Source organism: Pelecanus crispus, chromosome 1, assembly GCF_030463565.1.
Source record: "Pelecanus crispus isolate bPelCri1 chromosome 1, bPelCri1.pri, whole genome shotgun sequence".
NCBI lineage: Eukaryota > Metazoa > Chordata > Aves > Pelecaniformes > Pelecanidae > Pelecanus > Pelecanus crispus.
Genome location: NC_134643.1, coordinates 7,309,883 through 7,585,580, shown reverse-complemented (window position 1 = coordinate 7,585,580; position 275,698 = coordinate 7,309,883). Strand labels below are relative to the sequence as shown.

Sequence of the window (275,698 nt, the reverse complement as noted above, 5' to 3'; positions counted from 1 at the left end):
TCATCACAGGGAATTCAGCTGCACAGCGAAGGAGCTGCCCATAAGGGTGTCCTTCCTATTCCTGCTGCCCCATGTAGGACACTCAGGCTGGATTTGCACTGGGAGACAGGAACAAGTCAATGGGAGTTGTGCTTCGGGCACACAAAGTGCAGTGAAATGCCAAGTGCTCTGGAAGATCAGATCCCCTGTGTTGCAAATTGAGCACCCAAAATTAGCAAGCACGTTTGATCATTTTGGCCTTAATCTCTCTGTGCCTCGGTTCACCAGCTGGTGATATCGCAGGAGCTCTGTGAAGATAAACGCATTAATATTGATCAGATGCTGAAGCATTACAGAGGCGCTTGCAAGGAAATTAATGTTGAATTCAGTGTGTGGTTTGAACAGCGTGTGTTAATGTGGCCTAGAGCAATTCACTGGATTAAAATAACCCCAAATGATAGGTGATCAGATAATTAAAGGATGCATCACATTCGATGTGCACAAAGGCCCAAATTGTGGCTATGTAGACTGTTTAATTCTGGAGTTTCTTAGCTCCTGAGAGTTTGACTTTACAATCTTACTGTCTTCTGCATGTCGTGTTTATAGCCCATGCCCTGAGGAAGGGAGGTTTATCTGATCACACCCTCTCTCTGCACCACCTCTATGCATGTGCCTCTTGGTCTCCTCTACCCCCAATAACTTTTGACTCTCATACCCAATTCCAACTACATATAACATCACTGTAGGGAAGCCCAGAAAGAGAAGTTTTCTGCAAATGAGGAGGCAGAGTAGAGAGAAAAGATCCAGTTTTCCCTCCCCAGAGAGACACGTTGCTTTGCTGGACATCAGGGAGCCCACAGAAGATGCAAGTGCAGCTGGAGACACAAGTCTGTAGGACGTGGGGCTCCACTCATTTAGCTGCCCACCACACTGCTCTTTCATCCCATGGATATATCCATCAGGGAACTGGGCTTGTGAACCTCAAAATAACACGCAGAGGCCAGATCCGACTGTGAGGCAGGCAGTGGTCACAGCTACGCTGATTGACACCGTGGAAGAGCCTCTCCTCCCTCTCCAGTCTGGCCCATGCTTGCACTAGTCCATCATCACCCTGAGGATGGATCGTGACTCCTTAGTTCGTGCAATATTACTGTTAAGGCTGTATATCTGCCATGAGTTTTCACCTTCCTGAGCTTGACGTGCTCATCTGAGACATGTGAATGTTGCATCAACACAACTCACTTCCAGGGGTGATGGGCCAGAGTTGTCCCCTCCAACGGAGGTGACTTATTCTGGAGGCCTCCTCTGCTTGCACCCAGGAGAAACATTGACAGCCTCCAACACCATCTCACTACACCAATGGAGTCAAATAGTAAGTGAAAAGTGGAGGAAAAAGAAATTAAATGACACAGGCAGGGGAAGAAGATATGGAAAGCCTTTCACTTGCCTGTGAAGTAATCACTTTTTTCATTTAAGCAGAACACTCAGCTATCTTTTATACTGTTATTGGTAAAGTCCTCTTAGAAGCTGGAAATTATTTTTTTTTTTTAATCTCCTCATTTTCTCTCTTTCCCGTTTGGTGAACATTGCTGTTTTCCTGTGTTTCTCACAGAACTGAAATGAACTTGGCTCATTTTGTTCTGTCCTTCCACAGACATTAATGTTGCTGAATAGCAAAGAGAGAAGGAGCTTTGCTAATTAACCGCAGCCACTGCATTAAGTCCAGGCTGACGTTACACTCGCATGCAAGAAGAGGCACAGTGCCATTGGCAGGCGATGAGCACGTGAGACAGCAGCCAGAGCTGAGTCTTGTTGCCCAAACTGACCCAGAAGACAGATGAGGTGTTTTAGTCCTTATCAATGGGCAGATTCCCCATCCCAGTAGGTTATTTAGGCCTGTGTTCAGTGGTTTCCCACTACTTATTTTTAAGCATCAGAGGATTCCAGGTTAAAATTATTATATTTATTTTCAATCATGGTATGACACAGAAATACACATTTGGAGCAGTCTCTCCATTCTGGTTTTGTACACAAACTTGCTGCCTTTATGAAATGAAGGCTGAGATTGTCCCCTTGGACTTTCACTCCAGGTGTTGTCTACCAGAAAAAAAGTGAATGCATTGGAGCAGGCAATGGAAAAATCAAGTTGGCAGCACTTTCATCTCCCACAAAGAGATCTCCATGTGTAGAAGGAAGCCTGACTGCCAATAGGGAGATCTGCTGGGAAATATATTCCTCCCCTTCCCCCTGCAAAAGCCCCAGGTGAGGACCAGTATCCCTGGTTAACTGGACAGCAAGCTGGGAAGCAGCTGACACATCCTGATCTCACATTTATTCACCCCATTTCCCTCTCCATCATGTCATTCATGCCCTGAGGGCCTGCATAAGGCAAGCTTGGGCCATTAGCACCAGCTCCTTGGCAACAGAGTTGTATTTCAGGGACAGTGGTGGGAAAGAGGAAGAAATGTTGCTGGCATATCTCTGCCTCTTCCAGCCCTGCAATAGCTGCATGGATCTTAGCAGCCCATGGGAAGGTGGAGACCCCCAAATCCAGTGTGGGACCCATTAAAAGCTTGGGATTCCATGGGTTGGGAAAAAAGCTAATGGGTGAAGAGGACCTACAGGAGAAATGGACCCCACCTGCTTGGATGGGAAACATGGAATTCCACATAAGCATGAGCTTGCTCAAATCTAAACTTTTGTTTACATAGAATCATAGAATTGTTTAGGTTGGACAAGACCTTTAAGATCAAGTCCAACCATTAGCCTAACACTACCAAGTCCACCACTAAACCAAATGAGGGTAGAGTAATAATTAATTTCATGTTTCCTGGCTTGGTAGCTGGATTATTTTTTAATGAAAGGAAAACTAAAATAGAATCATTAAGGTTGGAAAGGACCTCTAAGATCATCAGTCCAACCGTCAACCCAATAGCACTGTGCCCCCTAAACCATGTCCCAAAGTGTCACATCTACACATTTTTTTAACACGTCCAGGGATGGGGACTCCAGCACCTCTCTGGGCAGCCTGTTCCAATGCTTGACCACTCTTTCAGTAAAGATACTTTTCCTGATAACCAATCTAAACCTCCCCTGACACAGCTTGAGGTCATTTCCTCTCATCCTATCACTTGTTACTTGGGAGAGGAGACCAACACCCACCTCGCTACAACATCCTTTCAGGTAGTTGTAGAGACCAATAAGGTCTCTCCTCAGCCGCCTCTTCTCCAGGCTAAACAACCCCAGTTCCGTCAGTCACTTCTCATAAGACTTGTTCTAAATAAAACATATAAATAAGACTTGTTCACATAAAACATGCTTTTGCAATGGATTCAGGTCATGCCCTAGAGCTCCCTGGCAGGCAAATGCCCAACTCAGTGGGTGCTTTAGAAAAATCACAAGAGCTTCATTCCTCCAGAACAGGGACATCAAGAGTGCCCGGAGCTGTGCCCCAAGCTCAGCTCTTCCTGCATAGTGGGTAAGTATCTGAACTTGAAGCTACCCGTCAGGTTGATAGAGGGCAACTAATGCAGATGATAATCCTGTTCACAAGAACAGGCACTATTCATGGAGTAGCCGTAAACCTGGCATGGTGCACTGGGATGATCTTTTGGATCTAGGCTTAAATACTATCTCATTCTGCATAGTCCCCATCAGCAAACAAGTGATGGAGTTATGCTGAAGTTGCCCAAGGGCTAAATCAGTGCCCTCTACTCTTTGCAAGCCATGCTCCATTTACACCACAAAATTACCAGATGAGTTGCCAAGCAGAGAAAGGGTCCAATTTTGCAGTTTTAGCCAAAAGTAGCATTCACTGCCAGAGCTGAAAACAGAAGTTGCCAGTGTTTAGCAAAAGCAGACCTTTATTGGAAAGTTTTACTGGAATTCCCAACTTTCAGGCCAGTGTCAGCTGGTATAATTCTTCCAGCTGTAAAAATTCATGTCTGCTGGAATGTGAGAAGACTGTGAAAAGATCTCCAGAAGGTACGTTATGCAGAGTTTGGTGGAGTGGGGAAGGATTTTAGTAGAAGGCTGAATCTCATTTTTCAGAGCTCTATAACTCAGCTGGAACAATGTGCATTGATCTAATTGATATGAAAGCTACAGTCCCACAAAGGTTGTTACACGGGGGTTAATCAAACGGGTGTTTCTAAGCCTTGTGCCACAATTCAGGTGGCTTTCCTTGATGGAACTGAAGTTCTCTTTGTGCTCTTTGAAAAGTGCTTAGTTGAATGGCGTATTTTAGGCACTCTTCCTTAATTAATTTGCATAGGCATAGAAAGGGAGGAAAGCTAGGGTGCTTTATTGAACTCTGCTCTTTTCATTTAGCAATACCCATTTTCCCCTCCACCACTGAGCTGCCAAACCATCTCTCAGGCCAGCTGTGGGCTGAATCATGCCTTCACAGGCTCTCGCTGGCTTGCCTTCCCTTGCCTCCCACACATGCATGGGGCTATGAGCAGTGACTGCTGTGGACAGTCTGCTCTACAGCCACATCAGACCCCAGCAGCTGTCAAAAAGAGGCTCCTCACCTTGACTTTGCAGTTATTCCTCCTGGAATATGATGATCTCTGTCCTATTGGCCATCAAGGCTCTTGTCTTGATTTATCCTCACTGCACTTTTGCTGTTTGATAAGCAGCATCAACATCCTCATTGTAGAGGGGGAAACGGAGGCACAGAGAAGCCATTGGCCTGATCAGCTATGTCACTGGCATGTTTTAATTGGGTTGAGTCTCACTGACACTCTTGCATCTTAACACAACCCTTCACGGACACCCGAACTTCAGCCCCCAAATGTAGGTCTGTGTCTCCAACTAAAACAAAAGCCTGGTGTGAGAAGCAGCTCAGGAGCTTGACAGCATCTCTCACCAGCTGCTCCTCCAGCCTCACTCAGCTTTGGCTAATTGCTCGGACCAAAGAGACTAATTACATAGTGGTGCCCCACATCTCTCCATGGTTTCTGTGACATGCCTGCAGGGCTCCATGGTTGGGCTGGGACCTGGCTCTGCGCAGGAGAGGTGAGCCAGAGCTCATGGAAAATGAGCACAAAAGCAACTATTTGGAAAGAGCCAGGTATGATCAGGCAGCAGCAACCTCCTGCCAGCTCCCCACAACCCCTGGGCTGCTGTTGCCCCAGAAGTGTCTACCAGATGAAGCATTCAACCCGTGTTCCCACCACCTTGCTACACCCATGAGTGACACCTTCTAGCTGCACCCTCTTTCCTTCCTCTCCCAAACAAAGCCATGGCTTTTGGCTTTTCACTGCACATGGCATCTACCAGCACAGCCGCTGATCACCCTCCCACCGGAGAGGAACTCGGCCACTCTTTTCCCATGGGTCACTTTTTGAGTGGGACTGCACTGTGTTTTCCCATGTCTGTGTGTTTCCAGTACCTGCTGACTGTGCCAGCTGTGGGCAGATTAAGATCTAATCAGGGCTCTGCAGGCAGGAAAACACCAGCTAGTGTGAGGTTTTACATTGTGCACCGCCATCTTCCTCACTGAGCATTTCCACATAAAGTCAATACCCTAACGAAGATGTTTTCTGCTCTCTGTGGCCTTTGCTATATCCCTGTTTAACCACGCTTTAGAGTTTGGCTGCTGCAGAGCAAGTTCTATCCTGGTCCCATCTCCATGGTAAGACTTCAAGTACCTGTGCGATAGTGTCCCTTCTGAAACGGACCTTGGTTGAATATTCTCTAGGAAAACTGAAGCACAAACCTCACCTGTCCAACTTCCTAAAGTATCAGAGCTCATAAGCTTCAGTTTCACGTGCAGTGATGGTTTGATTTGATTCATTCCCATGCTCTGAAGCCAACAAGCAGGTTGAGTCTTGGATTCTAACAATCTGGTTGTCAGCTATAGCTATTAGGGCAAAACTGCCAGGGTTACCTGTGCAAATCCAATGCCATTGCATTGGTTTGTATGTTTAAAAACAAATTAGAGAAAAGTGACAGTGTCCACCAGTGTAACTCCATGTAAGCTGCCGTGTTCAGATCCTTTTTATTTCAAGACTAACGATGCACCAGACTGCTGTGTGCAGACCCTTGGAAACTTTATGCCTCCTTATCTAGCTGGATTGTGTGCACCACAGACATGTTATACATCTGGTTTTTACAGTCTTAATTAGCCTTAACTAAGAATCCTGGGCCAGGTCAAATGGTAAGGAGGTAACAGAAGGGTTTATTTATCTGGCAGAGGTACCTTAACACAGATAGTCACAAGTCTATGGCCAGATGAGTTCAGTGGTGTGAGCAAAGCCTTGCAATTACGGTGAGCTCATCCTGCCCTTGTACAGCTGCTTCCACCCTTCTGTTAACTTGAGAAAACAAACTTCACCAAGCATTGCAGGGACTGTCCAGAAAGGTTCAGACTTCTTGGACATTGTGCATACACCATTCACATTGTTCCTTAGGCTTTGGGTGCATCCACTGTGCAGACAAGGCCATTGCTCTCCGCCATGGCAGTTCAACTGGGGAATCGCACTGTGGATGAAGGCCTGGAAAAAACACAACACACCTGCAATTCTCCCTAGAAGTCCATGACAAAGACCTGGACTCATGTCACCTACCTTCAGCCTTGAGCACACACCACATCTGAGCTTGCTGTCCTGCTTAGGTCCATGCAGTCCACCTCAGACACCTACCAAGGGGATGGAGGTGCCCACTGCTCAGCACTCTCTGCAAACCAAAGCGGGGCTGCCAGCTCGGCACCTCACTTCATTGGACATGACCTGTCCAAAAACCTCCCTTGGTTTCCATCTCAGTGCACATCTAAAAAGCAGAGTGGATTCTTGTCCTCTTGCCCACCGTCATCAGGGCAGGTTAGATTGGGTGGCTGGTTTCCAGCAGTGCCACTGCTCAGGCAGTTTCAGACTGTTAAAGCAAAGCAGATCTACCGAAGGCAATGAACTGAAAATCACATCACAAATGAGAACAGATCTAAACCAGACCCTGTGCTAATACCTGAACAGTACTGCCTTTTCCTTAAAGCCTTGGTTATTTGCACCAGCAGGTGGATGGGAAAAGTCTGTTTCACCCAGCCTATCTAATTCTTAACTTAAGCACCAAATGGGAAAATTAAGGTTTCAGCAGGTTTTTTTTTTCAACAAGAGCTTCTTTAGTTAGTGAAAAGGGCTGTTCCAGAAATGCCTGCCATTCTCCTGGAAGGGGTAATACTGTTCTCGATGCCACTTGTCTTATTACAGCACTGTGACATGGGTCTTCTTGTACCCTAGGTTACTCTGTGTTTGTCACAGGCTAGAGAGCGCGGGATGGCTGTTCAGACAAACAGTTCTCTTCCAGGAACCCACCGCACCAGCAAGCCTGTAATAGCCATGTCTGTGATGTTTTCAACCCAGCACAGGCTCATTTATTTTTCCCGTTACCTCCCAGCACAACCCCATCCACCCCGCTGCCGCTTCCCATCCCCCAGCTCCATGCCACTTCTTCCTTCAAGAGGAGCCTCTGCACTAACACACGATGCCTTGCTCTCCTTAAAAATCACCTCCCAGCCAGAAGAAAAGCTCCTGTTTGCCTGAGAATGGCTGTCTTCAGAGTATATCCTATGGGGGGGGAAATGGGCCGTTTCCTCTTCTTTCCTCTCTTTTCCTTACTGCTTTTATTATTCCTCCCCCACCTGCCACCATGCTGCCATAAGAAAAACAGCAACAACATCTCCTCGCCTTCTCCCTTAAGGGGAGTCTGGATTCATTTGGAAAAGCCAGGCTGATAGCTGGCTGGGCATGCAGGTGTATGAACAGTGGGAATATTTTCCTTTTAGGAAGCAATCTTTATTAAAAAAACCCATAGGGTGGCTGTAGTTGGGGAGGAGTGGGTACATGAGCTGCTGATATAGGGGTATCAGTTTGGGACTGCTTGTCCTGTCCTGGTTTCGGCTGGGATAGAGTTAATTTTCTTCCTAGCAGCAGGCATAGTGCTGTGTTTTGGATTTAGTAGGAGAAGAATGTTGATAACATGCTGATGTTTTTAGTTGTTGCTGAGTACTGCTTATGCTAGTCAAGGACTTTTTCAGCTTCCCATGCTCTGCCAGGCGCACAAGAAACTGGGAGGGGGCACAGCCAGAATAGTTGATCCAAACTGCCCAAAGGGCTATTCCATACCATATGACGTCATGCTCAGTATATAAACTGGGGGGGGTTGGCCGGGGAGCAGCGATCGCTGCTTGGGAACTGTCTGGGTATCGGTCGGCGGGTGGTGAGCAATTGCATTGTGCATCACTTGCTTCGTGTATCATTATTATTATTACCATTATTATACTGTTACTATTAGCATTACTATTTTACTTTATTTCAATTATTAAACTGTTCTTATCTCAACCCAGGAGTGTTTCTCACTCTTACTCCTCCGATTCTCTCCCCCATCCCATCGGGGTAGGGGGAGTGAGCGAGCGGCTGCGTGGTACTGAGTTGCTGGCTGGGGCTAAACCACGACAGTCCTTATAGTATATATTATGTATATAATATAGAAATTTTAACAGATATTGGGTTGTTAGGTAGGAAAATAGGCTGTGAATGAAAAATATATGAAGATGCATTTGCTCCTGATGGATTTTTTTTACTGCTAGACTGCCAACTTCTCTTTAAGTGTTTCCACAAGGTTTATTCACAGCAAGCCCAGGACGTTTGCTTTCCCAAAGCCATGGCAGGAACCAGAGCAGATAGGCTGGTGGCCAAGGCAGTTTTCATGCCAGTTTAATATCAGGCAACTTCAAATCAAAAATTCCTGATTTCATCCAGCTGTGTGCAATGGTTCCCGACTTCGGCATTCAAAGTGCCAAGCCGTGACGAACAAGTCTGAAGGTGGCACGTCACCATCATCATCCCTTCTCCAACGCCAGTTTGAAGCCAATGCGGGGTGATCCTGCTAAAACTCCAGTGGAGAATCCAGCAGTCAGTGGAAGTACAGCTATTCCCAGTTTGGCATGGGGGAATTTGTAGAAGTGCAAGGACCTAAAGAAAGGGAAATTACAGAGATGCTCAGAATTGGCACTACTTTTTACCTACTGGCATTGCACAGGAACAAGGGACATTTTGTGAAAGTTAATTAAAATTTAGTAAGAAAATACTGTTCTGAGGACAGAATCCCGCATTTCTTCCACCACTGGCCTCTCAGCCCCAGTGGAGCGTGGCTGTGCGGACACCCAAACGGCTTTCACCTTCGCAGTCCTGCTGTTTGGCACTTCAGGAGCAGGAGTGACAGTGCAGCAAGGGGCTTTAACAGAAAGACTTTTCTACCCATTTTACCCCTTCTCTAGCAATGCACTTTTTCACCATTATGAGTTTCTTTGGTCGGGCTGTTTCCAACCGTGGCAAAACAAATCTGGAGCCAAGGAAGCATCTTTGCTACTTAATGGCTTGGCAGTGTGGCCTTGCTGGGGATGCTCTCCCACCCTGCTACTTGCTGATGCTAACTAAATCAATATTAACCACGGGAGCTCACAGAAAAGGGTTCTCACACAGCCTGTTTGTGCATCTGATGTGCCCCGCGCTGAACTGAGAAACCAAGCACTTGCTTTCCTTCACCCTGCCCTTCCTGCGGGAGAGGTGCTCCCAAAAACCATTCCCTGTTCAGCAGCCACCTCTAAATCCTGCCTCCAGGCCTCCTTTGCTGCAAAAGCTAAAAGAAACATCATCCTAATTTTGCAGCTGAGATGAAGCAGGCCTCTTCCACCAGGATTGCTTCATACATCGTTTGCTGAACCGACTGCGCACTCCCGCTGTCCTCTGTCTCAGCCTGGAAACACCTTGGGGGAAAAACATCACCTTTTTGATCAGCACATAAAAGGAGGAAAGTCAGGGACAAGAGCTTTTTCTACAAGGCAGGTGGCATTGCACATAAATAATAAAAGGGGATTTTTTTTTTTCAACTTTACATAGATAAATTGGAAGCCTGAGCAAACAGCTATGGTCTCAGCATCACCCTGACCATGCCTTGGCACCAAAACACAAGCTGCCAGGCACCAGCACCGGTGGAGGGAATGCCAGGGCCAGCCAGGCACTCGGGGCAGAGCTCCATCACAGGAGTGGGGAAGGATGGACCCTAAGCAGGTTGTTTGAATGCAGCACAGTGTTTGCTTCGCATTGCTTCAGATTGTTTCGTAGATTGGTAGGAGGGCCTAAGGTACATCCTTTTATGCAAAATCCCTGGTTTGCATGGAGAGCTGCCCCAGGCGGCACAGAGACAAACACTTCCCAAAACCATTGCTCCCTGCACCTTCTCCACTCCACACCCACCTCCAGCTAATGTTAAAAGAGCCGCAGTGCTACTCTTCAAATCAGTTCTGCCTGTAAAGCTGTGGTCAGCATCTCAGGTGGTATAAATTTGGAGCTGTGCTGAGTTCTATCAGCAGAGAAGGTGGTCCTTTGGGTTTGGGTTGGTTTTTTTTTTTTCAATGAGAGGTATGTGCGAAGCAGATTTGTTTCCACTTTTGTATCCGAAATGAAAGGGCAACTGTTCTTGTTTGGGGAGAAAGTCTAAAGGCCTGCTGGCAACTCTCTCCCCGTGCATAAAATAACAATTTATTCTTCTAACCTTAAGAAAACATCGGTTTTTCCTCTTTCTCGGCACAACTGAAAATGTGAATTAATGACTCATTTCCTATATTCCTGACTGTGAAGTCAAACAGCTGTTTTTTTCCCTCTATCCTGAGTGCCCAGCTCTCACAGTAGGGTCAATAAAATGATAAAACCCCACAACCTGCTCCTTAATGGCTGCAGGGTTGCCAGCATTGCCCATGCACTCATCAAGACATGCTGCAGGAAAAAAGTCTTGCTGCTGCTGCTGTGTACTCAGAGTTCTGGAATTAATGTGCCTACAGCCCCAGGAAAGTGTGGTAGGTTTTTGTCCAACAGGGAACAATATTTCTTTCTAGCGCCCATCAAGTTTTCCAGATGGTTTAGAACATATCTAAGGAATGATGATGCTTTAGTAGCTCAAGGACTGTAACTGAGGCAGACTCCAGCAAGGCTGATGCAGGAATAGCTGTTATATTAGAAACTACATAACCAAGAGCCTCTACTTAAAAAGTTATTGGATTCTGAGTATTTGAAACCTGTGACTGCTTTAGTGATTTACTCCTTATTCAGAGAGAAAAGCAGTATGACTGGTGCAATAGTACAACTTCATTATATTAATTTATATCACAAAGATGGAAAAAACACACCCATCTGAAAACTTTCATACTGCTATAAAAGCTGAGAGCTGTTTGTGAACTAAAACTGAAATCTCCATTTTCACAGCCTGCTGATGAGACCTGTGGTGGGTTCACCCTGGCTGGATGCCAAGTGCCCACCAAAGCCACTCTATCACTCCCCTTCTCAACGGGACAGGGGAGAGAAAATAGAATGAAAGGCTCATGGGTCGAGATAAGGACGGGGAGAGATCACTCACCAATTACCATCACAGCCAAAACAGACTCGACTTGGGGAAAATCAGTTTAATTTATTGCCAATCAAAACTGAGTAGGGTAATGAGAAATAAAACCAAATCTTAAAACACCTTCCCCCCACCCCTCCCTTCTTCCCAGGCTCAACTTCACTCCCAACTTTTCTCTACCTCCTCCCCCCGGGCAGCACAGGGGGATGGGGAATGTGGGTTGCAGTCAGTTCATCACACATCATCTCTGCTGCTCCTTCCTCCTCAGGGGAGGACTCCTCACACTCTTCCCCTGCTCCAGCGCGGGGTCCCTCCCACGGGAGACAGTCCTCCATGATCTTCTCCAACGTGGGTCCTTCCCATGGGCTACAGTTCTTCATGAACTGCTGCAGCTGCAGCGTGGGTCCCTTCCACGGGGTGCAGTCCTTCAGGAGCAGACTGCTCCAGCGTGGGTCCCCCACGGGGTCACAAGTCCTGCCAGCAAACCTGCTCCAGCCTGGGCTCTTCTCTCCATGGGGCCACAGGTCCAGCCAGGAGCCTGCTCCAGCACGGGCTTCCCACGGGGTCACAGCCTCCTTTGGGCACACCCCCCTGCTCCGGTGTGGGGCACTCCCTGGGCTGCAGGTGGATCTCTGCTCCACCATGGACCTCCATGGGTGCAGGGGCACAGCTGCCTCACTGTGGGCTGCACCAGGGGCTGCAGGAGAATCTCTGTTCCAGTGCCTGGAGCACCTCCTGCCCTCCTTCTGCACTGATCTTGGTGTCTGCAGAGTCGCTCCTCTCACATATTCTCACTCCTCGCTCCAGCTGCAGTTTGTGTCCTCTTGGGTTTTTTTCTTCCCCTTCTTAAATATGTTATCACAAAGGTGCTACCACTGTCGCTGACTGCCTCAGCCTTGGCCAGCAGTGGGTCCGTCTTGGAGCCAGCTGGCAATGGCTCTGTTGGACATTGGGGAAGCTTCTAGCAGCCTCTCACGGAAGCCACCCCTGTAGCCGCCCCGCTACCAAAACCTTGCCATGCCAACCCAGTACAGACCTTTCTGCCACAAGTGCTGTGCTGGGCTTTCTCCCCACAGTGAGCATGCACTGCCAGAGCAGGGGTGCGTAAACTGAGTCCCCCCGATCCTGCACCATCTTGCATGGAACTGTAAGCCCTGGACACAACAGAAAACCACAGTATAGGTTGTCCCCATGCAATGTCCAAGCTGAAGACCCTAGACTAAAGGGGTCATGGAGGGGGGGAAGAGGGAGTCGGAGGCAGAATTGCCCTAGCGGGGTGTCTGGGGCTGCTGCTTGCTTGCAGGGCACTGGTAGGAGTGGGTGGAGACTGGGGGGAGCTATTCCCTGGCAGCCTCTGCATCAAGACACTGTCTGGGCAGTGCAAACTCATCTTTTGATACCAAGTTTTAAGTTGGTGGGAAAAACTCATTAAGACCCCATAAGCCATTGCATCCCAAGCTGAGCCCTTGGTCTAGGTCCTGGGTACCTTGTGCTGCCCCAAACCTGGTTTTCTACCAAGACACTCCATTGTCATCCCCCTTGGTGTCTTGGACTGGTAGATCCCTTAAAGGAAGCAAAAGATGTGGCTTTGTAAAGGTGTTTCAAGGAGTTCTGCACACAAGTGGCACTCAGGACACATCTGGATCCAGCCCTACATATTCAGCATAGCTTGCTGGTGCAAAGCTTTATTAAATGAAGGAGTCTTTCAGGTTCAGGTGTTGCAGCCCATCACAAAGCCTGTGAGCAGGCCTGTGGGTACCTTTCTTCTTCAGCATTCCGGCTTTAATGGCTTTTCACAAGGAATATTGGCTTTTGTGTTCCCTTAGATGAACTGGAAGGCCTTAATGAGCTATGAATGCAATTTAATAAAGCTCACATTTGGAGGACGGAAATGGTTCTGTGGAAGGAAATGAATGAAGGCGGGAAGGGGGGAAGAAGGGCAGAGACATGCATGGCCTTGGAGTGTGAAAAAGCCAAAGACGAAATTGTAAGGATTTGCAGAGTCTTCAGACAAACCTTAGAAACAGCAAGAAGGGAATATCTGCTTCCCCTGGTTTGTTTTTGGGAATCACTTGTATCTATGATAAGTTACTGGTTCCAAAACGTGCTCCAGGAGCTAGGACAGGAATGCTAGAGGTGAAAAGCTGGTCTGATACACATGAGACCTTCACAAACAGGCTTGATGCTGAAAAGGAAGCCATGGAGAAGTAGACTGTGCCAAGAGTGTGGCTTTACTCCAGAATGATGTGGTTTGCCTTGCTCAGATGTGAGCAGCCACGCTGCAACGCCCCAGATTGAGGGGCTCAGCCCACACCTGACTCTGTAGGAACAACGAACCTATGTGAGATGTCCAAATGCTGGAGTCATCCCACTGTGGAGCAAGCTTGGACCCAGACTCTGATGTTCTCCCAAAAAACCTCCCTGCAGGCAGGTCCTGGGCCAGTCCAAGCCAGGAGCTGACACCTACTGTTGAAAGCTGCAGAAAGAGGTCCAAAACACATCCCCTTAATATATTTCCTTTGGCAGCCTCTTCCAGCACAGGACAGGCTGATGGGATGTAGCTAATTGCTTAGCTGGCCTTCATTACTGTAACCTGAGCATTGGGTTTTCTGGCTCCTTCTGTTTCCTCTCTCATCACTGTCCAGAGCAGAAGTTGGCTCTGCACACACCTAATTTGCCTGATTAAGCACAGATGATGTTCTGAGAGCCAAATCGATCCCTTGGTTTCACTCTGTCAATTTAGACTGAAAATATACTTTGCTTGCTCACTTTTCTTGCTTTTTTGGGGTTTGGGGGCTTTTTTTGGCATATATATACAATCAAATAACCTACACTCTTAAAAACAAGTTTCAAGGACCTGTCTGTTGGGTAGGTCCATCATGCTAGGTTTTGCTTTGACTGCTGCGCCAGGAACCACCTTTGTAGCATATCTTCCCTCAACCTCAAGGACAGGTCAGTTCCCAGAGTCTTTAGACTAGATGATGCCATCTTGCGGACAGCCCCTCCAGCTCTTGGAAATAAATCGGATGTATTGGGTTTGCGTGGCAAAGTTTTGGTAGCGGGGTGGCTACAGGGGTGGCTTCCGTGAGAGGCTGCTAGAAGCTTCCCCAATGTCCAACAGAGCCATTGCCAGCTGGCTCCAAGACAGACCCATTGCTGGCCAAGGCTGAGCCAGTCAGCGACAGTGGTAGCACCTTTGTGATAACATATTTAAGAAGGGGAAGAAAAAAACCCAAGAGGACACAAACTGCAGCTGGAGCGAGGAGTGAGAATATGTGAGAGGAGCGACTCTGCAGACACCAAGATCAGTGCAGAAGGAGGGCAGGAGGTGCTCCAGGCACTGGAGCAGAGATTCTCCTGCAGCCCCTGGTGCAGCCCACAGTGAGGCAGCTGTGCCCCTGCACCCATGGAGGTCCATGGTGGAGCAGAGATCCACCTGCAGTCCAGGGAGTGCCCCACGCCAGAGCAGGGGGGTGTGCCCAAAGGAAGCTGTGACCCCATGGGAAGCCCGTGCTGGAACAGGCTCCTGGCTGGACCTGTGGCCCCATGGAGAGAAGAGCCCAGGCTGGAGCAGGTTTGCTGGCAGGACTTGTGACCCCGTGGGGGACCCACGCTGGAGCAGTCTGCTCCTGAAGGACTGCACCCCGTGGAAGGGACCCACACTGCAGCTGCAGCAGTTCATGAAGAACTGCAGCCCATGGGAAGGACCCACGTTGGAGAAGTTCATGGAGGATTGTCTCCCGTGGGAGGGACCCCACGCTGGAGCAGCGGAAGAGTGTGAGGAGTCCTCCCCTGAGGAGGAAGGAGCAGCAGAGACGATGTGTGATGAACTGACCCCAACCCCCATTCCCAGTCCCCCTGCACTGCTTGGGGGGAGGAGGTAGAGAAAAGTTGGGAGTGAAGTTGAGCCTGGGAAGAAGGGAGGGGTGGGGGGAAGGTGTTTTAAGATTTGGTTTTATTTCTCATTACCCTACTCAGTTTTGATTGGCAATAAATTAAACTGATTTTCCCCAAGTCGAGTCTGTTTTGGCCGTGACGGTAATTGCTGAGTGATCTCCCTGTCCTTATCTCGACCCATGAGCTTTTTCATTCTATTTTCTCTCCCCTGTCCCGTTGAGAAGGGGAGTGATAGAGCGGCTGTGGTGGGCACTTGGTATCCAGCCAGGGTCAACCCACCACATTGGATTATTGCAATTTTCATTACCACCACAGAGCATTGTACCATGTAAATTTGCTCCCTTCTCCTTGTTCTCCCTCTGGGATGAATCTTGGAGAAGGTATGAGGCTTTCTGCAGAGGTTTTGGGTGCCCCAGAAGGGGGGGGTGGGGGGGTAGGGTCTGCAAAGTCTCTGTGTTTCCCGGGATTCCTCTATTTAAGAAACATGCTCTTGCATAACTGTGCACGAAGCTAAACACACATTCATAAAGCACCTCCACCCACATACCCAAAGCACAGCTAAAACACTCAAGCTGGAACAAAGAGTCACCTTACACTACCCTAGAAATACATAGTTACAAGTATGTTGTCAATAAGGCATATTTTATCCTTCCTTTTTAATTTTTTTATGTCAAAGTACCAGACCTGGAATACTTAAGTTTGTGTTCGACTTGCAAGGAGTCTCGATGTTGGAAAGGCTCAGCTCAAAATCTACAAATTCATCACTGCAAAGGGCATGGTGTCATTGTCTACAACAGGATCCAGTTCAGTGGTGTCGTGGTTTAGCCCCAGCCAGCAACTAAGCACCACGCAGCCGCTCACTCACTCCCCCTGCCCCGATGGGATGGGGGAGAGAATTGGAGGAGTAAGAGTGAGAAACACTCCTGGGTTGAGATAAGAACAGTTTAATAATTGATACAAAGTAAAATAGTAATGATAATAATAACAATATAATAATGATAATAATAATAATGATATACAAAGCAAGTGATGCACAATGCAATTGCTCACCACCCGCCGACCGATACCCAGACAGTTCCCGAGCAGCGATCACTGCTCCCCGGCCAACCCCCTCCAGTTTCTATACTGAGCATGATGTCATATGGTATGGAATAGCCCTTTGGTCAGTTTGGATCAACTGTTCTGGCTGTGCCCCCTCCCAGTTTCTTGTGCACCTGGCAGAGCATAGGAAGCTGAAAAGTCCTTGACTGGCATAAGCAGTACTCAGCAACAACTAAAAACATCAGTGTGTTATCAGCATTCTTCTCCTACTAAATCCAAAACACAGCACTGTGCCTGCTACTAGGAAGAAAATTAACTCTATCCCAGCCGAAACCAGGACAAGTGGACATCCTGACCAAGGTTAACCTATGTGCAAATATTGGTTGGATCAAGGCAACCGTCTCTCTCCTGTCTTGTTTTCCATTTTTACCCCTACATTCCATGCTAGTAATTTTCTGCCCCTTATTTTTTATTTCTCCCATATAGTCCCTCCCAAACCTAATAAACATCATCTGAATTTCAAACTAATAGAATTTACTGAAATCTGACGTTAGACAAAATTCAGTGTTAAGTCACTGGGAATCCTAAGTAATTTTCTTAATTTTCCCCCAAATCATTATATTTACTTTTGACATAAGGGGCTTTTAGGTAACTATTTACCAAAAATGTTGGGTTTTTTTTTTTAACAGACCTGAATGATATGGTAAGAAAAATCATAGAATCATAGAATCGTTTAGGTTGGAAAAGACCTTTAAGATCATCCAGTCCAACCATTAACCTACACTACCAAATCCACACTAAACCAAGCAAGGGTAGACTAGACTAAACCATGTCCCAAAGCGCCACGTCTATCCGTTTTTTGAACACTTCCAGGGATGGTGACTCCAACACCTCTCTGGGCAGCCTGTTCCAATGCTTGACCAACCTTTCCGTAAAGAAATTTTTCCTAATTTCCAACCTAAACCTCCCCTGGCACAGCTTGAGCCCATTTCCTCTCGTCCTATCGCTAACTACATGGGAGAAGAGACCAACACCCACCTCACTACAACCTCCTTTCAGGTAGTTGTAGAGAGCGATAAGGTCTCCCCTCAGCCTCCTCTTCTCCAGGCTAAACAACCCCAGTTCCCTCAGCCACTCCTCAGAAGGCCTGTGCTCCAGACCCTTCACCAGCCTTGTTGCCCTTCTCTGGACATGCTCCAGCACCTCAATGTCTTTCTTGTAGTGAGGGGCCCAAAACTGGACACAGTATTCCAGGTGCGGCCTCACCAGCGCCGAGTACAGGGGAACAATCACCTCCCTGCTCCTGCTGGCCACACAATTCCTGATACAAGCCAGGATGCTGTTGGCGGCCTTGGCCACCTGGGCACACTGCTGGCTAATATTCAGCCAGCTGTTGACCAGCACCCCCAGGTCCTTTTCGGCCAGGCAGCTTTCCAGCCACTCTTCCCCAAGCCTGTAGCGCTGCATGGGGTTGTTGTGACCGAAGTGCAGGACCCGGCACTTGGCCTTGTTGAACCTCATACAGTTGGCCTTGGCCCATCGATCCAGCCCGTCCAGGTCCCTCTGCAGGGCCATCCTACCCTCCAGCAGATCGACACTCCCACCCAACTTGGTGTCGTCTGCAAACTTACTGAGGGTGCACTCAATCCCCTCAAAAAAAAAAAATCATCAAGAAAACCCATCATCAAACATGAAGGAAAAAAGTATAGGCTAGGAGCTAAATTTTAGAATTCGTACTTTAATTAGAGTGGGAAAACAACTTCCTAAAGTTATCAGGTGGGTTATTATCTCATGTTAATAGTCTTTTGTGTTTCTTATTAATTAGTTTAATTTAAAGATGCCTTTCACTTTACTGATGACAAAACATACCCAAACTGGGAATGTTGCCTTAATTAGGAGAAGCAAGTGCTGGATCTATGAATGGAAACATTTGTAGGAATTATGCAGCCAGGATTATCTTGTTTAACAAGCTGTTGGAGGCTCATGGAAAATATTGTGAAATATTACGGGCTGAGCGCAGCCTCTGTGCACGCAGGACTGCGGGCAGCATGATGGATGAGACTCCAGCAGGAGCCACGGATGGAAGAAAGATGTGTACAGATGTTGAGACGCAAAACACATCCCATGTTTTAGTCTGGTTTCATTAGGGTGCAGGGCTTTTGCGATTGCTCTGTCTCTCCACCTATCCACAAGTCATCCAGTGGCCAATTTCTATCAACTTTGACAGCTAAAAAATCAAATATCTGAAATAGCTGCATGGTTTTTGAAAAATAACGATTGGGTAGAAGAAAAAAAGCCTGATATTAGTGCCTTCCTTAACAAGCTGCAGTGTGAGGGCAACATTCATCTGTTCTGTTTGTCCTTCTGGCTGACCAGATAGCCTGTGAGCTGTGAGCCCAGGCACCACTCAAAATTAGTCCTGGGAGGTTGTGTCTTGCCTTGCTCATGGCTGAGGAACACAAGAGAGAAGTTTGAGGGCAAACAGGGCACGTGGGAGGGACACGAGTGTAATGCAAGGGAGCCTGTGTAGACACAGGGGATGTGAAGCCTTTGGAAACCAGACTTAGCTCTACTGTTTGCAGAACAATGTATTGCATTTATTTGCTTTAGCCTCTGCTTTGGCCCACAGCTTGGGGTGCTGTGGGTACCAGGTGTGTGCTGGAAGTCCTAACTCCCATAACAGGTTATCGCAGGAGAGAAGAGTGAGCTATGAAGGAACATGGCTCTAGGGGACCTCCTCGTCCTTGCCTGTAGTTGTGGTTTTCAGCCCATCACCAAGGAGACCCTGGAGGTCACAGATGCATACTGAGGTGCCTGTAAGAGGCGATGAAGGCAAACAGCACAGATTTCCCATCCAAGCTTCTGCACTTCTACTGGAGAAGCTTCTGCAAACTCAGAAAAGCTGAAAGCTGCTGTTTTCTCTTGCTTTACAGCAGTCTCTTTAGGCCTGAAGACTTGAATCTCAGCATAACACGCTCATCCTGCCAACATGTCTCCTTCCCTTCCCTGCTCTCCTTCCAGCCTTGAGATGGATGGGAGAAGACCACTTGGGGAGGCTCCTGTTGCTGAAGGACATCCTTACGATGGGCACAGAGCACAAGGGAGAAAGTCCTGCCCAGGGAGGACCTTTTGCAATCAGAAGTCCTTGTTGAAGAAACCTCAGAAGAAAATGCATCACCAGCAGCAGCACACACCACTGTTCTCAGGCTTCAGCATTTCCCAGTAGCTGGTTAACGCCATTCCAAACAGAAACCTGTTTCTCTAGTTATAAATGTCAGCCACAAGACTGATGGTTACACGTGGCAGTTGCAGGTGTCTGGAATAACTCCAGTTAATTTATTTCAGGGTTGGGTCCTATTTTTTCCCTATGTTAATTTTAAGAGGGCTTTGCAACCATGAAGTCACTACAGCCCTTATCTCCTGACACACAAAAGCTGTAGGCTGAATAACTTATTAGCACCCTCGATAATGAAAAACCCTCCAATATTTAGGACTAATGCAGATTTCCTGCTGAAAAAAAAAAAAATGTAAACAGCATCTGCAGCCATGTGCTCAAGGTAATAATTAAGGAGAATTATCTTTGCTATATGTATTAAAACAACATAATTGAAGTTAAGAAATTATATGTCCATATTAAAGAGAAGCAGATAATTTTTTGCTTAGGAAATTAACATCAAGTGGAGTAACTATTTCCATACCTACAATAATCTCAGGCTGAATGAGAAAAATGAGAACCGGATGCCCAAATATTACATACCAGTTTCTGCGCTCCACCCTAAGAGCCCAGCATGGAGCAGCCACCACCCTTGGGCAGTGCTCTGCTTTCTCCCGCGAATGCACAGGGTGGAGGCTGCGTGCAGTGGGAGTCTCAGGTGTTCATAGGTTTATGGAAAAGGTCCTTCTCCCTAAAGCACAGGGAAACATGGTGAGCATGATCTGGGGAGCAAGAAGTAAAAGGTGGTTCTTTTATTGATTGCCAAAGTATTTAAGATGTCGGGTATTTAATTGAGAAATCCATGCCACCTCCCTAATGGCTAATCCAGTAAATAAATCTCACGTGCTCTAAGATGGAAGGAGTCATCATCAATTGCTGCTTAGAGCCATGCAGGCCTGACTGGTGAAAAAGCAGCAATTAGCACTCATTAGCACTTATTTTCAAGTCTTCCTTATGGAAAAGGATCATCAAAAGCAAGTCAAAAGTGTCCAGATTAACCAAAGTTCTTCAATAGTCTAATATTTCTGACTCAAACTCATTTGAAGTTTATCTGCTAGGTAGCAGATCATAGGCAAGGCTTGCGCAGACTTAGGTTTTGGGGTTTGTTTCTACAGTGACTGATAAAAGAAACTTGCGCTGAAGGTTTTTCTTCCCCTAGGGTGTTCACAACAGATTTTTTTCATGGATTAATTACTGTTAGAGAAACCCCTACTGCAGTGTTTCCTTCAGGAGGGGGCTTTCAGAGCATCTCACTCTTGCCCATCTCTCCATCTAGCTGCATATTTTCATATTTAATATTTGTAAGAAAGCTCCCAATCAAATTAGGTTAAAAATTGAGAGGAGCTAAGCAATGATTCCATCACACATGATTTTCTAGTATTAAAAATTACCAGCAAATAATATTGGTGCCTTTTTTTGTTGTTCCTTACTGAGGGTATTCACATTCCAAAGAACACCAAATCCCGCCAGGTAAACCCTTTGAGACAGAAGACTTCCAACATGACATTTCCTTCCCTTTTACGTGCCTGATCCCATTTTGCAATTGCTTTTCAAAAGATGTGCTATCCCTTTCCCAGATGTATGCAAGTACAAAAGATACCAGATGAGTTTTCTTCCTGTTTGTCATGGGTTTAACCCCAGTCGGCAACCAAGCACCACACAGCTGCTCACTCACCCTGCCCCCATGGGATGGGGGAGAGAATCGGAAGTGAAAAAGTAAGAAAACTCATGGGTTGAGATAAGAACAGTATAATAACTGAAATAAAATTTAAAAAAAAAATTCTTGAAAGGGAAAACAACAAAAAGAGGAACAAAACCCAGGAAGAACAAGTGATGCAACTTGGGCAACAAGGGCAACAAGGCTGGTGAACAAGAAGGCAACAAGAACGGCAACAAGGCTGGTGAAGGGTCTGGAGCACAAGTCTTATGAGGAGCAGCTGAGGGAACTGGGGTTGTTTAGCTTGGAGAAGAGGAGGCTGAGGGGAGACTTTATCGCTCTCTACAACTACCTGAAAGGAGGTTGTGGCGAGGTAGGTGTTGGTCTCTTCTCCCAAGTAGTTAGCGATAGGACAAGAGGAAATGGGCTCAAGCTGCACCAGGGGATGTTTAGGTTGGATATTAGGAAAAATTTCTTTACGGAAAGGGTAGTCAAGCATTGGAACAGGCTGCCCAGAGAGGTGATGGAGTCCCCATCCCTGGAAGCGTTCAAAAAATGGGTAGATGTGGCACTTTGGGACATGGTTTAGTCTAGTCTACCCTTGCTTGGTTTAGTGTGGACTTGGTAGTGTAGGTTAATGGTTGGACTGGATGATCTTAAAGGTCTTTTCCAACCTAAACAATTCTATGATTCTAACTGCTCACCACCCACCGACCAATGCCCAGCCCGTCCCCAAGCAGCGATCGCTGCCCCCCAGCCAACTGCCCCCAGTTATATCCTGAGCATGACGCCATATGGTATGGAATAGCCCTGTGGCCAGGTTGGGTCAGCTGTCCTGGCTGTGCCCCCTCCCAGCTTCTTGTGCACCTGGCAGAGCATGGGAAGCTGGAAAGTCCTTGACTGGTGTAAGCACTGCTTAGCAACAACTAAACCATCAGTGTGTTATCAGCATTATTCTCATACTAAATCCAAACCACAGCACTGTGCCAGCTACTAGGAAGAAAATTAACTCTATCCAGACAAAACCAGGACACCCTTGCTGCGAGACTAGAGAGAAAAACCCGTCTCCAGGCAATCAAAATCTATCATCAAGCCCACCACGTCTTTTTGCAGCTCAGTGATGCCAATCAAATGGTTTCTGTGAGAGACTAACTGCTATTCCCAGACTCTGGCTCACTTCACTACTTAGTATGGACTGTCACCTCCTGGGAAAGGGAGAAAACCCAAATCCAAACCCAGTGCTGGGGCTGAATTCCACCTCCTCTTCATCCCTGTGCACTGAGAAGGGCTGAACCACCATGTCCCCAGAAGAGATGGTGGCAGCCACATGCACATAAGAAAACACCGAGGGCTTCCACCTGAAATCAGTAAAATCGAACATGGATACAACCTTGAAAGGGCATGTGGCACCCACAAGTGAGATTTGAAGTTTGAGGGGGGGTTGTCTCACTGGATAAGGCAGAAATTTTCACTGCATCTTGAAGAAGTAGGGTGAGGGTCTTAAGTAAGACTGAGCATAAGCAATATTATTCCTGCAGGTTCCCCAGACTCGCCCTGTGGCTTGCCTTAGGGCTGGGATTAGAATGGTTTTTCCTCTGAGGTCACTCCCTGCTCGTCTTTGCTATGCATTATCTTTTAGAAACAACAGGGATCTCAGCACCTATTCCCATACTGAAGGATTTCAGCTTTTCGAATGAATCACGTTTTCTTGTGACAACAATGAACTGTTCCATAAACTGTTCATTTAAAGGCAGCTCTTAGTGCATCCCTGAGGCTGAACTTGAGTGGCCAGGCGGCAGCGGCTGAACATGCCTTGCATTCCAGCTGCTGAGATGCTTCCACCCAGGCTAGGCTTGGGCAACCAACCAACCCTCCTGGCTCTGCCAGGGCACTACCAGGCCCATGGCGTGAGCGTGCGTGCCATTGCTGCCAGCACAGCTGCAGGACAAGGCTCCCGGGCTGAGACCAGCACACATGACACGAACAGAGATCAAGGAGAAAATTCCACTTTTACTGAATGCAAGGGCAGCTGAAAAGTGGCAGCTGCAGGGGACCCAGGGCACCCACGGTGTCTTCGTGCTGCAAGAAGAGCAGGCAGGCACTTTGCCAAAACGTCCCAGAGAAGCCTTGACAAGGAGCTGTGCTAAATGTGGCCAAGGAAGTCAAAAAACCCACAGGGAAAAAAAGTCCTTCCTGACCCCAGACCCAGGGCACAGGTGGCATCTTCGTGCTGCAAGAGCAGCAGGCAGTTAATACGCCAAAATGGCCTAGCAAGGGGCTGTGCTCAGTGTGGCTAAGTAAGGCAAAAAAACCTCCCTGGGGACCAATGCTAGTCTGCCCCAGTGGAAAAAATTCCTTCCTGACCCCAGCCCAGGGCACCCGTGGCATCTTTGTGCTGAAAAAGAAGCATCTAATTGCTGCAAGAGCAGCAGGTGGGAACTTCTCCAAAATGGCCCAGAGGAGCCCTGGCAAGGGGCTCTGCTCAGTGCTGCAGAGGAAGGCAAAAAACCCCCGGAGACCAGTGCCAATCTGCCCCGGGGGAAAAAAATTCCTTACTGACTGCAGACCCAGGGCTCCAGTGGTGTCTTGGTGCTGCAAGGGCAGCAGGCGGGAACTTATCCAAAATGGCCCACAGGAGCCCTGCAAGGGGCTGTGCTCAGTGCTGCAGAGGAAGGCAAAAAACCCCCGGAGACCAGTGCCAATCTGCCCCGGGGGAAAAAAATTCCTTCCTGACCCAGAGCTGGCGATCGGCTGTTCCCTGAGCATGTGAGCACGACCTGCCCCCGGCCCCGCGGGGTGGCCATACCTGCCAGGGATGCCGCCGCTGCCCGATGCCTGCCCTCCCACAACCCGTGAGCCATCGCAGGGGCTCCCGAGAGCGGCAAGAAGTCCCCGGCCTGATCGACCTTGGGGGCGAGAATCCTGGCCGTGCCTGGCAGGACACCAGTGGGTGCTCCAGAGCACTGGGGGAAGGCGTGGACACGGATCCCCCTTGCAGCACCTTTGCAGCCCGTTCCTTAGGGGCTCCGGCTCCGCAGGGGACGAGGGCGGCGAGCTCCGCAGTGCTCCTCAAGCACCGAGTGCCGATTCCCAGGGTCTTGGCAAGCCACCAAGCCGACCTCTGCCACCGTTATCCAGCTGAAAAGACCTGACAGCCTCGGACATCTCCAGGTATTTGTGGCACTTCTCAACTCCCCGGGAGCTTGCCTCCATTCCCCCAAGGAAGGATGAAGCAGGATTTCCATCCAGCAGATATAACTTTGAACGTAGTCCTGCCGGGAGCTGGGATTGCAGCAGAGAACCTCCAGCAGCCTCGACCAGCCTCGAGTCCTCCCCCCTCAGCCCCTCCAATTGCTCCCACAGGCCCCTCAGAGATGTCCTCCCCCCTCAGCCCCTCCAATTGCTCCCACAGGCCCCTCAGAGATGTCCTCCCCCCTCAGCCCCTCCAATTGCTCCCACAGGCCCCTCAGAGATGTCCTCCCCCACGCCGTGCTCTGTCCCGAAGGCGCAGCCGGGCAGGCTGGCGGTGGGGCACGGGAGGGCGCCCATTTCACCCTGCCCGGCCACGGTGACACTGCAGGGTGGTGGCACTGTGACATGGGGGTGGCGGGGCCCCTCGTGTCACAGTGGAGGGCCACACAGGAGGAAGGCCTTTGGGGGGCTGGCCCCGGGGCGGTCCCTGTACCCAGGGTCAGGGACTGACCCTGCCCTCGGCGGCCATGGCCTGGGCACGGCTGGGACAGCCTGCTGGCCTCCCTCCCCGCGACCCTGCACAGCAGGCTCCCGGCTCCCCCACGGCAGGGCCGAGAGTCAGGTCACAGCCAGGGCCAGGGGCTTCTCCTGCGGCACCACAGGCAGCTCGTTAGCTGGGGGCGGCGCCGCCTGCGCGCTCAGCCCGGAGTCCTGCGGAGCCCCTTCCCCCAGCACCTCGGGAGACCCCTTCAGCGCAGGCCTTGGGCACTCCTGCGAGCCACGCTCCCTCCCCAGGGCTCCTGTGGGCAGCGGGTGTCATCCATCTCGCTGTGACAACAAGTCCTTGCAGTTATCTCCTGCTCATCCTGTTGATAAAGTGCAGTGGCTGGACCAGGGAGGGGAAACACCCTGTCCCGCCTCACACCTCTGCAGAGCCAGCTTCCCGAGCTTCCCGAGCCACGGCCATGGCCTAGGCTTCTGCAGGAGAGGGCAGCCAGTGCCTCTGGCACGAGGAGGGCTGCCACGCTTCAGTGCAACACTTCAAGCGACAGATCGCAGCACGTGCTGCTGCATTGAAGCTTCATGCGTTGCCCAGCTGAGACCTTGGTCCTTGGGAAGAAAAGCCAGCCTGAGAAGGCAGGCCAGCCCCTTTGCCGACTGCCACCTTGCACCGAGCCGCAAAGATGGCGTCAGGCTTGTTTTCACGGGGGCTCCCTGTTGTCCCCATTGCATAAACACCATCTGGAGTTCTCCGGGACAGAGAAGTTGTGGGGATGTCTCCTTGTTTCCCTCTCTACTCCCCCACAAGCTGCCAGTGGCACAGGAGGGGAGCATCTCAGGGCAGAGCTGGGAGCATGGAGGAGAAAGGGGGGCGAGTATGTGATGTGCAGCAGGGCTTTGCCCACCCCCCGGTGCACCTCAGCAGACCTGGATGGAAGAAATGAGGGCGTGTGGGGCACCAGGTGCTGGAGGCAGCTCTTGGTGCATTCCCAAACCCAGGACACAAGCGGTAGCTTGCTGCCGCAACAGCAGCAGGCAGTAACTTGGAAAAGGCAGCCTGAGAAGGCGGGCCAGCCCCTTTGCCGACTGTGCTGGTTTTGGCTGGGATAGAGTTAATTTTCTTCACAGTAGCTAGTATGGGGCTATGGTTTGGATTTGTGCTGAAAGCAGCGTTGATAACGCAGGGATGTTTCAGTCACTGCTGAGCAGTGCTTGCACAGAGCCGAGGCCTTTTCTGCCTCTCACCCCACCCCAGCAGCGAGCAGGCTGGGGGCACAAGGAGCTGGGAGGGGACACAGCTGGGACAGCTGACCCCAACTGACCCAAGGGGTATCCCACACCATATGATGTCATGCTCAGCATATAAAGCTGGGGGAAGAAGAAGGAAGGGGGGGATGTTTGGAATGATGGCGTTTGTCTTCCCAAGTCACCGTTACGCATGATGGAGCCCTGCTTTCCTGGAGATGGCTGAACACCTGCCTGCCAGTGGGAAGTAGTGAATGAATTCCTTGTTTTGCTTTGCTTGTGTGTGCAGCTTTTGCTTTACCTATTAAACTGTCTTTATCTCAGCCCATGAGTTTTCTCACTTTTCTGATTCTCTCCCCCATCCCACCAGGGGGGAGCGAGCGAGCAGCTGTGTGGTGCTTAGTTGCTGGCTGGGGTTAAACCATGACACTGACTTCTACCTTGCACTGGACTTCAAAGGTGGTACGATAGCCAAGTTGTTCCTTCTGGGATTGGAGCCTATCATCCACTGAAGTTAGAAAAACATGTTTCATGACTGCAGTAGTTTTCTCTAAGCTTTTTGAGTTCACAGCTGTCCTCCATCTCTGGGGTGCCCCTTGGAAAAGTCCGTCTGGGATTGCACCATCTCTCCTGTGAGAAAAGGCAAAGAGAGCTGGGACTGTTTCACCTAGAGAAGACAAGGTTCATGGGGGATCTCATCAATGTATATAACTATGGCAAGTTGAGTATTAGTCAACAGCGTGCACTGGCAGCCAAAAGGGCCAACTGTGTCTTGGGGTGCGTCAAGTACAGCATAGCTAGCTGATTGAGGGGGTGATTGTCCCACTCTACACTGTTTTGGGTGCCTCAATACAAGAAGGACATCAAACTATTAGAGTGTGTCCAGAGGAGGTGAATGGACCAAGATGGAGAAAGGTCTCAAGGGCAAGACGTACAAGGAGCAGCTGAGGTCAGTTGGTTTTTCAGCTTGTAGAAGGCTGAGGGGTGACCTCATCGCAGTCTACAACTTCCTCAAGGGGGGCAGCGGAGGGGGAGATGCTGATCTCCTCTCTCTGGTGACCAGCGACAGGACACGAGGAAATGCAATGAAGCTGCGTTAGGGGAAGTTCAGGTTGGACATTAGGAAAAGGTTCTTCACTGAGGGGGTGGTCAGTCACTGGAACAGGCTCCCCAGGGAAGTGGTCACGGCGCCAAGCCTGTCAGAGCTCAAGGAGTGTCTGGACGATGCTTGTGGTCATATGGTTTACTGTTAGTCCTGTGAGGAGCAGGGAGTTGGACTCAACGATCCTTATGGGTCCCTTCCAACTTCAGATACTCATAGAATCATTTACATTGGAAAAGAACCTTAAGATCATCAAGTCCAAGTATTAACCTAACACTGCCAAGCCCACCACTAAACCATGTCCCTAAGCACCACATCTACACATCTTTTAAATACCTGCAGGGATGGTGACTCAGCCGCTTCCCTGGGCAGCCTCTTCCAGTGCTTGACAACTCTTTCGGTAAGAAATCTTTATCCTAATGTCCAATCTAAACCTCCCCTGGCACAACTTGAGGCCGTTTCCTCTTGTCCTGTTTCTTGTTACTTGGGAGAAGAGATTGACACCCACCTCACTACAACCTCCTTTCAGGGAGTTGTAGAGAGCGATAAGGTCTCCCCTCAGCCTCCTCTTCTCCAGGCTAAACAACCCCAGTTCCCTCAGCCGCTCCTCATAAGGCCTGTGCTCCAGACCCTTCACCAGCTTCATTGCCCTTCTCTGGACACACTCCAGCACCTCAATGTCTTTCTTGCAGTGAGGGGCCCAAAACTGGACACAGTATTCCAGGTGCGGCCTCACCAGTGCCAAGTACAGGGGAACAATCACCTCCCTGCTCCTGCTGGCCACACAATTCCTGATACAAGCCAGGATGCTGTTGGCCTTCTTGGCCACCTGGGCACACTGCTGGCTCATGTTCAGCCAGCTGTCAACCAGCACCCCCAGGTCCTTTTCGGCCAGGCAGCTTTCCAGCCACTCTTCCCCAAGCCTGTAGCGCTGCATGGGGTTGTTGTGACCCAAGTGCAGGACCCGGCACTTGGCCTTGTTGAACCTCATACAGTTGGCCTTGGCCCATCGATCTGGCCTGTCCAGATCCCTCTTCAGAGCCTCTCTACCCTCAATCATATTCTACAATCCCACGATTCAATCTTTGGCTGCTCTCCAATGACCGACGTATTTCTTGCAATACTGTGCCTAAAGTGACACATCACAGTACACCATCCCCACTCAAACAAAATAATCTCTCTCCTTTCTTCCATCCCTCTCTCCTGCTAGCCCAGAATGACACCTGCTTTCTTCCTCCCCCAACAGCTTATTATCACCTTGCATTTAATGGTCTCTACTGTAACTTATCCACTCCCACTGTACTGCTGCTCTGCCAGCTCTTTCCCCATTTTGTACTTGAATGTCTGATTTCTTCTTCTAACTACAGCACTTTGCACTCGCCTTTATCAAATTTCTTCTTGATATTTCAGACCATTTTTCCTGCATATTATGGCCATTTCAAATTCTGATAAAGCCCTGGAAAGTGCCTGCGTGTATTCTCAAGTCAGTGACAACCAACCGCAGATTTTTATACAGGCTATTTATTTCACCGCTCCAGCCATTAATGAAGTTATGGAAAAATACAGGCCCTACAATAAAATGTATAACGGTCTCACTCAAAATACCCTCGCTGGCTACATACTAATAGGTATTCCAAGTGCAATTTTTCTGCTACGTTGTGATAATTTAGCTCGTTTCCTTCTTTGCTTGTAAAAAGGATAGAGTGAGGCAAAGAAAACATTAAATGCATCAGTTTTCTCTGAATCATCCATCATTTTTTCTCCATCCCCTCATCTTTTCACACTTAATCATGTGCCTTGCCTTCCAATTTCTGCAGTTTCATTTTGATTGATCCTTACAAGTCCTTGCTATGCCATTTTTCCTTTCATTAGGAGATTGCTTCTGGGCCATCAAAAAAGCACCTCTCTTCACTTATCCCACCCATCATTTCCCAAACGGACCCAGGCATCAATACCCACACTTACCAAAACTGCCTTTTGGAGTCCTTATTCTGCTTCTCTCATCTCCCTGCTTTCTCAAGAGCACCAAATGCCAACTCCACAGCTACCTTCACCTGAGTTACCTCTGACTTTAAAATTTTTAAGCACTTCTAATAAGCCTGTCTGTAATCCAGAACAGCCAACTCTAGAGTAACACCCTGTAACTTCTGAAATACAAACTGTCCTCTGGAAAAAGAAAATCCACTCTTTGTCTTTTCAAGTCTTCCCATGTTACTTTCCCAACAGATACCCAAGTAGCAAATACCTCCCATTTCCACGAGACTTCATAATTTAGGGCTATGGGTGGATGAAAAGCTGAACATGAGCTGACAATGTGCATTTGCAGCCCAGAAAGCCAACCGTACCCTGGGCTGCACCACAAGAAGCATGGCTAGCAGGTCGAGGGAGGGGATTCTGCCCCTCTACTCTGCTCTGGTGAGACCTCACCTGCAGCACTGTGTCCAGCTCTGGAGCTCTCAGCACAGGAGAGACATGGACCTGTTGGAGCAGGTCCAGAGGAGGGCCGTGGAACAGATCTGAGGGCTGGAGCACCTCTCCTATGAGGAAAGGCTGAGAGAATTGCGATTGTTCAGCCTGGAGAAGAGAAGGCTGCAGGGAGACCTTATTACGACCTTTCAATAAAGGAGGCTTATAGGAAAGATGGAGAGAGACTTTTTACCAAGGCCTGTAGTGACAGGAGAAGAGGCAACATTTTTAATCTGAAAGAGGGTCAGTTACATTGACATTAAAGAAGAAATTTTTCATTATGAAGTTGGTGACACAGAGGAACAGGTTGCCTAGAGAAATTGTGTATGCCCCATCATTGGAAGTGTTCAAGGTCAGGTTGGACAGTGCTCTGATCAACCTGATCTAGTTGAAGATGTCCTTGCCCATGGCAGGGGAGTTGGACTAGATGGTCTTTAAAGGTTCCTTCCATCCCAAACCATTCTACAATTCCCAAGCTTTGGAAATATGGACACTGTTGATGTTCAGCATCATGCCTCCGGCCCTTCCTGAACCACAGGTGTGTCTGTTCCAGTGCTGCAGTTTATCTCCCAAAGTCTCTGCAATGCCCATCAATCATTTGTGACATATAGTGACATTGAGTTCATCGTGTGTATTCCTCATACTGGTGTACAGATGTTTTAGCCTAACATGTTGCTTCGTTCTCTCTCTTGCCTCTTACAGTCCCAGCTCCAGTGAATGCATTTACATCAATGAAGTGCAACAGTCTGTCAGGACATAGAGTTTCATAGGAGAAGCTCAGACAGAACCCAAAATTTCAAGCCCATCCACCATCTGGATTTGAGCCCTAAAGACTAGAAATAACAAGTATTGATTGTTTTCTTTCTCTTGGCTAGAAATGCTGTTTAGGAGTCACAAATCTCTCCTGCAAGTTTCTTTGTAACTAGCATGCTTCCATGGAGAAACATTCTGAGAAGTCAACATTTTTGACCGACCAGCCAACCAACCTTTCCCTACAGCCTGCCAAAACACATCATTGGAAGAAGCGTGGTCAGCTATTAAGAGGCCTTTACAGCAGTCAAAACACTCTCAGTACCCAGGGACTACATTGCTATAATCGCTTGCACACAGAAATATAGCAGGTCTCGCACCCCCCAAAAAACGCCACTCTTACTGTAATGCCGATACCTATATTACTATAAAACTCTGTAATCAGACGTTATTGCTTAAGGGCTCCGTACCTCTGAGAAAGCTTCAGGTCTGCACAACATACCCCAGTTAGGGTAACAAGTGTTATTTTAATTCGATATAATTTCAGGATGACCACAAGTTGGAGACTTTCTCTTTATCGAGGTCATCAAATTAAAACAGAAATAAAGACACTGTTAATTCAACATCCAGGCAAACTTTTGTTAGGGCAGATTTATTAAGCCTCTAAATACCAGCATTACCAAGTATCCATCATGAATCAAAAGCACTATGGTCTGTTTCTGTATTACACTTTAAGGCCCATCTTCTCTCTTAGCCAAAGATACATATTTTAGTTCAATATTATTTCTTGAAGTGATACACTTGCTATCCAAACACAACCTGAATTGTATACTCTTGGCCTCTAAGGTTGAAATTATTTACCACTCTGATTTGCCTATATAAACTCACTGACAGATACCCCACAGTCTTCTCCAGCTATTCGACACTTCAGATTTGGGACAGTTTGTGAAACCTAAACTAACTCGGTCATGCGCAAAGGTACCAGGAGTATTTTTACACAGGTTTGTGCCACACTATTACCCATCTCCACACTACCACTGATCTATTTTGGAATCCTTTCATCTGGCAATACTCTCTTGAAAGCTTGAAACCATGACAGTTAGTCTAAGGGTCTATATTGCTTAAATGGGCATCTGAACTGCATCTCACCGAGGACCTTTTGTCCAGCCAGCACTGCACCCTGGACATCAGCAACAGGGGAGTGCGTAAGAATGAGATACATGAAATTTCTATTCAGTTGAGATTTTTACAAGCCATACGCTGTGACCAGAATCCAAGAAGTGGTATTCATTTTACTGAGACTCAGAGCTGGCTATTATTCCCATAATTTTAGGGTTTTTTTTTTTTTCAGATACTATAGAGCACCACTCAAAAACATCTAAGGAGGGAAAAGTGGACAGAGAAAGGTTTTAAAATTCGGATCAGTATTATCCATGCTGCTACGTACTGTAATCTTAACATTCACTCAAATATTAGATTAGTGGGTTAGGAAAGATGTGGACAACACTGGAAAAAGAAGAGTCAAAGGAGTACAAACCGAATGGACAGTCTGCAGCCTAGTACAGGAGCATTATTCCAAATCCTGAACTAAGATGGTACATGTTAGTAACTACTACTTACAGGGTTACTGGAATCCTGATCCCCACTATTCATCTGGGAGATTAAATACCACAAGCATTGGCTGTGAAACAATGAACACTTTTCTTTGGCGCTCCTGGCAGAGCTCAATCCAAGAACTGAGCCTCACTACCCTTGAGCCATTAGACATAGCCAGACTTCTTAAGAGTTTGGCAAGCATATGATCTGTATTAAACGACTGCATGCTACCTCCCTCTAGAACTTCTCATGTTTGTCATCTAGGTGACATTACAAGTATCTTTATATAACATTTTAAGCATATAACTAAGAATATACAGTATATAGTTAGCCCTTACTCAGAAAATGGCGATCATATCATTGAATCACATGAATAAGGACCTGGACAATTGGAATTTTGTATTTTAAAACTTCTGTATGATGGCTAGAGGCAGAAACTGATTTTATGATGACCTGAAATAGAAGTGTCATATACTGTTCAGTTTAAAACTGATCTGAAGCATTTTTAAAGTATCAACATTAGCTTCCTCACCTCCCCAAGAGAAGTATGTTTCTTAATTATCCTCGCAGATCAAAAGGTCACATGGGATGAAAATTCTTTTAGAAGAGGAATCTTTAATCTAGCAGACAAAAAAAAAATCAACACCTGGTTACCTGGAGTTGGAGAAAGAAGCAAAGTAAATATAAAGTATGTATTTAAATTGTAAGGGTATGATATTTTGGGGAATCTGATTATGTAGGACAGATTTTTATAGTGGGGACTCTTTCTGCATCAGGACCTGAACATGGGACTAGTATTTTTTGCTCTGCTACCTTTTATGGTTCTTCATTAAGGCTAAGCCCAGAGGAAGTGGTATCAGTTCCTGCAACTCTGAAATGAAGTTAGTTATCAGTGTTTGATAGCTTGGCTGAGCAGCCCATTAATTCAGATTGGTCATCTGTTAGCAAATCATAGGGGAGAAAAAAGAACTTTGAATTCACTTGTCACTAGCATACAACTATAAAGAGAAGTCTTCGAGTATGTTGAACAGCTGTTGAAACTGATAAGGGACGGAGGGGTAAGCTGTGCCAGAGGGCACTGGGTAGGAGACAGGAGCGGTGCAGCATGTTGTTATGGTGGTCCTTCAACTAGAGGACCAGCACAGGCTAGCAACAAGCAAAGCCATTTAGGGAGCCACGTGCTGGGCCGGTGTCCAATTCCACTGCGATTTGTCCTAGAAGAGCTCAATTATAAATGCAGAGCACCCACAGAAGACTGCAGCTCTTGCAAACATATAAAAGCTGCCAGAAGTCTAAGAGTTCTGCACCCATTATGGTCAGTTCATTTGGGCACTTGGGGATGCCATTTTCAGGATAAATAATGAAGTCAAGAAGCAAAGGACTGTTAAAAGGCTACTGCTCCAGCCTACTCACCTAAAGGGACACTTGAGGGTGCATAGGGTGCCATCAAACTGGTCCCAACACTGTGTATGTTCTGGTGAATATCCAGCACAGAAAGCTGTGATAAGGGTAAATTAATTAATGGAGCCCACAAAAAAGATGCAGGAAACTATCTTACAGCTTTAAACCAAGAATCGGTATTTTTTAAAGACAATACTCTGTAGTTCAGAAATGTTTATGAATCTGCTGGGAATTCCAGGCTGTTATGTGCAAAGGAAGTGTGGTTAGATCATCACAATAATTTAAGTTATGGCTAGAAACTTTAAAAGGAAAGCTTTGTTGATTTTTTACATTTTGAAGTTCCTACCTGATTCAGAGACATTTATATTCAAATAATCCTTCCAATAAGAGTGAGGAAAAACTCATCGAAAGTCCTGCAGTATGGCAGGATCAGGTATAGCCCAGCCCTGAGTCAACAATCACCTAATTTGTGTACAAAGAGCTATTGAGAAGGAGATTGCATCGCTTCAAGTGTAGGGCAGATCCTGTACTCTCAGACTCCAGGAGCTTTAATCGGTGATGTTTCATCACTGTATTTGGTAGAACTGGATTTTTAATCTGCATAATCTTTAACTACAGCAAGTATTCATTCAAAACTGAAGCTAAATAAAGACAGTTAAGTAATAATTTAACATCTAAGCTCAGAGTTAACACCTAAGAATAGATTGTAACCAAGCACCGTATCAATTTGACAGCAAAAGCAAGACAAAGAAATATGAACAGCTTTATATACATACACAAAGTGTCACATCACTGGTTTGAAAGAGGAATCAATTTCCAGGGGCTATGAGCACCTCCAAATGTCCTTTCATTTCAACAGGAATTGTGCACACTGTTCACGAATTACTGATGCCATGCAAACAGCTATATCCAAGTGAGTCTGAAATTGTCCCCTCCCCCACCCAACAGACAATAACAAGAGCTTCTGTTTCCCCAAATTTAGCCAAGCTTCCTTTTACACAAAGAACATGAAGAAGTACCAAATTAATACAGAATTTTAAGAGCTGAAAGAGTAATCATTTTCTTAAGAAACTGAGAGATGTGATACAAAAGAAACAAGACTGAATCCACATATAACATTACAGGTTGATGTTATGTTTAACTATTTATATTAAAGCCACAGCTGACGTCTGGTATGTAACGATGTAAAAAAATAAGTTTCAAGAAAGCATCACTACGAAAATGAAATGAAACTTGGCAAAGTTTAACAAATTTCATAGCTTTAGCTGCTGTGAAAATATTATTTTACTTGACATGCATTCAGAATTTGAAATTCCTGAAATGCAAAATTTTCAAACCTTAAGTAGTCTCCTATAGCTACAGCTGGTCTCCGAAATGAAGTATTAGCCCTCATAACAAAGAAAAATAAAATCCCTTCTCCACTTTCTTTGTCTTTTCTTTTTTTACATAAAGGATGAGAAGTGCTCCCAAAACAAAGTCAATTTACAATTTTAAAAGGTTCCTACAGAAAAAAACATACATTCCTTTCTTTCCTTGTGCCTATATTTTAAGCAAGACTGTGCCTAAATTCAGAGAATGCTTGATGTTTTAACTGCACAAGGATTAAATGTTGTCATATTTATCACTGAAGAGTCCAATGGCATACTTCAATGGCATCAATCTTCACATTATGAGATGGGAAAGCAGTTGTTCAGTTGCACTCGGATTGTTGCTTGCTTGCACCATGATATAATTGCATTTAACCTGGAATCCAGTGAGAACTCACCCTGACCGTTCATGTTTCCCTGAAAAGCTTTTCTACACTTTCATATAAACCAACAGACACACAGGTGAACAGCTCTTCGGTTCTTTCATTGACTATAAAAAGCAGGCTTTCTTTAAATCGATAGCTTAATAGTTATGATAAATATAGCTTTTGCCACATTTCTTGCTTGTAATTCAATGTAATGCTTCTTGATGCCTCAGTCATCATCTTGCTGATTTCTTTTCTGTCAACGGAACAGGAGAGTTCATAACGTTAGGACACAATTATCTGAAGTAAGAGCACTAATAAATCATGACAAGTGTTTCCAGGTACAATGGGTATTAGACAACAATTGCAGTTCTAAGCCATTTTTTGAATGGTAAGAGATAATGTTTCTAAGCAAATGGAACAGAGCAATATCAACCCTCTCCCCCACCCCAAACTATAGGATTTTATTTCCAGGAAAGAACAAGATTTGCCCTGTACATTAACCAAAAGAATATACAAGAACCAGAAAACATGATGACGGTGGCAGAAGTCAGTGGTCAAGATGAAGGCAACCTGCCCTCCCTTCCCTAGCTTACAAAGATGTCATGTTTTCATGTCACTATTCATCAAAGGAACAAAGAAATTGTATTGAAAAAGGAACAAGTGTTTAAGGTTTTTTCCTAATATACTTATCTTCTAATTTTTAAAGAAGTTCTTAAAAGCATTAGCTTCAGCCATTCAATAAATAGATTTCCATTTATATTACATTTGTATTTACATTTACATAAGAAAGAAAACAGCTAGGTCTTTCAGTAAGATTTATCAAACTACATTTATTGCTTCCTGTAAAGATAAAATTAATTAACTGAAGTGAGATCAGTATGAAAGCTTGCTCTTCATCACTTTGAAAAAAAAAAAAAAAGAAAATCAACCCAACAATACATTGTATGATGGCTTCACACATTACTTTTTCTGTAATTATGTAACCCATGTTAATTAGAAAAGCACAATTCCAGGCACTTTGATGTTGCTATTTCAAAGACGGAAGGTCAGATTTTTTTTTTTCATTACTTCTTACCAGTTTAAGAAAGTCAATTAGTTTGTGAACATCCTCTCCTGTAGAAAGGTCCACAAAATCTTTTGGCAGTCGGTAACTCAGGTATGGACTAGGCTGGACAGTAACTTTACTGTTCGTACAACGGAAAACTGGATAGTCCTTTGGAAAAGAATGGATAAGACAAGAACAGGGTACGTGAATAAAGCTAGCAATGTTTCTTGAACTCCTCGATGAAATTGTCTGAGTCACTTTCGCAATGAGTTTATTTGGCATACATTCAACTAAACCTGCGCTTTCTGAAAATTGTAGTTTTCTTATGAAAAACTTTGCCCACTTAAGAACAAAAGTTAAAATGTTCATAACAGTCAAATAAAGGCATTAATTCCCTCACTTTAAAGTTTCTACAATGTATCAATTACTAATGCATTTAATATACATATGCTTATAACAGTGCTGTAATAATGGAGCTATAAGGAACTTCGGTCAGCAGTAGCTACACAAATATGTGGATAAAGAAAATCTTTATGATAGAATCCCTGAACTTGCCTTCACTAGTTCCTTGTTTAAACTCATGTTTGCAAATATAACCTTACTGAAATTATGATCTAAGCTTTCCAACCAATTTACTTACTGAAGGGAAAAAAAACCCTCTACAAAATACCCCAAAATACCTCTAAATGCTCAACTGTAGTAACAGGTTTTGGGTAACGATGTAATTTTCAGTTCAACACACTGACATACAACATAATTGCCCACTGTATAAGTGGGCAATAAGCAGCTTCATTTTAAAGACAGAAGTTCAGTAACTTCACACCAGATTCTGTGATCGGATGTAAGCTGAAGCATGAAGACAAGTCATTCTGCTTTTCATCCAGGCTTACACTAGAGAAAACAGTGTAAAGCATCTGGCACTGAGAAAAAGAAATCCTCAAAACAAAATTCAGGTGTCCCATGGAATTGGGAGTGTGTTTTAACAAAGGAGACAAAGCTTTAGCAGGAAGATTCATTGAATGGGTTGTCATACAGCAATAGCCACACGGTGAGACTAAGAGAAAATGACATGAATGATAGCCTGCAGAGTGGTGTATTTCCCTTTCAATGTGTTATGAAAATGGCAACAGAACTAAAGCAAAGCTCAAATGTTAAAATCAGCTCAATAAAGCATGTCATTTCAGTTACCTCTAATGCAGTTTAACAGCTAGAAAATAAAGAAAAGCCCACACTATCTGACTAGCCGCCTCTCCTCAGACAACTACCAAGTGTTTCCCAAGATCAAGTAACATGCTACTTTATATCTTCTATCCAGCTGTCCAAGGACTCGTTAAGATGTGAGGACTCAGTCTCAAGCATGCAGTGAGAAAAAAGCTGGAGTACAAATAAATGAAGACTATTCCTCCCTCTCTGTATTAACGGGAAGTTATTTGTTTTTTTATGGAGGCAATACAGCTTGGAAGAGGAATAGAAAAGCCCTCCTCTGCAAGTCAAGGGAGTTCAACCAGGGGACAAGGCTTCCCTGAGGGTATTCGATATGAGCAAAAGACAGAAGTCAAGCTTCTTTTTGCCTCCCCCCAAACATAAATCTGGAGCTCTGGGAAACTGTATAACATATATCAGGAACAAAGGAGAACTTAAAGTGATTAAACAGAAAAGTAACAGATTTTAAGAGAAAATGAAAAAAGCGCATCAAAACTGCATAAAAGCAAGTTTCAAGGCATCTTCTTCACAACGTGGTCAAAGCTGCAATATGGGCTTGTACTGTTTGAATTAAAAATTCCCTTGCAGGCATCTAAAACTAGCACGTGATGCTTGTTGAGATTAACTACAGTCTAATAAAGTAGATTCTACTTACAAAGAGTTTACGTTTCATAAGCTAAGGACATCCATTTACTTCAATGGGATTTGCATCACAATTTGATAAGAAAAGGGGGGAAAGAGGGGGAAAGAGGGGGAAAGAGGGGGAAAGAGGGGGAAAGAGGGGGAAAGAGGGGGAAAGAGGGGGAAAGAGGGGGAAAGAGGGGGAAAGAGGGGGAAAGAGGGGGAAAGAGGGGGAAAGAGGGGGAAAGAGGGGGAAAGAGGGGGAAAGAGGGGGAAAGAGGGGGAAAGAGGGGGAAAGAGGGGGAAAGAGGGGGAAAGAGGGGGAAAGAGGGGGAAAGAGGGGGAAAGAGGGGGAAAGAGGGGGAAAGAGGGGGAAAGAGAGGCCATAATGCCTATTGGATTTGTTAGCCAGCCTCCCTCACCACAGGGCTGTACCTGTTCTGTTGCTTCCCCTTCACCCTGGTCTTCTTTCAAGTTTTTCCCAGAGGTCAACTCTTCCCACGTAAACAGCAGGGAGTCTGTTACTTCACCAAACGGGTTAAAATCTATTAACCAAATCTTACCCTGCAATGGAATAATAGAAGAATTAAAACAAGCCACAGAATTGAAACAAAAAAAGGGAAAAAAAAAATCAGAATACACATATACTTTTATTACTGTAGTATGCTTGGTCTTTAGATAAAAAGATGTCAGAATTAAAATCACCTGGTTTTAAGCACTTAAAATATCCTAACATCCTTTACATTAGACACAGTTTTAAAACACAGTAAGCTATGACTTACTGATTTAATTTATTTTTTTTAAACAAGGTCAGACAGAGCTCAAATAAACTGAATTCAGTTCTATGCAAGGTGCTTCCAGATGAGACCACAGAAGTTGTGTCTAATCGCGATGGTCCTCCAAGATGCCCAGACAGCATGAACATGGAATGGGGTGGGGGGTGGTGGTGGGGAACAACCCCCAGAAAACCCAAAAATCCACAAAAAACCCCACCCAAACAGGGATTTTGCTTTCTATATAAGTTTGCTTTCTATATAAGCTTTCTTATAAGTCTATAAGAATTGCTTTTTTGGTCTCAGAAGGGACTCCGAAAATACAGAGCAGGGTCTGCAAAATGCTAGTGAAGATCGTGAAAGCTGAAAGGTGCTGCACAGATATAGATAAATAAAGAATAACTTAAAGGCATTTTTAATATAGCCATTACTAGCAGTCTGGGCTAGTTTCTCCTGCCTCATCTTTAATGTATTTGTATTCCAAGCAGTTCTGGTACTATGTACTACACCATGCCTGTTTTACAAGTGAAAAAATTAAAGCAGAGAGACTAACATGACTTATTAAAGGTAACAGAGACGTCTGCAGAGGAGCAAGAAGCAGTTTGCGTTCCTTGAGCCATCTCAAGATACAACCCCCAGCACAGGGCCATCTTTTCTTACCCAAGAAAGTGTCATCTATTCTAATAAAGCAAAGCATTATAATAAATTATAATGAAATATGAATACTAGTAGTAAGAATTTGCAAAACAAGTATTACATCTGGAAGAAGTCAGATCTATCAAGTATGGAAAGAAAAAGGGGGTTTATTGTGTTTATTAAAGATCAACTGGAATTGGAAACCAAACCTGAAGACTGCACAGCTACTAAAAACTTATTTTGCTTTCCCTTTCTTTCCCTCATTCCTGAAGGATCTTTTTTTCTTTAAAAGATCCTTCCTATCTTGATACAAACAGCAAGTATCTTCAATGATTTACACTACAGCCATCTGGTTTCTAACTTACAAAGACGCTTTTGAAGCCTTCAGTCATAGAGTAACATGGAGACTTACTCTCCCACCCACACTACCTAAGCCACCCCCCACAGGCACTAACGCACTTTAGAATAGGAAACGCGTGGAAACTCGTGCAACAGAGAACAGAAATGCTCTGGCTGGTCTGTTATCATCCACAGCGAGTTACTCATGCAGGTGTGGGGGGAGTCCCAGCACAGATGAAACCAGTGATATTACTTGTAAACTGGAACTGAGCCAGCACCCCGGCCAGCGAGTGTGTGGTTGCACACTGGCCTTCACAGGTCTCTTTCTCAGGGCAGATCCATGGGGTACAGATCTCTCAGAGCAAATTTTAAGAAGCCGATGCACCACAACAGCAGTACTGAAACCAGATGGCTACAAAAGAAACTGTGAATTGTGGGGATACGGACCCGAGTCGTTTCTTACTTGTTTCAGAAAGGTGAAGAAGCACAAACCTGCGTGGCTAAGTTGCAACCTCTGCACTAATATGGACACCATCGGTGCAGAGCGAACAGGGGCAAGCTGTGCTATCATTTTCTATCTCTGTTCTTCAAAAGGCAGTCACAAATTCTCACTGTAAGTGATGTTTTACTTTTGCTAATGGGGACATCTTGTTAGCTCCAAGGCAGCAGGAGGAGGAATCTGTAATTTTAGATTCCTTCTATCACACTAGAAAAACAAGCTAATGAACCAATTTAATCAGACAGAAGCAATGGCTGGCGAAGTTCATTCAGCATCTCAGAGAATCTTTCCTTGCATCAGAAATGTTTATACTTAATAAAGGACTTGCTGTGAAAGGCTTTCACAGTGACTGCTCCTCACCCCAAACACACAAAACTCCGCTTTTTCATAGGAACTCAAGATCATTTCTCTAGAAAAGAGGTGTACCTTGGAAAAAACTGAAAATTGGTTTTGAAACTACTGAAAGTGACACCTGGTTTTTGTGAGCACCCAGCAGTATTTCTCCCTCCCTGCAGACAGCAGAACACCATCTACAACACTAACCATTTCCTTGAGATGGTCTTAAATCTGCGCTGAATTTTGATAGCTGCAAGTTGATGAGAAGTGGCAAAACAAACTATAATGAGCCCTGAAAAGGGATATTAAGGGAGTGTATATAACTCTGGGTGAGTAACCAAACTGTCTTAAGATTAAATGCTCTTTCAAGTCTTACACGCAATGTTGTGATTTAAATGTAGTTTCAGATGACTTGCACTGTGCTACTAAAGAGCAGTAGTAAAGCTATTTATCTGCCATCTTCTGGTATTAGTAAACTTTGTCATATGAGAGCAGAGAAATGCACAAGCGAGGAAAGGAAAGTTGCGCACATCTAGAGGGGAAAAAACCGCCAACCTGTATTACATAAGATTTTTTTTCTCATCCTAAAACAGGAACCAATAGATTTACCATATCATGTCAGCTTCATGCTTTGTTTTACTAAAGCATTAAGCAACATGCTGCTGAAAGGAAGTGCCTATGACAAAGACTGTTTAAAGGAAGTTAAAAGATAGATAAAATGCAAACTGAACTGTTACATCTCCCTAACTCCAGCTGCACCTTCGTGCACAGTGACAATGCTCACAAGGCAGAGACACGAGCACTAGTTCGCACGTTAACAAGAGCAGCTGTGAGCCAGCAATGGTCTGGAGCCACTCACTGCATTTCTTTGTCTTACCACTGTGACTTGTGCTGAACATGGTTACAAGTTGTTAACACCTGGGAGATGCAAAGAGCAACAGCAGAGCTGATTCTCAGGCTTGTCAGCTGTCACACAATGATTGTGAACTGCTAACAGCAAAAAAAAAAAAAAAAAAAAAAAAAGTGGATCCAAATGAAAACAGACTACCAGTCCTGCAACACAACCTCTTCAGGACTAGGTCTCCAGATCATCCAGCTTGGAAGACTGTATGGCAGCGTTTCTTCCATAAACGATGACTTGTCTGCACAGTCAGGCACTAGCTCAGATGAGCTCGGTGAAGAGAGTGTAACAGGAAAGGCAGACACATAAAGCTTGCTCTCAGCCACGCCACCACTGCTTCTATGCCACCCTCCAACTCAAGGAGCAGGACCTGTGGCAGCCTACTCTGTACAGTCTCTCAAGTAACTAAAGCAAGCATGGGCAGGGGGTTGCTCTCATTCACAACCCTATCAAAGAAAAAGCTTCTCCAAGCTGAATATTTCAAGTTGAAAGAATTTAAAATAAGCAGACGCTGGACATTTCTCTCATTCTGTAGGTGAGGTTGCTGTGCAACCAGCCTGATGAGGAGCACGGGCTCTGGAAATTAATCACACTCAGCAACACTCAATATTCTTTTGCTGCCTATAACTCACATACAAAGGGAGTGATGAATAATACAGTTGCAAACCACAAAAGCATGTGTGAAAGGAGGAGGATCTGACACACAAAGGGCTATCTGGCAGTCTACAAGACCTGAGGGTAGAAGGCACCAAAAGATATCTACAAACAGATATATTTTATCTTGACAGATGAACACTGCTCATTTGAGATCACACAGGCTGAAACCTTGTACTTAAATAATCTGTCTTCATGCCTCAGCTGTGAGGCAGAGTAGCCAATAGCAGAACCTGGTTCAATACCGAAGCGTTGCTCCTCATTTTGCCTGACAGCATCCTCAAGTCTGACAATCTGAGCCTGGGCAGGTAATTTTCACTACCATTCAGCATGGCTGTTTTTAGCCCACAGCCTGATTTTAGGTACCTATGTTAAAAGTTGTGCTGCGTAACAGTACAATAGCTGTTTTCCACGACACACATTCCTGTTTAGTTTTTGTTTTGCAAACTACAGCATGATTTACTATTACACAATTACAAAATACTTTAGCAACATTCAAAGGCAGAATTGGGCCTTACTACAAATAATCCCAACTCAACTCAAATAAAGACCTTCGCCAATCCCATAACTGTAAACAAGTCAAACAGTGAGACTCATAAATGTATATAGCAAAAGTATATAGCTTTTTGTTTTTTTGCATTTCTGATTTAGGGTTTGGAAAAAATGTAAGCTAAAACAAAGACTTACTTCTCATGCACTAATGTGATTCCCCAAATCAGGTTTTGAGATTTAAGGCTACATAATGCATTTTTGGTTGTGGTTGCTTTTAAAACTGTACACGTGTGCCTTTCAAGCACAATTCATCTGACCTAGTTCTCTCCATTGACACTAGGAGAGGTCAAGGTGACTAACTCCGATATTGGCACCTGAAGTTCAGATGGGACATTTCTCCCCAGTCCGACAGTATCTGGATGTTCAGGGTTCTGATCTGCCGAGCACTCAGAACCACAGCTGGAGCAGTTTGAAAAGAAAAAATTAGCTTCCATCTGTCACAAACTGGGCACACCACACTCATATACTCTTTTGACAACAATCCCTTCGTATCCTAGACTTTCATATATGAAATACAAGTTATTACTTTCCAACCTCACATGGATAATCTGAAGAAATATTAATCATTAGTTTTGATGAGCTCAGATGCTATTAGGGAAAAACATCGGGGGGAGGAGCAGCCCAAGGAATGATTTTATGTAAGAATCCCCCAAGTTTTTTTTAGTGAGCAAAATATCACCCCCACCTTATTTTTTGAAATATCACAGCCATTCTGGCTGAATGTTCAGATACATTTCCGTCAAAAGCACCCAGAGTAAGCACTATGCGGAGGGAACCTTGGCAACAGGTAGTGCTTCGCTAAAACTATTTAGTAATGTTGCATGATATTGATGAAGTACCCATCTTAAAAGAAAACTAAATTGCCTTCAGTAGACTCATAGAACTGTCAGAATTGCAGCCGAAGCCACAGTTACGTGCTTTAAGACAGTAAATACCTTCTCTGGAAGGTATTTACTAAATAATTACATCAGTGGCACAACATATTTACACCCCTAATCCTATTATTCTCCTACTGTGGACAGTGTCTAACATAGGAAAAAGACCTGGGGAACAGAATGAGAACATCAAGTAGGGTTTTGTTGTTTTGGTTCCCCCCCACCCACCCCCCCCAGGACCACTTTTAGGAAGATGAAGCTATTATTTGCTTCATCTCTGTAGCATTTCAGGAAGAGTTTCCACAGAATAAACAATTATATACAACCTATTGTTCACTTACCCTGCTGTCTCTGTACACATCAAAAACAACTGAAAAGGAGAAAAAAAAAAGGTTAATCTTAAAAGATATACAATTTCACAGAAGATGTCTAAATCTGAATAGATACTTGTGTACACAGCACAATCTGCAAAGTCAGTATGTCTAAAGAACTGCAAGCCAGAATTAGGTTCATTTCCAAGAGGGAGCTGAAACATTTCAAGAACTATTAATGCACTGAGAGATCAGCTGCTGGGTTTTTCCATTTAATGCTGGTTTCTTCTGTTAATTTTTCCCCCCCAAAGAAGAACATTTGATAAACTCTTAGCACAGAGAGAAGCTCGTCTTTGACATTACTGCTGTTCCGTTTACAGCCGAACGGAGAAATTTCAAGGAAGGATCAAGACTCCACTGTGCTAGACATTGCACAAACATTTAATATGAGAAGCTTCCTGCTTGAAGGAGATTAGGACTTCAGCAGATAACAAGACTAACAGGTTGTAGGAACAAAGGGGTCAGTGGGCGTGCAGAGGAGGAGGTGGCAGTGAAATGGCTATGTTTAATGTAACCCAGAGCAGAGACAGCACACCTACTGGTTATCAACAACTCTTTCAAACAGACCCTTTGCTACTCAGTGACTGACGCAAAGCTGCCTTGCGTAGCTCTGTTGTTGTCCCTCCCCTTGACTTAATTAAGCATGAATCCTTGCACATGCATCTTTCTATTAGCTTCTGTTCTGTATGGTTAAACAAATCTTTGTCTTTCTACTCAGCTAGGGAAATCGACAGATAAACATTCAGGCATGACTACATGCAGAAGTTGTACCAGTTTAGCAGAAAAAAAGAAAAGCCAGATTTCAAAAAACCTCAGACAAACGCTGTATTGTCACTTCCTGCACTAATAAGGAAGGGAATATTTCAGCTAAGAGATTTCCCAATACATGTGGGATAAACTAAACTCAGGATATGACTGAAGAATACTTGAGCCTCAGCGACTACTCAAGAAGCTGCCTGTCGGTAACAGGGATGTTGATTGATCACATTCACGCATGTAAAGCTACTCAGCAGCTTAATCTAACATTTCATGCAAAGTTGGCTGGGCTAAGGGCAAACCACAACTCAAAAGCACCAAAGCCAGTCACGCAACTGGTTTTGACCATATAGGTTAAAAATCCACGCAGCTTTTTGCACAAGCTCGGTTGCGTCAATTTAAAATGTCACTCCAGAATTAAGTGCTATGATTTTCTTGAGAAGACAAAACCTCAGTGGCTAAGTCATCAATGTGAAGAGGAGGACAGCAACCCTAAATTTCTTCTCCAGCTGTTCAACTGAACTTGTTGCCTGTACTATGTGGTCTCATTAGTCATATTTCATTAATGGAAAACTCGCATCTGAGCTTTATTATAAAATGATGCCTGTCAGCTTAAGGCAAGCCTATGGCAATCATTTAGACTAATGGCATTTAGTGGAATTTACATCCCCATTAAAGCTGATTGCGCATTGGTGACTAGTTTGGGACACTCACAAACACTGAACAGAGAAGAAAACCTGAACTGTTCCCTCTTCTTAGGGACCACCTCAGAGCAGGAGTGTTGTGTGCCAGCGAGACTGTAGTAAAACTTTACCAGCAATTGCTCAAAATGGAGGGTGAGCCAAGGCTTGGCTCTACAGTATCGATACCTCCAGAACACTGTTCGTAGTGGGCTCTTATAAAAGGTATTTAGAAGGTTCTAACACCATTTAGAAGTATTTATAAAGCATTCACCCATCTGTTATCTTACTGCTCTGACTGCAATGCTTCAGCTGCTCTGACTCAACTCTTCCATCTGGAGATGCTACCAGACCAACTGGAAAAAGCAGAGCAAACAGCATCAAAATCCCTAACGAAACAAGAAGTCAGGAAAAAAAGCTATAATACCTTTCCTTTTAAAAGCAAACAAACAAGCAAACCCAGATTTTTATTGTTAACAACACATATGCTACCAGACAGTGAATCAAGGGATATGATGGGGGATGAATGAAAGGTGGTAAAAAAACCAAACAGAAAACATTTTCTGCATGGCACTCCCCTGCAGATGGATAAGTCACCAGTATTTAGTGCCTAAGAACAAAAGGTTAACAAACCTTCATCCCAGAAGGTCACCCTGAAACCTCCTTGTCCCAGATGGTAACTCAGATGGCATAGTTTTACGTCCTTTACATAAGATGACACTTCAGACCTTTCAGTTCACTAGACAGCAGTTTCAGAGCCTAAATCTAGCCATCAATTTCCAAAAATAGTGCCCTGAATTCTTATCTATCAGTTGATCACATACCAGCTAAAATTATGCTGGAACACAGAGGAAAATTAAAAGATCAGAATGTCAGATCTATATGACTGATCTTATTTTAAAACATTAGGTCTATGGACCTATTAAATTAGTATATGGATTTCCAGACTACTAGTCTTCTCCAAGCAGTGGTCCTTGAGAACTTCTCTGGACTGAAATAAAGGAACCCTGCAGAGTCAAATTATTAAGAATTTTAATATAACAGAGACTGGCATTAGAAGGTATCTTTTTCAGAAAGTCAGACAGGACAGATCTATTTGATTGCTTTGGTGGCTCAGCAAAATAATTAACCATATTCAAAACTTACCTAAAGGTTGAGTTTTCAAAGCTTTACAGAAGACAATACAACTGCCAGATAATTCTTATGTTTATGTATTTTACTAAACTGAGGTTTGGTCCACGCCAGACCCAATTTCAATTTCTTCATTGTATTTTTCACCACTACTGATCACCCATCACAACGGAACACTATTCAATTCTCACTAAACCATGTCAGGAAACTATTTCCAATAAAATTTGCAAAGGACTTCACATTTAAAGAACAAGACAATTTACTTGGGCTGCTTAGGTCTATCAAATACCATGGCCTTTATTCAAAAGTCTCAGCAGCTGAACTGCTGTGCATGAATTTTCCAGGAGAAACTATTACAACTTCTTTAAAAGAAATTTACAAATCCTTTTTTTGAGGAATACATCAATAATTTAGCAGCAAACATCTGACAACATCTTTATAAACAACTATCCTTCTTACTACTGAATGCCTTTGTTAAGCATTTCCTACCTCACTTTTCAGGTTTAGAATTTTTCTTAATTAAAAACAAGTATAAAGGGAAACAGCCTTCCAAAAAAAAAAAAAAAAAAGAAAGAGCCATTATGCCTTCTGAAGGGATCTCATTTGTTGCGTTCTCCTGAAAAGCTCCAGCTTATTCCTTCAGGGCTTTTTGGTTGCCAATTTTATAGTCATTCAAAGACTACATTGCTCTGCACGTTCTAGCCACAAGAGCTATAGGTGTCTCCCAAGTTAAAAAGAACCAAGCCCTGTGAAACCAATAGATATGAAGAGAGAGATGCATCTCCACAGACTTAAAATATTGGGGATGCCATCATTTCTTGAGAAGTACCCGTTTTAACATTGATCTCCAGCAGTAAATTGGAATTTAGCACATTGCAACTCAGTGTGCTGTGGAGGAAATAAGCTCGGCTCAGCAACAGCAAGGGGGCAGGAGGACAGGTCTCGTTTCTGTGGAGTTTGCCCTGCAAGCCCTTTCAATTTCAAGCCTCCCAGTACCCTGCAAAAGAACTTCAAAGAGTTCATTTCTGATTTTAAGTCTTTGTAATTATGTGTGCAATAAGTATTTAAAAACCTTCATAAACATCCTCTTTCCCTCCCCCATGCTCCCCTTGCTAACAGAAGCCTTATGATACTTACAGTCTTCATCCAAGAATTTATACTGTATGTGTTTCTTGAAAAATTCCTGTATTGATCTACAGATCTCCTCATGTTGCTTAGAGATATGATCGTAGTATTGAGTGTAGTCCCTCTGTGATACACCTGTCAATAATTTAGTTGATTAGAAAGAGCTTTAGGCACGCAAAAAACCCAACCAGAAAAAATGCAGTTATCAGAGGCATGCATGTTATCTGTATTTCAGAAGATTGGGTTCTCCCAAGTTTCAACCATTAAGAATTACTTACTGTTTGGCTTTATTCTCCAACACCTAGAGCACTTCCATTAGGAATTTTTTCCTTGAAAAGTTCTACCCTACATTTTCTGAACCTCATTTTATATGTACACTCTTTGACTATTTTAAAGTGAATTTCAGGAGGAACCTTTGCATGCACTTAAGTTTCCAGTTCCTGTCTTTTCCTTTCAGTTTTCTTCCCCTTGGTTACTCTGGTCAAAAACCTTTTCTGTTCTGCACATCAGATGTAGGGAGCAGAATTTGGAACCATGAAATGAAAGGGGTAGAGGCCAGGCCTGCACATTAGCAAAGATGATAGAACCTAGTGTACCATAAAGATTCTCATTTAACCCATTTTTTAAGCATGGAATAAAGCATACCTGATTGATAAGGCACTACAGGTGAAACCTTAAATCCTAAAATCAACAAGATGGCATGCAGTCTAGTACCTGATTTCTTCCATTTGCCCCCCCTCGAGGGTTGTCTTTCATATCTGACATAGATAAACTATTCCAGCTACATCACAAGCTCTTAATTTCAGACATTTGTTTGTCTACAATACAATAGTTTAAGTTGACATCAACAGGATTATACACTTGCATGCATCTTAAGTGACAGAAATTCTCATACAGGATGTGTCAACATAAGTCACTGCAATACCCTGCTGGACAAATGTCAAATTAAGACTTGTCCCATCACTACAGAATGAGTAACTCATGCTATTTAGGGAAAGAAAAAGCCAGAATCCCCCAGAAAGATGTATCAATGATGGCAGTTTTCTATTTAACCATATACGAAACACAGAGATTAAGCTTTACTTGAAGACAATGCTGATGACCTCCAAAGATGTGCTCTTTAAAAAAGTTCATATAAAGTTTATGATGTCAGTGGAACTTTGAATTACTACCACTGCAAAGCTTATCTCAGGTCTAAAAACAAAAACCAAGAGATGGTGGCATCTCAGGAGATGCAGATGTGTAACTGGAAAATCATTCACTACACTGTGCAAGCATCTACTCCTCAGTTTGACTGACAGGCTTATTAATTTTAAGAGCATGGGAACATGTTGTGAAAAACTTGGAACTGTCTTCAGGAATGCAGCTGGAGTGCTAGCTAAAAAAACCCTATACTGGTAGATCTACTAGGTTTCAAAACCTAGTAATGAAACGTACAGAGTATTTAATTAGCCCGCGTACAAATGCTTTGAGGTATTTGAAAGTATATATCACTATACATCTATTCTATAATAAATCTACGTTCAAATATTTTAGAGGTTATTACAGTGATGCATATCTCTGGCAGTTGTGGTGTTCCAGCAGCACATAGCAGGACAGGATTCAGCTCTTCCCCCTGCAAAAAGCTATGCGAGTAGCCATTAAGCAATACCAGCTTAATAGAGTATCTCTGCTATTAGCAAGATAAACTCTGTTACAGAGAGCTGTAATAAACCCTGCAATTGGCATGAATGGAGAGAATGGGAAGATGAGCGTAGAAGCACGGGAAGGAACAGCTAAATAAAAGGGCTATGAGAATGGTATGTGTTGACAGCACCTAGATTAGCACATCCCAAAACATCTATCTGCAGCTCCATAGGACACCCAGATCAGGAAACAAAGAACAGGGAGTATGTTCCTAATGATTCACAGAACCAGGACAGGATGGAGTGACAAACTGCTGACAGCTCCTAACAGGTACCAAAAGGCACATCCAAAACAAGCACATAGTCACCATGCTGAGAAGCCGCCAGGAGAAACAATGAGGACTAGATAGCTAATATCCCTTCCCTTCCATATCATCACAAGGAATCCTGGACAGGCCACTTGTATATATGCATCCTGGTGCTTGTGAATATGGATGTGTAAGACAGACAAAATGAGCAAACTTGGTTTTCTTTTAAAGCAAAAAAAAAAAAAAAATCACCTTCCTTCCTATAAAGTCTGGATTAGAGCTCTGCTACATCACTGCTATAACATTTCCCTGTTAGAAAAGTTTAGGCAGAAAGATTCAATCTTGTTAAGGACAAATGTGCACCAGTCCTGTGCTATTTGCATTTCTGTTCATCTTTAAAGATTCCATGGCAGACCATACCAAAAACTAGTTCAAACTCCAGAATAGTATTTAGCCTGAAATTAAACCCCTCATTTCAAGCACCTGTGTGTGCACTAGATGTCTAAGCACCTGTTACAGTCATCAGAGAATAGTAAACACATCCAGAGGAGTGTAATTCAGCTAAATTTTCCCTAGAGCTACCTAAAATACATGCTCTAGCACAATCTGCCTGTCCTCCAGCTGTCACAGGTCACCCGATGCACCCACCAGCTCTCTGCACGCTGTGGACACCCTGGCTGTTCAGTGCCACTTGAAACGTTATACATTCAGGATTTTGAACCAGAGTAACAGATCAACAGGTTTTCTGACTAAGCTACGCCGAATATAATATGAACTCGTACACCTGTGGACATGTTCTGACCTCACAACTTTCTGCATATAATATCCACACGTGGTCACGTTTTATCAGCAGAATACCCAACTGCCTCTGTATTCATTCTGCAAGTTGGAGATGATGCAATTCGCTCCTGAATATAAAAGAATCACTTACAAAACAGCCTTTGGGTGAAGTTTCTGAATTAGCAATTAGAATTAAGAATATTCCCACTGTAATATGGAGCGTGCTATGTCATCAGGCTTTCAAATACAGTGGAAAGAAATGTGGCATGCCACATTTTAAATTACTGAAAGAAGAAACCATTAATTCCAGAAACAAGGTGTGTTAGAAAGACCTGTCTTCATATTTAGTGCCGATTGAAGGAATCAGAGAAACTCCTCAGAACTTCACCTAATAATTTTATCTTTACAAAAATCCTTACCTATAAGCTTGTTTTCCTTGACAAAGCATCTGAATTCTGCACCAGGGATTAGTTCACACCATTTGCGAAGAACAAGCTATAGAGGAAAAACAAATGATAAAGTATTGTTTCAGAAAGGTAACAGGTAACTTTTTGTCAATGGGTATACCTTCTAGATCTACAGTCTTGCTGTAATGATAAGATGACCTCTGAAGTTATTCCTGATACAAGAAAACAAAACAATCTTAACCTGCAGTTCACATAATTATCTTAGCAAATACTTCAAAGCAATTAGACTTAATATTAATTTCATAGAATCACAGAATGCTTTTGGTTGGAAGACACCTTTAAAGGCCATCTAGTCCGAAGTAATTTAAAGTAGAAAGGTTCAGACCAGACATAAGAAGAAACTTTTCCACCATGAGGACTGGTCAAGCATCGGAACAGCTCCCGCATAGAGGTTGTCCGGCCTCCATCCACTGAGATTTTCAGACCAGATTTGATAAAATGCCAAGCAACCCAATTTGATCTCACTGCTTACCTGGCTTTGAGCATGAGAATGGACTAGAAATGCCCCGAGGTCCCTTCCCACCTTAATTATGTTATGTTCTTCCACTTTGTATGGCACTTATAACTGTGAAATTATTTATGAAACAACTTCAAAGTTACATTAATGATAAAGCATGGAAAACAAAAAACCCCTGCTATACAACACAACAAATCTGTCATGGAATTGGCAGAAAGTTGCTCCCTAGTCAAAAGAGCTGATGAGCAGAATTAAATTTACCCAAATCAACCTCTATTCTGGTATACACCCAAGCAGAATTCTGTGATGCCTTTGAAGGCACAAACCAATTAAAATAAGGACATGGGATAGAAATAGTAACCAAACTATTATAGTCAATAGTACAGACTGCTGGTAATTAAAGCATATCTCTGGCACTTTCTCAAGCTTCTGCATTTCCTAAGCTGAAGTATTCAGATTGATCCATTATTGTGAGGGCCTCAATTACTGCTCATGGGTACTGGAAACTCCCAACACCTATCAACCGCAGTAGAAAAACCTCAGTAATTGATGGGGACACTCCTAACTACGGTGTAAACATTAAACTCTTTGTTCCAACTTTCAGATGTGCTGTATTTTTAAAGCACATTAAGAGAGTGCTTTAAAAAAAACAGGGTTCATTCACTTATCTAAAGCCCTTTAAGCCCACAGGATGACGACATATGCTATAGTTACATAAAAATTATTATTCGAGACATGACTAGATGCTATCATAAAAGTGATAGCACCACATGAACAGTTTAAAGCATTGTTAATATCTACGTTGCTAACTTAACATTTTAATCTGGTAACGAGCATACGAAACAAGATATGATAGACTGCTTCAGTTCAGGATGTCCCTAGCCACTACAGCTAGCTTCTCTCTTCGTAACTTCAGTTGTGATATTCACAAGCAGCATACTATCAAGAATATATGACTTTCAGCTACTGAACTTGGCCTTCCTGGCAAAACCTGACAGACATGAGAGAAAGCTGCAAGGAACCTTCAAAAGTCTGAACTTTCATTCATCTCTGATCTGTAATTAAATGAACTCCTTATGACCTGCAGCACTTAACCAGGCTTCCCCACACTGCCCAAGCAACACAATTAAAACAAACAAAAAAAAATTTACCAGCACATACCCAAGCACAAATGGCAACCTGCCTGCGAGCAAATTAATTTAAATTATCTAGAAATCATGCAAAGAGTTCTTACCTCGTAGTCCAAGGAAGGATCAGGGGAATCATCAGTACAGTGAATAAATCTGGAAAAGTAAGGCATAGGCATCAAAATCTGCTTTTACATATAAGATTTTAGCCATAGTGACAAAAATAACCCCAGACTGTGAATCACAAAAGCTACTGTTAAATTATCTCCAAGTCGTACAAACCAAGTAAATTCAATATATCAGTAACAAGCCTGCTTTCGACAATTATTGGGGGGGAAAAAAAGGAAAAAAAATTCTCCTCTTTTCATCTAGTGTAATTTGGAAGCACTTAAATTTGGACAGGGACATGGCTAAAATGTGAGTGTTTATTCATTGTTGAGGTTTTTTGTTTGAATCAACAGTGCTGCTCCTTTCCTCTTTATTGCTATGTTGGCATAACTGGATTCTCAAAGAAACAGATAAAGTTGAGCAATCCAATCTAGTTTCATTGCAGCATGTTTTCCCTAGTACTTTTAATGTTTAGCTTTCTAAACCACACAACAGAGACACATTGTCATGCCTTACAGCAGTTCATTTCCGTGAGTAAGGGATGCAAACCAGCACCAGTCGGCACTTCTGATTCCACAGCGTGGTATCTTTCTAAATTAAGAGCCTTAAGAAATACTCTTACGAATTTCTTGAGAGTGGGAATAAACATAACTATTTCCATAACTGCAAGCAGATGTCAAGGTTTTGTCCCTTGTGAGTAACTGATTCTCTGTGCCACCTTTCAGGAACTATCAAAAAAGGAAGCAGTTATACGCAAGCCAACTTCTATGTATGCTTTTGTCATTTTACAGCAAACCTAGCAGTAAATCCTGTAACTTTCACAGGGAATTAGCAAAAGAACATGCGTTTTCCTTCCAAGTGTACTCCCTGACCTTACTGGCAACAAACTACTTTGATGCACAGAAGAACTGTGTGAAGAGTCACTGCTGAGCAATAGTCTTAAATGGCAACGTTTATACTATCTCCCTTTGGCACTCAACTTGGTTAAGCAATCCAAAAGTCTAACATCTCTAATATAAGCATTGTGTTTGTAAGTCATGGCTGCCCAGCCTTTGGTTTGAAGCAAAGGGCTATCCTAAGAGTTCATTAAGTATGCTGCCAGCAGAAATAAATTTCGCACATTTTAGTTTAGACTTTAATATCCCACTACACACAGAAAAGAAGGGAGATAGCAGGCATGCTTTCCAGAAATACTGTAATCAAACAGATCATATATATTTGTAAGCCTATGTAAACAGATAACATCCTTCAACTACAGTTTATATTCACCACAATTTAAGATCTGTCAAGGCAATACAAAACAAAAATCGTGACAGCCTGCAGTTTTTCTAGACGAAAAATTCCTCCCTTACTAGCATAGATGCCTACTATACTCAAGAAGATATCACATACACACACACACACACAAAACCTATGGGTAACAAAATTCTATGATTCTATCCTGCTAAGAGAGCCATGAACTCATTTGCAAATCACTGAGATTATTCTGTGGATAATAAACTGTTATGAATATAATGAGAATTGTAAAAGTTATTCTGTACCTGACAGTTCTCCTGCTATCATCTCATAGTTTATTTTAAAACCTTAATTAAAAAAAAAAAAAAAAAAATCAAGGATAAGCTTCTAACAGCCTTTGAACTGCATCTTTGTTTTTGTAATATTGAACCTTGCTGGAACTTTAAGGACTAAAAGAAATAGGAAATTCATGCACCATTCAAAAGAGGATCTTGTACTACACTGTAAATTGCTAGGAAAAAAGGGATGCGAGTAAAACCTCAAGGGGAAAAAAAAAAAACCCAAACCCCAATAAAGGCCTCATTTTCCATATCCTCTCATGTGGAACTGTCTACCTCAAAATAGGTTATAATAAAGTCTAAACCAACAGCTACGGTTCTTGCAAAAAGGTCTCCCAAGTCCCAAGTCACGTCTTTATGAGCCAACACTGCCTCCTACGTTCTGTTAGGAGAACACAGGCTGTTATTCCTCCAAATCTCAGAAAACCTTCATAATTTCTTTATAATTTGTAATTCAATATTTAGAAGCATTAAGTGTGGTATCAAAAATGTAGTCCGAATGCTAGCTTAAAAACAAAAAGGATTGAAACATCTGCTAGGTTTTAAAGTCAAACAATGTGCTTAGGAGCCTGGTGAGCTAAGAGCAAGTCTGCAAGAGCAGACTTTCACAACTGTTCTCAGAAACAGGCACTTAAAATGTAACCAAGCCTTCTTATAAACACCTAAATAATAAAAAAAAAAAATCCCCTCATGTTCCTTTGTATCTTGCACATTAATATATTTGGAAACTTCTCCTTGGCCCAGTGGGAGTTGTTTCACGTGCTCCATTAACCTAGGAGATATTTCTTCCCTACTAAATGTGGCATAGATGGTCCCTTCACTCTGTTTCCTGGGCTTAGGGAGGGTTGAGTGGCTACCTTTAGGTTCCTTACTTCACCTGTCTAACCAGCTTCTCGAAAAGTTTCCAGGAATGAACTTCTGGAAGTAACAGGTCCATAGCACCAGCTGATCCAATAAAATACTGAGAGTCAATTTACAACACTTAAGTGCACATCAGAACTTGCAGATGACTCATGCTGCCCCTCTATAATAATTCAAAGGATAGTCCCTGCAAAAGATGTTCTCTGCATTAGGTTGCTTTTCAACAAGGTTGCACTTACAGGCCTTCTTATTTTACCTGTACAGTTGTGATTATTAAACAGCAGGAAAAAAAAAAAAAAACCAAAGCCACTTCAGCATTCAAAATCCAAAGAGTAGCATCTGCAGGTTTAAAACATCCAGTATTGCCCTGTAGAACAGGAATGATCTCCCAAGTTTGACAAAATTTCCAAGGTTTATTAATGAGCATGATATAACAACAAGCTGGTCTTATAATTTAAAGGGCATTTAGAACTACTGTTAATATTTATACTGGTCTCAAGGTGGGCAATCATGTCTTAACTAAATGTAGTCCACACATTCTAATGATAAGGAAGAAAACTGTGTTCTGAACCAATACACTCAACAGGGCTTTAAAAGCATTTTTGTTCAAAAGAGGAGTTTTCATCACTTAACAGAAATCCCAGTTAGAAAGGGCTTTTTTTTTTAATCACATATCCACAACCCTAAGTTTTTGAAAGCCTGCGTTAAAACCTGAAAAGTTAAGGATCACACCACCCACAAGTTTTTTTTGTGAACTCAGCTAAGTAAAATGCAATGCTTACCAAAGTAAGCAGAAACAACATCAACTACATTAATGAGTACATCACTCTGAAGTCTTTGTTAATTTATACAAAATTATCAAGGAGGAAAGTTAATTCATTATTCTGAACTTTTCAACCAAAGTGTCAACACCATGAGAGAATCCAAACATTTAAAATAGTCAAAGCTTATCTAGTCATGCTCAGTATATTTGCATTAAGGCCATATTTTTTAATGGTTTGTGTTGAAGTACTGCATAGCTGAAGTTTTCTCGGAACTTGAGGCAGTTGAGAATTACAGCAAGGGCAGTTCCCTGACCTGAACCATGTATAGATCGATACCAGATAAGCAGATAGGAAATGGGGGAGGAAGGACGAGGCAAAGGAAGTGGTTTGCCTGAAGTCCCACATCCCTGGCAAAGCTGGATTAAGAAACAGATCTTCAAATTGCCATTGCAAAGTCTTTTCCATATTATGACCCATGAAGTGGATTTTTAACTTAATAGAATTGAATAGAAAACAAAACAAACAAAAAAAGGGTATACAACATTTCAGCTGTTACTCATGCAGGGCAAGAAACTTTTAGACCATACAGAGTGTTAATGAAAGAAGTAGAAATATAGTACATTTACCCTCCCTCTGAGCAGCCCTTCCAAGGGATTTGGATATATTATGTATCCAATTTTCATTTGTTCAGCACTTCAGGTTCCTATGCCAGCTACATTTTTAATTTCTGCTTGCTAAGGACTAGGGAACTGGCAGCTGATCAATAATATAATTGTTCTGATTCAGCAATAATCGTTTCACTGTTTGGGTGGGGACATTTTGTACAAATAACTTAGTAAGTTAGAAATACTGTGCACAGACTGGACAATAATGTGCTTTAATCAAGTACAACATATGCATGAAATAAAAGATACATAGAACCACAGTGATTTTACACACTACACATGTCCCCCCAGTCCTAAGTACAACTTCCATTCAAATTCACGGAAACCACAAGGCTGCACTGCCCATATTAACTCTACCTTACCAAAACAACAAAGCCTGTTCTGACAAAAAAAAAAAAACCAAACCAAACCAAAACAACCCATAACCCAAATTTATACCAACATTAGATTACACTTGATAGGAAGGAAAATAAATACAACACTTCTCACATGAAACTTAACCTTTAGATTAGGTGATGATCCCACAATCACGTCACAAGGTTTGCTTATTTACCACCCACTAGCTGAGCTGTGCTATCTGGCGGTGCGTGTGGTCTTATCACACTGGAAAAGGAGTCTAAATGGATTGGACTAATGCACTTTGAGGTGTTGTCTTTCTGCTAGAGTTTATTCTCCCACAGCGGGATCAGTAGAAGAGAGCGTGCCTCCTACAGGCTGCTCAGCCACTACTGTTCTTAGTCTGCTGTGAACTTAAGCTGAAATTACTGATGGTTCAAGTTAACACCCGTGTTGTGAAATCTCACAACACAGGAGCTAGAATGCATTCATTGCCTCCACCACTAACTCAGCGCCGCCTGCAGAGGGCAAGGTGAATAGCTGAGGCACTAACTTTACCTGATATAAAACCTGACAGAAAATACACTGCTTTCGGTCTCAGTGAAGGTGGTCAAACCAACTCACTCTACCGTACAAATGGCGTAAGCTAAGAGCACAAATGCACGCACAGAGTTGCCACATCTTTTAAATCAAGTGGTGCTTGCTAAACACTTGATTGTGTCCCAAACTCATTACTAAGTAGTTAAGCAAACAGGAATTCTCCAAGGAGCTCAGGGTACTTTTTACTGAACCTCTTTATACATGAGGATAGTAGAATACAAAAACTGTATTATTTAATATTCACAAAGGGATGATACAAAGTGTACAGTTCTTTTCAGACCCACAAGACTCAGTCCTGAAAGCAGTTACAAAGAACACATTAAATTTTAGTGCTCAACCCTCTGAACAAACCATCCTCAAGACATCTGGCTAAGTCACTTAGCCTCCCATTAGGGGAAACCATGAAAAAAATTTCCTTGGTAAGGCACCAAAGTCTTTTGAGAATCACTATTCACTCACTCTGAAATGTAGACTATAGATTTCTCATCTCCCTGATCCCTTTCATTCTCTATGATCCGAGATCATGAATTCTCAATGCTTACAATTGTTTCCCTAGTCCAACATACTTTTCAAACTGCCTTCTCACTCCAACATCTTCTTCCCTCCTTCTCAGTCTCTTCCTCTGCACCTCATAATGTTGTAGGTTAGACATAATGTAAAACCTAACATCAGAATTGGACTGACAGCGTTGCCAGCACTCCATAAATGCAGAGGTAAGGACAAGGCTGTTGCTACCTGTCATTTTTTTAATGTACCAACAAGTTCAGGGAAAAGACTGTTATTACAGTTGCAGGAATAAAAAAGAAGGCAGCTGCACAGTATTAATGCAACTGGTTTCACATTTTAGACAAGACAATTCTTATCAGGTCATAACACAGGACTATTATGCTTGGTAGCCCTCTATAAAGCACCTTGAACAAGTGCCCTGCATTTGACTGAGTCTCCTGAATATTGCAGTAATATAAATAAGCATTGAATAATTACTGGAGAGCAATCTCTCAGATTCCAAGCCATGGATTGTCCTTTTTCTTTGAAATTCTGCTTTTCTGAAAAAAAATATTATTAATAATAGTAACAAGAACATTAAATTCCAGTAATTTTATTTTCTTTCAGAAAAAGGCTGTATTTTAGAAATGAGTGACATGAATTAGATGCAGGTACTACAGGAGAAAACTGTTCCCATATAATTAAGTACTCTCTTCATGTGAGCAGACAAAATAAACCCCAAGCACATGGTATTGTAATTTTATCTGAAACTATTATGCCTAGCCACAGTTCCTGGAGTACATTTGTTCAAGAGCTACAAGAACTTAGGTTCAGAAGGAGCTCTAGGAATACATAAGCAGAAGTCTCAGGCATCTTCCAGGCAGCCACACAAACTTCAACAGCTTTAAAATTTGTAAGGGACATGGTAAAGTCATGCTGTATTACCATGAGAAGTGGCAACAATAAGGTAGGTAAGCAACAGGTAAATGCCAACAGGGGTGGGAAGGCAAAAAAACCCCAAGATTAAAACATCACTTGCTGTGGAAGGCAACTCAACAAAACCAGTCTTAGTCCATAGTGTCATTTCACATGTACTACTTTAATATAATGTCTTCCTGTTTTGCTTTTCACTCATTTGCATATTAAAATCAAGAGAATTAATATAAGAATAAAATGGAGACTGCTCCTCTCTTGTTAACCAAAATGAGGTAAACAATTCTGGTTTACTAGGAAAGACTCACTCACAATTAGTAACAATGAAGATAATCTGCCTCGCAATTCTCTGCACTAAATTGGACCTGGCATTTACTTTTGCACAGTGTAGGGAGACGAAGAAGAAGGAGGGCAGGAGTCAGGGGAGCTTCAAAGAACTTATTACTGTACCTGAAGCTTATATCCCTGTACCTGAACAACTTTTAAACATGAATATGTATTTTCATATCAGATATTTATCATTACTATAATACAGTAAAGAGTGAGATCTTTCAACAGAACTGAAAAGTTACCCTCAGAGGGCTGAGGGTTTTTTTGACTCAATATAAATAAGATTGTCTGCTAGAAATCCACTTACGGTTGAGTGAGGTCACGGGTAATGAAGTCTGAACTCTTGAAGAGGAGGAAGATGTCACTGAGAGCTTTACATTTTAGAGAGCTGTTCATTGCTATCCAGTAGGCGTCCTAAAAAAAGAAAAAAAAGATTATCCAAAAATGCACTTTTACTAGCAAGAGGGAATGCAAGCTGCAGATCTAGTAGCACTAAATATTATGCAACATTTGAAATACATGCAGAAATCTATTTTTTTATTTTCAGGAAAGCTTAATTAGCTGTTAAAAGAGACACAATTGTTACTGCTTTTCTTATGAATACTCTGTTGAAAGCAGAGCAAATCCATTTTTCAAAATACTAAGTTTTTGCCTTACTGCTTCCAGGCACTTTCTTAGAAGGCTTGATTGAACACAAGTTTCCCTTGAGAATATGATGCAAAAACATTGGGGTGCACCATCTTTAAGGTATAGTTAGAGTACCTAAAAATAGCTAGAGGGAAGCTTATTGCTTTTTTAAAAACTGTGGGGTTTTTAATCTTTATCTGAGGCAAAGTTTTCAACTAGTACCCTAACTGAGAAGAGTCTGACCATCCTGTGACAAGGGTACAGAGTTTTACATAAGACCAACCTGTGACAAGGGTACAGAGTTTTACATAAGACAGTGCTGTCTTGCATCAGCCTCACCAAATACTGCACCATCTAGCTCTAACCCACCAGAACAATTCACTGATATCTTGACTATCACTCCTTCCTTTATCAGAACCACTAGCCTCTTCTACTTTCCAATGCATTAATATAAACCAACCAAACAAAATCCTTATGTTAACACCTGTTACAAGTTTTGGGAGTCAGCATTCTTACCCTTGGCGCACTCCAGTTAAGTTTAGGAAAAACACTACCACCCAAGGAACTTATTGCTTCTTGAACTTTAGCTGTAAACTCGGGAAATTCTGGTGCCTAAACAAAGAACAACAACAAAAATATCAACTTCAATACATTTAATAGTGAAGTGTAGCCATTTTCTAAAAACCATTAGAAATACATATTGTAGAAGGAATAAATGTGTCCAAAATCAGGAACCAAGAACCCCACAAAAATAATTTATTTATAGAAATAAATCACTAAAGAATCAACTCCGACATTCTTTCAGTCAGAGAAAATTGAAAATATGTTTCCAGTTCTCACTCTTATTACTAGCAAGATCCTATGAACTTCAGGGGAAAACCCGGAACTTCATAACATTCATCATGAAAGCTGCAACAGCTGGCAAACGTGCAAGTCAAATAAACAGACCTTAAATACATACCTATTGTTTTATACCTGATAGTAGATTACTGCATACAAATAAGATCCAAGAAGATTTAAAAACAAACAAACCAACTCACTTTCAAAAATAGTTTGCTTAGAATTAAGCATCTCTCTACAAAAATCTAAAATAGAAATATCGTAGCATTCTGTCAAAGTATTAAAAGGCAGAAAGAAATCAGTTCCGTTTTGTAATAGTTCTCTAGTTGCATTTAGAAACACAGTAAGAGAGCAAAAGTAAATAAATCAGTTTATAGGCAATTTGAGTGACAGCTCCTCATTTAAGCTTTAGTTTTATAAAATGTTGTTAGTAATACTTTAACTAATCAGCTCTTAAATTAGGTCTTAAAGTAGCTCCTTAACAACATATTGCATCAAAATAGAGGACACACTGCAAAGGTATGGGTTGGACTAGAAAACCTTGTCTTGTAAAGAACATTGTCAATATTGTAAACGTAAGATAGGGGAATGCTATAAACTCCACTCTGAATGTGGTACAACAATAAAAAAAACAGATTGCTGACCTTTAAAATAATATGAAAGGATTTCAGGCATATGTCAAAGATTTTTCATGTAATAGGATTTATAGCAAAAAGCATATAAGAACACTATTTCTGCCTGAGTATTTTTAAACTCAACTCAAAGATAACTCCTAGGCTAAGGCTAACTGATTTCTCTAAAACAACAAAGCCTTCACAGCCACACAAATGACCAAAAAAAGTTCATACGTTTTGGCATCTCCTGTCTGCAGCCCCCCCTCAAATGCAAACGCTACAAAAAAACCTCTCACATTTTAGCGCAGTGACCTAGGCGGAACTTCAAATATTCTGAATCTTTCCTTAGTACATTACCTAGTCTCCGTGGGAAACTACAGTTGAAAAACTGAAAAAGCACTTCTCCTATTTTACTTTATTTTTAGAGCTTCAGTCAATTCTAGAAATGGTTCCTGCAAGAAGTAAAACTCTGCATCCACTGCGTTCTGATCCAATCTCTTGTTTTGACAGAAGTCAGGAGTCATGCTATATATGTAATACCAGCACATACTAAGCCTCCCTGGATTAATGTTACCAGCATGTCATTAGATTAATCCAAGTGAAGAAATACACACAAGAGGATAGCTCTAAGGCTGCATAAACAAGCTAGATTGTAACATTTCCTAAATTCTGAATGCCTGATTTTGCAACCATCAATATTAATGCGTGTTTTTTTAAACACAGAATTTTCTGTAATCCTGTACTCCAATTCTTCTTCAGAATATAGAAGGGGCAAAGGAAACAAGTTCTACCTGATGACTCAGGTGAGTCATCAAATCAGAATGATCACAACCACAGCCCACCTTACTGCTCCCTGAGCTAAGAAACCAATAGAGAATTATAACCTGGGATTTATCATTAGCAAGATACAAATGCCCTAGGCTGACAGCAAATGCAGAAGACCAGTCTCCAGCTTGTCCCACTATTCTTTACACATTACGTTCCCTAGTGTCTCCCTGTTCAGCTTCCACATCACTATTTGATCCATTTTCATCTCTTGCAGTAACTCCAGATGCAGCTCCCCACCCTTCTGTGTTCTACACAGACTGTTTCTTCACTCTCTTCATCGCTGTCAAAGTGGTAACAGGCAACACTTAAAAGCACAGAAAACTATTTCCATTCACTCACTGGCCTCGGAGCAGTCCCTAGTTTTCAGGTAGAGAAAGCGTATTTGCCATGGACGGAGTCTTCAGAGCAATCATCTACCAAATGAATGAGTTGGTAAAGAGTACATTGTGAAATTCTACTTTTAGAGTCTCTTTCTTTGACCAAATGTAGGTGTATTTTTGTAGGAACTAGCCATGGGCACAGACCATGTTCATTATTAACCATTTTCAAAGTTCCAGGTTTGGCAAAAGACAAAGCCCTGCCAGTCTCCGAACAAGAGCCACCTTGGAGCACAAAACACCTCTCTTCTTCCTCTACCCCTGCTCTTATTGCTGAGCATGATGTTATATGGTATAGAATATCTCTTAAGACAATTTGGGTCAGCTGTCCTGGCTCTGTCCTCTCTCGTTCTCTTGCCTACCCCTAGCCTAGTCGCTGGGGAAGGGTATGGGACAGATTGGGAAAAGAGAAAACCTTGATGCTATGCAAGCACTGTTCAGCAATAGAATCACAGAATCATAGAATTGTTTAGGTTGGAAAAGACCTTTAAGATCATCAAGTCCAACTGTCAACCTAACACTGCCAAGTCCATCACTAAACCATATCCCTGTGCCACATCTACACATCTTTTAAATATCTCCAGGGATGGTGACTCAACCACTTCCCCGGGAAGCCTGTTCCTGTGCTTGACAATAGCTGAAAGTTAACTCCATCCCAGCCAGCCCCAGTAAAACATTAGCTGTAAAGCTGCAATCCATACAGAGAACACAGTGCTTACCTAGCTACACTGAAATCACTTGGCCTATACCCTTCTGATGGGTATCATACCTCTTGATTATGTATTTCCTTACTGGGTTGTACACTATAATGAAACCTGATTCAAAAGTCTGATATTATTTCTTTAGCAACATTAACATGAGCCTTGCAAAAGATAAGATGGATACCAAAATCGGCGTTCTGAATAATTTACAATCTAAGGCATCTACTTTATCAAAGATTAGATAATTGAACTGAAGCTATCAGTGTGTGCAAATTTGGCACGTATTAGTTTTAAAATCTAGGCTATAAATTTTGTGCTAGCATACGCACAACCCAAACCAGGGCTGTGTTTATATTGCACCTAATCCAATGTGAGCAATTCAACACTATGTTGAACATTAGGGAGCTAACAGGACTGAAGTAACAGTATCAATGGCAGACAAGCAACGCAAGTGTATTAACTCCGACAATGATAGGGCAACAGCAAGTTTCAAAAAAGATGTAAAAATGATTAAGGAAGCCTGGTTCCTATCTATCATGATCCTGATTCTAAGCCAGGCACAGTGCAAGGAGAGCATAAAGACAGGAAAAGGAGAAGAAAAAAAAAAAGATGATAGAAAGAAATGTACTTAGGAGGAAGTAATGGCACAGGTGTAAGAGAAGAACTGCGAAAATTGAGCTGCAGGGACTTCATTTCTTCTGCATCTAGTCTGATTAAGTAATTGGGAGATATTCAAAGTGGTGAAAATGAAAGACAGCTATATTTAGATCCATATTTCAGTTCATTTCCTATAGTCTAACAAGTGTGTGATTGTTGGGGATGAAGAAAAGCATTTCATTTTTAGTCAAATAAAATTAAGGCAGCAAAACTTTTTAAAGTTACAGACATCTACACTGCCATCCGTCTAGAATGGTCTGAAAAATGTTAAATAAAGCAACAGATATCTCTAACTGCCAACAAGTTTGTATCACAAGGTTGCAGAAAGGATACTGCTGACACACGTTAGGCTTCTACAGGACCTTACCTTAAGTGTTGTAGTATTCTCATCATCTGACCACTGTTAAAAATAAGAACAAATCAAAGGTTACTGGTTTCCTGAGACATCCTTTATAATTTATGAGAACATCAGAATTCATATGGCTTCCTACAACACATAGAAATCAATCATTGCCCTGGAGCTCCTGTAGCATAACATCACCATCCTCCAATTATTATGGTTGTAAATGAAGACAGGACAAATATTGTATATTCAGCAGAAGTACTATTCTAAAGCATGGATAAAAGAAGACATCTATATATTTGAATTGTAATTTATATCACAAACTTGGACATTTCAGAACTTGACAGAGCCTTCCCTGGCTAAAGCTTGTCTCCAGCTCCAGCACTTCCATCTTTAGAGACACGATCCATTAGTTTCACTTATATTTCTTTTTCATCTCCTTTTGGTACCTTCTATCACCTTGTGCTTACAACATTTTTCAGCGTTTTTCTTCTAGAACACCCTCTGAGCTATTATGGCCTCAGAAACTTTCACTGTTTCTTGAAATAACTCCTCTAAATGTACTCCTCCTTCTAATTTTTCAGGGCATGAAACAGCATTAAGTTCAATTCCAACATCCTTCAATATTCCCTATTCATTATTACAAATGCAATTATCAAAAAATAAAAAAATAAAAAAGTCTTCTGTGAAAGAGCATAGAAACATTTGAAACCTTCCCTGATGTCACAGTATAAATAATGATATTTTAAAGTTTTTCAGGGGAACTACCACATGATTATTATTTTTGTGAAGTATTCTCCTCACATATAAATTATGCAGGAAAGGTTACACATTCATATTTTTCTCAAGAGACTTGACATTAAGTTGCATTTTATACTGACCTGTATTTCCTCTGCATCATCACTCCCCTCCTGAGCATGACTTGGCGGATCTTCTCTAAAACAAAAAAATTAGCAGGAAAAAAAATTAAGCCCCGGAGTCTGACTTCACCATATACATTACATTTCCACAGCATCTACCAGCCGTTGATCTCAAAATGTTTCATAAGAAGATTAAGCCTCAAAACCCCTGGCAAAGAAAAATCAGAGCAAGCCAGTACAGAAAACTGAAGACCAAACACCCTGGCATTAGATTTGGGCACTACCCAAAACACGTTGCTTCTTTCAAATTAGCAGATCACTTTCTGCTCTGAAAACGCCATCACTGAAGCTTTTCAACACCCTATTAATCATTCTTTTCCAACTTTACTGTACTCCCACAGAAGCACAAATTAAACAAACTTCTTTTTTTAAAACAAGTTCAATTTAAATTATGCTTTGCCTCCATACTCCTTTTCCAAGTAAAAGTTTTAAAAACTTGAGTTTCAGATGTTGACCCATGAATTTCCGGTTCTGAAAAGAAAATGTCCTTATACTTGGCACACAGAAGACCTTACGGAAAGTGGATATGCAGTCATTAGCTGCTTCCTCCTGAACAGTTCCTTTTTCTACATAGGTGAGATCTGCTGTTGTAAACATTAGCATATCTGGGAGAATGCACTTGATTGCAAATATTCCTTTGAAGTTTTAGGTGACTTTTTAAGTTCTTTAGCCAATGTAACTAAGTGTGAAGATATTAAAGGAGAAGACCAAGCTCTTGAAGACGACTTATTCACAGCAAGTCAGTGTAGCAAGCACGGTAAGTTCAAATGTACGTCCCTGCCAAAAGCCAACTCTTCAACAAGCTAAGTCTCTGCAGTCCCTTCATGCACTTCCATGGGGTTAAACTATCAATTCAGTTTTTGAGATCTAGAGGTCAGATACCAGTTCACTGAAGACTAAAAGCAATCTTGGCCTTGACTGCAAGAAGGTAACATTCACTTCTAGCCAAGAAAGTTCAACTCGGAGAAAACATGGTTTCTAAGAGGGATTTTAAATGGGAAACATCTTAAAAAATGTAATTTAAGTCATTTATACAGCTGTCCACTATTCCATCGAAGACAGCAGAAATTGTTTGTATAACGTAGCTGTAAAGTCAAACCCTCAGTTTCAGCTTTTCTGAAGGCTTATTAAAAAATAAATGGCTGCTGCTAAACAAGTTGCACAATTCTGTAGAAGCAGGTGACAATATTACTTTCTATCCAAAATGGTTTTAAAAAGAATTCTAATTTTCTGGATACCTTTTATTTAAAAAAAAAAAAAAAAAAAAAAAAATTAGAAAAGATCTTTCACCTTTACAAGGTGTTTTAAACAGCTTCAATTTTATATACATTGACTCCTGAGAATTTAGACATAGCTCCCTTACACTCACAGCCTAATTGGGTGCTCTGTGAGAGGCAAACTACCAGGTAGGAAATGCTGGAGTCTGGGCTGGTTTCTGGGTCTGATCACTAACAAGATGTACGCATGCAATAATCATTTTACAAGGAAGCCATACAGTGAGATTCTAAGCAGAAAACAAAGAACAAGGCCTGGGTTCTTACCAACTGTTTCTCATACCTATCCACCTCATTCTTCTCCATCTGAAATCTTGACATAGGTATACACACAGGACATTCAGCCTTGTCATATGCATGGATTATATGCATGCAAATGATTATACAAACTCAATAATTACTAAGATTTTATATATAGCTTATCTTATTGAGAATTAAACTCGCGTAATGTCACTTCACCCCTGGATAAGGCAGCAGGCACGTGAATGGTGTGGGACAGGTCAAGCCTCTGAGCTGGAGCTAACCGCATCAAAGCAACCAAGCACAAACCAGCAGCCTGTGCACCCGAGAGACTGGTAAGCTCCACACGGAAAGGCGGAGAAAAAACAATGAAAGAACTGTCTCCACTTGGTCTGGAATGAAGTCTTATTACATGGATTTGGTGGTGAGGCACTGGAACAGGTTGCCCAGAGAGGTTGCGGATGCCCAGTCCCTGGAAGTGTTCAAGGCCAGGTTGGACGGGGCTCTGAGCAACCTGGTCTGGTGGAAGGTGTCCCTGCCCATGGCAGGGGGGTTGGAACAGATGAGCTTTCAGGTCCCTTCCAACCCAAACCATTCCGCAATTCTATGATTTTAGGCTCTGCATCAGGCACCAGCAAGTCAAGTTTTACTAACAGCAACTATCAGCCCAGTCACATGCCTATACAGTACGAGGTTTACTGCAGCCAGACTGGTCAAACTTAAAAAACTCATTATGCAAAATATAGTATGTGTATACAAAATAGCGCTGTGCATATAAAATAGTATTAATACTTGGAGGGTGGGGGGAAAACACTCTTTACCTTCCAGAAACCACAAGCGTTCCATCATCCAGCAAATATTCTTTCACATTCTCTGGTAGGGGAAGTATAACACTGGAAGAAACATGAGAATTTCTTTAATAATTTATTATTAATATTACTTGTTAAAATAATAACAAGAGTTGAAAAAAAAAAGAATTTGTTTTTTAATAGAACATACCTCAATAACAGTACGTTTTATTCTCTAACACTATGAAAAAACCCATTTCTCTTTCTCCCATCTCATCCCTTCCCAAAAAGCAATGGTCATTTTCCCTCCAGGGAAGGAGAGGAGAAAGAGGCAAAAATTTTAGACAAAATGCACAAAAATACCCTACTCCTTCAAAGCTCTGAGAAATTCAAAGAAAGAGTGTGTGTGGCCAAGTGAGAAGGAGAAGACAGGTTGCTCAAACTAAAGGTTTCCCTTCTGAGATCCAAACCAAAATTTGCCTATACCACCCAAATGGTCCAAAAATGCAGGACTATCACTAAACTTACCGAAACTGTGCATGTGCTAAACACTAAAAAACACACAGGATTAAATGCTTTGATTACTAAAAGCCTGATGTCAGCGCTTTTTGATCCACCAGGGCAACTACCTTGAGCTTGACTTTCCTGAGTTACTGGTAGTTCTCGCAAGCATCTCACGACCTGCAGCAGCACCTTAGAAACTGCGGAATTTGCCACAGCTTCCAGAAATGCAGAGAAACACGGAGTCACCCACTTGGTTTGGGTATGTTCAGCCTCGGTTTCTTTGAGCAACCGAGCAGGAACAGCAGCGATGCGAGCATCAGCCGGTGCTCAGCGCAGAGTCCCAGCAGGAGAGCAGGGAGCCCGGGGGTGCTGGGCCCACCCCCGGGGCTGCCCAAAACTCCCCCTCAGGGTGTAGGGACGAGACGCCGGCTCCTGGGGCTGCAGCTGACGGCTGCATCAAGCCTTCCCCACCCCCATCCCAGCTCTGCCCCACACAGGCTCCCTGTATCCCGCCCAACACGAGCCCATTTCCGACCCGACCCCGCGCAGCCCCACACGCCTCCCCACCTTCACCTCACCCCACGCAGCTCCCCTCCGCCCCACAGCCGCCCCGGCCTGCACCCGGCCCAGCCCCACGGCGCCAGGGCCCAGCCGCCGCCAGCCCCGCAGCGCGCCCCTCGCTCCCCTCACCTGCGGATGGTGACGGCCCGGAAGAGCGGGTACCACACGGAGAACTGGCAGTGCGCTACCTGCTCCTTCTTCATCCTCCCCTCAACCCGGCCCAGCTGCGCCCCGCTGCTCCCGGAAGCTCCCGCTCCTCCCGGAACCTCCCCGCAGCTCTCGGCGCTACCCGGCCCGCCATCGGCGGCGCACACGACGCGGGGCCACCCGGCCCCACCTCGGCGGCGCACACGGCTCGCGCCTCCTCGCCTCGCCTCGCCTCGCCGTGTCTCAGCCGCCGCCGCCTCACCGCTGCCCGGCCCCGGCCCCGGCCCCGGTCCCGCCCGGCCACCCCGAGCTCCCCGCCCCCGCGGTAGCGGCTCCCCTCTCCCGCCGGGCCGCTCTCCCGGCCCCGTACGTGTGCGTGGCTTTGAGGCGGTTACGTTGGAAGCACGGGTGGCCTCAGGGACGCTGCGCGTGCTTTCCCCGCCTGGCAGGCTTGGCTTTCTTGCTTTGCGGGTGCTCGCGTAAGGTCTCATCTCTCCAGCCTTGTAACGGAGCTCTACCGCGACGGGGCCGCATTTCACTGTGTTTTGGGGAGCGCCAAGTAGTAACTGAATAGTATGTTCCTCTTAAGCGCCGTGGTTCTGCCGTCATCCTGTCCCCTGCGTGCGGGGCCGAGTCGTTCCCGTCCGACGCTTTCCTCAGGTGCTCTCGCATCTGCTTTTCGAGGCTGCCCCACGCCCTCTCACACATCAGCTGTCTGGGAGGATGATAACAACATGGGGGTGCCGCTAACCCTCTTCAGCTTATGCAGGATCGTCTTTGTTGTCTGTTCTGCAGGGCGAGAACCAGTTATTTTTCCGTATTTTATTTGGTGCTGAGTAGGTCATCCCCGCTGCTAAATACCATGACAAAAATGAAACATTTTCCCCGCTTTTTCCTTCTCTCTCTCTCCCGTCAACTTCTGCTAATTAATTGATTTTGTTGCTAGAATCATATTGCTGAAATGCAAGTGCACTGACTGATGGTAACAAGCTTAAAGTGACTTTTAGTGATGTTCATCTGCCGCGCATGTATCTCGGCATACTGTTGGTTAAATCTGCCGGTGTCCCTTTTGCACATTCTTTGTAAGAAACCCTGTATTTTGTTTTACCTTGAGCTTGCCTTAGGACACCATTGCTGAGCTTCCATTCTGTCTGGTTGCTGTCAGCTGGGATGTGTAATTTGGATCAGAGATTATCTTCTGAAAAGTGATTTAGAAAAGCTGATCCATCTGTCGTGACTTGGATAGGTTAATGTAAAGCCCCAATAGCTTGGCTGCTCTCTAAGCTGATTCACAGGCCTCAGTTGGCTTAAGATTTTAACTCCTGGGAAGGATAATTTGGAAGCTGTAGAATGGTTGGTCATTGCCTTGAAAGGAAGCCGCTTAATGAGGGAATAAGCAATGGGAATAAAGTTTTATAAATGGTACACCTGTTTCAGGTCGTAGTTTGACCCCCACATGAAAGAAATGCAACAAGTAGCGTTGTTTGCCGGCAGTAGCCTGTAACGCTAGCCACAGAAATCATCAGAGAAGGTAGAAGTGGGCCAAACATTTTTTTTTCCAATAATTTACAGTTCAAGTGCTGTTGATTTGTGCTAAGAAGACTGATAAATGTGGACACTTGGACATATTCTTAAAATTGCACTGATAACTGTTAAAAATTTGTATTCATAGAGTTCATGTAATCGTACGTCAGGTTCCCGGGCTGCTGTGTGAGCTATGTTGCATTTTTAATTCAAATGATGTAGTGGTAATTTTATGAGATAGAGTAACCTTCCTGTCTGACAGGACAAGACCTATTCTGAAACCTAATATAGGGCTTTAGAAACGTAACATTGTAGCATTAATTTTCATTTTCAGCTGCAGGTAATTTTGTTTATGAACAAAAGGTGTAGCTGTCCTTAACAGTATAACTAATGCGAGGTACCAGAATTGCAGCCTTCATTTAACTAAATGGTATTTCAGCTTTCTAACAGCAGAAATTCTCACTTTTAGACAGTCAGCTGAATTTGGAAAAAATTACTTTTTTGGTGGAACTTTTTAAAATGTCACTCATATGTAGAGTCATTGCACCCACTTGTGGAGGAGATCAAAACTACAGAAGCTGAGATGAGTCTTCCTCTCATTTTCACCTATTTTAGATTTTAGTGATAATTCAAACCACTGAAGCTGTATACTTTTTTATTTTAAGTCGCAAGCCACCCTTGAATCTCTCTGCTGCAGAAGAGAGCAAGCAGTGTTGAAAAGGTTCTGTCATGAGATGAGGTTCTAATACGTATTTGTAACTGATATAGGTAAGTATTAATACTGTTGTACAAACCATTACTATAGGTGCTTGTGGGATTTAGGGTACTATTGTGGTAATCTGCATTTGAGAAAGATACATTGATAATTGCAAGCTTATGTGAAGGATTAGTGTGATCAACAGAACAGGATTTCCTGTGAGAGGGACTAAAAGAGGAAGACTTACTCAGCCCAATCAAAAAAAAGTTTAACAAGGATATGGTTCACTGTCTGCTCTCTTGATATGTTTATATTGTCAGTTAAAAAGGCTACAATTCATTCCAAACATAGGAGGCGAGTTTGTGGTAGCTAGGTGTGTGAGGTTTTTATATTTTTAAAACTTTAAAGCTGTACGCTTCAGGCATCACACAGAGCCTCCTTTGACTGTTTCCTCTGGATGACCAGGAACCTCTTGGAACTGCTGTCTGACAGCACTTCTTTTGCATAAGTTTGGTGGAAAGCTTGATCTTGTATTTTAGAGTCACAGCAAGAGACCATGGCCATTGTCCAGCTACAGCTCTTAAATCCTAAGTGAAGAGAGTTTGAAACATTGCTGGCTCAAGAACAAATGGGTGATGGCTAACTGAGCTAACATGGGATAGAAACTGGAAGATAAGCAAGTGAGGTTCTAGAACAGTTTTGCATACAAATAGTGGCAAGGTAGATAGTAAACCTACATAGTTCTAAGACGGAGCTTCATTGCTTTAAGAAAGGATTACAGAACATATTTTTGAAAGAACAGAATTGGGTTTAATAAGTCAGGGTTCCTTTTCAGGATTTATGTTACATAAAAACAATCTGAACGTTTGACCACTATGACCTGCTTCATCCAACAAGACTGTCTTAAGGAAGAGCCTGCCCTGTGTACATACCAAGGAAATGGATTTATGTACGTTAGTTTTAACCCTGCTGATAGCCAGAAATATTTTGTACTACCTATTCCTTTTAGCTACTTTGTGGAGTTAAATGCAGATCTAATATGTAAGAAAGCTGATTGTTGCTCCATGCTCTTAAATGTTTCACAGATGTGCTGTAGATGTTATCATAAAAGGATAAAGATGAAGTAAAAAATAAAAGTGCTAAAATTGGGTATGACAGAGAAGGTCATCACTCACTTCTGGTACTGTTCATTGCTAGAAACCCCACAGAGCCTTGTTGAACCCTAGCTGAAGTCAAGGGAAATATTCCTGTTGACTTTATGGAAAGTTTATGACAATCAACGCTAAGAACGATAGAGATCTTTAAGATTCTCTCGTCTCTCCTGGTGTTTAAACTGGTTTGTTTCTTTGCTTTGTCTTTTTGCTTATAATTCATGCTGATTTTCAGTATTACAACTTAATATCAGAGATGAGCTTCCTTGGAATAATAGTTTCTGTGCTGAAAGTGCCCTGTAGCTCTGCAGCAAGACAGGGGACTAATGGTGAATCTCTAATGCATCGTATTTTTCTGCTGCTTTGTGTGCCTTTCAGCTAGAACTGGACTGAGAGTGAGTGGACAATCTTACCTTGCTAGGGAGCGTTAGGACGCAGGCTGAGGCATTGAGCTGCAGGTGCAGAGCCTTGCTTTGGGCAATACTCAACTGCCTTTTGCACGGTGTTAGCCACGTGATTCCCAGCACGAGAGACTGATGTGCTTTGGTCACGCTAGCTCCACGTGCCACCTAGACTTGCAACATGTGGGTGACTTTTTGACCTTGTTTTTGGGGGGAAGAATTGAGTCATTTATCTGTTTATTTGTGATGTGTGTAAGGTGGAGGTAGGTGCTAGTTCTGATTCTTTCTCAATAGCAGACAATTTTTACTACTGAAGTCCTCTTGGTATAAGGTTTTTTTCCACTTTCACAGTGGAGTGCATAGTCCTGTTGTGGTAATGCTGTGTTGACAGAGCATTTCACCCAGATGAGAATGAAACAGTTTGACTGAAACGGATCAGTTTTGTCTGTGTGTGTGTCTGACCTTTGAATGGTTAAGGAGGGTATCCTCAGCCAGCATAGTTACTTGGCAGCTGATAGGACTGTTACAACTACGTAAGTCGGGGAGTTGACCCAAACTTCCGCTTCTCCTTTGAATTGTTTGTCTGAAACCATCAGGCGGAGCTGAAAATGTGAATTGCACTTGCCATCACATGTCCCTAACTTTCTCCAGCAAGTCTTATTTGTTAATTTAGAGTGCAGAAATGAACCTTTTAACTTTACTCTGAAAGCAAATATTGACTTTGTTTCGTAGTAATCTGGACTTTGCACAGGAGGGGAAAAGCCTGACATTCCTGAAAATGGCAGCTGAGACATCCACAGACGTTCCAAAACCTGCTAGACAGTTCGTCCTTAAAGAAGAGGTATAACATGCTTGGGTTTGACACATGTTTTGTTGTTAAATAACAATTATTTGAGACTGACCAAAATGTTTGTGAGTGCAGAGTAAGAAATGCTATAGACCCTCTATGTTTGCAAAATCTGTTCAATAGACAAAATGCTTCTTCCTGATGGTCAGAGAGTTTAAAACAGGTGGTGTTTCTCTTTGTTGAAATAATCATACAAATGATCAATGGGGAGAGAGAAATCTACAGTGTTGCATTATTTTAAGCTTCCTTTTTTTTGATTTTGCAGCTGTTTCTTGTATTGTCTGTTCAGGCCGTTTCCAATGTTCAGAAGTAATGCTGATACCTCTGAGACACTATACAAATCGGTTGATCATGAAACTCAGCCTTGTTTCTGTTCCTTTAAGATGATGAACCACTAAGAGTTGCCTTAACATTTAGGACTGTACCTTCTTTGATGCTTTCTGAAAGGGTTTGAATTTAGATAATTGCTGTTCTAAAGACATTAGTAAGGAGGTAGTAAGATTTTTTTTTAAAAAATATTGTGCTCGCATCTTCACAGGATCAGAAAATATCACGTACTGAGGAAGGAATTTGAAGATACTTCTGGGTGCTTATTAGGATTATTTTCACCCTAATTTAAACTGCCTATATTTGTTTCTGTTCTCTTTTAAGTGAATTCTTAAAAGTTAATCTTTGGTGTTAAAGGCAGGTTTAACACAAATGTAGTTTCTTTTATCCCGCGTTCCTTCCTTGGACTGAAAACAGTCTTGTAATTTCTTTAGGTTTCAAGGTACGAAACTTTTTCAGGAAAGAAGAGACTCACATTGTTGGGATATATTTATGGCTTTTCCCCTTGGGAGGTTTTTAATATGACTATTTCTCCAGCATAAAGGGTTTAATTTTTGAGCTTTTTGGGTTGTCTGCTAAGACCTGTGTTTTTGCAGGTAACGTTTTCATTTTATCCTCCCCCTTACCCCCAATGCCTCTTAGTTCTTGTCCTTTGGAATATTGTACTCTTCAGTGTCATTGGAAGTTTGTAATTAGATCTTACATATTTTAAGCTATTTAGTTTTTTCAGTCATTTCGTGGGATTAATATGGGAGAGTAGTTACTGTGCCTTTGCCACTGGCCCATATATTAAAAGTGGCTCTGTAACACTTTAGTAACTATGTGGTCTGATGCTGGAATATTTTCTTCCATGAAAGTAGCAGCTGAGCTTATTTCCTTCTTCCTGTTTCTGGGAACCCACAGTCAGGCTGTTGTAAGCAAAAGCAGATGTTATTAGCCCATCAAAGTAATAGATAATAAAGCAATAAAAATAACTCATTCTAAAACTGACTATGGTAAGTGCAACACATCCTCAAAGTGTCATTAGGCCCTAAATAGGGGATTTAGCAAACCAGAAGTTATGCTTCTGGGCCAGCTTCCGCAGGTTTTAATTGTGCACCCGACGAGGCAGGTGACAAAATTCTCTTTTTCTTCTAGGGAAACCTGGCAACTTCCAGTTTCCTCACCCTGTAGGCTGTTAGCATAAAGAGTTTCACCAAACTTTAGAGGATGGTGGAACACTTCCATTGTAAATATTTATGCTACATGTCCTATAGTACTTTTTAATTATTGCTCCATGACAGTAGAGGCCAAAGCTGTACTTAAGGATATCTGATTAAAAACAAGACACTTTGTTTGATGTTTGTTTTGTACACAGAAAACCTAAGTTTTTCTTTCTTTTTTTTTTTTTTTTTCCCCCCTTCTTTTTGGAGCTTGGATAGGTCTAATTTCTTACAGACTGGGGATATCTTTTTCCTCTAAGATTCCTGGGGACAGTGATGTGGTTCTGATTTCAGCCATTTCCCCCCTTCTGCTTAGCAAACGATAACTTGGTGACAAGGGGTAATGATCTGCCAGTTCTGTTGAATGCTGCAGCAATATGGGACCATGATCAATAATCTAGTCCTTTGTGTTCTCTGCAGTGTTTAAAAAAATTCATTAACACAAAACATTTAGCTGTGTTTACTGAGCTGAGGTATATATATTCTTCTCCTTGGACAACCAATGGAACTTGATTTTTTTTCTGTTTCTCTCTTGGATCTTCCTGTACTTTAGTTCTGCAGTGATTTAGGAGTGAATGCAAAGCTATTTAAAATATACCCTGAATGCTTTCAAATCGAATTACTTCTTGTACCTGTAATGAACATAATATACCTCATCTCCTTTCCTGCTGTTTTTGTGACCACAAAGCCATTTGAAGGCCCTTTTGAGAACATGTAGCTCTCCTTTTCCAGTTCCTGTTACGTGGGAATATTATACTTTCCAAAATCAATACCAGAATTCCTACATGTAAAATACTTGTAGCCACGTTTACAACCGTAGGAGTGCTATTGTTATTTCAATTGCCTATCAAAATAATTCTTCTGAAGAACATGTTGTAAGAATTACATGAGTTCCTCCAGCTCAGTTATAATTTACTGGACACCTGAATCACTTCTGATTTGCCTTCTGCCTCCAGCTGATGCTGTACTGTGCTTCTGTACTCTAGTTATAGCTGCATCATATACTACATTTCATTTCTCTATATTCTTTTTTTAGTTGGTGAATCTCTCAGTTTTAAGTTCAAGATCTGCACGGCCACAAGGGCCCTATTTGCTCCTTGTCCTGCACTAGAGGACTGCAGTGTGCCAGCCACATGAATGGCCTCTCGGACTTCATCCTTTGCTACAATTTGATGTTGTGGGTTTTTTCCCAGATCCTCTTTTCCCTTTGCTTATGCTTCCTCCCTTGCTGTCAGCAGTGTGTCTCATTAGACAATAGGAACTGATTTGTTCATCTTACTGATTACTTGTGATTTCTGGGGTCAGACCTATGGCCAACTTGATAGAAAATTCTGGAGACAAGCTTCTTGTCTGCCTATACCTTTAGCAAAGCTTAAAATACAAGTTGCATTAAAAGTAGTAAACTGCTGGGCTCATACCTAGGGATTTTTCCCTGTGGAAGGAATTACATAAAAGATGAGGAAACATCACAGGGCAAATAAACTCATTTAGCTCAGAAAATACATTTTGTAATAATGCCAAGCACTCAATCAACGGCTCTCAGAAATCCTAAAAGGGCAGGCATGTATCACTGCTCACAGTTACAGAAAACAGTGGTTACACAAGGCCACAGTCTGAGATCGTGGCAAGAAAAGTTTCAAAATAGTTCGGAATTCAGTCTTGCATGCTTGGTGATTAGGCCGTGCTCTCTGATAAGTGGACACGTACAATTGCCAGCACAGCTAAAGTCTGTGCAGACCAGTGACCCTTTTTCTTTTTCAGCTGAAACATGAGCTTTGCAAAATCCTTCTAAAAAGATGAGGACTTTCTGGTACATAAAATCCAACTGAATTCATTGAAACATGGTTATAAAAGTCACGTTAAGAAAAGTGACTGGGCTTATTTTCTATTCCGGTTCAAGAACTTGGAGTAAATGTTTGGGTTGTTTTTTTTTTTTTCCTGTAATAGCTACAGGAGTGTTTTTGCATGTTCCTGCATGTATTCTGATGCTGAGATTTTGTCTTCAAAAGACTCCAAAAATAGTTGTGTTGTTTCTCCCCTTAGCCCCCAAATATCTTTGGGATTAATCTTATAATGTATTTAACAAAGAATTCTTTATTTTAGGTAATTGTAGAAAGAAAATGGTTGAAGCTTGAAGAAACAACTTACACTGATCCCTTTGGTAAAACCAGGTAATTGCCTTTCTGGCATTTCAGATTCCTGTGATGTTCCCAGTTGCACGGACTAGCCCCACGCGAAAGAATATGAGCATTACAAACCTATTACTCAACACAAGATGAAGTCTATTCATTGTGCAATTCCTTTATAGTTTGTACTGTTCAGAGAAAAAAAATCTTACTCTTGCAGATGCGCTAGCATGTGGGATCAAATTTGGCTCCTAAATTCTTTTAGGCGCATTGGAGCCCGGTTTACCTTGCATTTTCTGTTCCTTGTAAAGACGCTGTGCAGAAGCAAGTTCTAGCTATGCAAATAGACTGTGATGTTCAGAGAGTCCATCCCGTGGCTTTTCTGCTTCTTCATTAAGGGTTTCTTTTTCCCTGCTGATGGTGCTGGATCTTGCATACTACTGACAAGTTACTGTCCTGTTGTATATTATCACACCTGTCCAGTTCTTTTCTGTGCTTTCGTTTTGCTGTATTTACCTAGATGTGACAACACGGCTTTACTTCCCTCCTCTCAATGTATTGGATTCTGTACTGATTGCTTTCTCTAGTGCCTCCCAGCTCATCAGCAAAGTAGCCTTTTAAAAAATAGCAAAGATTGGAGCTTTTGTGAAAGGATTTTTATTGCTGGTGGGTTTTTGGTTTTTACTCATCCCGTTGCTTATTTTGAGAGAGAAGCTTTGGTCTTCCTTGCCTCTGTGCTCCTCCTGTGCTCAAGTAACTGAGCTGAGGGTTCACAATAACTTACACTGTAAACCTTATGCAAAAGCAAGATGGAAGACAGAATGCATGTGGTCATTTTACAAAACTGTCTTTCAAAATCTGACATGTTTAGTATGTAAATTGCTTTATTTTGCACTTTTCCAGGATCACTTTTATAAGACTTGCCTGGTTTTTGACAATCATTTATGTCTTTGTCTATCCCTCCTTTAAGTAGGCAAACCAAAATTGTACTACAGACATTTTATAGTGCCAGTACATGACAGGGCTTGCCTAAGGCCAGCTGTTTTCTTATGGGGCCTCACTGTGTGATGGTATATTTTGCTTTTAAATGACAGTAGCAAGGGTAGAAGACGACTTACAAATAAAATGGATATTGTTTATTTTCATGTATTCATTTGTTCTTTTCTCTGTGTTAAACAGAACTTGGGAAACGGTAAAGCGTACTGGCAACAAAAAGGGTGTTTCAGCTGATGGTAAGACATTGGTGACTTTTGTTGTTTGCATTTCTTCCTGTGAAAGTTCTTCAGATAAACTCACGGTGCAGAGTGGGAGCCAGTATATTTCTGAATGAATGAGGATACGGAACAAATAGCTCAGTAGAGCTTGCTATACCCCTGAGCTATGAAATGCTAACTTAAGTGCTGAAGAATCAGAACTTCACTGGTAGGAGAGTTTTCCCAAGATCATTGTATTCACTTTAGAGCAATGGAGCGATTTCAAAGACACGATGGATGCCCTGATACAGAGTAGCTCACAGACTGGTGAAGAGGGTCTGCTGTTAGGGGCTAGGGATACAGCTCTCTTTGGGCAAAAGAGGGAGGTGATTTAGCCGTGGAAGGAGTGTAGGAGGGGGCTCCATACAGCGGCTTCCCAACAGTCTCTGCAGGCAAGAGAACCCTTCCCTAGATATTGGTGGGCTAAGATTCAGTCTTGCTTGCTATGTGTGCCTCTCATTTCCTGGGGTACTCTGAAGATCCCATTTGGGTTTTTTTTTCTCTCACCACGCGTGATATAAGGAGCTTAAATCCATAGTTCAGGATTCTGGAGCCAGCATCTAAACGTTTAATGCTCAGAGTAATAGCGCTTGGGTTCCTTTCCAGATCTAGCACTAAATACTCACTTTCTGCTATGCTCAAACACTATGTACTTGTGTCTTCCGTCACTATTTGTAGGTGTAGCCGTGATAGCTGTACTACAGAGAACTCTCCACTACGACTGCGTTGTCCTAGTGAAACAGTTCAGGCCCCCAATTAACGGCTATTGCTTGGAATTTCCTGCAGGTAAGTGACTGAAACATTGAGTCACGTAAAGCTGACAGTTAAGCATGTTTAGCTGTACTTGGAGCATCAATCTTAATGAAGTAGCTCTAACCAGAAGATTGTGGTGAGCTCTGTAGCTCAGTGTGCTATTCAAAAATGGGAATATTTGATAATGAAGAATACAAAATAAACATAGTTCATTTTAGCAGATTGGAGGCATTTTGCACAGTAGTCTGCTAGTAAAATATTGCATTCCCCTCCACTCCTCCTTTCTGTAAGAGCCGAAGCATTTCGCTTCTTTCCCTCATGAGAACGTTAATGCCACTTCCTGGGAAGGTAGCATGCTCCTGTCGGTAATCAGCTGAAGACATGGGCAGCAGCACGATGAATCCTGGAACTGGAATCCTTCCTAATGCCTCAGTTTATCCCTCTGTAAACATAGGGTAGTGACAGTGTTTCACCCCATTTGTAAAGCTGGATTAGATCTCGGGATGGGTATTGCGGTTAAGTGCTAACTTTTAATTGTTCTTGTGTATTATTTATCTCACAGGACTCATTGAGGAAAATGAGACTGCAGAAAGTGCAGCATTGCGAGAGTTGGAGGAAGAAACTGGGTACAAGGGGGAAGTCGTTGAATGTACTCCAGGTCTTTGCTTTTTTTTTTTTTTTCTGTTTCCAAAGCTAATTCTGTCTGCGATGGGTACTCTCTAGAGTCTATGTCTAAAATGCTCTAAACCAAAGGAAAAATCTATGCAGAAAAGTGCGCAGATTAGCGGAGAGTAGTATCCCATGGCTGTACCAATAAGACTTTGGTCCTCTATGAGTCGGTTGCTGAACTCCTGCTAAACATACAGGACTAAAGTCACAGTTGGATGTCTATAGGGGAAAACTTTGCTATTAAGATCCTTTACACAAACCCCAATTATCCAAGCTGTGATTTGGCGTATTAGTATAAAGGTCGAAATTGCTGTACTTAATGTGAACAACAACCATGAACTTAGGCAGAAAAAACAGCTGCACGATGCAGTCTGAGTGGAGGTCACCCTCGTGTCAGCTGCAGGGAGGTGGCAGTACTCAGGTTCTCCAACCGGAAAGAAGAAAGGAGAGAATAACTGGAGTAAATCCAGAGATCCTGTGGAAATTGATTGTTGCCAATCCAGTGCTTCCTGCATAAAACAAAATTAAGGCAAAACAAGGATCATAAATAAAACTTGAGAAGGTAGGTAGAAAGGTGAGTGTCATGGTTTGACCCCAGCCAGCCACTAAGCACCACACAGCCGCTTGCTCACCCTCTCCCTGCCCCTGGTGGGATGGGGGAGAGAATCGGGGAAAAAGTAAAACCCATGGGCTGGGATAAAGGCAGTTTAATATAACAGCAGAGGAAGAAAAAGTAATAATAATAATGATGATAAAAGAATATACAAAACAAGTGACGCACAATGCAATTACTCACCACCTGCTGACCGATGCCCAGCCAGTCCCCGAGCAGCGATCACTGCCCCCTGACCACCCCCACCCCCCCCAGTTATATCCTGAGCATGACGCCATATGGTATGGAATAGCCCTGTGGCCAGGTTGGGTCAGCTGTCCTGGCTGTGCCCCCTCCCAGCTTCTTGTGCACCTGGCAGAGCATGGGAAGCTGAAAAGTCCTTGACTGGTGTAAGCACTGCTTAGCAACACCTAAAACATCAGTGTTATCAGCATTATTCTCATGCTAAATCCAACCCACAGCACTATGCCAGCTACTAGGAAGAAAATTAACTCTATCCCAGCCAAAACCAGGACAGTGAGGCAAGTTGCATATGATTTCAAGTAAATGTCATTCATTACAGTTGAGACTTGGCTCTTGATTATCCAGTACAACTCCATGCTGGGGACCGAGAGAGATGGAGACAGGTGATGGCAAAATTAGGCTCTAATAGGCTGAGGAAGTGTATAAGGGAACTATAGTTTACAGTTTAATCCTCAGTCTATGGAGTGGAAGGTAAACCTGGGTGCTGAAAACAAGTCTTGCAAGGAATCTGTAGAAGAGCTGAGAGTTACAGAAACATTTCTTTTAAGAACACGTGAAAACAAACTTTTCACAACTCTTCCAGCATGAACTTTTGCCAAATATATGTTCTCCTGTTGTATCAGATACGTTTTTGTGAAAGTTTTTGTTAAAATATGAACGTCCCTGACTTCTGCTTTTGAAAAATTAACCTTTACCTGTGCTTCTTGGCAGCTCTCTGCTTGGACCCAGGTTTGTCAAACAGCACGACACACATTGTGAGCGTTACCATTAATGGAGATGAGGCTGAGAACACAAGACCTAAGCAAAAACTTGGTGAGTTTTGTACCATTTATTTGAAAATTCTGAGAAGACAACAAAACAGTGGGTTTAAAAGAACTACCCCTACCACTGCATCTCTTCTGTCCTAGCTGATTTAGATGCTGCATGTCCTTCAAATCATACCCTGCAGTCTAGATAAGCACAGCCACGTTTCTTTGCTAAATTCACTGGGGAGGCTTAGATGTAATGTGCCAGGCATTGGCACACCCAGAATGAGAAATCCAGGTGCCAAAGTTCAGTAAGGGCCGTAAGCACTTGTGAACCTAGATATTCCTTAGCTGTGGCTTGACCCTGGAAGTAACTACAGCGTCACTCAAGATTGGTCAGCTATCAAAATGCTTTTAAGTTGTAAACTCAAGTGGATTTCAAAATCTGTAACTTACTACTTTTTTTTTTTTAATTGCAGATGATGGAGGTACGTTACGTAGCTGTGCTCACAGGGACAGTGTGATCTTTGTATGGCAAGTTTTACTTAGAAAAATGTCAGTTAAAACTGTTTTTTATTTGGGATTGGCTAATCTCCTGACCCTAATCAAACATGCCCGAGATTAGCTTTGGCCTAGACATGAAAGTTCCCATGGGGCATTATCGTGTCAAGTATCACACCTATAGTGCCAGTATCTCAGGAAATACAAATTACTGAATCCACAACAGTTGTACATCAAGCCCCAAAGAAACAAATTCAGATAGGCAGGGCGGGTGTGAGTCAACACAAATTCATCAAGAACAAACCCTTTGTCTTTGTGTTGTTTCGGTCTTCAAACGCCTCTACTGGTATAAGCCAAACCAAAGTCCACTTCAAGGGTGCATTCTTCATTCTCGGGAGGGAGGAGGTCTCCTTTTAGAAGGATTCTTATCCTCTGTCGCTGTCAGCTGCACTGGTTTTCCCAGCTCTTTCCCAGTTTCTTTCTGCCAAACGTGTTTTTTAATGACCCCAGTCGCTGCCTTCCCCCATTTAATTGGCCTTTTTGTGATATGCGAAGGCTCACAGCTTTGGGTGGTGATGGGCATTAAGCCAGTTTGTTTCCCCTTCCAAGTAGTAAGAAACAAGACACTGAAGTAGACTTCCTCTACTGTCACTAAATTAAAGGTGCATACAATTTTTTTCTTCTCTCCTAGAATTTGTGGAAGTTATTTCACTTCCAAAGAACGACCTACTGCAAAGAATTGATGGTAAGAGCTTTCTGATGCATCCAGTGCACTAATGTGAGCTTCCGGAAACCCTTAGCTTCTCCTCTCACAGCTCCTGCTGGCATTTCCACCCTAGAATACTGTGTCTTAAACAAAAAGCTGTGAGAGACTTGGCCAGGTAGCAGAACTAGTGATAGCATCAGCATTAAGAATTCATGTCTGGAATGCTATACATCTTCATTTTAGTGAAGGGCTTAAATTTCTGGAGAGGAAAAGTTTTTAACAGCATCTCATACTTTTTCCCCCCTCCCCAGAACTCATAGCAGAAGAACGTATTGCAGTGGATGCCAGGGTTTATACTTACGCATTGGCCCTGAAGCGTGCAGCAGAAAAACCGCTCCAAGTTCCTTTTATGAAGTTCTAAAACTAGACGATGAGAAATGTAGTTGAAAACTGCCTGGTTCAGATGGCTTACAAGTAGAACTCTTCTTGTAATAAGTATTTGTAGGAATGATTCTGTTATTTTTATCTAGAATTATGTAACTGACAAAAAGCATTTCTTCTAACTGCCCAATTTATCAAGCCTTGACAGAATAATTGTAATAAAAATCCTGTTTAATTTTCAGAATGGCTCATTTCTTGCTATATTCGTCATTGCACTTATGTTCCAGTGTAAGGGAGGCGCGTAAATAACTGTAGTTGGCGTTGTAGCACTGCCTGTTCAGACCGAGGAGGATGGGAGAAGAGCGCGCTTCTCCCTCGTCCACAAGCAGCATCATTTAAACAACTGCAGGTGATTTTCTGCACCAGGAGCAGCAACAGCTGCGCAGGGACACACGTGCTGCTCTGGTTGCAGTGTCTGAAACTGCAGCTTCAGGAACTTCCTTTTACAATTTACACCTGAAGATGCTGCTTCCTTCTCCCAGCCTTAATTAAACCATCCAGAAAGAGCAAATTGGTTGGTTTGATCTAAGAAATGACAGGCTCTGACCACAACGATGACAGTAACAACCAACCAGCTGGTGGTGCGAACCGGAACAGCACAGGACCCAGCTGGGGGTTTAGTTTGAGGCATGTGCCCCGAGGCAGCACAGCCTTGCTGCTCCCCCTCTCCCTAGGGGACATCGTGTACCCAGGCAGCACCTCTGTCCGGTCTAATTGCTCCGAGGTGAACCTTTGCCAAAGCGACCTTCGGTGTATCCGTGCACAGTCGACTGCTGCTCATTGTGTAAACCACCACCTTAAAGGCCAGGATCTAGGAGTTGTAATAAACATATGCTAATATCGAAGTCTTGCCTCTGAAATAAATTTAGATGAGCATGCATAATAAGTAAAACTTCATTATTAGAAATGAAGCAGAAAACTTGCTTAGAATTTTCATACCTTCACAACACAAAGTCACTTCCAAGTAAAGCATGAGAGAAGACACAACATCAAAATGTGAAATCAAAAGGGAAAAGTTGTCAATTACAGGTGAGCAGAAAAGCTCGATGACTTTAAGGGGAGGAATCGTGAGATTTGTTTTTTAATTAAGGCTGCTAAAAACTGATCAGAACTATATTCTAGAAAGAGAAAGGATAAAGATCAAAAAAGGACCTTCCAGACCTACCTCACTAACAAAGCACGTTAGAAATGATCAAAAACTGCATACAAATCACATCTTGCACAGGTAAGACACTGGAGAGAGCTTAATTAAATAAGTTTATTGTCTAACATTTACAGTTGTTACATTGCCACTGTAAAGTGCGACAACATAAATAAATTTTTCGCAGGAACTCCTCGTTCCCCCTCCTTCCCTTCTATGAACACGGCTTTAGGAACCAGGCCTCGTTCCTTAGACTCACAAAAGCGAAGTGGACGTGAAGCTTTGGTGGCACAGTTTTCACAAGTACGTGTTTAAACACAACTACTGGGCTGAGCTGCTCGTGTGACAGCAGCTGCCGTGCTGTCTCGCCGCAGGCCCAGGGCAAGAAACTGAAGTGCCCGAGGCGCGGCGGCACAGCAAATCCACCACAGAACCAGTTCACGGGTGAGATGAATATCAGCCTCTGGTAAAATGTTTGCTTGTCCACCCTTAGAGCTAAGAGAAGGGTGCCTGGGTGGAGACACCACAAAGGAATAAGGAGTGCCAAGCTCAATGATGGGGAAATGCAAGTTAAAAAAGTATAAAAAAAATTAATGTAAAATACAGGCTACAAATCAATTTTGTCAGGAATACTGGTACGTGGCAATCTGAACTCAGATTTTTTTTTTTCTCCTATTAAGGACAGGGAAATAAATTTAACATTTTAATGCTGTGTGCAAAAATGTTTACCGATATCAAACTGATGCATTTTACCATCTCACTGTAGTGTTTGAACAGCAAGGTAGATGAATTGGTTTCCAGCATTACAGGCAACACTAGATAATACTTAAACAAGATAATGTAAACTTTATTCTTAAGGCAGCCGGTACTAATGCTGCACGCAGGCATTGCTCGATGCCCATTACAGTAATGGGACACGTAGCACTTTAAAACAAGTAAAAAGAAAATCGCGTTATTGGACTAAAGGACGCATGTTGTCAAAATACTTTCCCTTTCACACAAACCATGAAATATTTGGACATCTAGAAAAATAATGCACCTACTCCTCCAACTTCAGCCTGTTCTTTTACAAATATTTCAAAATACTGATAAATAATAGTGACTGCAAGCAGAATGCCAGTGCCAGACCCAATGGCTCCTAGAAAGTCAGCCAATACTGAAAGGGCACCAATGCACAAACCACCAAATGCAGCTGCCGTGGGGATATACCTGTACCAACAGACAAAAAAAAGTATTCATAATCATGGATTTTCACCCAAGGATTCAAACAATACATCTACTACTAAAACAACCAACTAGAATACTGAGCAACAAAGGTAGCGCTGCAAATGCAGCTCTGCCATTAGCTCTTACTATCTTCCATATTTTTACAAAGTAGAAACTAAAATATTCACTGATAGGAAAGCTGTGTGAATGACTGAACACTGGCAAAGCTTTTCAATGAAGAGCGTAATAATTTTATATATATGCATGCTACATAACCTCCATGGGACCAAGAATAACTGCTTTGCCTTAAATATGTACGGCTAAATCCACCTTTCAACATAGATCTGCAGGCTTTGCAATACGGCATAAAACACCACTTTTGTAGTGTCATCTTAGTTCAGTACTGGTAAATTAAACACCTGCAAACGTCAAGGTATCTTCCTTTTACAAACATGGAAGAGATTCAACCCAAATTCCCTCATTATGCCACTTAAACAGAAGACCCTACAGGTTAATCTCTTACCTACTGCTAGAAGCAACTTCTGCATTACTAGGAAAGGCAACAGCTGAATGGGAAGAATCTAGACATTTGCAGTGGAAACGGGTCTCAGATTTTTCCGAGAACACCTGCTCTAGCTGCCACCTCCCCAGCACCCTCAACCACCCAGTACGGCAGCACCGCCGCGACTCCGCCTGTCCTCACCTGTTCAGCTCGTGAACCATTGAAGTATCCCTGTGGCCTCTCATCACCATTTGCTGTTCTTTGAGTTGCTTGGCAACCTGCAAAAAACATTTTATGAAACCGCTGCGGTGTTCATAGTCACCTGGTATTTAGTCAGAGTAATAACTGATAAGTTAGTAGCTAGTCAGTTCTAAATTAGAGGCAACGTTTGAAAACATTTAGGCACGTTTGTCAGAACACCTACATCTTTTGCTGATGACCCGGACACCTCAATCCAAGTCTTTGAGAAGAACGCACAGGATCCCAACATAAATATGATATAAACTATTACATGGACAGGATCCTCAAATATTGCACCCATGGATTCTGGAGGGGACAAGTAGTAGCACAGGCCACCAACAGGGTAAGAGCGAGCAGGGCCACCGCCACTGACATCCTATGAGAAGGGAAGGAAAAGGCAATTAGTTATTTCTCACAGCTCTCTCACATTCCTATCCTGCATTTACAGAGGAATTCCTCTTCATGTTTAAAACAGCTTTTATGTACAAACATTAAAAAGTAAGTCTTCCAGTTTTCTGCTGGTTAAATACCAAAGTTTCACAAAGAAGTAATGTATACATACAATTTTATGCAGTTAAAAAAGTGGTAAGATACTTACTGCCCACTGTCCTAGTAAGTTCACCAAGAAGTTGCCACTAAAACGAACAGACAACATCTGGGAAATAACATAGAGGTTCGAAACTAAGGCAGACTGCAGAATGATGGGAATGTTGGAGGTATAAAAGAGCTTGATTGGGTAGCTGCTGTACTGTCCACGGTATCGTGCCGACTTGATAGGTAAATCAACACGAAATCCCTATGGGAAAGAACACAAATGCACCAAGTTTATTTCCAAGACAGATGGTATTCCCAGTGCGCCTAAAAGCTATTCCTGACCATAGAGTTCTTGCTAGGTAAACAAGGAGAGCAAGGTCTGAGACTGTAAACTCCAAAGGCTGTCTGCTACAGTCTGGATTACAAATGTTAAGGATTTATAAAGTGTCGCTGCTTGGTTGTATCCCATTCTTTTCACACAAACATTCTCCCTCATCTGCTAAATGACATTCCTCTAAAATACGCTTTAGAGAACAGGGTTTGATAAAAGCCTTTAATGGCTTCTAGCTTAACTAGCCAGTTAACAGCAGGCTTTTGTGTAGTAAGTCCAACCTTCTGTTTTCTGCAACAGGCTCCTATCTGAGTAGACCCAAGAAAAGCCACATGGATTTGAAAACCAGGTAATTCTTTTTTTTTGCCAGCACTCTGACTTAACAGCTAAAAAAAATTAAATTAAAAAAAAAAAAAATCACATTTTAGACACACACACACACAAAAAAAGAAAAAAATCACCATATGGATCTCCATTAGTGTCAATTTTAGTACATACTTAAATTTAAAACAAAATATTAGCTATTTCAAGAAAATTAGGGAAAAAACAATAAGCTATGCATTAATTACATCGTTGTTTTCTATAACAAATCTGTATCATGCACACCCCAAAGAAGCAAGGTTCTTTATCTCTGTCCAAAGGTATTCTTTTAAGTCAACTACAAATATCAAGTATATTATTCGACTGACACAACCACTGTGGTTCCAGAATCCATTTTTAGTAAAAATACTCTCATAGTGTGTATGGCATTTAATGGAATGTGGGATTACATCACTGTCTGAGTACAAGTATGTCTGGCTATAAAATTTAACAGCTGTACTGTCACAGAGGTATGTTACTGAAATAAGAATAGTGAAATAGAGTTCCTTACTCAAAGCTAAGATACTTCAGTTACCCTAGTTTAACTTTTGCATTTTTTCTCAATGCCTGCAGTGTCTAGGGCCCATGCACTTCTACCTATGCAGTTGCAGAGCTATTACGAGGAACTTCTCATTTTACCTGAAAATATATAACTACAGCAAATACAAATACTGTAGCAATCAGATTCATGAGATTGGGCAAATTCTGTCGGTAAAAAGCCTCCCGCAAAGCCCGGACTTTGTCGGTTCGTGTGGCCAGAAGATGAAATAATGCGATCACAGCACCCTCAAACTCTGTTCCTGCACAAAGCAAAAAAGTAAAAGAGGTTTTAATCCGTAAATTAAAAACATTAAAAAAAATAGTATCTTTCTTTTGGAAATTTTAAGAATGACACATATAAAATCAAATACAATACGACATATATCCTGTTACAACAAACAGATCACAATATAGGATTCTGCTTTAATTTATAGAATGTAGAATAATCTACCAAAACTTCGTTCCTGGTTAAAAAACAAAAGACAAAAAACAACAAAACAAGTCACACACAATGAAATAATACTCTTTTTCTTTCTTTTCTGGGGGCAGGAGGATCATTGGAAGGAAGAAATAATAAGCGAGGAGAAAAATAGTTTTAGAAAAGCAGTAATAAAATGCAATAGACAGAACTACTAAAAATCAGGTGAAAATGAAAGCAAACTAAAAGCATGGCTCAGGATTTCAAATGTATGCATTACACCAGTTAACTTCTTGATGCAAACAGGCTGTATCTTAACTTGGTATTTCTAGGGTCTCAGGACAACCAGATGTCAAAGACTGGCTGAGGAGTGAAGAGATGGTAGTCTCTGCAGAACCAAACCAGCTTAAAGTTAACTTGGAGGCACTGACTATAAAATATCCTATAGCCACCAACAACAGTTGGATCATAAACAAGCCTCTGAACATACAGGATTTCCTATCTTTTCTATTTCTATTGACTAAATGATACTAAAACAAGACTATTTTGGTTTGGAAATCCAAAAATCTTCAGTCAAGGGGCTTCAAGTCCCATTTTAACTACTGCAATTCAAATCAGCAATGGCAAACTTGTAGGTTATTAATCTTAAACGTAAGTCAGATAACATTTTCATCTTCAGTGTTAGAAAACTGACTTTATTAGTTAATCATGGCACATTAAAACATTTAATATCCATCCGATAACCACCTGATAGATTACGTATACTATACACCCACTGAAACATATTGTAACTAGTAATTGCACACGTACCTCTGCCAGTGTTGATGGTGGTGGGACTAAAAGCCTTCCAGACAATGGTTTCACAGATATTGGTAGCAATGAACAGGGAAATACCAGACCCCAAGCCATAACCTTTCTGTAGCAACTCATCTAGCAGCAACACAATCAAACCAGCAACAAACAGCTGCGGGAAAAGAAACAAAACTGAGTAGAAACAAGAATAAATCAAGTCAAGAATTATGTATTAATTGCCTGCTTCAGTATTTTTGTCATGTTGGAGAGTGATCATTAAGTTTTTCATCTAAATATCATTCATGCAGCATTTTTGCCCTCTCACGTACAAATGCCTGCGCATCTCACCTGGCAACGATCTCTGTAACCTTTCAACACTGACGCTAGCAAAGAGATTATTCAGTAAGCACTTTTTTCACAAGAAATGTTTAATTTTGTCCATTTACTGCTTCGCTCTACAGGGTAATGTCTCAAAGCTGCATCTGTGCCGTTCATTGAGAAGTCCTCCATGGTACTGAACAGCAGCTACTGCTTTGAAAGTCTACTAATTCCTGTATTTCGAATCAAACAGCCACTCCTATCTGGAACACTTTTGATATCACCTAACCCAACTTTCTGCTCCTTTATGGAATATTTAGAATTTCTCATATATAGACAGATACAAAGGATGCTGCTTTACAGCATTACAAATAAATAAATAAATAAATGGCAACCAGACACAGAAAGGTTTTTCCTTCCAGCTACACTGTATCTCACCAGTCTCAGTTACACACAAAATAGCTCATTACAAACCTGAATTATAATAAGAAGACAAATTCCAGCACCCATTTCAGCAGGATCTCCATACATTCCAGTCATAACATACACAATGGCTTGCCCAATGGTAATAATCATCCCAAATACTAAAACAAGAGAGAAAGCAAATCCTTTAAAAAAAATCTGCTGAAATCACCTACCAAAGAAATCTCACATCTAATGTCAGTTAGGTAGGCTGCCTTCCCAAGAATAAAAATATGTTTATTAATTTTAATTGGAACAGCGCTTACATTTCTGAGCTCCATTGAACAAGGCTCTGTCTTTTGGAGTATCACCAACTTCAATGATCTTCGCTCCAGCTAGCAGCTGCATGATCAAACCAGATGTCACAATGGGTGAGATACCTAATTCCATCAAAGTACCTAAAGAGGAAGAAATATTAATACAATTGCCATTCAATCATCTACTCTGAGGATATTAGGTCTGTTGAAAGGTTTCTGACCTATAAGGAACATTTTTCATAATGCTTCAAACATGTATATTCCAGTACAGATATGATCAAGACAAAGACTGTTACCTCCTCACAAAAGAAGGCTGCTGTGTTGAAGTCTGTAATTTTGAAGGCAGCATAAGAAACCTACGTAGCTTTTCACTTGAAATATTTTTGTGAAACCATGCTAACACTAAAGGTCAATGCACACCAAAGTTGAGCTTTTTGGCATATCGTGTCATGGAACCTTTCACTGGGAAGCATCTTGTCCCTGGTTGTTTACTTTGTCAGTGCTTCAGCTGTCAGAGTTTCCAAAAGTTGAATTCTGAAGACCACAAGAAAGATGCTGCAGATCCACAGCAGCTGATAATGCCACTCTTGGAATCCCTGACTCTAGTTAAGAGCACAGAAGTTTAGTATTAAACTAGTTCTTAGCAAAACAAACACATCTCATTAAGATGCTCTTCTCTAGCAATTCACCTACTGGTGCAATGTCACCAAGGTATCAACTTCCAACTGTATACAACTCGAACGGGGCGATGTGACTTCATAAAACACTACTGCTGCAGCATATAGGTGCATATTCCGGAAAACCTGCCTGGTCTTCCCTCCCAACCACTTCATCTGGTGTAATAAAGACTGGGCATCACTCTGCTTGCATCCTCAGACAGATGCACCTGCAACACCAGAACTACCACCTGATACTCCGATTCAGAAACATTCTCAGCAAGGTCTTGTTCAAGTACTGATACCTGCTCGAGTTATATTATAATGCGGTACGGAAGCAGAACTGAATGTACACAGAGCAATCAAACTCAGGAAAATAACCCGCCTCTTGCCTGTACAATACACTCTCCCGCCTCAATACAGAAATATTCTTCCACAACATCTTTCTGGAGCAACACCATTATAAGGAGAGAACTTTTTGAAATTTAATTTGTCCTTCAGCTAATACCAGAAAATTTTCTCCTATCTGAAGATGTTGAAAGCTTAAAAAAACAACACACTGAAAATCTGGATGAAAATTAAGAAACTAGAACTACCAAGTCATAAAACTTTCCACATTTCCCAAGCTGGAACCTTAAAAAGTTTGGGTAAGGACACATTCTACGAGTTTAATATGCAGTTAAGCCAGATGAAATTAATTCTTCACCATCTTTTACATGGTCACTCAAGGGACATGAATAATACTCATTTTTTCTGATGTTAAGTCACAATATCCACCAGGGAGATTCAAAAGAGAATCAGCTTACAATTCTTTTCAATTCTGTACATTTAAGTGGAACTCTGTTCTCACGTGTAGTACAGTGGTGTTCCATCACAAAATTACCAAGAAAATTATTAATGAAAAACCATTTAGCCACTGCAGACTTGTAAAGTCTCAACAAGAACCAGTGACAGCGGAAGCATGGTCTGTAAGGTCATACGGAAGATGAAAAGAAGTGGAAACAGTATATCCTTTGCTGACCAGCCTAGAAGCTTATCTATCCTCACAGCCCATCTCTGAAAGGCGCCCCTTCTTTGGGGAAAGTATCATTCTGTACTTCCCTTTTCCCAGATATCAGTGATTTATTCAGAAACTGCTTTGGCAACTTCTGCCAGTAATTTATTCAGAAACTTGGAGTTACAGGTGCTGCTTAGTAATACTATTGGCTGCCATTTCCCTCTTACAGTATAAGGAAAAAATGACTATCCATTCCCTATCCACTTTTTTCCAGCGATGAAGACTTAAAAGACATTTGGGATATGTGCATTTCATGGCAAAAATCCTTTTTTAGGATCTCTTTCTACAGATTAATATCTACCTTAGATTATATCCCTGGTGCCTTTTCCTGATTGTTTTTTTAGTTCCACTATATCCTTTGTGGCATGGTAGATTAGAACTGCATGCAATATTCAATCTGTGGCACCTTACAGATTTGTACAGACATTTCTTCTGATCTTTTCAACCAGCCATTAGGTCTTCCCTTTTATCCCGCAATAACTTAATTTCCTGAAGAGCTTTTAATAAGCAATCTAAATTCAACAGAGGGTTTTAGAGCACTTCCCCTGTTGTCTGGAGTCTTCTTTTCATTTCTGCCTAACTACCAGAGTCCTCGTTTCAGTGCTAATTTTTAAAAATTTTAAGCATTATTGCACAATTATTTTTTTCGGGTTTTGGTTTTTTTTTTTTAGTGTGTTTGCTGCTACCAAAATGTAAAATGTGAAAGCATTAAAGTCATTATTATAACGCGGTTCTTTCACATTTATATCCTACAGTCTACACACTGTTCAGTAAGTACCATGTTAAACATCATGTCACCTCTCAGGGAAATCTCTACTTCTCCAACAGCAAGAAAATTAGGACATCAAAAACTTTAGTCTTTACCTCACGTCCTCCAATGACATCTAGTCAGTTGACTTAGGTGTAAATTAACTTTCCCACTCGGGCTTTTTGTTGCCTTTACAGTCTCTCTAGTCTTTTCTTGGCCACTGTCACCATTCTGTCTGGGCAGTGGATAGCATATTTAGCATATTGTCACACGCTGCTAGCGAGACACAGAATCTTTACAATCACATTCTGCAGTAGAGCTTGAAACAGCTAACTTATTTATCCTTAATTTATTATGTTCGCTGGTGTGACAAAATTTGCCATCCCTAAGTAATTTGTACCTTCACATTAGAGGTGACTTTCTTACTTCCAGCCAATTTTCCATGACACAGATGAGGTCAGTGTCCTCATTTAGAGACATGCATGCCAGGGCACCCGTCTTAAGTTTTAGACTTCTAGCATTAGTTTAAGTCATCTTATACATTTGGTTGGGATCCACTTCTCTATTCTAAAATAAGTTAGTTTGGCTTTGCTAAACTATAAGCCTAACCATCTCTGCCCTGAGCTTTCCCACCTATAAAATTACTCACCCATAAGGTTGCCAAAATGTTATGAGGTGTAACTGACGACTAGAAAATAGTCAACAATAGTCAACACTCTCATACCACACAACAGTGCTGTTCATAAGTGGTGGGGCAGATTCCCTGTCCCATATATTAATCAGAAAGAGACTGCTCTACAATTCAAAACAGAATCATCCCAAAACTTGAGAATCAAGATTAATCTCATGTGTACATCAAAGGAAACCCCATTCCTAAGACAAACTGCTCCTCAAGTATCAGTGAATTTTAATTACATCTGTGTTAAGAACTTTACGAAGTGTTTCAACATGACATCCGGGTGGTATCAAGTTCAACAGCAAACTGTTTTTCTCCTGGTCTGTTTATACCGCTACAAAACAGAGAAAGGAATAATCTGCTAACCTCTGTTTGACGCAAGAATGACTCGCATCCAGTAGAACGGATCTGCAGAATCTGATGACATGATTCCAAACAAAGGTATCTGTCAAAGTGCACAGTGGTATTAAGCAGATATACAAAAAAAGCTTACATTAATCCAAAAATCTTAACGTGTAATGAGTCAACTGTTTAATAATTTATTCCAACTTTTTTTAAAATTAAACCAGAGCATACAATAACAGACATACTGACACCATCTATTTTAATCCTCCAACTGGGGTATGACTCAGAGGACTAAACTATGAACACTAAGACCCTTCTACAGGAAAAAGCAGAAACCCCTAGAAAGAAGAGTCAGCGCACATAAACCAGCCTACTGAAGTTGAAGATGTAAATGCCTGACACATGCGGTTCTGGAGTACTACAGACCCCCAAAAGAACAGAAAAAGCATAAAATAAATAGGTTAGCCACCACAAATCATTAACAGAACGGAGAAAAATATTAGATGATATTCAATTACTTATTTCACCAAAATTTTTGCAGCCATTTTGAGTTAAAAAAAAAAAAAAACAAAAACACAGAACTGCAGCAAAACGTCTTTGAGAAGACAGAAGAAAGCAGTTGTTTTCTTTCTTTTAAACAGTCCTAAACAGAATTCCTTTTCAGTACAAATTAAAGATACAGCATAAACTACAACGTAAGTGTCTTCCTCCAGCAAGTTTAAATATTCAAATTCTACAGCTGGGAATACGTTCCACATACGGAACTGTCAGAGTTAGCAAAGTTATACAAAACCTTCAATGTTCTGTATGTCAGTACTGAGGGATTTTGAGCTCTTTAGAACTCTTCTTAAGCACAAAAACAGCAGACGAGGAACCCAGGCAATCTTACAGATTAATTCCTGAAAACTCTAGTCTGCACCATCTGATTTCCTATTCAACAACTATAATCTTTTGTATAGATTCAAAATCTTAATTATGCATATATCCAGCAGCTAGGAAACACAGATAAAACTACATGTTCTTCCAGCTCTAGTATCATTCCTGCCTCCTCCTCCCCAAAAAACAAGGTGCAAGAGCTGGGTTTTAGCCTTTCAACAGTCCTTTGGAGTTGTAAACAAAAATTATTAAACCACTGCTTCAGAGTCTGGAATGGGTAAGTTAATAAATGCAACCTAAAAAGCCTGATCCTGAAGACATACAGTTCATTGCAAATGTTCTAAGAGGTCTAAAAATTCTAAAAAAAAAAAAAATGTATCAAGTAATCATGGATTCTCACTTTCTGCAATATCTAAATAGTCTTCTTTTAAAAAAAAAAACCAAACAAAAAACACAACACTATCCATTTACAACCCATGTACAGGTTCTAGGAACTCCTGCAACTGTGAATAATAAAGATCACGTAAATGCTTACAAAGACCTGTGTTTTGGAGGGTTTTTAGCTAACATCTTTGCTGGCATATTCACAAAAAAACAAGTTCTAAATGTCAACTTAAACACCTCAGAAAAACGTTTTTCTGCAATTTTTACAACCCATCAGCTTGTTCAAGAGAAATCGGGTAAAACCAGTCACTTTATTTCACTTTCAAACTTGTTACTGCTAAAATTTAAATTCATCTGTGAACAGAGAGTAAAGAATGCATAATATCGCTCAGTTTGTTTAGACTACTCAATGAATACTTAGCTTGGCTGTTTACCCTGCAGCCAGTATCATCATTTGACAGGACCTTTCATCTAACAAGAGAAAACATTATGTATTTTAGACTAAATAGAAATTATTAGTTTCTGAAAACATACACCATCAATAACAAAGCTTATTTCAGAGAATGAGGTTTCTTTAACTGAACTTTAAATACTTAACCATAAAAATACATAACAAACTGGTAGCTCAACATGGAACAAGTTAGCATTCTATTTTAGATGTACAGAGTGCACATTTTCTGATACACAGAAAACATCGATACCTACCTGGCAGCATACTAAGAAAATGAAGAGCGTGATAGCCGTCCATAGTACCTTCTCTCTGAACTGGATCTACAGAACAGATCACAGAGATTAATGTGTTCATTGTATGTAGAATTTTCACTGTACTCTCACGTTACTAGTAAATGCTGTATCATTCAGAATTAAATGTGAGGATATTGAACTAGAAGGCATCACTTCTCATTAGAACTTATTTTTCATATGATTTCAGATTTTATAGAGACAGACAGTCATGGGCTTCTGTGTAGTCGAAGAAAACTTATATGGGAACTGTCAGACAGCATAACTTACATTCAGTCAGTAGAATATATTTTATATGTAGTATTCTAGTATAGTGGATATTTACAGAAAAGCAACAGTATGGCTAAAAAACACGGACATACCAGAACAAACGTGAAAGATTAATGCAAAAAACTTATCTTCGGTGATTAGTGCTCTAGGCTTGAACAGAAGGGAGGCACTGTTTTGTAAAGCTGGAAGTTATTAAACTAAAGCACTATAAAGTTTTTAAAGAGATTTCACTGCTGTGAAGACAAGTCATAAAAACCAGAAGAACCATGAATTTTGGACAGCAATTCAATATATTTAGAATTAAGTTCTTCAAAGGGTGTAAGAAGAAGCTTAAATCCACCATTATGTTCATGGGCACATACCACAAAATAATTTTTAAAGACTCTTTTTTTCCCTCCAAAATATTTTTATCAATGTAGATTATATATTACTTTAAAAAGAATGTCAGATCAACAATCATTAGTCACTAATACATTGAAGTAAATCTGAGGGTCACAACATTTGAGGCAACGGTAACTAGTGCCAGGTGCAAGAAGAGAAGAATCACAAGATTTAGGTTTGAACCAGCAGATTACTCAAAGCATGAGATAAAGAAATGCACTTGAAGAGACCAGAGAGCGCCAAGATGCAGTGTTATGTTCAAGTTCCCACCTCTCCTCCATGGACCGTAAACTTTAGGATAAGTGTGTTCACTGTAGGCAAGAGCACAGCAGCTACTAAAACGTGACACGAACTAACATGTAAGAGAGATACAGCAGAAATACTAGCTTTCTGCCTCCAACCACTGAATCTGCCTGTAGAGAAGTAACAAGAAAAAGGATTAGTGCCTGGGTTTATAGGTACTGAACACCCACAAATGAGAAACTACAAACCGACACAGCAGCACAGCTTCTCAAGCAAAAGACAACCCAGAAGTAGTCTGTAAGTGAAATCATGCACTTACTTAGAAGCTAAATAATCCCGGCAATTTAATTTATTTACCAATACTGCCTCACTCCTTTAAAAGAGACCAGGTGCTAAAAATACTTGCAGTACAAAGTTTAAAAAAAGAAAAATAGTGACAGCAGCAAATAAATACAAACAGTATCCAAAAAGCGTTAGACTTTATGCAGTGCTGACCCACTTTATTAAGTGCTGTTTGAAATCTACAATTAAGATTTTAAATACAGACTTCTAAAAAGAAAAATGCTTAACCAAATTATCTCTGCAGCCCAATAGTTAACCTTAGCTTCTGAGGTATCAGTCAAGCTCTACAACTGCTCTGGCTCTCTCTGTAACTGTGGTGAATGTGAGTATTAGAGAAATTCTGCATCACCCAAATCACAGTCACTCAGAAGGAACACTGTCTCTATGATTCAAAAAGACAAAAAAGAAAAAGGAGGCATCTGAATCCATATGCTAGGAACAGCAAAATATAGACTGGTACCAAAATACTCCAGCCACAAATGATAACAAGCACAGGGACAGTACATTTCATCATCTGATCAGATTCAACTGGACATTTTTCTTAAAACTTGTGAAAATGAAGGGACTTAAGCATCATCTTCTTGCTTTCTGAACAGTGTGTTTTACTTAGAAATAGCTGTGCATATGAGAGAAATATGAGCCAATACTACTAACTACAAAAAGCAGCAATTGCTTCTGTTAATCAAAACACAGAAGCAACACTCCCTAGTGACAGAAAAAGCCCACTTCCCTCATCAACAATAATGGCAAAACGATTCAATGAGTGCCCAACTGAATCAAAACTTCACGTTCACTTAACAATCAATACAAGTTTAGAGAAAACAGATTTCTTTTTCTATTTTGTTATCTTCATTTCTTGTCCTGGCCTTAATCAATCCACTAAAACCATTACTAATGATGTCTGCCAGTGACATCTGGCAAGAAAACAACAAATAACAAAGAATTACAGTTTTATAGAATGACCTAGGTCACTTGATAGACTAAACACAAGCAAGGAACATAACTTAAAGTGGTCAAAGGGCTCTTCAGTCTAGGAAAGATGTTCCCAATTATATTTTCACTTCAAATGTGTACAAAGCTGGCAACTGGCAGTCATTGCCTAGACAGTGACCTAGATAGTAATAAAGACAAAGTGACCCAAATAGCAAGGACAGGAATCTCGGCACCCCTCTGGGCATCCTTCATCTGCTGATGGAGGACATGGGCAGATCGAGCCCCCGTTCCTCTCTGGCAAACAGACAGGGAGGAGGGAAAAAAACAAGGGAAAAATCACAACTGTCAGTGAGCTTTACAGATACATCAATATCTGTAGATGTGTCTTAACTTCCCTCTTCCCATCCACTTCACTTGACAAAAATGGGATGGACGTAACCAACTGATCACAGATATGCCCTAAGTCAGCAGCGGAAGACTGCACTAAGGTTCATCACTGCAGAAACAAAGACAGGTACCTTCCACCCAGATCTGCTGCATCCAAATCTTAGCACAGGGTCTGCCTCTGGAAATTCCTGCTCTGAAGATGCCTTTGTCTGACCTAAATAATTTGTTTGGAAACTTGTCCCAAGAGGGAAAGATACTGGAAAGCAACAAGGAATGACAGATGGAGCAAAGAGCCAGGGGACAAATCCCAGTCTTTTTAAAAATCAGTTCCAGAGGGGAATAATCAGCAGTTTTTATTGTATCTTCTCCATTCAATCCAGCAGGTTCAGCCATGGTTACTGGCACAAACATCTCTGCATCCAGTCCTAACCTTCAGGAAGCTCTCATGAACAAAAGAGAATCTCTCAGATGGTGTCATGTTCCCAGCTATGCATTTTCTTTTAAGAATATAAAAATCCACATTTAGCTCTTAAGGAATTTTCATGCCAGTCATGACAATGAATATTAGGTAAATTTGTTATTCTAATTAGAACCTTTGTCACCTAGGTGACTCACCTTGCTTGAGTTTTGGAAGTAAAAAATGGGCTTGTGGTTTGGTTTTGTTTTTTTTTTTTTTTTTGACAAGACAGTTCTCTTTCCGATCTGTAGGAATTAACTAATTTTAATCTAGAAATTGTGCCAAGAAATGGGAGGAGTTTCTAGGGCAAGGGGAATAGAGAGATCAGTTGTAAATGAACTCAGTTCACTGATTTCAGAACAAAGAAAAGCGTCATATCCAGTAGGTGACCAGGGAGCAATTACCTGAACTGTATCACAGATCACTTTCCCACTTCATCAAGGTGAATCACAGCTATGGGAGTAGAAAATATTTTGTGGGAAAGGAAGAACTGAATTTGTGGCTCCTGAATTACAGCGCAAGCCTTTTTGAAGTAATACATAAGCCAGCTCAAAGCCCAGAGTTGTAACCAGCACTCAGTGCCAACAGTGGTATCCACAAAGACAACAATGATATCCACACAAAAAAAAGCTTGAAAACGCTGTTCTAGTATATTAAAATAGACCCAATCATATGGAGCTGAAACTAAATAAACTTAGCTAGAGATGAAACTTCTTTAAAAACAATTAGTTAGCATAATTACCAAGGGGAACAACTTATCAGAAGGCTGTAAAAACTCATTCATCATCATGGTAATCTTTTACCTTAACATGGATTCCCCCTCCTCCAAAGAATGCATCCTACTTTAGGGCCCACTGTCTGTATTTACATTGGAGTGTGGAACTGAATATCACAGTGTTCTCTTATCTTTAAACTAAGAGAAGTAAGAACATAATGTGGCACTCACTTTTCTTTCCGGTTTCTGGATTTCAGGTAACACTGCACAGAACGGCTTAATAACTTCTAAAAATTTTACTGTTCCAGAAAAGCAAACACACACAAAAGAAGAGAGAAAAATGTATTAATGAACCTTTATGAATTTATAAAACTTCATACAACTTTATTTAACTTCTAGAAGATAAGAATAAATTGCAAGTAACACTTTATAAATGAATTATTTAATCAACGCACACTCTAATTCAATGTCTGAAAACTAACGCCCTCTTCTTAAAAGAGTTGAGAACAGGGCAAAAACGTGAACAATAATTCTTGTTCTGATCAGATTTGGCCCATCCTTTTTTCCACAGCTGGAATCATTTTAGATGAGAAGCGGCACTGTATCGATCACCAGAAGTGAACTAAGTTGTATTCCACCTAAAAATAAATGACCTAGTATCAGTCTGTGCTAGTTAAACACAGAAGCAAAGGATACTGACATCAAAAAGTATCCATGCACATATTAGCGTCTTATGCTTTACAGAAATATTTAGCTGAGCAAATAATTCAATCACTAAAATATGTTTAGAAATCGTAATTTAAATCACTGCGACGCCTATTCTGATCAGAACTTTGGGGATTTTAACTTTTGATACATCTCTCTTCACAGTTTCTCCTTTAAAAACACAGAAAAGCTCAACAGTTTGCGCTCTTTTTCTGGGAGAAAAAGTATTTTAAAAAAATCAAAGCACATGCGCTTGGTGGGCAATCTGTCTTCCAACTTGTCCATTATTCCCAGCCCCAACACACCGGAGAAGCACAGAAAACAGTCACCTCTTCAAAGAAAACGCGTTTATTACACCGCGAGCCAAGCAACGTTTTGGCGGCAGCGCCACGTTCACCGTTGCGCTCTGCCGTGACACGTTTCTCCTGTATTTATCCCGAGCCCTGGGAGCCCATCGCGAGACGCTCGCCCTACGGCAGCGGCACGGCTCCCGCAGCGGAACACGGAGGCCAGAGGGGCAACCCCCACCCCACCGCAGCAGCAGGCGGTGCCCAGCGCCGGCCCGGCTCAGCCCCTGCCCGGCAGCGGGCAAACCCGCTCGGGAGGCGCCTGGCCCGCCGCCGCCGCCTCCCCGGCCCGCTGGGGCGGCACCTCAGCTCGCCGCCCCCTCAGCGCCGGGCCGGCCGCCTCCGCCCCTCACCCAGGCCGACGACGCGGCCCCCCAGGGCCCGCTGCCCCCCGGCCCGGGCCCGCTCCCCGCAGCCGCCCGCACTCACTGCCCATGGCGGCGGCGGGGCCGACCGCCTGCCGCAGCCGCCCTCAGCGCCGCTCGGCTCCGCTCCGCTCCGCCGCCGGCCGGCGCCCGCACGTCACGCCGGCCGCAGGGCCCCACCCCCCGGCGCGCAGGCAGCGCTCCGGCCGCCTGTCCCCGCCCGGGGGGGGGCGGCGCTGCCGGCGCGGCGGGGGAAGGAGCCCCCGCCCCCGCCCGGCCGCCCGCTCCGCGCCGCGCCGCCGCCTGCCCCGGGGCGAGGGGAGGGGGAACCTGCGGCGGGGCGGGGGCGCGGCCGCCGCGGCGGGGCGGATCAGGCTGGCGGCGGGCAGCCCCGGCCGCGAAGGACCCGCCGGCCGCCGCGCTCCCAGCATGCCCCGCGCGGCGGGCCGCGGCTCTTCCCGCCCACGGGCAGGCGGGGCTCGGCCGGTGCCGGCCGTCTGCCTCGGAACCGCGGAACGCTCCGGGTTGGAGGGGACCCTTGGAGCTCACCCAGCCCAGGCCCTGCAGCGAGCAGGGACAGCTTTAACCAGATCAGGGTGCGCAGAGCCCCGTCCTTGCGCGGGAGGAGGAGGAGGAGGAGGATGAAGAGGATGAGGATGAGGATGTGCAGGCCTCCAACTCGCTCTGAACGGCAGCCCTGCTCGTACCTTCCTCGTCCTCAGGGGTTTCGAGTCGGTCTCCCTGCTGTTGATACAGCGGTCTCGATCGGAGCAGCACAGCTGTAGTGGTTTGGTACCGGTGGGTTTGACGAGTACCCCAGCCCACCCATAGCGATGTGATAATTTCACGGGTAATTTGATAAAGCCACCAGGTCTGTGGGTGAAGCGAACCTGACAACAGAGGCTGCCTGGGAGCGGGTATCCCATCCCATCCCATCCCGGGGGCGGGTTATCCCACCTTCGTCAGCGCTCTCAGTTACAATAGGCAATGGTCTGTAAAATGCGGGTTATCAGAATTTACTGCAGAATTTACATATGATAATTTAAAATAGTATTTGTTCTTTCTGAGTAACTCTGCCTGTGCGCAGGCTTGTATTCTTCCTGGTTTAGGCTAAGCTGCCAAGAAAGAATGAGACGTGTGAAGGGTTAGGGCTCCTCCCCAACCTTGAATCTACAGACTGGATTTTATTCTGCCTTCCCTGAGAAGAAATCCTCTTAACCAAGACCTTGATACAGTCTCTTTAAAGAATTTTGTTGGGTAGCCTCCCTCATCTGAAATTGCTGAAAAAGGGTTTTTCTTCCCGTTTATATAGTCATAATTTTACAAACACTAACGAGTTACCCTGTGGCAGTTACTTTCACCTATGGTTTCCCGAATAGTCTGACAAATGTTCATAATTAATTGGCCAAGCATCTTGTTGATTATAATCTACAGATTAATAGGTGGGTTAATAGCTAAACTTCAGGAAGTTTCTTGTAATTACCCTTTGTTCAGATTTTTAGCCATATTTATCTTAAAAGTTCCTTAAATTACAGGTCTTGTTAGGCAGGTTTGCTGGGAGCAGACGAGCTATCTGTAAGTCGCTGGCCTGTGTTTTGGTGGTTGATAAAAGGTCCAGGTTTCTTCAATCCGTACTAACATAGATGCACCACTCCAGGTGTGCTCAAGAAATGTTACTGTGTCACCTATGAAGGGGTTCCCAGTGGCAGAAGTAAAAAAAAAAAAAAAATCAAAATGCAGTATTGTTTTCTTTGCTCATTCCGAATGAATACTACCGTGTTCAGAACATTGCGCCTTCAAAATTCAGGCTAGATTTTTTTTTTAATTTAAAACAACATCACTGTTGCTAAAATCCTTGTTTTAAAATACTTGTTTTCCTGATGTGTTTTCTTCCTGTCACCGAGAGCTACTGCTGTCTTTAATGAACTGCTCAACCTCTCATTCCTTCAGTGTCTACTTTTTTTCTTCCAGTCTTGCACTTCTCCCTGAAAATCCTGAACACCCATCCGTAACTTCTGTCATTACCTCTGCATCTCGGCCCATGCACCACAATGCGTAACTGCTGTTAACTCTTCCTCTTTCTAGTTAGCTTTTTTGCTATCTAACGGCACATAAAGTTTCCCTTGTTGTTTTAATGACCCACAAAGTTCTCCTGTCCAGGGACCGGGACCTGCTTGGTTATCCACTCACCCAACTTGCGTACCATTTCATCTGACTTCAGTTTCCTGCACGCACAGGAAACTCGCTCCCGTTGTCAAGCAGCACTCTCATCTGGGGTTTTTGCAATTTCTGCTCCTTTTTTCCAAAATGCTTTTGTGCAAAAGGAATCCAGCACTCATGCAGGGAGAGCAGAGTCTACATGCAGAGCAGAGCATGGCACGCAAACTGAAAACAGCCTTGTATGCATCCAAAATTGGTGGGAGAAGCGGCATTAACCCCTAACTCAGCAAGTGCTTTATCTTGCTCCTGTTAGCTGACATGGAACAGCAGTGTGTGTTCTGCAGGCAATCTGCATCAGCAACACCAAGGAGCGCCGTGTTGAAGCTCTCCCTTCATCACCCCAGCATCCCTGGGGGGCTCCGTGGCACAGGAACACTAGGCCAGGGGCATTCAGCCGAGCAGCACTACACAAACAGCTGGGTCTCCCAGCGGGAGGATAAAACAGGCTCTGAACACTCAAGCGTCCTTTACTCGGTTAGATAACCAAACCTGCACAGCCTGTGCAAGTGCTGCGTAGCACGGTCAGGCGCAGGCCACGTGAAACTCAACATACTGGGTCTGTTATTCCCTTGTGCGTATTGTCATAGTGAAAAAAATGTGGGTTTACATAATTTTATGCAGCTTCGAGTCAAGGCTGATGATTGTGCTCTGCAACTTTCTTAGCTACAGCTGCAGCCAAAGCAATATTACTCTTCTGCTTCCTTTTTCACCAATGCAGAGGTTCTTTGTGAGCACAGCATCAGGAGATAAATTGTACAGAAAGTACCCAGCACAACACAAGTGCCTGTTTGGGCAAAGCGTCTAACAAACTGAGGTATACACCCCAACTATTACATCCAAACAAAACATACCCCTATCCCTGTGAAAGAACAGCTGCTGTTACTAGATAATATTCATGGCTGAAACCAGCAAGAGGTACAGGACAGGCAGAGCTCCAGCTGTTTTCAGGAAAGGCGATGTCAACCTGGAAGACTCTGCTGCCCAGAGGCCACAGCAAGAGATCCTTGGAAATCTCAGAGCAGAAATGTAAACTGGAGTACATCTTGACTAGATAAAGCTGTTCAGAATGCCTAAGCAGCTGTGAAGTTTGCTAGAGCAAACATGATTTCATGTCACTGTGATCGATGTACTAAAGAAGTCATGTGAAACAGACTACAGAACCAAGATTACAGAGGTTGTTTCTGGGTCATATAGAGTTAATGAATGAATGTGTGAAATAATTAGGGTAAAATACCAAAGCATGCTTCAGAGGCGCTTTTGGGAGCTGCTTCCCCAGGTCAATGTGCACCCTTTCTCACCTAGCAGGACTTCCTGTCTGGAAGTGCTGGATTTGGTTAAACCCCACTTGTTTCTTTTCAAAAAGGTCTTTGGTTCATGCTGCATTTGGTTTATTCAAGCATGCTCCCCCAGATAACTTCGAGAGGAGTAGGGAAGTGCCAACTTCACACTGACAACTAGACAAGAAAAAAAAAAAGCTGGGAAAAATCCTGTGGTGATGGGTGCTGCCGTGGGGTAGCAGGAGGGCAGTCAGCACTGGGGTCTACCAGGGCAGCTTTTACCTCCCTCCGCAATCTGGCTTCATTATTCTCCTGCTTAACCTCAACAACCAAAAGGTCATTTATCCTTTGCTTCCCAATTAAGACTGGTTTCTTCCCTGTCCCCAGATGACAGCTGTGCTGAAACCTTCCCTCAGGGAGTTGCGGGGCCAGGAGCCAGATGCTGACTGCTGGGGTAGAGAGCATTTGGCTCCAGAAATGTCTCTGCAGCTGGGAGCGGAGGGCAGTTTGGGAGCAAACTGGGACTGGAAAAGAGTGGTTTCTTAAATGCACTTCCCTTTCGCTTTACTAGTGGTACGTTACATGTTCCTTGTCAACACGGAAGACTAAACCAATGGACCAATTTAACAGTACAATCTTGGGGTTAAAAAAACCCAAACAAATAACAAACCAGAAGGAGGACACTGGCAAGAATTTCCCAGGTAGGAGGTAGCATTGCCCTTCAGGCTAGCCTCTAGAAACTGATTTGGCCCCTCCACAATACGGTTCTAAAATACGGCATGATCCCTGCAGCATGCCTTCCACCCTACAAGCTTGATGTGAAAGCACTGCTTCTCCAGGCGAGAGAAACAGTGATACCCAAAGTCTTCAGGAGCCATCCTGCAAGGTCCCCCTCAGGAATACTGCTTTAACAACTCATGCATTGAGAAGAGCACCGAGAGCTGCAACAGATTTCATTCCTGGGCCACAGGAAAAGAAACGAGGAAATCCACAACACACTGCTATAGAAATGGCTCATTCCCAGGCACGGGGAAGCGTTTATTCGACCAAAGGGCACTAACACTTCTATGGAAACAGAAACTGTTTCCACACATGCACCATCCCAGGGAACTGCCAACTGCAGATAAGCAATGTGATACAAGGTATTTTATAACCACCTCACTGACCTGCCCCCTGGACTGGATTTTTAACTTTAAAAAGATGTTTTGTAGAAAATACTACAAGACAACAAGAAGTACCTAGAGTAACAGGCATCACCTCTCATCTTTAGATATTCCCCTACATGAAAAAATTGCTTCATCATTACAGAACTTGTTCCATTCTTTTTTTCCCATTTTGGAGAACTGGGTCTTAAGGGTCTGGCTTTTGTTGTTCTTCATAGGAGGAGGCACCAAACATGACTGACAGGAGGAGTAGTCCATCCGTTGAAAACTTAGATAAATGTGTTGGTAAGAATGTCTTCCTGCTGCTGCTGGTGTAGGGTTCCAATGCCAACTGCTGGGGCTGGTAAAGGAGGTCTGCTCACAAGACGGAGCTGAAATTTGTGTCAGGAGGAAACGATTAATGAAGCACAAGCGATCCTATGATCGCATCCTGAGGTCCTCTGATGCCATGGCGATATCTACTGTCAGATACTGGGCAGTCCCAGCCAGAATTAATGCAGGAACTTATCCTCCATCTCCCAAAGACCATGGCTCCAAGAACATTATAGTGCACGATCTGCCAGAGCAAACGGCAGCTTTGGGTTCTCCTCCTACTCACTTCAAGCATGTCGTTTCCTACCTGTGATCTTTCATCGTCCTGTCTACTTAGACTACCCACCTCGTAAAAGAAAACTCCAGTCCTGCCCATCACCACTAAATGGTGCTATAAAGAGCATAAAGTAGCTTAAATTAGAACACACACTGGGTTTAGGCATCAGGATTTGTTTTTTGTGTAAGCACCACAGAATTTTGCATTCAAGGAGAACTTCAAGCTTCATTTTAAAGACTAAAACACCATAGGGACATCTTACCTTAAGCCCCAGCTGCTTTTCAAACCGTGGTGACACAAAGGACCATGGACCCATGTTCTGTGGTTCTTCCTGACTCCAGATGAAGACTAAAGGAAGGATAAGGGTACATTACAAATGCACGTATTTACCTTTTCAGCAGGTCAAGAAAAATGGGTTTTTCTTTCATAGCACCTCTGCCTTTTCTGTCTTGGCACTACCTTTGAAATGAAGGCTTGCAAGATTGAATTCCCTTGCAGGTCACAGCTTGCTGAAGTCAAACCAAAAGCGTGTCCACCATCAGGGTATACTGTGGGAATATTCTGCTTTTCTAGTGCCATTTTCAAAAGCTACGTACAGGACTGGACAGCAAAGACCAATGCAAAAAATGCCCCAAATGGTTCACTCCGATTTTTAGTAGTGCTTTATGGAAGCTAACAATAGCAGGGAGACAAGTTCTTTTAGCACAAGTGGTAAACATTTGTATTATCCCACTCCAGAAACACTGGATGTATGCAGGGGAGAGCAAAGAGGAAAAAAGCCACTACAACTCTTCATCCTAAAAGACAGGCAACAGACTTAGTTCAGTACTTCAAAGAGCCTAGAAACACAAAGGCACAAATCTGGCTGACCTTTCGCACGGCTGTATTTGCTCAACTCTTGCTGTAGAGCTTCCAGGGGGAAAGGACACAGTTCTTCAAGTCTCAGAATAGCTGTGCTGTGCTGCTTCTCTCCCAGTGTCTCTCTTTGTTTCACCAAAGCATAGTAATGCTTACCGGAACAGAGCACCACTTGGGTGACACTAAAGAAAAATAGGAATGTTTCCAAGTTTAGTGTTTTACAGAAACTCTGTGCAGAGCCATTTCACACTTTCAACAAAAAACAACCAGCCAAACTTTAAAGATGACTTTAGGAAGCTAAACTGCTACCCTAGACCATCTTTTCTCTTCTTTGCCTTCCCTTCCCTACCACTCCTCTCCAACAGCTGGCAAACTAACCTTTGGGCACAGTATGCCAGAGCCCAGAGGTCCTGTTTCTTCAGTAATCCTGGAAAAGTTAGCTTACAATAGGATCCATCTCTCTTAGCTTTAACTATCTAAAAATTAAACACCTAGTCAAAGCTAGTCATCTATGCGCTCTCCGCAGAGAATACACCAGAGAGCGAGAGAAGTACCTCCAGAGGACAATTCTCTCCCAGCCCAAAGAGGAACTGCCTGCTGGGGATACGCAATACTCCCCAGCAATCAGAGAGGTCTTGGCTGCCTAACCGTACTGGACAAAAGCAAGGAGATAAACCTCACCCTTTGTGCCTCACCATCCCACTTCAAAAAACCAAGATGCTAAGATGCTTCCAGCCTTTTGATTGTGGGTGAGGATGCATCAGGGATGCTGTCAGACTCGGGTACTACTGGGACAAGGACCAGATAAGAACCTTAGGAGGGGAAAAAATGAAGGCCAGAACTGCCCATTGTGAACAGGATCCTCTATAATACCTGGAGGGAGGGAGATATAGACACACAATTTATTATTGCCCTAACTTCACTTCATCAGCTCAGGCGTTCCAACACCAGAGCACAAATTCTGCATCTCTTCACATAATGGCTGCTCCCACTGACTGTTAGCTAATGGGCACGGCACAGAATAACATCCATCAGACCAGTAACTATGGTCACAGCCTCCCCGTGGGGGCAAGGGCTGAAATCCTGACCACTTTACAATTGTGCAGACAGATATAACTACCAACAAGTGAGCAGAAGAAAAGGAGAGAACAAGTGAAACTAAGTCACCCACCATAAAACATTTTCCTCCCAAAGTCACCTCTTTCATATCATCTCAAACTCAAGCTGTTAGGTAGGAGAAAGGGACAGGACATCCTTTCTGAGCTTTTCCCCTAAGAAAGTAGAGCTACCTTTTAGGATCTACTGAGGAGTCACCAATGACAGGCTTGAATGTTGTCCTTGGGGCCATTTCTTCAAAACTTGATACAGCAGCCTACATGGGGGAGAGTCGGAAGTTACCAAATCTTGCTGCTTTTTCCCCTCAGGCCAGACTTAGGGAGAGGATACCGAGACAGGGTTTTGGTAAGTACAAAAGATAGTCTTCCCTCTCCCTCCTATTCCCATTCCCACTCCCACTGAGGAAAGGTAGGATGGTAAGATTCCCAAGAACACCACCACACCTAGAATCAACCCTAGTTCTAGCTCACCTCCACCCAGCTTTAATCCTCAACCTATCAAGCCCCGAACAAGCAAAACCCCATCAATTTGACCCCAAAACAAAGATCAGAGAACACAGAGAAAAAACAAAGAGAAAGGGGAAGAAAACACAGAGGAAGAGGAAGAAAAGGAGGCGGGGGGGGGGGGGGGAGAAAAAGAAAGTTTTCAGCTTACAGGGAGCCTGAGTAACACTTTGGGAGAGGCAACAATGAGAGGTTTTCTGAAGTTTCGGACCATTTGCCGCCGGAGTAAATGGAAATACTGTGCTGGAGTGGTGGGATGCACAACTGACATGTTGACCTGGTCCCCATCAACTCCCTCTTCTGAGCTGTCACACATCTGTAGAAGGGGAACACAGGCAATACCTTGTCAAGAAGCAAGCAGTGAGCCAAATATGCAAGAGAGAATCCAGGCACGTGAGGCACGCTGACTAGTATAAGAATAGAAGAGCAAATATCCCAATTCAGACATTGATTGCAAGGGAAGAACAACTTCAGAGAAGAAATGGCTTTAGCATTTAACTGGCAGGATTATAACTGAACTGCCTCCTTCTAGCACATCGTAACCAGGGCATGCAGGTTTTCCAACAGTGGAGAGGTCATCACCTCTTCATCAGAGTGGCAGCATCCCTCCAAACATGCTGCAAACCCCTCCGTAAGCCGTTACTCGGATGAAAAGGCTTTCATTTACTTGCTGCAGTCACAAGGGCACAACAGTGATTTTTTCTTTTTCCCCCCAAAAAATGTGCCACAGATTTACTAACTGATACTTTAATAGTGCCCAGCATTCTGTTTGTAAGCTCCATGCATAGTGGATAGATCTGTGAGTGGTTTGCACAAGAGGGTGGCGCTCTGTTTCTGATGCCAACTCCCAAAATGTTTTCTATAAGAAGTGCTCATTAGAGGTCTGCTATTTGCAATTCAGCAATTCTGTCTTGCTACTGGACTCACTCTGTGGGACAGTGACGTTGCTGAGGAGCAGCAGTCAAAAAAAGACAGCAGGCAGTACTGAAGCATGTCCCACTAGGGCTGGCTGCCTCTGCAAACACTATGCAAATCTCACATTGAAAAGTTTCATGTTACCACACACCCGCTTGGGCAGGTGACAGAGATGCAACAAGAGCAAGCATTTACTGCAAGGTTCAAAGTCTTGGAACCAGAGCTGTTGTGGTAGCATTTAAACTCAAACTGCTTCCTCACCACTTCCAGACCTGCACCTTCTCATCACAGTCCCCCTTCTACCTCCACTTTCAGCCCAGCCTGTTCCTATCTCATCATGATGGTACGATCCTGGTAAGTCTCCAGCTTCTGATGTCACTAGCAGGTACAGCAGGAATGGGGCGTTTTGTGACAAGACTCCCAAAGCATTGATTGCCAGCGCTATGATAGGGGATACGTGAATCTGAGAGATGTGGCGGGGTACCTGTAAGAACCGTTCCATCCGGCACGATGAGTGCTCAGGGCCTGCACCATCATAGCCATGGGGAAGAAGAATTACTATCCCACTCTGCAGAAGCCATTTGGCCTCACCTAGAAACACACAATGAGGAGGAAGGAAAGATGATTCCCACAGAACATAAAGCTGCAAAACACGTATTACTTTGCACAAACTACTTGGGAAAAAAGAATAGCTAGTTTCCACATCATTAAATACAAGTCTGAAACATGCTGCTGGCATTTTGGCGAGAGGTTCACAACAGTGAAACAGCACACATAAGATGATCTGAAGTTTCTGAAATTAGCCTGTAACTTTGGCCTTCCAGAAGACTTAAGCCTCCGTGTGGAGCACATGACACGGTGAAGATTTTAAAACTTAAGTCTAAAACATCACCACAGTATGCAAGAATCCTCTTAATGGAGTTGTCCTTCTGGCTAACAGGGGACCTCAAAGGTAACTCTCCAGTAAGCAAACCCCTAACCATAACTCCCTGCTATTTTCTGCATACCTGGCCATTCGATCCTCTGCAGGTGTGACCCAGGCAGCATCCTGTGAGCCAGTCCTAGCTAACGCAGCAGTGCTAGCCACAGGCTAGTTCCCCTGGGCTCCATCAAACCTCCTGCGCTATTTCAGGGATTACAGTCAAATCTAGAAGGTAGTTCATCCCAGCCTCAAATACCCATCGAGGATGGGTGGGATAAGAGGGCCTCTGAATTTCCATCTATGATTACAGAGGGAGTGCAGAGGCCTATGTGAGGCTAGATGCCGAAACTCTGGATGCTTACATACAAGGAATCCCACTCTAGAAATCTATCTTAGCATTTTCTCAGCATCTTCCAGCTCAAAGAGGTCTTTTTGCGATGTCTGAGCACTCTGAAAACATGGCAGTTAAACTTTGAGGTTGGTTGTAAGGCATTGTTGGGGGGGGGGGGGGGGGCTGGTTTGTTTGTTTGTTTTAAATAATCACTATTTTCCTCCTGTATTGCTTCAGGAATTTTTCAGATGCCTCATGAAGGAAAGGTACAGCCTAAAAAGCTATCAACTGTACACACACAGTGAAGTAAATAGCAGGAGGAAAGAAAGGCCATTAATATAATCAAGTGTCCTTTCAGAATGACTGTCTTCTGCCAAGGGTGGGGTGTCTTTTGTTTTACATGGATTGTCTTCAGAGAAGAGCTGCATAGAAGTCAGGACCACACAGGCAAGCTCACAAGACTTCTTGAGAAAACAGAATTCTTTTCTCAACATGTTGCCCTTTTACTTTAAAGCTGAAAGATTTTCTAAAAATGATTAATTTTTACATATATTAGCTCCTTGTACACTCACCTCCAGAGATGAAAGTGTCAAATATTATCTGGGCTCCATTAAAGAAGTCTCCAAATTGAGCTTCCCAAATTGGCAGTAACTTAGGGCTCTCAATACTCATTCCATATTCAAAACCAAGCACAGCTTCTTCAGACAAGGGACTGTTACTCACCTACCAAAAGGAAATTGTTGGGAGGGGTGGGTGAGGGAGAAGACAACCCAAGGTTAAGAACCTTTGGAACCAGGCACAGCAGTGCTAGGCACACTGCAGACGTGCACTCCTACAGGCAACTGACGGTCACCTCTTTTTTTGCTTTTGAATGAAGACACTGAGGGGAAAAGAATAATAGCTGATCTCTCAAGGAAAAGCAAAACACCTTGTTAAATTCGTAAAGAGGGTAACTACAAAGAATGGGGGTGCTCTGACAGTTTTTATGTATCTGTATCTGTGGTTTGCCAGAATATACAGGCTACCTACATATGTCTCAGCAGCTTTAAAATATGCATTTTGTTTCAGCACAACTTGAAGTTTGTCTTGTGGACCACAGAACCTACCTCTAGGAAACCCTTCTGGTCTGGTGACATATGATTCAGAGGAATGTAGGTATCATCTGTCTCTTGGCAAACCAGCATCGCGTGTCGTTGGCTAAAGGTTCCTCTGCCAACATCTTGTCCACTTAGTCTGATATTAAACCCTTGCCAAGCAATAAACAAAACACTAGATTAGCAAGTCATTTAAAAAGAAAACATGCAGGACAACAGCTCCCCGCTCCTAAAAATATTACTTCTCTTGTTATGTCTCTGCTGATTTCTCATCAGCAACATCAAATCTGGGATGGAATTCTTAACCAGCAGCAGCTCCAACTCATAAGCAGAGAGACACTCAGATTTTTCTCTTTTCTCCTCTCTGCAGCCAAGAATTATTTTGTGGTAAATGGTTCAATTTACTGAAGCAAGCTGCAAAATATGTGCATTCTGTATCATATGTAAATGGAGATATGAATTCAGGCTGGAGAGGAGGGAAAAGAAATTGTAGCATGAAACACTCGAAAAGGTAAGTGTATGGGAGGCCCCACTGATGTCAGCTGCATTGCTCATGTGCTTACTGCTAAGCACCAGCTTTTTTGGGGGGTAGGAGGAAGCAACGATTCTTTGAAGACATTTAGTACCCAGTCTACAAATATTAGTGACATACAGGACTCATTTACCTTCTCTTAGTACCATGCAAATGCAAATTGTCAAATTAATATATCATATCAATCTTTGGACTTAAAAACACCTAAGAAGTCTAATGTTACACTTTATTGTCATCAAAGCAAAAATATCTTATTGTCTGCTGTCTAGTTGCCTCTTACCTTGACACAGGAGGGAACCAAACGCTAAAGTTTCAGCTGTTGCCCAGTCCAGCTTTTTTCCTTCCTCCATTTTTTGAACTCTTGACTAAACAAACAAACAAGGAAAAGTTACTGTTTTGCCTTTTTCCATCCGTAGCTCTTTTGGTGCCACAGATCAATATTAGAAGCTAGTTAAAAAATAAAACACTACAGAGAGAAATGCTGTATTCCTGCAGCCAGCTTAGGTTGGTTTGGAACACACACGGTCTTATTTCAGCACATCCTGAAGAAGGTTGCCCTGCAGACCACAGAATGATGGATGACCCACGTGTTCGCTTACCAGTCAACAAACTGTAGATTGACAAATTAGATCTTAGTCTGAAAATACTAAAACCCTTAGCACAGGTCAGAGCGTGCTCTTGACAGACTTTTGATTTGTCTGGTTAGCAGTGATGAAAGACACCAGGTGTAAGTATTTCAGTCTCCAGAATTCCCGCTGTTCTGGCCTGCAGAATTGCAGACAAACGATCGTACACAGCTGTGGCGTTCTTGCCTTGGGCTGGGAAGTCAAGAACATCGGTCTTCTGAAATATTCAACTCATGGCCTCTCTATGGCTGCCAACTAGACACCTGCGCATGGTCGTCATTCATCAAAGGGAAACGTTCACAAACCCAAACCAATCCAATTATTGCACACAAACATATGAGCTATCAAAAACTGACTGTCAAACTTGGCCACATGTCTATGCTTATGTTTATATATTTATAAAAAACAAACACTCAGTACTGGCTTTTGAAACTCCGTACACTATTACCAAATTCTTGATTCATTCTCTCACAAAGTACTCGTTATAATCATAAAGTACATAAATTATAGCAATTTATCATAATAGTTTCTATTATTTGTAAGAATAACAGAATGTATTTTCTATAAGCTTTTTTCTTCACTGCCACAAAATATTGTTGAAATAACAGAATTATACAGTCAGATTTGGGGGAGAGGACATGTCTGTCTTCAACACTGGAAGAAAAATGGCATAATCCCAGCCTCGAAAAATAGAGCAGAACTGCTTTTCCTAGAGAATACTATGCTATTCTCCAAATGGCAGCCTTGCTGTGTTTAGATTTTTTCCTATAAGAGGTCACATCTCTGAGCAACGGGACTAGAAGCATCATTATGCTCTACTGACCTGTGCATAGGTCTTCAGAAGATGGTGGTGCATCTGGAGTTCTTCAGGTACCTCTACAGACTTGACTCCAATAAACTGCAGAAGTGGCACAGGCATACCTGTGTCCCAAGTGGTGATTTTAGCAGAAGGCTCAACGAAGCCTTTCCAGTGAGCCTGCAGGTTGGTAGGAGGTGGACTATACAAAGTCATGTTGGCAAGATGATCATTCAGTTTAGAATAGTATGTCGTCTTTATTTCAGATACTTCAACCTCAGTCATGAGCCCAGCAGCTATTAGGTGCTCTGCGTATGTGTCTGGGATACTCTTACGGGATCTGTCAGGGAAGGAATCAAACCCCATTGACGTTAAGCCTGAAAACAGTGTTGCCGCAGAACAAAGAAATACCACCTTACTACTGTCAGGTACCATGGAAAACTAAAATAAATCATGTCCTGGTGCATTATACTCATTTGCATCAAGTTTGCTTTTCTGGCATTTCCAGAAAGATAACAATTCTCTTGGATATGTGCTTTATAGTCTTTTATTTAAAAAAAAAAAAAAAAAGAAGTGCCTATAGTTGGCAGTTACAGGTAAAAAAAAGCAAGCCAAAAAACCTCCCAGTTAGACTGACTCTGTGCTATCATGCATATTTTCTTCAAACTGACAGCAGGATTTCAGTATTAGCTGAGAATCAAGCCATCCATTCCATAAATGCTTCACCTAAAATACCAGAATTCATTGGCCAGTAAATTTTTATGTGTATTTTTCTTTGGGGATAAGGATGGAATCGGAATACATTTAAATGCTCACAAAGATGAGTCCCCATTGGAACCAGCAGGACCAGGCAAAGATGAGACAAACATCATACTGGCTTCCTGCCCATTCTCCCCCATCATCTATGCTTCCCTCTGGCACAGGGGAGACAACTTTGCCTTCTGATTACTAGCCACCATGAATTTGAAATCCAAGGGCTCAGTGCAAGATTGTTCTCCAAGAGGCATCAAGCCACATATTCAAGAACCAACACTAGTGGTTACCTTCATTAACACATCATTATCAGACTCAAACCTTAGTCAAGGACTGCTGACAGTGTAGCTACACATACATAAAGACCTGTTGGTATGGCAAAGGATCTTCATTATACAGAGACTTCTACTACAGTAGCAGGCAGTACTGAGTTGCTGTAGACACAAGTACATTCTGGGTTCCCCCATCAGGTGTGTTACCCTTACCTGATGATTTTGTACATGCTGGGGTTGGTGAAGAACGGCTCATCAAGTTCATTGTGCCCCCACTGCCTGTAGCACAGCAAGTCTACTATTACATCCCTGCGGAACTGGCGTTGGTACTCAACAGCCAGTCGTGTGGCACGGACAACTTCTTCAGGATCATCCCCATTCACATGGATAACCGCACATCCAACAATTTTACCTGCCCAGAGATTCAAAATATAACAACAGTAATCACGCTCAACCCCCTCCAAAGAAAGCAGACGCACATCTGCTCTGCTGAAAACTACAGACAACTCATGTGAAGTGTATTTCACAAAAGTAAATCTACAAAGGATGCTCTTTGTGATAAGAGCTGGGGTAAGGAGTAGGAGTCTTCCCCAGGATAAGTGCAACTAGCCCAACCTGTTGTATTTGTCACAGTTTGAGCACAACTTCTTTACCAGCACTAAATTCCCAGGGGACTTTCTAGACACAGTTCCTACATCTTTATCTGGATGGAAGTCTCTGGGGAATGGGAGAAAACTATTTGATTGCTTCTCTTTCAAACAAAAACTGAGTTTTGTTTCCTTCTTATCCTAAGCTATCACTACTATGAATTCATACAGGCCAGAAACAATCTTCTCCCTTGTTAGTAGTCATTCACAACACAAAACCAGCCCAGAGAAAAAGTAATAACAACACATAATATCTACCTTATCAGATTTAATGCATCTATCTGTTCAGTTTGATGAAACCATAAGACAAACACAAACACTTGATGTTAAGTCTTAAAAACATACATTAATGTATTTTTAATTCTAAGAGACATACACAACGGAACTAACTACTATGTCTCCGATCTTGCTGATTATAATACATCTGTTTATCACTAAGGAAGACCAGTCCAAAACAAAAGACTTCTAGTTTAAGCTTAGAAATAGCATGAGACTCATCTTTCAATTAAAAGCTCAACAAGTTCACCTGACAGTGAAAGAGTATCTGACTTATAAATCTTGCTCAGAAAACATACTGGAATGATTTTTACTAAATTTAACAAGATATATTTAAAATACATCTATTATACACCCCATCACAATACATTTTTAAAAGCTGTCAAAGACATGGCAGAAATTAAATGAGTTATAGACTTCACAGTAATCTTGCAAATATTTTATAACATCCTGTACAAATATGACAAGATTTTCCCTCGATATTTAGTCTTTGCCATAAAGCAGATGGGAGAGGCCATATTTTTAGCATCTGAATTTTTGCTAGTAGGAGGTAATAATAATAATTTTAATTTTTACTCTATCACGAGAATGGAGATATATTAAGAGTTGACAGGCACTTGCTATAAGAAGCCCATAGCATAGCATATATTCACACTGGAGTTAAAAATCCTTTCTGACACAACAGGCAATCTTCCTTCTGATTCAGCTATACATACCAATATCACTACAGTACAGAGATGATCTTCCTCGCTCTGGAGGAGTGGTATAGCCCAGCTGGTTATTAACAATCAAATGGATGCTCCCACCAACTCTGAAATGTGGTAGATTAGAGAGGGTCAAAGTTTCAGGAACAATCCCTTGCCCAGAGAAAGCAGCATCGCCGTGAACCTACATTAGGGAAGAAGATGGGAAAGTCTCATTAGAAAACATTGGAGGAACAGCAAGAACAAAACCGTAACTCATCAAGCAAGACCTTTTAAATTGAGTACGTAGAACAGATACAATTTCAGCCAGATCCACTTCTTAACCCCTTTCAGACTACTTTCCTCATGATTTAACAGTTTATATAGTCTTATCACTAACACAAGGTCACAGCAGCCAACATCTGTACATGACTGCCTGATGTAATCCCTACCTGGAACAGACCTATAATCTCTTAAAATTGACCCACCAGTGTCTAGGTAACTACAAGTATCCTGGCTATAGCAAACCATATGACAGTTCTACTTTCTAGTTATGGGACAATAGTTTCAAGCCGTAAGAGACTTTTGGAGGTGCAAGTACACCTGGAAGAGAGTAGAGGTGTAATCAACCAGCGAAATGGCAGCACTGGGTTTTACACAGTGCTGGTACAGAGACTTTTTTAAAAGGCATCACAGAAAACCAAAGTTAACTACTGCAGGAGAGAGCCAATAGAGCATCCCCACTCTACCCCTTACCATGCTTGTTCCTGAAGTGTTGGGTTTTCCCGTTTCAATTCTGGTTTCTTCCGCTGCCTAAGAAGCCTATGTATCTCAGTGATACCATTTGAGTGAAGACTCTGGAACATCTGAAAGAACTTTATGCCCTTCAGTATTAATGCCCAAAGCATTAAAGCCTAGTGACTGTGACTATCCAACTACACAAGACTCTTCATATGCATCTCAACCCCAGAGGATTCAACTCCTGTGGGGCAGGTAGGATTTTACTCATTCTAGCAGAAAGCTGGAAACAGTTTTTGCTAGCGCGTGGGTTTTTTCCTGGGTGGCATTAGCAAAGAACATAAAAGGAAGGTCACCACCGAGTTTAATTCATCAAACAGTGACCCTGACAGTGGAATGTCAAATTTGAAATTTATTTCAGGGAGACCTTATTCTCAGATTTCAGTTCAGATCATAAACACCAGTAGTTGCTTGATGTCCAGGAAGTGGAGTTGAGATATATGAAACTGTGAAAAATAAGCCACTCTTCAGCAGAGATGGACAATTAAACATTGCAGAAGTGTCCATGGTAGTTATCCAAGGAAGAGTTCTATAGTCTTCATACATTCTGAGCACAATGAAGTTCAGAAAAGATCTTGAGACCTTGGACAACTAGGCTCACCACTGACACTGGCACCTCAGCTGATCTTTACTCTTTTTGCCCTCAAGCTCTGGCACTCACGCTAGTGGAAGAATAGGACAAATGCCACAGTAAACCTCAATTCAGAGTTTCTACACATACATTTCTGAAGAGAAAGCACTATGAAAACAGAAAGCCCAAAGAGAAAGCCCAAAAGAAACTTCCAAACCAAGATTCCAAAAGAGGAAGTGTCTGCTTTCATCTCTGTCTTCTTGACTGAGTGAGAGTAGTTAACAGTCACAACTGTACTAATTCCCTTTTTTTTTTTTTTTTTTATTTTTTAAATCCAATGCTTGGACCTTGTCCTGGTTTCGGCTGGGATCGAGTTAATTTTCTTCCTAGTAGCAGAAATAGTGCTGTGTTTTGGATTTAGTAGGAGAAGAATGCTGATAACACACTGATGTTTTTAGTTGTTGCTGAGTACTGCTTATGCTAGTCAAGGACTTTTCAGCTTCCCATGCTCTGCCAGGTGCACAAGAAACTGGGAGGGGGCACAGCCAGAACAGTTGATCCCAACTGACCAAAGGGCTATTCCATACCATATGGCGTCATGCTCAGCATAGAAACTGGAGGGGGTTGGCCGGGGAGCAGTGATCGCTGCTCGGGAACTGTCTGGGTATCGGTCGGCGGGTGGTGAGCAATTGCATTGTGCATCACTTGCTTTGTATATCATTATTATCATTATTATCATTATTATATTGTTATTATTATCATTACTATTTTACTTTGTATCAATTATTAAACTGTTCTTATCTCAACCCAGGAGTGTTTCTCACTCTTACTCCTCCAACTCTCTCCCCCATCCCATCGGGGTAGGGGGAGTGAGCGAGCAGCTGCATGATGCTTAGTTGCTGGCTGGGGCTAAACCACGACAGACCTCTTAAAGACACAACCATGAGTACTGATGTTCACATTGCATAAAACATTTTCTTTTTTGGGAATACTTTGAGTCAGTTTACTGACATGGAGGTGGCTAGCTTGGAGTTAAATGTTGTTCTTCTCTACTATATAACAGTATATATATACAGTTTTCTCAGTATTTCTGTTTTTTCTCAGTATCCACATCCTTCCCGAAGGAAGCAAAGCATTTATTTAACTAAAATACATCATCACTTCTACCTGTAACTTCCTCCATGTTTATTACACGTCACAGGAGAAGAGTTCTGCACCAACTCATGTTTACTCCCAGCTTTACAAACCTTTAAGAGATTGACTCACCTGTATTTCCAAGTTGAATACAATGCAAGAAAAGAAAATTTATCAAGGAACTATTTAGGACTGCCTCCACAGCTATAAAAGACAGTTCAAGGAGTAAAAACAATTCCAGCAGACTTCCTTCAACAGTACCATGATAAAATGACAAAATTCTAAATCCTCCTGTATAATTTGCAACCTTGTTGACAGCTCTTCTCGAAACTCATTTAATTTAAAAGAAGGCTAACAGTGGTAATTTAAATGCAAAAGTGGTCTGTGAGGAAAGGAACACGTGGTTCTCAATGCAGAGTACTATTAAACTAAAGGAAGGTATCAGAATCAGTTCTTCAAAAATCTTGGAAGTGGAATTGTTTACATGCCAGTATCATCACATATGTCACCTGGAAATCTTCTTTTCCCTCCTTTTCCTCCATAAAGAGGATCCCAGTTCTTGATATTCTACATTAATTCAGTTTTGTTTGATATTTTTGTATACACCACTTCTGTTCACATGCTAGTCCAGGAAGCCTTACACAGATCAGTTACAAACTGTGCGTAAAATACCTGCAGGCAAATAACTTTGTCTCCGGGCTGTGCAGAACTCTCTGGGGAGTAATCTCCATCAAGCAGAGTCTGTTGCCTTCCTCGTGTCTTGCCCACGGCCACTGGATTGATTGCTTCTAAGTGTGAGGGGTTAGGTAGCAAGGTGACATGCACGGGCCTGTGTGAACCGAAGTCGAGATCTACAGAAGATGTCAGGTGGGAGAGAACATCCCCAATGGCTGCTGAATTCTCTGGAAACTCACTCAAACCATGCATCTTACGGAACATGAGCTGCATGGAAACAAATTTGGTTAAATCCCCTTTACGATTCGTTAACACATTGAAAGAAAAACATTTACAGAACTGCACGCTCTCCTACTCCCGAAATTGCAAGGATGCTTCAGATAACAGCACATAAACCCCTTCATTAGAGTTCTCTATAACAGTCTCCTGCGAAGATCTGGCTGAGGTGCTGACAGAAGGGGAATACACTCTCACACAGGTAACTTTTTTATTGCTTCAGCATTTGCAACACAACAAACTTCTAGGTTTTTATTTCATTGCAAATAAATTAGGCACAGAGCAACTGTCAATGGGATTGTAAGTCTCTTACCTCAGGTGGAAGCTGAAGTAAACCCGTGAGAAGATTAAGTCTTCCGCGATGAGGCATTCCAAGAATGATATCCGTCACACCGCTGTACGCACACATCTTGAACAACTCATGGAAGAAACCCATCATGCTCTCTGCTCCTTCACCGCCATACCGCTTCACTGTGGCAAACTTTGTGGCTAAGAAGTGATCAAACTCCTATTAAAAAACAAGAGAACTTCAGTATTAGGCTATTTTAAGCAGCAGTCTTCTGTTTATAAAATCAAAATATAATTTGTTTGCACCTTTAAGGCATACAGACCGAAGCATACCCTTGAAAGTCTCAGCTCATTCTCCACCCACACAGTCTGAGACCAGAAGCTATGATGACTACAAGAAATCAGCTCTTATGTCCTCTTAAGCAGAAAAAACGTTTGATTGAGGAACAACTGCCTCTATCTAACATGGAAGGAGATGCATGAAGAAATACACCACCAGAGCAATTTACAAATTCCTTGACAGTTTACCTATTTGAGGTGGAAATCAGGGAATGGTGTTCTTTTACAGTATAAACCTTCACTATCCTCAGATGCAAAGTGCTAGAGAAGCGCAGAGCATTTTCATTACTATTAGACCCAGTCCTTAGTACATAGGTAGAAGAATGCTTGAGAGAAGGAAAATAAATTAATCTATATTTACTTCCTTTTCCTCTCACTCGTCCCACTTCACTCCATTCATCTACTCCTAGACACCTCTCACAAGTGACAAAGTTTTGGAAGCACTGGAAGTGTCTGTAGTGTTTTGCAGCTGAAGACTGAAAATAAATGAAGTCTGTAACTGAGAAGGGAAGACTGAGCCACAGCCAAAGATCCAAGCCAACTGCTGAACACCTTCTAGTTAAGCAACACTGAGTTCCAAGGAATAATGTATACAAAACTAAACACACATAGAAGCATTTTTTTCCCCATCAAATTCTACACTCTAAGAACAGTTCTGGTCATACTGAAGTCAACAGAGGATTTATCAGGGTCCTGACTTCACCCTCCTGTGTCACTGTCAAATTCCTTTAACTGCCAAAGAGGCAAGAAAAATATGAAATGTGCCATATACTTCTGTTTAGTCTTTGGTAAATATTACATTCAACACTCCTTCCACTTGGAAAACAGGGAAACAGGGACAACTTCACAGATCCTGCTCTTCTACCTTTTCATCCTTCTGGATAACACAGGGAGAAAAAGGGAAAAAAAAGAGAATTTTTCACAGTACAGAAGTATTGGAATAAATTTTCTTTATACATTTTGCAAGTACTTAAACCTTTCACTTCCTTACAGAACGTATTGAACAAAGGTTCCTTTGCTGAAAAGCAGCAAATTTACCAGTGCTATACAGCTAACACCTCAGTCCCACTGTTTTATTCTCCCAAAACCTTGAGACACATCATACTTTAAAGCGAGTAAAACCAACCAGCGTGAAAGGAAAACACAGAACAGCTACACCAAAGCATAAGATTTCACAGAGCTCTGCCCAACCTTGCACTCCCATCAGTAACATTTAATATAAGCTGTCAGATCATTAGCCTGAGAGAATCTCACTTCTGAAGACTGATTACTTATGGATTTGTAGGGTCATTATTTGTGTCTCCAGATGTTAAAGAATATATGTTACAAGAACATATGTTACACTCAATATATGTTGTAATTAATTCTAACAGCCTTTTGAGTTTGGAACTGACTGGAAATATTTTCCTAGAAATAATTTCCAAAGTAATCCATGCAAACGAAAAGGTATTGCTATTTGTTTCAATAATGGCTGCTAAGTAAATTCAGCAACAACCTCCAGTGACATTCCTGCATTTGTGTGTTGCACTTTTTCAGGCAAAACCTTCTACTTCTTCCTCTTGCACACTGTCAAAGCCTTTCAGGATAGCGGTTGTTCTTTTCCTGCATGAATAATGTCTGGAGCAGTGAAGGGTTTGGGACAGACTCCACAACTCTATTACAATCCAATAGTAGTGAACAAGGTACCTGGGACTCCAACATCAGTTTGCACAAGTGCTTTTTCTCTTCAGGTGTAAATGCTTCTTGTTTTAGCTCTTCAAACCTTTTGGCAAACCATTCTCTCTCCTCCAAAGTTGAAAGCTGGCTTGTTTCTATGGAAATATGCCCGCAGTATATATGGTCAAGGTAAGCCAACACATCCTCTATGGAAGCCTCTTCTTTTGCCATGTTTAGAAGCCCTGGTGGGAAATAAATGTTATTAGCCACTTTGGGGACTGATGGGGAAGCACTAAGACCTAAATTGTTATCCTGCAATTACATTAACATTTTGAGCCTACAAATTAATGTCTTGTCTTCCTTGCCTCCATTTAAAAACAAAACTCAAGAAATTACTTTATAAGCACACTTCAGTGTTATTAATATGAGGGTCTCATGCTTATTTGTAAGGTGCTCAAAATGCCTTTCTGAAAGAGTTTACCACAAATGAAACAAAGTCACTGTTTTTGTGACTCTGTAAAGCACTTGGTATCTTGCAGCTCAGAGAGATGAGCTCCAATCCCAGCTGCATCACAAGTAAATAAGCACCTGTTTTGCAGATGGAGAAAATAAAGCATGGAGAAGGCCCTCCTTTGTTTAAGGCCACAGCGAGAGTCTAAGAGATCCAACAAAAGACGAGTCTTGACTTCTGCCCCAGTGCTCTGGCAGCTTCACTACAGCGTTAGGTATTATGCTAAATCATAGAATGTTACAGCAACACAAGAAATTAACGCATGACCTCAGTAGCTGTAAGAACAAGTGAAAATTTTCATGGTTTCCAAAGATGCTAGAATGTAGCCACTCATTACACAATGATTTCTGCAACAAACCTGTAAGGAGGCTGAAGTTTTCCATCCAACAGTTCATTACTGATTGAACTGTCACTCAATATTTGGCTCTTCTGCAGAGGACACAGCCTCTTAATAAATCACCCGTGAAGACAATTTGCTGTTAGAAGGCTGCAGACTTACCTGTAGTAACCAGAGGTCCTTGAAGAACTTCAGCCAACTCTCGGATTTCAGGTACCATGTTCATAACAGCTTGGCCAGAAAACAGTGGGTTTATTTTGGCTGCTTTGTGGCCATGTTCAGCATATGCAGTTATTAAACGAGCAAGAGCATGGTCAACTAAAAACAAAAAGAAAGCAGAACAGTATCGCACACGTGTTCACATTTAATCCATTTACAGCACCAACACAGGATTATTCTCTCCATGGATAATCATCAAGGTTCTGGCTGGAAAGATAGTTTTTCTAAGCAGTTGTTTTCCCCTTCTCACCCCACAACAACTCCCATGAACAAACTGCTAAATCTGCTCGCCCATCAAATTTTCAAGCAAGTACACTCTAGATTCCTCCCATGGCTCCCCTCATAGTTAGGCTCCTGTAAACATATGCAAAGCTACTTCATTTTGCTTCGAATCTCTTTACAAGAGGTATGTCCCACTTGAGAACAGCGTGGTACCAGTGCACAAAGTCTTATTTCCTCAGCTGACTCGAATCATACCACTTGTGCTTCCCTGTTCCTTGCTGGAATGACAGGAGGATAGGGTCTTGACAATAATTCAGGTCCTACGACTTCAAAAAAAAGGCTGTGTCTGCAGGAGCCACTAGCCAACAGCATGCGCACTGCTGAGCCAGACATACTAAAAATTAAAACATGTGAACAAGTCTTTCAACAAGACACCAGCAACACACTGTTGCAGGCATTTTTCTTGGAGATCAAAAAAATATTGACATAAGCAAAATTTTACCAGCTGAAAGGTCATGCACACAACATTACTATCAGTGAGCGCATGCCACAGACCAGGTCAATAAACTGTAAACCAATAAAATATACTGCAAGCAGAATCTGCTACAAATTAATTTTATGAACCAGTGTCGTGGTTTAGCCCCCGTCAGCAACCACGCACCACACAGCCGCTCGCTCACCCTCCCCCCGCCGGTGGGATGGGGGAGAGAATTGGAAGGGCAAAAGTAAGAAAACTCATGGGTTGAGATAAGAACAGTTTAATAATTGAAATAAAATAATAATAAGAAGAATAGTAATAAAAATTGTGATGAAAAGGAGAACAAGAGAGAGGAACAAAACCCAGGGAAAAAAACCCAAGTGATGCAACCGCTCACCACCTCCTGACCAACGCCCAGCCCGTCCCCAAGCAGCGATCGCTGCCCCCCGACCAGCTCCCCCCAGTTAAATCCTGAGCATGACGCCATATGGTATGGAATAGCCCTGTGGCCAGGTTGGGTCAGCTGTCCTGGCTGTGCCCCCTCCCAGCTTCTTGTGCACCTGGCAGAGCATGGGAAGCTGGAAAGTCCTTGACTGGTGTAAGCACTGCTTAGCAACAACTAAACCATCAGTGTGTTATCACCATTATTCTCATACTAAATCCAAACCACAGCACTGTGCCAGCTACTAGGAAAAAAACTAACTCTATCCCAGCCGAAACCAGGACAAACAGTTTATAATGCATTTTTAATGTGGGGTTTTTTTTCACTCTGATACAGGCACAGCACTGACAGTATTCAGGTCTTCCAAGACAATGCAATTTCTGAGACCATTTCACAAAGTTATTTCTCTGACATTCGTGTTTCCGCTGCCGGCACTGCGCTCCAGCTATCACGTTCACGCAGTCGGCCCGTTCAAACAGGTCCTCTTCTCTAACGGGTTCTACAGCAGAAGAACGTAACCCTAACATCTCCCACAACACTGTCAGCAAGAAAGCCATTTAAAAGCAATTTTAAAAATATAATGTAAAAATATATTAACCCTTTCCTTGCTTAACAAGGAGGCCACTTAGTGATGGGACTTGGTGTCCAGGGGCTAACAAACCGGTTTCACTTCTGCTTCTGCACAACGGGCTTAATTCCTACCGGAGTCTCCCGAGGCATTAATGCAGGGATGACACTCCTAGCCCAGAGAGTTTTCTGCTTGAAATTATTTTTCTGCACTATAAAACTGAGCTAAAAGCATCACAGTTATTAGTACAGCAGTTATCTGTACTTTGCCAGTTCGAGCACATTAATATAAAAAACAAAAATCACAGGCGCTTGGCACAGGTGCTTTATGAGCGGTAGAACACTACGCGAGCACGCTGCCAAAGGAACTGCAGCCCCTGACGGTCCCCTCAGCCCCCGACGGTCCCCCCAGCCCCCGACGGTCCCCCCAGCCCCCGACGGTCCCCCCAGCCCCCGACGGCCCCCCCAGCCCGTGGAGCCGGGCAGGGTACCAGCAGGCTTCCCGGGCAGCCAGAGCGGGGCGACGGGCACGGCTCGGGCCCCCCGCGGAGCCGAGCGGGCAAGCTCTGCCTCCCGGCCAGCGACAGCCCGCCAGGAGCCCCGAGGAGGCCCGCCGGCTGCGGCCGGCACTCGTTCGGGCAACGAGAACGAAGTATAAAGCGCCTCAGATCGACGCTTCGACGCCCTCGGACTTTGGGCCCCCCTGGGCCGTCGCCTCCCTGAGGCGAGCGTGGGGCTGCCGGGCAGCGCCCGGGCCGCCGCGGCCGGGACCCAGCCGCCGCCCTGGCCGCGGCGCGACGAGCGGCCCCCCGCCCGCGGAGCAGCCCCTCCGCCCGGCCCGCGCAGCCCCCGCCGGGAGGGCGCCGGTCCCACCTGCTTTGCCGCTCGCCCCGGCGCCGCGCGTCTCCACCGATCGCCCGCTCGCCGCCTTCCGCGGCTTGTAGCCGTAGACGCCCCGCTCGGTGCGGTACCAGCGCCGCAGGCCGCCCCGCCACAGAGCGCAGCGCACGGCGCTCCCCGCCGCCGCCGCCGCCGCCATGGCCGCCGCGCTGCCGCCCGCCAACCGCCGGCCCCGCCGCCGCCACCGCCCCCGCGCCGGGTGGGGCCGCCGCCGCCTCCCGCCCCGCCCCGCGCCCGCAGCCCTGAGGCGGCCTCGGCGGCCGCGCCTGCGGCCTCTGAATCTGCGTGTGCGGCCCGGCCCCGTGCCCCTCTCGGCGACTTCGGGAGTACGTGCCGGTGTCCGGGTGCTCCCCATTAACGGGCTGCCCACATCGCCTCTTCAGCAGCCTCTCCTGACACGTATCGAAGCTTAATCTTGCATATACGGCATGCTGGGTTGTGGTTAGACTGGGCAAAGGCATAGTAACCTCACCACCTCTGGAAAACCTACCAAAAAAACCACATGAGTTCTAGAGAAGCAAAGTTTTAACAAAACCTAAAAGCTTCATCTAAAGTTTTCAGGTGCCTGCAAACCATTTCCAAGCACAGGAAGGCCAAGAAAGCCATCAGGAGTAGCTGGCATGGACACATGAAGGACAGGAAAGTCACCAGGAGCAGCCAGCATGGCTTCACCATGCTTGGCCGGCTTGATAAACTTCCAGAACAAAGCGACTGGCCGGGTAGGTGAGGGGAGAGCGGGGGACGTTGTCTTTAGACTTTAGTCTAGTCTACCCTTGATTGGCTTAGAGTAGACTCAGTAGTGTAGGTTAATGGTTGGACCGGATGATCTTAAAGGTCTTTTCCAAGCTAAACGATTCTATGATTCTATGATTCAGTAAAGCCATTGACCCTGTCTGCCATAAGATCCTCGCAGACGAGCTGCCGCCGAGCTGCCTGAGCAGACAGTGAGGTGCGCTTAAAACTGGCTGAATGGCCGGGTCCAGGGGGGTGGCGATCAGCGGCACAAAGTCTAGTTGGAGGCTGGTAACTAGCGGTGTACCCCAAGGGTCTGTGGAGGGTCCCGTCCTGTTTAACATCTTCATTAACAATCTGGATGATGGGGCAGGGTGTACCCTCAGAAAGTTTGCAGATGAAACGAAACGGGGAGGAGTGGTTGATGCACGAGGGGGTCGTGCCGCCATCCAGAGGGACCTCGACAAGCTGAAGAAATGGGCTGATGGGAACTTCATGGAGTTCAACAAGGAGAGGTGCAAAGTCCTGCACCCAGGGAGGAACAACCCCTGCGTCAGTACATGCTGGGGGCCGCCCAGCTGGAAAGCAGCTTGGCAGAGAAGGACCTGGGGCTCCTGGCAGACACCAAGTTGAACAGGAGCCAGCAATGTGCCCTTGCAGCAAAGAAGGCGAATGGTATCCTGGGCTGCATGACATAAAGTATTGCCAGCAGGTCCCCTCTGCTCAGCACTGCTGAGGCCACACCTGTCCAGTTCTGGGCTCCTCAGTACAAGACAGACATGGACATACTGGAGAGAATCCAACGAAGGGCCACGAAGATGATGAAGGGACTGGAGCACCTCACATATGAAGAAAGGCTGAGAGAGCTGGGACCGTTCAGCCTGGAGAAGAGAAGGCTCAGGGGGATCTTATCAATGGACATAAGTACCTGAAGGGAGGGTGCAAAGAGGACAGAGCCAGGCTCTTTTCAGTGGTGCCCAGTGACAGCACCAGAGGCAAGGGGTACAAACTGAAACATGGGAGGCTCCGTCTGAACATCAGGAAACATCTTTTTACTGTGAGGGTGACCGAGCACTGGCACAGGTTACCCAGGGCGGTTGTGGAGTCTCTGTCCTTGGAGATACTCAAAAGCCATCCAGACAACTGACTCTAGGTAGCCCTGGTTGAGCAGGGAGAGGAGGACCAGATGATCTCCAGAGCTCCCTTCCAACCTCAACCATTCTGTGACTCTGCAAACTTTGTGAATGCAGGCCTGGGAGGCAGGAGGGGTACCGGCAAGTTACCTTCCCACAGGCTTGGTTGCGCCCATGAATCTACTTTGTAGATTGCCTTCACAACGGGGAAATCAAAGAGTATTTTTTCCTTCAAATCAGACTGTGGTCATGTGCTTTTGGAACAGGTGGAACTGGATTTGGCAACTGAATCAGTTATGACACCACAGTTGGCCTGGGATTTTATGATATTCATAGTTCTTGGAGAAGGGCCACTTGTGTTCCTTCAGGCCTGTATGGTTGGTTTTATGCAGATTTATAACAGCCAATTTGGGAGAAAAATAAAAGTGAATTACCTTTAAAGCTGCAAAGAAGACAAAAGGACACAGCTATAGTAGGACAGTTGACGTGGCCAACAGAGTAAAGCACAGCAGAAATGTGGCTTTGAATATTGATTTTTTCAATGTATATTAGAACAAGGGAACCTTGAAAATAATGCTCTAACATTACATGATTTTGTGGAGTTGACAGTAAAGAGGCAGAAAAGGTTGATATAGTTAAATATTTCTATTCTGTGCTTGGGGAAAAAGACAAATGTTGCAGGCAGATCGCATGATGATGAAATACGTTTCCACAGTTCTTAAGCAAATATCAGTCAAATAGCAGATATCAATGTGGTTTTGCTTTAAAGCAGATGAGAGTTAGCTGAATATTTCCCAATTAGCACTGACAGGAATAGGTTTGAACATTGAAAATCTGCCAAAGTTGAAGAGGACTAAATGAGATGGTTCAGTCACACAGTGTGGATCACGGAGAAGTAATGGAATACTTGTATATATGGGTTCACTTACTGGTGTAATCAAGTCTAAGCATGGGTTTATGGAATATATATCTTGTCAAGTCAACTTGCTGGTTTTTTTCTGTGATTCAAAATTCAGTTATTAAAGATTTAAAGTACTTTGCAGACTTTTGCCAGCGTGATCATCTTGCATAGGACATGATTACACATGGCAAAAGCCTTGCCGTAACTATGTCTAGGTCAATAAAAGGTTTTGTTGACTTTGGGTCATGTCTAAAGGTGAGAAAGTGGTACGTATGCCAGCCGAATCCCAGCTGCTAAGGGCATATGCTCTGGCTCTGCAAGGGGACTCTCCTGGCCTGACTCTTCTGGCACGGAGAGCCTGTCCTAGAGAAGACTGCTGTGTGAGGTTGATTCAGTACTACCTGATGTTCTGGCTAAGAAAACTAGAAATGCTTCAAAATCAAGGTTGTATACACTAAATAGTGTACAGATAACTACATAGCAGATCTGAACCTACAATATTTTAAATAAAAAATTGTCGTGGTTTAGCCCCAGCCAGCAACTAAGCACCACGCAGCTGCTCACTCACTCCCCCTACCCCGATGGGATGGGGGAGAGAATTGGAGGAGTAAGAGTGAGAAACACTCCTGGGTTGAGATAAGAACAGTTTAATAATTGATACAAAGTAAAATAGTAATGATAATAATAACAATATAATAATGATAATAATGATAATAATGATATACAAAGCAAGTGATGCACAATGCAATTGCTCACCACCCGCCGACCGATACCCAGACAGTTCCCGAGCAGCGATCGCTGCTCCCCAGCCAACTCCCCCCAGTTTCTATACTGAGCATGATGTCATATGGTATGGAATAGCCCTTTGGTCAGTTGGGATCAACTGTTCTGGCTGTGCCCCCTCCCAGTTTCTTGTGCACCTGGCAGAGCATGGGAAACTGAAAAGTCCTTGACTGGCATAAGCAGTACTCAGCAACAACTAAACCATCAGCGTGTTATCAACATTCTTCTCCTACTAAATCCAAAACACAGCTGTATGCCAGCTACTAGGAAGAAAACTAACTGTATCCCAGCCGAAACCAGGACAAAAATCACCACCAGCTGGGAGCATTTCTAAAGGGATTGTAGTCCTTGCCACTTTACTAGTTATATCAACCTGAAAAAGCTTCCCACAAGTAGGTCCTGACAAGGTTTGTCAGCTGGAGGTATGTGTGGTGAAGAGAGGTTATCTTGGATCTGAGTGTCAAGATGGACTGGACATAAGCAAATGTGGTTTATTTTAACAGGATGAGACACAAGCTTGTACACCTTGAAAGACTATATGCACTAAATGTAGCTCCTTTCTAAGAAACAGTGAGTATAAATGATCTCCAAAAATCACGGGAATAAAACAGATGGGTCTAAAAAAGTTATGTGGGTATAGTCTCACTTGGCAAAAAAGATCATTTTCTGGATTTGGCTACAAGGAAATACTGAGTACACCTACAGATTCTACATTAGGCCAGTATTTGGCACAACTGTGATTCCTCCCTGAATACTGTGTGCATGTTTGGTGCCAGTAATTGAGGAAACATACTGAAAAAGTTGGGAAGAAAAGCTTCAGGAATTAAAAAAATTGGAAGACGTGATTTATATCTGAGACTCGGGAAATGAGATCTACCTGGTTTTCTTTTTGGTAAGTTAGTAGGAAAACTTAATCAGTATGTACACAAATGAAGCAGGTACTTTATAAGGAAAAGCTTTCCAAGCTATCAGACGAAGGTAAACCAAGATTTATTTGCATGGTCTTTACAAAAGACAGTTCCAACATAGTTGTAGCTGTGTGGGAATGTGATATAAATACAGAAGGAGCTTTTGTTTCCTTTCAAAATTGTAGCAATAGTGTATTTTATTCATGTTAGAAAAGGCAGCAATATCATGCTTGAAAATAAGCCAACATTTCTTGACGTAATTCCACTGAAACTGATACTGAAGTCTAATGTAACGCCGAGTCTGCCTTTTCAAACCCGTCCAAAAAAAGAGTAATTCAAAGGCATCTACTGACAGGCTACAGGATCGGAGCCGTTGGAAAATGAAGTGCCAACACTAACGTGGAGTTACCCTCCCCATTTAATCCCTTTTTTTTTGTCTGTTTAGCACGTGGATCTTCTCCATTCTGGTGAATCAGTTTAATCTTAAAGTGGTGACTCAAGATATTTTGGCAAGTAAATGAAATCCTTGTGTAGCAGGGACACTTGAATGATCTGTGTAAATAACAAGCATGACTTTGTCCTTTCAAACTTTTCCAGAAAGAGGTTTTTAGATGTGTCTGCAAAATGAGCAATGAAGCTAAACAACAGGGAGGAGAGCTCTTTAAAAAAACAACCTGTCTAGACCTGTGTGAGTTGGCAGAGGATACCTAAAACTCTGCATCAGTAAACAGAGTCTTGTATTTGGGCCGACTCTTGCCTCTGAATAAAAGGTGGCTTTAACAGCTGAATAATCTCATTATGCACATCCAGGCCGGCGCCTGCTGTCATGGTCAAACATTTGTGTGTGCTCGTTGTAAGTCTGGAGGGGTGTAAACGCTTTCCCATACTTAAGAAAAAGCTTCTGTCAGAATCTGGATTCTAAGTTTAAAATAAATACCAGATTCACGCTCTACAATTAGAGATCGTGCCAGCTTTTCCCAGCTTGGGCGACTTCGGAGTTGCCCAAGAGCCGACACCGTGCCCAGACGCGCAGAGCGTGAGCGTTTCAAATAAATTGGGAAGTTTTGTGCAACTAACTCTACCGTTGTAAAATGCCTTCGGGTGTCCAGGCAGGAATACTGACAGGGCGGGAGGACGAAGTGGAGACACCACATTTTGACTACAAAACACAACTGGCGACATCCATTACATCATCGATTATGCGGTAACTTGGTATTACGCCACTGTTATTCCTAGTATTTTATCGCGGTGACAGCTGAAGAGATCGGGCAGAGCCGTGCCGGGTGCCCACCTCCGAAAGGCCACCCTTGACGTGACGACCAGCGTGACGCGAGGTGACGCCTCACGACCAAAGACACGTCACGGCAGTGACGTCACGCGGGGCGACAAGGCGAATCGTGCGCTGGGGCCAGCGAGGAAGCGCCATTCGGGGCCCGTCCCCCCCGCCCCGCTGTGAGGGACGGCGCCGCCGAGCCCCCCCCTCCCCCCCGCCCCGGTACTTCCGCCCCCGCAGCCGCCCGGTAACCCGAGCAGGGCCGCCCGCCGCCAGGACCCCGCCCGGGGCTGCCCGCCGCGCTGCCTGACCCCCGCCCGTCGGCAAGCGCCGCTCTCCCGCCCGGCCGGAGCCGCGGCGGCGGCGCGGGTCGTCGGTGCCGCCCTTCCTTGCGCGCCCGGGCGTCGCGGGGCGGGAGTCGCGGTGCCGGCCGGGGCGGTGCTGTCGGTCAGGCGGCGCGGCGGGCGGCCCGGCAGGCAGCGCGGCGGGCGTCGTGAGGGGAGAAGAGCGAGGGGGCCTCGCGCGCTGGGGAGGGGGCCGCGGCGGGCGGAGGAGCCGGCGCTCCCCGGGAGGCCGGGCCCATGTCCGCACCGGGCGGAGGTAGCGGGCCCGAGGCGGGGGGCGGCGGGGGCACCGGCCGCTGGGGGAGGGCGGGGGCGGCCAGGAGGGTGGGGCGGCGCCGTGGCGTGCGGGGGAGAGGGCCCGGGGGCAGGCGGGGGGAGGGCGCGGGGGCCTGTCGGAGGCGGCGGCCGTGAGGCGGCGCGGGGCGAGGGCTCCTCGGGGCTGAGGCGTCCCGGGGCAGAGGGGGCCGCGGGGGTGAGGAGAAGGGAGGGCCGGGGTGAGGGTGCCTGCGGGGAGGCGGTGGCAGGGAGCGGGGCAGGTCGCCGGCTTTCCCAGGCTTGCGGTGCGAGCGGGGAAGGCAGAGCCCGGGAAGGCGGCTGGGGTGCCGGGGAGCTGCCGACGTGGATCGGCATGTGTAGGGGCGTCCTGGGGGAAGCGAGGAGGGTTGTTGGCTAAGAGGTCTTTGGTCCGCATGTATCTAGTCACTTGTCTGCAGGCCTCTTCCTCCCCCCCCCCCAGTGAAAAGCGTGTTCCTGCAGATTGACAACAAAACACTTTCTCCGGGACCTATGGAATCGAAAGTAAAACTGCCCGGCTGGCCAGGCAGGCCTGCCTTCCTTGTCAGTGTGTAGGGGGGGCTTCTTTCTCCACACTGTAATCTCCTGTGTCTCATCGTTCAAACCTTGTGGCTAAAGTTGTTTTCTTCTGATTGACCACGGTATTTTTCTTGTGTTCCTTCCCTTGCTTTAAGAGAAACCTTAATTGCATTTCAAGTCTTGAAACTTTTAATTTTCTAGTGGCGTGATTTCTAGCGATGAAGGAGTTTGTTGCTCTGTGAGGTTTTTCAGCAGGTAAAGAAGTGGGACGTCTTGCCTACGTTCTTTATCTACCTTATCTCTTTTGTGATAGAGTAGCTGCATAAAGGATTGTTTATGTGATCAATTTAATTTCCAGTAGCAGTAAAAAAGAATGTGAAAAATCTCAGTATTCTTAGTTTAATAAAGCCCCATTTCTTCCCTCCACAATTGTGTTTGCAAGGATTGAGATTCTCGTTCATGGTACTGCAGTCTGTGACAATTGAGTGTTTTTATTGGTTTGAGAGGATTCAAGCATATCAGACCAAGGTGTTGATGTTTATCCTTTTATTCTGAATGGTGACTAGATTAACGGTGCTGAATAGCTTTTATGAATCTTTGGTTTCCTTGAGAGTAAGCACATGGATGCTTTTTCTTAAATGTTGCCTGTGCATTTCAAGACCTATTTCTTAAGTTTCAGAGCCTACAGTATTGTGAACCCAATCCCATCAGTTTTTCAAATTTTGAGATTGGTATGAAAAAAACCTGAGTAGAAACTTGGGTACAATAAAAAATTTCTTAACTAAGATAGAGTTAAGGCAGGTCAAATAGTGAAAAATTAAGAGAAAGAGTTTTCTCTGGAAAAATAGCGTCTGTAAGTGATAAAATTAAGAAGATAGAGTGTTAAAGCATCTAAATGTCACTACAGAAATGGGCTGCCAAGAGTCCAAAAGCAAATGGAACACTTGTCTTGTATCTGTCTTCTCCATCCTTTCTAACTTTCAGCTGTGAGCGCCAGTTCTTCCTATGTATTGGCTTATGAAGTTCCTGTCATTATCTTGCCTTTTCATCAGTACATTCACATAAACATTAGGTTTTAAATAGAAGTTCTCTTAATGATTAAGTTCTCTTGATGTTTCCTTACCATTCCCTTCATCTGGACCAAACTGTGTATCTCCAGTTTCATTTCCTATGGAAGTGAGAGCCAGGCAAACCTGCTGCCTGTATGCTTCCATTTTTCTCTGCTTCCCACAACTTTTCACCCTTTCTGCCAGTTTCAATCAAACTAGGCAGATATTTTGAAGGTATAAACTTCCTACAGATCTTGTGATAACTGGCAGCTAAGGAAAAGTAACAGGGTCTAAATTAACATTCTTGCTGAGGAAAGGGCTATAGGATACACTCAGCGGACAGTTCTGTTTTGTCTGTGCTGTTAGCTGACACTCGTGTACTGATCAGTGAATCAGCCTGCATATAGCTTGGAGGCAGCAACCGCACCGACTGCTTCCTGCCATCAGTGGTTGGTAGACGTAAATGAGCTGGCAGTACGGTCGGAAGAGTTTGTGAGATAAGGAGCTATATACATAGCAGGTAGTGAGGAGTACTATACATATTCTGTGATACAGGGCAGAAATCTGTTATAAACGAGATTGCTGGGGTTTTCTTGATCACCAGTTTTCATGGGGAAAAAGCGGATAATACTGCCTCGTTGTCGAAATCACAATGCACCCGGTTATGCTCCGTCCCTTTTATTTTTATCCCATCTATTTTGTTTTTATACAAGCAATGTCAGATACATCTTTAAAGCAGAATTCTGAGTTCCTAAAATTAGTAAGAGTTTGAGTAGTGTAATGATTCTGGTAAGTGACCATGTTGTTAGAAGTTATGTGTAGCTGGATATTTTGTTTTGTTTTTTCCCCAATTGTAACTGAATTACCCTACTAACAACAGGTGAGGGACAAAGGTAAAAGCCAGAGTATTGGAATTGTGGCATGTCTTTCCAGCATTTCTTTAATCAAACCACCCTTTTTTTCCCCTAATATTTTCTTTTTAAGCTTAGCTCCCAATTCACTATCTTTCAGAATCTGACACTTTTTTTTAATTAATGTGTTACTCTATTTTTTTGTTTAATAGACTTCATGATGAAAAACATTTTAATACAGTTATTGGAGAGTCTCATGCAATGTTCTAATGGACCTGATCTTACTAGTAAGCTATTACAGTGATGTTTAAATGCTAAAAGCTTCCCTTTCAAACCCCTTTTGTTAAAAATGGTGGGAGAGAGAGTTTAGCTGTCTCAAACTGATGGAATTTCCAACGTGGATTCGTAGTGAGGAAAGATTAATAAACTGATATTGTTGAATTTGAAACAGAACATGTAGTGGATTTGCATCTCCCAGATGGATCTGTGAGGAACCCACTTAACTGGCCTACAATACAAAGATGGAAAAATTAGTTCAGACCTTTAATATGAAGGGGTTTGGGGGGCTGCTTAGTTGCTTGGGTATTGTTGATTACCCCCTCCCCACCCCCTGCCTTGGTTAAGTACTGATTTAATAATAGGACTGTTTTAAGATGATGTAGGTTAGTGTTTTCCAAATCCAAGTAGCTCTGAGATGTTGAGCTGCGAAACCTTTTAGTTGTAGACATGCATAGGGGAGCCAAATTTGCTAGTACTTGTTTAAGTGATGCTGATTTGATTGGTCTCGCTTACATAAATCAGTGTCAGAAACATTTCTTCATTGGTGCTGTTGCCAGTTGCTGTCAAAGAGGCCAAGTCCTGAATAGGCTGTCCATCGGTGAGTTGTCTCTGCCCATATCTGAATATACTGTGAATTTTTGCAGACTATTTTTTCTTCAGAAGACCTGGACAAGCATCTTAAAAATTTTAACATGGTGTTCCATGTGGGATAGTCAGTATGTGAATCTGTTGTCTTATTGTTTGGGAAGTGGGAGAGGGAATGTGGAATATGTAGTCAGAAATAGAGGTTTTCTTTAGTGTGATGTCTTATTTATAGATATCTTTCAAAATAGTTAAAAATAATACTAGAAGCACTCTACATTAGATTGGAATGCAAGTGTTCCATTATGCATTTTGTTGAGTAGTTGCAGGAAATATGTGAATCTAGCATATTTTCATCATACAGTCTGAGTGAAATGTCAGAAAGGCAAAAGTAAGGGTGGTAATAGGGAATCAAACTGGTGTTACTAATAAAAAACAAGTGGTGGTTCTTTAGGAGATGTCACATGCAATCGTGTCCCATCAGTCCTGCCCTGTATGAATTTACGTTGAAGCACGTGAACATATGAAAATTACTTTTTGTTTTAAGAAATTAATTTAGCCTGAAGTAAATAAGGCTTAGGTGGTTCTAATTGCCTCTTTCAGTCCTGTCTGGCCCTGTCTGCTCATGGACATGAGTTGGCAGAATGCCCTTGCATTAAGGCCAGCTGCATTCTAGACTGTAGTAACAAGTTACCCAGCAGGTTGAGGAAGGTGAGCCTTCCCCTCTGTTTGGTACTTACAAGACCACATCTGGACACCACATCCAGTTGTGGATTCTGTGTTCCAAGAAAGGCATTGATATGCTGGAGCAAGTCTACTGGAGGGCCACCAAGATCATTAGGCGGCTGGAAGACAGGATACCCGAAGAGGGACTGAGAGAACTGGGTTGCTTCTACTGTAAGAAGAGAAGAGGAAGTCTTATTACTGTCTACAACAACCTAATGGGAGAGTATAGAGAAGATGGAGCTGGGTTCTTCTCAAAGCTGTACAGGGATAGGATGAGGAGAAATGGACACAAGATAGGGCATAGGAAATTCCAAGATGATATTAGGAAAAGCTTTTCACAGTGTGGTTATTTAGGTACTGGAACAGAGGCCCAGAGGGGGCCGTTGCATCTCCATCCTTGGAGATACTCAAAACTTAGCTAGCCAGGTCCCTGATCTGATTTGACCTGCTTTGAGCAAGGGAGCGAACTAGGTGACTTCCAGAGTTTCCTTCCAATCTAAATTATTCTCTGATTCTATCCTTTTTTGTTCCGTATTTGTTATCTTTTGGATCTTTAGCCAAATGAAACTAAAGCTTGAAGGGCTGGAAACCCCAAAGATGCTAAAGCTCCTACTAGTCCCAAGAAAAACATTGGTTGAGTAGAAAGAGATACAAATTGAAGCCTTTGATAGCTCTTGATAATTGTGGCCTTTCTGCTATCATTTCCATTTGTTCTGCTGGCAGGGAGGTTTATGCATAAATCTTAACCAGCACAGCATGCTTTTCCAGCTGGTGCTTGTGCTATACGGAAGAGTGCTAGAGATGACTGGGGAAATTTTGGGAGAGGGGAGGAAAGAGAGGAACCAGATGATGCCTTTTAACACTGAGGACAGTCAGGCATTGGAGCAAGTTGGCCGGTGAGGTTGTGCAGTTTTCAAGACTGGAGCCTAGAGCAATCTTGTCTGACCTCATAGTTGACCCTGCTTTGAGCAGGAGGTTGAACCCCTTGAGGTCCCATCTAACCTGCATTATCCCATGATCCTACGTAGAGGTAGTGGAAGGGGGAGTATTCTTAGGAGATGTGTAGAAAGGTCAGTGTGGTGCAGGTGCATGCTGATGAATCCAATATTTGTATTCATTTTTAAGTTGCGGGTACTTTGTTTTCATCAGTCTTGGATTTTTTTGCAGATGTTTATGTTCTGTTTATGTTCCAAGAACTTCTATTCTTCAAGTTGCAGAAACTTCAAATGCTTTTACTTCACAATTCATGCTGAAGACAACTTTGCAGTATAACACTATAACAAAATGATTAGTTTTTACCTGTTGTTAGGCCCATTCCTTAGTTCAAGAAAACTTACCTTAAGCCCGTATTTTATGCTGATGAGTCAGGCATTTGTGAGTTATCTTCCTTAGTTAAAAACTAAGTGAGTATGGGTGGGCTGTGAAAGTGACTTTAATATATCAACAAGTTAAAAGTACTTATTTTCCTGTGATTCCTGCAGACTTGCCCGGGTAACACAATGCCAGCTGAGCGCAAAAAGCCAGCAAATATGGAAGAAAAAGAATCCCTGTTAAATAATAAAGACAAAGAATTTAGTGAAAGGCGACCAGTGAGCACCAGAGAGAAGCCAAAAGAAGATGTCAAGGTTGGCATGAAGAGAGACACTTTAAAGGTTCCTGAGGAGAAAAAGAAAAAACTGGAAGAGGATAAAAGAAAAAAAGATGACAAGGAGCGGAAGAAAAAAGAAGAGGATAAAGTAAAGGCAGAAGAAGAGCAAAAGAAGAAAGAAGAGGAAGAAAAAAAGAAACTTGAAGAAGAAGAGAAAAAGAAACAAGAGGAGGAAGAGAAAAAGAAACAAGAAGAAGCAGCTGCTCAGCTGAAGTAAGTTGTCTTTTAATGGTTTAATTGTGCCAAATGCTGTAGTCCTGCTATCAGGGTTGTGGGCAGAATTATAAAAGATGAACTGTTTAAGTTATTTATTGTAAGTTGTATGTAGTATTACAAATTTTACGTGGATAGCTGAGCATGCTTTATGACTTTTATGTCATTTTGAGTTTTCACCTCTGACCTCTGTTATTTTCATCTCTAATATGGCGTTTTGGTAGTGTTTTCCATGTGATGACCATGTAATGCACAAAAAAGATTGAATAAAGAAGCATAGTTTCTTTTAAGATGGAGAAGTGTTAGTGTCATAAAATTGGGAATACAGGCTCTAACAGGTCCACGGACCGTAACAGGAGCAAATCTACTGTGAGGGATGGCTGTAATTTCTTTTAATCAGTTACAGACAATTGATACCTGGATGGCAAACACAGAATGTGACCTGGCAGTTTAATATGTGATATTACCAAGACAATATTTCTTAGTATGTTATCAAAAGGTACTACAGTGTTGAAGATAGCATCTTTACACCAGTAAAGCCAAGATTGTGGATGTTCTTGTGTTTGAAACATGTCACTTTCTAAGACTGAGGCAGTGTCATAGCCAAATTTTGGCTAGGACAGATGTATTTCACTTATTTAAAACGTTCTGTGTAATTTCAGTAGTCTGGGAATAAAAGATTTCCCTTAACTGTGTAATACAGTAACCTGTTGAAAGGTTGTTGTCCTCTTCTTTAAGAACTTCATCTCCCTCTGGAGTAAATGGAGTTTTATGTTTATATTTTATAAGCCTGTTGGGATTAATATGTTCTGCAGAGAAATATTAGAGAAATTTCATTTTGTAACAAGTAGTACTTGCCTTGTGCAGCAAAAAAACCTAAAGAGAGTTTATGAAGCAGATGCTTTAGCTTTATAGGATTAACTTGTTAAATATTTAAAAATAAAGCATTAAGGGGAAATTGTGTTTAGAACTACTGGAAGGTTTCCAACTATGACTTTTTTTTTTTTCCTTTGAACTGTTAACCTGAAAGTAAGGTTCTGTAACAAAAATGACTAATTTTTATTTCTCTTAGAGAAAAAGAGGAAGCACACCAGCTCCATCAGGAGGCTTGGGAGCGCCACCAGGCAAGAAAAGAGCTTCGCAGCAAAAACCAGAATGCACCAGACAATCGCCCTGAGGAAAACTTCTTCAGCAGACTAGATTCCAGTTTGAAGAAGAACACAGCTTTTGTTAAGAAGCTAAAAACCATTACAGAGCAACAAAGGGACTCCTTGTCCCATGACTTTAATAGCCTGAATTTAAGCAAATACATTGCAGAAGCAGTAGCTTCTATTGTGGAAGCCAAACTGAAAATATCAGATGTGAACTGTGCTGTGCACTTGTGTTCCCTCTTTCACCAGCGCTATGCTGATTTTGCTCCTTCGCTACTTCAGGCTTGGAAAAAACATTTTGAAGCAAGGAAAGAAGAGAAGACTCCCAACATTACCAAGTTAAGAACTGATTTGCGTTTCATTGCAGAATTGACAATAGTTGGGATTTTCACTGACAAGGAAGGTCTGTCTTTAATCTATGAGCAGCTTAAAAATATTATTAACGCTGATCGAGAATCCCACACTCATGTTTCTGTGGTTATCAGCTTTTGTCGGCACTGTGGAGATGACATTGCTGGTTTGGTACCAAGGAAAGTAAAAACTGTTGCAGAGAAGTTTAACTTGGGCTTTCCTCCTAGTGAGATAATTAGCCCAGAGAAACAACAGCCCTTCCAGAATTTGTTGAAGGAATACTTTACGTCTTTGACCAAACACCTGAAAAGGGACCACAGGGAGCTACAAAATATTGAAAGACAAAACAGGTGACACTTGAATGTTGCTTTTTATTTACGGAGAAAAGAATAGTTTGCTTATGAAATGCCTAGATTTGTTGCAGTGTTTGTAAACAAAGTCTGTTAGCAGTGTGTAGAAGATAAGTGTATTCTGCAGTATATCTAAAAAGAGTTCAGAATTTGCTACGAATACTTGAGAAGCAAAAAAACCAGAATCTTTGAATATCTTTAAAGAAAATGGAGGCTGACCTTTAGCTATAATTCTCTGTAAGTTTAGTGATGCTCCCTTAGCAGCTTGAGAGTAATGCTTCTTTCCCAGCCGGTACTGTCCTTTTCCAGTCGGCACAGTCTAATTTCTCCCTTTCCACCCACACGTATCTAACAGAGCATATGCCACAATGGCTTTGGCTTGTTTACTTTTTTTAGTGTACCAGTATGGAGTTAAAAATTAGGTTAGACTAACAAGGTATCCGTTAGACTTTAATGTGGGCAAATTTTGTATATTAAAATGTTGGAGGATATAGACAACTTGATTCAAATCCTCTTAAATGTTTATATGAAATACTACTATTGAAGGGTATGAATGTATACACCTTTAAGATCGGAATAATTTAATTTCTACCATGACCACATTTTTTAATAATTGTTTGCTTTTCTTTAAAGCATCATGATATGTCATTATTGGAGCCAGCCTAAACCCAACCGCTGGTCTCAAAACCTGGTCATTATTAAGTCCTTTTGGAAGCATTCCGAGCAGATAGAAATGAAGATGTTACTGTGTGTAGGCACACGTTTCAACTAGACGGCTGAACACCAGTCCAGAGCCAAGTGTATGCTTGGAATACATTAACATCTGGTGTTGCCAAACCAAGGCTTTAAACTTGGATCCGTTGTGCTGATGGGTGTTGTGCTGCAGTCCTATCTGGTCTTGGTTGGCTAAGTGGTGTATTTCACAGGACCATAAACTGACTTCTGAGCTACCAGTATTTCTACAAGTACCTTATTACTTCAAAGTGTGTTATTAGCTCAGTTGTTATTTTTTAAAGTTAATGAATATGAACTCCTATAGTTTCACAATTATAATGGGTTCTGGGCACATTGGTTCTGGCTGGCATTTCAATGAGTGAGTGTTGAAAAGCCTGTATGATAGGAAATAAAATGGAAAAAAAATTCCAAGAGATATGAAGTGTGTTAAGAAACCACGAAGAAGAGAGAATGTAAGTGACCTGGGAGAGGGAAATATACTTTAATGCTTACTTGCACAACTGGATAAAAATGACTGGATAGAGCCCTGAGCAGCCTGGTCTGATGTCATCATTGAGTCTGTTTTGGGTAGATCGGAGTAGAGACCTCTTTATGCACCCTGTCATCTGAATTATCCCTGTGAACTTGGGTGCAAAGCTTTGTTTTGGGGAAGGAATGTGAAGAAGCGTAGTTTATCACTGAATGAAGATAATTCTATTATTTATCTCTGAGCTTTTAGATACTTATTTTAGCTGCTTAATAAAAGTTGGGAAATAAGTTTTGTTAAAGATATAAGACATCAAAAAACTTTCCTGCCTAATTTTATTTGCTTACAACGTGTCTGTAACAAGAGAGATGCTTGGCATTTGCATGCTACGGATATGCAAGGCATGAACTCAAAGGCAGAAACTTGCCTGGTCAGAAGTCTGTGAATAATATAGAAATCTTCTAAACCTGGATTTCTGAAAAGTGATTGTGGTGATGTGTTGTTGGTTTTTTGTTGTTTTGGTTTTTTGTTTTTGTTTTGTTCTGTTTTTAAAAAAAAAGGAATAATCATGTTGGAAAAAACAGTCCTCTGTGTATTTGAAACCTGATTCAATCTGCTGATAGCAACAGCTTTTACTCCCACTGTTACTCCAGAACTGGTGAAGTGAACAGGGAGTGAGTGAACTGTTCCCTCTTGTGCATTAACAGCGACATATGTTTAGGTCATGATATTTTGTCAAGTAAATACTTCTTGAATTTACCTGTGTCAGGAGAGAGACTGTGAAATAACTCAAGCTGTACAGATTGGTTGAGTTAATTGAAAATTAATATGCTAACCTTAACAGTGCTTCAATATTGTTACCTGCTAAATCATTTAGGTAAAATTAAAGCATTATTAGACACAAGGGTTTCTGCAAGTGGATAATTAGGAAAACTACCTTAAGTTACGCTTTGACAGTAGAACCTGATGGTCGTTTGGTTACACAGCTAAGGGCACAGCAAAATCTGTCCAGGCTGTGTCACTGGAAGGAAACAACTTGATTCCCAAATGCTAGTGTGAGTTTTCAAAAATGAGTGTTAGATATGGAAGAAACTTCTTTTGTCTCAATTAAGGATGTTTTTAAGACCTGCTGAACTTATGTTGTGGCATTTTGTGAAATTTTGAAGAGACATAAAGTAAGATAAGTACTGTATGCTGTACTTTTAATTGCATTCAGAAATGAATTGTGCTTTTTAAAGGTTGCTTAGTACGCTTTAGCTTGCTTGAATGTGTTAACACTTGTCTTTTGGGAACTGAAATTGAAAACTGAAACTCTTGTACTGTTGTTACAGCACTTTGCTTTTTTGGTTTTTAATAATAGCACAGAGCTTCAGTGCTCATGTTTATGAGGCTGCTGGTATATTTTAAACTTAAAATATGTACCTAATGGATAGCTGTCTCCATGGAAAGGCTATGAATTGGCACTTAACATGTTTCCTGAATCCAAACCCAACTACTGCACTTTAGAAATTGTCAGTGGTTATTTCATTTGTTATTTTTTCTTGCTCTACTTTGCAGGAGCAAGTAATGCATGTTATATAGGTGTGTTTTTGTAAGAGGGTTAAGAAATAGAACTTCTGCTGGCGTAACTGCTTCTTGCCCTCTAGCATGACATCTATGTCAAGTTTTGGTTCTGAGCAGATAAGGATTTTGTTGCTCACCCTGTCAATGTGTTGTGTGCAAAGATGACTTTTTTTACAGTTAACCTGAAACTGAAAAAAGCCAAGAATGATATCCCTCAACTTATGTTCCTTAGACTGTTTTAGAATTTTTATGCCATAAAATGTTTGGGTCTTTTGGCAAGAATATGATTGTATACTTACTGCTTAATAAAAGCCTAATGATAATGTAATGATGCAACCTGCTTTAGGAATTCCTGCATTTGCACCTTATTTCAAACTTTGTCTTCTGATGCTTTCATCTCAGTGCAGGGTGCATTGTCAGTGGTTACAGCTACTTAGTCCAATGTTACTAGCATTATTCAAGCTGCTGTAAAACAAATAGGAAAATTGCGAAGCAAGCTCATTCTGTCAGCTTCCCTTTGAAAGTCTGTGTTTGGTCTGAGCCCATTTGTATCTTGGCTGTAATAGGCCCCCAAACAGCTCTGCTTGTCCGAAGTGTCCCTTACTGGTAGAGAACTGACTGTGCCTCGTCCTTACAAGAACTGTTCATGCAGAGTGGATCATGCCACAGATCGGGAAAATGCGCTTCTCAGGAGCTCAAGTTGGGGACAAGCTAACGAACAACCAGCTTATTCTTAGTTAACCCAAAAATTGACAGTCTTTCATCAGTCTTCTGTGGCAAACTTTGTACTGGCAGAGATTAGTGTTCTGTATATTTTGTTCAAACTGCTGAAAGTTCTTGATATTTGTTGCTTAAAATCCAGGATGTTTTGTATTTCTAGCTTGTACAGGGACTCTGTAAGAGGTTTCTGTTATTTATATTCCTTTTTGGTATTTGACTTTAGAAGTTGTATAACACCTTACCAGAATCAAGAAGTGTACTTTTTGGTTGCTTTTAACTAATAAATTGAACTAAGCGGATGGTAAATTGCTGATAATTATCAAAATTTATTTACTGCAAGAGTTTTTAAGGGACATGAGCAAAAACTTTTCTTTTTGCAACTTTTCTGTTAGAAATGAGAAAATACAAGAGCATGTATGGGGAGAAAAGCTGTGTGTTACTTCATCAAATTGTATAATGTTAACATCAGCTTTTGGTGTTTTCGGAAATAATAGATCATTTTCAATTACTTCCATTTCTTAGAATATGTAGATAAAGTGAATCAGAGCAACCAAATGCAATACGGAATAGAAGTGAATCCTTGGAAAATGGGGCAAAGATTTGTCTTTCTGAAATGAAAGATATATCTGTAACTTGCAGTCCTGGTATTTACTGTATGATTTCACAAAGTGATGTCAATTTAAAATGCCTTGGCTCTCAGACAGCATACAAGGCTTTAAGTGGTCTTTGTTCTAGCATGCTTCTGTAGAGAAGATCTGGTCTTGTCAAACGGATTATGTGAAGTTTTATATGACTTTGAAAGTAGATCATGAAGACTGGCAAAATGAAAAAGCATGTAATGAGTAACTCTTTTGAACTATATTGTCTACTCCTTAAAAACAAATGAGACCATTTTTAAGCTGGTATATCGTGTTGAGCAATAGCTGGTAAATTGTTAGGCCTTAATTGTAGTTAGATTGGTAAGAAAATTGTACTGTTCTGCAGGTAATCCTGAAACTATTTCCCGCGCACTTGTAAGCAGCGAATTACGTTCCTTCAAATGCAAGTTACTTCTGACAACGGATTTCAGTTTTAAAAATGAGAATTTAAAATAAGTATTGATAGTTTCATAGAAGAAGACAAAGAACAAGTGAAAAATAAATGTAGCTTCTCTTAATTTGGACTGATAGCCTTGAAGTAACTTGGTTTGTTGGAAAATTAATGGGCTGGTTTTAATGTGCACTTTTTTGAGCCTCCTGGGGATGACTGCCCATTTAATCATTTGAAAAACATGGAAATGTATTGTTACACATGCAAAGCAACTTTTATCCATCTTCCATGTTAGTTGAATGTTTTACTTTACTACAAGGGTCTTCTCATTGTGCAGGCCTTTACAGGATAATCGTGGTGAAAAATAAGTTGGCCTTTTTCTTTGGACATTGAAGTTAGAGCTTCTGTGACTGTACTATGCTCAAAGATACTCAAGTTGGTAATTTAGTAGTTGCTTGGAAAAAATAGCGTTGCTAAAATTTTTGCTATTGCAGTCTAAACTAGCATACTCACAGTTCCCTGAGAGGGAAGGTTGGCTTTGCTCAGTAGAGAAATTGGTAGTGGTTCAGCATAGCTCAAATATATTTTAAGAAAAAAGGTCGTCTTACTGTAACTTTGATTTTTGTAGGCGCATTCTTCACTCCAAGGGAGAGCTGAGTGAAGATCGACACAAGCAATATGAGGAATTTGCAATGTCCTATCAGAAGCTGTTGGCAAATTCTCAATCTCTAGCTGATCTTTTGGATGAAAATATGCCTGATCTTCCCCAAGAGAAACCAGCACCTGAGGGTAGGCCATCTTCTAAAGCAAGTAAACAGGATGCTGGACTTGGCTTGGATGTAGTGGGAAGGCTAGCCAAACCCTCCTACTGATATGTTCTTTCCATTGATTTATTTTTATTTAGGCTTTCCCCTTTAAGGATATCAATGAATGAATAATACATAGTTTTTTAGTGAAGTAATTAAACCTACCATGTAACTGTAACTATTGTATATGCTGTGTAGTTATGGTAACTTAAGTAATACAATCTTTAGATTTGTTTCATGTAATATAGGAATAAAGGGAGAACTGAAAATGTTTTTAACCTAATTCCATTTAATATAATGCATTTTTTTAATATTTAAAGAACTGTATATGTTAGAGTTTTAAAATCTGATATTGTTAAAAACTGAGTTTGAAGTATATTTTGAGCAGGAACATATTGTTAAGCCAGGTAAGTCACTAGGTGGGCCTCTGACCTCCTGAGGAGCGGTACAGTGTTTGACTGGCACATCTATTCAATACCTTAGTGAATCTCAAATTTTAGATTGAGAGATGTTGTTGAAATCATTAGTGTACCTTTTGTCTGAAGTGATCCTGAGCTTAAAAAAAGCTGCATTTCTTGAATGCCTCTAAATTTAAAATTACTGTTTTTAAATTTCTGTTCTTAAAATACAGTGGAGTACAGTTCATAATGCTCAAAGCGATTACTTTTTATGCTAATGTAGTTAGTCTGTTATAGCTTTCCTTTCTAATACCACATAATGTGTTGCTTGATTTTACTTGATTTGACTTTCACACTGACACTGTCTGTGTTTTCTATGAATGCCAAATTTACAATTTGAGATAGCTTATTAAGATATCTAATAGTAAGATTGGGATGCCAAAAGTGGTAGTAATAAATAGGTTAACATGTTTCTAAAAGTATTTCTTTAATCTTTAAAGGTGCCTCCCTTTAGAAGGTGAGAAGTTTGTGTAACTGACTTTCTTATGGTTTCACTATTTGCAGAACATGGACCTGGTATTGATATATTCACACCTGGAAAGCCTGGAGAATATGACCTCGAGGGGGGTATCTGGGAAGATGAAGATGCTAGAAACTTCTATGAGAATCTCATCGACTTAAAGGCTTTTGTGCCAGCAATTTTGTTTAAAGATAATGAAAAATGTTCGCAGAACAAGGATTCTGGCAAAGATGAATCAAGAGGTAGAATGCTTAGATGAGTATTTTTTAAAAATATCTTGTCCAACAGGTATGCAAATTTGATGGACGTATTGAGTCTTCAATGAAATAATTTGTGGTGATCAGGTCAGTACACCAGTTTGGATGAATTTTTAGGGAAGAAACTGGGGGGTAAGTGTTATATCTGGGTATGGTATTTAAGGAAGGAAAAAAAAAAATGCATGTTGATAGAATTTTAAATTTAAAATAACTGGAGGTTAACCAATGTGAATAAATGCTAACTTTTCTGTGAGAAAAGTTTGCCTCCTTTGAAAGATGTTAGTGTTCATTCTGCTTTTTCTACTAAATTGTCAATGGTAGCCAACTGTCTCAGTATAAAATTCCAGTAGATTAAAAGGCCTGGATAGTTTCTCAATTCTGACGCAGCTCTAGGTTCACAACCAGGCATTGGTAGACTTCAGTTGTTATAGGATAAAAATTACATCCACCATCACTGTCTCAAAGTGTGACAGAAGATGCATGTTTGGATAAGAGCAGTGTTTTGTTACTGAGGAAATGCCAACAAAGGCACAGGCTGCGTGGTTTTCTAATACACATGCAGTTAGGTCAGTGTTGAGTATTAATGCAATTTCAGCTTTATAGCTCAAGGCCTTCTTTCTGATTTCTAAATTCTGAAATTTCCCTGTGACAGTAATTAGATGTTGGAGCAGCTTGCCCAGGGAGACTGGAACCTCTGCCTTAAGAGATTTTTCGAGACAACTGGAAAAAATCCCTGAGAAATCTGGTCTGAATACACTGCTCATCCACATTGAGCAGGAGGCTGAACTAGAGACCTCACCAAGGTCCATTCCAGACTAAATTAGTCTGTGGTTCTAAACAGGTTGCTTGCTTTGAGTCTGCTATTTCCATATGTTGTGTACACTGTTCAGCTGTCACATTTTTGTTCAAAAGATTTAAGTATTTTAATAAGGTTATTCGCCTTCAAAAAAATTTTTTTTATGAAGCATAGTCTGCAAATGAGGCTTGAAGGAGGCCTAAACAAATAGTAAAATGTTGTAGATAGTAATCTCTTGGAGAAATGCTCTAGGCTGGACCAGTGTTGTCCAAGAAAAATATCAGCTATTCCTTTTTGAATCTTCATCTAGAAATTCATAGATTATTTGTGTTCAAGGAAAATATGATTATTATTTGACCTTCTACATAGCACGTTCTTTCTTCAGTATCTTCCTCCTGTTCTGCTTTTTGCTTTTTTTCTCTGGTCTGCATAAAGTACTTTACCTTGCTTTGACAATTCTGTTATCAGTTGAGCTATGAAGAACATGCAGTGTAAACATTAAATTAGAATTTGTACTTTTGAATCTGGCTGTTTTTGAATAATGTTTGTGACATTCATTTACTGGGGTTTTGGGCGATACTGTTTTTCTATCTGACCTTCCCAGTGTGCAATGTTTTTTTGCTTGCATTTTCCATGTAACGGCCTGGCAATCCTTCTTAAGCACTTTTAGACTTAGATTGCTACATTTCTGAATATCTTGTTCTGTCTGAATGTATGCATGTCATCCAATAAAGACCTACCAGGTGTAGCTCAGAAAAAACCAAAGCACTAAAAACTGTTGGCAATCCTTAACAGACCCCAATGTAGGTAAACGTTTGCAGTTTTCAGGCATATGAGTAAAGCTATATGAAGGATATCAAACCACTGAGACCTAACAGATGAGATGCTATAGTCTCAAGAAGTAGATATTCTTTTCCCCATTTCCTTTTAATGAGACTAAGACACTAAAGAGACGTAGGTTTAGCAACATGAGTCTTCCTGTATTCTCTTCATGACTGTGCGTATTTAATAATTTAATATTTCTACTTAACTTTTAAATAGATTCAAAAGATGCCAAAGATAATAAGGAAGTACCTGGGACTGAGGATTTGGAGTTGGAGCTGGAGAACCTGGATATTAATGATGATCCTCTGGAGTTAGACTGTGGAGATGAGGCAGAAGATCTTACCAAAAAGCTTCTTGATGAGCAAGGTAAAAAGAATTGGTTTTAGGAGTTCTTTGTTGTTTCCTGATTGGTTTTTTGAGCTTGATGGTTTTTAGTCAATAGATAGAGCAACTTCAGGGAGAACTATTTATTTGTTTATGAAACCTTAGCAGCTAGAAACTGTTAGCATTGTGGTAAAAAATGCATTTGTAACAAGGCATTCAGATACAAGTGAAAAGTATTACATGGAGGTTTATGTAGTGACTGTTACAGACTCCTTCATATAGCTCTTAAAAATAATCAAATGTGAAGGCAGTTGTCTGAAAAGTGACTAGAGAGAAGTATGTAGACTTCAGTGCATAAATGGTTTTCTCATCAAATATGCTTAGGGTACTAATAAAATACTTTGCATTTTTAACTTCTGTTGAAATCTAAGATTCAGCTCTGCCTTTCTGTATTGTTAATCATTAAAGAGTTTTATTTTGATGTTATGGGTTTACATAGCAGGATTTAAGAAATTTAACCTCTAATTATGCATAAAGGGGCTGCAAACGGCACCTTTGAAAACCTAGCAGTGGTAGTTTTACTAGGGGAAACAGCAGCAAAATGTTTCTTAAGAATTTTTCTTACAAGTTACAAGTTTTTCTTTCAGTGGTACTGAATAGTGGGAAAAGTAATATCAGGTGTTAAGAGCCAAATTCACAGAGGAGCAAGTGAGGTGTTTTCTTTGAGCCCAGTTTGTAAGGCACATCAGTTTTGCTGCTTTGGATTTCCAAGGACCAGTGCAGATTCTTTTGTTTCATTTCTGAACCAGGAAACTTGTTCTGTGTCTAGAATAGGGGGGTGGGAAATCACATCTAGAGTCCACTGGCTGGAGAATCTGTGGCTTAAAAGTGAAAATACTACCTGATCTAGTGAATTTATAATCTAATCATCCTCTTGCTTGAAACTGCATTGGGCTTTAAAAGCTAAGAAGTTAAAGCCAAAACTTCAAGCCACAGAGTCCACATCAAAGCAAGGCAGTTCAGGCCCTGGCAAAGACTGTCGGTGTTTAAAATGTAGGGTTCATCTAACCAAGTTGATGCATGGATCTGTGGGTTTGGGTATTGAGTAGCTTGAACACAGCTCCTCAAAGTGCCAGTCTCTCTCAGCTGACAATAGGGAAGGGTTAGGGCATATGTATCCTTAAATTGGATGACTGTCTTGTGTACCTAAAGTTAGTTGAGCTGAAATTAAGCTTGGGACTATGCTGGTCTGTGACGCTTCACAAATTCAAAGAAATAGGACAGCTCCAGAGTCAGACTGTTTCAGATTCCTTCTGAAAGGAAAACTGTCAGGATAATTCTGTGTAGTATTTCCTTAGGTTTTTCCTTTCTTTACCTGGACAGGTTGGAAAAAGCCATACCCTCTTTGGAATAAATTTTCCCTTCCATGTATATTCTTCTCTGAGTAGTCATCAGCTCATTAGGCTGGGTAAGAGGTTAGGTTTTAATTGCAGGACGTTAACCCTTAGTGAGTTGTTATCCTCTGGTCGGAGATCTCAAACAAAACAGTGAAGAGCTTGGTTCCAGCTATCTGTAAGGGAGGTACACATAGACTTTCTCTTGGAATCAAAAAGAAAAAGAGCAGTTCATTCTGGATTGGTTGTAGCCTGCTAGATAGGCCAAAAATAATTTGTCAATAGTCATCTAAAGGAACGTGGATATTTCCTTCTTGTCGTTTTTTGAAGGGATTCTTGACTTGATCGGAGGATGAAGATTATTCCAAATATAAAAAGCCAAATAACATGGGAGTGAGATCCTGTAGAAGTGAGGAAGGAATAACAGGAGATGAGATCAGAAATAGAAGATGCAGTCTCTGTGTAGTTCTAGCTCACTGGGAGGCAATGCCAGTTTGAGTATGTACAGTAGCACAGAAGGGATTGATGATCATGCTTTTGATTGTAAAAGGAAGGTGATGCATGTTTTGTCATAATACAAAATATTAACCATCAATGCTAGTTTCTGTTTTTAAACTAGCTATTGACTGAGCATTAAACATACTCCCATCTGAAAGGTTAATCTAAAATGTGTCAGAATGGGGTTTATTTTTTATCATTAAACAGCCAGCCCTTAAAGAAAGCCTTTTACTTTCTACCTTGTGAAGGTAATGTCATTTGGCTCGCAGTGTAGGGCTTTTCTTAGCGGAGAACTATTGCTTCGTGATTGTCTTTGCTCATTAGTGTATTTTTTGTGAAACATGTAGAAACTTAGTGCCTTTGTGAATTCTATGCCTTTGTCAAATTTCTTTGATACTGACAAGTAGCTTCATAAATTAATGATGGAAATCAAAATAGATATGATCATCAAATATTTGTTCTGCTAGAAAACTAGGCTATAAATTAGCAGTATGTAGGTGTTACTTTACTTGAAACATATAGAGAAACACAATGATTGGTTTTTTGGGGGGTGTGTGTAATTCTGAATGCCACTAGTTGGTAGCACTGGATATAAAGAATTAACAAAAATCTGAATTTAGATGTTTCAAGTTCTGTGATGTATTTCCATCTAGTGAACTGGTAGATTTTTTTCATCCTTTCTCTTAAGTAAAATTCACTTAGGTTTGAAATTAGGAAAATTAGGTGTCCTTCAGCTGCAAAATACAGCTTTAACTTTTCTTCATATGTACTGAATTTTTGTGCATCTGTACTTGAGGTAAGTTAGTAGTAATGTTTTGTGCAAAGCCAGCAAAGAATGAAACCACTGTATTATGACACTATTGCAAACATAAAACAGAGTATTCCCAGGTTGAGATGGGCCTTCAGTATAAAAAGGGAGGATGTGTGAGGTATAGCAGGGTCTTAGATGTAAGGTCCAAGATGAAGAAGAAAAAAAAGTAGCTTTAGTTACTGTGATAATCTGGAGGTGTGGATTTCATTGGCAGAGGGAATAAGTAACTTATAGAGGGGAAAATAGGATAAATAGGGTAGACAGTCCAGTCAGACTGTGGGTACTGCTATCTTTTGTTACTTCTACATCTCCTTCTGTCAATCCTCTTCAGTCTTTTCTCCCCTGTCCAAATACAAGGGAGACAAGGCAGTTTCCCAAAGTGGGTGTTTTTTAAAGCACATCTGCCCTGGTGTAGCATCCTTCACAGCATTGCAGTGCTTGTTTCTGCACTTTTTTTCCTAAAGATTTCCTAAAGATTGCCTAACGTTTAAGATATGACATGTAAAAGGAAAATTGATGCAGTCAGCAGAAGAGGTTTGTTACCAGGAATTCAGCTAATTTATTTTGTTTCTCTATTGTGTTAACTTTGAGTGAATCTTAATTTTCTTATTTTCAATATGCTCAGGGAAGAGAGAGGGAGCAGATAGCACCGGAGCTGAAACTAGTGACGGAAAACATGCTGAAAGAAGTGAGTTTTGAGGTTGTTTTTAAAAGAGAAGATAAAATGTTAAAAATGAAGTTGTGTGAATGGAGACAAAGACATTAAGTAAGGAATGGCCAGGGTGGAAGCCGCCAAGGGTACTGGGAGCAGGAGTCTGATGTTACACATACCTAGCACCAGTTTTTGTAAGGTTGGTCAGCAGCAGAGGTGATTTGTAGAAGTGAGTATTAAGTCAACCCTATTAATTTTGCTACACTGTTTAGAGAGCTAGCAAAGTTCCTATCAGAAGAGCAGGAGTTTAAAAAAGATCTAAAAGTATTCATTAAGAAATATTTTTTGGACTTGGATGACTTGTGAGACTAGGTTCTTGAAAACATTCCTCAGTGAGGCTTTGATTCAGTGAGATGTTTAACATTATGCTTATGCTGAAGTGCTGTGCAAAGAGGGGGATCCAGCCACTGATTTGCCAACAGTATTGGTTCATAGTGTCTGAATGTGAGGGCTCCTGCACTATCACATTCATTACAGAAGCTCATCTCACAGAGGAATAACTACTACTTTTTTAAAAAAAGATGTTAACAGTAAGGGCTTTCTCAAAGTGTGTATGTAGGGAGAAGGGAAGGCAAATAACTATTGTTACTGAAGTAGAAGACTGTTTGGCACCAATCGTTGCAGGATAACAAATTCAGTAAGTCCTTAGGGTCTTCTCATACTTTCTTCCTGGAAATTGCAGGATTGCGTGCATTTCTGGTTAAATATAAAGGTGTTTAAAACGAAAAAAAATATTTTTCTTTCAGTCTCTACAGTGATCTTACTGCATGATTTGATCTGTACCCAGATAGACTAACAAATGGTCTAACTATAATTTTTATACATCAATACCTGTAGTAAATTTTTAAAAAGAGATAGTGCAGTTTTAAAATGTGGTGATGATGAAAGACTGGAGCTCAAGAAGATCAAAGTGAAAATAAAGAAATGAACTAATTTTTTGTGTGAATTGCGTACTTAGAATTGTTTGCTTAGAGAACAAAGTGCTGACCATTTAATTTCCTGTCACTGTAAAATTCTTAATTTTCTGTTTTAAGTCCCAAATCTGCTTCAGGTACTACAAAAAAGCCTTTCCACTTAGAATGGATCCACATACTGTGATGAGAAAGAAATACCTAGAAATATAATCTGAGAGTTATCTGTAGCTCTCCAGTGAGGGAGAGGACCAGTGAGAGAAGAGATGTATTTAGGAACTGCTGAAACTGAATGTGATAGCAAGGCCTCTTGAAAGATTGTCTTGAAAAGTGACTGAATTGTCAAAGACTTATTTTTTTAATTTATTTTGAGAACATTGAGTCAGTTCGAATACAAGACTGAGGTGAGACAACTAATGGCTGTAAGGGAAAAAGGGGAAAATAAAAGGAGACAGGAATGTGTGGCTGTAAACATCTAAATGGAAAAATGCATTAAAACACGATCTGTTAGTAAAAATTGTCTGGTTTGAGCTATTGCACGCATCCTGGTGAACTCTAACTTTGAGTATATGTGTGATGAGAGAGTCAGGGTTCCTTAAACTTTATGGTTCTCTTGTCTGAGCATCTGGAACATCTTCCTTTTCTTCTTTATTCTCCTTTCCTAATGAACACTTCTCTCTTGTTCTTCCAACTTCTGGTTGCCTGTGCAAGAGAGGAGGCGATGTCATCTGCTTTAATCTCTAGCATCTTCAAGGTGGGGCAGCTGCCAGTGTTCCTTGGAACACTTCTTAGTGTTTCTCTACCTAAGCTTGACCCTTGCACCCAGCTGTCTCAAAAAAAAAAAAACCAATCAAACCAAAACCCAAGGAAAAAATGTCCTACAATGTAGCATCTCTGTTTTCTCTTTGCCTTTCACTAACTTGAAAAAGGAACTTCAGTCTTTTATGCTAGTTTACCTTACTGTGTAGCCTGTAAAGACAATGACTTTACCAAGTCTTGGGTATTTTGTAGTTTATTTGGGTGCAATTTCACCACTACCATATTCACCTTTTTGAAGTCTGTCTGTCTCTGTTCTGCTTTCAGTACCTCCTAGGTATTCTTGTTACTGCTGAATGTCCTTAAACTGAAAGGAAAGCAAACATCATCATGTTCCTTTTTCAGGAAGCAGTGTTCTTTTGTGTTGCTTTGGCAAAGGAAGGGTTCTTCCCAAGTGTTTGTGTTACAACTCATTGTTTTGGGTCACGTTGTGCTATAGAACAAACTAGGTTCTTCTCTAGGACTTAATAGAATCTGGAAAATTTTTGAAGCATACCACACGTTTTGCAATTAAAGGGTAACTGTAGGGGGATTGGTCTAGTGAGATCTTCATAGGTGATGCCAGAAAATCTGAATATCAACAGTAGTGTTGTCTTGCAGTCTTTTACTTGAGTAGTGTTACTGATGCAGTTAGTAGATACAGGTCAGTGTTACTGCTTCCTTTGTTGCAAATTACACAGAAGCATTTGCTTGAAAAACAAGTTGTCACTTGCCTTGCAATTGCTGTGCGTTCAACTCTCCATCTGGGTTGTGTTACGTACGGTTCTATACTCTGGTTTCTGTACAGCTGAAGGAATTGAGTTGGCTTGAGTGAGCTTTTACAGCCTCAAGTGAAAAGATGTCAAGAACATACTGGATGAAAGAATGGCCTTAGTGGACACTTTTGATCAAAAATTCTTTCTCCTGCAGGGCAAACATACATGCAAAATAGAATTCGCAATTGCATTAAGGTGTTTTGTTGGTCTGTTCCCCAACCGCACCAACGTGCCCGCCCCCCCCCCCCCCCCCCCCCATTATTTTTCCCTGTGTTCGGGCCTTCTTGCGGTCCTCCTTTTATCACCGAAGAAATTACCATAGTTTTCTAGGAATATATATTTGTTGTTACTCCTGACAGTATAAATTAGGAGGTAAGGAACCTCATGAATAGGAGGACAAGTTTTAAAGGTGATACTTTTGACTTTTGTTGGCATAGACAATCAATGACTTTTTTTTGCATTAAAACATGAAATTTTGTATTCATCTTTATATCTTGGTTTTTTGAATCTGTGGATGAATAGTTAACAACTAAACATTACAAATACACTGTACTTGGAGAATGTGATCATAAATCATTGTATTTCATAGCTTAAAGATGTGTGCTGCTTGTTTATTTCACTCTGTTAGAACAAGAGGATGAAGAAGCCAGTACTGGATCTCATTTAAAACTTATAGTAGATGCTTTTCTTCAGCAGCTTCCAAATTGTGTCAACAGAGACCTCATAGACAAGGTATAGTCATAGTCTTCTTTTTTCCCCACTCTTAAAAGCTATCATGCTAGATCAGATTGATTGGAAATAAAGATTTGAAGCCTTGGAGTCTAGCAGTAGCTGAATTATTGGGGTTTTTTTCCCCTTTACGGTTGGTTTTTAAAGCAGCTGCACGTAACAGGAATAGCTTTGTAAAAGATGCTTTTGAAAAGCATGCTATATTGCTTTAAATAAACCACTGCATTAAAGGTGAAGCATTATATTGACTTTTCTCTTTATAGGCAGCAATGGATTTTTGCATGAATATGAATACAAAAGCCAACAGAAGAAAACTAGTCCGAGCACTTTTCATAGTTCCTAGACAAAGGTAAGAACTGAAAGGGAACAAGCTGGATCCACCTTTTGGTTATTTAACTTAACATATGCATATATTTTTTAACTGTTTAAATTAGTGAAGACCGGTGCATATTCCAAGTTGCATTTGTTTATTCCTCATATGCACTTATGGAGTGATTTATGCTGGGGCACCAAAGAAATATTTAGGATTAATGATCAAGCAATTCACCATAGTATTTTGCGATAGCAGTGTAAATTTTTTTAACAGTTAGTTTCTCTTGTCTGGTACTTGTGTGTTTATAGTGGATCTTTTCATGACTTCTTTTAACCATGAAAACAGCAAAACCTACCTTCTATCAGAAAAGGGGGATATATTTCATTCAGGAGAACTTGTGTGTTTCTTATATAAGAATCTATGAATGGTTAGAGCACAATGTAGTTTAGGAAGGAGGATTTATCGTGATATGTTAATTCTGGTATAGTACATAGCCATTACAGCCTTTTATTTTCTGAAACAGAGCTGGTTCTAGGCCGGCCAGTTTAGAGAAAGCAAGGATAAGAGTTTGAGCCTGGCCTCTTCCATCTGTGTAGATCTGTCCATGTAGAGTTTTCCTATTTCTCCTTGTCTCTCTCTTTGTGCAAGAGAGGTCCCTCCCTACACTTACAGGAAGAGCCTTGCTTACAGAAATGATTGCAAAAAGTGAGATAAAATTGTTAAATTCATTGGAAGAATAATACATTTCTCTGCTCTCTGGTAAACTTGTACCTTAAAGAGGTGCAATTATGAAGGAGTCACTTTTCTTGCTCCACCTTGCCCTGTTTCTCCCAAGAGGTTGTTTTGATGCTGCTTTTAGTTTCAAATGTTTCATCATCATCATCTTGGATTTCCTGTTAGACTTCACACCACTTCGATTCCATTCCTTTTTAACACTAGGGAAAAAACATGGTTTGTTGAATGTCCATTTTGTCTCAAGACTTGTGCAGACTACTACTTTGAATAAAGAGACTTTGGTGTTTTGTTTTCCCTACTTTTAATCGCTTAGTTCTTGCATTGTGTTTTCAACCTTAACTCTAGCCTGTTTCTACATCCTGTCTGTAATAAGCATCTGCTGTGCTAATAACCCTGCTCTCTCAGCTGTATAGAAATGAACGGTTTGTTTGACTGTATGCATTAACCTGACTCTACGTTGATACTAGTTCTGCAATTAGAAGTCCACATAAACTTTCATTCTCTTATCTATTCTTTTCTCTAAAAATTACGGTTTTGACACCTCAGTCTTTGGAGACTTCGATAGAAGCCTGATTGTGCCTGAAATATGAATTACTGACAGAGGAGGCAGGCAGTTGAAATCTTCTGTGTTAGACGTAACAAGGTGCTCTTCAGCCCAAATTTATGATGTAGAGGAAATAACATTTCTATTTATTAGCCTGCTGGTAATGATGAAATGCATCAGAACACAATTTGAGAAGAACTTTTATCTTGCAGCCTAAAACATCTGCAGCAATGTAAATCAACAGGATGACTTAAACTTCTGTCTCCAGCTCTACCATAATAGAAAATACTCCATGTTTGTTTGCAAAATGGAAGTGGGTTGTTGGCTGATCTGTGAACATAACAGTAATATTTGTACCACTGCCCTGTATTTCTTCCTGGTGCTGTACATCCTAGATTGCTCAAATTGATCGTTAACTCTTGGAACCTCTTTGAAGATGCATGATTTTCCTTGCATAATCCGCTAGTCTACTAGATGATAATGACCTAAAGGAACTTGTTGACATTGTGTACAGCAAAAGAGGTAGTTTGAAAGAACAGGAACAACATGATGGCATCTAAGTTCAGCAGTGTGGTTTCTTAGATACCATGAAAGCAAAAGTTAAATTCCTAGTGTATTGTGGTATTAAAAGAAAGGAGGTGTGTCTTTGATAAGGCTGTACTAGGAACACGGTAAGTTGCCAGAAACTTCTATAGTCTCTATATTGCCACTGAGTTGTCTTCCCAATGGTAGTTCCATTATCCAAATCCTACAAATTCATTCAGAAAATTATTTAACACACTGCTTCGAAGCTTTGTATACTACGCATTAATGATGTTTTTGCTTCCTGTATCTCTTCACTGAGCCATAATGTTATGTCTTTACCTTCCGTTAGTGTTGTTGCATACTAGTTTTTACTAATTCCAGGAGTTTCTGCAATATCTCTCCTGGATACCATGGGAGAAGAAAACTTGTTGTGGTTATATTCTTGAGGAGGGGGTTTGGGGTGTGTTTTGGTTTTTTTGTGAAAGGCTCAGAGTAACAGTATCCTTATAGGATGTAGATAAATCAGTATATTTTCCAAAAGCATTTAGTCTCCAAGCATATCAGATAACGCTGTCTAAGTCTACCTATTAAGTTATTTACATAATAGAATAAGTTCTGTTTCTTCTCTTGAGAGATCAGTTTTAGGAAATGTGCAGGCACAACAATTTTACCAAGAAAGTACAAAACTGGTTTCGTGTTTGAGGAGTAAAGCAGACACTGTAAAGTCAAAGTCATTGTGCAGTGTTGCCAGGGAGCTTTCTTGCTCCCACTAGGGCGGGATAGGTTGGGGCAAATGCAGGATTCCTCAAGACAGAAAACTTAATTTGACAAAAAAGGACACTTTTTCCTCAACTGACTATAGCTTAGTGTTGGAATACATCATCATTGCACTGCTGTATTGAATACTTATGAATGGATCACATTTACATTTTCAGCTGTGATTTGAACCGCCAATCCAACAGAACAGAAAGCCTTTTTTCAATCCTAGTATACAGGTGGCTTTCAGATTTGCATTGGAAAATTGATTTAAAACTAAATATTAGCCTTTCAATTCAGGACTATATAGTTTGCACTGAAGTGACAGTACAGTGATTTAACCCATACTGCTTGCGGCTTTAGAACATTTATGTGTAATTCTTTGCTATCTAACTGAATTACCTTCCTGCATAGATACACATAATTATTTATGTTTAACTGCATACTGCAATTTTGTTGACTTTTTTCCACTTCAATATGAGAAATTTAAAATATCTTTTTAGGCCTTAAATTCTAAACAATTCTAGGCAAATGCTGAACAGTAAATAGGGGCTGTTGTGGCTTCTGATTTTTTTGCCATTCCCATCTATGGTGATCTATGAAGTTGCAAGTTTACTAAGCAGGAGATCTGTTGTTCATCATACGGAAATTTTTAGCATTATTGTTGGCTGTTCTTAATTCAGAAGTTAGCTGCTTCTTGAGTGTTAAATAGTTCTGAGCATTTTAACTCAAAAGTTGAAAACCTGTATATCTACCTTCTTTCAGCTTTTTATCCTGAGAATCCTCAGTAACAACGTCCTTTTTGTTCAATTGAACTTGACTTACCAGTGTTTCAGTGGCCCGTCTCATTTGAGGATAAAATTGAGGGATGTGCTTGAGATAAGGAGTTTATGCCATGGTTAATAACCAAAAGCAAATAGCGCTTATCTGATAGCATGCCAATTCGACAGCATCATTCTCTTCCCACTGAGCAGCGTGGGTGGCAGTTTATACCTGCTCAGGCCCTGTAAATACACTGCATTTATCTGGATTGTGATTGTGCTTGTGAGGCAGGAGTTCTTGCTCTGTTGCTTCATTCTTTTAAGCTGTCTTCCTGGTAGAATCACAGTTAATAAATGTACAAAATGCCCCCTTCACTCTTTCTGGGTGTAAAATTTTGGATGCACCTGTTCTAGAGAGATTGCAATTAGGACTTTAATTGAGCAAAGGTTTGGGGGTTTGGTTTTGTTTTTTAATAAACTAACATTTTAATTTCTACAAAAAAAAAAAAAAGTGCTCTTCGATACTTCACTGTAGTGCAGTCCATGTGATCCAAAGATCCAGAGTTGACTAGATTTCAATCCAAGGTGTGTGGTTGTCATGGTTTAACCCCAGCCAGCAACTCAGCACCACGCAGCCGCTCACTCAGTCCCCCCTGCCCCGGTGCGATGGGGGAGAGAATCGGAGGAGTAAGAGTGAGAAACACTCCTGGGTTGAGATAAGAACAGTTTAATAATTGAAACTAAAATAGTAATGATAATAATAACAATATAATAATGATAATAATAATATACGAAGCAAGTGATGCACAATGCAATTGCTCATCACCTGCTGACTGATGCCCAGACAGTTCCTGAGCAGCGATCGCTGCCCCCCGGCCAACTCCCCCCCAGTTAAATCCTGAGCATGACGCCATATGGTATGGAATAGCCCTGTGGCCAGGTTGGGTCAGCTGTCCTGGCTGTGCCCCCTCCCAGCTTCTTGTGCACCTGGCAGAGCATGGGAAGCTGAGAAGTCCTTGACTGGTGTAAGCACTATGACTGAAACATCAGCATGTTATCAGCATTATTGTCATACTGAATCCAAACCACAGCACTGTGCCAGCTACTAGGAAGAAAACTAACTCTATCCCAGCCGAAACCAGGACAGTGGTCAAAATGACAATGGTCAGAAGTAGTGGGTTTTTACTATGGTAGTTTATATTCAGGGTGCTTAACAGGGGCTTCAGAGAGTAACTGACTCATCCCTGATGCTAGATCTTGTTTCATAATGTGGAAGAGCAGGAAGAGAAAGCAATACTGTGGGTTTTGTGGGGTTTTTAGTTAATTTCTGGCCCCCTTCTCAAGAAAAAGGAATGCTTTTGGAGAAAACAAAACCCGTAGTTAGATTAGCCTTAGTGCAGGTACCAGTAGGTGGTGCCACTGATGCTGCAATCCGTCCGCTTCTGAACACGAATATTTGTCTCCCTTGTGAGAGACAATGGATTCAATCTCCGATTGCCAGTTTCACAGTAAATGGCCCAAGGCTTTTCCTTATTATATTTCACCTGTTTAGAAATACCCATTCTTAGTATTCTTCCCCATGAAGAAACCTTTTGTGTTCTGTGAGGGAATAATAACAATGTGCTCTAAGACTTTAATTTTCCCCCAGGTATGGTCAGTTTACAGAGATGAAATTATTAGCTCTCGGCAGGCAGGTGTTTGTTCAGACCAGAATAAAACTTGCTGCTGTTTATCTTAAAAGAGATGCCATACAGAAATCCCCTCAATTAAAATACACCCCCTCGATTCAGCCAAAGTCCTTTTTTAGTTCAGCTTGTGTGTGTGTGTCTCAAGTAATGAGACTTTCACTTCTTCTCTGAGAGTTAATGGCTAAATGCTTAATAACATTGTAGTAATTTGCTGTGGCTAGTCATCCTTGACTGTGTCTTCCAACAAGCTTGAAAAATGTAAATACTGCTTCAGTTACTGATTAACAAGAGAGAATAAAAACTTTTAAATAGGTAACCACGATACCTGCAATGTTTCACCAGGATTTTTATGTATTATCAGGAGGCTGCTTAGCTATGCCTCTTTCAGGTAGTATATCCTGATGCTCTAATCCACAATTTAAATACAGAATTATCTCTTTTTGTGAGTGGATATTAAAGATCTTGGAAATGTGCTGTAGTGATGTAGCAGTAGAAAGGAGAGGGGAGGCAGTTGTGTATGCTTTGTTTTGGGGTTTTTGTCTTGGTGCTCTTCCAGTTTCACGTTGTGCCAGGGCAAGCTCTATATATAGACTGTGTTTTTAGATTTTCTTGGCAGCATCTCGTTTCTTTTGGTTTTTTTCTTTTCTTTTCTCCCCCCTCCCAGCAATAGGGAAAACCTTAATCCTTCATAAAGTGTAAACTCAAGATTCATTTTTCCCTTACAGGCCATTTCTCACTTGAAGCATGCAAATTTAAGATGTTTCTCTCCACTTAAAACAGTAGGCTTGTTCTACAGTTCATCTGTTTACAGCATTAACTTACGTTCTGAAAATAAACCAAAAATACTTTCTTCAGCTTGTTAAATTATATTATGAGGCCTCAAAGTAAAGTTGGTTTCTCCACATTTAAGTGATACATGCTCATTTATGCAAGGCAGCTGTGTTATAGTGTGTGTCCTGTTACATGATGCCACAAACCAGGTTTAAGGGCATTTATCCCGTTTTTACAACCAGATAGTCTTTGATGGAAAGAAACAAAGCACGAACTAAGGAAAACACAAATTGCCCTCCAAAATTCCCTAAGAGAAATGTGATACTATGAAATGAGTATGAAGTCATGAAGGAAAGAGAAAAGAAAATAAGGAAAAAGTTCTCATGAAGAAAAGTTCTATAGAAAATTTTGAAATAATACCATTTGTGGGAGTAGTAGCTGAGTTCTGGGGAAAAGGGTTGCCACCTCACATCTGCTGAACTTTGTTTTATGTAATAACTATTACATTCACTTAGAAGTTGACTGCCTTAAAAATAAAGATGTTCTTACCTTCCTGGTTTTGTCTGCTGCTACTTAAAAAAAAAAAAAAAATTGCAATAACAAATGGAATTGCCTGTAAGAATTTTTCATTTTGCATATTGAGAGGGATCTGAATTTTGTTTGTATCTGGTAATTTCTTAAAGGTCAAACTCTGTAGTTAACATGGTGTTTGGCATTTCACCTAAGGCAATAGTGTTGAAAGGAAATTAACTGTGAAGGATTCCAATAGGACGTGGTGCTATACCTTCTTGTATTGTTATTTTTAAATGATATTGCAATCTGAAGTGTCAGCCTGTAAAATTGCATGTATGTAGTTGTTAGTATATGCACATTCATTCTTTTCATAAGTAAAATGGTACCCATACTTGTAGACATAACTAGACTTTTGTCTATAAATTAGTTGTCTATTTTATCGTTGTCTTTGTTTGCAGGTTGGACTTGCTACCATTTTATGCAAGACTGGTTGCCACGTTGCATCCCTGTATGTCTGATGTAGCAGAGGATCTTTGTTCCATGCTGAAAGGGGATTTCAGGTTTCATGTATGTTTTGTTGATCTAGTTTTTTGCATTCAAATTAACCTATCTGATAGTCATCCTCTGGGGAATAAAATAATGCCTAATATTATGTAGATGCTAATTCTTAAATTCAGTTAGTATTTTTGTCATCTGAATGGATTTGTGCTAGAATACTAGATTTGTACACTTAAAAATAGTTTTTTTACAACTTACCACATATGCCTGCATATGTATATTAAAATGAACTGTACAACAGTTACAGCAGAAGTTGCAAAAATTAGAAACTGTGCTCCAATTGTGTTAAGAGTTTTCTGTAAATTAATAACTTGCATTTAAAATGAGAACTGTTCTAACAACATATTCCCCACTACAAGATTGCTGTTGTAATATAGTGGTTACTATTGTAATGTAGTGCTTAATTCAAATTATTTTTTTACAATTTTCATCAACCAAAATTTTCTGTTTCTCACAAATGTATTTTTCAGTGTTGTTTCTTTCACTTTGTTCTAAGTTTTGTAATCAAATTGGTTATGGTGCACAGTGATGTTTCCTTCACCGTTTTCTGAGTTTTATAGCAGATTTCAAATGGTTTTTTCCTAATACTGACATTAAAAATGTGTATGAATTGCTCAGACTTACTTAAGTGTTCACTGTCTGAAGTTAACTGTTTGTTCTCGGGAAAAGCTATTTCTGTTGGGGAGAAATACAGTTTTGTACTTTGCAGATTATGTTTAGACACAGATATAAATTTGTACTTTGTTAGTAAAATTATGCTGCATGTCAGTAATTTTAAAAGGAAAAAACAAAAGAAAAAAACTAAGTCTTCATTAAACCAGACTTGAAAAAGCTGTCAATGCTTAATATTTCCTTAGGGACAATACAAGCGGTCCTATTCATATAGATTCTAAAAACAGAGACTCCAGCATACTTCACCACTGCTTCACTGTGGCAAAGTGGGGGTGGCCAGGTTGATGTGTGTCTATAACTGTAGGTATGTTAGAGGACTTAGGGGTTTGGGGGGGCTGGGGGTGGGGAAAGAAATTCAAAAGCTTCTGAATAAAGAAGGTTGTAGAGAGACTTTTAGGAAACCCAGTGACAGGTAAAGGTAGAGCATAAGGAACCAAACAAATATCAAATGCTTCTGAATTCCCAAGCTTATTAAGCACATTTGGGTCAAAGTATTTTATAAGAGGTAGATATTTTTGAGGGCCTAAAATCAAATGTTTTTTTTTTTTTTTTTTTTAGGTAAGAAAAAAGGATCAGATCAACATTGAAACAAAGAACAAAACTGTGAGATTTATTGGTGAGCTTACCAAGTTTAAGATGTTCTCCAAAAACGATACTCTCCACTGTTTAAAGGTTAGTGTTGTGATGGTCCTTGTACAACTGTATATGCTGATAATGTATCCCCATCCTATTCCCCTTCCTATGTCTAGTGCTGATGTTATCCATTAATCCATTGCATATGATGATTTAAACCCTGATGTCTGTTGTTACTGTGTGTGAGGAGACTTCTATAGCTGTTCTAGAAGTTAGAAAGTTTTAATATTTCTAATAGTAGGAATATATTAAAATAAACTTCCACCTTTGGTCATAACCAAATTGCTAATTATTTTCTTTGTGAAGCGATGGTAGACATTGCTACTTATTCATCTGCTAGATCTTGCAAAACTGGAAGTGAGCTTTTCTTTCCATTATGTCGATTTCAGTTAATGTTTTTACAGAGAAAGGAACAGTAAGGGGGAGGGGTTAGAGGCAGAAAGCTTTTCAGTGATGCAGGAAGAGGCTTATATGTCATCTTAGCGGGTGCTTTTGTTTGAGGAACAAAATAAATCTTTGGAAAGCATTAATCTTTGGCCACGTTATCTCAATGTGCATGCTGATAAAGTCAAGCTTATCTTTGATGTCAAGTCTCAAATTAAAAATGGATTTTAAAAATAAAAGTGCCTTTTATAAAAGGTTGTTGAAGACTCACACGGGTTAAGATCACTTCCCCTAGGAATAGTTTCTGTTCATTGACCTATTAGGTATCAAAGCTGAATTCTTAAAAAATTATAGTCACTCATGATTTTTCCTCTCTCATCTATAAAATATTGTAAAATGCAAAGCTTTATTAATTTTAGTTGTTGCTTAAAGTAAACAATACAGTTAAATTTGATGTGCTTTGAAGTTACTGTGTCCCTGTGCAAGATTATTTGGTGGTTTTCCAGTCTAGCAGCAGGAACGTTAAAGCAGATACGACAGAGTTGGAAGGGGTATGGGAGAGACTATAGTGTTTGTTTTAATATTATAGACTTTTTATGCTAGGCTTAGGAAGCATCCTGGTTTTAGGTTTCTGAAGCCTAAATTTGGGGTCTAGACTGTTCTTACACTTTTTTAATGAGATGAATATTTTGAATTTTTTTAACATCTGATCAGTGAAATCAATTTGCAGTTTTTTCTTAAAGAATATGGAACACCACAATAGTGTAAAGTCTAGTAGATATAACTTACTGTTTTCTGCAGTCGAAAAATATGTTTAACATGCTGTGTTTTTTATATAAATACATATTAGATGCTTCTGTCAGACTTCTCTCATCACCATATTGAAATGGCATGTACTCTGCTGGAAACCTGTGGAAGATTCCTCTTTAGATCACCAGAATCTCACTTAAGAACCAGTGTTCTTTTGGTAAGAGAAACTTGTTGTCTTATGGGGGAGAGGGTATCATGTACTGAATTAAACCAATTACTACTTTTATTTTCTGGCTTTGTGATGCAGTCTGACCATAACGATGATTGTGACTAATACCTTAATTATCAATTACAATGTTCAAGCACTAGTAAGTGAAAACTTTCACTAAGTTTTATCTTGAATGCTCAGGGAGTATAGCGTTCTTTGTTCTTTAATAAAAACAGGGACACGTATGGGAGGAGAATGAATCCTGAAATCTTGCCTCCCCGTTGTGGAATGGGGTTGAGATGGACTGGTGTTACGTATGTTAAGGTCCTAGGCTGCTTTGGCGCTATCAGCCTTTGTAGTCCTATGGACTGGTATCATCTGATTTATAGCCTGTTCAGTGTTGTTTCAGCTCTGAGATCTCACAGGAGGTGCAAATAGCTTTCTGAAAGTATTCTGGAGAGCTCCAGTTGACCTATAAATCTGTTCATGACTGAAAAGAAAATGTAAATAAAGAACTAAATTTCTGAAGCAAAAAGCTATTGCTTTTGAACTACAAATAATTCAGAGATGGGGCAAAAACAGAGATGAGGTTGAAAGAATATAGTAGCTGTACCTGAACATGCCTGAGGTACTATTTAAGGGAAAAAATGGTAGCGAATGGAACCAGAGAGGATAAGATATTTCAACTGGAGGTGAAGACAATTGTGAAGGAGGTGGTTTCTGTGCTCTACATAATGGTCTGGGGTTCTAAATTTGAAGAAAAAGTTTATGAAGACACTAGAGGAAGGTGTTTTAGAACTAGAGATTGGTAATTAAGGTAAGAGTAGAAGTGGTATCCGTAAGTCTAGAAAAGTACTGGCAAAGATGTAAAAATAACAAGGATTAGCTTTGGGTCTTTGTTAGTGTATGAACTTGAGCCCTGAATAATATGTTTACTGGCTTGAGAGACAATCCTAAAACTCGTGTCCAAGGCAAGAAACTGAGTCAAACATGGTTGAAGTAGTCCTTCAAAGTTGGATACTAGCAATAGGAAATCGCATTAAATTAAAAGCAGCTTAATCAGATACAGACCAACTAATAGACCATGTTGATGTATTAGAAGTCTGATGAGATGTTTTAATGTTCCCTTCAAATCTGTGCACTGCAAGAAGAATATGGACGTGTATCTGCGGTAAAGGAAGCAGTCTCTGCGTTTGGGGGAGAAAGTGGACATAGTGTGCTCTTCTGAAGGGAGCAGTTTAAGTGTTTGGAATCTCTTTCTAGAGACACAGCTCTTAAGCTGTGAAATATCACTGTCTTTGCTGTATTTATCTCCTTTCTTATCAAAGCAGAGGCTTACACTTGACAGGTCTTTCTCTTCTCTGGCCTCCCTTCTCATGCTGTAGAGTTAATGGAGAAGCAATTGTTGCATACTTGGGTATATTGTTGTACAGTTTCTTTTCCACAAAATGCTGTTTCTTTCTGAACCTCTTTGAATGTCATAGCATTTGTTGCAGTGGTGCAGTCACAAGGGGAAAGAGATGGACAAATTAACTGCCAGTTCTTGGCTCGTGCTTTTTGTTGCACTGTACTTTGTATCTTGAAAGGTTTGAATCTCTCAATTTTCTAAAGGTTTACTAGCTGATGTGTTTTATTGTTAAATATATTCCTTTCCATAATCAAGTATTTTTCCCCTGAAAACTCTGTTCCATTATCTTTAAAAGACACTTTAGTCATTGTTACTATTTTTTTGGTAGTTAATAAAAATTTTAGAAGTCAGGAAAAATTAAAATACCTTTACCAGAGCTGCTTTTCATAACTGACTGCTTTTAGTCTTATGCACTACAAAAACACTGATTGCACTACAGAAATGCTGATTGCTAGCTGTATTGCTGAAATCTCCTGGATGAATGCTAAACATGACTTAACTGTGAAGTGTAAGACAAACCACAAACACTGTTTCAATAACTGAGGCTTAAAGCCTCACAAGGTTTCAGATAAGTAATCTTTTCTTATGCATTGAGGAACCAGGGGAAGACAGAGATGGCAAATAAGTTTGGAATATCTATTGATTAAGATTTAAAATAGGCTAAACAGATTTATATTTTACAACCATCTTAATAGCTGCATCTTCTGATGTTGCCCTATAGAAACTGTAGAGATTAATTTTGACTTAAATAATAATATACAAATTGGATCATAGTCTTGTGGTACCAGTTAGAGTTAACTGTAGGAAAGATTACTCCCAAAGCAAGCTAATTAGGATCTTGTGGTAAAAATCTAAGTAAATGTAAAGCTGGTCTTATCAATTACTCTTATGGGTAGAATTAAGGCCTGTTGGTCTTCCAAATAATTGTTGGTCTTAATCTTTACTGCTGATACATTAGGTAATAAGATGCTAGACAGGCTGTGTGTCTCCTATTAAAAGACATGTTGCTTTGTCGTGGTGTGGAAGAAAGTCATAGTTACGAATGGATTTTAAAAGTAATTAAGGGAAAATCAATTATTAAGTAAAACTCTTATAGAGAGTGCCGCAAACTTAGCAGCATGTCGTGGTTTAGCCCCAGCCAGCAACTAAGCACCACGCAGCTGCTCGCTCACTCCCCCTGCCCTGATGGGATGGGGGAGAGAATTGGAGGAGTAAGAGTGAGAAACACTCCTGGGTTGAGGTAAGAACAGTTTAATAATTGATACAAAGTAAAATAGTAATGATAATAATAACAATATAATAATAATAGTAAAAATAATATACAAAGCAAGTGATGCACAATGCAATTGCTCACCACCCGCCGACCGACACCCAGACAGTTCCCAAGCAGTGATCACTGCTCCCCGGCCAACCCCCCCCAGTTTCTATACTGAGCATGATGTCATATGGTATGGAATAGCCCTTTGGTCAGTTGGGATCAACTGTTCTGGCTGTGCCCCCTCCCAGTTTCTTGTGCACCTGGCAGAGCATGGGAAGCTGAGAAGTCCTTGACTGGTGTAAGCACTGCTTAGCAACAACTAAAACATCAGTGTGTTATCAACATTCTTCTCATCCTAAATCCAAACCACAGCATTGTGCCAGCTATTAGGAAGAAAATTAACTCTATCCCAGCCAAAACCAGGACACAGCACTAAGTGACTTGTTCCAGAGATACGTTTAATGATCACATTCTGGTTTTGTAGAACTACTGTTGTGTTCTGCAAATCGTTTAAAAATTCTTCTTTTTTCAGGGCAATGTTTATTTCTGTTAATCTTTCTTCTTGGCAAGTCTTTCAAATTCAGTGTCCTTTATGTAATTTAAAATATTAGTGTAAAACTAACTTGGCTTTAGGATTGGTCTGTTGATAAATGGATTATTTGAATTGGATTATTTGAATTGGTGCTTTGGAAGGAAGATCAGCATTATCTTGATCTATGTTTCTGTAACATAATCACTTTAAAATGTTGAATTCTTGTGTTATGCTGTTGTGGTCTTGTTAAAAGAATATTTGAAGTTTTGGTATTAAAAGCCTTCTGATGCATTTTTAGTCCTTTAGGTTAGACAGTTGTGTCAAATTGTCGTCTTAAGCTTTAGGGCAAGATCCCTTGTGTTTATAAACATACAGAACTACATGGTGACTCCTTTTATAGACGGAGTTGAAACTGTGGGAAAACGTTGCTTGTACAGACAGAGGCTGTGACAAAGTAATTGTAGTTAGAATGAGACTGTGTTAATTCACTATAACAATAGTGTGCTTCCAAGAAATTTAAAATTTTGATTTTTTTGAACTGTTGGAAAAAGCAGCAGGGCAAAGCAGTGTAGGTGGTAAAGGGAGGAGGAGCTGAACAGTTTCAGTATGTTATTACAATCTGACAATTTAAATGTCAGTCGTGCTGAAAAGCTTTTCTGAATTGGGCTTTTCCTGCTGCTTAAGTTTTACTTGGTGACTTTTTTTTGCGCTGCTTTGGAAAAATTCTATTTCTTGCAATGCAAATTGGTGTTACCGGGTTTGGGGAGGTGGGAGCAAGATTACTAACCAGAGGAGCACCTCCTGATTTTCACCAGATTTTTTTTTTACTGTTTTAACTCAGACATTTTAATATTGTTTGTGATATCTTTTTATCAAAGGAAAACCAGAAACCTAATCTTCAAATGTAATGCTTTACCTTTGTAGTTCTTCATTGTAGCCTAGTAAAATGAAGACCCAAAGTAGTTAATTAGCTTAAAGTGCTTTAGACTGCTTTAGGTCTTGCTTTTTTGTTCCGAAATGTGTCAAGGTTTTTGTTATTGTAGGCAGTATATTGTTACGGTTTCTGTTTCCTGCCTGTCCATTTGACTTGATTCCTTAAATTAAAAAGGATTGAAACACACACAGTTGCTTGAAATGGTGATCACTTTTAACAGAGATTAAGACTAGTACCATCCACTTAGAGTTAGAATACGTACTTGGGATTGCTCAAAAGAATTATAAATTTGATAAATTACAGTGATTTTGAGACTTGGGGTAGTGTGTATTGTCTCTTCTGGGAAGAAACATTTTCATTTTAACCTATTATTTTACAGTATAATGTGCAACTTTTTATAACAGGAAAATGTACAAATTATGTAATTCTAGGTGTTTTAAAATCTTATTTGCAAGCCCTTCTGCTGTTTTCTCTGTTATGCTTTACTTTGCCTCACTTCATCTTTCAGTTTATAGTAAAACATGATAAATGTCATTAAGGCAGCAAAGATGTATTTTTTCCTGATGCATCTAGAAAAGGTGAAAAATTTACACAGGTAATATTAACATACATGACACGGTAAGGTTTTGGAACTTTCTACTGTAAGTGGCTTTTCCCCCACATAAAACAATTTATGTACTCAATTGTTAAAAGTACAGTGTATCTGTTAAGCAGCTGTAGGTAAACTTGCTACTACTTGACAGAAATTTCTCATTTGGAAAGGAGCAGTCTCGGAATCAAAGGGGAGGCCATTTGTGTTATTGTAAGGGTTAAAAATGAAATGCCTTAGGGTTGGTGTCAGATTGAGACCTTCCCGGCAGTAGATGCCTATGGTCTAGGAGGAAAATTATTTGTTGGGTTACTATGTTACACAAAACTGCTCTTCCTCATTGAATTAGCAGCTGAAACTCAAGGTTAAGGAGCTGTTTGAGTACATTTACATTTCAGTTGAACTGAACCACTGCCTTGTAAAAGAAACTTTAAATTATTGAAGTTTAGTGGGAAGTCCACCAGCATGAAAAACTGTGCCTCTTCACCAATGATGGTTTAAACTCTTTTCATTGGTTTACTGGACTGCATGAATGTATATACTAACATTTGTGTGCAGTGATAAAGAAAACTAACATGGAAGTACTGTTCTATCTGTTTGATGCTGTAAATTACTGTGTAGCCAACCTCTGTTAAATAATAAAGTCTAAACCAGTGCAATTTCTTTTCCTGTTGAACCACATTAGAGTGGTTTAGAATATATGGGATCATGTGATGTACCTAAGAATTTGATGCAGCTTATGGAATTACAGACATATGTATCTATAAATGCACATATGCATATAAAAATTTGTTTTACCATGGAATTAAGCTCGTCCTCATGTTTAACTGTAAAAATCAGCAGCTTAGAACTGCTGCTTTAGTTCTTGTACAGAATTCTTAGGTACAAGACATTTTTTAAATCATCCACAAAATAAATCTTAAATTACATATCCAGAATGAAGTATGGAGAAAAGATTGTATTTGGTGAGGAAGATTAGGACAATCCTGACAATTAAGCACAGTAATTAGTGTTGATGTAATAACCTCTAACTTGTCTGATTTTTTCCTGAAATACTACTTTATGGTAGGTACTGTTTTTTCTTGCAGTCTATTCTGCTTGGGTAAACAGCAACAACAGAGCATGTAATAAGGAAAATGCCATTGCCTAAACCATTGAAAATTCGTGTGAAACCATCAATATAATCCCTCTGGAGTTGCATACTGATGTAAAAAGTAGATTGCACTCTTACGATGATCCACTTATGTTTGTGTCAAGACATCGGTATTTCAGCTACATTAGTTAAATAAAATCATGTTTTGAATGGAGTTGCTAAGAATCTTACTAACCATTTATCTAAACAATAACATTTAGATTTCAAGTTAAACTTCAAATACTTTTCTGAAACCTTTTTCACCACAGGTGAACCATTATAAAAATAGGGATTGTAAAGAAAAATTACCTTGGAAATAGCAACACAGAAGCATATATATGCTTTGTCATTTCTTCTATCTACCCAAGCTTTTAACTTACTTTTTTGCAACCTTTCGTGTTTCTTTTATCCCGATTGTAACTGTGAAAGCCTTTGGCTTGGAAATGTAGTATGTCAACATCTTTAACTGATCATTTGTATTTATTTCCAGGAACAAATGATGAGAAAAAAACAAGCAATGCATCTTGATGCACGCTATGTTACAATGGTAGAAAATGCCTATTACTACTGTAATCCCCCTCCAGCTGAAAAAACTGTGAAGAAAAAACGTCCTCCTTTGCAGGAATATATTCGTAAGCTTCTTTATAAGGATCTCTCCAAGGTCACCACAGAGAAGGTAAATCATCTTGAAATTGTTAATACAGATTTTACTGGAAGTGATGTAGTACTAACTTTCGAAGGGTTTTGGGAGAGTTATAATTTTTTTAATTGCAAGGAAGAGGGATCATTTTTGTATACCTGATTGTTAAGGTAGTTTCATTTCTTTTATTGTAATGCATAGAAGCTCCAGTCATGGACCTGCATTCTCTACAGCATTAAGTGCTGAACAAATAGAGAATTAAATGAGAATCTTTGTGTTAAGTATCTTGTGTTCGGCGCAAGAGACAAAAGACTACCCTTAAATACAGACTGTAAGAGCAAGGAAATTATGGAACAGATTTGGACAGCTTGATTAGTAGCTAGAGGACAGCAGTTGGATTACATGTATAAAGTTTTCTGTAGCTACTGCAGATCTGGAGGATGCTTGAAAAAGAGAATGAGGCTGCTTGCAGGTGTTTACAAGGATTTCATCCCAACCGTGAGAGGTGGGATGACAGTAAGTATTTTGATACTTCGCCTGCTAAAATGTTAAGCTTGTCTTAAAATTTGGTTTAGGTCCTGAGACAGATGCGCAAGCTGCCTTGGCAGGATGCAGAAGTAAAAGACTATGTTATATGCTGTATGATCAACATCTGGAATGTGAAATACAATAGTATTCACTGTGTAGCCAACCTCTTAGCAGGGTTGGTCCTTTACCAGGAAGATGTCGGAATTCATGTTGTGGATGGAGTGCTAGAGGATATTCGACTAGGAATGGAGGTAAACCACCAACATTCTTATTAAGCTATACTCATCCGCTTATGTGGAAAGGAAAACAGTAAAATAATCTTGCCTAAAGAAAGGAATCCTTGGATTCTGGATTTTTGTCTGATGACTCTTCTACCTCAGTTGTTTGCTTTATGTAGGCTTATTTAAATTAAAACATACCCCCTCGCCCCCCAAACCCAATAAACTGCACAGATTACTAGGACAGTTGTTTTGCCCCCTTTATCATAGTGAGGGCATACAATTTATTCTTTCACAGTGTAGTCAAATTCATGCAACTTCAAGTAACTCTGGAGACTAGTCCATATTTTGATAGATGTTACAATTACAAGAATTCTCTGGGCAATGAAAAATAATTATAGATTTAAGATAGAGTGTATGCTAAATGTAGTTATTATAAAGTACAAATACAAGTTGGCCAGCTTTCATAACTACTTTTTAATGTTTAATTTTGTGTAATGTATGTAGCCAAAAATAACCACTTTTTATTATAACAATTCTATCAATTTTTTAGACTGCTTTTTTCTTTAAAAAAAGGAAAAAACACAAAAAACAACCAACCAAACAACCACCCTTTTACAAAGATTCTGTTGTGTCTGCATGATAAAGTGAATTTTTTTGTTCCTTTTTGATAAAGGTTAACCAGCCAAAGTTTAACCAACGGCGGATCAGCAGTGCCAAGTTTTTGGGGGAGCTCTATAATTATCGAATGGTGGAATCAGCTGTAATATTTCGAACTCTGTATTCTTTCACATCATTTGGTGTGAACCCTGATGGTAGTCCTAGTCCACTGGACCCTCCGGAGCATCTTTTCAGAATCAGACTAGTTTGTACTATCCTCGATACCTGTGGGCAGTATTTTGACAGAGGATCCAGCAAACGAAAACTTGATTGCTTCCTTGTATATTTTCAGGTATTCTAAACTAAATTTTGTATAGTTCTGTAGATTTCTTTAACAAGATAATGTAAGTCAGTCTGTTACATAGTTCTCTCATTGTTCTCTAGCACTATAATTTTTAGAATCCTATCTGTCTGATAGCAGTTTCATTTTAAAGTGTATGTTCAGTTATATGTAGATGATACTGTTCAAACAAACTTGCAGAGCACTGGGGTAGCAGTTGATTCACTGAAGGGTTTAGGTTCCCCCCTTCAGGGAGTCTCAGCAAGTGGAAAAATGGGATGACAGAAACCTTGTGAATTCCAGGAAAGGTAAGTATCAAGTCTTCCAGTTGGGATAGAATAGCTCCACGCAACAATACAGCCTGGCACTGACTACCTAGAAAGCATCTTTGCAGGAATAGAGCTGGGACTCCTGGCCTGTATGAACATGACATTGTTGGTACATTCTGTACCGTTAGGGGGTGATGACCAACAGTGTACTACGTTGCGTTGGCAAGAGTGTAGCCAGCAGCTTGAGGAGAAGTGATTTTTTTTTCTTTTTTTTTTTTTTTCTTTTTTTCCCTTCCCTTCTGCTTGGCACTTTTGAGGCCGCATCTGGAGCACTGTCCAGTTCAGGGCTCCCTGGTAGATGAGAGGAGAGACATCAGCAAACTGAGCTGAGTCCAGTGGAGGGTCACCAGAATGATCAGGAGGCTCTCAGTTCTTCGCATTGTGGGTTTGCTCAGCTTGGAGAAGAGAATGCTAATTAGGTTGCTGTCTTCAGCTAATAGTGTTTGTAGAGAAGGAGTCGTCAGATGCTTCTCAGGCATGCACAGTGAAAGGATGAGAAGTAATGGTCACATGTTGCAGCAAGGAAGGTTCTGACTCAATAGATGTAAGAGGGGGAAAAGATTTCATAGTGGGAGTGTTTAAACACTGGAATGGGTTCCTCTGAGCAAATGTGGAATTCCAGTCCATGGAGTTCATGCTAGAACTCTTTGGACTTAACTTCTTTTTCTTTCTGCTTCTCTCTTTTAATATCCTTGTTTTAGTATAATTTAAAATTAAGGTGATAACGACTTATTTCATACCTTCAGGACTCATATCCTTCATCTGTATCTGAGATGTAAAATGGTTTTTTGAAGTACAGTATGGTCCTATTTTTAAACCCAAAATAAACTTGTCAGTGAAGAAGTCATTATATTTTTGTTATGCCTTACAATTTCAACAAGTGTTCCTTTTGACCATGTCACCCTTTAAATAAACATTCTGTTAGTCATACTTCATTTTCACATGCAATTTTTGCAACACCTTTGTTCTCAGATTCTATTGTTAGGTTCACTTAAGATCAGCATTTATTTTTTAGAATTTTATTGTAAGGGGTATGCACTATTTTGTTATAAAGCGAACTGGATAAGTCACTTCATGCTAGCTGCAGTCTTAAAACTTTTTGTGATGTTTCCTTCCTTCTCCCCATAATATGCCTTTGGGGCAATTAATTTTCTTGAAAATATATGGAGGAAGGACTTGAAAGCTGGCCAGTTGTTAAGTGGTCATCTCTCATAGAAAGAATCTACCCTTAGAAGGCACTTTCTTTTCAGTGCTTTTTTTGCTCAGTCCTTATACTTCTAACAGTTGTTATGATAAAAGGAGCATATTCTTAATGTTTCTGATATCTGTTGTTATCAAACAATGTTTAGTGATAGCAAAATATCTAATAGTAAGAGAGTAGTGATGTGAAATCTTCTGCGTTTTCTACTGTACAAACATGGCTAGGCATTACAAACTTCCTAAGTTAAATAGTTTATAAATGCCAGTGCGCATATAATGTATTTGAATATTTTGTATTCTAGCGGTATGTTTGGTGGAAAAAAAGTCTGGATGTTTGGACAAAAGACCACCCATTTCCTATAGACATAGACTATATGATCAGTGATACACTGGAACTGCTGAGACCAAAGATAAAGCTCTGCAATTCTCTGGAAGAAGCTATCAGACAGGTGCAAGACTTGGAACGAGAATTCTTAATAAAATTAGGTAAGAAAATGTGCAAGGGAAATCAGGTCTTTTTGACAATTCCTGTATTTCTTAAAATTATCTTTTGTATGATGATGACAGGTAACTTGTTATTCTCATGATATGATCTTTTTGTTCTCATGATAGAAATATTTTTGTAACTTCTCTGCATTTTTCTGATCACCATAGAGATCATATAGAATCTTCGTAACTCTAAAGTGATTGTTTTTTTTTTAAAAAAAAAAGTCAGTATGAATTCTATTAATATAGTAGCATTTGGAAAGGGGGAGTGTGTGTGTTTAGATATTTGTAAAAATAAGTCTATGGAGTAGTATGGTGCAAATGATGAGGAAGAAAACTATGAATTTCGTTAGAAAAATTTAGGAAGCACACTCTACAATAAGCAAGAGGTGTCTGCAGCCTCAATTACTGCAGCCTGTTGGCTGGTGAGCCCTGATGGAAACCAGCTCGGTCATTTTGGTAGGTTGGTTGCTTGCAACTCTCTGTTCCTTCCCCAGTTCTGGATTTGACTAGAGCTGCTGTGTCAAAGTAAGCATTAGTGTAAGACTACAATAAAAGACGAAACATGTTTTGCTTTTAAAATGCTGACAGGTACTTTGAGCCTTACACTTCCTTTGGAATAATTTTGAATGGGCTTTACATTTCAGTAGAGGCCAGAGGATGATTTCCTTTTCATGAATTAGAGCTTTGGTTGGATTGTTAAAGTCTTTTTTTCTTCTTAAAATGTGTTTGTTGGCTAGGTTGTGTGCTAGCTTGTAGTTCCTGCTAAGACTACAGTGATGTGTACTTGTAAATCTTGCTGTGTTAAGAATCAGTTAATTTCAGGAGGAAGAATGTCAGGCTTGCGGCATAGCTCAGTTGACAAAATACTTGTTAGTATGTATCTAAACCTACTATCATCATGTTAACCTTTAAACCTTTTGTACATATCAGTTCCTACTAATTATTGGATACTACTGTGCTCATTTCTCACTAAATGGAGTTGTTTTCTAATCTTCCATTTTTATTTGAAGACAAGCTTGGTCATGAAAAGCTTTTATATGTAAATTTTACACTTTATAAGTGTTAATTATAGCCTTAATAGCACTTCATCTAGTTAGACAAGTTCAATTTTTAAGAATAATCCTTTAATCCAGTGGGATAAGTATATGTAATTACCAGGTGAAGTGTTGCAACTTCTGTTTTAGGAGGAATTTATATTTTTAATACGCTGTTCAATTAATTGACACGCCTTAAAATTACCTGTGTAGCAACTGAAATGCGGATAAAAATTTCTTTATGGTACAATCTAAATTACTAGCTTTTATGCTCTCAAAACGATAGCCAAGAAGTAATTTACCGCTAGTTACATAAACTGTAATATTCTTTTGAAAGATACTCAGCACTTCCTTCTTACAAATCACAAGAACTCCTATTCTCTGAATCACCACCGCTATAGCAGTTGAATTTGGTGTAGTTAAGAGGGAGATATGTGGTCACTCAATGTGAGCAAGTGTTGGAGAACATTTTATTGTGTGTGTTCTGGCATGAGCAAAGCCCGTCAACAGTACAGCCTTTAAAAAGGGGGTAATGTCATGTGTGTCCCCCCCGGGTGTGGTGTTTTCTTGATATTAATTGCTTGCTATTAAACATCAGCATAGGGCAGGATAGTTCCTAGTCCTCCTGTCACAACTGTTTGAAGGTGGTCTCGAAGAGGTTCTCATCTGGCTTTCTGATCTTTGAAGGGTAGGATGATAGGTGCGAGCATAGCTGAAGGAAATGAGTTTTTTAATACTTTAGCAGAAGCTCTAATAGAACTGCAGTTCTTGATCAGTTTGTCCTCACGGTTCCTCGGCCATGGACAGTAACACCGAGAAGGTGTTGTGCTGAAGACCATGACGTGCTTTGCTCTTTATCAGTCTGAAGTGTAATTCTAGGCAGAACAGTGGGGTGGCTTCTTGCCTGCAGACCTTGAGTTGGGGGCTCACTGTTAGTTCCTGTGCTGCTCTGGTGGTTTGGTACCGGTGAGAATACACTGAGTGATTCAAAAGAAGCTCATGTGTAATTATGGAGCAGCACAGATTTTGAGCAGCACAGTGTTTATAAATAGGGGGGAACAAAGAATGCTTTGCAACCTCTGGAATATGGAGGAATTGTGTGTGCGTGCGTGTGTATGTGTGTGTTCACACAGAACTTAAATCCTCAGTAACTACCATACAGCTATATATACCATTCATTTTATTTCTGAGTTTTCTCTAATTCAAGCATGGTTGTAAAGATTCACCTCCCCCCAAAGCTGATCTTAGTGATTGTAGTCAGATTTTTGTACAGAGATCTGGTTGTGTGTGTCTGCGTATTGCATCTCTTAAAGGTATCTGGAGGTGGAGGGGAAAAGGAAAAAAAAAAGAAAAAAAAAAAATCTGGTTTGCCCCAAACCACTTGTATATTCAGAATCTAGACTTCTGCTTAAGAATAGCGTACTACTGCATTTGTTCTTTGAATATGGCAGAGAACAAAGAAGTGCCATGAGTACAGAACTGATGTGCTTGTTTGCCATCCAAAAAAACTTTAAGCTAACGCCAGCCCTAAGTATGGTTGGTATAATGTCAAAATACGAATGACAAACTGCATAACAACTGTATTGACTCCTTAGTAAAATCTTTGAAAAATTACTGGCTTAGATTTGCTGTGTTGCAGAAGACTGGCATCAGCATCGCTTTCTGCTAGCTCAAACCATGATAATTTGTAAATTAATGAAAAGATTAAAAGAATGTATGAGAACAATAGTGTATGCCAGAAGTTTGTTCTTGTTCTGCATTGGGTTACTTAATTTTTGCAGTAGCTGTTCTCTAAAAACAGGTCTTCATTTTTTCTTTTTCCTGAATCGGAACCGTGCTCAATTCTTAAGTATTTTCTCTGAAAACAATTCTGATTGAAATCTGCATCTAAGACTAAACTGGACACTGAAGCACTGAAAGAAGCTAAAACATTTTTCACTACTGTGGGAATGGTATAGATAAGGGTATTACATTGAAGGATACCTTATTGAAAGAAAGCAGAGGTTTAGGGAGCTACGCTTGATACCTTACACACAGAGTAAACTAAAGTGTCTTGAGGGATAGAGGTGGCAAGCAGGTCAGTAAGGAAAACTGCAAGATGAACTAAAACACAGTGAAAGAACTGTCAGTCCTCTCTGCAAGTAGGATGAGCACACTAGATAATAGTTTTGGAAGAGACTCTGATTTCCTGAAGACTTCAGGTAGGCACTGACATCCTCATAGGCTCAAGTGCAGCCTTGGAGCATTAGAAAAGAGTCAGAAAGGTTTATTAAAGGCTGAGAAAATAGTTGTTTCAAAACTGTTAATTGATGGTAGTGTGAAGTACTGGAACTAGGACTCCAGAGGCTTGATGTCTTCTGGGTTCTGCTGGTTTTGTAGAGCATCTGTGATCTAGTGCTCATATTTCAGTGCATGTTTCAGTAAGGTTGCACATTTAGTTTGAGGATATTTTGAAGCAGTTTGCACAGTGCAGCTTCTTGGTTGCTGTTCTATGGGAGATCTTCAAACATTTTCTATAATGTTTTCCTCCTTTTCTGGCAGGGAAATTATTACCCTTTACAAGTAAAGCAACTATTTAGAAAATGTTTCATTCCGAAGTCAAGTATTATGACCCACAGAAGTTTTAGTGTTCAGTAACAATGGACTTTTGAAGTGATCTTCCACATATAACTTGAGTGGTTTATGTGTTCCAATGTTCTAATTCTTGTTCTAATTCTGTTCTAGTTCCTTGTTCTAATTCTTTCTCTTTTTCCAAATTTCAGGAATTGTGAATGACAAAGATTCCAAAGATTCCATTACGGAAGGAGAGAATCTGGAAGAGGATGAAGAGGAGGAGGAAGGTGGAGCAGAGACAGAGGAACAATCTGGAAATGAAAGTGAAGTAAATGAGCCAGAAGAAGAGGTGAACTTAATCATTTACTTTGCCTTGTATAAAAAGAATGAGTAATCAATATCTTGATTACTCATTACTTTCTGAAGCCGTTCTGTGTCACAGAGTTAGCAGGTGAAATGTGGGTATGCACAACCCAGTCAGTACTCTGAGGCTATTTCCATCCCAGTTTTGTATGTGTGGAAAACTGAATACAGAGTGTCTGAGGCTTATTCTAGAGAAATTACGGCAGACACTTGAACCTGACAACTTTGCTCATTCATTTGCTGCTTCTCAACAAAAAGATGCCTTCAGTTTTTTGGCATGAAAACACTTTCGGGTACTTTTCTTTATCTGTTGTAGAAGCAAATGTATTGACTAGATGTCAAAGCAGTCATGTGGGAAAAATAACAGGTGTTCAGAGTATGCCTGTGTAATATGAATAAATAAAAGATTTATGGAGCATAACAACCTTCCTTGTTTACTGTGCCAATAATCTTTTGAATCAAAAATGGTGGAGCCAATAAAAAAAAGAAGACATGTACATAGAAATTCTAAGTTGTCACTATGACACAGCAAAGTTGACATGATAATGGTAGTGTTATGAGAAAATGAGGTCATCGAGGAAATAGAAAACACTTTTTGTCCTTATGTTTGGGTTGGTTGGTTTACTAGTAAGCTTTCTTTCAGTCTTTGCTTCTCAGCATTAAAGTTCCTGAAGTTTGGCTGGGTTTGTGCCTTTACCCACAAATTAATAATATCATTGGAATCATAAATGGTTGGGGGGGTAGGGAAGGGACCTCTGGAGATCTTCTTGTCCAACCTCCCTTACTCAAAGCAGGATTGCCTAGAGCAGGTTGCCTGCGGCAATGTCCAGTCAAATTTTCAATATCTCCAAGGATGGAGGCTCCACAACCTTTCTGGGCAAATCTGTTCCAGTGTTTAAACACCATCACAGTAAAGAAGGCTTTTTCTCTTACATTTAAATTAAATTGTTCAACTTGCGTCCGTTGCCTCTGGGTCTGTCCCTGGGCACCACTGAGAAGACTCCGACTCCCTCTTCTTTGCTCCCTCCCTTTGGGTATTTACACGCATTGGGAAGACCTCCCACCTCACTCTGAGCCTTCTGTTCCCCAGACTAAACAAAGTCATCTCTCAGCCTCTCCTCCTATGACAGGTGCTCCAGTCCCTTAATCATCTTCATGGCCTATTGCTGGACTTGCTCCAGTATGTCCACATCTGTCTTGTACTGGGGCACCCAGAGCTGGGCACAGCACTCCAGATGTGTCTTGCTAGTGCTAAGCAGGCAGGCAGGATCACCTCCTTTGACCTGTCAACAGCACTTTCTCCTAATGCAGCCCAGGATGCAGTCAGCTGCCTTTGCTGCAAGGGTGCGCTGCTGGTTCTTGGTCAGTTTGTTGTCCACCAAGACCCCAGGTCTTTCTTTGCCTTGCTGCTTTCCAAGTGGGCAGCCTCCAGCCTGTACTAGTGAATGGGGTTATTGCTCCTCAGGTGCAGGACTTTACATTTCTCTTTGTTGAACTTCATGAGTTCTTGTCAGTCCGTTCCTCCAGCTTGTTGAGTTCCCTGAGTGGCAGCACAACCATCTGGTGTATCAGCCACTACTGCCAGTTTTCTGCTGTAAGTTTGTGAAAATGTCAGATAAAGCTGAGTGAGTTCAGACTGAAACATTAAATACAAAACATAACAAACACATTTACTAAGACTGAACTGAACTAAACAGGTCCGGATGGGGAGAGGGTAGGAAAGGTGCAGAAAATATGTATGAGGAATCAGATGGAAGTGGTCTTTTTTGTTTTAAAACAGAAGTTTTTCTGTTCTCAAATTGTAAACATTGAATATTTCAGGAGGGCTCTGACAATGAGGAAGAAGAGGGTGAAGAAGAGGAGGAAGAAAACACAGATTATCTTACAGACTCCAATAAGGAAAATGAAACCGATGAGGAGAATACAGTATGTATTGTTACTTTAGTGAAGTGAATTGACTTTTGCATCTTTGGTTTTCTTTCCTGAATGTTTTTTGTCACTGCTGCTCATAACGTAACTGGGAAAACATGGCAAGAACACTCACTGCTATTCTTTCAAATATATTTTGGAGCTTATTTTTGTATTTTCATTATTACCTTCTGAAAATATTTATGCTGTCAATTTTACTACAACATGTTTTCACAGGACTGTGCACTTTCACAGGTAGCTAGACTGGAAAAGATTGCTTAAATGGTGGTTTTGCAATGCCAGCAATGGTAGCAAACTGATATGGTACAACAAGGTAAACTAGTTGCTCTCCACTAGATCTCAAAACTGAAAAGGACACAAACGAAGTGCAGAATTCCTAAAATACAGATTTGGGATTGGCAGATTATAACATCTGTAGCAAAAGAACCCACCCAGTTGAGCCTGAATTGCAGTTACATAGTAAGAAAAGTAATGGTCTTCATAGAACAATGTGTTGGGGTACTGACTTCAAATATTTTTGTTGTCATGTTGTGCTTTCCAAATAAGGATAGTGTTCATCTTGGAAAGACCATCTAACTTTATGGATTTAATGGAAAAATTAGTTAAATTAGGTATGGTAGATATAGAGACTTTTCTTTGTATTGTTGCCATATCTAGATGTGTACATACCCATCTGTACACATACGCTAGTATGTCAGAATGAGTGGCCAGCCTTCATAATACTTGAGGCAATAAATGTCAGAAGATATTTCTTCAAGAAAATAATCTAGGCTGAAACCTTTTTTTTTTTCTTTAACAATTTTTTAAGCATTTGATTATGTATGGAATGGAAGCAATAAGAATATTTTTACCCCTTATTTCTAGACTGAATATTCATATTTCTGTATCTAATGTAACAGAAGGGGTTTTTTCCCATTGCAATAGGAAGTAATGATTAAAGGAGGAGGACTTAAGCATGTCCCTTGTGCAGAAGATGAGGACTTCATTCAGGCATTGGATAAAATGATGCTGGAAAATCTTCAGGTATAAATATTTATTTTCTTAAATTAATGTAATTTGCTGTACAGCTAACTGTATTTGATTTTTTTTTGTTTTGTTTTAAAGTAAATAAAAGATTAATGCATATCTTACCATACTAAAGAACATGGATTCTTTTTTTCTTAGTTGTGGCCTCCTCTCTGCAATTGACATGTTTGGATAAGTAGCTTTTAGTAAAATAGCTGTTAATTGTATTGTTTGCCCAGTGAATATATGACATGCTGACAGATATTTTATTGGATAATAACTGCATCAGATACTATGCCATGCTTCTGACTTTATCCAAGACTATCCAAGCCTCAGGTTTAATATGTTTAAAATGTAGCTGCATTTAAATTTACATAACCTTTAAGTCCTTTTTTTTTTTTTTTTAAGTCACATCTGGTAAATGTTTAAGTATTGCATATTGCAAGCCCTGTATGAGGAATACATTAATAACATACTACAAAAAAATCTTGAATGTCCATTCTCAAGTGTGTTTAATCAAGTCTCTAGATTTCTTTCTTTACAAGGTTAAGTTATCTAAAACGTCTTTGAAATTTGAAGTATTCCGCCCCTGTAACTTTCTTCTTCACAAGCAAGGAAATCAAAGGAAAATGTACTGAAGCCTAATATGCTTATTTATGTATTACTCTGTTTTCTTGGAAGGCTAAAACTTTTCTCAGTCATGAAAATATGAACGTTGCCAGACTGACATTTTTAGCATCTGATCATTTATAGATGCTACTTTTTTTTAATAGCAACGGAGTGGCGAATCTGTTAAAGTACATCAGTTGGATGTTGCTATTCCTCTACATCTCAAAAGTCAGCTCAAGAAGGGTCCTCCACTTGGAGGTGGGGAAGGAGAGTCAGAGTCTGGAGACACAATGCCATTTGTCATGTTAACACGAAAAGGCAACAAACAGCAGGTAAGAGTTCACGTAAGGTACAGATACTGCTTAAGTAAATAAATAAAATCCTTTCACTTTTCTGAAAGTCACACAATTTTTTGTTTCTTCATCCTTTTATCAGATTAGGATGCAGGCATCTTAATTTTGATAAATAGAAAATACCGTATGTAGTTTCTTGGAATTCTTGGTTGTTAATAGAAATCGTGTAGGAAAATTCTGTGGTTAAATTATACCGTTAGTAATTACATCTTGTGATCACACCAGTGGGACAGTGGTACATTCTATGTGTATTTTAAGCATAGTTGCTGAAGATGAATGCTTGCCGTTGGTGGATTGCCACTGGAAGTTAAAAGGAGTAGAAAAGAAAAGGAGAAGGAATACTCCAGAATCTTCAAGATTCTACAGATTTTGCTGAAAACACATTCAGCTTCAAATCAAGATACGTGGTGTTTGCTAAATTCCATTTCCTAAGTGACTGCCGCTTGGTTGAATTTGTTCAACTTGGAAAAATGTCATTATCTCTGAAGGCTTTTTTAGGGGACTCTTCCTGAATGCACTGAGTGAATCTCTCAGACAAACTTAAATGGAAGTCATGTTGATAAAACAAATAAACCTCTTGCTTCATGCAGCCAAGCTATACATTTGTCTTGGCTCTTTCCTCTAGTGTATGTTTGAATTTTCCTGGGTCAGCAAATGCATAGTATACAAATCAATACCTAACACATTCCACATGCATTTCTTGTCAAGGTTTAGGTCCTTTAAAGAAACCTTTTCATTTTGGTTGTATAAATTGATGATGAAAGTGAATGATGGTAGTGACTTTTTGTGGAAAGCAAAACCAAGGCATTGTCTTTTCCATGCATCAGTGCCTTTCAGGTATTTAGATCTGTGTCAGCCATGCCACTACTTCTTTTTGACTTCTATTACCTGAACTGTGACAGTAGTGTAACAGTTGAGTTATATAGAGCTGAAGTAGAAGCTTTCTCTTTCACCATGTGAAAGACACTTTAAAAATCTGCATAGGAAGTGAGGTCTGTTTTCATAAAACCCTTGAACTAGTGAGTGTGTCTGATTCCCAATCTGTTTTTAAGCCTTGTTTGTCTGTTAAGAAAATGCTGCACTGTGTAAGGTGCTCTGAAAATGTAAGTGGTGATACCTATTTGAGTGGGCACGTGTGTGCTTGCATTTAGTAGTGATGATTAACTGATTTCCTTACTACATTTGTTTGGTTATTCTCTTTTCCTGGAACTTGAATGTTGTATACAGAGTTCTACAGAAATTTTGAGTGGGGAATTGTAACTATTGTCATTGGGCTGAGAAGGGATTTAAGGGAACTCCATTAAAAGAAAATGGTGTTTAGCTTTTTCAGGATAATTTACTGGGAGTATCTGTAGTTACCAAGAATTTTAGGATCTTCATATTCTGTGTTGAGGGGAAAATATCGCCGACGTGTGGCTTGAAAAGAAAGCAGAACTTGTTCAGGAGCTTTCCCTGCTCCTCCCTCAATATTTGCTTTTGGGAGTAGGCTCTTCCTGCCAAAACTCCTCTCAGTGTTTCTAGAAATGTAGAAAACAGTTGCTTTATAGACTACTTCAGTTCTTGAGTCAGTGAAAGGCTTCTTTGTCCATAGTTCTGTATTCAGAAAAAAAAGGTCTTAGTAGTCAGTTTTAATAGCAAAATAAGCAGGAAAGAAGAGGTGGAGTTGAAAAGAAAATAATTATTCCTTCTTATGGTACTACTTTATTTTAAATCTGCATGAGCAGAATGTGCACAGAGTTTTGAAGTGATGGGTGCATACCTTAGTGTTAAGTTATAACTGTAAACTTCCAGCTCTTAAAAAAACAGTGAAAAGTCCAGACAACCTGGAAAGCTGTTTCCCATCTACGCAGTCACTGGAATGATAAGCATCACCACCTCACTACAACACCAACCTAATCGCTTCCTGTGTTAGCAGTTGGTTTGGTCTCCGTGTTCTTTGTCAGTGGTGCTGCCGAAACTAGAAATCTTCACCGTAAGGAAAGTACTTACTGATGAAAATGGAACATGTTGTACTTCCTTCTGGAGGTTAATATTGAGTAGTTGTGGTCCAGTTGCTAAATACTCAGTTTGCACGCCAGTGTTCAGCCAGATTTCAGTGGAGCATTGACAACTAGTTTTTTGAAGCAACACAAGAACAACTGACTGCTATTTACCAGCAGCATACAACTTTAATAGTCATTGCAGGCTGATAGTAACAAGGACACCATATTTCATCCTTTTTGTCATGCTGTGATTTACAAAAACAGGCAATGGCAAGGATATTGGGTAGACCAGTGTCTTGCAAAAGACGGCTGGGGTTTTTCACCCGTTGGCACTGTAGAAAATAAGTTGTATGACAAAACTTACAAAAGTAGTAGCAGTAGAACTGAACATGGTTATTGGAAATCAGACTATGGCATCATGATTTGTCCGCAAGCCATGAGAGCGCAAGGGGAAATAAAGAAATATTGCCATCATAAGGGATCAGAGCTGAGGTCTGTCTAATACCATTTGATGTTTTTGAAACTGCCCAAGACGTTTTATGCCAGGTAGGTGTGAACTAAGGTGGAATTTAGACAGTAAAAAGAAAGTTACCTAGTGTCAAGAAATTTGGTTAATACCCAAGACAAAAGATCGCCTTTCATTTGAAAGATTTTTAGCAAGGTTCCATAAAAGAATGGTAATATCCATGGAATGGTCAAGTCTGTCCTTGAATGTGAAGTTCTTTATCTCAGTGATGTTTTTATGAAATCTGTAATCTAGTCTTCTGAATGATCATTTTTGATCTTTCTTCAGTTTGCCATCTTCTAACTGAAGTCCTTATATTCTGTCCCAACCTCACAGATGTTAAAAGAGGTTTTTGATGTATCTCTTCACTATTTGCAAATTGGAAAGGTTTAGTTTGCAGAGTAATCATCATATCCTTTAGTAATTGTCATCAGTGATTTGATTTCAGATGGCAACTGTCTGATTGCCTTGAGATGGCAACTCGTGATATTTTGTTAATTACCAGTCTGGGTTTTGTATCTGTTTTTTTCTTTTGCACCCTTCTATGTTTCAGTTTTCTTTTTTCTACTTTAAGCATCCTGTCTGAAAACACTTACCAATCCCATTAAGCTGACAAATCCATAGAACAGATAAAATATAACGGACATGTTAAGATAGATGAGGAGCTTAATGGTGAAGCTAAGGAATGATTTTTATCATGAAATGCTGCTAATGGGTTAGTTACTTGTATAGTTTGTGGAAAGCTCACTCGACGTTATCTGGGAACATGCATAGTCTGCTCAGCAATAAGTAACTAAAGCTTACTTTTCTGTTGGAATTTCAAGAACTTTCATTTTTTTTATTCCCTGCACACCTTAATAACAAGCTTGTATTTATGTTCAATATAATATGCTACTGCCCCCCCCCCCCCCCAAAAAAAATCTTTTGCCTGATTTGTCTCATCTAAATAAATCATCTAGTTGATAGGGTTTCACTGTACCCAGGTTTTTCTCAAGTCTTTGCAAGAGTCTGTCTTAACTGTTTCAAACACAGTTTATTTTCAAATGCTGCATCTGAGTACTTGGTGTCTTCTCGTACTCATCATTCATCTGCTGCTAGTGGGGCACTATTGTCTAACAGATACCTTGAGATTTCTTAGTAATTATTGCATTAAATATTAACCACATGCAGTGAAGATTTTGCTTTTACTATATGCCTTCTCAACAGAGGTTTTGATAATGTATCTTTCTGTCTGCAGCTTTTGACAGTGTAGCAGGAAAGAACACTTAGAAATTTGCTTGGCTTCTATTTCTGTGGAAGTAGCTCTCAGATGCCAAGAACAAGCAGCAGGTTTCAGAGTGGTTTGTGGAATATTGAGAGTGATTACCCTTAAATGCCTTACCCTACTTATAGCACAGAAATATTTATTTCTAATGGACATGCAGTTGAAGGAGGAAGTGAAATTTTTCTAAATATGTTCACTAACTTTAGCGTTAAGGGGTTTCTGAAAGCTATTGTTTCAGTTGCAGATAAGATTAAGAATCACTTCTCTGTTTTGGAGCAATTGTAAAAAAAATTTCTGTGGAAATAAAAACTTGGATTTTCTGAGTCTGGGGGAAAAAGAAGGCACCTTCCCTATGCCTCTGAAAATCTCAGCTGTATTTTTCAGAGAGAGGGTACTTCTGTAGGAGTAGTACCAAGCTTACCTTTAATGTAGCTTGTGGCAAATCAGATAATGTGTTGGATGTGTGGTGTGGATGTTCAGGTGTTGGGGCGGAGGAAAAGATTAAATTTGACACCATAGTTGTCTCCAGACTAATAAGAAGCACTGTGAAGCTGGCTATGGTGCTTTTATTTCGAGACCGGTGTAATTCACTGTGAGGGTATCGGCTTGTATGAAAATAAGAAATAATACATATAGCTATGTGTTCCTCGTGAAAGTTAATCAATTTTATTCTCATAAGTACTGTGTGTAATAGTCTTTTGCCTTAGCAGTACATCAGCCTTTTGTGGTATGTTCTCTGTGTCTTTAGGAGGTCTGAATATCTTGTATTTTCTAATGCTTCCTTATGTGAAACAGAGTTTAAAAAAACTCCAAACAAAACCAACAAACAACACACTTTCCAGTAGAAAGTTCTGTAGAAAGTATCTCATCACAATAACCTAGAAATAAGCATAACCCTTCTGTATTTTGGATTGTTTTGTGGTTGTTTCTTTTTTCCTGATGGGCACTTAAAAACTTACTTTCATTTGCAGTATAAGATCCTAAATGTACCAATGTCTTCCCAACTTGCTGCAAACCATTGGAACCAACAGCAAGCTGAACAGGAGGAGAGAATGAGGATGAAAAAGCTCACTTTGGATATCAATGAACGGCAAGAACAGGAGGACTACCAGGGTAAGAAAATCACCAAGTATTTAATTTTTATTTTCAGAGGAATTTTTGTGGACCTACAGAAAATATTATTTGTGATAATTAGCAGTTCAAGTTCAGAATATTGACTTGCAATACTTGTATTACTTGTAATACCTGTATTTTAGTTTCAGTCATTTGTTATTTATTCCCTGGTCTCTGTGCTTGAAGAAGTTTTTCTAGCTCTTCCATGAAAGGGAGTTTTCATGTGGGCCTCAAATCTCAGCATTTCCATTTATTTTGGGAAAGGGGAAGAACTGAGATTGTTTCCTTAAAAATAAGATATCACAAAATTAATCCGATGTTTGTGGCATTGTCTCCACTTCTGCAAAACAATTGAGTTGGATACAAGAGGAATTAATTTTTTGCAACTTAAACTCTGCTTTTTAGATATTAATAGTATTTAGAATGTTTGTCAGTCTTGCTAAGACTTGCAAATACTAAGAGGTAACCTTCACCTGAGAAATAAAAACTGTCACCTCACCTTCATGTTGCTAAAGGTTTCTAGGAGTGCTACAAGTCTGGAGCGTAAGAAAACATTAACAGAATGAAGGTTTCATACCAAGTATATGATCTAATTTGTTTTCTAAAGATAGGTAAGTCAGGCATTTTGGAACCTGGACAGATTGAAGCAAACAGTTAATACAGCAGATCATGTAGCCCCTAAACTGGTGCACTTGATGTGTTTGGTTGGTGGATGGTTTGTTTTCGGTTTTTTTCAGACTCAACTTCCCTTGGCTTGCTTGGATAGTAAACAAAGCCAGACCAGTAATACTGATGGTATTCAGTTCTTACGTTAGTATTTCCATTTAACAGCTCCAAAGTTCTTGCTCTGCTTCTTTGTAAAGATGTTGCAGTCTGGTGGTAATCACAGTGTAAGTAGTTAATTAGCAGGAAATAACATTTAAGGTATTTAGTGAAAGGTCATTATTCATCAAGAAATGGGAAATTTAAATTAAAGCAGCTCTAACTCTAAAAGCACTACGGAATCCAACACTCAAAGCACTATGGAATCTAACACTCCTTTCAGAACTTTGATAGTACAAGAACTAAACTTGTAATTGTAAAAAGGAGTATTTTTCCAAAGTGAGTATCTACAGAGCTCTGAACTGGTAACACAATATATTCTTAGTATTAAACATCGTAATCAGCGTTAAAACTTCTTTTCCGAGACACTCCCCTTTTATAAAGCCCACTTGTGAATAAGGAAGAGAAACAGTAGACTCTAGGATTAGATGTTTAAGTACTTTTCTCAGACTATTTGTGGGGTTTTCCTCATCAATGATATTTCTGATATTTTTACTGATTAGGGCATTTTGGTTTTTATGCCTTGTCATATGACTTGGTATCTTTTCAAATCAGTCTGTTTAATCTAGCATTTTATTGTGAGCAACTGTGCTTCTTATCCAAAAAAGGATCACATTGATTTTGTCCGAGAGAAATGAATTGGACAACTGATACCAGTTGATAACCACTAATAGGCAATTTGGTTTTTCCTTTCTCATAGATTTTCTAGGTGCTGTGTATAAAGCATTAATATAGGAGGAAAATCAACACAGAAGAAATAGGTTCCATAATTAACATCCATTTTTAAAACAGCTGTTGATTCTTTTTTATTAACCTGGGTAATATACACAGTAAAATCCAACTAAAAAGGACCTTTTAATCAGGTTAAATTAAATAGGCCAAATTACATTCCTCTTTGGAACTATTTTTTATTTAGATTCTGTGCGGTTGATTGTTACTTTTGAAGAGTCACCTTGCCTGTAACAAGTTGGTACGTACTCACTGAAAGAATGAGTTGGCTTTAAATTTCTGTTTCAAGCTTTGAAGTTACCCAGGGACGAAGAAGTCTCAATTTCTGGAAGGATGCCTCAGGGTTATCCTAACATTCGCACATAGATGTGGGTTTTTTCATCTGCACAGGGTAGCTATTAGATGAAAATCAACCAAAGTAGTGTCAGATAATTATTTAATACTTCAGCAATTTTTATTAGCATTACAAACATTTTTAATGTAAAGAAATATTAGGAGCTGGGTGACTCTCTAATTTAGACTAGTATTTTTCTGTGTAGATTTTTTTTTTCACTAAAACCAAAGATGGGTGACATGCATAAGCTAACACATTGTGCTCCTTTGCCATTTCTTCCTTCTGTTACCTTCTCAATTACTCAACTTCTCAGTTACTGACTTTTCACAAACCCCGATATTTTCTTTCACCTACAGCGTGGAAAACAGAAGACACAGACATGCACACACTTGCTTGTTCATTGCTTGCTTCTAGCACCTGGCTGGCAACATACCATAGTCTCCTTTTCTTCCTGGGTCTCATCATTGCCATCAGAGATCTCTCTTGGCACACAGAATTGTTTTGAAGGATGTTATTTCATGATGTTTACAAAAATGGACTGTCAGTGTGTTGAATGGCTTGCTTTGCCTTTTCCAGGTGTTGATAGGGGAATATACAGAGGTTAATATGTGGTTTATTAACTGTTGACACCAATATTGTATATTAAATTATTCATAGTTTCCCAGTTTCTCAAAGACTGGGTGGATAACTTACTGAAAGCTTCGCGTGCATTTTGTAGATGGCAAGAAAATCTCATTAGTCTCCAGCTTTGCCCTGTGCAAGTCATTGCGAGAGTAGTGTTTGTTTCTAGCAGGTGATGGGTATGTGTCTCCAATGAGATTACCAGAGATGAGAGAACCAGACAGAGCAGACTTTCAAACATAATCTGTTTAACAGCTTATTCCACTTTTCCCCTTCATTTATTCCATCTGTCTGTTTGCTGAGCAATGCAGATTCTTGCACAGGTGCGTTGTCAGAAATACTTTCCATTAGATGCACTAACATATGGGCAAAGGTTGTGTGGAGGTTCCTATGATGTATTTGTAATTATATTGGGTACTTAATAATCGTTAACTTAGCCTGGTAAAGAGCCTTTTTTTTTTTTTTTTTTTTCATTTTACTTACCTAGTTTAAACTGCCCAAAAGTTGGATGTCCAGGGCTAAACTGGGTAGTGTGGCTTTCTTTCTGCACCCACCTATTTCTTCTCACTGATCATAAAGTGAAAAACTCCATCCGTGAGACAGCTGGTGTACTGCAGGTCAGCTGCGTCACCCTCTTCAGGTGCCTGTCTTCTCTGTAAAAGGATCCTGTTATGGCTAGCTTAGACTTAAATACCTGCCTTCTCAATGCCTAATTTTAGGACAGGTTTCTTGCTGAGTCTTTAATTGGCAGCAACATTGTCCAACTGTTACTATTTCAGGGTAGTTTAATGTTGTGGCTTCTCATACTGCTGTGAAGCTTTGTCCCTGATCATTGATAAGTAAAGTGGTGGCTGATAACGTTTAGAAAGAAGAGGTCACAGCCACTTTCTTAAGCACCTGTAATGAAAACCGTCGCTAGCAGTTCCTTCTGTAGGAACATCTGGAAATGCGAGTTCATATTACAGGGTAGGTTGAATTTGTCAAAGCTGTCTATGCAATTTAGTAACTTTTTTAAAATTAGCTGTTGTGGAGTAACTTGAGGAGTGTTAACCCTAAAGTGTAGCAAAATGTAAATAAGATGTCTTTTTCACTACATGGCAGTGAAATGTGATTGTGTAAATTCCTCTTTAAAAAGATGCATAGAAAATGTATTTAACTTTCTTCTGTACAAAATTACAGAAATGTTGCAGTCTCTGGCCCAGCGTCCAGCTCCAGCAAATACTAATCGTGAACGACGGCCTCGTTACCAGCATCCGAAGGGAGCACCTAATGCGGATCTAATCTTTAAAACTGGTGGGAGGTAGGGCAATCTTCCTTTAAATGTGGTAATTCTGGTTCTAGGCACCTAATTACCTTCGTAATTGAAACAGATAATGATCTGTGTAGTGCAAGTGGCATTTGTTACTAGTTTCCATTCTAAAGCATTCTGTTAAAATACTGAGCAGTGTTTTGTGCTTCTAACACAGTGTCTGTGAATATGTCCTTGACAGAGCGTTGGAAGCCAGAGAATTATTTTTCAGCTGTGATACGGGTGGTAGAATTTGACCCCCTTTTATAGGGGAAAAGATGCAAGTCCGCTTTCTCAGTGAGAGGGGGGAGAGGATATATTTGAGTATCTAGAGAAATTCCCATTGTACTTTTTCAGTTTGGTGAATTGGAGAGCTATATCTCTGTATTTGAAGCCCTGAATGGAAAGTAAATGTAGTAAAGGTGGGGAGGGGGGAGGAGAACCTTTGATTTACGGTGTGCAAGAGCATACCAAAACCAGTATTAACATGAAAAGAGTCATTCCAGATTGCCTAATAGTCATTCTACAGCTTTAATACATCTCAGCGTGTCTTTTCTCACTCGGAGTTAAGCTTGCGAATAAACCATTAAATTAACCCTGCAGCACAAATTTGAATAGACAGAGTTTCAGGTGAAATGCAGACTGCTTTCATGTGTCTCGTTTCTTTGCAAGTTAATTTTGGAGGTGGATAGATAGAAGCAGCAACTGGGAAGGGAGAGTTTGCCTACTAATGGGTCCGTCTTTGTAAACTACAAATAAATTAATGTAATGTACTAATCCTACGTTACAGTAACATTGCCAACTTCTTTCTGGTACGTTTTTATAGTAATTTTATGACTTCCTGATGATCACTTGCTCCACTGAGACCCTATACAGATACTGCTTGTACAAACCCCCCCGTCTTTTTTGAAAACAGACTGTAATTTAAAATGAATTTTTTTTAAAAAAAAATTTAGCCAGATGTAACTCAATAAAATGAGCAGTGCTGTCCATTTAGCTTTTTCACATCACTGGCCCAATACTGTCACGGAAATACAAACTATTCAGTTACACTGAACTGCCATAATACTTGCAGGTGTTTCATAAATAACTATGCAGTCTTTTCTTTCGGTCATCTTTTCCAAATGCCTTGCAACCTGTATGAGGAGCACACTGCAGTTATTCTTTACATACAGCAGCCAGACCAGTACATGTGATATTGCCAGATCTTTTTTAAATGCAGTTCTTCTCAAAGCCTTTTATTTTCAAATTTTTCAGGGAAAATATAATTTAGGACTTCACTGTAAACTAGGTCAGACATTGTCCAGCAAACAGTTTAAGTAGTGTTTGCTTGTTCAAACAGCTGTGCTGGTGCTTGCAATTCCGATGTAGTTTTGTATTAGGTAATTTACTCTTTGTTTCTCTTAATCTATAAGCTCCTTAGAGCAGGGACCAGGAGGTTTGTTTTAGCAGGCATATTTTATTTGTTGTATAGTGCAATGCTCAGGCTTGCAGTCATGCATTAGCTGAGCCATCTTAGCCTGTTGTAAGAGAATGTTTACTTTTCTTAACCCCAACTGAAAGAGATTTAAGCAGAGATTTACTTATTGGAGACTGATTTGTGTTATAGATTGTCTGTCACCTGCATTTTTAGAGCTTCTGATTTATAGGATATATTGAAGATTGTCTTCTGACTTTGAAGGGTGAACTGCAGTCTCTCTGCCCAGACTGCCCTCATGTTTTAGTTAAGAAGTTACCCCATGGACTCTGAGGACACTAGAGTATCTGCCTGTCTGCTGAGAGCAAATAGGAACTGAGCTATTAATTTTAGTATCTGTTTGGAGTGGTTTTCACTTTCCTACATGGTAGAACCAATTTGTATAATTACAGATGTTATCACTTACATGATGAGTGAGCAGTGTTGCGTCGTTTCTTCTTTGTACATGAAGACAACTGCGTTTTCTCACAATAGTAACTCAAATGTATTGGAAATAATAATGTATGTTACTTTCTTTAAGGTGTGCAACTACTAATTTTAGATTTCCTGAAGTTAGGGGTAATCTGAGCAAGTAATCTCCTGGTTGATTCCACTGTAATGTACAATCTGACCGATTCCAATAGCTAAGGTTGGGATGAGGACTTTCTTGCATTTCAAGTACTATTAAGAGTAGAGAAGTTGATTTGGTGGCTTTATCTTTGCTTTTGTGTTGCTAAACATGTCCTAAGCACCATGTCTCAAACACCTTTTAGAAAGTTAAATCCAAATCTACCTATCATAATGGATGATTCAAAAATAAGGGAAGGCAGCACTGGGTTCTCTCATATGTTTCTGGTCTTGAACAAGTGGACCTAGCTTTGCAATGAACCCAGCTCTCACAGCAGGATTTGGACTAGATGACCTCCAGAGGGCCCTTGGAACCTAAATTTTCCCATGATTCTGTTTTGGTCTAGCAGGGTGCTAAACCAAACCAAAACAAAAAAAAACCCAAATCACCCATAAATGTGTTGCCTCCTTTGCCTGTGATAAACCCACAGTAAATGGAAGGAGGAATTAGTGGCTGTGGCTATACAGCATGCATTTTGTTAAAAAAAAGAGAGAAATCTTTTGCAGTGTTTATTTGTTACCTGTTAGTGTCCTTTTTCCATATTGAATTAAATGCAGTGTGATTGACAGGCTTTGTCAGATTTCTTATTATTTAGCATGTGCAAAATGCTGGATCAAAAAGTGGGAGTTTATTGCTGTTTATTTGTAATCGCCTGCTTGTATAGCCTCAGGTTTTAAGACCTGCTGATCCTGCAAGGAGGAGATTCTTTCTGGGACTTGTACATTTAAGGCTGACTGGCCTTAAAGATAATTTACTGTGACTTCATGAAAAGTAGGGTTCCTTGATTTGCTTCAGCAGAACTGGGAAGGCAACAATTTTCACTCTTGCCTCCAGTTCTGTAGCATTTGTGTATTAAAAGAGGACTTTGGCTATCAAGCTGTTAAATTGATACCTTCAGGAAACACAAAATTTACAAAAGTAGGTTGTTTTTTGGTGATGGGATTATCATCAAAATATTCTTTTACAGTCTGTATCATCAAAATATTCTTACAGTTCTACAGCCTCACTTCAAAAAAGTGTTTTTCCTTTGTTTAAAGAGGATTGAGATCCATTAAATGGCTTGCTTATAAAGTGAAATGTAAATAACCACATGTTATGAAATCTATTTAAAAACATTGATTACCAAGAAAGAAAAAAGAATTGCAGTGAGAAATTTGACTATAGAGAAGAGAGCCTTACCAAGGAGTTTTTTAACTTGTTAAACCTCTCCTTATTAAAAGCAGTAACCTCAAAACTCACTGCTGTTTTGAAAGTATGGTAAGGAAAGAGGACCCATCTGTGTCAAAAAGCCTGCTGGGATGCAGGTGTAAGGTGACAAACTAAATCATGTTCGAGTTACTTGGTAATTTCAGGTCTCCTCTTTGCATCTGATTCTTATTTCTCTTTAACCCATTTGATGAAGAAAAATGAAGTATGAAGGTAATAACAAGATGCTAGCATTTTATTAGCTAAATATTCTCATAATAAAGAGTATGTCATTAATGCTGAAAAATCAGAGTATAGGTTATAAGGAAAAATGTGAATTTAACATGATTTCCTGTTTCAGCTACTGGACAAATACATTTCACACCTCACCCACTATGTAGATGATGTATTGACCAATATTATACTTTGAAGCTTTGAATTCACTTCTCACTGAGATATACCAGAAGTCTTGGGCAGCCTAAATCAAATTTCTCTGTTAGCCTCAGTCTAGCTGAGTGTCACAGACTGTCACTTTCTCAAACTAGACAAACTTGTGGGTGTTGGCGTGGCACTGTCTTGAACTGACAAATCTATCCCTTGGTGCATCACGCTGCTTTTGAAATCTTTAGCTGTCATTTTCAATGATCTCTTGTATTCTTTTCAAAAAAATTAGAGGTCATCACTTCAGCAGTAATATTTTGCTCTTGCTTCAGAGATTTTTATAAAGTGGCTCCCATCTTCACATTCTACATATCATAAATACTAAAAAATTCAGTGCTCTATTTAATTTTGTGCTAGCTCAGTTCACCTTATTCTTTGCCATCTTTTTCACCAGTATTTTAATCTTGACCTTTTCTCAGTTGTCATTCTTGATCCTGTACTGCATCCTTTTCCCTAACACATACGCGTGCTAGTGTAGCTTTCCATGAAAGCCATTCAAACTCAGCAGAAAAATTCCAACCTCCCTTTTCAGCTGTTTAATGGGAGGAAAGCCCAGGGTAGGAACTTGAAGGAGGGGTTTACAAATCCTGCAGGTTTTTTTGGTGGACTGCACTAGAATTGAACAGAAAAGAGTAAGAAAAGTGAGGTTCTCAGGTTTTTGTCTTGGCAACGTGGTGCTTGTTGGGCTCTGCAAAGGTAGGTGCAAGTCGAACCCATATAGCAAAGGCGAAGAGAGACCTGATCATAACTATAGAGGGAAAGGAAGACAAGATTTTGTTTATTAGCATACTTATTTAGAAAGACTCTTTGTTTAAAAAAGTTGTTTCAATATAAATAATAATAGTTAACCAAACAAAAACCCCTGCAGCTTTGTGGCCCTCTGGAAACTACCTACCAATTGTCAAAACACCTTCCTGATAATAGCCCACTTTGCATACTATGACTGTGGTTTGATTTTGTCAGAGTATTTTATTTTTGTTTAACAGATGAGAATATCAAATAACTTGCACAACTTAAGATTCTCTTACTTAGGTGAGCCTAGCTTTTGTGGATTATTTGAATCTGTGATGTTTACAGTGTGGAAGTTGATAATTCAGATTTGTTAGGAAATGACCGGGCACCTTAGTATTTCATTAGTCCAGAAACACACACTCTGAAGTATGATTGTTCCAGAGAATATATTCTTGCACAGCTAAATTGATAACAGCTATTTAAAATCCAGTGCTACATTTTTTTCAATACAAAATGGCTAGGTTAACATTCTACAGAACATGATTTCCAATTTTGCTATTTAGAACTTGGTCACACCAGCAGTAGTAATGTGTTTAGAATGAGTCTAAACACATTTGTTGAAATTTCTCTCCAGCCCATATTAAGGTATAATATGTCTGTAATCTGTTACTGCACTCATTGCTGTGGAATCAAGTCTCCGCAGTCTGATATGTGACCACACTTACACACTCCCCTGTGGAAGACAAGTGATGTTTGTCCAGTTCCGTAGATCTATGAGACAGGAAAGAAGCTGAGTGTGGCATGACAGGTACTTGAATTTAAATTTTCCAGGACTTAAGTTAGTGCCCTCCAGTATTTTTCTTCTCCTGCCAGTACACAGGAATGCACCCATACTGTTTATTCTCAAAGGCCAGATTTGTGGGAGGAGAGCAGAAAGCAAAGATCGGTCTCTAAGTTTTGTCTGCTGTCCACGCAGGCAACAGTTTGGAGCAGGAGTTGTAACTTCAGAGGCTGTTTTCCTCTTTAAGAACTGTCCTCCCCCCGGCCCTGAAAGCTCATGTGTCTGAAAGCAGGGAGAAAAAAAAAAAAGCAGAGTAAGGCACACAAAGAAAAGAACTTTTCATGAAAGAGCGTTATATTTAAAACAGAAAAATACATTTCAGGTGTTCACTGTGTTTCTATTTCACGTTCCTGTTCTTGGTTAATGTGATTAGGAGAGAGAGAACAGAGAGCACCAAAGCTCTCTGGTGAAAAGCAAAGTAGCAAGTGAGGTTTGAGAGGAGGTGTTTGGAGGAGAAGGAAGGTGCCTGCAATTTGCGAATACGTACGTTACTCCAGAAATACATAAAACACTGTGGGTTGGTGTAGGACATGAAGGGATTAGGGAGAAGTGTGCAACTTTGTCTCAAAGATCTCACACATTAAAAAATAATAAGAATTTTTTGAGATCTTGTGATGTCAGCATTGTGCAAAAAGGACTTGATTTTGAAAGTCATGTATATTCACCTGGGCATGTTTCAACTTAAGCCATAACATTGTCTTGCTGACTTAAATTCTGCCAGCTTCACATGTGCAATGGATTTGTGATTTTTTTTTTCCTGGCCTATACTGTGGTGTAACAGTTCTGCGCCTTTTTACAAGTTCTGGTTTTCTGCTCCAGCTGTGATTAGGTACAAGTGTATCTGTGTGTTTTGCTATCACATGGAGTATTTAGGCAGTATTAATACTTACGCAGTGGTGTGGAAAAGATGAATATGAGATTTTTATACAAATTAGTAACTGTGTTGGTAGCAGGGAAGGGAGGTGGGGGGAGTAGGTTGCAAAAAATTGATTCATTTCACACATACAGTTCAAGATGTCTTTAATTACGGCGATGTACAAAGTCTGACTACTAAATACAGGTTTGGATCAAGTTTACTAATTTGGAGAGGGAAGTTGTGTGAAATACCTGGTTTTGGAAAAACTGCCACTAAGATTTTTACCAGCAGCATCTTGCCCTAATCCATTGAAACACAGCTTACTCTGCCTTATCTGCCGCCAACATGCCATGGCAGCTGCAGTTTTGGATGAGAGTAATTTTTACGAAGTTAGATACATGCGACTCGTCCTAGCCGTTCTCCTTCCCTCCCCATCAACAGTAGAATTATGTTTTTTAGAGGAGATAGAGAGGTAAAAGCACGAATCTGCAATTCATTGATGTTTGAATTTTCTTCTCAGTTACAACACTCTACAAGTGAAATCTCATTCTACCAAGTATATTAAAATTAAAGTTCCTTTCTTTTGCAACCACATAGACAATGTTCCTGATATCAAGTGTGTGCCACAAAGAATTGGAATGTTACCTTATGTAACACTAAAAGATAGTTAAGACCAAGTAACAGAAGCGATACTGCAGTAAGTTCTGGTGATGCATCAGCTCAGTACTTCCTGACAAAAATATACAATGTGTTTAAATAAAATACATGAGTACTGGATAACAACACAAAGCAATATGTAAGAATGCAGAATGGCCGTGACAGCTTTATCTGTTACAAGAAATGCAGAAGTTACTATGTCCAGTTTAACATACTTGTAACATATTTCTTGCAATATTTTCAATAAAAACTAGGTTTAGATTAAACTACTGTTCACAAATGCTTGAGGCTTATGCACTAATGTAAAGAAACATGAACTGTTTTGTTTACACGGTAAAAGACTTGGATGTGTAGCCCTGGAGTTTTCTTCTTACTTGGTTTTGTACTACTAAATTTTAATTTGCAGTCTAGAAATCAACTGAAAACCAGCCCAGATACAGTGACTGAGAGTTGTGCTGAAGTTGGTCATTCTAGATTAGCATTACTGCTAGATTACTCTGGTCTTGTTGAATCACGTGCCTGCAAATTGGTGTAATTTTTCAATGCATATTTACATTCTTAAGAGAATTAAACATGACTTTTTCTGGGTAGGGACATGTTTTTCATGAACAAGGGATGATCGAAGATTTTAATACGACTGTCAGCTCTCATGTTCTAAACAATTATTTGACTCTAGAAAGCCCCCTCTAACATTTCTGCAGTACTTCTAAATGTTAAGAAATTGCACAAAAAGATGAAAACTATTTTAAAAAACTTGTATTTCAACAAATTCACAAATTGGCCCTGCACTTCAGTAGTTTAGCATCTCATCTGGGAGGATAAGGCAGCTGTATTTCTGACCAACTTCAGACTTGTCTGCTGAAATTGCGTAGGGGACTTTTTTCTGATAGAAGTTATCTACCTTCTTTTGTCTGATGTGGTCCTTTGAAAAATTTGTGCAGATAATAGAAATAAGTTACTCTAATATGTAGAGGCTAAAAGAATATCAAAATCACTACCAGTTCATTCCACTGGCTGCTAACCCGTACAGTACTGGATATCTCATATTAAACTACTTTTTTTTTTTCTTTCTTTTCTTAGGAGACGTTGATCCAGCAGCAAGTGTCATTTCATTAGGTCCTGTATCTCTGATGTTGTGGATAGTGGAATCCTCCAGCGATTAAACGAGAGCAGTGGACACATCTCAGCATGCCAGTCTAGAGCGTTCAGAATCGAAACCTGGGACAGGCTGGGGCCGTGGGGCAGAAACAACAGCCTCCCCTCTTCCCCCCCAACCCCACACAGAACAAGTGGAAGCTTCCAGTCATGGCCTACCCAAAAAAACAAAACAAAAACAAAAAAAAAAAAAAAAGAAAGAAAAAAAGGGGGAAAAAAAAAAAAGCTTTTTGTTACAGGAACCGCGTTGAGGGTTAATTTTCTCATAAGAGCAGAAGTCAGTGAGTGAGATGGTTAACTTGACCAGTGAGCAGCTCAGTGAAAACAAAGATCAACCTGAAATTCAGATGGATTACACTGGGACGGAAAAGGTCCTTGACAGCTCAGTATCGGGGAGAACCAAGTTCTAAACTTGACACAAGTTACGTTATCTCCGAGTCAAGCACTTCGTGTTGGAAGGATGTTCTTTGGGGGCTGCAAATCTACAGTAGAAAAATGTAGAGCAAACAGTGAAATCTAGAAGAAAACCCTGACAAGTAGGATAACTTCTTATCAAACACTCCTCAGAGAGAAAGTTTTTGGTTAAGGAGTAGCCTTTTGCTGCCAGACAAGCAAGAAAGAGGGGGTGGGGAGCAGGGAGGGGTGAAAAGCTCAAGAGCCAAGGAGGTAAAATGCCTGTTAAGGTTCAAAATAGAATGTGAAGTTGATTAACACAGGGTGTTGACTCGTACTGCTTGGAACGGCCTGACACCAGCCTAAGGACAGGGATATAGTTGAGCCCATTGTATGTATCATTGAAAACCAAAACGTGCCAGTCAGCATAACAGGAGGATGTCAAGGAGTGGATCCAAATATTTTGTTGATCTTCATGGGTTGATAAGCCTCTGTGTCTGTTGAAATGAAAAAAAAGTTTAAAAAAAAAAAAAAAAAAAGATTTAAGTCTGGAAACAAGTAGAATTTTTATTTTTTTTTCTAAGTAGAAATGAGGTTTCTTGGTCTGTTTCTGATAATCTGTTATTTATTAGCATAGTTTTTTGTTTGCTTTCACGTAGAGGTAGTTAACTGGGTTAAGGAGCTCATCTGTATGTTAGTACTAATTCTTTTTTCTAGCTCTTTTAAAATCCTTTTTACCACTGTTTTTGGTTTCTGCATGTAGGAAGAGAGACTTGTAAACTTGTAACATTTCATACGGAAATGCCGCCCGATCTTCACCAGCTTCAGAAATCTGACCTTTGCCAATGCTGCAATAAAGTGTTGTAATTTAGAACTGGCGTCTGTCTCTTTACATCAGCTTTGCTTTTCTGAAATGAGGTTTTGAAGAGTTTGTGGTATGTCGCTGGGCTGTAGCTCAGACAGCGCTTCGTACAAGCGACGTAAAAATAGATGGCATTTTACCAAAGCAGGAGGATTCCTGCCCCAAGAAACATACTTGAAGCACGCTTAGTAAATGCAAGATTTCCTTGCCGTTTAGCAAGGAGTTGTGAAACTGCGATCGTCATCTCGCGTAACGTAAGCTGTCATAGGCAGACAGCGGCTCTGAAAGAAGCGACTTCACCACCACCTCACCTGCAGCAGCTTCCCCTTGCCCCCTTCGTGTCGTGCAGAGCCGGGGCTTGTGCAGCCACGTGGTGAACCGAACCAGAAAACCGGCCTGGGTTAAGTCAAGCAATGATGCTTTGGAGAGAAGAATCCAAGGTTTTTAAAGTTATGCTCTTTAATCCCAGGATCGAATGTTGGGAGTGGAAAACCTGCAGGCGCAGCTGTAGGTCTGCTCCTTCCATTCGCACGCTGTGGCAGCAGCTGGGGATTGAGAAGTGCTGGAGTCGTTGCAGCGCGTTTTCCCCGCGGACGTCGCTGGGCCAGGCTGGTGGTAGACAGCTTCCAGTTTGCAGAGCGTGGCTTGAGGTCTTTATAACATCACATGTACATGCGTTTCTCTAGATTTCTGCCAGATCTCGTTTTGCAAGGAGGTGAGTAGCCTGAATGTGTGCAGTCGCCCCCCAACGCCAGCTTTTCCAAACTGTCTCCAGGTACAGTTGTCTGCGTGCTCGGAGAAGGTGCTCCCCACGCCGCGGCGCTGGGAGGGACAGGCCCTGTACGGAGGAGCATGTTGTAGGAAGACCAGGTCTTTGTTTCAAGTCTCGTGTGATTCTTTTCATAGCAATTTTTTCCACACAAATTTATGGGTACATTTATTAATCACATTTGTAACTCTGAGCTCCTCCAGGAATGCCTTCTACAGCAATATGACCGTATCCATTGGTCAAATCTAATTTCCACTTCCCCGATGAAAAATGCCTACCAATCCCTAATAGCAAATTAAGCATCTAATTGTGGTTCAACCTAAAGTCAACTTCTTTTTCTCAACATGCTGCTTAGTTTTGAAGGCATTTAATTTATCCAAATTGAATAACTGCACAAAAATAAAACATCAATTCACATTACCTCTGTTTTGTATGTGTCAATCTAATGTCTTGGATGGAATTTGGATCAATGGAAATATCTTTATAAAATTATTTGCTGAAAATAGTTTGGGGTCAGCTGGCGCTTCCCCTGACTTCAGGGTGAAATAATAAAAAAAAAAAAATCAGTGAAACCTTTTGAAGATCAATTTTAAAATAAACTCTTCCAAAGTTCTGCTGAATATAATCTCATGGCAAAAATCCTTGCAAGTGAAACAATCAGGGCTAAACATACACAGTGGGGGGAAAAAAAAAAGTTTGGATCCTATTTATTCTTTGCTTTTCTGTTTGCTAGCCCCACAGCCTGGTGGCCTGGCTAGATGCTGTCCTGCGGCTTGCGGAGCAGTTTTGTCACCAGATTCACCTACAATTTGTTGCTATCGGGATTGCATGGCTTCCTTTCATGTTATGTCATTAGAATGCTTTGTCTTCCTTTAAAGAATATTGAATTAAAAAGGTCAGGTGAGCAACCTGCTCTTGCGATGGGAACAGGGAAATAACCTATATTTTGGTCAGTGCTTGTCTGTTATCTATGAATATTGCTGCTCCATCCAGATTACAGGATCTTTAATTAATGAAGTTACGTCTAGTATCATTGCTCCTCTTTCCCTACAGTACAGTGACCCGCAGATGCGACAGGTCACTGGGGAAATGATGCCAAATTCAAGCTGTGGCATCGTTTGATGGGAGAGAGGATGTTCCTGCGGGAGTGTTTCTCAAGGGCTGCTAGTCCAAGGTGCTCTTGCAAAGAGTATTTCTAAAGCAGCATTCCCGAACAGGCACGGAAGTAGTTAAATCCAGAAAAATGTACGTGGATAAAGGAGAAATCGTTTCATGTCCTGGATTGCGTAAAAGATGTCTGTTATCTTATTGTTCTCTGGAAAGAATTTGGACTTGAGTCAGGTCCGGGCGTTTGAAGTTGCGTCTTCACTGATGTGAGGCTCGTTGAGCTGGCTTGCTGACAACCAGAAAATGTGTTGCATGATTGTACTCAATTTTTTTTGCCTCAGTTTTCGATGGTAATCTCTCTTCTTGCATCGCTCAAGCCCCTAAAGCTCAAGGCAGCGACTGGGGGATTGAAGTCCCTTCCGTTGTAGGCGATCAGGTTCGTGACCACCTGAGGATCCTGAATTTACCGAGGTCCATGGGGCCCGATGAGATGCACCCTAGGGTGCCAGCGGGCTGGGGCACCTCTCCTGGGAGGCCGGGCTGAGAGCGCTGGGCTGGCTCAGCCTGGAGAAGAGAAGGCTCCGGGGAGACCTCGTTGCAGCCTTTCAGTGCTTAAAGGGGGCTCGTAAGAAAGACGGGGACAGACCTTTTACCAGGGCCTGCAGTGACAGGGTAAGGGGCAAGGGTTTTAAAATCGTAGAATCATAGAATCGTTTAGGTTGGAAAAGACCTTTGAGATCATCCAGTCCAACCATTAACCTACACTACCAAGTCCACACTAAACCAATCAAGGGTAAACTAGACTTAACCATGTCCCCAAGTGCCACATCTACCCGTTTTTTGAACGCTTCCAGGGATGGGGACTCCATCCAATGAAAGAAGGTAGGTTTAGATTGGACATAGGGAAGAAATTCTTTCCTGTGAGGGTGGCGAGGCACTGGCACAGGCTGCCCAGAGGAGCTGTGGATGCCCCATCCCTGGCAGTGTTCAAGGCCAGGTTGGACGGGGCCCTGAGCAGCCTGGTCTGGTGGAAGGTGTCCCTGCCCATGGCAGGGGGTTGGGCCGGATGAGCGTTCAGGTCCCTTCCAACCCAAACCCTTCTGTGATCTTTATGGTGCATCGCTTGAAAGCCTGTTTGAGCTGAGGTGCTGTGCTAGTCCTTGCTCCGGGATGGAGCCAAGGTGGCTGGGAAGCTCCGAAATCGGAGAGCGCCGGGTTCACCTGGGAATGTCAGCACCCACAGGCCACACCTTGAACTCCAGCTGGCAGCATTGGCCATCTTTTTCTACCCTGCAATGTTGTAATGTGATAAGATTTTAAAAAATCACATAAATCTTTTTTATGAATTGCTGAGTTTTCAGACTTGTTCTAATTTTACCAACTTTCCAAGCCTTCATAGAAGTCAGTCAGTTCTGCTCTTTGTGTTACAGAGACAAAAATATATGCAAACACATCAATGCACATACATGGCAGCACACGCATAATGTACTTTTATAAATATTCAGGCTTAGAAAACCACCTCGGTGGTGTGGAGACTGCCTGATTTGCTCAAGTTTTGTTTTTTTTTTTTTTTTTTTTTTGTTTGCCCTTCCTGGTGAAGCAGTCATTGCGTGCTTGGCAGGGCGGCACGGTGAGAGCCGCGAGGAGTTACCGCGTTCAGCTCCGGCACTTTGCTGATGCAGCCTTCTCTTTACTTTCTCCTCTTTACTTTACGTGGGAATGCATTTGACTTCAGTAAACGCGGTGCCATTGAAAAGCGCTGACTTGGGGAAATAACCCAGGTCGGGCTTCGCGGGCTGGCAGCGCGGCTTTTCCCAGCCCGTCCAACCGATCGGCATGGGCGCCCGCTCAGAACGGCTGCGGCCAAGGGCGAGCGATTAGCAATCCGTGCGCGTCCGACCTGAAAGGCCTCCCGGGCTGCCGGGGCCGGCAGCAGCGGCAGCAGCGGCAGCACCGCGGCGGCTGCCAGCGGCACGCTCGTTATTGAAAGGGTCGTGGCGCTTTTCGCCGGGAGGTGCAAATGAAGGTAGATAAATGAAAAAGCGAGTAAACAACCTTGCTAACTGGGACTGTCCACAAAAGCGGTACTGTAGTATTAAGACCGCATATCCCAGCCAGGTGAGTGGATATTTTCAAAATAAATACAACAATAATATGAGCCTGCTGCTGCCCCCTGATAAGTATGTTCTTTTTTCTCCCCTTTCTTTTGAGCTTCATAACTCGTTTTTCCCACACGGAGGTTTTTCCTCGGCTCCATGCTGTTCTGCCCCGCTGAAGATGCTCGTCTGAGACGACACTTCGCTGTCTCTTCTCAGAACTCAACTATAAATATTTTTTTTCCAACCACTCCTAAGGAGATCCAGGCGTGCTGGGAGTAGGAAACTATCTGGGCAGGAATCGAACAAGTGAGTAAATGTCAAAACATTTACTTGTATTGTTTGAGTTACAAACTTTGCTTTTAAGTTATTATTGTCAGGGTAGGATTGTGCCATTAAAACACTTAGCGTTTATGATGTTGTTAGAAGAACAAACAGTGTTTTGTTAAAGACTCCTTCCTTCCTTCCTTCCCTCCATTACCTGGATCCAAGCCATCAGGCAAATAAAAAAATGGTTGACACACTTAAAAAGGAGGAAGAAATTTAGGTTTTGCTGATGTTTGTTTGTTCTTTGGCATTTACCTGCAGGAAAACAGTTTCTGTTGTGCATGGGATAAAGGGGAGCAACCTTTTCTGCTGGAAACAAGTCACAGTTGAGAGCCCGAGAGCTTGAAAACTTTGTCGTATTTACCCCTTAATTGTGGGGTTTTTTTGCAATTTGTCGGTAGTACCTCAGGGTGGCCTCGGTAAGGACACCCCGTCGCGCTCTCGTTAACGCGTTCCCAGCGCTGCGGCTGACGAGTGGGAGCTGGAGGCGATCTGGGACGCTGGCGGCCCCCTCCTCCACTGAAGGCACCCCGCGGCTCTGGCCTCGGCGGCGCCTGCCTGCATTTTGGGTCGCCTGACCCTGGTAGGTGCCCGGCTGCACGCTCTGCTCCGTCCCTCTGATGTCAGGTATTGAAGTTTGGGGAAGAATACTAACTTTGAGCTTATGTATGCGGTGTGAAGTCCTCGGGGCTGCGTTCGTCCCCACGGAATAACGCCACTGGCCTGCCCTTGATAAATTATCCAATACTTGAAGGCCGGTCACATCACTCAGCTCCATTTGCGGAAAATACTTGTAGCCAGTTCTCCTCTTGCCACCGGAGCCCCCTCGATAACACGGCGATGATTTTTGAGGCAGCTCGTGCTAACGGACTGTCACCTCTCTGCGTGGCCAAGCGCCCTTCCAGCGCGCTGATCGCCCGAATGCATTTTTATCCCTCGCCTGCCGGGGGTCACTGCGGGGGTCACCTTTGCAGCAAAGCGCTAAAGGCGCCGGCGCTGCCTGGGCAGGCTCCGTCTCACCAGATGGCGTGGCGGCCGTCCCCGCGCTGTCGGCGTCGGCGTCGTGCAGCGGTACGGTCATCCCCAGGGTACTCAGGCCCCTGAGCTAGAGGATAGGGATAGGGACCAGAATGGAGCCCTCATAGTCCAGGAGGAAGCAGTTAATGACCTGCTATGCCACCTGGACGCTCACAAGTCTATGGGGCCGGATGGGATCCACCCAAGAGTACTGAGGGAGCTGGCAGAGGAGCTTGCCAAGCCACTTTCCATCATCTATCAACAGTCCTGGTTAACAGGGGAGGTCCCTGATGACTGGAGGCTTGCCAATGTGACGCCCATCTACAAGAAGGGCCGGAAGGAGGACCCGGGGAACTACAGGCCTGTCAGCCTGACCTCGGTGCCGGGGAAGATTATGGAGAGGTTCATCTTGAGCGAACTCCACAGGCAAGTACAGGTCAACCAGGGGATCAGGCCCAGCCAGCATGGGTTCACAAAAGGCAGGTCCTGCTTGACCAACCTGATCTCCTTCTATGACCTGGTGACCCGCCTGGTAGATGATGGAAAGGCTGTGGATGTCATCTACCTCGACTTTAGCAAAGCTTTTGACACCGTCTCGCATAATATCCTCCTCGGGAAGCTGGCAGCTCACGGCTTAGACAGGCATACTCTTCGCTGGGTAAAGAACTGGTTGGGTGGCCGAGCCCAGAGAGTAGTGATAAATGGTGTTAAGTCCAGTTGGCGGCCGGTCACGAGCGGTGTTCCCCAGGGCTCTGTTTTAGGGCCAGTCTTGTTCAATATCTTTATCAATGATCTGGATGAGGGGATTGAGTGCACCCTCAGTAAGTTTGCAGACGACACCAAATTGGGTGGGAGTGTCGATCTGCTGGAGGGTAGGATGGCCCTGCAGAGGGACCTGGACAGGCTGGATTGATGGGCCGAGGCCAACTGTATGAGGTTCAACAAGGCCAAGTGCCGGGTCCTGCACTTGGGTCACAACAACCCCATGCAACGCTACAGGCTTGGGGAGGAGTGGCTGGAAAGCTGCCTGGCTGAAAAGGACCTGGGGGTGTTAGTAGATAGCCGGCTGAACATGAGCCAGCAGTGTGCCCAGGTGGCCAAGAAGGCCAACAGCATCCTGGCTTGTATCAGGAATGCTGTGGCCAGCAGGAGCAGGGAGGTGATCGTCCCCCTGTACTTGGCACTGGTGAGGCCGCACCTGGAATACTGTGTCCAGTTTTGGGCCCCTCACTACAAGAAAGACATTGAGGTGCTGGAGCGTGTCCAGAGAAGGGCAACGAAGCTGGTGAAGGGTCTGGAGAACAAGTCTTATGAGGAGCGGCTGAGGGAGCTGGGGTTGTTTAGCCTGGAAAAGAGGAGGCTGAGGGGAGACCTTATCGCTCTCTACAACTACCTGAAAGGAGGTTGTGGTGAGGTGGGTGTTGGTCTCTTCTCCCAAGTAGCTAGTGATAGGACAAGAGGAAATGGGCTTAAGCTGCGCCAGGGGAGGTTTAGACTGGAAATTAGGAAAAATTTCTTTACGGAAAGGGTGGTCAGGCATTGGAACAGGCTGCCCAGAGAGGTGGTGGAGTCACCATCCCTGGAGGCGTTTAAAAAACGGGTAGATGTGGCACTTCGGGATATGGTTTAGTCTGGTCTACCCTTGATTAGTCTAGAGTGGGCTTGGTAGTGTAGGTTAATGGTTGGACTGGATGATCTTAAAGGTCTTTTCCAACCTAGATGATTCTATGATTCTATGATTCTATGCAGCGCGGACAGAGCTTGGTGCAGGAGTTTGTATCTCGCGTTTATTTCAGGCTGCAAATTCTCCTCCCGGATGTAGGACTTTGACCTCTGTGTGCATGAGGAGACTCTTGCTGTGTACCGCTCTTCCTCAAAATCGGAATTTGAACTGAAAGAAGACCTTAAAATGCAGGAAGCTCCATGAAAGCCCCACCAAAGGTGGTGTAACCGGTCAGGCAGTGATGCTGTGAAGAGTGATGTGTTGTGCCCTGCTGGTTACACTAAAAAAGCCCAGCTCTGGTGCCCAGAAAGCCTCATATAGATGCAAATTGCTCAGGTGCTACTTCTTGCCTCTACTGGGTGCCCGAGTGTGGAAATGGGGTTGCTCTGACAGCAGTCAGCTCGCTGCAGGAGGAGAAATGCTGGAACAGTGTTAACGAGAGGCTCAGTTTTGCTGGCATGAGCCACTGCTGTCAGCTCTGCCTCCCCGGCAAACAAGGAAAAGCAAATATGGGAGTGGGGGATACCCAGGGAGCCTGCTCAGGACTGGGGTTTTGCACTTGCTGGTCCTACCTCCTAGGGCTTGTAGCCACTAATTGGTCCCCTGAAAGCCTCTTCTCTGGATAATTTGATAAAATAAAATAAAATATCCCCATTTTGGGAATAGACATTTGTTACTGAACCCTTGGCTTATTTCTTGGGCAGCTCCTGGGTGAAAACAGCAATGCCATGAAAGCGCGGTGCCGGACCCACTGCGACCACCTCTCCTGAGCCAGAGGCTGCCCCAAGGGAGCCGGTTTCAGAAACGCTTCCACGCCAGCGGGGCCAGGATGTCGCACAGCGCGTCGGGGCCGCCGCTCGTCCTTGCTTGTGTCTCTTCAGGGGAAATTGGGACTGCTGGAAGCCCCTCCACGTCTGCTCTACGAGGGAGAGCTGTTCCTGGCTGCAGAGCTGCCCTGGGTCTCAGTGCCACTGTCCAGCTGAGCTGGTTGTCCTCCCTGCTGCACCAGTATCCATTTTTTGAAATTATATATATAGATGCAAACACATATATCTCCTATATGTGTTCATAGTAAGCTAAAGACAGATGTTCTCTCCTGGGAAGCAAGACTTGAATGCATCAGTAAGGCTCTCATAACCCACCTGAAGAGACGTTTGGTGTCTCTGTATTAGCCCAGTAAGTGGTTGTTAAATTGATGCGAGTTGCTGGAAGTTGCATCCCTGGAGTGACGGAAGCGAAGCCCGGGTAATGAAGTGGTGAGAGGGATCTCGGAGGCAGCTTTGGCTTTTCGTGTCTCTGCTCTGAGAAGCTTTTCATGTGGTGATGGGGCTCCAGCTTCCTCCTCGGGCTGGTGGCAGAATGAGCCCCCTCCCGGGAGGAAAACCCGGTGGCCAGGCTGCTTCTCCCGGGAATTCAGCTGAGCTGTTCCAGGAAGAAGCCGGTTCCTCGTCCCTCCTGCGGCAGCCTTTCTTTTCCAGTGGAAAGATGGATGCAACAGCAGCACTTAGACAAACTCTCTTTTTTATCGTAACACCCGACAGGCACAATTGTTTGTGGTTTATTATTCAGGTTGGTCCCAAATCCCACGCCCTGTGAAACTAGGGCTTTATTACTAAATAGCTGTGAGTCTTACCTAAGGTAAAATCAAACCAGCTTTTGGTTTCAGCGGCGGCATCGCTGCTGCCTGCACGGTGACACGCCGCAGAGGAAACTCTGCTCTCGGCGTGGCCAGCGCAGAGCTCGGGGGTTTATTGTAGGATGTAGCAGGAACTGCCATGCTGGGCACAGAGTGCCCATTTCCTGGGCCGGACTGTGCTGGAAAACTCACGCCATAAATAAAAATTAAACCTAATCGGGCAATAAAATCCATTTAGGAGGCAGGAAATGTTCCACGGTAATGAAGTTTGCTTGTGTCAGGAAGCCTGAAGACCCCGTTGATCTCTACCCTTGTGCTGGCTTGTGTATTGGAACTAGAAATGTGTTGACAACTCCTTCCTAATAGATGTTTAAATGTGAAGAAACAAGCTTCCTCCTGCTGTAACAGCTTGTACAAATGCTCTTTTCCTTCTGGTGCCGTTCCACCCTCGGAGCATCAGTACAATGGGTGACTTACCGTCGTTACTCAGAGTATGAACAACTCATTGCACACGTGAGTCTAAGCTTCCAGGCTGCTGGTTTTTTTTTTTCTCCTGGGCTGGCAAGTAAATGCTCCCGAAGCGGTAGGTGTGGCGGTGGGAGAGGAAGGGTGATTCAGGATTAGTGCGTAAGCCTGGGAACCAGAAGGTCAAGCTCATCTCTACTCCTTTTTTTCTTGGCTTACCACCACTGCTCTCATTTCCCAGCTGGGAAACACAGCTCTTGCCCTTCCTCACAGGGATGGATAAGCAGGCAGAGAACAGACTAAAAAAGACACAATTTTCTGATGCTTACAGTAACAAAAACTCAGAGTAGTGAGCGTCCGCAGAAATTACGGGAAAAAATTACTTGGTGAACATTTGATGGTGAATTTGACCTCCCCAAACCTCTGAGGAAACGAGTGAGCCCATTGTACCAGAGCTGTCCGAGGCTGAATCGGAGAGGGACGCGACTTGCACGGGAAGCCGCTGTCAGCGGTAAGAGCGGCGTGCTGCCGCAGCCGCGCGGGGCCCAGCGAGCGCTGGGGTCTCCGAGGCCCCGTGCGGCTCCGTGCCGGCTCTGCGGGGCGACGGAGGAGGCTCGCGCCCTGCCACGCAGCTGCGCTCCACGCCGTGGGGCTCCCGGGCTCAAGGCGCCACGGCTCGAGGGCACGGGGCCCGCCCCAGGCTCCGCGCTGGGCTTCGACGGGGAGCGCGTGGCGCTGGGCGGCGGCTGCGCGCTTCCTGGGAAAGCTGGGACGTGGCATCGGTGGGGACGCCGCGCTGGGTGCAGCCAGGGCCAGGGAAGGGAGCGACGCGAACGGCTGTGGCAGAGCTCGGGCAGCGGCTTCAGAGTCCGTGCCACGGGGCCATGGGGGCTGTTCAATCTCACGGGCTCTGCAAATTGGAGCTGCACCCTAATTCAGTGGTTAAGCAAAGGATTTTATTTGTTTTCTTTTCAATTCAAGCCTTCAACAAATGCACTAGTTTTTATTATCAAGTTATTTTATTTGGGAAAGGAACTACTCCTCTTTTTTTTTTTTTTTTTAAATGATGGGGGGGAACCAAAAAACTCAGGCTTTATTTTCCCCTCAGGTGAGGACACCGTAACAGCTGCATTTCTTTGTGACACAGAGACACCCGGCTGAGAAGAAAATAATGGTCCCAGCTAACACTGCCTCGGCAGCTTGGGGGAACCTCTCAGAATTAGTTTGCAATTCCTGGGGCTCTGTGAAATGTTCATTAAAGCTCAGGGGCAGGTGCAAAGACTGGCAAACAAAAGAGAAAGTGAAGCTGAATTACTCCTTGAAGCCTGCCAGCTGGTTTCTCTACTGTTCCTCGTGCCTGTTCAGCTTAATCCTAAAGTTACTGAAGTCTATTCTGGTTTTCTTTATTTTGGCAGTTGCAAGTAGCAGGAGGTAATTATGCCCCAGCGGAAAAAGCCAAAGGCTGAGAAGTAATGGCTAGCCCTGTTAACAAAAATAATCTGTCCTCGCAGAGCCCCCGAGGTGAGAACACATCTGAGCCGGTGGTGATGTAGGCAGGGATGCACCGAGGACTTTTCAAGGAAGGCATTTCCTCATTTGGGAGGGGTCACCTTGCATGGGAAGAGAAAGCCTCATTTCGGGGGGGGGGGGGCACCAAACAAAACCAAAACACACGAGACAAGGGTGTGGTCCCTTGGAAGGGTTTGGCTCCATCCAGGCTAAGGACCCTCCTTACCTCAGGGGAAAGGGTATTTATAGTTTGGGAGTCAACCTCAGGACGAAGCCTCCTCTGCCTTTGCCGCTACATGATGCAGGGATTATCTGACAGCAAGACCCTGTCCAGGCGGAGGGCTGCGTGGAGGAAGTGATGAATTCAAGGTTTCCTCTCAGCTAAGATCCACGTCTAAGGGAGCATCCGCATCTACATACGCATCTGTTATTTTAAAATGGCCTTGCTGAACTCAATTACTAGTGCCAGCACATGAGCTTATGCTGGTATAGCTTGTTCTTAGTTAACGGGACTAGGTATAGGACAAAATTTTGTACAAACCAGGTATCTATCCACCATAACTCATGAGCTCGTGGCCGAGCAATGCTGCCTGACCAGCCAAGGGGGTGGCAGAACTGCCTCCCCGTGCGGGCCGGGGCCGTGCTCCTCTCCAGCGGGGTTGAGCGGTCACCCCCTGCCTTCCTGCGCCAAGGCCCTTCCTCCCCAGCTCTGCCGTCATCGCTGCAGTCGTGCAACCGCTTACCACGGGCCCTGAGCGACCGCCCAAACCTGCTCTGCATGACTGCTGCCAACAGAGCTGCGGCCAGGGCTGTTCCAGCATGGATGTCAGCCCGTAATGTCTCCAAAGTATTAACAGTAGATGATGCCAAGCCACCTTCCTGTCAGATTCTTAGAGCAAAAGGAAGGTTAGAGGGTAACATTTAGAGGTAAATGTGTTTAAGGTAAACAGACTTTCCAAGTTTTTCCACCCACTTCACATCCACCCCCCCACCCCTGCCATCTTTCAGTGCTGACCTATTAAAGACATGAAACCACACAGGGTCCCCCTCCTCAAGAACAAGGTAGGTGGAGTTGTGGGTGCTGTAGGGGTATGGGACACACCGCAAAAATGAACCCTCAGGGCTTGGCTTTGTAGCCGTCTCCAGAGCAGCCTGAGCAATCCCCCAGCAGCACTGCACTCACCGCTGCTTTTGAGCTGTGCCACCCCAGGCTCCGGCTCTGCCAGGAGCGATGGCGCCAACCGGCCAGCTCCAGAATGCGTGCTGCACTTTCCACCTTGGTGGGTTCAGTTACCAACCAGTTTGAGTTCGTTCAGGAGCACCGCGAATTGCAGTCCTTCTGTTTGTTGCCTCCAGCAGTACAGAAAACCAGCCCGAGTCGTTGGGCTAAAGCTATCAGCTACCTTTAGCCTCATGCCTTCTCTGATCAGTTTTGGATAACGCTTTCTGAAGCTGTTTATTTTTAAGGGAGAGGCCAAATTTATTTTTTTTTGTGTGTGTATGGAAAACAAGCACAGGAGGAGTCAAAACATCAAAAGCTTATTCCCAAAGCTGCAGCCACTTGAAAGTCCAAGAGTAACTGGGCAGCTGTGTGAGCTTTTACCCTACAGCAAAGGTGAGGCACTGTAACTTAATTTAAATTTCATTGTAGATTGAGCCAAGTTAAATTCTCTTACACTGGCTCCAGGCTGGAGCTGGACACAGTTACAAGAGGCCACCTGCCCTGTCCTGGCTGAGACACATACCCAGGCCCTGAGGCAGCCCTGGAAAGCTTGGGGACAGGCTGCTAGACCTGCTGATGCTTTTTGGCTACCACCACCATCCTACCTGGGGGATTAAAAAAAGAAAAGTAGCTCATGCAAATGGAAGTAGTTTTTCGAGAGTGATTCCATTCTATCTTCTATGATACATGTCATTTGGACAAAAGCTCAACACCACCTGTATGTGTATATATATAAAAAAAAAATTTTAAAAATCCATCTTCAAAACAATAGATTTGTTTCCAGGGTTCCTCCCAGGTACAAGCTGGAGGGGTAGTGCCACCCTCCAGTCTCCTGCTCAGGGCAGCCTGCATGAAGAACTAGGGGCTGAAGCCACTGAATGCAGTCCTCACCCTAGGGAGGCTGAGTAAAAAGCAGCCACTCATTCCCAAACATCTGTTCTTCTGAGGATTTTGTCATCATTGTTATTAAGTCAAAGTTTGTTAGTTTTGGCTCTAAACCATTCCCTACTTGAAGTGGGACAAGTCTCAGCACAAGATGGTTTAGCCACCACCTCAGCTATGTAGCATTTTAGTAGGAACCCTTCACCTCTCTACTCGGGACCAGTAACTCCAGTAATGCGTGCCAGCGTCGGCACTAACTCTTGGTTGGGAGTGTCTTTGCAGTCTTGATGTGCAAGTATCCACACAAAAGACAGGAAGGCAGCAAACACATGTACATGCTCAGGAGGGATGGGTAGGAATATTCTTTAAAGGGAAAACTGTCCTGTGCAACAAGACTTCTACCCTCAGCGGGATCACACTCACTCACGGTGACACCCGTGGAAGGCAGCCATGGAAGCACAAAGATGAGTTACTATTCTTTCACATATACAATATTGCTGATGCAAAAGTCACTTTAATATTGCAAAACATTGGGAGACAGGGGGTTTTGCCTACTTCAAATGCTGTTCAGGATGAACTTCATTCCTGCAAGGACCCTGGTCACAGTTACTGAAGCCCAGCAGTGAGAATACACATCTCTTGACAGAAGAAAGATAAAATTACCATGGGTTGGTTTTTTTTTTTTTTCCTCCTTCACTCATGGTATGACAGGATTAAGCTCTGGCTCACACACACACCCACAGTTGCAGAAAAAGAAGTTATTAAATTGATATTAGCCATTAAAAAAAGTCACTTCCCTTCTCCAAGAAGGATGTATGCTACTGGGTGACAACAAAATTTCACCTCCCGTCAGCCATTGTTTCATTGGTTTTATCCCAGTTTAATAGATGATTTATCAGATTTGTGCAAGACAGTTACCTCTAACACAAGGGGGAAAAAAATAAAATCACAGCAACATATACACACAAAACAAGATACACAAAATAGAGCTAAATTTATATACAGGTTAATAGCAGCTAGACTCTTAACTTCATTTAGTACATGGCTTTACTCACTACAGGTTTAGGCACAAAGAATTTACCAGTAGGATATTTGCTATAATGAAGGGCCACAATGAATACCTCGTTCCAAGTCCTCACTGGGCAGAAATTGGTTTATCTAAGGAAGATCTAACTCTCACTTCCCGTGGGTTGAGGACACAGCCCTGCACAAAGGATGAAAGAACATGATCCAGCTCATTCAGCATACTGCAACTTTACACTTTAGATATTAAACATCTAATTTTTTTTTTTTTTAAGTAGGGTTATGTTACAGAGTTATTGAACAGGACTGAATCTCAGTGAAAGAATTAGTGTCAGGGCTTTTTATTTTTTTCCCCTGTTTGCTTAGCATGGACTCTCAGCTGTAAACAACTCCAAGAAGAGCTGGCAAGAAATTATTAGATGTGAAGATTGCTTTGTACACACTTCACATTTATAACAAAGAATTTGCTTTAACAGGATTTAAAAGCATAAAGGTCATGAAACATTTAAATTTACTTAGCAGGTTATGTTAATAAATTACACTGCATCATCCACATGTAGGACTCCACTCCAGCCTGCACTGAAGCAGGTGCTTGGATGTGTTTTATGTGCTTCCTTGTCTTTCTGATTTAGGACTTTAGACTCAAGAGCCCAGCAAAATAAGTATGTGCTTTACTCGCAGCATACAAGCAGCCTTTTTTGTTTCAGCAGCACTTCTCATATTTGATTATGCATGCGTAAGTGCTTTGCCAGATGGAGGAATGGCCACATATTTTAATTACCGATTGCTTATGTATAGTATGCCTGTCACAATGAGGAACATGATCACTTACCCAGTGAAAAGGCTGAAAAGAATAACTACATAACAGAACCAGCCAGATACCATAACAACACAATTAAAAATTTAAGCAGCAAGCAGATAATTTAACAAAAAAAAGACAACAAAAAACTTTAACTTATGAGGCAGGTTGAGAATAATAACGCAAAGATTTTTCCTTCATGACAGCTTCATTTACAAGTACAGCTCAGCAAGTTTGAAATACCTTATCACAAGAACTACAAACTTGTTTGTCACAGTTATGTCAGACCTCCTCCCTGAAGGGTGTGTCAGTTTCTATTATAGCTGCTCCCCTCCTCTTCTCCAAGGTTTATTACTCAGCTTCTTAGGAAAAAGAGGGGGTTGCTTGAAGCTTTAGAAAGTGCAGAGAATAAGTGAGTTTTTCCCTTTAGAAAAAAAATCAACACACAGAGAACTCTTAAACATGCAGGAATAACAATGAGATATTTAGAGGGTCTGGAGTTTGGCATTTGATTTTAAAATGGCTATTCTGGATGTTTTCAAGTGCACAAAAAGGGAAGGGAGTTTTAGTGTGGAAAAACAGCTTTGCCATATTAAAAAAAATTTATACCAACACACAAATATATTTTGGGACCATCTTTAAAAGCATGTCTATTGAACAAAGGCAAAATATGCCAATTTGGACCATTCGGGAGCAACATGCTCTTACATACAGCTCTCTCCTGTAATTCCACTTAGCCTGCAAGAATTTTGGCTGTAACTTCTGTAATGCATTGGCAGGGCATAATCAAATAAGGCTGTGAACAGAGGATTATTAGGGCTGTCAAACTACAGGAAGATCAAATGACAGTTTTTAGAAGTAACAGAACTTACAACTATTCAGTGTAATACAGCTATTGTTCAAAAAGTAACAGTTTCTTCATGGGAACCCTAACGTAAGAGATACGACTTTTGACATAAGGTTCTCGCATTTGGTACGATGTTAACTTGTTCTATGGCTTCTCTGCTATAAGATCGTCACTGGTACAGAACAGTTGGGGTCACAGATTGTCAGGAGACTCTTTGGCTGTCAGTGCGAAAACCGGCGCATGGTGCATATCCTTGAGGCTTGTCTGGTGCCTTTCACTGGACACGCAGGTTGCTAAAGCGTGACCAAGAAGCAGGTGGCTGGGAAGAAAGGCAAGACGTCGAGTGAAGCAGCAGAGTGATGCAGTCACCCACTCAAAGCTTAGGCCGCTCTGTCGAGGAGAAGGTCAAAACAGAAGCCACCCCTCTGTACAGCCTTGAGTCAAGTGAGCACAGAGCAAGGGAGCAGAAGACTCCACCACTGGTGGGGAACAAAGCCAAGCTAGATAACACAGACAACAAAAAGTCATGGAAGCGTGTCACGCTGGTCAGAAATTTCAGTTTTGACATTATCTTGAGCTCCCACAGAGAGACTTAAACATGTGGGCAAGGCAAACGGAGCTCTCTGATTTTGGCTTCAGAAAGAGCAAAAGGATGATTTGCCATTCAGTTTGCTATGTACAACAATACTGCACTGTACACTTCACTAACAAGATGCTGTCTGCTACAGTCCAGCATTACTTAAATAAAATTCCTCTTGTCAAAGAGCAACGGATGAGTATCTCTGTAGGAAGGAGAGCTGAAACCCACTGCTGTACATGACCATACATGGTGCCAGTCCTTCCGGGATAAACATGAGCAGTCATTCCACAGTACCTAGTACCTCCTTAGCTTGCCTGAAGCAGAGAACTTCCCCTTTCTTCTTCCAATCTGTTTGATCCCAATCCTGTTGGGACTATTCTAGCACAAAGCCATGCCATGACTTCCCCCTGTTGCCAAAAGATTCCCATCCAAATTATGCAGTCTCTTTCAGTAGTCCCAGTTTCCGAAGTGCCTCTCTCCTAGCTTCTTCTGTTGAGCCACGGCCAGAAAACTTTACCGTTATCCCTTGGGATCGAAATCCTGAAGGTCTAGGCAGTGAACCCGATCTCCTCCTCATATCCGGGTTTAGACTAGGTTGTTTATAATCATTAACGCTTTTTGCTGCATTCTGCTGTGCGCTGCTGACCTTGTTAGCAGCAAGAGCTACCTCTGGCTTGATTGTTACAGTTTTGCCCATAGGAAGGAAAGGGCTGGGCTTGCTTTTTAAAATATCGTGGGTGTTTTGATATCCATTGGGAACAGTGTCTGCCTTTTTGGGCTGTGCATCAGGCTGCTGAGTACTGGAGGCATGGTCCACTTGGTCCTGAGCTGGCTTTCCCTTAACTAGGCCAAGTTTTGTCAGGGCCTCGTATCGTGTTTGCTCAGAGGAGAGATCCCTTAAGGAAGAACTTCTGTTACGTGACAAGAAATCGTTTTTCTGCAGCTTCTCCTCCAGTTCAGCTGCCAGAAAAGCTCCTCCATTTATGTTGGCCAGCACCTGAGCTCTCCGCTCCTGGACGTTAACTGCTGCTTTTGAAATAGTCTCATTGAATTCTTTGCCACTGACATTTGTTATGTTGATGTTGCTCGGGAACCGGTGCAGTTTGGGTGCAGGTGCAGGAGGGTGCTTCGGAGCTGCAAAATAATCACCGTTGGCTACTGGGGTTTTCTTCCTGTCTGAATTCCCTTCCTTGAGGGCAGTGGGGAAGCGCACCCTGCTCTCCATCTGCTGCTCAGACATCTTCTGGGCCATGATGAGCGGAGTGGGGACAGAGCGAAGCAATTTTGGATGCTGCACTGGAGGAGGGGGCGGAGGAGGAGGAGGAAGCGTCTCAGACATCGATGGTGGTGGTACAGGGGGATGTGGGGGAAGGTCAGCAGGTACAGCTGGCTTAGGGCTCTCAGTGGTAGCATCCAACACTTAAAAGAGAAAGCAGGAATAAAGTCATTAAGTCTTCACACAGAGCAGAATACAAGGCTTTCTTTCACCTAGGATTAGCAAGCATCAGTACTTGCCTCCCCCAAACTTTCTAACTCAAACTCAGCCCACATTGCCAAAAGAAACTGTAACTGAACTCCTAGCAATGGCATCTTGTAGGCGACACTATAGTTCAAATCACCATATTTACAATGCGTTCACTAGAAGCCCTCTTTCTGCCATCCATTCACAATCTGCATGTTAGCTTTACTGTGTTTCAATGGCTGCTTTTTCTATGAATTTTGCAATTCTTATTTATTATAACAGCCAGGAGAAAACACATTACATCCCACTGTATGTACTAGCTAATAAATCCATTCTCCAAAAGTGAAGAGAGCAAACTCTGCAAGGGTGAAGAAAACAACATGCCATACGCTATCTTGTCACAAACTTATTGATAGGATCATGTGCCTTTCAGTCCCACACAAAGTAACACTACAAACAATCTGCTATCTTAAAACTCTTGGAGAAAGTTTGAAGAGGTCTTAGAGAGAAACAGAGCGTGAACACATTGATGAGCACTAGTCTGCCTTGCTGCAATGACACTGCATAATACTCAGTTCTGTTACAGCTCAGTCACCGGGTAGGGAACTGAGATAGCAGTCCAACAGCTTAATCATATGCATGACTTTCATGAGAAAGGGGGGGAAAAAAGTTACAGTAGCAGCAAGAATTTCAGAAATCCCAAGTCAAATTAAAAAATCACGGTCCTTAGAGCTCCTGATGTGTAACAGATTCATCTTCATGTAGTAAGGAAGGTACAGAATTTCTTTAGCTGTTTTTATTGAGAACTGGAGTACGTCACAGGGCTAGGTCAAAGGGAAAACCCACACTTTCAAGAAATACTACCTGATTCTGCATCTCTGCTAGGAGGGCCTTCGTGGTCGCTACTCTCAGGTGTAGACTGTACGAAGTCAATGATATCTTCAGTCTCTGAATGACTGGACACATTTTCTTCCGTTGACCTTGGAGACTGACAGTGGATGCCACTGTCACGTAGGACCGGCTCCTCCAAGTCATCTTCTAAGGCATCTATGGTTTCCTCAAAGAACATGAGAACATCCTGCTCTTCGTGAGTTAAGTACTTCAGACTCTCATCATCCTATGGAGAAAAAAAGGAAAAAAGCCAGAAAGATTAACATCATATGGGTGAGTACAGGTAAGTACACTGATAGCAAACACAGCACTCCTTTTCAAAGCAGCAGTCACATCAGAAGCATCTCCTGCTTGCTGTTTCATCCCTTCCCAGAGGCCTTCAGCCACTACAAGACAAGAGGAAAAAAAGGAAACCAAACTAAAAACAAACCAAAAAAAGACCCAGGAGTTAACAGTGCATTAGTTTTGACTGAAGAACAGCAACTGGTATTTCATCCTTTAAAGTACCTAACTTCAGCTCAGCAGACAAGTGTCCATTTGAGTTGAACAGAACAAATTGCTAAAAGATCATAAGAGTAGACTGAAAAAAAAAAAACCCAACAGCCACCCCCCGACACACACCCCTGTGCCTTTACAAGGGTTAAGATAGCTTCTTCAGGCTCCAAACTGGAGTAAGCTGTTTCAGTTGCTGTGTCAGGATCAGGGAGAAGGCTTGGGAGCAGCATGGGAGGGAAAGGGTGCATTCAGGACGGTCCAACAAATGGGTTGATTCCCTTTTTGCTCTAGACCAAAGTGGGACTTGGCTTCTCAAGGCAGAGCTGGAGCTGAAATCTGGCTCTACCACTGCAATCTCCGAGTTATCCAGAGTTACGTGGTAGATTACAAAGAAGTGACAGTAAGGAGGGAGAGGGTTTCTGAAGATTTTACCTTTGAGTTACAGAAAGGAAAAATTTAGAATAAATATGAAGATGTGTTCCCTAGATGTAAAGTACCTTGGGCTATTTTCTCCAGCAGGAAACAATCCTGTAGACCACAGAAGTGACAAACAATCACTTGGATTATCCAGTCTTCATTTTCTATGAGTCACTGCTCTTGATTAACTTGATTAACACAATATCGCTATGAGAAGCTAAGCAGCAATGTGCAAACTCTTTTCCCTCCACCTACACCCTGGGAAACACTCACTTTTCCAGAAGCTTGGAGATGACGAAGAATGATTAAGGACACTACATTAAGACAATGGATACAGGAAAGGCATTTCCCAAGAGAGCTGTGTAAGTTCTGGAATGTAACTAAGTATTGTTGAAGAGTAAGTGAGGTTTTCCCTCTTCTGGATTGAATTTCTCTCCCACTAGGCATATACTGGAAACTTTGCCATCAGTTACTTAACAAGAAGGCACCAGCAAAGCAATACAAGACAGTCTCCTTTCTCATCTCTACTTTTCGCTTCTCAAAGGACACCTGGTTGTGCATGCACGTAACAAGGCTACTTCTCAATGGAGAATTGGGGGAATTCAGGCAAATACAAAAAGGTATACAGTGGAAATATCCAATAGGTAGACATGCTCTTGCTAGGGCAGCACAACTTGCTTCAAACTCACCGTGCCTGTTCAGATCATCTTACATTAAGCTAGAATAGAAAAAACTGCATGCAGCTCTACCTGTTAACTCAACTCCTTGCACAAACAAAGCTTTTATCCCCATCCGGGCATTAAAAATAAGAACAATGTACCTTTGCAGGAAAGTAATGCCTATAGATTAAGAACTGTGAAGTGCTGCATTGTACCAAGCAGCAGTTAGTCTCTAAGCAGTCAAACCACTACAAACGAAAAAACAAATGCTTTAGAGCTCTTGGTTGCCTTCTCCTGTGTGGCCAGCAGAACATTTTTTCCCTGTAAATAAATGAATGAAATACAGAAGACAGACACACATTCTTAGTTCAGACACTTTGGGATGGGTTTGCTTATCTGTGGCTGCAATCATGTGAACGCAGCAGTCTTCAGTCACAGATGGCACAGCTTTCTGTTAAAACAGAAGACTGAAGTCTTGCAGGGAAATACAAAGTTGGTTTCAACAAGAGGTTCATTCTACATCTACATTTCTAGATATTCAGATTTATTGTCATCAGGGTGAACATGATTTGATGGCTGCGAGACATGTGCAGAGGTGCGGGTACCTGTAACTTAGTCTTACCATCCACAGGGCACTGTCAGAATAAGTAACTTATTCCAGCTTGCAGCAAAACTGCTACAAAAGCTTAAATTTGGATGCCATTTGCAATTCCCTATTTAAAGCACCAACTTCAAAGGCTGACGTATTCCACAGCTCGCACCCAGCACATGGCAGAGCTCAGTTTTCAAAGGCCAAGGAAAGTTTTACAGCTGCACTTGAAAAGTGAGAGACAGACAAGCCTTCATTTTTTTTTTTCTTAATGGATGTTGCAATCTCCTTCCTTCCCCACCCAAATACTCATAGGGCTGCTATGTCTAGTAGGCAAGAGAATAGCAGGAAAGGAGCCGTTGTTAGGTAGGTCCTAGCTGGAGCTGAGCAGGACTCCAAGAAGCTTTTGTTGTGGGTGAGCTCATTGCAAGAGCCAGACTTCCGCAGGCAAAGGAAAAAAAAAGGGGGGGGGTGGGTGTTTAAGAAGTTCATGGTGGCAGCAGATCCAGAGTGCAGTACAGTACAGAAATTACTGCACCACACTTTGTTCATTTAAAAGAACAACTGCTCCCACATGAGCTTAACTCATTTGATCAAGAGCTGAGCAAAACAGCATGTGAACTGAAGCAAAAGACCTTCAGAAGCCCGCCCTTCCATCCGTTTGTGTGCTGCAAGACAGCTTCTCTGTGCCGGGTAAGATTTGCGGGAGGACTGGTCAGCAGAGCTCTGCCTGACATACCATCCCTTATGGATCTTGCCGAAATGAGCAGTTTCCCTTTAGGTGAAGGCTCTGAAATGACTAAGCATCTCTTTGCAAATACATGTGTAGTAAATGGCATACCTAGATTTGAAAGACCAACCTCATCTCAGTTAGCACTTTGATCTCTTTCCTCATGCAGTTTTCCTGAAGGAAACGACCAATGTCACATTTCCTGGGGCGGGGCGGGGGCAGGAAGAAAAAAAAAAGACAGCAGCTCTAGAGAATAGGCAGCATTATGGCAGGCCACCGTACTGAGATGCAAGGAATCCAGCCTGGCTAAAAACTCCCTCAGGCAAGGCATGCTTCAGTTTGAGAGACAAGGAAATAATCCCATTTTAGACACACAAGCACAGCGAAAATAAACCTACTCAAGTTGGTCAAACCAAAGGAGCTCAGAGATATAAAGCAAGCAGTGACTTTCTTCACCACTGGTCTGAGAACAGTGGTGTATTATAAAATGTCCACTTGTATTATAGGAAAGCTTTCAGAAAGATGGGAGGAATTTTGTTGTAGTCAGCTGGTGCCCGGTTTAACTAAGGTTACCAAGTCTATTTGTAATTAGTTCATTTTCCACCTATTCCAAGTGATGGAACAGCTCATACTCTTTCTGGGCTGGTTTTCCAGGCCTCCTTTTGCCTTGAAGAATCTGGGTTTTTAACAGTCAAAGCAGAGTCTTTTCAGCTACTCAAGTTATTCCCCTCATACTTTCCACCAACTCCCTACTCTTAATACACAAACACACCTCTCAAAACTAAGTCTCACATACACCTACCACTACTGACTTTAAAGCTACTGTCAAAAGACAGCCTAAATTTGAAACTTAAAAATTGTGCCTTAGTTGAAGGTTAAAAAGACTGCTTGGACAGAAGAAATTTGGGATGCAAACAGCTGAAATAGCCGAGTATGCTCAGCTGGCATTAATATTTTAGATCCCTGCACAGCCAAACATTTCCTGGTTGCACCAAACAGGAAAGAGTCTGTTATGACGGTCTTTGGTGTAAAAGAGGAAAAAAGAAACAAGGGGAAAAAAAAAGAAAATAAAAGAATCTGTTTCATAGAAAAGATCGCCTTGCTACCTGTTCAAAACAGTGACTTAGTATCAGAAGCCAACAATTTTTCACATTCATCTGAAGAAATTCTTAACATCACATCCAGACCTAGAATCCTAAGACCAGCACAGTTTTGACAGAAACAGAACAGCAGGGGAAATCCTAAGACATCTGCAGTGGTTAAAAAAAAAAAAAAAATTTCTTCTGAAAACTGCTAGAAAACCAAATAGTACTACCCATGTCAAACAGTTACACTTCAATTAGCAAAATACCAGGAGAACAGTGGATTCAACTGATTCATCATCAATCACTTGACAGTGCCCAAGAATTAATAGCCACAGTTCCATGGGAGAGAAGTGACAGGATGCTTCTCAGAAAAACCACGAAGGGAGCAAACTATTCTAATACGTACAGGGAAGAGACCAATGTAGCACCACTTAGGCCTCAGCCTGTTAATAACAAGGCAGGCACCTCTACTTGTAGGGAGAAAGGAGGGGAAAAAGAAAGCCCTGCATGCAGGAACACTATCACAACAGGTACAAAAGCTTCAGCGCAGAAGAAAAAGGCAAGTATCTCTGATTATATTTATAGAAAAGGGAAACAGAATGGATCGTACGGCTGCATTGCTTAAGTTGGAAGCAAGTGAATTGCAGATAAGAACAAGAACTGCCATACAGGATCAGACCGAACAGTCCATGCAGCTCAGTAGCCTGCCTTCAGCCACCAGTAATGCACAGGAACGGGGCTGGGGGGAAGAGTTTTGCTGTAAATTGCATGGGTTTATATTTTTCTTCCCTACATCCTTCCAGTTTCCAGCAATACATGGCTTAAGGACTTCCCAGTTGCATCCACATCTGTGTACTTAATAGCCCTTAATGAGCTTTTCTAGCAAGAATTCATCTTATTGTTTAAGCCCATTTAAATGGCTGGCATTCACAGCATTCTGTGGCAATGAGTTCCATAGTTTAATTGTGTGCTGTGTCAAAAAGTACTTCCTTTACAACCCACTATCTGATGATTTTGATAATACCATTTCATTTGGTGAAGACGACTATAATATTGAATGTTGTTTTCTTCAGTTTATTAACATAATTGTACCTGTGTGCTTCATAATAGCTAGCACAGCATATAATCAATATGTCATAAGCGAGGAAACAAATGATCTAGAAGTATTTAAAAAATAAACTAGATTAACTGAAGTCATAAACTGACTAAATTACTTCTAACCTACTTTTAAAAAAAAGCAAGCTAAAGCAATGCAAGATCTACATAAACTCTGAAGACATGTCTCTGGTTCTAAAGTCAGGCTGATCAGCTTATCATTTCTTCTTCCCTTTAATTTCTATTTTAGAACAACGTTGATAAAATTTGGGAGAATTTTCAGGCAAAAGCCACTAACACTGGTTTTGTTTTGTTTTTTTAAAAAAAAAACCAAGTAATTTCACACCAATCTCATTTCTCACAAGACAGTTACTGACTTGGCCAATAGGTATAAGCATAAGATATCATATATCTTGATTTGACGGCTTTATGACACAGCCCCCCAAAAATAGATGAATAAGGAAACTATGCCTAGATGAAGTTATTGCAAGGTACCTATGTAACTGGGGGAGCAGGGGAGAGATTGTTATTTTTGCGAAGTAGCATGATATATCGTAAATTGTATAATGAAACAAGACAAGTCCTCAACAGATTTATCCCTACACCTCCAAGCTTTTGATACTAACAACAGCAGACAATTAACTTCGTATTTGTTAATCCCCTTATGCTGGAAGATGTTGCTGCAAGAACTAGGTAGGACAGAGTGAGACCTTCATAAGCCATATAAGTGTGCTGGTAGTCCATAAAATGAAATTTAGTTGAAAAACACATGAGCACAGAATGATGAACGCTGTCTATATGGCAATACAAGACAGAAGGAGCTTCAGGTCAGTTTAAGTGCCGTAAAGAGGAAAGAGAGTGCTGTTCAGGTATGTGGATGTCATTCTGGGGTATGTTAACTAGGGTGATGAAATAACAGCACATCCTCATTCGGGTTCAGATTCAGTTGCTGAACTTGGGAAGGGATGCAGCCAAACTGGACAGGGTCCAGAACAAAGCAAGGAGTGCTGAGACTTCAGCTGCACAGGAAGGCTGGAAGAATGGAGCATGTTATGTTTTAAACGGTAGGCAGACACAGCCCTTGTATGTATTTTAATATATAAAATGTTGACCACTATGTGCACTGAAGGCGAGACAAGTTAAAGTTGGCTTTCACATTACAGAAACTCTAATCCAAGTATTCCTTGAAAAAGAAAGTTGTGGAGTACAAAGAAACCTCTTTGGAAGTTCAGGAATGCCTATCAGAGAGGGTTACAGAGCAGAGCTCCCCACCTGCTGGAATAATCTTTATCTCCCAGATCCCATTTTGAAGCAGAATGATGCAGTTTATAGATCCTGAGGGCAATTTGCACACTATGCACTTTCTCACTAGCACATTTTACAGCAAGGTCATTCCTTCCTAGGAGTCAGGCTCTTTACTTCACCTTAGTTCTACACTCATGGTCCAAAGCAAGCAGTCTTCAAGCCCCTCTTCCTCTCTACTTCTTGCCCTTCTGGTAGGAACAATGACTCTTATTTTTCTAAGGCATGCTGCTTCCAAGTCATGTTAATATCAGTTTAAAGTGGATGAAGCATAGCATAGTTCTCTCCACACCCTGTAAGGAATGGCTTCCACCTGCCCAAAGACAGCTGTATCCATAGAAAGTATCAAACAGTCATAAAAATTCTTCTCATTTTTTTGTGCATTGTTATTTGGCAAATACTTGGACATGGTGAAAGACCTCATAGTACAGTAAAGCCTGCAGAGTATCATTATCGGGGGGGGGCGGGGAGGGGAAACCACATTAATTTTATGAAAGGAGGCCTTCTCAGGACTTTCCCTTGAAGGTACCTGAAGTACAGCTCAGCATCACAAGACTCTGCACACTCAGATTGTGAGAAAAAAGGTGGCAGTGGGCTAACAGACACACAATCTGTCCTTTTCCAGTAACCCCTAAAAGCACACTGGAATCCCAGGACGTCTTCAGGGAGGCTGAGGCAAAGAGATGGTAATGCAGTGCACTTAGAACACCAGGTCTGCATTTGAACTATTTGTACTGATCCAAAAAGGATAAAGGTCATAGCAACTAATGGTTAGGCTCCAAGAGACATTATAACTACAAAATAACCAGATCAACCCTGAGTTAAATGGCAAGCTCAGACTTCTCAAGCTACTTGCTCTTATTGTTTATGTAACCAATGTTCAAAATGTCACCTGTACTATACAAGGTGCCCGGTAGTGACAAACCATCTTCAGTGGCTGGGTATAAAGTCTTGTTAGAGCCATAGAGGAAGCTCGTTTGAAGAAATAACAAACGGAATAAGCAAGATACCTTTTCAGAATCATGGCCATCTGCCAATTTAAGCCACTTAGAGATTAAAAGAAATAGTCACTTGACCAGATTCTAGAGGTCACCACTGCCCCAAGAAGAGTGGTGATGAACTGTGGCATTAACTGAGGATCTGTCTGAACCAAAGGCAAAAATGAAATTAACGCCCCCCCGCCCCAAACCCACAGCATGATCCATTGAGAATAACAAGGAACTCACTATCCCTCAAACCTATCACTCAGTAAGACATGTTCAGATACAGAAGGTACAGTACTGAAGTCACATCAACAGATCCAAGGCACTGACGCAGCTTATTACTAGTGCAGTTCCAAGTAGCACAGCTCACTTTGACACAACCAGCACCTTCGGGTATGATTTTCACAGGTGATACTATTGTCCTAGCATGTTATTCACACCTAGAAACTAAAAGAATTACTCGTGGCTGAGCATAGATACACAGTAAAATTACCAGAGTGAAGCACTGAAAAAGAAGTCAGTCTGTGCCTGTTCAGTCAATGGAACAAGACAAATTGCTTCAGAAGAAGCTAAGACCTAGTTTTATCTCCAAATTAAGAGTCCTTACATTGCTGCAACTGTATTTCACTGCAAGTTAATTCTTACACCACATATCAGGGAGTGTCATTCAAGAATGGGTTTTGGAATTCAGAATTGCCAAGCAGAACAGAGCGTTTTTCTTTACTCTCCCCCTTGGATAGCGCAACTGATTCCATGTTTTGAGCAGGTACACTTGTCTCATCCTTTTGCCAAGCATATGTATGGATACCACCTTCATTAGAAAGAAACCAGAATACATGTGCAAATTCATGTCCTCATATATAAGAACTTTTATGGTTATAAAAGTTGGTGTGAGATGACAGTATCAAGGCAAACATTCCTCCCATCTAAATGTAGGTTCTTGTACTTGTCTTCAGCTGCTGTGATAAATTTGGCAGCATAAATTCACACCTGAATATCTATCATTTATATGAAAAATTCTATTGCAATCAAGACAGGACATCAGCACCTTGCTTTCCATTTAAAAAAAAAATTGGCTTTAAGGACTGCAATTGTCAAAGATTAACTAAAAGCACCATTGTGTAGGTAAGAAGCCGAGAAATCTGGCAAAATTAAACTGAACTGACAACAGCCGACTGGTAAGAATCGCAAACACAGAACTTTAAGACCTTTTTGGCACATGGCAATTCATGGCCATGTCCTAATAATTTCTAAACCAACAACCAGTTCCACAGTCACTAATGCCAGCGCAGACACACACTATGCAAGAACAGCCAACAGTCAGCCAAACCAGCTCTAAGCAGTCAGCGTAGGCTAAAGCCAGTCCAAGTGTTTGTCTCTATTATCACATCCCTAGGTTTGTTTGAATTCCACAGATGCAATACAAAGGTTATATTTAGTGACTAATGTAGTTTGACACAGAGAAGCTTAAGAGCCTCTTTTTTTGTAATTGAGTAGGAAGAAACCTGCAGCAGTACAGGCCTGTCATAAAAACTACTGCTACACTCCTTTCCTTCACAAGGCCATTTAAAAAAAAAACATTCAACGTCAACCCTGAGCTTCCTTGTTGTCTCTCCAGGTGAACAGACCCAGAAAAGTGATAAATGAAGAGGCAGGCAAGTCTGTAATTGCTTCTGTTTCAGGGCTATGAAGGTCTGGTGTGCCTGAAAATTTGCCCCTTCCTTTCTCAGGATCAGTCTAATAAAAAATTATTTGTCTACAGAATGTTATCTATCCCCTCCTTCTCATAAGGCCATCAAAGCTTCTGCATCTTCTGAACTTTTATAACAAAACTACTGAATCAAGAAGTTAAGGTCTCTATGAGCATGTTCCAGCAACTAGCTTTTCCTCTTACAAATCCCCTGATCTGCTTAGTGGACTGTAAAAAATCATGTAAAAAAAAAAATCACAAGGATATAGAAAAAGAAATATTTGAAGAATACTGCTGTTTATCCTGAGGATTTCTAAAGCCTGTTTCAGTGCTGGACAGACAAAAGGTATCAGCCAGTGGAACAATACTGTTTTCTTACATCAGATCACAAAGAAGAAAGATCTGAGCAGCACTGAAGACTTGAGTCCTATTTACTCAATCACAATTGGCAGAATTTCCTTCATATTCAGTTCACCACAGACCCCTTCTCAAACTCAGAAACTGAAATTATGCCTTTATTGAAAAGAGTTTCCATTCCCCAAGCTGTTATTCCACGCATACTAGTTGTCAGCCTTATCGGACATGCCACCTACTATACTGCTGGAAGAACAGTCATGGAAGGGGATCTGTGGCACCAGAATTAAAACTTGTCGGTACATGCTTCACTTTCTTCATGCACAAGCTCAAACAAGACAAACTCAAGGCTTTGGGAACTTCTTTTGCTGATGCAAAGGTCTGCTGGGAATTGCCTAAACCTGCAGCCAGCTTTTACTCCATCTATAAATTACTGCATTACAGAGTAGGAAGGGATTCCAATTCTAGCTGATGCATCATCATATGGGTTATCACATGGTAAGATCTACTTAGACTAAGGGAATCTATGCCATTTTCTGACACAGCAGACTCAGGGTGAGACTGTACAAACATACTGATTTATACATAGCCTCGTTATTCAATACTGATTTTTTCAAGTGTCCAGTCTCATGCCTGCTACCGCAGCTAAAAATAAAACCCATGGAAACATGACTGGCTACTAGTTTGATAACCTGGAAAACTGGAATCAGAGTAATGCATAAAATTAACTTGTAACTCTGCATAAAATTAAGCTGCACTTTAACAAAGTGCACTTTAACAAAGTGCAACTCCCACTGTAATTCTCTAAGTTCCAATCAGTTTTCATATAATAAACAATATACTCTAAATACCCAAGTCCAAATGATGTACTTAGCTACTCTCTTGACCTCCCCCACCCTGATCCTTCCAATTTTGTTCTGGAGCAGATCAGAAACAGTTAAGGGACTAAATTTAGTAATACTTGTTTTGTGTTTTAACTAGCAACACAAGCTGCCTTAAGGATACAGCAGAATATTAACTGAGTTGTATTTTCATTAGAAACAACCAAGAAGGAACATCTTTAGAGTTACCTCAGTTGCCAAAAAGCTCATGAAGTAGCACAAAACACTGAGCATTTCTGAAGTATACAGATAAATACAGGTATCAACAACTTGCCAGCCTTTTTCATCACTTATTCTTTCACAGCAACAAACTACTTCACTAAAAGGAAGCTAGCAGGGAGGGCAGAGGGAAAGATATGGAAAGCCTAATTCCATGTTTAAGGCAAGACAGATTTAGATTTCCATTTAGGGAAAACATGTTTACTGGAGTGCTCTTTCCTCAATTAAAAATGGATGCTTTTCAAATGGTTGTGATGATAAAAAAATGTGCAAGGAACCATACCTGCTTTCTAGGCTTAGCCTGTCACAGTACAAACAGTACTGTTGAGTTCATCGCCTGAATCATCCTGCTAATTGGAAAAATGCAGAAGCGCATCCTACTCCTTCAATTACTCACATACTACTTAAATGGCCACACACTCATATTCACTAATGCGAAGAGAGCTTTGTTTATGGTGACTTATTTGTTACTCACCTAATTATATGAAGGTGGAATAAGCCAAGACCTTCATTCAATAGTGTCAACAAGGAGCTCACGCAAGAAACAGCGTACAGAACCAACAGTATCCTTAAGTTCCTTTACGAGCTACCTAAGAAAGCAAGGGCAGAGATGTGCACCAAACTGTGCATCACATGCAGGTGGTTGCACCAAGCTGCCCAGTAAAGTGTGCTCCTTGTTCTTTGGAGGAATGGCCAGAGAGAAGCACTCCCCAAGCTCAGAGACAATCAGATCAGAATAACAAGCTGTTGTACCAAATCAGAGCAGTTATTTCTGGCCTTTCAGTTTGTTAACAACCAAGACCACAAGCAACCATTTAGGACTAGAAATGGCAAAAATCAACACTTAATTTAAAAAAAAAAAATATTCCTGTGATGTGAACAAAGCTACTAATGTAACATGTATCACTAAGCATAAGACTCATTAAACACTTACCAAGGCAAGACTTCTGCACCTAGCTTGGCTGCCACAACTTTCCACACTGCCACCCCCTTCCATGCTCCCAAGTGCGTGCTTTGGAGAGATTTCGGATGCCATTTCAGGAGAATCCGAGAGGAGGTTTCTAGGCATCACACCCTCTTGACTTATCGATCCCGATGCAGCGTAGAATGCCATCAGCGTATTACGTAGGGCAGCTAGCTTTATTCATTTCTGAAAACAGAGAACAACATGTTATATTTAAATCTGTTTTTTAAAATACTTCAAAAGGAGTGGAAAATAAATAGTAAAAAAGATCCCACACAAGTTAATAACAGGCATATCTTTTTGCTCTAGAACACATCTACCACCTATGGGCACCTTTTAAAAAAGCTAGTCATATTCTAAAAGGCGACTTTAAAAATCCAACATAGCAAGGTTCTGTATCCCATCTTGTGTGCTTCCAGACCAGATGTCTACATTTACAAGCAAGGACCTTGCATACATACCTGTCCTACAGATTGTTTGTGTTTTCCATTATGACACATCATTAACAGTAATAAAATCCCATCAGCTGAGATACCGACTGACCCAGTTTAAACATCTTCATCTTTTAGGAGCTTTTAGACAAGAATTCTATTTGTCAGATCACATGAGGGAAAGAGAATCCAGTTAGTTTCCTAACACCGCTGCAGTTAACTCGTGTGTTACTGAAGCAGCTCTTATGCCAACTACTTCTGGTGAAAGATCCATGAACAAAACTTAATGCCATTTTTGCACCATTGTGTTACATAGCAAAATTGCATTTTAAAGCTTACAGAGCTTTTATTTCACTCAGCCATGAAGAAACAGTGCTTGTACATTTGGAAGATGCTTACTAGAGCAAAAGTCCCCATTTTTTTAAGCTATCCTAGTGCTCAGTTCTGTAATACCTCTCTGAATTGTCATCATCTCCCAAAACACTCCAGCAGAATTTCTTCCTTCATTCTCAAAGTACCACAAAGACAAAAGTCATCCTTTTGCACTAACAGCACAAACAGGGGGACGAGAAAAAAGTAGAACCTAGCTCATTGTCCTGGTTTTGGCTGGGATAGAGTTAGTTTTCTTTCTAGTAGCTGGCATAGAGCTGTGTTTTGGATTTAGTAGGAGAAGAATGTTGATAACACGCTGATGGTTTAGTTGTTGCTGAGTACTTCTTATGCTAGTCAAGGACTTTTCAGCTTCCCATGCTCTGCCAGGTGCACAAGAAACTGGGAGGGGGCACAGCCAGAAGAGTTGATCCCAACTGACCAAAGGGCTATTCCATACCATATGGCGTCATGCTCAGTATATAAACTGGGGGGGTTGGCCGGGGAGCAGCGATCGCTGCTCGGGAACTGTCTGGGTATCGGTCGGCGGGTGGTGAGCAATTGCACTGTGCATCACTTGCTTTGTGTATTATTATTATCATTATTGTATTGTTACTATTATCATTACTATTTTACTTTATTTCAATTATTAAACTGTTCTTACCTCAACCCAGGAGTGTTTCTCACTCTTACTCCTCCGATTCTCTCCCCCATCCCATCCAGGCAGGGGGAGTGAGCGAGCAGCTGTGTGGTGCTTAGTTGCTGGCTGGGGCTAAACCACGACACTCATCTCTCCCTCCAATGCATTAAAACATCCTTCACAACAAGAAATTGCCACCTTCTTTAACAGCCCATCCTTTCACCCACCCTGCCTGTGACCAGGAAACAGCAGCGACGCATTCCTCAAAACAGTTGGTTCTGAGGTACCACGTTATATGCAACCAGCTGGGAACTGGACACCATTACCCTGACACTGTACAAATGAAATGAGATGGTCCTGCTTCCCAAGTGCTTCTCCCTTTATTAAGGTTCGAGAGGCGACATGAGAAGCAAAGTCAGGTCTGCATTTCCAATTCAATTGGATTACGTCTCCTTCCTCCCTACCCCTGTCAGCTGAGGGCTGAGAAACCAGAGCCTCCTGGTAAGGTGATTAGCGTTTCATAGCAGTGAGATAATATCTGCCAATACTGAGCAACAATTCCATCCTGCTGATCGCTTCCTCCCAGGAGAGGGCTATGACATTACCAGAGGTACCTACGAACGCTCCCTGTCTATGCTGTAGCCCCAACATGCGTCCTGTGGGAAGGCTCCCACACAATGTCGCTAGGCTGCCGTCCAGCAAGTCTTGGAAGCACAACCCACATAAACAGAGTACTGGATTGCCACAATAAAAGCATCCGATAGCCTTTCTTAAGAACATTACGTCTAACGATTAAGATTTACCCTTGCTTTTTACATGAAAAGAGCATTCTTCCTTTCTTCTATTTATAACATTAGCTATAAAGATGCATCCTCAGGATAATGGTCTTTAAGTGATGCCACAGAGGTAGAAACATGCTCTTGGTCCTGGTTTTCAGAATCACAAGACAGGCAGACATGGGAGCACTGCAGCAGCTGCTGTACCTCTGACTGCCACATACCCAGGCTCTAACCAAAAAGCTACGCTGCAGAAAGCTAAACTGGTAAAGAGCTGCCTGAGTCTAGAACATATCCTGCAACAGCAGCTCCATCTACAACAAACCCTGCAGCACTGAACAGCCACACACAAACGAAAATATATATAATTTTTAGAAGGCAACATTATCAGTGAAAATCTTGGCTTCTCTGTGAAGTGCTACACACAAGCAAACACACACACAAAAGTATCTATCATTTTTAGAAGGCAAGACTGTCAGAGAAATTCCTGACCACTCTGAAATTCACAGAAACCTCCCACTGACTTCTGATTTCTTCACATGACTTTCAAGGTGATGTTCAGATGGAAGAGTGTTTTTCTAAGGAGCGACCAGCAAGAGGTGAGTACTGCTACTGACATCCAACATAAGGTATTATTTCTTATCACCACTTTTAAGCTGCAGCATCCATTTTTATCCAAGTCTCTTCAGTATAAGCTGGACATGCTCATGATGTATTATAGACAACTACTAGATTTCTAGAATTATTCCCAAAACTGTTTGTAAACATTTTATAGACTACATTATGAGAGGTCATAGCTCCAGACTACCATAGATATCATAGACAAGACCCACATTTAAAGACTAATCAAATGAAGGTATTAATCCAAGTTACCAAGAAACCAATTAAAGGGCCAAAACTTTGAGGGAGAAGAAAATATTTAAGAGTACTGTTCTGCTTTCTCCAGCAGCAAAACCTTAGCATAACCAGGTCTAAGCTTCATAGTGGGCTACCTGCATCCAGAACAGCAGGAACACCCAAATTCAGTAGTAATAAATATTAAAGCCACAAGTTCTAAACAACAACAAATAACTCTGCTTCCAGTAAGCTCCTATTACTCATTTTGGAGCTCAAGCTCAGATGTTTCACAAAGCTCCTGAACAATGAAGAAAGGCAATGACTGCAACTGGTTAAGAGAGCCACCCACACAAGATCAAGCAGCAAGCATCACGGCACTGGTTCTCCCTTTCTGTTGTAAGCCATGGCTTCTTTGGAAGTTTTACTCATTTCAGAAAAGCTCAGGAGCTGTGCAATAGCCTGCAGAAAAGGGAGTGGGTGAAGATCTTTTTCCCTTCTATCTTTCACATGATCTTTAACACTTCTGGGTTATGATCTTACTAATGTGTACCCTTTTCATATACATTATTTCTCCTCCCCTTTGCTGTGTTTTTTATACTTTAAGGGAAAAATTCCTACATATTTGCACAGTGCCTAGTGCAGTTACAGGTGATGTGAGGTTGCCTGGCACTGCTGCAATACATACAGCACGCTTTACGGACAAATTCCCCTCCTAGCCATGGCTAACACAGAAGTCCCTTCACTCTTTTTGTGTCCCCTCTATTAAGTGAAAGACTTTGTGGATTTAATATAGAAATAGCCAAGAATCTAACGAATTTCAGGAAGACCCCACTGCCTGTTTCAGTAGGATTGCCTAGGTAACAAGCAAGGGTTCAAAACTAGGTAACCATCCGCAGAGAGAGCAAGAACAGCAGGACGACAGGCGGCTGTTCCTCCTGACCTTCAGAGATGCATTAAATATGAAAGTTGCTCACAACAGGATTTGTTGCTTGGTCTATTCAATGCATTGTAGTGTTGTGGGGTTTTTTTTTTTTTCTTTGCTTGGTTTCAGAGATGTGTGCCTGTACCATTAGGGATTAATAAAAAAAAAAAAAAATCAGACCATCATACAAGAGTGCAGAAGTGTGACAGGAGCAGTACTATTTGGAGACAAGATCCCAAATATTAAACCAAAATGGCACTTTAGGGCAGCTGTGATTCTATCAGCTGAAATGATCACTTCTTGGCTACACTAGAGCTAGCCTTCATGAGACATTCAAAACAACACAATTCACATATCATGCATGTTTGTCAGAGGGCAGTAGGAAGGAATTGAAATATTCTGAAGTTAACATTGAATTTTACCTCCAAAGATTTAATTTTGCTTTGAAAGAGGCACATAATTCAGAGGGACTGTATTAAGTTGCCATCAAAGATAAGGTGCAGTCTGTCTTTTTTAAAAAGGATATTTTTATAGTTTTGCTGACTAAGATTACTTCTCCACTAAAGTTCAATGTTAACATTTACAAGGGACCATTTCTGTAGTAGCAGGAGATTGAAAAAAATTTTTATTAATAATTCTGTTTGAAGACTGGCTTAATAGGCAAAAGATCAATCCCACAAAAATGAAAGACATTTAGAGGCTAAAAGTCAACCGCTACATAAAGAAGAAGCTGAAAGTCAGCAAACAGACAGCATCATCCCATTTACTGCACGATATATTTCAGGTAAGTAGACTTGACAATTTTTAGAAAGTTATCATACATTTTTAAAAGGGCACAATATCAGTCGCTCCCTCCCTTCACTATACATAAAATTTCTAGAACACTCTTTGCATGAACCGTTTCTTAAGCTAGATTTGTAAGCCTAGACTGTGCTCTGAGCATCACACACACTTTGCCTGTTTTGTAACAGCTATTACAGAATTACTCACTGGCCAGTGAACTTCAAGGTTTGTTTAATCCGTCAGCTGTATACAGACACACCAATGCACACGCTCAGCTCTGCGTGGTCTTGCACTCCATGGTGGTGCCTGAGTTTGGAGAGTTAAGCATCTGGAAAAAAAATCTGACAGTACTCTGAGGTCACTTGAAGTGTTAGTGTGGGATAGGTTTTATAAAAATGCTGGTACAGGGGCAGACTAGGGACCTGTATCTGTATGAGCCTCTGACAGTCAGCACCAGATGCTGAGGGAAGAACATGTAAACCAAGGCAAGCAGAGAGTAGGAATTCATTCAGATTCCTGCGCGTTGTGGTCACGAGACCACAGGGCTTCCCAAAACAGGCCAGGAATTCGCATCTAATAACCTGATGAATTTTTCCTTGTATTAAGTGCTCCTGCAACATACCTTTGAACCTGCTGTACAAGATCACAGCTAAACAAATCCAACTTGGCCCATGACATGTCTTCACTGAGCTACTGCTGTTACAAACTCCTCAAAACTAACTGATCCAGCACGGGGGACATATTTTCTCCTTATGAACAGAGATATCGGCAACTGAATTGTTCTTACCTCCTTCAATATATGAAATATAGAGTAAATCCTTGAGCTTTAGCCTTACCCATGTCCTACTCTTTTGATACACAGTAAGATTTAAGCTTTCTGGCAGAAGAACAGACTGAGTGACAGCACTGCCTACAAAGGACAAACCTCAAAGGCAAGCTGACTAACTCTAGGAGCACATGGGGTGGCTGAAGAGGTATTGCTCTGAGCACATAAAAACCCCAGAATCAGAAAGTAAATTTGTAAGCTGTTCTTACAGGAAGAGTAAAAACAAAACTGAAGTAACAATCAACAACACTAGATGTTTAGGAACCAAGGTAAGCTAAAACTGGCCAACACAGTTAAATTCTGACTTTATTTCTGCATATCATTAAGTGTAGATGCTTACAATAACGTGCTAATGCATTTTACTTTCATCTGCTCATGAAAAATCCTGTCTGTCCAAAACAGTCACAGCTATTTAATATCTGGTAACCAGGAAATGTTCCTGCCCTTGTTTAGAGGTGGACTGTCACCATAGTACAGCCAGCCAAATAGAAATGCTGACCATTATAAAAACCCACCAAAACACCACCCCTCACCCCCCCAGCCTGTGACAGTATGGTCCTCTAAACAAGAACCAGGCCAAAAGCATTTTTATAGACGCTTCCTTGATATCAATTCTGACTGAGATTTTCAGAACAGGCATCAAGTAAGTTTGAACAACATTTAGCAAAGTGGGAACTCGAGGTACTCATGGTAGCATGGCAGCCCTGAACAGACATCCAGCTACAACCAAAGTAATCAGAGCACTAACAACCATGCAAGACTCCCAGAATTCAAGGGAATTTAATGCAAGTAACCCCCCCCCCTTTTTTTTTAAAAAAAAAAACAACTTTCTGGTTTCTGTGGTGCATTCATGACAATTCAAACTTTCCCCTACAGGAGAGCTACAAAATCCGTTAGTTTTAAAACTAAAAACAAAGATTCTCTCAGTCCTCTAACTCTGGAAGCTGGAGCCTCAAGAAACACACTGAATGTCATTCATACAACTCACACTAGAATTTGGAAGAGCTGCCAACAGTGAAATAATTAATCCTGTGTACATAAGTTTTAAAGGAACTAGATGGGCAAGGCACCAATTCAGTAAAACTTAAATCCAGCTGACTTCACTAGGATATTTCATCACACGCTTAAATGGTTTACTGAATTGGATCTCAAATTAAATGTAGCAACCACTTAAAAAGAAAGGAAACAATCGCAAACCAACATTTTCATCACCTAAGTAATAATTCAATTACTACACTGAATTCTCCGAATCATGCTTTGCTCAGAAACAATGTTTAAGGTCACACCTTTGACCACGTTAATCCAAGCCTCAAGATATCAGAAAAAGAGGGCTCAATAATGTGCTTCATTCTTAGCTGGTCCTTCTGGATTTTCAAGAATAGCCTTTTCAGGTTTTTTGAGACCCTATACTTTAGACTTTGTCACCTACTGGAGACAGCTAAGCCAACGCAAGACAAGAGACCTTTTGCAAAAGCCTAGAACATCATTACCTCATCACCCTCTCTGCAGCATTTGGGAAATGCTACTTCTTTTAAAACAGACAGTGGAACACCAATGCAGGATTTGACGATGCCAAGCACACCGGTCCAGCCTCAAGACAGAAATTATTCGGGAGAAATCTGTGAAGCAGGTTCTCACATGCCTCATCCCTTGCAAGTAAACTCTGCTCCCAGTTCACTACACCAACAGCAGCTTCAGCTGAATCCTGTTGCCTAAAGCAAAGAAGGCCAGTGGCAAAGGTTTGTATACAACAGGGCGGGCTGAATCGCCAGAGAAGGATCCCTAAAGTGCTCACATTTCCCATGCATTTCCAGCAACAGTATCCTTCCCTGCCCCAACTAGAAGTAAAACCACAGCCAGTGACAAGTAGTTACTCTAGATTAGCATCTTACCCAAGGATAACAACAAGGCTCTCACTGGAACTCTCCAGTTGAGATTTGATGACCAGTATCTGCTCAGTGGGAAGACTACGTAGGATACCCAGAGCTGTCCAGTCCAGTTCTATACGGCGCTTTAAACACATCCAGGTGATGGCTGAGGTCTCCTCTGACTTCAAATGTCCTCATGCCAATTTCAACAAGGAAAGTGTCCAATTCTTTTAAAGTTACTCTTTTTAAATCTTTCCTGTTAACATCAGGGTGGTGCTATCTATGACAGCCAACACTTTAGAAACACAAAGTGTACATAAACAGTTTCAGACACAGACTCCTCTGTAATTAGTCAACTTCTGTTGTTACAGGTGTAGCATCACTGGGGTTTAGGGTTTCATTATGTAACTACTGCTACAGTCATAGCAAAGGTGAACCAACTCCTGGTTTACAAAGTATTTAGGACTGCAAGGTAATTTTCAGCCTCACAGCTGGATCGTAGGTTGCTTTCCTATGTTTCTTTTTGGGACTGGTGTGCTGGTATAGGGAAGAGGACAGAAGACACCTAAAGCACAAAGCAGAGGTGTTTACTTTAAAAAGCAGCTAATTTAATGCACATTTCATTCCTATGTAAGCACATAAAGGTCTGCTTGCCCAAGGCAAACAGAGCTGAAAACAGCACTGGCAAAACAGCAGTAAAGTCTTGCCCTGGACTTTCCTTGGAATGGGGATAATTAATACACACCCAATTGAAAGGGATATCTTTAAGCAGTTAGTTATACTGGAAATTGAAATTCCTTGCTTTTATTTTTTAATTAAAAAAAAAAAAAAGGAGGAGAGAGGACTTGGTAACAGTATTTGACACAGCCTGTCTGTCTGGCTTTGAAAGCCACATTCATATGCTCATTTATTTTCATGCTCCAGTATTTTAGAAGGTCAGTCAGCCTGAGAGTTGTCAACTGCTCAGGAGTTAAGTCGTTCCAGTTACTATATCCAACCAGCAAGCCCCTCTGCCAGCATTCTTGTTAATATTTTTCTCGGAGGCATGCAGAGAAAAAGCAGCTATGACCAACAGGAGAAGAGTTTTATTATTGACAAAATACAGAGATGTAACATAGAATCTCCCAACAGAGACATATAATATAGAATCTCCCTCTTCCTTTCCAATGTCAGGAATTACTTGTACTTCTAATCATAAAACTTCATTTTACTTACTCACTCTGTTGTAAAAACCCCAAACAAATAATAATTATAAGAAAGACACAGCTGGAAAAATCTATTCCATTTCCGAGAAATAATGAGTATCTTCATTTCTTGGAGATCTAAGTGAGCAACTTCTTTTTTTCCCTTTTACTGCTTAAACACCAGCCCCCCCTTTATACAGCAGTAATTACCACAAAGGAAGGAGAAAAACCACAATCATTATTCCTTATAGTAGTACCTGTACAAGGAAGTCCATCTGCATTGCTGCATTAGTCAAGGATCTGTAGAAGAGTCTTAAAATAATACCTGGCCTAAGCCAGAAATTGCGAAAGCTTTTAGAACTAAGGCTTATGCTTTAGGGTTTGGAAAGAAGTCTTTCCTTCTGTGCCCTTCATTAAAGGAAGGGGAAAGGAAGTAATTGTTACTTACATTTCTGGTATTTGTTACAGTTCAAAATCCTTGCGAAATTTTTAGAAAGATAGACAAACTCCTCTAAATTTCTTTCCCGTGCTGCCTGCATGTTTGTTACCGCAGGAATCATCTCTTCCTACACCCGCGCGCAGGACCAAGCACAACAGAGCTCCGCTTCCAGCCACCTCCTCTCAGTGCCACGCTAAAACAAAAACTATTCAGGAAACATGCCCTTGAGATCCTGAATTACTGAAAATCCCGAGAGTGTTTTTAAGGCTGTGGTTTCTTTCACACATACTAAACCTCACCCGAACTACCTACGATTATGATCTTTAGACGCACCAGCCACCTCACGCTTACCATCTCCAGATGGAAAAGGCACCTGACACGCGGTAGGGGGAAAAAAAAAAAAGTATTTTGAACTCGAATCTGCTACTGTTTAAGCCAACAGTTTCTCCAACTGTAACATTACATTGCAGACAGTCAGAAAATGAGGAGGAATAAGGCAGCTCTTTCCCACCACCCTTAGTCAGTAACAGCCAAGTTTAACAATGCACGGGTATGAAACCTTTCCTTAACGCTCCTTCCTTTTTTTTTTCCCCCCCAAGTTGCCAATTATCACACGCAAATTGTTATTAGACAGGATATGAAGGGGAAGAACGAGAAATCCAAGGGGGAAAAAAAGAAAAATAATCCTTAACACATCTCAATACCGGGAAACGATGCCTCACACGCGGCAGGGAAGCGGTTAGCTAGTAGTTTTTCTCCTCCCCTCCTCTGCACACAAAACTAAACCCAGTCCAGAGCAGCCCCCCGGGGCTGTGCCGCTCTCCCCTGCCGCGCTGACAACGCTGCCGGACGGCCCGGCGCTGGAAGCGGGCAGCTCCGCTCCGCGCCCCCCCCTCCGGCAGCTCCGCTCCCCTTCCTCCGGCCCCGGCAGCTCCGCTCCCCCCGCTCCCCCCCGGCAGCCGGGCAGCTCCGCTCCCCTTCCTCCGGCCCCGGCAGCTCCGCTCCCCCCGGGCAGCCGGGCAGCTCCGCTCCCCCCCGGCAGCCGGGCAGCTCCGCTCCCCCCAGTCCCCGCAGCCCCAACCCGCGGAGCAGCGGGGCGGGAACCCGCCGTCCCGACTGCTGCTCTTGGAACCCCAGCAACTGACGGGGGGGAGAAGAAATAATTAAAAATCCATTAGCGAGCGATAAGACCAATACTGAACCGCTGCTATCAAGGGCTGACAAACGCGCGGGGCGCTCCGCGGCCCGAGGAAGAGCGAGCCAGGGGCAGCGGCGGGAGCTCCCCGCCTCACGGCAGCGGAGCCGGGCAGCGGAGATCGCCTCAGCCGGAGCGCCGCGCAGGGGGCTGCACTCACCGGCCGCGGGGAGCGGTGCGCGCCTCTCCCGGCGGGGACAGCAGGGCAGGGCGAGGAGCGGGAGGCAGCCCGGGCGAAGGGCGGCAGCGGGCAGGTGGCCGGGCTCCGGCCGGGCGAAGGGCGGCAGCGGGCAGGTGGCCGGGCTCCGGCCGGGCGAAGGGCGGCAGCGGGCAGGTGGCCGGGCTCCGGCCGGGCGCGGGCTCCGCCGAGCAGCCGGCCCTGAACTCATGCGCACTGCGCCCGGCCGCCACCCACGGCGGGCGGTTAAAGCGACAGGCGCCGCGCCGGGGCGGTTCGCCCTGCGTGGGGAGCGGCGCCATGGCGGCCCCGCCCAGCCCGGGCGGGACGGCGCCTTTGTCCCGGGCCCGCCGAGCGGGGCAAGGCCGCTGCCCCTTCCCGCCCGGCGGGCGGGGGCAGCAGCAGCCTGCGGTGCGGTCTGGCCTGAGGGGCTTCGCTCTGCTGCCACATAACCCCCCGGGCGCGGCGGAAAGGCGTGTGCCCGCTCCCGGGGCGCTGCCTGAGGCGGCTCCGCCGAGGAGCGGTCCCCGGTGCGCCCAGCAGCGTGCGCGGCGCGGGGGACGCGGGCCCGCACAGCCGCCTGAGGGAGGCGAGCCGGGCGCCATGGCGGGCCGCGCTGGGCGCGGGGAAGGCGAGAGCTTGGGCCTCGACTGAGAGCCCTGAGGTAGCGCCCTGCCCGGCCCGGGCGCCTCAGGGCAGCGGGGACGGCCCCGGCCGTGAGGGATAAATTGTGTTGGATCTGGTGTCTGCGGGGCTTGTCCCTCCACTGAGCTAGTGGGTAGCGTTGAGGGTAAAAGAGGTGAAAAAAAGAGGGTCAAAAATGGCCGGCCCAAGCCCCTGCCTCCCCCTCGGGCTGCGTGCTCCCTGCCTGAGCCCGCGTCCTCAGTGAGGAAAAAAAACGGGGTTACGTGTCTTGTTAATCTGTGCCACCCATATATTTAATAGCTCAATAACAAATACTGTCTATTTGTACTCCTATTTATTGCTAATACATCGTCATACTCGCTGGTATTTATCAAGTAGTCACGTCCCCTCCCTCCTTCATTGTGCAAGGCGATGGCAGCCATCAAATGAACAGTCTGGCTTTTATTACACCATAAAAATTTCAAGCCGCTCTCAGAAATCATTACTTCTCACCCATGCTGTGGTGGCAGAAATACTCCTAGAGCGGGAAGTAGCTCAGAGTATGGAAGATGGAGAAGTTTCAAAAAAATGTGACCCTACCCAAAAGAAATGGCGTAACAGAACCGGGAGGGGGGAGCTGTGCAATGTGGGTCAGCAAGGGCTGGGACGTGGCAAGACCATCCCCAGTCCGCAGCTTTCTCTTGAGCATCCTCCAGAGCTGCAGGAGTGGTGTCCAGGAGGAGGGCAAATGGTTGAGATCCCAAGAAGAGATATACCTTACGTAATGTTTGGTTATTTTAAAGCTGGTGTCTAATCTAAGCTGTTTGGTCACTCTACAGTCAAAAGAGATAGGGTCTCTCCACCGGCTTAAGACGGGTTGGACAAATCCCGTTGTGAGGAAATGTGTCTCCAGTGGTTGTAGAGTGGTGAAGCCTGACCAGTCTTACGTGTCTCTCTTGACTGGAGGCCTAGTTTATAGCTTGCTAATGTTAGGCTATATGAATCCCACCTGTATTTTTTATTCTTGGCTCTGCCAACAACTTGGTACAGGATCTGTACAGGACTGTCCCATGTAACATCTTACACAACAGTACAGGAGAGGAAAGTGCCTTATTTCATCAAGGAGCAAAGTGGGAGTGATGTGTACTACATATAGCATGTCAACCCTGGTTAAGGAGAACATCTATGATCTTTCTTTGGGAAACGTATTTAATTTAAGAATATACTTAAAGGCAAGCATGTACTTTACTGATTTCCAGTGTGGGAACATCAATACGCAGATGCAGAGTGCTTTGAACATCATCATTGTGGGATGTTAGATAACTTCAATGTATTATTCTTACAGCGTTATGTGTAAGTATATGCTAACTCACCCTGCCTGAGCTAAAGCTCTCCTTGCTAAGTAGGACATCACCTTGAGGAAGATCTTAAAGTTCCAGGGCTTTGTCAGCTTCAGTGTTATTTTCTTTATTTCTTGATTTACTATCAGCACCTTGTGATATCAGGTCTAGTCTTACATTAAAAATATGCTCTGTTGATGTTTTTCTACCCCAGGTGTGTCTGAAAGTTTTTTTTGTCCTTTTGATCATCATTTGTAAGTTTTTTCTTCTTTCCTTGTTCTTCAACATTACCGACTGCTAATCTTGGCACTGACTTTATTCTAGGAGAGCAGCCGTGTGTTGACACATTCTGTCCTGAAGGTGGAGAAATTTATGGTGCACAGTTCCAAGTACACAGCCCATTACTACGTATTACAGACAACTTCCCTCCTCTGTGCTGTGAGAACTTGTTATACCAGTTTAAAAATATGTCAGGTATGCATCTCCTTCCTCTAACATTAATCATTAATTAACATGTGATACTGACATTTCTGGTTGCTACTTAGTAAAGCAAAACAGTATCTTATGTGCACTTCTAACTTCGTCTATCATACTCCAAAATTGACGCCACAACATACCCAACTGTCAGTGCCAGTGCAGTCCGATGTATGGGAGGCCCATTCTGCAGCCCCTCTGGAAATGCTGCCCAAACCAGAGCCACTAGAACAAGCCCGTGTTTGCAAAATTCCTCTTGGCAATCTGACTCCTTTTCCTTGTGTTACAGGCCAAAATTCAAGTTTCTTCTCACAGAATGTGCTTGTTATATTTATTACTGCGAATGATTGAGACTAGACACATTGAACTAAGCAACTGTCCTCAGAGGTCTTACCTGTTTTGGACTTTCTTCACAAATAGTTTTCATTTTGGGTCTTTTTTTTTCTCTGCATGTGGCCTGGATTTGATAAGCAATTGGTAGAACTGAGCAGTTAGGAAGAAAATGTAGGATGGTGGAAAGCTATCTGTTATTTACTTGAATTTCAGTAGACTTAGAAAGCACCACAGTTAAAATTCAAAGCCCCCTTGTGCAAGGCAGTGTATATAAAGTAAAAAAAAAAAAAAATCCTGTTTTAGAAAACTGGTAATTTACATTTTGAACGTAAGGCAACAGACAAAATAGGGAATAAATGTGCACTGAGATATGAGATAACTGTGAAAGAAACAAGGTTTAGCTGAAGTGAAGGTTGAGCTATGTTTATGGTCATTATAGTTGACTTACTGTTGTGATAAATACGGTATCATGATTTGTTATTTGTACAAGAGTGGCCACTGGAAACCTCAAGACAAGACCATGGCTTATTGTACAAAGTATTGTACAAATACCAGGTAGCGTACAGTCACTGTTATTCTTGTTTACAATCAGTAATCCCACATGCAATATGCTTCATGACTCATTTATACAACTTTTCCTTGTGATTGACCATGTCCTTTTTTTGGCAAGGCACTTAGCAGCTAGAGCCAATGAAAGGCTTTGGTGTCATAGCACGCCTTGCTTTTCAGTGCCTAGCTGGCAGAATGAATTTCCAAACAGTGAGATAAACTTACAGTAATCAAAACTTTGGGATTCATCTGTGACTCAGTAGCAGGCTGACATCCCAGCCCAGATGTCACTGCTGCCGCTCTCGTGCCAGTTCGATGGCTGTTGTGGTGCTGTCAGTCAGGTCTGTGTAGTGATCTGGATTAAAACAAACAAGACAAACTGGCAAGGTGCAGATTGGATGGGTCGTCTGCAGGATGGGTAGGAAATTGGCTCACAGGCCACACTCAGAGGGTGGGGATCAATGGTCTTTACTTCAGCTGGCAGTCTGTCAGGAGTGGGGTCTGCCAGGCATCGATACTGGGCGCCATGCTGGTCAACACTAGATGGTGGGATTGAAAGCACCCTCACCAAGTTTGCTGGTGACGCTAATCTGGGTGCTGAGGTGGACATGTCAGGAGGGAGAGCCCTCTTACAGAGACACCTGGACAGGCTGGAAGAGTGGACTAGCAAGACCTGTGTGACGTTTAACAAAGACAAGTGCAAGGTCCTGCACCCAGGATGACATAACCAAAGAGCCCAATACAGGCCAGGATCTGTGTGGCTGGGGAGCAGCCTTGCTGCGAGGGTCCTGGGGCTCCTGGTGGACAGCCAGCTGAACGTGAGTCAGCAGCGCACTGCTGCAGCAAGGAAGGCAAATTGGATCCTGGGCTGCATCCGCAGGGGCATTGCTAGCAGATATAGAGACGTGATCATCCCAGTCTACTCACCGCTTGTCAGGCCACACCTAGGGTACTGTGTCCAGTTCTGGTCTCTGTAATTCAAAAAAGACGCGGACAGGCTGGAGAGGGTCCAAAGGAGGGCCGCTAAGATGCTCAAAGGGCTGGAGAACCTGCCCTATGAGGAAAGACTGAAGGGGTTAGGTCTTTTCTCCCTGGAGAAGAAGAGGATCTGGAGGGACCTCATCACAGTATTCCAGTACTTAAATGGCTGCTACAGGGAAGGCGGAAGCTCTGTCTTCACAAGAAGCCACATGGAGAAGACAAGGGGCAACGCGTACAAGTTGCACTGGGAGAGGTTTCATCTTGATATAAGACAGACATTGTTTACAGTGAGAACAACCACTCACTGGAGCAGCCTCCCCAGGGACATGGTGGAATCTCCATCACCGGAGGTTTTGAAGATGTGACTGGACAGGGTGCTAGATAATCTCATCTAGGTTCCCTTTCCCATGAAAGGCTGGACCAGATGATCTTTTGAGGTCCCTTCCAGCCTGGGCTGTTCTATGATTCTATGAACATTTTTGGAAGGAGCTTGTATCTTTTTTTTACCCAGATATTTTTGCATTTGGTTTAGAGTGTCATGGGACAAAACCAAACTTTAGGTTGAGGGAGACAGATAGCAGCCTCTGAAAACAGATCCGCTGCCATAGGGACAGGAATATGGAACTCCAAAAATGGTGACCCAAACTCTGAAAGAACTAAAACCGTTAACTTTCTCATAAGAAAAGATGGGATGGTTTAAAATCCCATCCTCTGAGTTGCAGAGAGCAACTTCCATTCCTCCCCTGGGTGATCAGGGTACATGTGTGGAAAGTGAGAGGTGAGTTTGAACAGTTTGATGGTTCAGAGACAACTGAGCCTCCTAGACTGATGCTTCCTAGACAAGCATTTGAGATACCATCACTTGCTGTAAAAAAATGGCCAAGATAGGATCTGTGGAGAGCAGAGACAGCCAGCATTTATCGGGCACTCTTTAGGAATGCCTCTAGCATTTAGTCCTATTTGCAATTAAACCAGAAGAGTATCTAATTTCCAGGTTATGTTCTAACTCAATTGAGAAATAGCCCCGAAGCTGCTGTGGCCAGTGCCGTTCTGTACCTGTACAGAAGCAGAGCTGGAGGCATCGAGAGCTGTGGTTATTAACTTCTCTCCAGCCAGCCTTCAGAGTCTTCCTTTTGTCTCCTGGATCCCCAGATTCACCCTTCTCTCTTCAGTACGTTATCTCCTTCCTGTATTGCTGAGGCCGTCTCACTGTCCCTAAGCCATTCCTTCTGCCTCCTCCACCACCAACCCCACCCCACCAGTGCTTCTTGACCCACCTGCTTGCCCCAGAACTCTCCATACTGGCTTTGTGGCTTCCTACCGCCTTCTCTCTCCATCAAGCCGTGTCCCTCTTCCTTGCTGGTGGCTCCAGAGCCTACTCTGATAGGCGTACTAGTGAGTTATCTAGTAACTTGGACCTAATTTCTCTCCTCACCTTACTTTTGATGTTAGTGCACCTCACTGCTGAGACAAGATTTGCAGGTATGAGGAGAACTCTACAGGGTAAGAAGTTGCCTAATGAGTTGCCAAACATCCTCAGCGTTTGTCTGCAGTTCAGCTGGGGGGAGAGAAAGGGGAGCTGGGGTGTATTTTTGGCATTCAGTACCTCAGTTGCACTTAAATTATAGTTTCAGCTCCTAAATCCTTTACTGGATCTAGTCCTTCAACTTTTCCTTCAGCAGATCCTACTCTTGGAACAAATACTTCCTTTTTCCCATGTTTTGTCTGTTTCAAGGCGGGGTGGGACTGCCTTCTACTGGTTTTGCAGTATCTGGTTGAAAGTGGACCAATTTTAGCAGGTTCCTATAGCATTAATGCAATAGAAAAGTATACCTAATAGCTGTGCCTTGGCTTCTGCTATTTAAAACCTATGTTTTCTGACATTTAATGATAGTTTGTTCTCCTGTACAACCCAATGAGTACAGACTGCTAGCTATTTTCCAGTGTCAGCAAGTTTGAAATGGATGCAACTTATTTTCCTGTGGGGAATCGAGATATATGTCACTGAATTGAATTAAATATTAATCATATTATTTGCAAAGGGGAGGAGTGCAAGTAGAATCAAAAAACTATAGAAGATGATTTAGTCTAAAAGAGCATAAAATACATATACTTGGAAATAAACTTGGCTTTTTAAATTGTTGTGATTTTTTTATGGTTTGGGGTTTTGTTTGTTTGTTTGTTTGTTTTAAAATTTCTGGTTTGATTCCTGTTAGAACTGAAAGTTAATTCTTCTAATGGTCTTCCATTGGCCCATGACATGAGTCTGGATGATCTTAATTCCAGTTCCCAAGGACAGGGTGTCCTGTCATACAGTGAGCTGTATTTCGCATTTGAGCTGTATTTTCTGTTTCAGCAGAACTGAATGCTTTATGGAGAAGGAGAGCAGCATGGAGGGATTCCTTATACATCGTGTCTGAGGGAAGGACTTGCTGTTGTTATCCAGGATGTTCTGCAACTGTTCTGGAAAGGGATTCTGGTAGGGCTGCGGGCTCTGTCCAGGGTCAGCTTCAAGTTAGTGGAACAAATCCTGGTATTTCATTAGGAGCTGAATCAGGCCTTTACTAGACCAAGAAAGGGATTTAGACCTCTATAGCAGAATGTAGATGGACTTTAGACATTTGAATTTCATCTGCAATCCAAACAATCTCTGCTTATCAGCCATCTAAACATGCATCTGCCTTATCTCTGTAGGTGCCTCTCAGTTTGACCTGGAAGTTCACTAGATGCACATGCTGTGTGAGGTGAACAGAAAATTTCAGCACAAACTTCATCTTGTTCAACATCGGGGCTTACACATTTCCCATCCTCCGTGTCACTCAGGCTCAGAGTGTCCACAGCGTGTTTGGGGAGACTCAGTGATATTTACTTATGAACTGAGTTTCTATGTACTGTACCTTCATAGAAACTGGGCTGGTGAATAACCTTCATGGTTCAGAAAGTGAAAGCAGAGACAAAAGCTTCTAATCAAGGCATTACAGAAAGAAGATGAAATCCTCACCTCTAGACCTTCAAGGACAAGTCATGTATCTTACATTGCCATCGATGGATAAAAAAATTCCCCATTGTGGCAATCCTCTGATCCCACAGGACAAGGCTATTGGAGGATAATCCTAGCCTAAATTGCAACCCTACGCTTGAGCATAGGTTCTCCTAATGCTGTAGGATACAATTACAGAACAAGGCCTGGAAACCACAGCCTTTGTTCTGCCTTATTGCTTAATTGTTTAATGAAGTATTCACTTCATCTAAGTGAGTGCTTTGTAATTTTGTACTTGCATGCAGCTGGCAGTGGCAACAAGCAAAGAACTGGCTTTTTTACAGAGTAATTTGCTCTCTTGGTAAAATAAGGTACCATTAAAGATATTAGGCTCTGATAGTACATAATTTGAGAGATCTCCCCATAAAAGGGAAATATCACCCTTAAAAGTGAGGAAGGAAAAACATTTGTTACCGCTTTTTTTTTTTTCCCCCCCCCCTCTTGATGCTGTGCAAAGACAGATGGAAGAGGTAGTGTGACAGTTAGTACCAGATCTTGCACCAACAGCTCAGTTTCTAAGGTCAGGACACTGCTGTCATGTGCACCTCTAAAACTGGAATGGGAGAGGCATTCCCGACTGAAAAAAAAGGTATATCAAAAAAGGCTTATATCAAGATGACAGCAATATTTAGGCCCTTAAATAAGTGCAAAGTCACTATATATAAGTGCAAAATAACATTTAAAAAGTTTATTTTAAAATCTTCTGTGGGTTTCAAGAGGAAAACAGTGACCGTGTTCTACTCTTGAAAATACTCCTATGCTCAGGACAATGTGCCAGACTGCAGCTCCCAAGCAGTTCCCTGGTGAAGGTCAAGTGCAGAGACATCAGTTCTGTACCAGCTGCTGTTAGGCAGCTCTGTACCTCCCAGCATTTCGGGTGTTTTGATCTTTTGAAGCATTTATTTCTCTTTATAACTATAGAAGGAACTTAGACAATTAGTTCTGGGCTTGGATATAATTTTTGGCTAGGGACCTAAGCTCCAGACACCAGATATCAGGAGATTTGCAATAGGCTAGTGAGAGAATATGACCCTGAGAACAGGAGAAAATCGTTTGAATGCTGGAGGCTTTTCTGAGTTCCAGCCATGCAGGGTCTCTTGCAAATGGTAAACACCAAAGTAACATTGCCAGTCTTTAATATCGAGTTTTTCTTTAATAGCTTTAGAAGTGTTTTATGAATAACATCAGTACAAACAGAACAGGTGAGGTCACCCGTGCACTAATCCCTTCCTCTCTTGGCAGCCCTTGCCTCTTGGGAGGTAATGCCTATATGGATACTTTGCTGCTCTCACAAGGAGGGGTGCTGCTTCGCTGGGACCACATTGCTAGAGGAAGACAGCAATGAGAGAGGTGGTTTACAGCTGGTTCACTTCTTTCTTTCCATGCAGACTCTGCTATAGGTGCCAATCTTGTGAAGTCCATGGGGTGCAGATGATGATAAGGAAACCATCCCACAGTGGCATTTGGCACATCAACAAACGGTATGGTATAGGGCACCTGTATGTATACGGTAGGTACATGTTAATGCATTGTTCTTGGCCCAAAAGAAGTGACAAATGCATGGCTTGTAACTGTTCCATTTAAAAGGAAGTACAGGGCAAACCTTTTGTTTGTTGGGACGCTTTGTAACTTGTTTTCACGAAACTACCATTTTCAACATCATTTAACAAACCATTATAGGCCTTTTAATAAATTATAGTCATTAACCTTGCCTAGGGTAACTGAGGGCAGGATTTTAATGCAGGCAGTAAAAAGTCTGTCCTCTAGGCCTATGTTCAAGATCACAAGAGTGTCAGAGCCAACATCAGTTCAAGGACCAACAGGAACAAAACTGGCTTACAGCCATCTTTTGTACTTTTACAATGCTGACAGGTTCCTGCCTGTGCCAGTGTACAGAGACTTCTCAGGCTGCTTTTATCTGTGCTCACTCCAAGCTGCCTCTGTGATCTCTGTTCTTGCAGCTGGAAGAGCTAAAGCATGGGAAGACCCTGGTTCCTTTGCCTTTAAGGACATACCTGCCAGCCTTTCTGTAGGGAGTCTCCTGCAGAAGGATTGACACAGAGGCAGTGATCTGACTCATGGCTGCTAGAGACACCTCCTGGAAGAGCTGTCATGGAATAGCCGCAGGGTAGTCGTGAATCAGTCCTGAGCAGTCTCATTAGCACCTGATTTCTTAATGGCATCCTGTATGTACTTATGTTACCAGTTATTTTTGTATCCTCTATACAACCACCGCCTTAACAGGAACTCTCTGTCCACATAAAAGAATGGCCTTTTTTTCATCTATATGGAAATGCTTGCGTAAACTTTTGTTTAAACCCTTTAAGATCTAAGTTTTTAATTACGAAGCAAAAAACCCCCTTTGCTTAAAACTGCAGTACCTTTTTCCTAGAACCAACATTTTAGCTTCTTTGAAGAAAAGATTTCAAAAAAGGTTGCAAAAATATTTCTTTAGCACATTTTTCTCTTAAAATACTGTTTTGCCAGGTCTGTTGTTATAGCTGCTTATCACTCTGAGGTAACATTTGCTTTTTGTTTTAAAGTTTCAATTGCTTGCTTTTAGTGTTATTACTGGCGGTGGCTTGATTTCTCTGGTTACAGATGGCCGTAGTCTGAAATGGCTTCTGCGTGAACCAGCTTAAGCCTCCACACTGAGTCAGAGAAGGATCAAAAGTAGCAGAGAGGAAAATGGAACAGAGGGCACAGATCACCTCTGTCTCAGGTGTGTAGGAGCACAATTGTACAACAGGATTGAAGGTTGTCTAGTGGAAAAGGCATTGAATCATGACTGACAGGGATGACTCTGGTCTGAGTGGAGCCTTCATAGTAAAAACTAGTGAAGCAGTTAAATTACATCTTCCACTCCGTCTGCTGGTGAGAGTTGTCCAGAAGCTGCCGGGCACAAAGCTGCCATAACCTCCACCCCATTACCACAGGCTCCTGGGCTGGACCCCACTTGTCACCTTGCACGCTTATCGCTTATTGGTGTGCTTGTTGACCTAGCTGGGTTCACTGCATTCCAGAGCTGGTCATTGAATGTTGTTTATTTGAATTCCTCTGCAGCTTCAGCACAGCCCAGTATACCGGCTCTTTTGATGTTTGAAGTTATAGGCTTCTCTCACTGTGGTGGCTTTGAACAATGTAGAATCATAGAAGCATTAGGTTGGAAAAGACCTTTAATGTAATTGCTCCCCATCCTTTTTCTACAGTATGGGAATTGGGGGAGGATCGGTTAATTCAGGCTGATATCCAGTGTTCCCTGAAATTCCAAATATTATTAATAGTATCATTATGGGTGGTCATGCTTTCTTACTTTTCATGAAGCCAGTCATAAAGCTGAAGCTCAGTTAAAGAGACACCTGGCATTTGTATTCCTTTCATATTTACAATAGTCTAATGATTACCATTGCAGACTCTTGCAAAGTGTTCACCTGCCCTGAGGGATGGAATGACTTGGCAGGATATCTGCATTACAATGGGAATATTGTTCCTGCTGGGAGAGCACTGGAGAGAATATTTTTACTTTTCAACAGTTCCTGCTGTGCCTTGGCATTTACAGTCCATCTGGACTAACACCTTCAGCAGTTTTCTTCTTTACCCAGCAGACTCTGGGCCAGCAGTGTGACAAGTACATTAGTTCATCACCAAGCTGTGAGTAGCGCAGTTGATCAGTTTTTATCATTCACTGCTTTTAGTGTGTCACAGAGAACTTCATGACTTCCTTTATAGGTGGGGACTTTGTCACAGAGAGAAGAGATGGTGTCACTTAGTTCACCTGTTAAGGAGGGTGGAAGAGGCAAGACTGAGATCCTGGCTGGCTGAACTGGGAGACTGAGATCCTGGCTGGGAGACCCATCCTCTGGATTGCTACCTATTCCTGAAAATCTGAGGCATGAAGGCATGATGGTCACATTCTGCTCACCTCTTCTGCCTGGCTTGCTGATCCAGTCTCCTGGAACGTCTTTGTGAATCACTTGTTCCCTCCAGAACCTCTTAACAATCTACACAAACTCATTTGGATCTAAAATTAAAACTCCCTAGGTAAGTCAGAACAGCCAGGCTTTCCCAAACTGTGCTCTGCTGAATGGGCCAGGTCCCCAAACACATCTGTATTTCTCACAGGTGGATTCCTTAAAGCAGAACAGGGTCTCCTCTTGCTTCCAAAGATCTTCCTAGAATTTGGTACCGAGTCGCCTGTCTTGACTATCGGATTGCCACCGGTCCTCCAATGTAATCAGTGAGGATGCAAAGACAGGGGCTGCAGGGAAAGTGGGAGAAGAAAGTTTAGACCCGTGACTTGCATGACTTCCAGGAGTACTTTCTCAGACATGTTGTTCAGAGAGTTGCTGTTTAAACCAGGAGCTCATTCCCAGTGAGCAGTCAAGTATAAAAACACCCCTGGCAGAACTGGCCTAACACATTAACCAGGAATTGCTTCAAGATGTGAGCTGTTATTGCCCTCTGCTGACAGTTTGCTATAGAGGGCCATAATTTTAAAAATTATGTATTTTCTGCTGTACCGCAAACAAGGATTTCTGAGGACTGTAGTAAACTGAAGGAACTTCCCTCAGACAGAGATTTTTGAGGTTTATTGCTTCATTTTTTTTATGTCTTTTTCACTGTTGTAACTTAGATGCTACATATCAATCATCCCGCATCAAAGATGAGTCCAGTCTAAGCTGTTGTGCAAGGCACTGAGTGTACACAGAGCGAGACCCAATTTTCCCCTGGAGAGCTTGTGGTCTACAGGGAAAAGACAGATAAAGCATAGCGAGAAAAAAGAATGTTCAGCCCTGTTTTACATATAAGTCACTGAGATACTGAAAGACCTAGCTGAGCCCATAAAAAGGCAGCTCTATTGCCCTGCCTGGAAGCTGTGGTCAGATGAATTCAAAGCAGAAATAAGCCACAAGTTCTGACTGCAAGGAGAATGGATCACACTGTTGGCATCTTCTTTTTTTTCTTTTTTTTTTTTTTCCTTTATAAAGTTAGATAATTCCTTAGCTCAACTAAAGTTGCAAATCAGTGAAATGTTATATTGGAGTAAGCAGGCCAAGAAGAATCATAGAATCGTTTAGGTTGGAAAAGGCCTTTAAGATCATCCAGTCCAACCATTAACCTAACACTAGCAAGTCCACCACCAAACCAATTAAGGGTAGACTAATAATTAATTTCATGGTTCCTGGCTTGGTGGCTGCATTATTTTGTAACGAAAGTAAAACTAGGAATCATTAAGGTTGGAAAGGACCTCTAAGATCATCAGTCCAACCATCAACCCAACACCACCGTGCCCGCTAAACCATGTCCCAAAGTGCTACGTCTACCCGTTTTTTGAACACCTCCAGGGATGGTGACTCCACCACCTCTCTGGGCAGCCTGTTCCAATGCTTGACCACTCCTTCCATGAAGAAATTTTTCCTAATATCCAATCTAAACCTCCCCTGGTAATAAATTTTTAAAAGAAAAAAATGGTTTATCCGTTCCATTTTTGTATCAAACCCAGGGGAGCAGCCGAGCCCCTCAACCACCTCACCAAGGGCTGCCACCCAACAAGGTACAAGAAATGACCTGTGATAAACAGGAGGTTGGACTAGACAGTCACAGTTCTTTTCTGCCTCTATTAGCTTGCCCAAGGTCACGCTGGAGTTTTGTGAGAAAGCCAGGAAGTGAATGGGGGGGGCAGGGGTGGGGTGGGGTGGGGTGTTTGGCTTTAAAATCTTTTTCCTTCTTGTTTGCTTTTTAGAATTACCTAACAAATGGCTTATAGGAATGTATTTAAATATTATAGTGATGAATGAGACAGAAAGGTCTAGGACATTTTAACAGTTTTTTTAGCCTATGAACTGCTACTGAGCTCTTTACCAGGACTTTTGCTGTGGTAAATTTGCTGTTTGGATTTTGCTAGTTTGGTAATTGTGAGTGCTGAATAAATTGGTGTTGCATTTCAACCATACAGTGCCTCATAAAGGTATCAGGCTGCCCATGGGAAGTATTCCTGGATTGTCAACTCTGAATAAATGCTCACATGGAAAAAGACTAAAAGCTTACAGGAATATTGACAGACAGCAAACAAAAAGGACTGTTATCTTTGACAACTTGATTTTACCATGCTGACTACATGGGAAGTACTAAGTGTTTTTCACAGGCTATGTAAAAGGATAAAAGTCTGTCCTTGCTGCCAGACAAATGCTATTCCCCAACTCAAGCAGCAAAGTCTTCTGATTTCAGCAATTAAGACCATTTCCAAGCCCAACTATGGGAGGAGGCATCAAAATTTAAATTCCTGAACTGTAGTGGTGTCACTGTGTGAAGTAGGTTATAGCAATAATAACATCAACAATAATAATAAGTAGTAATATTGGTAATGAATAATAACCTCAGGCTAATGAATAAGGGGCTCATTGTCCTTGCACAAATATTCTTGCTGGTCCCCGGGAAAAAGGGGTAAACTAGGTCAGTTTTCCAGTCCTCTGTGTGGGTGCTCTGGAGAGCACCTCGGTACTTCTCCTGGAGGGCCTTCTTTCAGACAACCAAATTCTCTCATTACTCTGCTCCTTCATCTGTTACAGCTCTTTCATTTCTTACAGGTTTTTCATTAAAGCCTGATGCTTTCCCCCACTCCAGTATTTATGGCAGTGTTACCAATTGTTAAACTGTGATATGTGGTATTTTGTAAAGCTTTCCAGATTTGTGTACTTCTATGGGAATCTCAGAATTCAGTAAAAAAACCCAAAGCCCTTAAGGAGGGAGAGGAAAAACTGGAATAATAGCTCCGACTTCACCTTAAGGACTCAAAACCAAAAAAGCAAGAAAAAGCACACTAATTTTAAAATATTTTTTATCTAATCTAGTGAGGTCTTGATAGAGAAGGGAACTAACTCAGAAGTACTCACCATGTCTATATTTATACTGTATCCTAACAGTCAGAATAGAGATTTTTGTTATAGGATTAACTCCCTTAAACATCAGATGATAGTTTCAATGGCATGAAGAGTATATTTCATTAAACAGGTACAAGAAACAAAATATTCATATCTAGACTGAAGACCATATTAGGAAAATGACTTCATGTGTTCATTTGCTTTCTCCTTTCCCCCACATTCTGTATACGTTTTACTAATCCTTTATTGTTTCTTTCCAGAAGCATCACTTGGTGTCTACACCGAGAATGATTTTGGGCCAGGAGGTGGAGAAGACTGGAGCAGGTATATATATCACATTATCCTTGATGTTGACAGCGCAGAGTTGACAGGGAAAACATCACTCATCTTTCCAAAAATGATTTCATCCACTGTAATTGTTTGTAGGAGGACAGAGGACAGATCTGGAACAAAACCTGAGCGCCACTTTGGAAGACCTAACGCCTTCTCTGTAATCAGCAGCTGAGGCAGCCTGAATGTCACCATTCTCTTATTGCAGTTAATTTGTCCTTAAAAACTCCTTCAGAAAGCAGACTACGGTTGGAGCTTCCGCTCTCTTAGACATGGCCCATTACATCAGACCTCACTGACATATGGCTCTAATAAGCCAAGCTGCAGATAGGCTGAGATGTTGCCATCCATACCTGTTCTGCCTTTCCAGGAGGTGACTGTCCTTCAGCAGAACCGGTGGATGAGATCAATACCTATATTTGTATTAAGTCCAACAGGTTAACTTGCACTGCTATGAAAGTTAGTTTAAAGATTTGGTTGTGTTTTGAGCTAGGCTACAGGAATGTTTCTTATTTTCTGTTAACGCCACAGCCTTACAAGTTTTGGGTTTGGCAGGCTGAAACCACAGTCCTACATAAGGAGGGAAAGTTAAAGTCTCTTGTCTTAAGTAGCTGTGAACAACAGTCATGAATCAAATCAATGAATCTGGCTTAAATTTTAGTAGTACAAATTCAATTTGTTATTTTACCACCTGGTTTTATTTTCAATTTTCTCTCTATAACAAACATGATCAATAAAATATACAATAACCCTGTGATGCTCCCATTATCACGACTCCAGGATAGAAATATTTAAAATAACTATTAAGGTTTTAAAAGTCATATCATGAAAATTACTACAGTTGGCTGCATCAAAGGTTAATGAATGATTTTCCCCTTTCCAAATACACAATGGTATTAGGGGTACAGATCTATGATTTTCTTTTTATAAAAGCTATGGGTTTGACAAAAATAATTCCTAATATTGAACAACAAGCAGCCAGGAAATGGAACATCATACAGTGGAGAGTGAGAAAGGTACAGCTCTGATATTCTTTTCCCTCTTTTGCGAGTGTAAAACAGGGTGGGGATGTGTTACTGAGTGGCTAAATTCAGAATTAGTATAATCGAGGTGCAATGCCAGTGAAATCAAGACAAATGAATCCTACTCGTTGCAGTATGAGATCTGTCCTATAGCTTTAGGTGTTCATGGAAATTTAACCATTTGTCTATTCTCCTTATTTCTTAGAGAAGGCAGCCAGCATTTCTGTGAGATTATTTAAATGTAGAATTATTAGAAAATTTTGCAGCTACAGAGATAGATGGGTTTTACATAAAATCTCTGCTCTTTCTAGCAACCCAGTGTGATACTGAGCAAGATAATGGTCAGAAAGAACATTGCCAGGCTCCTAATGAGAAACTGTTGACAGTAAAATTACCCCAACATTCATCAAAAAGCCAATAAATGTCAAGCATGGGGCCTTTGATGCAGTAGCTCATAATTCCTGTTCAGAAGCCTTTGCAGCCTCTTCAGGGCATGCAATCATCCTGCATTTCTGCTGATTTTACTGAAAACTTTGTTGCTGAAGTACAAGGAGCAGGTGCCGGCATTCTGGATGCCACTGTTACAGTGCCGTTGGCTCTGAGACCTCAGGCAGAGCACATTCGTCCTCAATTTCCCCATCTGCAATACAGGAATGACAATACAGGAACTACCCAAAGGCAATTTTGTGGAGGACACAGTGTTGCCGGCCAAATGCTCAGAAATCATGAGCTGGATGGTAAAAACTACCATGCTGACTTTTGCCAGTGAGTTAAGTCATGTATTTTTAATGTTAACTACGTCCAGCTTTTTGTGCCTTTGTAGCACGTATTTTCAAGCTTTCTCCTCCGCAGCTACAGGAGATTACTTCAAACCAACACAAAACTAATGCATACCCAGTCTGCTGAATTCTGGGTTGACTGGCCTTAAGAAAACCACATGAAGTTTATATAAAAGCTTAGATGAAATCCCATTCTGTTCTTCGGCTCTGTGGAATGTGGAAGGTATAAACCCCTTGCCCGTCACCGGAGTCCTGTGTTTAACTCTATCTTCAGCATATATCCCCTACATGATGTGGTGAGGCAGATTGTTGCCTGGTCCATGAATTAGGAACAACCGCGTGCCGAGTGTTACTCTACCTATTGCTGCACCCCAGTTTGTTTGTTTACCTTGTTCATGAGGGGAGCCTGAAAGCTACATCACAAGTGATACGATCATATCCTCCAGATTTTGCCTATATATCTTTTCTAAAATTCCCAGGTAAAGGCTCAAAGCCATTCCTCTAAGGCATCCATGGACTCTGAAGTCAGTGGCTGGACAGTTCATTACATTCATACTGGCAATTCCTTGCTTGCATTTTTCTCAACCAGTTTCCATTCCAGCTGTTCCAGTGTATATGAATAGAAAACATGTCCCTGTCTGTCATTTGCAGTGATAAGTTGCATCCTAGAGGCTGTACACAGATGGAGTCCTACTTCATTTACAGAGAAGGCTGAGTGCATGCCACATGCTATTAGGGCCACTTGAAACTAGGCTAATTACCTGGCAGACATCGCTGCAGAGCAGATTCTTTAATAAAAATGAATGGGGTGACAAAGGATAGACTCCTTGCTATTTTGGGACAAACTCTCTCCTCAGGCAGCAGATACCCACAGCAGTAAGGCTCCCAATCTATCATTTGGTTTGCTGTTTCTTGGCTGTAGAACTTAATTAACAATTCTGGAACTGGTCTGTTTCCCAGGAATAGCCTGTAAATCCATTAAATTAAACAATAAAGGCAGATGCGGGCAAAAATAAAAATCCCACACAAGTCAGAAATGAAAAATTTTGTTGCTTTGTCAATCCACAGGGGCCAGTGCAGGAATATTCTAAAACCTTCTGAAGCTTTTCTGCCTAGTGGTTCAAGCAAGAGGGAAATGTTCCTGTGGATGCCACCATTTTTTGAACTGATGATTCTAATTACATAATTACTTTATTGCATGAAATAGTACAAACAGATACTGTGAAAAATGAGTTAAAACATACTTACAAATATTTTTTCTCTTCAAGATCTGAAGGTACAACACAAACATTTGTCATATCTGTGAATTAGACTGAAAAAGACCATGAGCTTGGAAAAGCAGTGTTCTTAAGGATCTGAACTCAGTCATCCAGAGCACTGTGCTTCCTTCACTTCCATGGATTTGAACTGCAGAGAGGCTCGAGGCATTGTGGTGTTTGGTCTTCTACATGGAAAGCCAAGGATAAGGTAACACTCCCACCCCCTGCCTATCATATGAATAACGAGGATACCATTTTTGATAGTGAACTTCCCCTCCCATCACCATTTTGTCTTGCTAAAGTATGCCCATTCTTAACTTTACATAGCACTTCCATTGATGTTAGTCTGCTCATAGCGAATAACACTAAGGACACCTATATATCTTTGTAGTATTAGTGTCTTATGAGGCCATTCAAATTCAATGAATCCATGTGCGGGAATAAGATGACTAGAATTTGATTCTATTGCGGTATAACTATTTCAAATACAGTAATTGTTCTTTAAAAATGCTGATTTTTTTCCTTCAAAAATTATAACCAGGAGTTAATAATAATGCCAAACCCCATCTTGTGTAGATGGCAATCAATTGCAGAAGGAGAATTTCTAAATATCTGAAAGAATGTGCTCATCTAAACTATCACTCATGTTTTAAGATGGCCAGCGAAACCATTTTATTACTGCAGTTAGTTGGAAAGAGCACTATTCTGCAAAAATCAGATAATGTACTTATTTCTAAAAGCCTGGAACAAAAGAGCCAGTAGAGATTTGCTGAGTAGTTGCAAGATAGCCATTAAATATAAATATTTTTGAAAACAATTCACTCTTTCCTAATGCTTTTAGAGCAGCATGTGGGAACAGAGTCTAAGTGCAGCATCTTACTGCATTAAAAAGGACACAGTGAAGGTTATTGGGCTCCAGATTTAACCCTTCTCTCTCTTAACTGCTCATGACAGTTCCTAACCTATATCAACTATGTGAGTTCATATAAAACTTACCCATCTTTCCTAGTGGTAACAATACAAGTTTATATTTTTAAAACAACTATTCCCAAGGATCCACATTTTTCACATTCCTATAGAAACAAACTATTTTTAATGGTGAGCTCAAGTTTAAGTTTCCATTCTTCAAATTAAAAATAGCAGCAGAACTGGAAATTGCCTTCTCTTCATCCTGACAATGCACTGTAGATGGAAAAGAGAATTGCTTTGTGGGGCTGTATACATATAAATGATACCAATATTTGCATCACTTGTTTGAATGAAAATGTGTAGGCCCGTTAGAAAGAAAAGAGGTTGATTTTTGCTCCAAACTATCCAGGTCTTGCTCCAGTATAAGGAATAACAGAATTTAATTTCGCTACTCAGGAAGCAAAGTGTCATTCCCAGCAGCGCACCTGACTGATACAGTACAGCCCATGGCTGCTATGCGGGAGGCAGACTGACTGAACCATGAGACCACTTCTAACAGGGGGACAACAACAAGGCTGACACTACCAGCACAGCCTTTGCAAGGTGGCCCTCATGTTTAGGTCATTCTGAAGTAGACCTGCAGCAACTGGATTGCATAGCATTTGGCCTGGGCTTCCTCTACCTCCACACAGCACCTTCATGGCCCAAAGACAGAAGTGCTGACTTTTCATTGCAGCAGTTTTTCAGCTCACAGTGCCCGAAATAACTGGCAGGCCTGCCAGCAGGGTGTTTTTTAGCGTGATGCTGAAGATGCTCAGGAGTGTTAGGCAAGGCCTATGGGACAGTATCAGGGCATTGTGAAGGGCAGAGTGAGCCAAAGCTCACGTGGACTCACCGGTACTGCCTAGGATAATCGGTCCCTGGAGAGAACTGCCCCAGGACTTCACTGCGTATCTGATTCACTCTGGCGGAGAACTGAGGAATGAACTAACACTCATACACAGGGAACCAAGGACACAGAAGCAAACATACCTTAAAAATGTCCTTCTTGATTCGTGATACTTCTACATTTGGAGCTTTAGTAGCTGTAGGTAGGATTCATCTGATCTAACTCAAGACGAGAATCATTCCATGATTCTGTTAATTCAGGACATCCAAGTCTGACCTAAGCACTTCAGGCTACTTTTACTGTCAACAAAGGAGAAAAGGCTCATCCATATAGTGATTCACCTGGTCTTTCTTAGATGCCTATTTAAGGATGAAATGGATGAGCCTTCATGAATTGGCTATGTGGAACTTCAGACAAAATGTCTTTGCTGAGAGGCCATCCCACGTTGATCACCGTGGATTGATACCGAGGCTCCTATCATTCAATATCGTCATCAATAATACATGCTCAGCAAATGTGCAGATGATGCGAAATTGGGGGAATGGCTGACACACCAAATGGCCAGGCTTCAATCCAGAAGAACCATAATCTAAGGAGCAAGCACGTGGAGAAGAATAACCCCAAGCAGCAGTACAGGCTAGGAGCTGACTGGCAGAGCAGCAGCCCTGCTGAAACCACGCTTACAGCGGATGCTCGGCTGAATACGAGCCAACAGGGCACTCTCATCACAAATGAGACAAAGTGCATACTGGGCAACACTGACTGGCTGAAAGTGGCCAGCAGATGGAGGGAATATTTTGTTCTCCTCTGCTCAGCACTGGTGAGGCCATATTTGGAATATAGTCCAGTTTTGGCACACACAGTACAAAAGGGATGTGGAGAAGCTGGAATTGGTCCACTAGAGGGCTACCAAGCTGGTTACTTAAAGAACATGACCGACAAGGAGAGTGGAGGAAGCTGGACTTGTTCAGTCTGGCACACAGTCTAAGGGTGGTCTAGCTGCAGCCTGTGACTGCTTTGAAGAGAGTTACGAAGATAATGGAGATGAAGTGTTCATTAAGAAATGCCAGATAATGTAACCAGGGGCAATGGCCAAAAATATGGTGCTTCAAGGCTCAGAGTTGACATTAAGAAAAAATATTTCACCAGGAGGGCTGCACAGCGCTGTAACAGATTACCCAGAGGAGCAGCTGAATCCCTGTCATTGGAGGTTGTCAAAACCCTAAGTCCATGGCTGAACGGCTCCAGTGTCGGTAAAAGCCCAGCTTTGAGCACAAGGATGGACTTTCCAACTAATACATCTAAGATTCTGTGATAAACCAAAGACATACAGCCTGAAAATTACAGCTGGGTCAAAACACTGCCAGATGAGAATCTCTGCTGAAGCCCACAGGCAGGAGCTTTCGCAGTGTGCCCTTTGCAAAGCTAACACCCCCAGCCATGCTCAGCCTCCCAGGAGTCAACAGCAAAATTCTCTAGAGCTGGGACAAGTGCTTGAACTGATGGTAGAAAAACAGGATTTGCTGAGGGAGACAAACCAGTAATACATACAGTTCATAAGCAGATATATTCATAAGGAGCAATGGACTACTGTTACAGGCTTTTGTCTGTAATGTATAAACAGTATTGGAATCCATTATGATGCGTACTACCATCATCTCTGGAATGTGTCCAAGCCCTTTAATTCTCTATTAATAACAATAAATGGAAATTCCCATCCAGACCTATGGGGACAGGTACAGAACAGGGTGATCTGAGCTCTCTCCTAGTCCCTGTAATTCCCTAGGTAACCTGGAACATATTAAACTGATTTTTGCAGCACAGAGTTCCTTTGAAAATCACAGATTAAATTCATTGCTGAAAAAAGTAATTTGGTTTGATTTTCCTTAACATTTATTACATACTTAGAATAAATTTATTGTGTCTTTGGCATATATAAGAAGAGAAATTTAACTTTCAGTAAGAATAAAAATGTAGTTCCTGCAGGCAATTGTGTGAAGAATCATAAAGCACAGCTAAGGTGAGCTTAGAAACAAGATTCATTTCTTCTCATCCTGAGAGTGTGACCAGACAGGCTTACGTTTCTGAATAAAGGCTTCAATACCTTCCTGCCCATCTCTCAAAGTCAAATTGTCTACCATGACCTGAGTAGTCATTCTGTAAGCAGTATCAAGGTCCTGTGTCATCTGTCTGTAGAAGGTGGCTTTCCCCAGCGCCAGGATGGATTTGCTGCTTTCGCATATCTTGTGAGAGATTTTCATGGTCTCTTCTTCCAGCTTGTCTTCTGGTACCACCTTGCTGACAAGCCCGTGTATTAATGCTTCTTGGGCAGAAAGGGGTTCACCCGTGAAGAGCATCTCTAATGCCACCTGAACAAGAGAAAATATCGTATTAAGTCAATTCAACTGCATTATGGCTTTGGTTTGTTTTGGGAATTTCAGCTTCCTCCAAGTACAAGTTACTCTTTTGACAAGCGTAAGATCTAAATCTTTTGGCCTCTTAAACTGCCAAGGAAGCGTTAAGAGGTTTCAGCAAAGAGAAAAGACTGGGTCTAAAACTGGCCTTATTTCAAACCTGCCCACTGACTGCAGCTGTCCTAGGCTGACACCTCTGGGTTTCTTTCCAAAAGCCCAGAATCTCTAGTGATTGCAGTAGGAATTAACAGACATGTGGATGGTCCACAATGTCAAATGACTGAACTCAGTATTTTAAGCTGGGCATATAATGATAAATAAATACTTACTATGTCAATGTGTAGTTTTTGAAAATACCTGCCTTAGTTTAAGTTTGGTCAGGGTGTTTTTAAATATGTCTTATCTATTTCAGTCTCCTGCTGCTTCCAGCATCTTGTACTTGAGGTTTCAAATTAAAAAATCCCACAAATACTCAGTGACTATTCGATGTTATATATCAATGAGAATTTTTTTCCATGACTCCTGATGTAATTGACCAACGCCATCAATCATAAGAGCTGATTATCCTCATTAGTATCTTTGCTCCAGTAGCTACAAACTATGGCGACATTTCATTTGATAAAAGGTAAAATCAGTAATCCTGAGAACTGTAGGGAATGTTCTTGCTACTCTGAAAAGTGGCACAGAGAAACGTATATCTCACACATTTTAAAAAGGTAATCATAAACCCCAGAAATACTAATTGAGAAACAGTTATAACTGTACACTATAGCATACTCACAAAAAACCCCACAGACGGGCTATGTTTGAACAGGACGGCCTTACAGGTGGGAAATGTAAAGCTGAAGCTCTTATCCAGCAATTGGACTTGTGCAGGTAAGTCCTTGCACCTCAGCAGAGCCCTGCTGGGCTTGGAGAGTCTGTCCACATGAATCCAACTGGATCAGAACTTAAAATTTCTTTTCCCAGTTATGGAAGCTTTACAGATCTTACTATTGTTTATGCAGCGAGAGACGCGTAGTCACAATCAGTAGGAAATAAAGCAGGAAGAAAGTATAGGAGGGGTTTAGATGCTATTTAAAGCATCTTGATCTACACCCAGGCAGATCACGCTGGCAGTGAAATGTCACTGCCTGGCAAGAATTGATACCTCAGTGGGACTGATATCCTGAGCTTGCAGGGGTTTCCTCATCAGGGGACAACATCATTGTCTAAAGCACAGAGCTGTCTGCTGGAAAGGAAAGGGATCGCTGGGCTGGTGTGCTGCTGGTATGAGTTCGTGCTGGTTGGAACCACATCAGTAGGAAGCTGCTTTCCCTAAACAGAGTTCATCCCTTTATTATTTTTCCCAGTCCACAGAGTTATGAAGATGTCTTTTGCAATGAAGTATTTTGAATGTTGTACTGCAGGAAAAGAAAGTTTAGGCAATGGAACTAAAACTCCTAACATGGGAACCACTTTCTTGCAAAATTACAAAGAGTATCTGGGAAAGAAGCCTACCTTTCTTGGAAGAGATCTGCCCAAGGCCACAGCTGGTGTGGAGCAAAACAGCCCGATGTTTACTCCAGGAGTAGCAAATTGAGATTTCTCACTCGCCACTGCAATGTCACAGCTTGCCACAAGCTGACAGCCTGCTGCGGTAGCCAAGCCATTTACTTTGGCAATCACTGGTACTGGAAGTTTCTGGATTAAAGTCATAACCTGCATGCACAAAAGAAAGCGGTCAGTTAGTCCCTGAAGTTTAAGCAGTGGCTGTTCTAAAACTTGCAATTGCTTCACACACCTGATGTGTGCATTTTTCAGCTTTGCTAATTGGAGTTTAGTTAAAACTAAGCTCTCTGCAAAACCTGTTTCAATGCAGAAGACCACTGCTGTTCCAGTAGCTGCTCAGCTGTGTTTATGTAGCACGAGTTGGACCTGCTACCTCCAGTGGAAATGGAAACCACAAGAATGAAAAGCAGAAACACTTGTTATCAGATCTGCATGGAGCCTGGGTTCCTGGCTGTGGGAAGATGTGTATCCGAGACACACCACCCCACCTTCATTTGCCCCATAAGGGAAAACTGACTTAATAAAAGTTTCTGTCCCAAGAAATTAAACCAGCCTATTGCTGGTTTCCACATGATCTCGAGCCTGGGTTGATCTCCCCCAAAGAGTCATTGGATGTCTTTCTAGGCTTACTCTGCATTCCAGGGAAAGACTTACCTGCCAGGAAACAATTTTCCCTGCTTGCATTAGACATAAGATGTGAAAACGCACTCATACTCTCATTCTCTGTCTCTCTCTCTCTCTCTGATAATTCTTGAAGGTTGGACACCCAACTTCAGATAGCTGAAGTTAAGAAAGATGAATTTGTCTTGATTTTTCTAACTCAGGTTCTCCTTCCATACAGTGGGAATCAACAAACTCACTTAATTTTAATGCCTGAGGACAGAGAATGCTAGTTAAATGACTACAGTCATTATCTGGATTAAAAAAAGAAAAATCTCATATTAGCACAGTGCAGCAAGATAACAAATTTTCATTTGCTACTTCAATTTCTCTGGTAGACGAAGTCTAGCAAATTTTATGTTGCTTAGGTGAAATTACCTACATTCAGTTTTGAATTTGATCAGTCTGCCTCTGTTCTTCTATCTTTGTTTAAAAACAATTTTTCAGTGGATCTTGAAAAGCAGACAACAAAAGAGTAACAGTAAGTGCATGTGTGCAGACAAACAACTACAGAGTACTCTTGTGGTTACAAAAATTCAAAGTCAACTGCTTCTCCAGAAAAAAACCCTGGTACTTCTGGTTTTGCATTTGAAAAGCCTCTGGAGAAGTGATATTCTCAGCTGTCTCAAACCTGTATGTGGCGAGTACTTAGTTCTCGGATACTGCATGATATAGTGTTGCTAACACTGTTAAATGCGTGGGGAAACAGAGGTGTAGCAGCTGAGATGATCTGCTTAAGATGAGTAGTCATAGGCAGAGGTAGAAGCCTAGGTTCCTGAAAGCCAGTCCAATGCTCTGGCCCCCCTAGTCCACAACGCTGTAGGCACGTCATTTAGGGTAGGATCCATTCTGCTTAACTTAAATACTGAAATTTAGGAAGACACGATCCTGTTTTGGAAGCCCTCAAAAGTACCTCTCCCTCTCTACTGACCAAAAAAAGCAAAAGTCAATTATTCTACCAAACAACTAAAATTTAGATATTAGTTAAGATCCTAAATAAAGCCTAAATTAATTTCTCCATTTCTGTTTGCCTGTAAAGTGCTGTTATTATTTAACAGTAAGACCTTCTTCCTCCATGGGGATAATAGCGAGTTCTGATTTATAAGGAACTTAAATCCCTTTAGAATACTCAGGTAGAGAGTTTAAAGCGGCAGCAAAGGGATCACTTCAAGGGTCATTTCATCTGTTATATTTAATTTCTTCCTGAACTTGCTTTGGCAATTTCACAGAAGCATTTAGGTTGGCAGTGACCCCTTGGGATCATCGAGTCCAACCCCACTACTCAAGCGGGCTCGGGTAGAGCAGGTTGCCCAGGACTGTGTCCAGCTGCGTTCTGAGTATCTCCCTATCTCTGAATTTCATGGTCTCAGGAATATTAATCTGAAGTTGGTACACCATTTTTTATTTGTAATAATGCTCCCTTACTAAACTTACTGTACAATAGGGCACCATTCTCACAAAGAAAGCTAGGCTTGTTTTTAACTCTAAATGCTGACATTCTGCTATTTTTTTTGCTACTTCTCTTTACTAATCAAAGTTAAGCTTGCTATGTTATTAATCCTGAATATAGCCACAATGCTAGAAATAAATACAGAAATTCTTCTGGTCCTTAAAGTGAGAAATTTACCAACTCTTGATTTCATGCTATATGGAATAAGTTTCGCATTTTTTTCTGCCTGATCTTTCCTATTCTGTGACCTGGAGACTGCATGGTTCAGTTTTCCACTGACAACACACTGGTATTCTGCCCTGCAACTGCAAAAGTAATATTAAACTACTGGCTGCTAAACTATTGGACCTTGGCTCCTTCCTGATGAAGGGACTGTCATTCAGCCCTATTGGTGCTTACCTCTGTCATCAGCATACCAAGATGAAATCCAGGCAAAGCTGCCAGGATGATTGCTTCACATTACACTGAAGGCCCTTCAGCGGTAACTTTCACACATGGCTTTTACAGCGTTTGTTAAATATGGGCTTGACAATGTGTACAGAGATCATTATTACTGGAGGAACTAGAACAAAAGGTTTCAAATTACTTTCTGTGGTCACACTGAGCAGGATTAGGGGTCAAACTCTAGTGCCGTTACAATCAAAGGGGTTTTTGCCATTCTCTCCAAAGGCGCCAGGATTCATTTTAACTTCCCAACCTCTGGGTCTGTGCCTTTGTAACAAGAACTTGTATGGTTTGCTGACTGGGCAACCACCAAGTCAGAGGTGTGTTCAGATCTCACTTTCACATTGTCTACTTGATGTTTAAGCTCGTCTTGAGTTATTAGCTAGATGCTGGGAAAGAACTTTTGATCACAAGTGACTTGAAGGTGGTTATCCCTAGGTTTCTAGGAAAGACATTGCCCAAATACTCAGCTGCGAGGAACACGCCATGACTGTATCCAGTGTAGGTGACATGCACATTGGCATCCTAGCCCTTTTATTTGCATGTAGAGAAATCCAGGGAAAACATAATTTTACAAGGATCAGGTACTAAAATGGCAGAACAGCAAAAAGCAAGGAATCTGGAGCAACAGTCTGTGCTTTAGGTAGCAGATGAGTAACGCTGTCCCTCCTTAAAACAATATCGTTGCTTGCTCTGAATACCAGGCAAAAGGGATGGCACTTAAGAAGAACTGCTTACCTCCGCACATAATTCAAATACTTGGGAATGATGCTTCACATCATCTTCACTTGACAGTTCCTTTAAATCATGGCCAGAACAAAATACAGGTCCTTCAGCTGCAAAGAATTCCAGGAAAAGTCAGTCTGAATTAATCAAGAAAGCAGAGGTAGCGGCATATCAATGCCCCAGTTAAAGGTGTGTCACCGAGATGTCAGTGGTCAAAAATGAGCTTGGGGAGGGAGTTTTACACAAAGTTTGGACATACTGCCTTCAGGGTTTTGTAACAACTTTAAATTGCCACAATGCAACATTTAACCACAGCGACATCCATAAACATTTTTAAAGGCCTAGTTTTACTTCTGTTGCAAGTTAACTCAGTTAAAAATAAGGCACGTCACACCTCTGAGCCCAGTGTCTTGTAAGGATACTGTACTAAACAGCTCCTTGGTACAATGTAAACTAGTCAGCTGGAGCAAGGATGGATGCTTTGCTCTCAGACTAACAGATACATTTATTCGCTACTGATTGAACCCAGCGTTAACGATTACCTTTTACTAAATAAGCAACAAGATTTTTGTGTCATGGCGTTCAAGGTCACAATAAAAAAAAAAAAAAAGGAAAAAGGTTGTTCTGCTAGAGGAGAACCAGAAGGGTTGCTGCGGCATCTTTTCCTCCACTGCTAAAACTGTCATCTAGAGGATCCCAAAAAGCACGTCCAGGGTTTGGGCAGCAAAAGACCAGGTTTCTGTGGACTTAAGCTTTGGATTTGCTTGCCTCCGGTGGCAGCTAAGATCAAAACACCCTTTACAGGTACGCTATCTTTACAACAGTCTTCCTTTGTCATGAAGATATCTGCCATAAGAATAAACCGATTTGATGCTTTTGAATCTTTCAGAACCTCTTCAATATGTGTATGGATGTGACATTTCCAGCTACAGCTAAGCAGACACAACCTTACCTATGCATTTCTTTCTTATGGATCAGATTATTGTGGCACAGTCTACCCAGAAATAAGCACACAATTAGCATCAGTCAGCTCATGAGATCAGCAACACATATCTGGAAATTAATCACATCTGCGTTTGTGCCTCACTGAAGAAGAATCCAGTGCAAAGTCTGTGTTAAAGACTCAAAGCATTCCCTGAGAAGTCTTTTATTTTCTTGAGATTTCTCCTTTTGCATTCCATTCAGCAAGGGAATTGGAAATCAACAGGAACATGCAATTTCTTTTTAAACTGAAACAAAAAAAGCAAATGAAATCATGCTCACAAACTCCCAGACTACTGTACTCCAAAGAAGAACCTGAAGTGTTTCACAAATTTATAACTGCTGTTTGAAACTGTGAATATATACATTTAAACTCACCCGTGAAGTTAGCTTACTTCCACGCTCATGTGCGTGTGCACAAACACACAGTGTTTTCCTCTATGTACAGGGAAGAGCAGCATCCTAAATTCATAAACCTATTTCTCCAAAGATGTTTGGAAGGTGGGCAAGGGAAGATTATCTTAAAATAGCAGTGGAAAAAAAGATGGCTTAAGAGCAGCTCAAGTTTCGTTATCTTTAAGAACTCTACAGGTTAATACTTAATGGAAGAAAACTGTAACAGGCTGAGAGATAATGTTTTACATCTGCAGGTTATGAGTAACTGCAGTATCAATATTATGGTCTCTCCTTCATCGGAGAGTTTTAAAAACAGTACTGACAAAGGAGTGGCAAAGGTAACAAGGCTGATCCTGGCTTAGAGCAGGCGAACAGAGCACACGATTTCAAGAAACCTTGTGAGCCCTGTTTACTACGAGCTACACCTGCCTGTTCCTGCATGAAAACCTGCACCGGGGAATGTTATTTCTTTAGTTTGATAACCATTAGAACCTGGCTTTTGTTCTGTTTAAAGTATTCTTTACATACAGTTTTTAAGCCAACTATTTCATCTACTGATTGTTTTTACAAAAGGAAAAAGCTCATCGACTCTGCCAACACACTGCGTAACCTGACTGAAATACTGATGTTTGGAAACGTGTTTCCACAGTGTTTCTTCTCAGACGTGTTCAGTACCAACAGAACCGTACCACCACTCGAGGCAGTGTTAATGCTGCGTGCAAGCACGAGGGATCACCTACGTGAGAGCAGAAGCGGGATGGGTGCTGCAGCGCAGCGCGAGAGCGGGCGCTGACGGGCAGGCACGCGTGGGACCCTGCACGCTCCCGAAACCACACGCACGTCCATTCCATGCCACCCATGCCATCTGCCGTAATTCTGCGAGAGCTTTCGGATTAAACTCCGTATTGTGCCGGGTTTTCTCCCCCCCACCCCCCTTCCGTCGGCCTTGCATGACGGAAGTACCTGAAATGATAATAACTCGGAGCTCTCTGCTTTTGACGTCGTGCAGCAGGTCCTCCCTGAGGGACTGCAGCATGGAGAGGGACAGGGCGTTCCTCTTCCTCGGGTTGTTCAAGATAATGTTTCTGTGGAAGCCGTTAAGCGCTATTAAAAAAAGCAACAAACGCGTTCGGAGCCTCAGGGACGGGCCCGCAGCGGTGCCCCCCCCCCCCCGCCTCACCGGACGGGCCCCCAGCGGTGCCCCCCCCCCCCCCCCGCCTCACCGGACGGGCCCGCAGCGGTGCCCCCCCCCCCCCGCCTCACCGGACGGGCCCCCAGCGGTGCCCCCCCCCCCCCGCCTCACCGGACGGGCCCCCAGCGGTGCCCCCCCCCCCGCCTCACCGGACGCCCTCCGCCTGCCGCCGGACCGTCAGCTGCTCCGGCGGCGCCGCCCGCCCGCCTCCCGCCGCCGCGGCGCTGCTGAAGGCCGCGGCCAGCGGCCTCCGGAGCCGCCACAGCCCTGCGACGGCCATGGCTGCGGGGGGGGCGGCGGGCGGCTCGCTACCGACCCCTAGGCCCGGGCCGCTGCCTCTGGCGGGGCGGGGCGGGGCGGGGCGGGGCGGGGGCCGGGCGGCCGCGGTGGGGCCGGGGAGCGCGGCGGGGGAGCAGGGCCCGTGCCGGCTGCCGAGGCGGTGGTGCCCCGGGGGACAGAACCAAGCGCCGCAGGCCGTCCCGGCCCGCTTCAGGCGCCGCAGGCCGTCCCGCCCCGGTTCAGGCACGGCAGGCCGTCCCGGCCCGCTTCAGGCGCCGCAGGCTGTCCCGGTCCCGGCCCGGTTCAGGCGCCGGAGGCCGGCCCGGCCCGGCTCAGTGCTCGGCCCCCGTCTCCCCAGGGCCTGGGCGGCAGATGCGGGGAGCCCTCCCGGACCCCCTGCTCTGGAAGAGCCGGGTGCGCGGGCGGCAGCCATTAACGGGTATCCGGGGGATGTCGGAGGGGCACTAGAAAATGCTGGCCTCTGCTATAATTTCTTCAGATTCCACTGAGTATTTGCATCTCGGAGCACGGGACGGAGCTGAGGCCTGTGCTGAGAAAACTTTGGTGACCCTAAGCTGGGATGTGTCGTCGACAGAGAGGACAGCTGTGTCGCGCACAGAGAACCGGATCACTGAGGCCGAGAGCAACCGGCACGGGACGAAATTCAGTGCTGCAGGGTTTGGGGTCATATAGTTGGGAACTACTAAGATCAGCATTTGTTCACTAGGAGCTCGTCATCTGCAAACGGTCATGGAGGCAACCTTGGGTGTTTTAATCAGTTCCACAGGGTCAGTCTGTAGTCTGTATGATGCATCCAAGAAAAAAAAAAAAGACAAATGTGATTTTAAGAGGTTATTTTAAAATTCAGATGTGGTTTTAAAATGCCAAGTATTTTAGGGACATACAGATACACTCACAGCCCATCTTGATTATTGTGTATGCTTATGGTCAGCCACGTTCAAGAAGCCAAACTAAAAGAGGGGCAGAGAGAATAGATGCAGCATAGAACAGAGACTCTGTTACGAGGGATGAGAGGAGCATTGTTCCTTGAGCCTAGCAAAACAAATACGAAAGCACTTACAACTGCTGTCTCCAGAGGACAGGCATTTTGCAATCTGAGAAGGGCAAAAGCTATGTAAGATGGAGAACTATGCGGGCACTGTAGCCAACGGGTATGCACTGGGCATTAACATACCTGAGCCAGAAATGAAGGAGCAAAGATAGCGCCATTAGAGGAGTGAGGCTGTGGAGCAGCCCTGCCATAGAAGCTACGTGGATAAAATGTTTGGGGTTTTTTTCAGAGGGAGCTCAGGAGGCTTCTAAAAGGGGTTATATGATGTCTCTGCCTCGGTTACCAGAGGGATGGATCTGGGGAAGTGGGTCCCTCTCCATTTGTGTTTCTGCTGAACCCTAAAGCGCTCCTTTGCCAGCTACTGGTACGACGCATAGTAAGTCTTTCTAGTTTGAGAGATGCACAACTCTCTGCAGACCCCAATTACTCAAAATAGTTCTTCCAGAAAATGTCACTTTGCAATATAACCTCTCACATTTCTTTCATTCTTCTGTTTACTCGCAAGAGCGATGACCTCTCTTTCTTCACACCTGGCTCAGCAGTCTCCTGGGAAAGAAGCAGCTGCGTGGATGAGGCAGCTAGCGAAAAATCTCATCTGCCATGAGATGCTGACAGGCCCAAAGACAAAGCAGCGTTATTCCACGAGATACAGGCTGCCCCAGTCATGGTTCCCTGCTCTTCCTTATCACACCTACTCGTCGTGTAGCCTTTCCTAAATGCGAGGGGAAAGTATTAGTAATTGAAGTGTTTTACGCACATGCAAGTCTTCATTGTTTTTGCTCCATTTTCTGGCAGAGCAATAGGCACCCTAAAATAAGATAGATATATGTCCAGCATGTGTTCCTTGTAAATGTAAATCTGTGCTCCTGGTTCCTGATCTCCGCATTCTTGTGAGTTCTTGCAAAGTACTTGTAGGTTCCCAAATGTGTCTCTGGTTTTCATCAGTGTCTGTTGAACCCCTGCGGCTTCTCCCGACTGTAGTGGCAGTCGTGGCTTTTCAGTTCTGAGCATCAGCCTCATAAAAGAACCACCTGAATTTTGTGTTTAGTAATCTATTTACTTACACAGATGGTAACAGCTTAGTGTGGGGATGCACTTTCTGCTTACTGATTTTATATTGTCTAAAAGGGTGACCTGTCAGATCAGTGCACTTCGTGGCTCTACTGTAACAGCAATAGTAGGTTTATGTACATTTAAAGTGTTGAAGGACACTGATAGGCCTGAGAGCTAGGTCTGCAACGGGCTTTCCCCACTTGCCCATTTTCATTTTCTCATGGTTGGTTGTACTTCATGGTCATTTACTAAAAAGTTCTTCCAAAATTTACTTTTAATATCTGGTAGTAATCTGTAGGGGAAAAAAAAAAAAAGCCCATTTAGAAGAAAACAGAATCATCTTAAATAGATCATGGCAGTTTTCAAAGTCCCTGCTTGACGTGACAAAGGCCAGCACACAGAGAACACGATGTGTGTGCTAGCTCTGGGAGTTCTCAATCCCCTGCAACTCCAATCAGTGACCTCTTTCACGCTGGCCTTGTGAATTACGATCTTTTTTTTTCCTTCCAGTTCCTTCTCTTTCTCTGTCTTCTTGTCCTTTTTCTGTCCATCTACAAGGAAAAAAACTTTTTGGGCTTTCTCCTAAAAGCTTCTTTTTCATATAGTGTTTCCAGCTCCCTGCAAATTCTGTTCTTTTTCACTTTGATTGACAACCTCATGTTTCCTTTCACACCCACCCCCATTACAGATTTTTTTGGCTGCAGCTTCCCCATTGCATTAAACGGACCTGCTGCTGCCTTCTATGAGAAAGTGTTGGAAAAACCTTTTCCAATTTCAGACAGCTTTCCTTTTTATAGCATTTGCCAGCAGCATTGTGGTTATGGCTGAGCTCGCTCGTCCAACTGGAGACAACTAGGAGCCAGCATTGCAAGTACCAGACGGGGCTTTTCTAACCTTTAGCTGTATTGATCCTTTATCTAAAATAAAAAGGGAGATGATAAGGGATGTAACACAACTTGATCGTTAGATCATTGCAGAAACTTTCAGGGTATCACGCTGTGCTAGGAAAAGATGTTTTGAAATTCAAGTGTGCTTAGCTGCTGTAAAGCACTCTGGGCTCTCCGTTCTAATGTTGCTGGATGGCATGCATGGACAACAGAGGTAGTATACAGGATCCCCGTCTTTCTGAAGCACAAGTGTTTATTTGTGTCTTTATTTCCTTGGCTTTCAATGAGCCCAGGTGGGACGCCACCTTGTAGGAGCATCTGCTTCACCCCACGGTCAGCATCATCCCAGCTCATCCCAGGGCAAAGGCAGACCTTGTTGGGATGAGGCTGAAATGTAAAACGCATACGCACACAAGCATATGTAAATGAGTAAATATATACATAAAGACACTTCTACCTATTACTTGGAATGCTGTGATGAAAATTGGGACTATGCTAGGCAGGCATATGCCTAGCTGAGTTTCATGCAAATTATTTCTCGTGAAAAGTTGGCATTCCCAGAGGATCTTGTGACCTGATTTTCAACACTGCTGAAGGCATTCAAATCCCACTGGGAGGCAGAGGGGTTCTGCACCTTTCAAACTCAAGGACTGCTTAATTCTGGTCAGGTGTGTGGTAGTTCCAGGATAACAGGCAGAGCAGGGCCTGTTCTCGCACCCAGGCCAAGGAAAAGAATTTATTGTCCTGCTTTGTGAATTCTGCTAGCAAAGAGATAGATTAGTGCATTACGGTTTCTCTGATGTGGAACCCTCCAGGACTGCCTAAAGAAAAGATGAAAAAAGATTTTGCATTTTTGTTCCCATTTAGCCAGGACTCTGAGCTGGGTCCCAGCACCACATGATGGGTGCTGTCCGTGTAACATTTTTTACTGTATTCTTAGACAATTTGTGTTTCCTATATTGGTATTAAGATAGAAATAGCACAGAAGCTTCAGGACAATACTCACTTGGGCTGGGATTTTCTCAGGGCATGAAGCTAAGGGCTCTTTACTCTGTCCACACCTGGAATTCATGTGACTTTGCTACTGAACCTTCTTTGGGTCCTAGCCTTGTTTTTTTTCTTTGAAAAGATATTATTCTACTTTACTTTAGTCACAGAAAGATATATATCAGCCTTCTCTTTAGAGAGGCTTTAATTACTAGAAGTAGTAATTAAAAATCTGCTATAGATTTAATGTGTAGCAGACTATCAGTAACATTTAGCCTGTACTCTAAGAAAAAGTGATTTTTTAAAAAAAAAGTATTGATTATTCTGCTAAAAGAAAGGACTTGAATCTAGTTTTAACTCCATGACTGCTATCGATATTTTGTAAAACCCTGTGAACCAGGCTCAACACCTGCCACTGCGGCCAGGCTCAGATAAGGTCCTTACGTGGCAGTACTGCTGCCTCCTGGAATTACATTTCACGTTCCTTCGGCAAACAAGCCAGTGTCCTGTTTGGCTTCCACATTAAACATAAAGCTCCCAGTGTCGTCACTGCTGCAGTTTTTGCAATTACTGCTCAGAGGTTTTTCTCTGTCACTGTGTGGCAGCACTGCTCCATGTAATGGATGCTACTTGTTTTCCCTTCAGCTTGAGAACCAGGCGAATGATCAAAGCCCTTTTGTCACTAGACCTATCCCTGTTCCTCTTTATTTGCTGTTTTTCTCTCCCCCCCCACCTTCATCCTTCATCGTCCTCACTTCCTCAGAGGTTTTCAAGTGATTCATATTTCCTTGGCTTTAGCATTAGATTTTTCGTATGTGCCTTCCAATTATGAGATTCTTAAGATGTGAACAATGATCAGGATTATGAAATATATGGGAAGCTATAACAGACTTGGAAAAAAGGTGGTATTCATGCCTGTCCTCAGAGTATCTAACCTTAGGTTCCCAATTTAGATCCCTAGTCCTGCAAGGCTCCCTACATAATCAAGAGACGTACGCTCCTCCGCAGGGCTGCTCAGAGTATCTAAATTAGATGCCTGCTCCCAGTGCCCCTCCGGGCTGCCTGCTTCTCTCTATTGATTGCGCAGGAACCAAGGGAAACCAGTCAGATGCCTCTCGCAGATGGTGTGAACGTTCCCCTCACCCACACAGGAGCTGCAAATGCTGATCTCAGCCCAGGGACCTCGCTGGAGGAACCGAGTACCAGAATCTTCTCAGCCTGACGATCCTCTGACGCTATCTCGGGATTCACTTCCAGATGTCAGTGTCTCTCTGCTGTGCTTACGGATAAAAACATTGCTGTGAAAGAAGAGGTAAATTGTAGCTGCTCTTTGGGGCCAAGGGCAAAAATTTGCCTAAAAGCTGTCCGTACTTGGGAACGGCCACTGTCGTTGCATGGCTTTGCTCCAAGCCGCCTCTGCAAATGACAATTCTCACCATGAAATTACACCCTCTACCCACATTGTCCCTGCCTCTGCTGGTGACTTCTTTTCCATAGCAAAATACGTTGAATTTTCTGGACTCTTCCGGTTCACCTGTTTCCTGCCCTTTGGCCAATTTTCAGCTCATTTCATTTTCTTTTCTTTTCACTCCATAGCAACCACCAGAGGCATCGTAGCAGAACTGGGGGAATA

The 275,698-nt window shown here is 42.1% G+C and overlaps 7 protein-coding genes across 14 annotated transcripts; 2 read left to right on the top strand and 5 right to left on the bottom strand.

The window, feature by feature from the left end:
- Nucleotides 1-33,883: 33,883 nt before the first annotated feature.
- CDC123 (cell division cycle 123) lies at nucleotides 33,884-68,602 on the bottom strand. Its single transcript, XM_075708797.1, has 13 exons — nucleotides 68,495-68,602; nucleotides 67,334-67,405; nucleotides 64,960-65,014; nucleotides 64,103-64,135; nucleotides 60,235-60,330; nucleotides 59,399-59,505; nucleotides 52,542-52,590; nucleotides 50,803-50,878; nucleotides 47,683-47,805; nucleotides 43,949-43,977; nucleotides 38,478-38,606; nucleotides 36,249-36,386; nucleotides 33,884-35,426 (listed from the first exon to the last, which is right to left on the bottom strand). Exons 1-13 carry the CDS (start codon nucleotides 68,566-68,568, stop codon nucleotides 35,400-35,402), a joined length of 1,008 nt encoding a protein of 335 aa, XP_075564912.1. The 5' UTR covers nucleotides 68,569-68,602; the 3' UTR covers nucleotides 33,884-35,399.
- A 2,999-nt stretch (nucleotides 68,603-71,601) lies between these two features.
- On the top strand, nucleotides 71,602-82,885 carry NUDT5 (nudix hydrolase 5). The gene is made up of 10 exons (XM_009488950.2): nucleotides 71,602-71,682; nucleotides 73,018-73,126; nucleotides 76,765-76,832; nucleotides 77,967-78,019; nucleotides 78,719-78,826; nucleotides 79,356-79,451; nucleotides 81,030-81,131; nucleotides 81,544-81,552; nucleotides 82,257-82,310; nucleotides 82,583-82,885. The coding sequence occupies exons 1-10, from the start codon at nucleotides 71,609-71,611 to the stop codon at nucleotides 82,690-82,692; spliced, it is 783 nt and encodes a 260-aa protein (XP_009487225.2). The 5' UTR covers nucleotides 71,602-71,608; the 3' UTR covers nucleotides 82,693-82,885.
- A 1,067-nt stretch (nucleotides 82,886-83,952) lies between these two features.
- On the bottom strand, nucleotides 83,953-105,211 carry SEC61A2 (SEC61 translocon subunit alpha 2). 7 transcript variants are annotated; one of them, XM_075727830.1, is made up of 12 exons: nucleotides 105,177-105,211; nucleotides 99,256-99,323; nucleotides 95,261-95,326; nucleotides 93,317-93,395; nucleotides 89,823-89,954; nucleotides 89,569-89,678; nucleotides 88,795-88,948; nucleotides 87,666-87,826; nucleotides 86,400-86,597; nucleotides 85,986-86,177; nucleotides 85,763-85,839; nucleotides 83,953-85,062 (listed from the first exon to the last, which is right to left on the bottom strand). In XM_075727830.1, exons 1-12 carry the CDS (start codon nucleotides 105,190-105,192, stop codon nucleotides 84,876-84,878), a joined length of 1,440 nt encoding a protein of 479 aa, XP_075583945.1. In that variant the 5' UTR covers nucleotides 105,193-105,211; the 3' UTR covers nucleotides 83,953-84,875. The 7 variants fall into 7 exon arrangements, with proteins under 7 accessions (XP_075583945.1, XP_075583946.1, XP_075583952.1 ...); XM_075727831.1 differs by lacking the exon at nucleotides 105,177-105,211 and adding an exon at nucleotides 100,506-100,536; XM_075727837.1 differs by lacking the exon at nucleotides 105,177-105,211 and adding an exon at nucleotides 96,218-96,360 and having other exon boundaries at nucleotides 99,256-99,273.
- On the bottom strand, nucleotides 105,198-125,566 carry DHTKD1 (dehydrogenase E1 and transketolase domain containing 1). Its single transcript, XM_075727829.1, has 17 exons — nucleotides 125,410-125,566; nucleotides 122,762-122,917; nucleotides 121,782-121,993; nucleotides 119,782-119,976; nucleotides 119,190-119,459; nucleotides 116,048-116,219; nucleotides 114,622-114,820; nucleotides 113,411-113,723; nucleotides 112,242-112,326; nucleotides 111,442-111,581; nucleotides 110,908-111,058; nucleotides 109,567-109,673; nucleotides 108,319-108,483; nucleotides 107,838-107,920; nucleotides 106,561-106,730; nucleotides 105,953-106,038; nucleotides 105,198-105,472 (listed from the first exon to the last, which is right to left on the bottom strand). Exons 1-17 carry the CDS (start codon nucleotides 125,564-125,566, stop codon nucleotides 105,371-105,373), a joined length of 2,763 nt encoding a protein of 920 aa, XP_075583944.1. The 3' UTR covers nucleotides 105,198-105,370.
- Nucleotides 125,567-132,183: 6,617 nt separating this feature from the next.
- On the top strand, nucleotides 132,184-199,240 carry UPF2 (UPF2 regulator of nonsense mediated mRNA decay). 2 transcript variants are annotated; one of them, XM_075707729.1, is made up of 21 exons: nucleotides 132,184-132,299; nucleotides 137,283-137,662; nucleotides 138,735-139,514; nucleotides 144,656-144,816; nucleotides 145,796-145,993; nucleotides 147,846-147,995; nucleotides 154,479-154,582; nucleotides 154,843-154,928; nucleotides 161,644-161,752; nucleotides 162,974-163,087; nucleotides 164,283-164,399; nucleotides 170,734-170,919; nucleotides 171,459-171,662; nucleotides 172,306-172,581; nucleotides 174,401-174,584; nucleotides 178,384-178,523; nucleotides 180,359-180,463; nucleotides 181,391-181,489; nucleotides 182,245-182,412; nucleotides 187,156-187,297; nucleotides 189,036-189,089. In XM_075707729.1, exons 1-21 carry the CDS (start codon nucleotides 132,288-132,290, stop codon nucleotides 189,080-189,082), a joined length of 3,762 nt encoding a protein of 1,253 aa, XP_075563844.1. In that variant the 5' UTR covers nucleotides 132,184-132,287; the 3' UTR covers nucleotides 189,083-189,089. The 2 variants fall into 2 exon arrangements, with proteins under 2 accessions (XP_075563844.1, XP_009487137.1); XM_009488862.2 differs by lacking the exons at nucleotides 132,184-132,299; nucleotides 189,036-189,089 and adding exons at nucleotides 190,983-191,103; nucleotides 198,968-199,240.
- Nucleotides 199,241-216,671: 17,431 nt separating this feature from the next.
- On the bottom strand, nucleotides 216,672-230,265 carry PROSER2 (proline and serine rich 2). The gene is made up of 3 exons (XM_009481711.2): nucleotides 230,086-230,265; nucleotides 218,626-218,878; nucleotides 216,672-217,718 (listed from the first exon to the last, which is right to left on the bottom strand). Exons 1-3 carry the CDS (start codon nucleotides 230,263-230,265, stop codon nucleotides 216,733-216,735), a joined length of 1,419 nt encoding a protein of 472 aa, XP_009479986.2. The 3' UTR covers nucleotides 216,672-216,732.
- Nucleotides 230,266-261,684: 31,419 nt separating this feature from the next.
- On the bottom strand, nucleotides 261,685-270,067 carry ECHDC3 (enoyl-CoA hydratase domain containing 3). The gene is made up of 5 exons (XM_075713078.1): nucleotides 269,937-270,067; nucleotides 269,559-269,680; nucleotides 267,231-267,328; nucleotides 263,888-264,088; nucleotides 261,685-262,342 (listed from the first exon to the last, which is right to left on the bottom strand). The coding sequence occupies exons 1-5, from the start codon at nucleotides 270,065-270,067 to the stop codon at nucleotides 262,013-262,015; spliced, it is 882 nt and encodes a 293-aa protein (XP_075569193.1). The 3' UTR covers nucleotides 261,685-262,012.
- Nucleotides 270,068-275,698: the final 5,631 nt, after the last annotated feature.

What these genes read in the sequence shown, in the direction of transcription:
- NUDT5 (XM_009488950.2), top strand. Translation starts at nt 71,609, where the DNA reads ATGACCTGCTTCATCCAACAAGACTGTCTTAAGGAAGAGCCTGCCCTG. An exon ending in TACCAAGGAAATGGATTTAT is followed by an intron (nt 71,683 to 73,017) that starts GTACGTTAGTTT and finishes TTTGTTTCGTAG; the next exon opens with TAATCTGGACTTTGCACAGG. An exon ending in CCTACTGCAAAGAATTGATG is followed by an intron (nt 82,311 to 82,582) that starts GTAAGAGCTTTC and finishes CCCCCTCCCCAG; the next exon opens with AACTCATAGCAGAAGAACGT.
- DHTKD1 (XM_075727829.1), bottom strand. Translation starts at nt 125,566, where the DNA reads ATGGCGGCGGCGGCGGCGGCGGGGAGCGCCGTGCGCTGCGCTCTGTGG. An exon ending in TACTTCAGCTTCCACCTGAG is followed by an intron (nt 119,460 to 119,781) that starts GTAAGAGACTTA and finishes GTTTCCATGCAG; the next exon opens with CTCATGTTCCGTAAGATGCA. An exon ending in ACAAAGTTATTTGCCTGCAG is followed by an intron (nt 116,220 to 119,189) that starts GTATTTTACGCA and finishes TCCCTAATGTAG; the next exon opens with GTTCACGGCGATGCTGCTTT.
- CDC123 (XM_075708797.1), bottom strand. Translation starts at nt 68,568, where the DNA reads ATGAAGAAGGAGCAGGTAGCGCACTGCCAGTTCTCCGTGTGGTACCCG. An exon ending in TAAATTCTTGGATGAAGACT is followed by an intron (nt 43,978 to 47,682) that starts GTAAGTATCATA and finishes TCTCCTTTTCAG; the next exon opens with TTGTTTTTGATGTGTACAGA. An exon ending in ATGTGTACAGAGACAGCAGG is followed by an intron (nt 38,607 to 43,948) that starts GTAAGTGAACAA and finishes ATTCCATTGCAG; the next exon opens with GGTAAGATTTGGTTAATAGA.
- ECHDC3 (XM_075713078.1), bottom strand. Translation starts at nt 270,067, where the DNA reads ATGGCCGTCGCAGGGCTGTGGCGGCTCCGGAGGCCGCTGGCCGCGGCC. An exon ending in TATTTGAATTATGTGCGGAG is followed by an intron (nt 264,089 to 267,230) that starts GTAAGCAGTTCT and finishes TTGTGCATGCAG; the next exon opens with GTTATGACTTTAATCCAGAA. An exon ending in GCAGATCTCTTCCAAGAAAG is followed by an intron (nt 262,343 to 263,887) that starts GTAGGCTTCTTT and finishes TCTCTTGTTCAG; the next exon opens with GTGGCATTAGAGATGCTCTT.
- PROSER2 (XM_009481711.2), bottom strand. Translation starts at nt 230,265, where the DNA reads ATGGCATTCTACGCTGCATCGGGATCGATAAGTCAAGAGGGTGTGATG. An exon ending in GGTGCAGAAGTCTTGCCTTG is followed by an intron (nt 218,879 to 230,085) that starts GTAAGTGTTTAA and finishes TTTTCTCCATAG; the next exon opens with GATGATGAGAGTCTGAAGTA. An exon ending in TAGCAGAGATGCAGAATCAG is followed by an intron (nt 217,719 to 218,625) that starts GTAGTATTTCTT and finishes TTCTCTTTTAAG; the next exon opens with TGTTGGATGCTACCACTGAG.
- SEC61A2 (XM_075727830.1), bottom strand. An exon ending in CATTCTTGCGTCAAACAGAG is followed by an intron (nt 89,955 to 93,316) that starts GTTAGCAGATTA and finishes CTTCCTCTTTAG; the next exon opens with GTACTTTGATGGAATTAGGT. An exon ending in CTGTAGTTATATATTTTCAG is followed by an intron (nt 86,598 to 87,665) that starts GTAAAATGAGAA and finishes TCTTTCCCATAG; the next exon opens with GGATTTCGTGTTGATTTACC.
- UPF2 (XM_009488862.2), top strand. Translation starts at nt 137,301, where the DNA reads ATGCCAGCTGAGCGCAAAAAGCCAGCAAATATGGAAGAAAAAGAATCC. An exon ending in AATATTGAAAGACAAAACAG is followed by an intron (nt 139,515 to 144,655) that starts GTGACACTTGAA and finishes TGATTTTTGTAG; the next exon opens with GCGCATTCTTCACTCCAAGG. An exon ending in TAAATGAGCCAGAAGAAGAG is followed by an intron (nt 178,524 to 180,358) that starts GTGAACTTAATC and finishes TGAATATTTCAG; the next exon opens with GAGGGCTCTGACAATGAGGA.